Here is a 283,774-nt window from a genome sequence, read left to right as displayed (position 1 = left end):
CAACATTCTCGTCAACGTGAGTGCTGACGCAACTGCAACATCCACTGACGTTGCACTTCACGGACCACAAAGCAGTCATACTCAAGGCGAAACGACAACCACAACTAGACGTTACCTACGTTGCCCAGTTAAATACATTCATACCACCCTACCCACGCATCTCCTTACTCTAACACCACACACCAACTCTACTCACACTATTTACTTCAACTCTACTTACACACCAACCAACCTCCACTGCTGCTTCGCATCCTCCTCAGAGTTCCCCCCACGGGAACATTAATTTTTTTCTCGGACGTGCTTCAACGGACCTTTAAAAAATATTTCCTTCTAGACAAACATGGGGTCTTGTTTCTGCCGTACGTAAAGTAGGCAAAGGTGACGCTGTATAACGCCCAAAAACTAACAGGAATCCATGTAAAAGATCAATTACCTGCAAAAGGAGCACGCTGGAAAATGTACAGGGATTTGTAAAGAAACCCGCGGGGAAAAGTGGGAAATTATGGAATTAGTGCATTTAGACATGGTAAGTTTTCTCTTCAGTACGGGACATCACTGTGACGGCCCCACAACCCCCATGATGATACATACAAATCGACGCGACCCCTCTTGAGGAAAACTTCACGGCAGAAAGTCTCGCGCCATGACCAAGTTGCCACTTCTCTTGCCAAATGCTTATCAAGTCGGCTTATCAAGTCTTACCAAGTCTGCCTCGTTACAAACGATGTCAATACAGCCCAAGACCATTCCTGGGAACTCCAGCTGTTTGGACGCACCCGTTCTGGTATCGTAGCTTTATCACCGAACTTCTCGAAGTATCCATGCGCCCAGCACGGCTCAAGAAGCAAAAGCAGAAGGAACACGGTATCGTAAAATTCCGCTTTTCTTGTTTTTTTTTTGCCTGCGGGCGCCGTCAAAACGCTCAGAGGCAGCGAACGGAAACAAGCGACGTAAACAACAGCCTCCGGAGCAAGCAAACTGCTAACATGCAATGTTACTTTGCACCCACAACCTCTGAAGCAATGCACGAACCACGATCTCTATTTTTTTTTGTCCCACCGGCGTTATATATAGCGCTTTCCCCCTACTAGCAACAGCCGTCACTTGACATCACCGTAGCCCTTTTGACGGAGTCTTTCTGCTGCTTTGCCACGCGTTGCCGCGTGGCCTGTCATACCTGCTGACGATAGCATACTTTCATTGAGCCCAGCACGACGCCAGTAAACAGCATACAATTTCAAATCAGCGACGTCCGCGGCTTTAGCGTCGAAGCAGCAATAGCCACGAGGCTTTAGCGTCGAAGCAGCAATAGCCACGAGGCGGCGAGCACTTTTATTCTCCGCCGAATGCGCACACTCCCAGTCACTTCTAATCATGTTCGTTCCTTTTCTTTCGCTGTTTACATCCATCCGACAGCCCTTCTTGATACGTGTGTCGGAAATGCGTGAAAAACGCGATGGGAAACGATAACCAAATTAAAAGCGGGAGCCGAGACCCAACCGCCGAATATAAGCTCACACTTGCGCTCGGCTGAGACATCCTTCTCGGAAACACTGATTCCTACTGCCCCAATCCCTTCACGTTGTTTACATCAAGCTAATACTTCATGTTACTGCCTGAATATTTTTGAGGTGAAAGCCTTGTAAATTGTTGCAGTCCAGTTGCTTGTCGCGAAAACTGATTGTCTAAGGCTGTCATATAAAAGTTCTTCTGGACGAAGAAACGAAGAGGCGGCACACTAAGCCTCAGACGGGAATCAGCCTCGGATTTCCAGAATAGGATCCGGGGGCGTTGCTGCAGCACCTAATTGTTTTTTTTTTTTCCTTAATGCTAAGCTACATCACGACCTGGACTGCGGCCGAGCCTAGAGCCACTAAATAAGCCTTTATTTAGTGACACTAGCCGAGCCTAGTGCGTGCGCTCGCAGCTGGTTACATTCAACACGACCAGGTGAATTACATAATGAATTAAGGTATCGGAGTGAATTAATAGGAATAATAAAAATCAAAGCAATTTAATAAGGATGACTCGGTGGTTTATCTGGATGACTCAGCAGGTTAGGATCGATGACCGACCGATTAAAGTGGATGACTCAGTAACTTTAAAAGTGTTGATTGGGCGAAATTTGGGGAATGATTAAAGTAGTTCAGCCAACTAACGGAGATGATTAATTAATTAAAGACCAGTAAATGTTTTCATCAGGTTGATGAGGGAACTAAGAAAATGCGGATGACAAAGCTATATATATATATAAAAAAAATAAACCCTGTGTGAAATCCGCTGAAACAGCGCAGCTGAGGTTCCCTTGTGTCGGCTCGAACGTCACCAGGCGCTCCCCCGAAAACGACAGCGGCGTTGCCGCGCAAATACTACGGTTCGTGCAAAGCGATCGGCTGCTAAACGTCAGAGGTGGTAGGCTCCCTTTCTTCTCCTTTCCCTAGCCGGAGGGAGAGGGACCCGTGGATGATTATGATGATGATGATGATGATGATGATGATGATGATGGCGGTGGTGGGGGTGATGGTGGTGGATGTGCTGGTGGTTAATGGCCTTCCTTTTGAATCAGGGTAACGTCTAACGTCAATCACCGTCTCCCCTATGTTAGTCATAGAGGGGGGCGAGAGTGCCCGAGACCACTGCGCACTCCATGGATGGGGCTGGGAACCGGCTTCTGTGAGGCCGCCTGTGTGACGCACGACATACACCGGAGTTACGAGAAGGCTCGATGTACAACAGCTTCGCTGTTAAAAATGCGTCGAGGCATACGTAAAGTCAGCTTCGATAGACCACGTCCACTCGACCCCTTTTTCACCGAGCGACCACGGCTAGAGTACAACCTCGATCAAAAGTTTACGGACCAAGGAAATGGCAATTTTGGGTTATTTCTTTTCCTATAGCAGCCCGACAAACTGTCGAATGCATGCGAGATGTCGTATAAGTACTGAACTAATGGAAACTACCGCAGATAGTACTCAGGGCTGCGTGCGGCAGAGAAATAACTTAAAATGGCTGCTTTCGTGGTCCGTAAACTTCTGCTCTTGGGTGTACATCTATGTGCAAATACGCCAACGTGTCTCGCCAACGTGTCAAAACAGGTGTGTGCCCAGTCAGGACTGAGTCATCGCATGCTTCTGTCGTTAATTAACCGCCATTCAGGCTATACAGGGTGTCCCAGCTATCATGCACCAAGATTTTAAAAAAGAGTAAGGGCGTAACTCGAATAAAACCTAGTGGATAATGTTCGCAGTACTGTGGAGAAGCGGATAGCATTTTTTTCGTTACTGAGACTTAATTAATTAATTGTAATTAATTATCTAACTCGCGAAGTACCGTCCTAATCACGAAAGTGTCAATGAGGCACTTGTAGGTACCCACGAGAGGCATCTAACTGCGGTATTTTCAGCGACGAACTAATTACGTACACATTTATTCTGACTGATAAAGAAAACCCGCGAAATATAAAAAATACCACGTGACGGCGCGTCCGCGCGCATCGTAAAGTAACGCCCTCAAACAGGGTTCCTCTGAGTTAGCCAGAATGAAATAAACAAAAGAAAGAAAGAAGAAATCGCCACCGAGTTTGTGCCTTATCTGCGCACGCGCCTTATCAAGGTGATGCGCTGTCTCTTCGGGTGGGTAACACCGGAAGCAGTTGCTTTCAATCAGCTTATTTGGGGACGCTGCTTTACAATGCGCGCGGATGCGCCGTCACGTGGTATTTTTCATATTTCGCGGGTTTTCTTTATCAGTCAGAATAAATGAGTACGCAATTAGTTCGTCGCTGAAAATACCGCAGTTAGATGCCCCTCGTCGATACCTACAAATGCCTCATTGACACTTCAGTGATTAGGACAGTAATTATCGAGTTAGATAATTAATTAAAAATAATTAGTTAAATCTCATTAACGAAAAAATTAGTCACCGCTTCTTCACAGTACTGCAAACATTATCCAATAGGTTTTCTTCGAGTTACGCCATTACTCTTTTTTTAAAACTTGGTGCATGATAGCTGGGACACCCTGTATATGTTCCCTGCGCCCCATTTTGTAGCAGTGCAGATGCAATGACAAAGATGACCTGTTTCGTTTAAATATAAATTAAAGAGCACATTTATGCTACGTACATTTACAAACAAAAACGGTAAACTTCCGTTTTAAGGCAAACTGGGAGGGACCGTGAAAATTTGTTCTTATTATGAGAAATTCACCAGACGAGAATTCATACACGACTCCACCAGGGCTCAACGGCTTTAGGTGACTAAATGTGGACGTAATGAAGGCTTTGTGGCCGTACACATAGTTAGATACATGCAGCTCCTACATGAGTAACCTAGCATAATAATTACAGAAGCACCAAAGAGGAGAGTAGCAAGGTACGTTCGTGGTATACCTGGTATGGTATTTGCTTAGCGTTAAGGCGTTCCACTGCTCCAAACCGGGTGTCTCGATGCCAACGCTGCCGTACGGCGAAGACTCGCGTGAATCGAGGCGCCCTACTTCAACGTTTATAGAACCGCGTTTCCCTACTCCACGTGCGTTGCAAGCAGAACGTGAAACCTATCTAGTGGAACCTTTCGTAACTGTTGCCGGTTGATTCCTTAAAATGCCGCAAGAAGCTATAGTGGCGCGGGCGACAGCAGGCGGCGGCGAAGTAAATTTTTTTTTCTGGAGTTGATGAAGTATTTAATTTCGCCAAAGACAAGCATGTGTGATTTTTTTATAAAGGAACACTGCAAATATCACTTCTGTATTAATTTGTTGTCTTATATTTGCGTAATGTCTTGTTCTTCTTCAACAATGTTGACAGGTATGAACATCACAGCGGACTTAGACAAGTAGATTTAGCTGTGACTATATAAGACTATTGCGCAGGCATTGTTTTGCTTTGGCCGGGTGGCTGAATCGTGTCACAGACAGACAGACGGACAGACAGACATACAGACCGGCCGGCTGCTCCCAGCGCGCGTCTTGCCACCCACCGTCTCGAGCGGCGCGCGTCGTTCGTTAGCCGCGGTAGCATTTGCACTCGCAGCGCCTGCGTCACATCCACGGTCGCTTTTTAATTAGGCGCCTCACGAGATCAGTACGGGGGGGCATTCGCAGAAACTGCCGTCGATGCGGATTCGACAGTGCTACGGCGGCTCTGCTCTGTAACTGTGATATCCCTCCGACGGTCACGTGGTCAGCTTTGTTCACACAAAATCCACAAAATCCATCGTTTCGCGGCACTCGCTGAAACCGAAACTGCGACTGGCCGCATTGAAAATGCCTCTAATTAAACAACCGTCGCACGCTGAAGCAAATGAGGTTTCTACACGTTATAAGTAGGTCACTAGCTACTTATCGCAACAAAAAAAACAAGATGCAAAATTTTTGTGTCAGTGCCCCTTTAAGGGCTTTACTTGGCATGTCACAGCAGCGCCATCATACAGCATTCATTGAAACCTGCGATCCCATGGCACCTCCCTTACAGGTGTCGAATAGCAACGCGAATACGGGTATGAGCCGGCAAGAAGTTAGGCTTAACGCTAGACTTTGCACTCAAACTTGTTAACTGGTACCTGCAGCTTCGCGCACAACGAGTATGACGTTGCTTTGCCTGCCGCAGGGCCCAAAGTTACGGCCACGTAGCATTGACTAGATAAAAGACTAACAAAGGCGATTGGCAAGGCCGGCGGTCGTAGTCACGCAGAGAAGAAAAAGAGGCAAAGAAAAAAATCATGCCCCCCTCCATCTAACGACGACGACGGTTGAACGCGAAGCTTTCTCGTGATGGATTCTTTGGTTGGCCAATCGCACACTACGAGTATGTGCTACTCTGGAGGTACGCTCCACTTTTCTAGAATGCCCACGGCATTTCCCGGATGTGCACCCCGTATGCCTAACGTTTGGTTTTGGGGTGTACGGCGCGAATCGGTACCTGCTGTGGAACCGCACTAGGGTTCCACTCTCACATTTGAGCTCAATAAAATGTTTTCTCTCTCTCGCTGCTGCTGCTTGGCGTTCGCTTCGACTATGCTAGAATGGAGCAGTCGAATAGACGCCGGCTTCATAACGCCAGGGATCCAGGTTCGATTCCGGCCACGGGAAGCGTTTTTTTCTTTCCCTTCACCCACGGTCATTCAAAATTTTTTGAGAAGGTTGGCTTTCCTGCAGAACGTATTGGCGTACAACGGCATCAGTGGGGCCACTAAAGCTTCGCTTTAAAAATCTAACAACGATTAGAAGTTAAAGCGTGACTTCTGCAGGTGCCACACCGAGCTTCGCACTCGCCAGCTGCCTCACACTGCGGCGCACCAGTCACCCGCAATCCAGGGTGCCATGGCGGCACCCACGATATTGACATATCAATTCCGCAATGAAGCTGCAATGCTTTGGCATTCACTGCATCATGAGGAGTTCCTTGACGCCCTTGTACTTTTCCATCCCTCCAGCCAACGACGGAAAAGCAAGGTAAAATTTATGCTCGGAACATACCACGAGCTGCACAAGTAATACTTACGAAAGCCCGCACTGGCTACACCCTCACAGAAGACATTTTAACTCGCTGGAAACATTACGACAACACAAGAACCGACAAGTTTAACCTGACTGACTTCTATGCTCCCTGTGCCACCAAGATCGACCGACGATCAGCCACGTATTGCGGTCATCCTACAAAGGATACGAACAAGACACAAGCCTCCTAGCGTTACATCTCTACAGGACTGGCTGTACCCAAAGAAAGATGCCAACAACCTGCTGCTTGGACGGTGGTGATTAGTGAACGAGGCTCACCTCATCAGCAGAACCTGAACTCTATCGACCCATAAACCCTAACTTCTTCTCCCCGTATCTCTCCAAATGACCAGAATGCCATTTTTGTGTAATAAATTCATTCATTCATTTGAACCACGAATCTTGCAGGCGCGGAAAACATAGCGCGCCTGCTGGACCGTCCGCGTGTTTTAGCCGTGTTCGCCTCTGCCTACTAAATTGTGGCAGACGGCCGAAGTGTTCCTAGTGTGAACGTGAATTTGAACTTAGCCGCGCCTTTCTTCGCAACAACTTTGCAGAAATGAGCAGCGGCATTATGAGTAAACTGCAGAAGGTTCCCGAGGTATGAGGAAAAACAGGAAATAAGGGAAATAAGCCAAGGCCAACGGGCCATGTAAACGAGAGCGCTAGGCGTAACACTTAGAAATAAAGAAAGCAGGATAGGTTAGGGAACAAACTCGGGTGGAGAACATTACAGTCCAAGTTAAGAGAAAGAAATTGACGCAGCTTGCACCAGTACTGCCAGGCTGGAGAGACAGCGGAGCTGGGGTCGACCTAGCTTCTCTTCACACTGTCAGCGGATTCCAGGAGAGAGGGACGGAAGGAGCAAGCCTATGCACGTTCCTCGTACGGCGATCGGCAACCCAACACTGTCGCCCTCCACATTAACGCCCGCCAAGACGTCGTCGCCGCCCACTGTGTCAAGCCCGCTTGCGTCGCCTCGCTCCTACACACCCAGGGCTTCCCCGTCTCAATGACCCCGCCCGGGAATTCCCAAACTCAACCGGCCGAAACCATCACGTGGGCTACCCCACCGCCGTCAGCCCTATGTGGGAGGGGGTGTAGGGAGCCCTGTAGCGACTGAAGCTCCACGGCTCCACCACGCCGAAAACGACGACGACGAAGCAGGAGCTCGTCACGTGGCGCAAAACCACAGGAACACGTGGACGACGCCGGGCGCTCCTCGCGAGGCGTACTCTCACGTGCGCTCGATATTTTTTGCTAAAGCCACTGCGCAGAGGTCGTGGCGAGCTTTTCGCGCAGGGGGAGATTTTTTTATACGCCAACGGACCAAGCTCCAGATTAAACAGCTGTGCTGTTAAAACGTGGGCTTGGTTAGGTCGTGTTATGTGCGTGATGGGCAACAGGGGCGCATTCCGTTAAACGGAACGGCTACCAATGTAACGGCTGTGCGCGCTGTTACATTAGCCATGAACCAGTACCAACTCGCCCAGTTGTCCATTCGGCTACCAATGGACGGAAAAACGAATATGGTAAAACGAAAAGCTCGATGCAGGGATGAACTAAAAAAAATTCTAGGCAAAAAATGGGGTCCAAAAACTCACGACAGGAGAGACTGGAAATCTTTGGGGGAGGCCTTCATTCTGCAGTGGACACGAAAGCTGTTGATGATGAATTAAGAGACAATGTAGTCTACGGAAAAGTTCCCTCGGTCGCGAAGCCGACTACGGTGCAGGGCACATGGCGGGCGTATGAGGGAGAAATGAAGCTTTGACCCCGGCTGAATAAACCATATAAGACACTTCCCACGAGGCGCAAACACCAAAGTCACGCGGGGGTTGGCTTTTCGCTCGTGTTACGCTTGCCAAGCAGCCGGGCACCCGAAACTTAGCACGTTGATAAATTTCCGCTGATAGGAGAGACAGAGAGAGAACAACTTTATTTAGCCACACAAAATTGCGGCGACTACGTGCGGGATGGGGTGGTTCCCTCTTCACGGGACCCATATGCTTCCGCGGCTGCCTGGCCCCAGGACGAGCTGGTCTTTCAAGGCGGGGCTGGTTAGCAAGGTCTCCCAGCACTCGTTAAGGGGTGTGGGAAGGGTGGGGGAGGGTTGGGTAAGGGGTCGGGGGATGGTCTCGGTGAAATCGCACTCTCTGATGACGTGCCGGAGCGTGCCCAATTTCCCACAGAAGCTACACTCTTTCTCATATATCTCGGGGTACATTCTGCTTTGGAGATAGGGGTGCGGAAAGGATCCTGCTTGTATTTGCCTATAGATCGTTTGCTGCGCTCTGCTGAGCGATTTGGGCTGGTCAGGGTACCGCCGTCTGCCTCCATGTAGTCCCAGTGTATTGCGCAGAAATGCGTATTGTTGCTTCGACGTCACCACCTCCAGGCCTTATTACTCTCGTGTTGACAAGCGTACGCGGACTCCAGGACCTAACAAGGTGCCGGCCCTCTAGAGACGTCGAGGTGCGTCCTCATCATACGCGGCGGGGGACAATGGCCCGTCGACGACGCGAGCTGCAAAAGCGTGGTCCAGAAAAAGAAAAAAAAGAACTCGCGTCCCCGTTGAGCTTCAGCCTGAGTGGAGGTGATATTTTTTCGTGAAGTGAGCGCGGGCGGCAAAATGATTGCCTGCCCGGAGGGCCTCGTGCTCTGATGTCTCAGCGCTTTTGCAGGCGGTGCGGCTGGCAAGGGCAAAGAAGGTTTTCTGTCTCGTTTTGGGAGCCGGTGTGTACGCGCATAGTGCCAAGAGCTATGGTCGTACCATATGCAAAACTTTGACGGAGTGTAGCCAAGATTGGCGGATGTTTCAGTGCGCCGTCACAGGTTCAAGTAGCATATTTCTCAGGTTGCATATTACATGCTAACAGGCATTCATTTCCCGTATGACCAAAAAATTCAACGACCAACCATGAGTAGCATGAAAACACAACATACGAGAAATGCATGCCACCCCAAATCGGCAGATGTATTGCCGTGCAGCTTCTTCATTTTCCATGATAACGGACTCATTGCCCCCTTTTCTGCATACAAGAAACAAGAGGGAGTTATTGTACGCAACTTATCCTTGCATCGATCGTTTGATTTTCTTAGTTATCGAGAGATCATTTCGCCTGCATGAGTGGAAGTCCTATTATTGTCGGAACTGAAGGAAAAAAATGACGCTGGACAAATAACAAAACATTGCAAAGCTCATATTTGATAGAAGATGAAACAATGCTACCAGAAAACGAGGTGAGGTATATTTGACCTTCCCTCAGTACGAAAGCAAATTCCGCAGCAGCACTCTCCGTTCATTGCGATGCCCCGGGGATTCTCCAATATTACAACAAAATGAGCGATTTCCCTGGTATCCTTTATAGACAGATGGGAATTAATAATGAAATTTTAATAAACATAAAGAAATGTTTTTCCGTAATTTCGAGTTCCTAAGCGGATCTAGACATCCGACAGCCTTATTCTAGCTTCTCGGAAGCTCAGAGCCAGGTCAGCAAAAGGAAAATTTTCGATCGCCTCTGAAGTCGACGTGGAGGGAGCGCGTATTGGAGAGAGCTGCTGGGTAAGCAACAAATGTCGTTTTATGAGGCGTTTCGTTACTTTTGAATCATCCCAGGGCCAGCTTTTCTATTAGGAGGGGTTCCCCTTAATAAAGATACTGTCAATACAACTGCTGAACGGGATGGAGATGGCGTGCGAGATACGCGCGCGTAACTCACCGTTGTAAGAGTCCAGAAAATTTTCGAAAGGGCGCAGTCAAAGTTGGGGAGAGTTGGAGGGGAAGAGTGTGGTTTGGTTCAGTTGAGAATGAGGGGCATGAAAGCGAAGCTGAGCAACGCAAGATCTGATCAGCCTCATGAAGCGTGCGTACGGCGACATGAAATACTGAGGATTAGAGGTAAACTGCGCTGCCATTTTTCTTTTAGATTTTTCTGAAGGATATGGGTAAGGGGGGGGTCAAGGCAGTGAGGGAAAAATAGGGGAAGAGGAAGGGAAGTAAGAGGGCTTACCTCGAAAAGGATGAATAAACGCCGTCGTCTGACGTAATCTTTTTGCAGTCAAACCGGCATTTACTAGGCATAATTTTCGCAGTTACGCAGTCGTGGCCGGTTAATTTTTTTTACCGCCATCCAAAAATATTCACGCTACATTTGGCATTTTACTTCGTAGGCTCGAAAGGCACTAAAATATTGGAGTTTCTGGAAAGACGTAAGAAAATGTAATCATGGCAATTCGACGGAAGCAGCATACTTTGAGCATACATAAAACAGGAGTCGAGGAAACGCAGGAGCGTAATATATCCAATATGTTATCGAGGTTGACGAGTAGTCTTTAACTGTACGAATTTTGCGAGACAGTGCTGCAATGTGTTCAAACGCTTGTAAAGTCCGAATGTAGGCTGCCGGATTCAAGTGTTTTAAACGCAAAAAATGAAGCCTTATCCCGATGTTCCGTAAAATTTTGCGCACAGAGATTAATATATTTTGTTTATAACACTTGAAAACAAACATCAGTGCGGTATAAGCAGCCTGGAGATCTTATTTTGAATGTTGAACAACGTTTTAAAGCCACGTCTCAAGGGTGCTGAATTTATTGTCGCGCTAACCATAAAAATTTGACTGAACTAAGGTGAATTTCACAGCTGTGAAAAGGGAAACGCATTTCAGCGCGAAGCAAGCGCTTGTCCCATCTTCTTCCTTAGGCCTTGTCTACCGGCGGGCTGAAAGGTGTTCCACATCTGACCAGGGATTTAACCCCCCTCACCCCTCTCACGCCCCTAGGAGGATTTCGACACCCCAAAAAAGATTCCACAACCACGAGCACCGCTCTCAGCAATTCATACGCACCCCCAACACCCCCCCAACACGCCTTGAGAATTTCGACCGCCCCCCCAATCAAAATTCTAGATAAACCCTGGCATCTGAGTACCACCTTGCCAACAACTTCTGTTCCTGCAGTGAATACCACGAACGAGGCGCAGTGAGCGAGCATTCCTAAGGCACGGGCTTACCCCAAACTGCAAGAGGAAAAGAAACAGTGGTAATGCCAGATAACACCGGCATTTCATTGTATTACTGCCTAGCATTCTTTGCCGAGTATTCCCACGGCCAGGACAGTGTAACGCCCAGCATTTCCACAAAAATGCACATGTCGCATAAGTTCCACCTGTAATCGCTATAATAGCGTAAATGGGGATAATTGGTCGAACGAAGTTTTGAAAAACTAAAAAAATAAGAAAAGTATAAAAAATTACGGGAAATCGCGAACCGTGTAACTCCCGGCATTACCGCAATATGCAGATCTCACGAAAATTCCATTTGTAATCGTTATAATAGCGTAAATGGAGATAGTCGGTCGAACCAAATTTTGGAAAAATTATAATTACTACAAATATAAAAAAACACCGAAAATAGCAAAACCACATAACTCCCTGCATTTCCACAATAATGCAGATTTTGCGGAAGTTCCACCTGTAATCGTTATATTAGCGTAGATGAGATAAATGGTAGAAAGACATTTTGAAACACTAAAAAGACAAGAAAACTATTTAAAAATAAGGAAAATGGCGAACCGTGTAACACCCTGAATTTCCACTGTAATGCAGATTTCACCAATGTTCCACCTGTAATAGTTATAAAAACGTAAATGGGGATAATGGTTCGCACGAAATTCGAAAAAATAATAAATAACAGAAATACGAAAAAAATACGTAAGTGGCAAAATGTATAACGCATGGCATTTCCACAATGATGGAATTTCGAGAAAATTTCACCTGCAGTCTTATAATAGCGTAAATGGAGATAATTGGTCGAACGAAATTTTGAAAAGAAAGAAAAAAAAAGTTACGGAAAATGGCAAAACGGCAAGACGCGCGACATTTCCACAATAATGCAGCATTCGCAAAAGTTTCACCTGTAATTGTTACAATAGCCGAAATTGAGACAAATGGGAAAACGAAATTCTGAAAAAATAATAAATAACAGAAATATGAAAAAAAAAAGCACGGAAAATAGTGAACCGTACAACGCCCTGCATTTCCACAATAATTCAGATTTTGCGGAAGTTCCACCTGTAATTTAGCGTAAATGCTGTAATCGGTAAAAATAAATTTTGAAACACTAAAAAATAAGAAAATATTTAAAATACGGAAAATGACGAACCGTGTAACGCTGTGCATATTTGCAATAATGGACATACCACTAATGTTCCATTTATAATCGTTATAATAGTGCAAATGGAGGTAATTCATCGAACAAAATCTCGAACAATTTAGGAATAAAAATATATAAAAAATTACGGAAAATGGCGAACCGTGTAACATCCTGCATTTACACAATAATGCAGATTTCGTGAAAGTTCCTAGTGTAATGGTTATAATAGCGTAAATAGAGACAATTGGTTGAGCGGAATTTCGAAAAATTTAAAGAACAAGAAAAATATACAAAATACGAAAAATGGCGAAGCGCGTAACGCCCTGTATTTCCACAAGAATGCACATTTCGAGAAAGTTCCACCTGTAATAATTATAATAGCGTAAAAGGACATAATTTGTCGGGGTGGATATAGAAAAACCAAAAAATGTGGCTGTAAGAAACTCTCACGCAAGACAAGTGGCATAAGAATGCTACGCATTAGTAAATAATTCTCTGAATTGCTGCAAATTTCTTTTAGACACCGGTTTAGTGCAGTAGTGTGTACGAGATTTAGCAGCTCGTTAAGAACTGAAATCGGTTTATGCAAAATGCTAGTCCAGGTCTCCTCCTATTTCGGTAGCTCGGCTTGAATGTGCTGTGGACGCGAGCAACAGTTACGAATTGGGCCCATAGGGCAGTCACTTGACCCAGCCAGGCTGGCGCAGGTTGCGCAGAGTACTTTCAGCGTGTGCACTTAGGCGTGGGGCTATCTTTGGGCCCCACGCCTCCTGAGTACCGCAGGGGCAACTCTCCCGATGAATACAATTGAGGAAGCGGGAAATTATTGCGCTATCTGCCGTTGCTGGTGTCGGTGGCGTGTCGGTATGAGCTTGTCGCAGTAGCGATGCTGTTGCGGACATAAATTGACATGTGGAGAGAACCAGACGAGAAATAATACAACGCGTTAACCATGTACCGAAATAAAAAGGCGGAACATTTTCAGGAGCCCGTCAGCTGATTACATACGAGTACGTGCCAACCTTTGAAATCTGACAATGTTCGCGTAGACAGCACCAAAACTGACATCCTTTCAGTTCTGCCGGCACGGTTCCTCCCTAATTATTCCTCCTGTCTCGCAGGATATGGTTTAATATTAACTGTCAGGCATCGGCATTCACTTTGAGCCGAACGTTAGCAATGGACTCACGCCCTTGAATGCTTGCTGTGCATAAACAGCGCGACGTTAGGCACTTAGCGATAATTAAAAACTTGCGTCAATGTATACGGGCGCCGTTCTGCTTCGTGAAGCGCTTCGTCTCGGGAATAAATTTGCATGGCTTGAGCTCACGGCGGACATGTTTGCCGACTGCAAGGATGTGCACCCAGCTGCTGTGGCCGGTTACAATTTAATTTCCACAGTGCCCGAACAGTATACGTGTCTTGGTTTGGGTAAAGTGTTCACGCGGCTTGAAAAAACACGCATGACCAACACACTGACTCTTCCTCTGCTTTTTGTTGTATTATTTTGGTGTGTGACAAGCGTATTTATCAGCAAGCTGCATAAATTACGCTCAGTTGTTCGTCAGCGCTCGTCTGTGTCTTTCTTTCTTAGTCCTCGTTTTTTGCGCTGTTTTGTATGTTCTTCCGATACCCTCGCACACGAAGGCACTTCTCTGAAGAACAACAATTTTGAGTGAGTGATGATATTTCATGTAGTTATAATCGCTACACAACAGAGACGCGATGAAGTAATAATAGTATAGCATTTGTTGAACGCGCTGCTATGAAATAAAAGCCACGAAGTTGACGAACCAACCGAAGTATGCTTCAAGTCCTCGAGGAATTCGGTGCAGAACAAGCCTTTTCTCCTCTGCGGTGTGAGGAGAATTAAACCGGAGTCAAACTGGACTAGTGTACTCCGAGCTATTCTTGCTCGCTCGCTGTATATTTGCTCTGTGCGAAGCAAAAAAAAAAATTATCGGCATGAATAAAAGTTCACAGAATGCATGCCAAATAAATCCCCACCAACATACGATATTCTAAAATAAATGTTAGCTTTCCGTGACATAGAACACGGCCAAACGGGGAAAGGGTTAATGTCAGTCACTCATGAGCCTTTAAATGTTGCAATGTATACGGTGGTTCTAAACTATCGTGTAAGACCGAAGAACATAAGGTTACAATTTCCAACATCTCTATTCTTTCGATTGTATTGGAGGTTAAACCCTTCCTTGAAACATGTCCGGACATTTATATCTACTATTATAATGTGACGAACATGCATTATACTGTCTTTTTGTGACTTATATAAAACATTACGCTGTTATGATGCATGCCTTCGGTTTGTTCGATATCACCATTGTAATGCATGTCACATTATGGTCACTAAATTATTTCAAATAAATATCTTGTCAATTCATATTTACCTTGCACTTGCACCAATATGTAAAAGAGGAGGTCAGTTTTATTCTTGCGCTTTATCTCTACGTATACTTAACTTTCATTACTTCTACATGTTGTATAATTCAGTGACACATAAGGGTCCTCGCACACATTTACATATTGCAGTAGAAAGAAACGTTTGCATGCTTAACCTCACCTGATCGGGTAATCTTTGCGCTACCTGGCAGGTAAGCACAATCTGACCTAGGCACGTTGTATAGCAGAGCCAAAAGTAATCATCGTACGAGACGTTACGACTGTGCAAGTTCAGCAACCAGATTGATTGATTGATTGATTGTAGTGTTTTAACGCGCCGACGCAACGCAGGCGATGAGGCGCGCCGTAGTGGAGGGCTCCGGATTAATTTTGACCACCTGGGGATCCTGAACGTGCGCCGAAATCTCGTACACACGGGCGTTTTTGCTTTTCGCCTCCATCAGAAAAGCGGCCGCCGTGGCCGGGAATCGAACCCGCGACCTCGTGCTCAGCAGCGCAACGCCTTAGCCACTGAGCCACCGCGGCGGGTAAGTTCAGCAACCACCTTGCTTGGGGCGTTTGGCAGTAAGCTGTTGCACTGACTTCTTATTCTTGGTATTTGGTTGTAGTCTGATGCAGTAACATCGTTTAAAAATTGGTGCCTTCGCTGAGGAAGTTATGCGTGATTCAATGCCGAAAAACAAGTGGACTATTTACAACGAGTAATAGAAATTTGAGTTAACTTGGTTTATTCGACAAAACCTTGCAGTCCTGCAAGTGTGCAAGGGTTGAGTTAGCAGGAGTGGAGTAGAGCTATTAAAATATGGATTTTTTGCAAATGTAACGCAGACTTAAGTACAACTTGGTATGTAATAATCCGAGTTTCTGTTGTTTTTCAGGGATGGGACTGCACTGACGCGGTCGGTGCGCGGACATGGGCAACTGGCTGCATTCGCTCGTAGGCTGCAACCAGACACTCTGGCAACTACAGTGAGGGTAATCTGGTGAAGGAGTTATCCTTCGAACCATCTAGGGTGTAAGCAAATTAGTTGACTGGTGTTCCTGATTTAACTTGAACGGCCCAGTTAATTTTTACGTGAGCTTGAGACGACAGTTCTGCAGGGGCAGCAGCAGCGCCTTGCTTTTTCAAGATTGAAAGCGGGCTCCCATGCACTTCCTGCAACAGAAAGAAAGAAAATGGGAAAAAAGGGGAAAAAAAAGTTGTGGTGTCAGCTGAGGAATAATGTGTTTTCTTCAAGTAACTACGACTAAAACGTTTTACGCTTTACTGCGACCATGAACATAGCATACACCTTTGTTTAATTTAAAGGTTCGGGAGTCCACATCGTGCCGCAACTGGGGCGATGGGGACATTGCGGAATCACAAAAGAGTAATTGCTTTATGAAGTGGATTTCAAATGATCTGCGTACTGTATGGTTCTGTGTGGTAAATTGCCCCTTATGAAAATTTTATTATATTATGCCTGGGTGCAAGGGTGATTGTGTCAACGAGGGACTTCCGTTTTCTTCAACGCTTGTTCCTGTTCTAGGCTCGTATATAGACTTCTTCGAACGTGCGGTCTAGCTAGCGTCTTGCTAATTCGCGGTAGGCATATGAATTTAAGAGGTATTTATCTGTTTTTCCAAACATATCCTGTTCACAGTAGTTCCTGCGCTGTTAAAGAACTCAATGAAACCTTGATGAATAAAAACTACACTAATTTAGCCTGCCGAATCGATACCTGTACGTGTTTACCACTTTTTAAATTGGTGGTTTTAACATCCACTAAAATCTTCCTAATTTGGTGCTTACAGTGTACCTTCTTGTTGGTTTGCTTTGGTGGAACAGCTGGATACAGACCAAGGAGATTTTAAAAAAAGCTTCTGGAGTGCAGATATCCTACACACGCCCACGCGAGCGGGTGAATCCAGGTGGTTGGCGGATATCTTGCTCCAGGCAAGAGAGAGGGCAGCTTGTACGATGGCAACTTAATGAGCCAGCTTTGGAGGAGGCGTTTCAGTATAAAGCAGACAGTTGCTGTAGTTCATTCTACCCTTAGTTTTTGTTATATTATATTGCTTACACATAGTGCTCAGTGCAGTTGTTTATGAAGTAATATATGAGCTAATGTTGTTCATGTATGTGCGTATTCGCTTGCAATCATACCGATGTGAGGCGCACTGTGGAACAGATAAAGTGGTAAAGAAATTTCTATTTTATCCCAGGCTTTAGGGGCGCAGCCAGAGAGAGAGACAGAGAGGGGGGGGGGGTGTTTCGGTGTCAAAACACTCCCTGAAATTTTCTGAGGTGCATTCCTCCCTCTGTCTCCTCCGCATCTCGGTCTTCTTTTTTCGTTTACGCTGTTACTCCGCATCGGTGTAGTAACACGAAAAAAACAAAAATAAGGATGTTAAATAAGAAAATGAAATGACGTGTGTTTAGGCTCTTTTTACTTTCGCGTTTTTATTATTTTTTTCAGCGGGCGGCGTACACCACCCCCCGAAAAACATTTCTGGCAACGCTTATGCCAGGCCTTATACAATATCGGAAAAAAAAAAACTTACCGCGTATGGCCTGAACGTAAATAAAAAAAGCAACTAATACTACAGAGCTGCCTAATATTAGAATACTACCCACCAGGCAAGGTAACTAGGCACATAAAACACGCTCCCTTAACAACTAAGCCGAGCAGAAAAATACAAAAGAATACAAAGTCGGACCCTTGCTGCTAGTACTATGGTTCCGATCTGTCATTCACAGATTTGTCAAAATTTGTCCTCGTAATCTGTGTTCGCACCACGCTATGCGACTTTGCCGGTTGATTTACTTGAAAAATTGGTTGTTCAGTGGATCGATGAGGCTCCAACTGAGCAAATAATGCTTGTTGAAGGGCACTGTCAACATCTTTACGACAAGGCGCGTTCACTGCTCGCATGTAACGGTTTTAAAGCCTTGCAGTCCCCACATTGTGTCTGTTATTGCGGACATGTTTCCATGGCTCCACCATTGATTTTTACAGCTGCCGGCAGCTCACTGGACGGCCGCTCAGTGCAGCATTCATTGCGGATTGTGCAATCGTGCACTTTCAGTGTAAACGTCTGATATATATGGCACTACTGCACCGATAGGCATTGTCAGGCATTCTCAGATAATGAATGGCAGCCTACCATTGTCCCTCAAGAAGAAAGTCTATGACAGCTGCGTCTTACCGGCACTCACCTACGGGGCAGAAACTTGGAGGCTCACTAAGAGGGTTCAACTTAAATTGAGGACGACTCAGCGAGCAATGGAACGGAAGATGATAGATGTAACATTAAGGGACAAGAAGAGAGCGGAGTGGGCGAGGGAACAAACGCGTATTAAGGACATATTAGTAGAAATTAAGAAGAAGAAATAGACGTGGGCAGGGCACGTAATGCGAAGGCAAGAAAACCGTTGGTCATTAAGGGCAACAGAGTGGATCCCTAGAGAAGGTAAGTGTGGCAGGAGGCGGCAGAAAGTTAGATGGGCAGATGAGATCAAGAAGTTTGAGGGGATAAATTGGTCGCAGCTAGCACAGGACCGGGGTAATTGGAGATTAATGGGAGACGCCTTTGCCCTGCTGTGGGCGTAGATAGGCTGATGATGATGATGATGATGATGATGATGATGATGATGATGATGATGATGATGACTGCGCCGACAACAGGCGAAAGGCTTTCTCAAAAGTCTTCCCGATGGGTGTAATCGATCGTGATCGTCGCCCAGTGCCCGCAGCAGTCTGTACTTCGGCGTATATGTGCGTGGAAAGCCGGAGAAGCGGAAGGAATGCATCACCTTGTCGCAGCGTCGTTTGGCCCATCTTGGCAAAGCAGTCGGGTTCAACGTGCTCCGAGAAAAGAACGCGCGCATTCTTAGGCATCCAGCCATCCTTCCGAACCTCACGCAGTATCTTGTCCTCCGGGAACGTGTAACGCACGCACAAAAACATTTTACTTTGTATTCGCCAGATAAACAAGTCCGCAGAGAAAGTTTTCCGTTGCAACTGCGCCTGCGCTACTCGAGCGAGATTGTGCGCTGAACAGGACAACTGAGTAAAGGCTTTTCGCGCACGTGCTCATCAAAAATGATCCTTGGCTTCTCCTTCACGCGATTCGTGCAGTCCAAGGCGACACGCGAGATCGCTATAGCGTCCAGATGCGTTTTAATAACACGAGAGGTGGGGAGAACAACCGCAAACACCGCAACTGCTGCCTGGGCCCAAGTGGCTGCTTTCCCGTTTTCTGCCCGGAGCAATAATGGTGGCTACCGGCTTCAACAGGGAGGCGCCGATTCCACTCCAGAAATGATATTTAAAATCTCCTTGATATAGACCTGCGCACACTTTAATCTCGAAAGTGTGAAAAAAAAATTGTTTCTTGCAGGCGAATGTGAAAAAAGTCTTTCAGGGGAACGATTTAAGCTAGATAATGTCAAGGCCTGTTTGAGTCGTGTCTTCGTCTACACACTTTTCGCGATAATTCACAATAATTTTCTAGCAACAACCGCCGCGGTGGCTCAGTGGCTAAGGCGTTGCGCTGCTGAGCACGAGGTCGCGGGTTCGATTCCCGGCCGCGGCGGCCGTTTTTCTGATGGAGGCGAAAAGCAAAAACGCCCGTGTGTACGAGATTTCGGCGCACGATAAAGATCCCCAGGTGGTCAAAATTAATCCGGAGCCCTCCTTACGGCGCGCCTCATCGCCTGCGTTCCGTCGGCGCGTTAAACCACAGTCAATCAAATCAATTTTCTAGCAACTTCCCCTTCCATCAGCACAGAATGCGTGGGGTTTAACCACTCAGGAAGCAAAGCTTTCGAAGATAACACTGTGTTGTTGTTGTAGTAGTAGTAGTAGCAGCAGCAGTAGTAGTGGTGGTGGTGGTAGTGGTGGTAGTGGTGGTAATAATATAAGTGACAGTGGTGGTAGTAGCAATAGTAGCAGTAGTAGTAGGGGCAGTTGTAGTGGAAGTGGTAGCAGTAGTAGCAGCAGTAGCAGCAGTGGTATGAGTGGTTGTAAAAGGGGTACCAGTACTATCAGAAGTATAGCTTTAGTTTTGTCAAGTTGGTAGTTGGCATGGGTCTCGTTGTCCTTGGCCATTGAAACGGCCCGGGGCTGGATGTCTGGGTAGGAACCGTTTCCCAGTGCTCGCGAGTAGTGTATACACTGTATTTTTGCCCTGACCATCCTGAAAGCGCCTTATACCCAATCTGGCTTCGCACTGCGTCCGCATACTGATTGCGGTCGACCAGCCGAGCGGCCGACGTGACTAGCATAGCCCTAGCTGTGATGAACGAGTGGCCCCTCTCATTTACGGTCGCTCCACATGAGCAGGGCACTCTTGTGATGCCCGCGGTATGACTGAGTGAGGGCAGCTTGGTGCTACATCCAGGTATAGGGTTTTTATCACGGATTAACGAGGATTTGTCTTCGTACTGCGGGGTGGCTATGCAGTTCTCAAGTTCACGAAACGTCGCCGCCCAGTGTCCGCACGGACAGGTCTACAACCAGTGACTTCGCCTGAAAATGACGACATGTGGGTGTTTTCGTACCTTCACCCGTAGCATAGGGGCTGGTTGACGTTCTTTGCTCTCTTTATTACGCAAGCTTAAGATAAATTAGGGCGATTGAGCGAAAGAACGGGTTGTGGATGCCTCCAATAAGAGTGTTATGTTGGCTGCGGTTGAGCGTTTCTTCGTTTCTTCTCCATGCGTGTACTGAAGGTGGTGCACAACATGATCTGGAGTGTTTGGTTGTCCTGATTTTGAATGTGGCATTCGTCACTGCTACAATATTGCCGCGAAAGGTGAATCTAGTGGGCCTCGCTGATGACACGCAGTCCCCCCCCCCCCTTTTCCCCCTCAAAAAAAAAACAGAAAAGGCACAAGAGGGGCCTCAACCTATACTTGTCACGCTAAGAGACCTGACGGGACTGGCGAGCTTCAATTAACTGGTATGCAGCCGTGTTCCAAGTCCCTGTCTCGGTCCGCCATGTTTCACGACGTTGAGCACGCGAAATGTCTTCAACGGAACCCTTTCGCATTTTTGTGCGAGCATAGGCGTGAACATTTTATGCCACAGGAGAAGAATTAAGCTCATGCGATGTCAGTGGCGACATTTATTAGCCCTTATTACGACACATTTGCCCTGTAAGTTCCTCCTATAACCTCGCGTAGTTTTATTACATTCACTACTATAAACGATAATGATCCTTCGTAAATGGCATTGAGCCGTGAGACATGGCAGTTCACCCGAAGGATCATGTGACTGTCGCTTCGGGCGAAGCTGATCCGATGACCGCACGAGGTTTCGGGAAAGCTGCTGTGAGCCGAGCTGTAAGCGCTTTTTAAGTGCGAATGCACTTCTTAAGCAAGCCTGAATCGTCCGCCGCCGTTGTCCGCATAGCAACAGCTGCGGGTGCGCGCGCTCCTCGTCTTCCTCCTCGTCTTCCCTAGCAACGGGGGGAGATGGGCGCGCGCTACTCTCCTCCTCCTCTCTCCGCTCGGTGACTGCGGGTGTTGGGCGCCTCCTCTCCACTTCGGGCGGGAGAGCTCTCGCTCGCGTAGCGGGCGCTCCGCATTCCGACGCGTGAGGGCGCTCGTGTAGCCCTCGCCGTAACGGCGGGCGCTACTCTCCTCCTTCTCTCTCCGCTCAGTGACTGCGGGTGTTGGGCGCCTCCTCTCCACTCCAAGATCACCATATCCACCGTAATCGCGCAATCAACAACCGTGCATTCGCACTAACACACTCGCCCCCTCGGGGAAGTGCGAGGGAATTTTTTTCTAAAGCAAATTACGGCGTGTCCGCGGCTAACACACAACTCTCCAGCTGCCATGTTTACTTACGTTAGTTTAATAATCACTCACAGGTAGGAGAAAACGGTAGCTGGGAAGGTTCGTCATTCTGTATTTATCAATCCATTTTTTACGGCTACGTGTACGATGACACCCGAATGATTGATTTTGGCGACAGTCTACAAGTCGGAACACAGTCCATCTTCCATGACGTCGCCTGGCCGCCAGGATTTCGCGACGTTCTCACTCTGTACGCCTGGTTACAATGACGCACATTCCTTGTCGATTTCGCCACATTTAAAAGAAACACACACATTTCATTCACTAGGCAAGTTTCTGATAACAACAGACGCTTTCCGTTTTTTCTCTTTATTTTGCTAGTGGTCTTGCATGCGTAGCTGAAACGATGTTTCGTAACCATCTCCCTATCACGTCGTCGTCTGCGCTCCGCGCGCAATTTCCCCAGAGATCTGTCCGCGAAATTTACCTTTCCTGTATTAAATCCCGGTGGCCAGCTGTTTTTACCCGCGGTGATTCTCCGCAGACACTGCGGCGTCCCTGCCACGCTTTACCACATGGTATGGGAATGCCAAGTTAACCCCCACATTGACCCCATCCCAAACCCCTCCCGAGAGCAGTGGGAGAGAGAACTCGCTAGCTCTTGCCCCAGCAGACAGCTGCAGCTGATCGAACGGGCGAAGACGGCGGGTTGCTCCAATGGCGCCCTGGACTGAGGGCTCCACCCACAAGGCTTTTCGAAGCAATAAAAGTTGTACTCCTCCTCCTCTCCGTCGCACAATCCTGCTGCTCGAATCTACTGGTTCAGGGAGGCGTTGGGGTATCGTGCACATCCGGCCGAGGACGCATTAGATCTCTCATCCTATTCGCACGTATTTAAGACAGCCTAAAGAAATCGTTTTTGTTTAATTAATTTACCTCAAGTGAGGATTTCAGCGTTATGAACTTTAATTATGTCTGCAAATGTCGCGCAGGAGTTGATCAAATAAATGTTCAATAAAACGGTTGCACAATTCTGGCCGCCTTCCTCAGTACATAGGGCCATGGTCATCAGCCCACGCCACCCTCCTGACTATAAGCCAAAGAACTTTAGGGTAGGGTTGGATAGCAGGGCTTAGCTGCGAGGGTGGTGGAGGCTGTGGCCAGGATGTCGGAGCGAAATTTTTTTTCTTTCCGGTTTCCGTTTTGTTTTATAAATAAAACTTTGGTTCCGGTACAGCTCCGGAACGAAAAAAAAAATAATGCTCCGTAACGGTTCATAACGGTCTGCGAATTTGCGCGCAAGAAAAAATTAGACTTACGAAATTACGTAAAAAAATATTGATACTTATAAAATGATGGTAAAAAAATTAAGTAATGCTTATTATTGTTTGTTAAAACGTACCTTAAATGACGCAACTGCCCGCAGAAATATTCGAGGAGACTTAAGCCCTCCTTGTCGCATACCCTTTGATTGCGCAACTGAAAATGACGCTCGAAGTTTCCACCTTGGTCCCCAGAAATTACATGCCGGCTGTCCTCAACTTGGCACCAGGTTTGATTGAAACGCTGTCGTAGATGAAAAATCCTCCAGCGCTGTTTTTTCTGAGGTGCCCCGTGGAGGTGAAGTACACAATTGTTAGGTGCGGACACTCCAAGCTTCCCAGCGTCTTGCGCGCGTACGCTCCATTCTAGAGTATGCTGCTTTGGTCTGGAAACCGAATGCCAAAATTCTTAGGAATAAATTTGAGAATTCAAAATCCGGCTGTGCTCTTTCTTACGAACTTGTATACTTGTGATATTATTGTTACAAGTTTAAAAATCTGCACTCTAAAGCTGCTGTGTTTAATCTTGAAACAGATTGTATGGGAGAGGATATAACAAAGGACTAGCATTAGTACCTTCAGCCCCCCCCCCCCCCCCTTAAAAAATTTGGAGAATGTTCATGGCGCGCCCCCACATTCCAAGCGCCTTTTTCTAACGACAATCTAAGATAGGAATGCCTTGCCCGACCCTGTGGTTTCCGACCCGTATGAAATGTTTTCCGCTGCGCTCTGGCAACACTTGCGTACAAGTGCAACATGACTTGTAGCTGTTTCCATTGAGTGTGCCGCAGCAATCTGCTGTTTTTGCTGCTAATTTCTTATGCTGGTGCTCACGCCAAACATCGTATTCTTTTGTTCGTTATTGTTATGTCGTGTTTTAGAATATTCTGCCTATTCGTGTATGACACCCCCCACAGCAATGCCGTAGGGCTCATGTGGATATTTTATTAATAAAATAAATAAACAAATAAATGAATAAATAACTAATTAAGGCCGCGATGTCTGCATCGCGGCCAGATGCGCGCGGCGATCCCGATGGGAGCTCAGCACTTCGCCTATTGACACAGACGGAAAGAGTATCGAACAAGGCAGCAAGCCTGCCGAAGGAGTGCTCCAGCTAGACGAAAGAAAATTTCAGCGGCAATCTCCCACCTCACTGCATGAAAATTAAAATGAATCCTGGAATGGTTTGGTGTTGGGCCTGTTGGTATATACTTTGAGGTGGAACCAAGCCTTGAAGACGCGTACACGAATGGATGATGATAAATTCTTTTATAAGGAAGGGGAGGACCGAAGGTCGCTGGAGGGAGAAGAAGGGGAATAGGGAGGGAGGTACAACGCATCCGCCAGATACTCCAGCACAAGCAGAGAAACGACGTTGACGCTAGAATCACCTGGATTCCGGGACACGTCGGGCATCTTGGGGGTGGTAACGAGGTGGCACATGGTATTGCCACCTCACAATCTGGAGTTCTACCTGTTCATCGCCAGCCTCTCCTGCTGGGGTCTCCCGACCTCCGCGACCACCCCTACGCGGACTCGCTGCCAGACGGCCACTTCGAAATGGCGCGAGTACGACGCTACCTCCAATTTCTTCACCGCGAGAGATTAAAAAGCATAACCCCTCCACAAATCTTTAAGGATTTGCCACTCAAACGATCAGAAGAAATATTTATCAACAAAGTGCTTGCCAACACGGCCACTACACCTCATATCATCCATAAATGGCAGACACTTGCTGACCGGAAGAAGGGCACTGGCACCGCTGCCCCCTCCACGAATAGATAGTAGGACAACACGCACCCAGCGTGTGCGTTGTCCTACTCTCTCTTCGTGTACGCGTCTTCAAGGCTGGGTTCCGCCGTCCTTCAATGAATCCTGGAATACCTGAACTTTCCACTCAAACTAAAACCGAAACGAAATTTCTTGGTGTCGGTCCTGAAAGGAATAAAAAAAATACCGTTCCGTTTCAGTGTTTCGTTCCGGGCAGTGTTGGAAGGAATGCCTGCCCGGCACCACGCGCATGACGTCAAGGTCATGGCGCGAGGCGCGGGGCGTGAGAGCTTTATTCTCTTCACTATGCTACACGTGCGGGTGTAGCAGATTGTCCCACATCCTCCCCTTTCAAGGAAGGTTACAGCTTGTAGTCCGATGGAGCCGCCTCTCTGGACCGGCTCGCCGCTGTACGGTTCCAGCTCGGTCGGATCTACCGCAGCGATGGTATGGACTTGGGGTCGATCCGCTTTTCGTCCCCTGGTGAAAGCTGTCGCCTCCGCTCGCGTCGTCGTTGCTTTTTCTGCGAGCGTCCCCTCGCTTCTGCTTCTGGACCGTCGCTGTGGGGTCCGGCAGGAGAACCTCGGTCGATGCGGACAGCGCTGCGAGCGTCCCCTCGCTTCTGCTTCTGGACCGTCGCTGTGGGGTCCGGCAGGAGAACCTCGGTCGATGCGGACAGCGACTCGTTGCTCGGGGTGTAGTCTGATGCGGACAGCGACTCGTTGCTCGGGGTGTAGTCTGAAAACTGCCTCATACGCGATGGTCTGTGCTGCTGCTCTGATGGTCTGTGCTGCTGCGCTATGGATGCTCCTCGCACGGCGGCACGGGCCTCTTCACTGTTTTCAAGCATCGTCTCCGTATCCGCCGGGGGTGGCCGCTCTAGCGCGCTGGTGGTTCGAAAGAACTCACCGTCAGGCAGCCAGGAGACCGAAGGTTCGAGCAGCGATTCATCCCTGTTGGCGAAATTGTACCACGGCTCGCTCGTCTCCCCGCCACGAGCGAGGGGCTGTCGATAGCCGGAACAGAATCGGGTCCGCGATGTACTCGGAAGGGCGTTGCTCGGTGTCCTGCTTCGACGGTTGGTTGTAACCGTAGATGTAGCTCATTTCTTCGGGACTAAGATAGCGCTCTCGAATCAGCTCTGAGAAGGTTTCCAAGCACATTCGCTGAAGCTCCGCCCTGGTCTGCTCGTACGGTGGAAGTGGTACCGACACATTGTTCACTGACGGGAACAAACCAAGGTTGGTGATGGCTGGTTTTCCAAGTAGGGCTGTGCGTAGACCAGGTAAGATGTAGACTTTTTCCATGCTTTCTCGGCCGTTGAGCTTGAAATGAAGCCTTGCCAGTCCCGAGATGCGCAGAGTCTTTCCATCTGGACCCTGAAGCCTCCGGTCGGGGGAAGTCAGAACGACGTGCTTGAAGAGCCGTTGGAATTGTCGTTCCGGGATAACAGTCTCGTCCGCACCCGTGTCGATTTGGAAGACCAGGGTCTGTGACTCGACGAGGGGAGAGACTTCCCACTTGGATGAAGCCGTCGTCGCCATGAGGCCCAGGAAACCTGGCTCCTGCTCGATGTTTCGAAGAGCATTTGCTGAGCGGCAGACGGTTTGGAAATGGCCCTTTTTACCGCACTTCTGGCAGACGCAGTCTTTGGCAGGACAGATGGCCCTCACGTGACGCTCTTTGCCACACCAGCCGCATGATTTCTTGAAACGCCTCGGGTGGTGTGTGGTTGGGGGTGGCGTTGCAACTGGGTCTTTAACGGGTCTACTACGACAGCTTTTCCATTGGGGCCAGTCTGACGGTGAGAAGGTGAACGGGTCAGGTGCCGTGATCTGGAACGAGGCCGCGCTGCCGTTCTTGTTGGCCATCGAGGGTGAGTAGCTCGCGAAGGTCGCACGCAGGTCTGTAGTCGAGGGAAGGCCCGTAGACGAGGCAGAAGCGGCTTCAGAACGAGGGTTGGTTGGGTGTGCTGACGTGTCGTTCAAGCGGAGAGCAGCGGTCAGCACATCCCACTTCTGACACCATGTTGGAAGGAATGCCTGCCCGGCACCACGCGCATGACGTCAAGGTCATGGCGCGAGGCGCGGGGCGTGAGAGCTTTATTCTCTTCACTATGCTACACGTGCGGGTGTAGCAGATTGTCCCACAGGCAGAAGTACCATTTTTTTCGGTTTTCGGTTCCGGTTTTGGCTTCATTCCGACACCCTGGATAGGGTAATTACCAGACAGCTGGACATATAGTAGCAAAGTGCGATTTCAGGCTAGTAGGGTTGCGACTCCTCGGAAAACACGCCGCGAACAACAAGGAGAAGTTAAAATGCTAACAAGTTGTGGGAATTGTGGCTGCCCGCGATCCCGACTCGGTACGCGGCAGCGCTCGAAGGGCCGCGCGGCTTGCGCGAGATTATGCAACAAGACGGCAAGAATAGAGGGGTTCGCTTGCGCGTCGCTAGATGGCGCCAGCGGCGCGCGTGGGAGCGGGGAGCTCGGAGTCGCTTCGGCGGGGAGGCGGCTGCGGAGAATCCCCCCTCTTCCTCTTCCCCCCGCACTGGGTTGTATGCAGGTGAGCACCCAGCTGGGCTCAATAATATCCCCAGTGCACTTCCTTTCATTTTCACCCGAACCACCTAGTAGTAGTAGTAGTGGCGAGGGACTTCGGTTGTGGCGCTCGGCAGCGGCGGGAGGCCGCTCTGAGCGAGGACGAGACGGCGTGCGGCGGCGGAGTGACCCGGCGTCTTCCCCTCCAGCCTGAACCGACCATCGTCCACCGGTAGCGGCGGAGTCGAACGACTCCGGCCGCTCGAGCAACGCGGGACCCGTCGATGACCGAGAAGACGGGGCCAGCTAGGGGAGGTTTTTGGGAATGAACCCTCCTTGTAGGTTGGCGTCGGTTGCCTTTGTCTCTTGCCTGCCTGTCACGCCGGCGCCGTCTACACGGCAGCCGCGTCAGGAGGATCGTCAGAGTCAGACCCGGACCACAAAGTTGAACAAGTTTAAATATCAGGCAGAACAGGGGCTTGTTCGGGTTTTTTGAGGCGGCTGACAAAAGCCACCGCCAAGAAACATGACTGAACGTTCGTAGTGCTTTTATATCCGTTTTATCGAATCCCGTGAATGCTAACACCGAGTTAATAAACTGCTAACTACGTGTGTTTGTTATTTTTCCTATGACGTCACTGCTGACGTTGAATTGCAGAAATTTTGGAAATTTGTCAATATTTGTCGCCATTCTCGCTTTTGAGGAATCAACAACCTGCGTAGCCGGAATTAATCTGCGCGAGTTTCCAGCGGCTGCATGTTTATTTCTAATAGCACGGTTTACTATTTTGCCTTTATGGTCTATTTAGAGAAATAAGGAGGGGCTTGTACTTCTATCCCAGCCATTGGTGGATCCAGAGGGGGTGTATAAATTTGGGAATTTATACTCCCAAGAAGATGATTCCTAACGGCGTACAAAAAGGCTTCTTAAAAATTTTTGTATTTCCTGTGTTTCTGGTTTTCCAAAATTTCCGTGAATAAAAAAAAAGGCTGCTATACTCTTCCTGCTCCAATATTATCACGGATTGATAAAAAAACCTGGATCCGCCCCTGATCACAGTGATGATGGAACATTACGCTATGTACAAAGTGCGCGTAAACAAACAAGCAGAACAACAGAAACAGTCCGACAGACAGACACATAAATTAAATACAGAGACCCTGGCTACTTTGTTACAGCTGGCAGACCAGTCTAGCTATTTTAACGCGTTACAGCACCAATTATCGTGCCGAATACTAGCCTACAGTCTTCTGACCGATATTAGGAGACTGGGTAAGAACTCGAAGCAAGAGGCCAGTTGCGAGGCAACTGCGGTGCCAAGATGAGATCGAGAAACAACTCTCATGCCGAAGATGGCTGCTCGTATTTGTGGACAGTTTTTTTTTTTTAGATATTGCTTACTTGACACCTCCTCTGGTGTCGTGCTTGAATTGAGCTCTTTTAAGCGGGCTAGTTATTTCCGGCGGCCCCTGCACCCTCCACGGAGGCGTGTCCTGTCAGCAGTGAACACGCTTTCTCGGCCCTTTCGTCTTCCGTAATACGTTCGCGCATCTTGCATAACCTTTCCTAGCTTCCTTGCGAAACACGGAGACGTTGCTTCACCGACCCCGTGCTTCTCCCACGCAAAATAAAAAAAAAAATAAACCTATTTTCTCATTCTGCAAGCGTCTGTTAGTTTCTTCGTGATCCGCTTTTCTCCAACCCTCACACATTGGTTCACTGCATCGCATAAAACTGCAGCTACAGCGTCGCATTTGCTGAAGCACTCGTTCTTCGAGCAGAATTGTTGGCCAATTCAGCGCTTCTTTCACCGTAATAGGAGCCAAAGCCTTTTTTTTTTCTTTTTTAGAGCGCGGTTGAAGTATCTCGGCCAAAAATTCTATGTATTTGGTGACAGAACGTTTACAGCTAAACAACACAAAAGTAACTTCCTCAATAGCGTGCAAGAAAATGAAAGCACCATGAAAGCAAGGCGAGGGTTGGAAAAAGCGTCTAAAAATAAACCCACATTTACAGCGGCTGTCTCTCCCCGTATCGCAGGAGCACATAAATGCCGGGACGCCTGATCCGCACTTTACTTTCATTTCCCCTTGCACCTGTTCTGGGTTGCGTCAAGAAAAGCGGCCCAACGCTTGCCATGCTGGAAGGGGCAGCAAAACCCCCTGTAAAGAACGTACAGCGCAAGCCCTGCGCAGGTTGCGAGCAGCAGGTACATTTTGCCTAGAAATCTGGCCTCGCCTGAGAAGCTGGCCGCTTTCGTATATTGCTAGAGTCGCTCGATAAAAAAATTGGAAGAGATTCCACGCCGAGGGTTAGTCAAGGAAAGGCAAAAATATCTTTAGTTGATAGCGCAAACTTACACACCGCCACAAATCCTTAGTCTCGTTTCATCACCTGAGTTTGTATGATATGGCTAGGCCAAACTTATTTCCACGCACCTAGATCAACCATGGGCATCTTTGGACCAAGCGAATGAGAATACTCCAGCAAGTAAAAAACAGTATGCCCGGCGGAACGACCGGAGCGGCCGCAGAGGCGATGCCGCAGCGCGTCTGATTGTTTTTCCCTCGTTTTACTATTTCATTTTGGAGCGAGTATGTCTTTGGCTAGGGCAAAGTTTTTATAAAAGCGAGCATGATACCTACGGGAGCATGGAGTGCGCATGCGCGAAAAAAACGAGTGCGATGGTGTGCCTAGCCACAAAGGCAAAAAGAACGTCGGTCTATCTCGCGGCGAAATGCCCAGTAACCACTTGTTCGTACGTAGTTGGCAAGCAACAAAGAGAAAAAGAACACTCTCTCACAACGGATAGCCCATTAGTACGAGGAACGATGCCGCGAGCAGCGGCGGCAGTGCGACCGTAGCCACCACGTCACAGACGCGGCGGTGAGGGAGCGAGAGCGCGTCCGTGCGCCGACTGTAACCAACACCCTCTTTAAGTACTGAAGATTGCCGCCGTGACGTCACAACGCGGCGGCGAAGGCAGCGCCCGGTCGCCGTGGAGGAGTGAATTTAGCTTGAACTGTGGATTAATGTACAGGCTATCCCCGTAGCTAAAAAGGAAAGTATACAGCTGTAAATATGGAATAACAAGCAAACCTCAGATATTCCAACGTTTTTCCTTCTTTCTACCCTCCCCTCCCCCCCCCCCCCTCCCCGAGAAAAAAAAACTGTTCAGAAAGAACAGCAAGTGCTTGAAAAAAACGTTCGTCAAGCTTCCATCCCATTTCCGGCGCGTTAGTAAACGAGAAGCGATATCTGGTGCCCGAAGCTCACTTTAGGGCGCAGCTTTCTAGCAGCCGTCACCTGTGTTTCGCGGCGTAGGCGTCCGCGTAACCGAGTGCGCGAACGCAGCAGCGACGGCAGAAACGGAGAGGAGCGCCTGGCAAAGGTAGAGGAGGAGAGCGACCCGCGCGGTCTCGCTGCGTCCCCCTGAGGCCGGGTTAAGACTGTTGCCGCAACAGTTGTAATATCTTTAAAGAATGACGTCATTTCACGTTCCAGCCAACCGAAATGCGACACACGCCGTTTTTTACGTCCATTGCTCACGATATGGCTGTTACGTCGATAGTCTGAACATAGCCTGACTTTGTTTCATGCGTCGCCGCCAAGGCCCTAGCTGTCCCTTTCCCCAGACGCCGTTCCGTTCGCCGGTAATCCAAATCACGTGACATTTGTGCGGGAGGTTTAAACCTGGTGTCCAACAACATGCTGGCCCGCGGCGGCGACGGTCTGTGAGATAACACCAGAGTAGCGCGCGCCGCCGTGCGTTCGCTGATCAGGCGATTACTTTTTCGGACGCAGCAGATATGCGCTCTAGCAGAGAAGACTGCATCTCGCGCTGTGCCGAAATTTCGCATTTGGGAGTCAGTAATCGTCAGCGCATTTTTTAGATGCGGCAAATCTCTTGCTCTGAGGCATGTCCCTCCTGCGTCGTCGTCGTCGGCGGCGGCGTCCGTCCGCAGCCCTCCTCCGTTCGCCTCTCCCACAGCTGGGTGCAACACTCTCACTCCGGCGCATTAGCATAACGACAGCTGACGCGCTTGGTTGGCGCGCGCTTCGCTGCGTTAACGCTGCGTTAACAGCTGCTCCGGTGCGCATGTGCGCGCATGCGCGACTCTCCTCCGCGGTCTCCTCTCCTTCAAGCGCTGTGAATATAAAGCGGGTATCGCGCCGTGGCGGTTCAGTCAGCGCTCGCTCTCGCACTTGACGTGACCTTGCTTGACTACTTCTTCGTGCTTGACTACTTCGTGCTTGACTTGATTCTTCCGATGAAGAGGTGATGGAAGCGACATGAAAATGTAAAATTACCCCCATCGTCCCGCGTATGAGAACACCCGCTTGTGATGGAAAGGCATCCTACGCGTTCACAGCACATTTCACGCGATGTAGAGAATCAACCCAATGGAAACGCCAATTGAACCCCCATATGCGCCGCATCACACCAGGGTTCCCTCGCGGGGAGATGGAGGCAATTTTCTTTATAGATTCTTAGTTACGAATCCAATAGGCAACAGACATTTTGGTTTAATTAACATATGGAAGACAGTTCGAACATATAGTCATAAGCGCTTCTCAGAAATAATTATCGACACATAAAGCATTCACTAATGCAAAAATGAACAGAAACGACTCGTAGGTGCGCGTTAACATTCGATGTTTAGCAAAGTGTAGAGGTTGATTCTCTTAGGGCGATAACAGCTATTTGCCAGACATTTTTCTTTCTTATTAGCGGCTGTCAGCAGTCGGATAGGTATGGGCAGGTAGTCAACGAATACCACTGCCAAATGGTATGTGGCTGGTAAGACATTGTGCATGCTTCATAAACAAACTCGAAAGACTGAAAACATTTACCTAAACAATTTTTTTACATCGCAAAAAAAGGCACTTTCTGAGATATGTTTTGCCTAGCGTTTGCAACTTTATTTTACTGAGTCTGAGTGAGTTTTCAAAATCTCGTCATTCCTTAGTCTAGGAAATTTCTTCAGGAGAATATTCATGCTACACCAGAACATGTGCCTAAAAACTAGCTCGCTGGTGTGTCCATCGTCGTATGTGTCATAATCTGGCGATTCGTCATTGGTCAGGGGCTCCGTGGTGAGGCCTGTAACCATTTAGCGCTGGTTCTACAGCTTCAAGAACACTTCATCTTGCGACAATTGCTCCACGATGAAATAATTATTCACGACGGCATTTTCAACAGACATTTCTGGATTCGCAAAGCCTCCTTGCTCCATCGCTCTTATGGGACAATGCTGTTCTGTAACTGACACTTAAATCACCTTATTTAGTTTCAATGTTTCTCTACATTCCTCACATTTCGTCTTGTTTGTTCGTCAATGTAAGAAGTCCCGTGAATTGCATCTTCGAACAGGAAGGGCAGCTCGGAGACCATTAAAAATACGAGTCCTTGTTTGAATCCAACCTCTTTCGGGTACTCACTACGTCGACTTCCCGAATAATGTGCTTCTTGAAGGCGAAATGTTGCGTACTCTTAATTGCGCTCGGAAGCACGAAGAAAATTCTGCGGGAAACTTCACCGCGTTATATTGCTAAGGACATAGTTCACTTGTGCAATAGCGCGCGCACATTTCCAGCGTAGTTCCTCGTTTGGGGAAGTCTGAAAACGGCCAGCTTTCACTAGCGGAATCGTAATTTCCACGGCACTGAGGGTCGCATCACTTGTTTCACATGGCGATTTCAAGGCGAGGTTGTTGCTTTGAGTTCCATCTATCGCCACAGCACGGCTGATATTCGCAATTTGAAAAAAAGCAGCCGTAAAGGAGCCCATGCAACCGCAGTACAACATGCACGGACGTGCACCCACGTGCGCCGGCAGCAAACTGGCGTGCACGATGTGCTGCGGCACTACTCCGCATAAATATATAACGCGCTTTCACTTCAACGTTTTCCCACTGCATGACTGCATTTTGTTAAAATATCGCTGTCATGTGAACAGGGGGGGGGGGGGGGGGGGGAATCTGATTGCCACCTGCTCGTGGTCCCCCCTGGCAGCTGGCTGGGCAAAGGCGGTTTCGGCTGCCTAGCTTTGGTCGGTTGCCGACGGCAGCGGTGGGTGAGGGCCAGGTCTCACCCGGGGATGCGAAACCCCAAGGGAGTGGCAGCGACTCCCTGGAACGACTCCCCAGAGCCGATGCTGGACGCGGAGGCAGGCCCGGACAGCCTGTTTGGCTACCGAGGTTGGCTCTGGGAACTTGGCAAAAATCGGTGAAAAAGGTTCCTTTATTAAAGGACCGCCGCAGTCACCCCACGCGGGCACGACTGTTCGCTGCCGACATGAAGGTTCCTGGACAACAGGAGTCAGGGCCTTCGATAGGTGCTCATGATGGCCAATGTCTCTGGCCTTTAGTAGCGACCAGTCTAGGAGGCGCGCACTTGCTAGGACCGAGGAAAGAGGGATTGGCTCACTTCTTAGGGAAGCTTCTCGTTCTCAGTATCGGGAGTAGGGCTGGTCGTACTCTATAAGGATTACTCCTTCCACCTGATGACTGCTGCCCGTATGGGGAGGGTTCCCTGGTGGGTGAGTGGTTGGCATAGGAGCACATAAGAGGTCCACCGAAACCCTATAAGTCACATAGGCCTTCCTATGGAGATAGGTGATTCAGGTGCACATAGGGATCGACGGATGCGTACAGGGTACAGTTTACCCCGTCTGTCGGACAGTTAACTTTACCAGTATCCGAAACCGTTGAGACAAGGGGGATTAGTACCTATGTAGGCTGGGCAGGGTCTCTTGAGTACTTGGGGGTCCTGGTGGGTGCTAGCTGGGGGGCTGGTTGTGAAAGGGGTCCGGAGACTAGGTGTCGTCACTCCGTCGCAGGTTCTCCCTGTTCTTCGATGTCGGAGCTCAGATGTTTGGAACCTATAGAGGGGTCCGCTGAATTCAAATTGGCACCGTCTGACGCCCATCCTGAGTTTTCAGGCCTATTTTAGGAGTCAGACATCTAAGGATTAGAACAAAAACCTCGCTGTCCCCATTCCCACCCTCTTTCCCATAACCCATTCTTTATCACAACCATCCACATCCCTTATCCCAACCTTTCCTGCTACCGTCCCAGGGGAGATCAGGGGAGTCTCCCCGGGCCCGCTCTCCTGGCTGTGGTGTCGCTGTGTAGCATTTTCCCCTTTTATTTTCCACTTCGGTGGGTATTTCCTTCTCGTCAAAACTCTAGTTGACCTCGGTCCAGTTTGTTTATTTTTAATTGGCGTCACCCGTGATACGTATGTGGTACGGGGTGGGCTTTTATTTTATATTATAGCCCTTTAGCTTTATGTCATGTGAACAAAGCTTATACACCCGGAGAGAGAATTGCTCTTTCATCTTGCTAAAATATCACCACAAATCAGAAAAATAATTTTTTTGTTTAAATATTGTGGCTCCATCTATTGGAGAGTCACGAAAACAGGCGGAGAAAATTTATTTCAATGTGCTCTTCCTCGTGCGCCGCACCGCCGCCGCCATCACCCAAAGCCGCGGCGGCCGCCGCCACCTCGCGACGTCAGCACTCCGTGACTTCAGCAGTCCTCCCTCCGACTTGCAGTCTAGAAGGTATTGCTGTAACCGTCGCCAACGGGTCGATCAGGAGTCCTGAGAGGCAGAACGCAGCCGCGACGTTGACCGCGAGCAAAAGTCAACGTCGCACCGTGCCAGCTTCCCGGGAGGAAGAGCGGGGCAGCGACTCCAATCGCACGAGTCGGCGTCGAGACGGCGACGACGTCGCAGCCATTCAAGAATTCACCTCGAATAAGGTATGAAGGTAGCTGTACTGTCGCACAGTTCTGTTGCCAATGCAGGTTCACTGGTCAGCCACCTTCCCTGTATTGGGGAATGGATGGCTGATGAAGTTTTTTCTGGGGCAAACGTCGGTGGGAAGTACTCAACCAGATCAAGGCGGCAATCAAAGGTGTCGTAATAAATATAAAAAGAACATAATTTGCGTATGTGAAATGGCGGGCTATGCGGTGTTATTAGTTATATGGACTCGTAATGGTATTTACCAGTTATGTCGGTTATCATGCAATCAATTTCCCTGTTTCCGTTGGGCACAGCGATTGTGTATGCTAAAATTCCCTGCATTTGCACTGCATAGCGATTCCATTGGTTGGTATTCTGCAATTTCATTACGTCTATTGTAGAGAACTGCATGGTTTATAGAAATTCTTGTTTCGCAACCAGGACCCGCTGATAGCCACAGGTTCAAGAAGTCTCGTGGTCTTTTGCCTAATGCTTCATTTTATTTAATTTGCTTTATGGAATACGATTCAACGTGTATTTTAATTAAAACAACACTCTCGGTTATGTTACTTACATTTTTCCTCAAATATGCTTGAGGTTCCTTCTGCGCTAAATGGAAATATATGAGCCATGCCCGCAGCTCTTATTACTTGGAACGGTTCTACCTATATATACGTTGTGTCCGAGCATCCTTTCACTTTGATCGGGCGGCTGAATCAAGCGACAGGGAGACACAGACAGAACAAAATGTTCATGCTTAGGTAGCCAAAAGAGGTCTATACCCTTTATTAAAGACAGGAAGAAACCACAACCGACCGCAGTTATTACGTCGTTGGAGCCCATGGCGCGAGCCGCCCCATTTTAGAGGAGGTACGTTTGCTCTTTTGACAGTGTTTGTCTTAAACCTAGATTTAGTGGTTCAACTTAGTTCTCGTAAAATATCTGCCACGACGTATTTCTAATTAAAAGACCCCTGGCATTTATGTTTTGATTTTAAATGTGCTGAAGGCTTTTTTTGTCGCTAAACAATGTTTATACATACACGAACCGTTCTGCCACTGCTTGTAGATCGGAATGTTCGTCTTCCGCTACCTCGTGTTCATGCGCATCGTTATGCTCAGGTGTTTTTTTTTTATGGGATGGTACCCGTAGCTTCAAATCGGTTTCAAAAAGGCGACGCCGTGAAATTGACGCCAGATGCAAGTCTGTATTGCCAAGAGGGAGAGAGAACTTTTTAATGTGGGCTGGAGAGGTCAGCACTGCTAGCGGCAGTGCTTGCTACGCCAGATGGGGATGGTTGCAATGCAGTGAGCTGAATATGAGACGTTGTGAAGGCAACAATTAGAGAGAAAACAAAAGCTAAACTAAAAATGACACGCAATGAAATGCAAGAAATAAACTCTAATAAAGTTGAGTAAAAAAGTTCAGCGAATGGTGCCAAGGAAGCACAGAGCGCGATATGCTTCGCGTAGTGCATGGGCGTATGAAACTTGCGATAGCAGGCCTCTTACCAAGTTGCTTAAATAGGTGGGGGGAAGCCTGGAAAAACGAAGACCACGGAGGTAGCATGACGCCCTACTCTTTCTTATACCAACCAGCCATTCTCCATTGGAGGAGTTCTAACACATTATGACTGTTTTATTCTGGGCACATGCCACTGTAACAGGCTGCTGCTCCCAGTTTGGTGTGGCCGCGTAAATTTTGTGTGGTCTTCCGCACATTTTCCTCGTTTGTGTTATTTTATACGTATTATTCCCAACTTTCCCGTCTTCACTCATGCTTAACATAAAAAAGGGCGGTGGATTTTAGAGAGGTCCGAGATATTGGGCTACCAATGGGGGTGGGTCGACGAGCATTGAAAAGAAATTCGAGCTCAGACAGGACGAAGCACAAGGCAGAGACGGGACGAGCGTTAACTTTTTATGTTTAAAGCTAGCACTCATCCCGTCGCTGCCTCGTCCTTCGCCGCGTCTAAGCTTGAATGTATTCTGTTCACCATGTAAAACATGGCCAAACCTTCTTCTTCCTGATTAAAATTGATAATTGTGCAGGAGGTGTTCGCAGTAGCGGTTAAACGACGGGGCACAGGACTTCTCACCAAAAAGCGTACCGCTCAGTAGCATAGGTGCCGATAAAAATTACGGCAAAGAAGAAAAAGATTAGATAAGCAGTCTGCGTGCGGGGTTTAAAGTTGATAATGGTACGAGTTGCAATGCGAAAAAAACCTGCATGGTGGACTTATTGCTGGTGCTAATCGGGACACAGCGTTTGCTTAGGACTTCTTTTTCCGTTAATCAGATACGTCGTCGAATAAAAGGAACATGATTACTACACTCCGCTGTCTTTTGCATCTTGAGCAATAGGAATATTTCAGTTCAACTTCTATGAATACAACCGTTGTGTAAATCACGCGAATAAGTTTATTTCGTTTGGAAAGAGAGGTAGGGATTTGAGTAATAGGATCGTATGTAACGATAAACAGCGATTGGGAGACGTGGTGATCACGAAGCACGAGGCGATTATGTTTATTTTCGCAATGCCACGTCTATGCGAAACATTGTACAACAAGAAAGAGAACAACGGGACGGGGCGAACGCATGCATGTCGCTGCAGATGGGCTTCACCACAATGCTGTAGAATGGCCAACCAACCAGCGGGGTCAAATGTGCGAATTTCGTAAATGACGAGGGCAAGCATTCTATTTTTGGCTCCAATCGCATGCTGTACCTCATCATTGGGAAAATTCACAGATTCAGTCCCGCTGATTGGTCGTTCTAGGGTGTCCTGGCGAAGCCCACCCACGGCGATTTCTTGGAGTTAGACCGTGTTGTTTACCTATACAAAGAGTCTACTGGTTAAGTGTCAACTTGATGGCTTCCAAGTCCCATATTTTGTTTAAAATTTTTAACGTGTCATTGCTTATATTGCTACTGACCGGGAAGGCGTATCCTGGTGTAGCATCATCGTTTATAGCGCACTTTTTATGTCACCAGGCAGATGTCCTCATGCATACTTCAGCACTGTCATTCGTATGAACTCATAGTGTGCGACCATCCAACCGCAGCGCTCACTATCGCAAGACAGGCCGCGTCCCAAGGTCGCTCTTCTAAAGCTTTAAATTGGGAGATTAGGCGCCTATGGGAGATGAGGCGCAGATGGTCCCAGCGTAATGATGAAGGGACACAGCGATTGGGCTACTTTATTAAAGGAGTCGAAGGCAAAGCAACAAGTCGATCTGGACGAGCGCGACAGAAGAACGAGACTGGGCGCTTTTCTCTTGATGTGCCTGTCCAAACTTTGCGCTTCGCCTCCGTCTTCTTTAATCTTAAACAACCAGCGTGTCCAAGAATAAGTTCTTCCGAAGTCGGTGATGTTGCTGTGTTTGCATGCATCCGCGACACAAAGACGCCCTTACGTCCTCAGGCAGAAGTGCAAATAGTATCCGGAATAGCACTACAGAATGCATGGATATCGCCGTGAACCATGCGTTCTGCTTTGTTTAGTTATGTGTTTTGCTACCAGCAACTGGCCGCACCCGGCTTTTTTATCTGTTTCAAGCAAAGCGCGTGACAATATCACAAAATCGCTCGTAGAGACACACTCATTTGTTATCACATGTTATTTTATCATATTATTTGGCATTTCCCGAAGGTAGCTTTATCGCAGATAATTGAATACGTATTATTTTGAAATAAACGAAAGGAAACATTTTACCCTCACGTCATCATTGTGCGTTCAGTACCTCCATCCACGCCAACATGCTTTCGATAGCCCAGGAATTACGTCACAATGTTTTTTGACGCGCTGTTGATGTACTAACTCTTTCTAACTCGCCGAATGGGCCCGGTGCGTATAAATGTAAACCACGTGGTGCTCCGTAAATCGAATCTCCAAAATATTGTAGGTAAGGCATAGTGGTATTTCGCCTCCTTCACAAATACAATCTCCAGGCGCGAGGACCAATTAAGCCTCGACCTTGGAACCAAACTAGTTGGTACCCAAGTTTCTGAAGCGGGTAAACAGGTCATCCCATGTCAACGTCGCCATCGGGAAAGGAATGCGAACACCTGCCAAGGAAGGCACGGACGGCGCGTAAACGCCGCACCTTCCTCTCACCCTCCTTGTACTGCCCTTTGTAAATGCGTGCGCGGTTGACACAGCCTGCGAAACGCCACCAACAAGCCAATCATGCCGCTTTCAAGGGGCATATTTCGGCAAGTTCCAGATTGGATAGTAACACGGGCCCTTGTACGGCTCGCTGAATCCCGAATTCATTTACTGGACAATTATAATGCTGACGTGGAAGTCTGGGGCTTGTTGGCTTGGGTTACTTGATAAACAAAGCGGTGGAATAACGCTACACGCAGAAGGCAAACATATAACCCAGGGACAGTCACTGGCGTTGCAAATATTCTTTTTCTGCAAAAACTTCCTGAAATAGTATTTCAGTAGAAACGGCTCAGGCGCAGATGGGACACGGTCTTCCACCTCCCCTTCAAAACACCAACGGCCGCGAAACCCCTCCGCACTTACACACGTATCATCGTATGCCCCGCACATAAAAACGTGATTTCTTCATGAACACTGATGGTTTACTGGCACGTTTTCCTCCTAAGTCCAGTGACCGTCCTTGTGTTGTTTGTTTCTCTTCTCCGCGTGGCATTCTTCTTCCGGCTTGTTTGTGAATTGTAATTAAGACACGCCAGAAAATGTAAGGCGCTCCCAGCGCTTCATAGCGTCCCCGCCAGCGCTCACTGACAGTACAGGCACTTTGTGGCGTCGCACTGCGTACGAAGGTCACTCCGGACGTCATTCCTCCTCCAGAAAGCAGCTGTTAAGCGTTCGCTACCGGGTGGGGGGCCTCCGTGGGAGCTGACGCGCGACGCCTGCGACGCCCGCCGCGACCGCTTCGGTAGCGTGTGGAAAGAGGGCGCCGCCGACGCCGTCTCGCTACCATGTGGCTGGGCACGCGTCGTCGGCCGACCGCGTTGTTGCAGACGACGCCCTCGAGGGCGGTCTCGTGCGTCTTGGCTCTCGCTGTGGCTCGGCGTTGCGCGGTGGAGTGTTTTCCATTTCGGTTGTGCCCCGACTGCGACTGAGGCAGGGATGCGGCCTCTCACGCGGCTCTGGATACATTGCGCCACAGGTGAGCCGCATCCTTAGCCTCCTCTTCCTCCTCTTCCTCCCATCCTCCATGGGAATCGGATGGATTAGGGGAATGAAGCTTAAGAAATGCTGAGTTGGGAGGAAAAAGTGGGTGACGCTCAGGGACTTTTTTTTTTGGCAGTTAGAACACGATCTGCTCGCAGACTGCTCCTAAAAGAAAAAAGTTCTCGCCAAATGGAAGTATACCTCCGACCAGAGCATGGAAATCAAAATTCTACGCACAGTCGCTCTGCTTTAATTGTCATGACCGAGGGAAATCCGCTACTGGAAACGGGGAAATCAGGGGTGACCTACCTGAAATTGATTAATTTATCCCGATTTTAGCTTAAAGATATTTTTATTTTGTAAATTTATATCAATTTTCTGTTCCTTTTGTGGTTTTGTTACGTTCGCAGGGTTAGCAAAAGGCAGTATTTACACAAAGGGCGAATTTTATGCCGACGAATGACCTGGTGCGTGTGCTATATAGGGCCAAACGATTCCGCATTGTCGCCTAATTATTATAACCAAAAAGAAATGACCGACCGCGCCTTCCCGTCTACGGTAAAAATTCAGTATGACGTTTTATTGTAACAATTTGCCTGCGGAACAAATAGAGGAGGGAATTTACCGTTCTTATTACTGCCATGAAAATATCGTATCTACTAGAATACATGTTTACCGCTGTTGCCGGCTGATCGCCTTTGTCGGATGAGCGGGGCCCGAGTGACCCTCGGGCCCGAGGGTGGCTGAGCGGGGCCCGAGATTGTCGGCTGAGCGGGGCTTGAGTGCCGTAGTCAGCAAGTGCTCGCTCGGTAAACTGTGGCTTTTCTGGTATGTGCGTCGTTCTTTAGCACGATTATATGTTTTCCATAGCTTTACACAATGTCTACCTCGCAAAGAATAGGTGACCAGAGTTTTAATAAATATGCTAAATTTGAAGTGCAGTTTGAACGCTCTATACGTATGGCGATTTGTGAGTATTTTTACCACAGGGTGTCATAAATACCGGGATGCAGAGCAAATTTGTCGCCTGAGAGTACGCTCCTACTTAATACTTACTTATCCGCATTTCCGTCTTGAAGTAATTCCATCCTGCTTGATTCGCCTTCGGTCTAATGCACTTCGCCCCTGGGCAAAGATTATTCAAGACTGTCCGGATCATTTTTTTACGTGAATTTCGTTTTACGCTGCTGGGATATACGTTAAGGGTATTTTTTTAGGATCACAGAATGTGATGTGCACCTTAATTAAGCCAAAAGTTGTTGTGGCGTACCAGCTTAACTACGCCACAAAGTCCGAACGCAACAATTCCATGCCGCTCCAAACTGGGAATTCTTGAGCCATTTGAGGTTTGCGGACGACATAGGCTTGCTGATTGAGACTGCAGAACATATGCAAACAATGCTAGGTGAACTAAAATCAGAAAGCAGGGCCTTGGGGCTAAAAATAAATATGAATAAATCTTAAGTAATGAGGAAAATGCATGCCGAAAGCGCCCTCTTGAGCTTAGGAGACGAAATGCTAGAAAAAGTAAAAGAATATAACTACCTTGTACAGATAGATAACGCTGACCCCAACCACGAGAAAAAAATCCGGCGGACAAGAGGCATGGGCTGGGGTGCGTTCGGCAAGCACTCCGAATTATTGATAAGTAAGCCACCTCTATCACTGAAAAGCTGAATACGCAAGCAATGCGTCCCTGCGGTGATTAAATTTCGAGCGGTAACTTGGAGGTTTCCTAAATAACTTGAAAGTTAGCTTAGGTCGGCTCCGCGGGCCATGGAAAGAAGTGAAGTAACGAAAAAAAGTAACATGGAAAGAGTAATGACGGAACTAACGTTAGGGAGAGGAAACTAGCCTCCTGGATTAGGGAACAAACTAGGTACGAAGATGTATTTAAAATAAAGAAACAGAAATGGACTTGGGCTGGTCACGTAGTTGGGCGAAATGACAACCGGTGGACGACCAGGGTGACAGAGTGGACACCGAGAAACGAAACTAGAAGAAGGGGAAGGCCAATAATTAGATGCAGGGACGAAATAAGGAAGTTCAGAGGCAAAGAATGGACTCAAGCGGCGCGTGACAGCGGTTGGAGGTAGATTGGAAAGGCCCCTTCGTCCAGCAGTGGGTTATTTATTTATTTATTTATTTATTTATTTATTTATTTATTTATTTATTTATTTATTTATTTATTTATTTATTTATTTATTTATTTATTTATTTATTTATTTATTTATTTATTTATTTATTTATTTATTTATTTATTTATTTATTTATTTATTTATTTATTTATTTATTTATTTATTTATTTATTTATTTATTTATTTATTTATTTATTTATTTATTTATTTATTTATTTATTTATTTATTTATTTCAGAAGGCTGCTGGCTCTTGGTCTGTTACAAGTATGGGTCAGAGTAAGGATATCAAGCATTACAAACCAAATGAATTCGAGCTTGGGATGTTTCAAAACTGCTCGTCGGAAAGTACGCATTTCTGAAGCCTACTGAAAATATTTAGGCTGTAAACAACGGGAACAAAGTTGCGCGGTGAATTGGAAACAACCGAACGCTCTAATTTATAGGCACAATACATTTCTGCAGAATAATGCGATTTAAGCCATAATTGCTCCAATCTGCCGGAGGAAGACAAAAGGAAGCCCCAATCTTTTAATGTCACAATGGTGATCTGGGAATGAATGAATCACGAAATCAATGAATCGGTCAGTAAAGAGCTTTGTAATAATAATAGTCTTTATTTCCATCAATACAAGTGATGGAGGTAAGGCGGTCGCGTCATCTAGTTCGGCAGAAGTCCTAGCGAGCCTAATAAACGGACGCTGTTGATGATGATGATGATGATGTCCTCAAATATTTTGGCACGTACCACAAGGGGGGATTGGCCAGGGCTAAACCGGTTAAATACGTGGGGGCTTCAAAATACTTATTTCTGGGAAGAGGCTGTAAAGGGAAACTTAGTTGTGAATGAAACCCGAATTACCCATTAATCAGCACCCTTTAGCAATTCAAACGACCTGAGGCAGAAAGAAAATTTTGAATGCAATTATATATATCCTTTTTTCGCAAACCCCAGCTTTGATGCGCCAATAGATAGTATAAGTGTTATCTATAAGGTCAACCCCATCCGCCGTGTCAAAACCAGGCCCACGCGATCTTGTTTCTTCTTCTTTACGGTCCAGCACACAGAACGGAGCCGTTGAGGAACTGTCCACAAGCGGACACCAATTAAGTCCCAAGTGTAAGGAACATAACCACTGGAAAAGTGTCCGCTCTCTGATATCGATATTCTTCCCAACAAGATCGAAAATGAAGAAATAAACAAACAAATAAACAAGGGGAAAAAAATGTGGACTCTTGAAAAAGCCGCTATTTGGCGATCTATCACAACTTCGGTTATCAAAACGCTGAAACAGCTAGAGAATACCGAACGAATTAAAAGGGAGATAACTGAGCGAGCGGAGGCAGTTGGGAGGTCGCAAGAGAGCGAATGCGAACAGCAGCGGGGAATGATTGACGGTAATAGCGAAGAGAGCGCGTGAAGGAGAGTTTGGCTACAATCAGTGAGGAAAATGGAAAGCGCTGCACGAGTGAAACGCGCTCGATCACCACCCTCGACCTCGTTCCCGTAACCTCCCGATTCGAGATTTGCAGCACAACACAATTTCCCCGTCAGCTACATTAATCTAAGCGTTCTTTTGATCATAATAGAGAAAGGAGTGGTCTGTTACTGCGCATGGACGCAAGGTTATCTAACATTGTTTGCGTCGGCGCAACGTAAAATCCTAAAAACAACTAAACAGCTGCTCACAAATTACGGATCAGGGAGTATCACGATCGCCGATGATTTTCGTATTATTATTGAGGAAATGTTGGGTGTAGCGTGGTTGGCATATTGCAAACTGAGCGGAGTGTAGCACGCGATCACGGGAGAGAACGCTAGGGTGATGTGTGGGCGCTTTTCACCGCAGTAGCCACAGTCTTCCGCTCCATAGATTTCTTACAATATACACTAGAGAGGAATCTGGCGCTAGCGTCTATGCGGCTCACATCATGGCCGTCTGTGTCGTCAGGGGCCGCCATTATATATTGCACTCGCCTTAGTTTCATCATTGGCTTGGATTGAAACGTTTTAGTGACCGCAAATTTAAACAAAGTGCCACAACAACGCGAAGAATAGTGTGCAATTATGTAAGTGGAAAATAAAAACAAGCTGTCTTAAAACTAAGGAAAAAGGAAGTAAAGCATATTTTTGCCGGAACGGTTGTGCCTGCTATTCCGCAGGCCAAGGTTGTAATTACAAACAAGGTTAATATTTGGGGGGGAGGGGGGGGGAGGGGGGCTCGACAGAGACTGTGATTTTATTAATTTTACCATTATTGCAAATAATAAGTTGCTTGAAGAGTTTGGAAAGTTTTTTGAGCGTGCCTATGAAAACTTTGCCTTCGTGGTGAACCGGTGTACCGACCGTCAGCTAGTTCAACGAGAGAAAAGAAAACGTGGCGTTGAACATTCGTGGACGATGACAAGATAGGACTCATACAAGCACCCGTATCTGCCTTAGCTTGTCTTCAACGAAGTACGTTTTGTTTCTTTTCGTCGGCTACAAATTTCGCGGAGGCATATTATCCGCTCAGTCATGCGTCCTTCGACTGCGGTATGAGCAACGTCAGGTGCGATCACGCACTGCCTGCTGTTTCACCGAACACGGCTACCACGGAACAGGGAGGATTTCGGATTCCTTGTCGCTCGTAAACGTGTTAATGCACAGTGAAGAAAGCAAATCCCCAAAAAAACTGCTTAAGAATTCAATTGTCATGCCAAGCGCTAGCCAAAAAGGGGAGTCTTCCTATGAACCCCCACGACGACATGGCTTACCAGGCGCAGTTTCCTCTATACTTACTAAGAAACTCTAAGTTCCGCTCATTGAGCGCTACGTTCGTGATTATCTCGACGGTGCGCTAATCTCGCGCCATCTCTTAGCGGACCGCAGCTGTAAATCACGTCTCATGCCACGCTCACCTTTCCTCCTTACTCTTTCTTGTTTTGAAGGCAAGCAAGCCGGCAATCTTGGCAAGCGAATTATAAAATATTCGCGGTCAATCCGCAGCGTGTAAATATGCGAATAGGTAGAATCGCAGTTGTGGGCTTTGGGTAGATGACAGCCGCAACGTCTATTTAGGAATGAATTAGCCTTGCTGTTTATGGCGAGTCGTCATCACCGGTAAGTGTCATGCGTGAGTTTGGGATCTTGGCTCTTCGGCAGCAACGACATTGTTCTTTTTCAATGTTATTTGTGTTGCTGTTTTCACTTATCGCCAATTCAACGAGCAGCAATAAATTTTTGTTCCGCGCCATGGACTTTATAACAGGCCATAAAACGCGTGAAAAACCCGGAAGTTATGCCTTCTTACCAGAAAGGCATTTTCTTCGAATGTTTACGATTCCTGTTCCGGAAGCAGCGAGGACTGTTCCGATCCCCTAAACTCGCAAACATTCAAAACAATTTCTTTTTTTTTTTTACGTTGGCGCTAAAGGTATCCGCCAATCCCAAACTCACGAACGCACAAAAAATTCTAGATCGCTCTGGTGCTCACGAATGCACGTTATGCCTAAAATCGTACTACTCGCTGTCGCAAACGCACACATCCGCAGAGTGCAGCACCGTAAACAGGCATTGCTAGTTTAAAGAGCGTTTTATTCGTAGCACAAATGTTTTTGAGTAGCACGGCAACGTATGCGTATATAAGCATCGCATGCATTTATCGTTGCAACGATAAAGCCAGTGATGCTGCTCGGGGCGGAGGTTGTTTCGGTCTCTTGCTTCTCAAACTACGCCCGCGTCGCCAAGTTCGTACTACTGGGATCCGATCGCAGAAAACAGGCCACTGGAAAATAACTACAGCACTAGTACGTCAAAGGCTCCTTAATAATGCTTCAAATAATCCGCTTTTCTCGTCCCGTGGTAAAGTTTGGAAGGCCCATTCCTAGCCTGCATCAAGTTTTTGTTTTCATTTTCCAGAAGAAAGTCTAAATACAGCGCGCCGTGAAGAAGAACTCGGTTAAGGTGAGCTGACAGGTGAAGCGATCAAACACATTTTCTCCTTCCGGCGTCAAGGATTTAGCGCAGTAATAAAAAAAATATATTGCCACGGATAAGGCGAAGAAATAAATGGTGCTGCCACATTCGAGTTCGTTCTCTCTGGAGTCTCTTGGTTGTGAGTGCATTACAAAACACGATAAGCCTATGCACTGTTTGCGCAATATTTCGCACCCAGGTTTCGTGGTCGCGAAGGTATAAGCAAGAGACGATTGCCAGTACCAATTACGAGGCAGTCAGGCGGGAAGAAAAGCTCTCGCTGCTCCTCCTTTCCCTGTTATGTACGTCTTGTCTTGTTTCTGAACTGGTGCTGCTACGCTTAAAAAGGTAGGTGCTAAAATTGCATCAGGAATACAATGGTAAATGGGGCTCAGTTCGGCTGAGTCTCCATCTTTTATTACTTTTTGATTGCAGAATGTCATTTATGCCCGGTTTTTGTAAATAATTAATCCGTCCGTGCGCCCGTCCGTACGTCACAAAATCCCTCAACGGCAACTTCATCCTGCTCGACACACCCTGCGACTGTAACGCAGCAGGCAAGGTGAAAGAACATTGTAGACGATAAGCTACGCATGTGCGCCACAAAATCCCTAAAAAAAGCAATTTCATGCTGCTCGATACGCCTTTCAGGTAAGGGGCAGCAGCCAAGAAAAAAAAAAAAGCATTGAAGATTACTGAAAAGTCAGCGCTTCTGCCCACGTTGCCAATTAGCTCAGTTGCGCTGCTGGTGTATACACGTAGTACGTACTACCTCACGAAGAGCCTTCTCTGCAATTCACATTCAGTGCCTGACCCGACTGTTGACAAATTCAAAGTTCACACGTTATTCTGGTTCCTTACTGGTTACATATATAAACACCACACGCAGCATTGATTTTTAACGGTGATGCTGTTTAGGCTGTTGGTTGGGCTGGCGAACGTGCGCAAGAAGACATCGCCGAGCGATGACGTCATCGTAAGCGCGGGCGTCACCTTAGCTTTGACTCGCCGCGCTCGGGCGGGATTCGTGCCGCCACTGTTGGAGGCGCCATGCAACTGGTACAAGCACGGCTTTGGAAAGGCGACACGGGGTGGCTCGTGATAGAGCTGGTTGCGACGAGTGGTGCAGTTTTGGCTGTGCAAAGAGAAGAATTCATGCCAAAATGAATGATTTCAAGAGGCCGAGAAGCGACAACGTTAAAGGGACACTGAAGTGAATTTGTCAAGCTCCCATTTTTGCTTGCACTGCGTAGACTGGCTCAAATTAGCATAATTTTCATCGCTTATCCGGTTGACAAATCGTTAATTATTTTACAAAGCACGAAAGAAGAAACACTACCATGCGCGATTTGCGGCAGCCACACCAACTAAGGCAGAGACGTTGGGAGGAGGGGGCACCGTGATTGGACGATGCCCAACGTTAGCAATCAAACAAGTTTCGGTTTCGGTTCTGTAAAACACAACCAATGGCGTTGTTGGATGGGCATTCTCAATATCTCAGTAATCATCGTACCGCGCTTCTGCCATGTTGTCGGCTGTAAAATGCATAAGACAAGCCTCCCAGAACGGCTTGCAATCGTAGCATCCACTAGCCGAGGCCTACGCAGTGCATGAACGCCCTCCGCGTCCCCGCAGACGCTCAAATGCCATGCGCTTTTCCCCTATATTTAGAGCTTGCCTCACTCATGCCTGTATCGTAAAAAGCGTGTTCGCACCAGACCAAGGGTCTGTTGATTCTGGCCTGTGACCCTGCCCGCAAGCAGTCGGTGCTTATGGCAACAGCACGCCAACGAGAACTCGCTAGCGCGCCAGTGCCAGCCTGCGCGCGTTCTGTGAACTAGTTCGTGGAGCAATGAACGTTGCGGCCCAAAAAAAGGTGAACTCAGTATAGAAAACATCGGCGGAAAACGAAAAAGTTAACTTATAAAAAAAAAGCACGTGCCCGCGGGGATTCGAACTTGTGACTTCCAAAACACTTGCGCTGGCATACCTAGCGCTCCAAATCAATCGGCCACGGGCGATTTTTGTTTTTTATCGGCCACGGGCGAGCGATGCCGACCTTAGAAATATAAGGTATATAATGTATAACCAGTCTACACTTTTATTTAGTTTTAGCATTCCAAGCAACTTAGGTGACTATTTGTTGTTTTGCGCTCGTGCAGTAAGCATCCCCCAAGTTTCCACAATATCTCATGACTAGCAATTGCATTTCTTAGACGGAAAAGCGTTCGCAGATGCGTAGTCGTGCTGCTGGCCGCTGTGCTTGTTCGTCCAGCGCAAGAAAGTGCATTCCGCACCCTAGTTTTACGCTGTACTGTAAAAATATCCGTTGATTATATTTCCTTATTACCTATATTGACTTCGCTGACTCTTCTCCCGCCTTCAAGAGGCCTTATATTTTCCTACTGGCGTACCAGTCAGCGAAGCGTCGCATGTGCGCTTGTGCAGCGCTTGTGTGAAGCGACCTTGACTTGGAGCTAGATACAGTGTACAAACTAACCAAGTAAAGAAAGGCACATTCATCCATTCACAAACGTGTCCTGGCTTCATTTCAACTGACCGAATGAATTACGACGACCCGTCGGCGGCCGGCGGACGAAACGCTGGGCCGACTGACTCTGTCTGAAGGCCGGGGAGCCGTGCAGTAGCGCAGCCAATTGCGAGCTCGGCTCCTCGCGACGTCACACGAAAACGCCACAGAAAATGGGCGAGCGTAAAGAGAGGAGGACAGCATTTTCGAATTAATTTTTCTACTAAATAAAATCGCGTAAACGCGCTCAGAGTGGTCGAAACATGGCCTGGGGACTCCGGACTACAATTTGCGCTAGTAATCCCGCAATGTTTACATATCACTTCAGTGTCCCTTTAATACAATTCTTAATCCGCGCCCCAAAGCCGAAGGATGGCCACCGAACGAGCTCAAAAATTTTGAGTAAACGCTCGTCCCGCAGCGCCCTCTGCTACTCTTGGAGCTTCACCGCAAAGCCGGTGGGCAGCGCACTATGTACAGTGCTCACGGATTGAAACGCGACACTGCGAGCGCGTGGCCTGCGGTACATGCAGCGCCGCCCGTGGACGCCCGTGGAAGCGAAGTGTTGCATTGTGGTACCGGCGTTGCGTGTACCGGCAGCCACGCGCTCGCAGTGTCGCGTTATAATCCGTGAGCACTGTACATACTTTATTTTGTTCGTTCGTTGCTCTTTGGAGGGCTGAAGACGAGACCACGCAGAAAACCTGACCAAGTCTCGAAGCATAACCACGCATAAATTTGGCCGAACCGGGAAGAAGGTAGGTGGGGCCGCTCAGTATTCGCCACACTAGTGCGAAGCACGGCCAACTACACTTGTGCGAAGCTGCCTAAGTTTCTTTTAGTGTGAACTAACCAGGCTTCATCCCACCTTACGACATGTCGACCCATAATCCATGTACGCCTTTATGCCTCCCACCCTGTCGCTTTTATGTAAGCAATATAGTTCTTAGAAAACGTAAGAATACCGATAAAAAAAGTAATTTTGGTTTCTGAAATGAAAAGATGGGCAGACGAAAAGTAAGCCTGGGGACGTCGAAGATGAAGGACGGAGGAAGGAAGAGACGGTCGCTGACTCCCAGCCAAACTTTAATGCAATGCCCCCGCCATTTCGAAACGCCCCAGATACAATCGTGCGAAATGGCTGGACGCAGTAATTGAATTTTGCGCTCTCAAATTTTACTAGAATCAGTGCAGAGGCCATGGTGTGGCGCAAGGGCTGCCGCGTTTTCGGCTCCGTCGCTTTCCAGCACATTGTCGCGTGGCGTCTTCTGCAGACAAACACCTTCCCCGATCCCGCAAACCTCAACCTTATCCACCCTTCTCTATGCTCCTTCCCAGAATGCCCTGCATGCGGTGCCCTCGCCACCCTTCTTCACATCCAGTGGGGATGTCCTAGAGACCCGTTTCCTTCAATTACTTGTGAAAATCAGTGGGAGAAGGTGTTGGGGAGTTAAAACCAAGAGGTCCAAACCGCTGTGGTCAACAGAGCTACTGAAGTCGCCACTCGGCACAAGCTGGGGGCCACTACAGACCCTTAGACCACAGAACTCTCAATTAAGTCTCTCTCTCTCTCTCTCTCTCTCTCTCTCTCTCTCTCTCTCTCTCTCTCTCTCTCTCTCTCTCTCTCTCTCTGCGGTGGTTGAATCGCGACAAGTTATTACGTCAGTCACTGTGGCCCCCAGTACGCAGTGCAAAGGGTTTACAAACTCTCGGTCTTTTTATCGAACGAACAAAATTAATTAACAATAGAAAAAAGGGACAAAGCTGAAAGCCTAATTCACAATTAATGCTTGCACAACACAGCCCAAGTTTTCTTCCGACGATGCTACGTGTTGCTGAGTCATCTCTTCGACGCTGAGGGATCGAGTAAAAGCTACGTGTGACCTCAACGAATAAGCTCGCAGTGGAGCCCTCCACACGCAAGAGCATCTCTCGGCTGCGAGTGTGGACGGTATTTAAAAAGAAAAAAAGATACACCCCAGAAACGGACAGAAATACTAATAAAAAGACCCTGCTGCTTCAAAATTCCCCCAATTTCTTGTGCCGAGAGGTTGAAAGTGGAGAATTTAAAAGCAACCGCTTTTTGTATTGCCGCCGGTCTCGGGTGACTTAGAGAACAAATTGATAGTGACATTCGGGGTGCCCGTTACTAGGCCCAGCGCGGCTCTTCAGTCGAAAGACTCCCTGTCTCTCCTTTTTTTGCTCCTCTACGGCTTTTTCGTGAGGTCTGGACCATCATAACTATCAGTGCAACAAAAGCCAGTCGAGCCACAGCTGTGCTTTGCTTGAAAGCGCAGACAGCGTGCCTTTTGTAGATCCCCTCTGCGGGGCTGTGACACAGCCACAGAAAGGCTTTTGAGTCTTTCAAAATTTATATGTGCTTGTCCACAGTTAAAATAGCTTGTTTTGGTCGCGTACAGGGACTTTATGGTGCAGGCAAGCTCTCGTTCATCTATTCTTATTGTTTCATCTCCTTCTGTCATTTATTTTGCAGGGAACTAAACAGATCAGACAGTTTGATAGTTTTGTACAAGCTCGTATAGCGGTTCCTTGCTGGTGTAACTCTGCTGCAATTGAAAGAAGATATCGCACTCCAAATTACTTTTTATTGAGCAAAGGGCTCAAACCACAAGGCGCCACATTTTTTTTATTGTTGTGCGATTGGATATGGAGCGCCCAGTCGGTACACAAGAAAATTGTCCTCAGCAAGGGGCGTTTTTCTTCACCAAGAAGTTGGACGTGCGTAGCCTGAGTTATAGCCTTGCTTGCATCGTTGCGGCAGCTCGTTGACCACGGTACAACTCACCTCTCTTCAACTGGAATGCTCCATACACTCACTCACTCACTCACTCACTCACTCACTCACTCACTCACTCACTCACTCACTCACTCACTCACTCACTCACTCACTCACTCACTCACTCACTCACTCACTCACTCACTCACTCACTCACTCACTCACTCACTCACTCACTCACTCACTCACTCACTCACTCACTCACTCACTCACTCACTCACTCACTCACTCACTCACTCACTCACTCACTCACTCACTCACTCACTCACTCACTCACTCACTCACTCACTCACTCACACCCGCCGCGGCGGTTCAGTGGCTAAGACATAGTGCAGCTGACCACCCCAAGGACGCGGGTTCAATTCCCGACCATGGCGGCCGCTTTTCTGATGGATGCGTAAAGCAGAAACGCTCGTGTGTTCGAGATTTCGGAGTACGGTAAAGATCCCCAGGTGATCAAAATTAATCGGCTAACACAAAACGAAGCAAAATGTCTGGTGTACAGCCAGTTTCGAGGTTAAAGCAGAGGTGGAACACTGACAGCTAGCCTGGAAAAACCCAGACAAAAAGCAGACGCCGCCGTATCTGCTCACTTCGTTGCAAATGTCGACGAAAGACGATAAGTCGACTGGCGCCCCTGCCAAGTAAATGCCTCCCTTCTCTTTCCCGCTCACCTCTCATGCTGTTCCTTTCCCGTATCGTTCATCCCAAGATAACACGCTAGAGGTTTGCTCAAGTCAATTTAAATTTACCGCGTTCAACTGCTCTACGTCGGGTGTCTCGATGCCAGCGCTGCCGTACGGCGGACAGGCGTGTGAATTGAGGCACCCTACTACAATATTTATGGAACAACGATGTCCTAATGCACGAGCGTTCCAAGCGGAGCGTGGATTTCATTTAATGCAACCTTTCGTTGCTATTTTCGTTTGATTTCCTAAATGCTGCCAGGAAGTAGCGCTGGCAACAGCAGGCGACTATTTTCTGACGTTGATGTAGTATTTGATTTGCTATCGCAAAAACCAAGCATCCACGAATTTTTTAATGAAGGAACACTGGAAATATCACTTCTGTATTGATTTGCTGCCTTATATCTGCATAATGTCTTGTTCTTGTTCAACGATGTTGACAAGTATGATTACTGACACCGGAATTACACGTTTAGATTTGGCTGTGAGTATATAAGACTATCACGTAGCTTTCGTTTAACTTTGGCTGGGTGGCTGAATCGAGTCACAGACTGACGAACAGACATACAGACAGACCAAAATTTCTGCGTTTAAGTAGCCCAAGAAAGACTATAGTCTTTAAAAACTTAGGCGAATGCAAGGTGCTTAGAGCCACCGTCTGCTCAGGGGCAATCTCGGCGGCAGTAATTCTTACTCAGCCAGCAAAACAGGAGTCACGCGCGTATTCCGTATAAATAGAACTGGACAGCCGGTCTCACGCGTCAACACTGAAATTGCCAGAAGTGGAGTTAGCGGAACAGAGGAATAGGGGCGACGGATATTTACGTTCCCGACTTCGCCTTTCTGCTTCACTACGTCTCCAGACCGTTTATGAGCGACGCGCAAGGGCTGTTTAAAGAGGCTTCCTTTTTTTTCGATCGGCATCCTGCTTGCGCTGCCAGAGTGCTGCATCCGAGCGACAGGGTCGTCAGTGTTGCGACTCGAAAGTGACATCGAAAGTAGAAAAGTCGTTTTCAAAAATATGTTTCTTTTTTGCAGTTGAATTGCACGTTAACCGATTTCGCCGCTCTCTCTTTCTGTTTTCCACATCAGACGTGATGCTGTAGTTCGACTGAAGAGCACAAGCTGAAGGTCGAAAGTGAAGCACGCACTCGAGCATGGCCGCGCCAAACGACCACACTGATATTTTTTTCTCCCAGCAGGGGGCGAACTTCGAACGCTGTGTCTCCTCTTCTTTGTCGAGGAATGAGATATGCTCGCGACTGCAGCCGAAATATGTCCACACGTCACTGCCGATATTGTACTCCGTGATAATTTAACTCTTCTCGTGTTGTCACGTCGCGGTAATATGCCTAGTAACGGTTGTGGAGCAGTGCAACTAGATCAGCGCGTGAATGCAAGTGGCTGATTGCGAGTAAAAATGATCTGAAACACTTCTGAACACGAGTAAGAGTGAGTAAAGATCGATTACAAGTACAAGTGATATTAGATTGAGTACGAGTGCAAGTAAGTACGAGTACGAGGGGTTACGAATTTAGTACGAATGTCTTCGTTCAATGCATTGTCGGGTTCATTGCCGGGCTACGGTTGACGTGAAGTATGCACGAAATACAAAAAAAAAGTAAATTTGTATTCACTCATATTTAGTCTTACAAATGTCTGTAAAACCCCTTTTGGCCTGTTTATATTTATTAACCTGTACTTGTCATAGTGTTACGTGGCGGCAGAACAAAAGGAACAAACCGTGGTTGAAGGTGAAGCGATGAAATTAAACACCGGAATTTAGAAGCTTAAGCCAGAATACGCGTCACACATATCTTCCTTCCTTGCCATTTTCGTCGTCTTCTCAATCAATCAAATCAATCAATCGTCTTCTCGTAACATAGACGTCATCACCTCTCCCCCGTGAAAGGCGGCCGTCCCGGGCAGCAGTTTCCGGGCGGGTGCGGTGGGAATGGAACGTAAGATGAGGACAAGTGAAGAGGTCCTTGCCGCCACAGATGACGATGATAGCCTCGGTGATGATTAGCCCCGGAGCTGTGATGTCCTTAAGCCAACAAGGAAGCGTCGAAGGGCCATGTCGCACGATAGGGCTGGGAACATGACACCGTTAACTGGACTCGTCGCGTCTCGACTCGTCTAGTCCTCGTCGGCTCCTCACGGGTTGCGGACATAATGCGGATGAGATGGTCGAGTTAAGGCGACGGCGGGGCTAGGGTGAACCGACCGGGCACTCGCACCTACCCCAACGATTGCATTCCTGTCTGGATGGTGCAAAGCTAGGGCCAGGATGAAGATGACGCCACATCCTCAATGAGTTCATTCCACACTCTTCGGACTTAATTCTCTTTTACTAAGAGCGCCGGGCTTTTCGACTTTTAAATGCATTCCATACAAGTTCTGGCTGTGGAGGGATGCTTAGCGATGTTCAGTTTTCTTTTTTAACGCATGGATAACTGGCACAATTGACGGCGAAATCTATTGCAGCGGCCAATGAATAAACTGACCCATTTTCCCCCGCATAGGACATCACCTATAACGACATCCCTCGGTAGTTGCACTGTGGTGCATTGGTTAGGAACTTCATAAACCGTGATGGCAGTCATTTCGCCTCACTGACATCCCTCTCGCCACTTCACTATGAGATCGCGCGGCTTACGAATTAAGGGTGGCCATTCGGCATTGGCAAGCGCCATATTAGCGCCAACAGCGATTCCTCGAGCCGAGTTTGCGAATGGGATCCGAGCGAGGAGCGCCAACGGGTGACATTGGGCCTCCATGTTGAGAACCTCCCATACAGGCTACACAAGGCCACCTCTACACAAGGTTACACAATGTTCGCCGCCGCGCCTCGGTTATATCGCAGCTTCAGGATCCCGAACATGTTTACGATCAGGTCGGGATCTTTACAACATTTTAGGCAGGTTATTTTGTGGGATCTGCAATTAATTAAATGCAACAGGGGTGTAACTTGAAACAGGCGGACGACAATAAGGAGCCGACCGAACGAAATAGCTCATGCTTTCATACAGACTCTCATGGGTGATTAAATGCCAAGGTGCTTCCCGAACGATGCTTACCGAACTACAACACCATTTACGTGCAATAAATACGAAGTTTGACGAGTTTGGTGTTGCTCTGGTCGTCAGCGGGAAGTACGTTTACGCCGCTTCTACGGGTGCCAATTCGCACATTTGTCAAATATTTGTATCTTCGAGACCTATCGCCGAAATCTGTGCTTTACTGTATGCTTGGAGCAGTTTTACACCGTAACGTTGAGTATGCCTTTCTGCCATTACACCACTAAAGTATTCTGTTATCGCTCTCTTCTACGTATGCGCGGTGCACGTGCATGTGGGGGAGCATTCGGAGGCTCTAATGAATCATTCCTCCCCCCTTCGTATTCTGGAAGAAAAGGGAAATTTTATTTGAATTAAGTTCAATCTTCTTTTTATTCCCTGTTAACTCTCGACGAAATTCCGTCGTGGAACAAGAATTTCTGAGCGACAACTTCGTAGCACCGAAGATTACTTATGCTGAGTGCAATTGACACTTGGCCATTTTGAAAAAAAAAAGAAACAAAACATTACAAGGCCGCATCGTGCCTTGCACAAGTGCTTTGCAGTATTTATAGAATTTTGAATTCTGGAGCTTCACGCGCCGAAGCTACACATGGGCTATGACGTGCGCCGTAGTGGAGGGCTCCGGATTCATTTCGACCACCTGGGAGGCTTCCGAAGGCCTTTGAAACAACCGTGTAGCACAGGTATTAAACACAAAAATTTTGTTCTGTCTGTATGTCGGTTTGTCTGTCTGTGTTTGTGAAAAGAGAATTTATGAGAAAACCACATTCTATGTAACCACCCGGCGAAAGTGAAACAGAAGTGACAAGTAGGTTTATATACCCACAGGCAAATCTAAACGTCTAAGTCCGGTGGGAATATTCACACTTAACAACATTGCTGAACAAAAACAAAAGCTTGAGCAAATGTGGAGCAGAAAATCAATACAAAAGTGATATTTGCAGCGTTCCTTTATAAAAAATTATGAATGCTTGATTTTTGAGCTAGCAAATGAAATAGTACATCCACTGAAAAAAAAAAAAAAGGCTGCATCGCATGCTGTCGCCCGCACAAATATAGCTTCCGGCGGCATTTTAAGAAATCAAAGGGCAACAGTTACGACAGGTTCGCTTATATGGCTTCCGCGTTTCGCTTGGAACGCACGTGGAGAAGGGCAACGCGGTTCCATAAACGTTGAAGTATGGCGCCTCGATTCACGTGCGGCTCCGCCGTACGGCAGCGCTGAAGTCGAGGCACCCTGCCTGGAGCACTGTTACGCGGTAACCTTAAATTGAATTGAGCAAACCACCAGAGTGTTTACGTTGGGAGGAGCGCAACAGGAGAGGAACAGCATGAGAGGTTAGCGGAAATGCGAAGGAAGGTATTTCCTTGGGAAATGTCGACGAAAGGTCGACACTTGAAACGAAAGGAGCAGACACGCGGGCAATTTCTTTATCCTGTATAATAGCCGGAAAGAGACGCGCATCACGACTTTTTTCTCCTGCTCTGCTCCGCACACAAAGTACCCGCCCGAGCAACAGTTTAACCTAACTGACGGGTTATTGTCTCCCGATGCAAATGAAGGCCGAAAGTAATTAACTAATGAATGTCACAGCGTTTGTGCGATTTAATTACACGAGCGAAATCACTCGCGCCTCTCCCGATGGAATGCTTCGCTCCCGTGGTTCTTCAGCTGTACACGGGTCCGCAGCGACCGCCTGGCGTTTTCTTTTCAATGCGGAAGCGGTGTTGCCCGAGAGAGGCCCCGGGCGTCCGAGGCGGCGGCCGTTCCAAAGCTACTCGACCGCGTTTTCGGTCGCCGGCCGGTCGATCCACTCGGCGTTATCGCATCTTGGGCCCCGAGCCAGGCCTGGGCAATCTGATCGAAAGGCGTCTCTCCCTCCCCGAGAAACGCTTCCTGCTTTAGTTGCTGCTGCGCACTGCTCACTCGTGAACTTCTCACGGCGGTTACTATTGCCGTCAACTGCCTCATTTTGTAGCGGCCTGATTTCACGCGCGTGGGGATTGTTGCATAGTGCGACTAATCGTCTGCTACGAATTAGAAGAAATCCTCCGCTGGCTTGTGTTCTTTCGCCCTAGGTGAGGGCCGTATGACTCGTGTCTCACGGCACCGGTGAAATAGATATATCTCTCGATCAGCAAAGTGTTCAACGCGAAACGGGAAGCCTCCATAAAACTTACTATAGCACCAACAGTGTTCCCATAGCTACATTATCGCTTCATGGATCATGATAAGGAAAAACAGACGAGCTGCCGAATAAATTGTATTAGGGGCCCCGAATATTCCTACAAACGACTTGTTCCCCAGAAAGGCCCAATGAACAAATAAAATGAACGATACGCGTTTTTGTACTTTATACTTAGCTCTGTTCTCTCAAACATAGAGAAACACACACACAAATGCACGTGCACACACATAACCCCACACACAACACACACAAAACACGCACACACACGCAAGCACGCTTGTACTCGAATACGCGTACACCTACATAAACACGCGCATACACACAGGCCCGCACTTACGTACACACACGCGCTAGCACGCACACACATACACACACACCAAAACATGTCGACGGCGGAGTTTGTTTATATGTTAGATGCAATGCAGGTAGGATTGACGGAACCACACGACATTTTTTCCCACACGTAGGCTAGTGCGAAGTCTTTAAACATCCGTTCATTCGCTTGCACTAAAGCCCTTTACGACAGTTATCGTAGCGCGGACAAAGTGTTGGGACGACGCACCACTCTCCACTTATGTATGCCATCGCATCACTTCAGATGTTTACCCGCCGCGGTGGCTCAGTGGCTAAGGCGTTGTGGTGCTGAGCGCGAGGTTGCGGGTTCGATTCCCGGCCGCGGCGGCCGCTTTTCTGATGGAGGCGAAAAGCAAAAACGCCCGCGTGTACGAGATTTCGGTGCACGTTAAAGATCCTCAGGTGGCCAAAATTGATGCGCAGCCCCCCACTACGGCGCGCCTCATCGCCTGCGTTGCGTCGGCGCATTAAACACTATAAACAACAACACTTGAGATGTTTGTGCTGCGGCGTTCTTTGTCTTCTGTTTCTGCAACAGAAAACGACGCAGTGTTTTGCTGCCAATATCGTTGCCGTCGTGAAAGTCACATTTCCCACCCCAACCAAAAGACCAAATGCGAGCTTCTCGAAGCAAGAAAGGAAGGGGCGCTTCGGATGGAAGGTGACGAATTCAACCGAGCTGACAACTTGCAATGAGCAAGTCGATGAACATCGAAATATCTACGGCGAACTGCGCTGATATTTCTCAGCCAGAACTGATACCTGACATGGAATTCTTTTCGTTGTCGTGACATTAGGCAGAAGGACGTGAGCCGTAACCGAGAGCCCTTGTTTTTTTCCTAGCTGCGTTTCAATTTCTTCGCAGGTTGTTTTCGTCTGCACTCTGTGTAAGCGGCTGCTTCGCCGGCCTGGTTTACGCGGTGCTTACGCGAATATAAGACGCTTTCTACTTTCATATGGCTGTATAGGACACCGATTGCCCCTGTTTGTTTACTGTAAATCAAAAACTACACAAATAGAAAATAAAATAGAAAATAAAATAGGAAACAAAAAGTAAACCTTGATCGCACTGTCTGCAACAGCCAGAACAGTCAGCACTAGCTAATTCCTACGCGCACTCCTTTTTACACCTGTTCTTTTCATACAAAGTGGTTTCACGTTCCGAAATTGTTTAGAAGTGACGGATTTATAGTACTTGTGTTGTGTCTTAAAATGGCCGTGCATTTTCGGTATCTATGCCCTTATAAAAACGCATACATGTCCTTATGACGATTGACATCATTGGGTCTCTCGAACCGCTTACACTTAGTCCCCACTTAGCGTGAACTGTGGACAACAACCCCTTGGCTGTGAACTAAGTGAAAGTAACAATAGTTCCTGAATGGTCCCTGGCTCGTGCCATCTTCCTCAGACCACCTTCCGCATAAAGGCACGCCCACTTCGGTCGAATATTACGATTCTTTTCAAGATGAATAACACGACATTTGCTCCAAACCCTCCCCATCTCCGTAAATCCCTCATAGTCTGGCAATGAAGTTGTATACGCTCAAAAAAAAAAAAAAAAACTTTCCCCTGCAGCACATGGCATTTACAGGGACACACCCGGATATTGTAGTTATTGAAGAAGCTGGAGGATCATTCCCACTTCACGGCTGTGAGGTGCTTTCACAACCGAGTGTCACCCATCGTCCCTGATGAATCGCAGATGTCAGCGCCCCGCCCACCACGACGCTCTCACCTGCGTGCGTAAAGACCTCGCTACTCCCAAAAATGACACGGCGCATGTTGACACACCCGCAGACGAACATGTCAACACCGCTAGTCTGGTAGTCGGGCGTCGACTCACGGTCATCAACGTGTACTTGGAGCCCCAACCAACTGTGAGCATCTTTGTCGACGTGTCGACATTGTCGACGTGGGCATAAACAAGGCTTTCGATAATGTTGCTCATGATGCGATTCTCCAAAGCCTTCAATAAACTCGGCCCAGTACAGACCTTTTCCATATATTTTCTATTCAATGGTATTGCCCGTATCATTGGACCCGAAAATCAGCGGTCATGCCCCTTCTTTATATGCGGTGGTACGCGTCAAGGCTCCATCTTATCGCCCATTCTGTTCAATATAAATATAAATAACCTGCTCTCTAAATTGTTTTCGGTTCTGGATCTCCGCCATGTTATTTATGCTGACGATATCACAATTTGAAGCTTCCGAGGCAGTCGGGATGCTCAGCAACGTACCGTCCAGGATGGCGTGGATATTATTCATGGGCTTGGAATGCTCCCCTGAAAAATCAGAACACGTCGTTGTTCTTAATCAGAGCAGGAAACAGACATCTATCGTACCCTCATCAACCTCACTGTCAACGGCCACCCAATCCCCCCGACGCCCACAGATCTGCATCCTCGGCTTTATGTGAGAATGAGACGGGAAGAGGACAGTATGGACAAAAACTATTATCCAACAGGTCAATTTAATCAATAACCTTTTTTTTTTGTTGAATCACCCGCCACAACACAGGCCTCAAAGAACACGAGTAGAAGTAACGATCTCTTCTAGAGTTTTGTACGCCCTTCCCTACCTTAAACTCACGAAAACTCGAAACAGTAAATTGGAGATCGCCATCCGGACATGCCTACGAGTGGAGTTCACCGTGTTCATGTACACCCCAAACTATCTCCTTGCCGATACTTCCCTCCACAATACCCTTGAGAAGAAAGTAGCCGCCCATATCGCTGCCCAACCACACAGGCTCACGGCGGCAACCCAAGGACGCACCATGCTGGCTGATATAGGGTTTAGGACACCTCACTTATCTCCACTACCTAAAGAACCCTCCACCGTGAGATGAAATCCCTCCAATAACGGTCAAACCATCTCGCATCACGTGGACACGTCTTCAGACTCCGGCAGGCGCCGAAGCAGGGCCCTCCATCGTTCCAGCCCATCACATGGCACATTACAGAGACGCCACGTTTACCGACAACATATCCACAACTGCCGTGGTAGGTCCTTACGACATCCGTCAACATTCTAATGTACCTTCTTCTACAGCTGCTGAAATACAGGCCATTGCCGATTCGATCATGCTGCAACCCCACTCAACTAACCAGATTACCACCCGCACGGACAGTCAAGGAGCTCATCGCGAGCTGACAGCTACATGGGAGCTCACGGTCACTTACACGTCTTTTTTAGAATGGGTCCCGGGACACCAGGGTATTGTAGGGAATGAAAGGACTCATGCCCTTGCTCTGGCAAATCGAAACCCTGAGCTACCCTCAACCCTGGCCCCAGGACCGCAACCCTAAATAAGAACGCACTACTGATCGTAAGGCTTGGAGGCAAAGGTAAAGGGCCTTCGCAGTTCTCCCTGACCCCTTTCCTCCCCTCCCCCCTTCCCATCTTGCACGCCGCGAAGACACAACCGGCAGCGCAGACTTTCTCCCTCCCTTGTAACGTAGTTCTTCACTATTTAATGACCCGAAACGGCACACCACACTGTCAGGCGTGGTGCCTACCCCGACGTCCAACATATTTACTGGACTTGCCCTCGCACCAGGCGATCACACCACTTTCTTCATCCACACCTTTTGGCATCCCACATTCCATTCTCATGAGAAAGCTGGGCCGGTCCTTCACAGAATCTTCGTCCGATCTTCTGGCCTCGCCTCGCCTGGCCCGGCACATTGTCCACGTGCGGTGCCCTAGCTCCTGCAGAGTACCCCTCTGAACGCATTCCCGGGCCACCAGATCCACATTTTCGGCAGCCCGGGAATGGGCCGCTTCAAATAAAATTTAATCTCTCTCTCTTCTCAGACGAACACGAATGTCAAGCGTGTTAAACGCAGTCACGGTCTAGCTGCATGTGATCTGTTGGGATCTAACCGGACAAAAGTAAGTGCAGATGCACTTCCCTCCAGATATTCGAGATATAGGGTCAAAATCCGAAGCGCACAAATTCTAAAAAAAAATATGAGTAAGGTACGCACAGTAAAAACTGCGATGACGAGGGGAATAGGAATAGTGAAAGCGTCGTAATATAGGTGTAAAAATACTGGTAAAGGGGGCCAAGAAGATTTCTGTTCGACTAAAGCATTGCTCCATATACACGTGCAATTTATAGGCCGTACAATTCATCCTGTACATTGCGCATGCCTTGCGTTGGTATGATTCCTTTGTTGCGATCGCTCTCAGCAGCAGTCCCCGAACGACGAAAAACTAGGCCTTAGTCTTGCAATTCTTGTGTGAATAGTGGCTATACTAACATTCTAAGCATGCTATTAAGTATGGGAGCAGTGGGCGAAGAGTGAAAAAAATAGCAAAGTCAATCATTCGCCGAATAAAGTTTTTAAGCTCAAGTTTTTAGGCTTAAAAACCCAGTTTTTAAGCTCAGGTCAAGTACTATTCTCATGATTACACAAATTGTACGACTCTAATGTGCTCGTGACTAGGATAATTGGAGCCTCAGTGCCTGGTTTCGTTCAAAAAGGCATTGGTGCTAGTACATTCTCAGTCAGTGTGTAAATACTTGGTCATCCGGGTGGCTTGGTTTCCCGGGAATATTATTTTTGTGGCGCTTGCATGCCGTCTAACATTTGCGTGGTTGATCCCATATTTACCTCCTTGCTGTCATTGGCCGTAATATTCCCACTCGAAGCTTTATGCTGAACAATACATGTATCGTAGTGAGAAGGTAACAGTGCTCCCAAAAAAACGCACTGTTAACAAGGCAAAAATTGCTGGTACTGGCGCTGCCTACAAACGAAACTTATCATTCGCGACAGGTTCAAAGTACGATAGCGTCCGCGGAGCAGGCGCACATAAGTCTTCTTCAGCACCGACCCCAAAATGCAGTCTATTTATTTACTTACGATAAAGATGGTGGATGGCACCGGGCGGTAAAATAATACAAATAAAAAGAATAGGCGCAGCAAACCACTGCTCTAAATTTTGTCTTCTCAACGCTGCGCTCGATTACCTCCGCACAAATGACCGTAGTACATTGAAAACAGCATTCAATATCCCCACTTGCGATGTATACTTTCGTATACGACAACCTTTGCCTCGGGGAGAAAAGAAAACGCGGCGCTAAGTGATTTGCAAGTCGTTTGGACGCCATAAATCTTGGGCTCTTCCGCTGTGTCTCCGACAAAACGACGTCGTCCCGTGAAGGACACGATAACGCGCAGGGTCGGAGCCCAGCAGTGATGCTTCGTCTCGGCGTGAAGCAGCCCGCCTACCCCAATGCGTCGTCGTGTTCTCATCATTTTTAGAATCTCAGTAAGTCGCCAGTGGAATCTGCTGCTGCATAGCAACTGCGGCGTTGGATAAGAGAAGTTGGCTATATAAACCTTTGGAGACTGTTCTGATTAGCCGAATGACCGGTGATCTCGAAAACAAGCCAGCATGCGGTGACTCGAATGAGAGGAGAAGCACCAATCGCATGGAGGAAATAAAGCGGCGTGCTTGAGTTGGGGGGCGGTAATTTCCTTTGAGCAGCCTAAATGGCTGCTCGCAGCTGACGTCATTACTGATGCCTTGGGCTGCTGCTACCGCTATAAATCAATGCATTCTGGGCCTTGCATTGGAATACCCTAAAAAAACTGAAGGGGTACATGAATTGCCTGGCAGGCATGCATACGCACGGGCACACACGCGTGAACTTAAACAACCTGCTCTCGCCCTCGCCTACTGTGCAGTACTGGTACCAGGAAAGCTCGGCTGCATTCATGAAGGATGAAAAACACGCCACAGTGTCGAACGATTGCAACGTTACGTTGGTCTCGTTTGCCGGTGTGCTAGCGGACAAACAACGGTGCAGTCATGGGTCGCATTAGATCCCATTAGTCCTCCTGAGTGAACCCGAAATTTCTATACCAATAGCTTATGATAGAAGGCAATACGGTAGTTCTCACTCCCTTTCGCAAATAATTTATTTAAGGGAGGTCCCGGTATAATTTTTATGTACTTCATTTATCTCGCGATTGGCGCTTCCACAAACGCTGGCTGTAGACGCGAGGGCCAGCCCATTATGCTGCTATTCAGGTCTTCCATTTGTTAAGGTTAAGGGAACTTCCATCAGCAGGAATGATTGGCACCACAAAAGCATTCCTGACGGTCCGGCCAATGGCTGGTACTTAAACTTCATTTAGCCGGCTGGCCCCTGTTGGTCTGATTCACCGCACGCTAAAGGCTCATTTATTCAGGTTTACCGTCGAAAGCGCCCGAGATTGGATTCTCCGGGCGAAACGGTGTTTTGGCGAGGACCGGGCTTAAAACCGGATGGCCGAGCTGGAATACGGAGCGTATACATTAGCAAGCGCGTCAGGCAGCTCATCGGAGTAGTTAAGAATGGAGCAGTTTTCGACATCCGTGGTACTACACATGCGCAGCGAGATGGAAGGAATGAATAAAACGATATTTGCTGACAGTCATAATCATAACTCATTTTGTAAAGAGACTGCCTGTACCGATGAGGCCCTTGGACAAAGAAAACCATTGTGGTTTTGTACAGAAAATGAGGATAAGGGTTGTACTCACTCCGTTCGTATTAAAAAAACTATAGGCCTCTGGTAATAAACGAGGCCTAGCTAAGGAAACCAAACAAGAGAGGGGCGACGCACTTTAAGCTCCCATTTCCAATATATTTTTGTAATATGCACTAATATATTAAGCAGCTGTGCTTTCACCAGCCCTTAATTATTTAGATTTGAATTCTACGTTTTAAATTTGGGAGTGTTCATCGACAAAGAATCGTAAATTGTCCAAGCTCGCACAAAAATGAAACTTCAAATTGTAATGATGATGATGATGATTTCTATTGGTTTCCCCTTTGTATCGGGGTGATGACATGTCATCTTACCAAAAAGGACTAATATACATATGAATTACACTTTTGGTTTAATACTAGCGCTGCTTAGGGCAGGCACAAAAAGCTTATTAGGCACAAAATACAAAACTTTACCTGTCTAAACGACACCTGGTGTTCGGACTCAACCGCAGGGGGGAGTTAGTTAAGACCATCTTGAATACTTGCCTGTATACGAGCGCTCTGTATAGCGGACAAGGTCATAGGGCAACCAGCGCAAAATGTAACTGTCACGGCCACTTCCTCCGTTCCGGTCGACACAAAGACGACAACGCAGAGCAAGGAATGCGTCGACGCGCAACCACGTGGCTTTCTATGCCCCATAGGCGCCGCTGACTCTGCTGAATCGCTGGCGATCTCAACGGGGCAAGGCACAGAGCTGAGAGCCGCGACACCGAGAAGGTGCTTCAGAAGGCTCTAGTTACTCAAGCGCCGCTCTCTAAGGACGCAGAGTAAAGTGACGGCTGGAGCCAGATGCCGGATTTGGGTCGTCCTCCCAAAGGACAAGAGCCGGCGGCGGCTTTGCGCTGTTGCAATTACACGGACAGCGCATCAAAGGGAGCCTCACTGCAGGCACAGGGGACGCACGCTTTGCCTGTGCTTGGCCCGTTCATCCCACTTCAGCGCTGCATTCGCTGTTCCCAATATTGTGAGGAAGTCACTAGTGAGTACCATCTCTCTCTCTCTCTCTCTCTCTCTCTCTCTCTCTCTCTCTCTCTCTCTCTCTCTCTCTCTCTCTCTCTCTCTCTCTCTCTCTCTCTCTCTCTCTCTCTCTCTCTCTCTCTCTCTCTCTCTCTCTCTCTCTCTCTCTCTCCACGCATTCGTAATAGCAGCAGCTTGTTTATTTTCTGGGACGCTTGCGAGGAGCCACTATCTCCCACTGTGCGTACGAGTGTCTTTCCTAGCTGTTACAGGCAGCATCTGCCCCGTGTAGCATGCTCGTTTATTCGACGGATGATTTGTCTTTTAACAGTTTACCTACGCGATGCTATCAGTTGCTCCACACTTGTATTTAATTTTTTTTGAAGACTGAAGAAGGAATGTCCAATGTGGAACCAGAGTATTACTAGTGGTACGGGGAAGGCGTGAATTTCAAGCTTAAGCATGTTACACTCGTGCCCTTACTCTATTTTTCTCGGAATGTTAGAAAGAGCGCGAATAATTGGGCACACTAGCAAGACTACCTGATGTTTCCGCCCTCTTTGCTTAATGTAGTAACGCTGATATGTCTCTTTGATTAAAAAGAAAGCTCCCGACGCCAAGAAATCTCGTCATGTCACTGTTTGAGCACTGAACAGGAAACGTGTTTATGTCGGCTACAGGGCTTGGACAGAGACCCGAAGCCTTGAAAACGAAGTTGTAAGATAAAGCGGTCGAATGGTTGCCCCGCGTTTAACATATTTTGTACATTTCGGCATCTTCAAGAACATTTCAGCACATTTCAAGAACTTCAGTACTTTTCAGCATCTTCAACAGTATTTCAAGAAACGCTGCAAATGCTCATGTATTGTTAATCGCATTCCTACAACAAATATTCCCGACGGCCACGCAGCAAAGAATTCTTTCTGGAAGCGGGGGGAGCAGAGACATCTGAAAAGCTGGGACAGGCTACAAACTTTGTCAGTACCATCCACTCGCCCTTTACAGAAGCTTCGCTTGAGAAGGCAGCTTTAAATGAGGCTCGTATGCGCTGACGCATTGATGTAATGTCAGCTTCTTTTGTTATTTAGCTCTAGCATACGTTCTCGCGCTCGCTTCGCTACGACGATCGAAGGGAGTGGCGCCGCCGCTCAAAGTGCTCTATACAAGGCGAGCAGAGCGGTCCAATTCACTGACACTTGAACGATTGATTTTGGGACCTGCGTGGGACGAATTCGCAGCCAGAACTCTTTGTTCGACTGGGATAGGAAGGGCAGGGTTATCGGATGCATTCTTGTCGTGAAGCTCTTGTAGTTGGCTGGATTGGTGTTCGGGTAAGACCGGTTATCGACCAACATTACCCTCCCCCCTCCCCCCCTCCTGCCTTCGACACGGTCAGATATTGAAAAGAGTAAGGTGAAACCCTATTTTTTCCTACAATTTTGCCATCCTCGACGAGGTATGTGTTCACAAATTGGGGACTGCTGAAGTAATATCCTTCCGGAAAATTGTAGTAGTACGGAATGAATATAGCTGACCAGCGATTTCTAATCAGGACGAATAATCTCACGCCCGAGATTCATTCGGTCTTAAGATGTGTGCTTCTGCTTCGATGGCAATGTACAGGGTTTAGGTTCGAAATGAGTTTCGATTGTGCGTTTTTGAGCACAAAGGCTGGGACATGAGACGCGTGTGCCATGGAAATCACTAAACGTCCTCTAGCGAACCCGCAGAAAATCCCAAACTTTCGGTTTTACTGATTATAAATTGAAGCCGCTCTCGTCGGTAACATGACCGAGCTGGCTGCTCGCACAGAACGCACGTACAGCTAGCTTGGCAAGTTCGACGCGCTCGTTTCGGCTGGGTTACCAGATTTTTTTTGTGTGTGTGTCAACCCGCGTCAACCTTTTGGTATCCTAAATATTTCAATGGTTTTATGTAATGCTTTGTTTTTAATGAAAGTAAAACTTGAGTTTTGGATGGACCGATGAAAAATTGATTTCTTGTCAGTTACAGCTTTCAAAGTAATACCCAAATTTCAAGCCCTGAATTAAAATATGAAACCCGAAAACAAACGACCCTTATTATATGCCATAACCAATAAGTGTCGCTCGTTTTACAAACTGACAGAACTTAAGAAATGATGAAATTCAAAGTAGCTGGAGCTCAATAACGCGTAACATTTCAGCAATTTGATGTCATCTGTGTAACGCGTAAAGTAAGAGGAACGTTTTGTCACTGTGGCCTCGACATCATGCAGCTGGTATTACGGGCGCCGCTTTCTAGTTGAGACTCCGGTTGAGTGTAGGCAACTTAGGCCGAATGGCAGTGCTATCTTAATATTTATTTTCAATACATCCTGCGACTCCCACCTACGACCATACTACGCTATTCCGTTGTGTTACTGTCGCCGGGAACATCGACGCACGAAAGTTATTAGCCAGGCGTGTACCGAGAAATATATTTCACACAACTTTTGCTTAGCGGGTACAGTTAGTGGAATGAGAAATGTGAAGAAGACACTTGTCATTTTTATAGCAATTTTCATATTCTAATAAAAAAGGATATTAAAATATTCAAGCAACTCAACTGACAAGCGTTATTTAAAGCATGTATTTCAGGGCCATTCTTCAGAATGGGTTATCACATGAAGCAGAATTTTCAAGCACAATCTAATAGGCGTTCAATGTAGTCGAAAACGATGCTAAGATTACGCTAAAGGTAGCTCCTTTTAGGATTCGGTCGTTTGGTTTATTAAAGCAGGTGACTGCCTCGACATCCGAGACATCACATTTCAGCAAGCGCTTCGCATAATATGCAGCTAGAGGCGCTTTACGAATTAACCATGAAAGCGGCACCTCGTTAGCGCGTTATTGAAAAGATGAATAGGGGTGCATGGGCGTTACACCTTTCGTCATTGTGCGGACAGTGGAAGGGATTACAGAGCTGTTGGCGCGATTCATGAATGAATCCGGAGCTGTTAATAATGGGCCTCTTTTACAAAGATTGCGCATCTCAAGTTCGGCAATATTTAAACCATTTACGCGGACTTATAAATATATAAGTCCATCCTCATAAAAATTACAGCTGCAGGTACATAGTGACGATGAAGTGTGCCTCATTTTGCAGTTTTTAATTATCGCCCAGATTTTATGCGTATGACACCAACGACCAAAATGCATTTCTATAATGTCGTAAGATTCATGCGAGAGGTTGCGCACTTTCGACCCACCGTGATCAGCGAAATCGATGGACCGCTGCCCGCCCCTGGACGTAACCCGGCCACCGTCACAAAGCACTCGTTACAAGAAGCGGCCGCGAGATCGGAGGATGCGGCAGTCGATTTTCTCGCGCGTGGGAGATGACCCGAAAAGAACCGTCGCGGTCGTCCGTCGGGGCTCGTTAGTCCAAGGGCACGTAACGAGCCCTCGGCAACAAAGCGTCTGCACAGCGGTCCATTCTTCGGACGGCCGTTTCACTTCCACTCCTTCGGTGGCAAACGTGCCACCGCTATTAGCAGCCGATCTTCCCTCTCTTCGGCTCAGCTCCACGGCAATACGGTGGCGAAATGCTGGTTTGAATCGAGGGAAGTTAGCCCTAACGCCCAATTGAGAATTCCAAGGATTTTCGCCTTCCTTTTCTTTCGCATTTCAACCACATAAGCGGAAGTAATGTATGCGCCGCCAGACTGCCGCCCACTGGGACACGTAAGACGCGTCGGTTGAAGAAGGCAATAAGCGCAATTCTGAATGAAATTAAATAAATGGCGTAGTTTATGTCAGTTTCTGAGGATTGTTTACGAAAAATCGAATATGGTGCCAGGCGATTTGTGAATCACAGACACGCAAACGCCTTTTGCCCCTTTGCACCTTTTGCCCCTTTTGCTTGCTTTCTTTTGTGTGTGCGTGCGTGCGTGTGCGCGCACGCAGCCGCAGAGCAGGAAGGACAAGCTAAGCCTCGTTAACCGACTAAAGCGCGTAAACAAGAGAATGGCGGCGCCAATGAACCGTCGCAATGTAAGCAAATGTAACGTAATACGAACTGAATAACGATCACGGCGGCGGCACGGAACAATATCAGAAAAGAGTGCCGATACTATGTACCCTTATCTATAGTGGCACTAGCCGAGCGCCAGCGACAATTAGGCCCGCCGAGACGACTAGAAACATTTCATATCCTCCTCAATCACCATTTGTAGTGGTTTACGACAACTTTGCTGGACATCTACTTTCGCCGGGCGGGATGGCGACCAATTTTTTGGGCCCATTTCTCCAGTTTTTTTGTGTGCCTGCTCCTGGTGAGCAAGCGTGCTACAACAACGGGTCGAGGGAAATGCTGTCGTGTCTGTAATGCTGTTGTCTCTGCGCACCAAGTTATCCAAGGGGGGAGCCATGTTCTCGTGTTTCCCAGCGACTCAGTGTTAGAACAACTTGTTTGTGGGCGAGTTGGTGCATCTTCAACGTAAAGTAAAAGCTCCGCAATTTGAGACGGCCACAAAAATGGAGGAAACACCGTTCTGCGCCTGTCCTGTGTTTGCTCCCTTTTTGTGGCCGCCTCAAATTGCGCAGTTTTTTACTTTACGTTGACTCAGTTTTACGCCTTTGCATTACATGAAGAAGTGCAGCTTGCTGGGCCAGTTGGTACATTTTGAAGGTGAAAAAACCAGCGAAAAAGACGGAAGACGTAGAAGAGACGAGACAACCAGCGTGTGTGTTGTCTCGTCTCTTCTACGTCTTATGTCTTTTTCGCTGGTTTTTTCACCTTCAAATTGCATTACATGCCCTGCCCACGCCAATTTCTTCTTAATTTCTACTAATATGTCCTTAACACGCGTTTCTTCCTTGACCCACTCCGCTCTCTTGTTGTCCCTTAATGTTACACCTATCATCTTCCGTTCCATAGCTCGCTGAGTCGTCCTCAACTTTAGTTGAACCCTTTTAGTGAGCCTCCAAGTTGATGCCCCGTAGGTGAGTACCGGTAAGATGCAGCTATTATACATCTTACTCTTCAGGGACAATGGTAGTCTGCCATTCATTATTTGAGAATGAGTGCCGAATGCACTCCAACCCGTTCTTATCCTTATAATTCCATCTAACTGTACTCATCCCATTGTCTAGGACGGACGCAGCTAGGGTCCTCCGAATTCTTGCCCGGGAAACAGCTATCTCCCAATGGTCTCCAGAAGATTCCACATGCGCACGCATTGGTGCCTTTGACCAGCACCTGCAACGTCCCCTTCCACCAGGCCTCCCATGGTCTGACGCAACTCTTCTTTGCCGTCTCTGGCTGGGGGTGGCATTCACAAATGCTTACTCGTACTTAATAGGAATGGCAGCAAGGACGGAGTGCGAAACGTGCGGCACATCGGAGACGATACGCCAGGTTTTATGCGAGTGCCCACCCTACTCGGCTGAAAGAAAAAAGCTGTCGTCAGCGCTGAGGAACCTGGACTCTCGGCGGCCATTTTCGGAGGGAAAGATTCTGTGCCACTGGCCTTCTCAGTCATCCGCTCAGAAGGCGACTAAGGAACTATTACGTTTTCTACGGGCGACGAACTTGAACACTAGGCTATAGACTGAGAGCTTCCAGTGTCAATCACTGTCAGTGCCTCAGTGCTGGGCATACGTGTCTGGTCCAACTTTTCCTCTTTTTTTTCCTCTATCTTTTTTGCCCATTTCCCCTTTCCCACGTGCAGGATAGCAAACTAGGCTCTAGCCAGGTTAACTTTCCTGCCTTTCTTCTACATTCTTCCTTCCTTCCTTCCATCTTACTAATGGTTGGGATCCGGGGTCCCTAATGGGCCTAAGTAGATATATTCGCTACCACTTCCACTGCCTCGCCTTCTATCTCAGACCGCTCTGATCTTCCTAATTTATTACGCATTGCTTTGGTTTTCTGCATATTAATTTTCAGGCCCACGATTCTACTCTGCTTGGCTAGTGCGGTAATCATGCTTTGCAATTTGTCCCCTGCGTTACTTAGCAAGGCAACATCATCCGCAAATCTGAGGTACTGAAATATTTTCTATTAATCCTAACGCCCGCCTGTTCCCAATCCAATGTTCTGAATACCTCTTGTAAATATGTCGCGAATAAAATTGCAGAGATTGTGTCTCCTCATCTGACGCCCTTCCTAAGGCGGCATTGTTCACGGGTTCTTAATCCATAATGCTGTTTCGGTGCTTATTTTGGGGTTTCCTTAAACGAATTGTGGCCTCTATGCTGTATGCTTGATTAGCCTGACGCATGTGCTTGGTGTCTTAGGCCTTGGCACCGTGGCGTTTTTGCCGCCGGAGATGAAGCCGTTGGTGGGTAAAGGTATACAGGTTTGCTGTAATATCGTTTGTAGGATTGCACTGGGCATAAGACAAAACGGACTGGAAAGGACACGTACACTTGAGGTAAAGACTGCGCCGTCTTTACGTCAAATGCACGTGCCCTTTCCAGGACGTTTTGTGTAACACCCAGCGCAATCCTACAGACGATGCTCAACAAACTAGCCTACCACCAAGCGTTTCTAAAGTGTGCCCAGTAGCGACCCAATATATGTCTGTGTGTGAGACAGGGAAGCTTTCAAGCGGACGTGGGGGGACAGTACGGACCACCGTAGGACCTGGCTGCCCCTGGGCGGTGCGCAAAGCATGGATGGCATACAAACGAGGGAAATGTTTACGGGGGAGTTCTACGCGGGGCAGTATACTGTTGACATGCGCATGGCGTTGTGAACAAAATTTTGTTTAAGGCGAGTCAACTGCGTGTCACGGATAAGACAGCTGCGAAAGGTGGAAGGGGAGAAGATAGTAAAGGTGAAGGCGGAGAGGTGAGCCCAACGCATTATTCGGCTTGATATGTTATACTTGGTAAGTGGAAATTATTGTGTTTAGTTTCGGGCTCCAAGGTGACAGCCCAACAAGGGAACAATTCGTTCGTTAATGGTCATTGAGGTAACGCTGTTAAAATTAGCGTCTTTTTGAGCCTCAATAAATCTTATAAAATGGATCAGGGCTTTTGTCATTTGTCTGTGTCCTCCTACAGTGGTTTAGTATGAGCGGATATGAACTGGCCAGGTTATCCGTTCTTCTGACAAGGTAGCGCCAATGTGGTCCTGTTTGAGACGAATGCACCGTGCGGGAATGTCTGATGTCTTCATCCCATTAGACGGTGGTCAGGACCCCGAGGTCCCCGGCGGCGTCCTCTGCCAGTTGGATGACCGCAGCTTTTATAAAGTCTGTCTCCCTCTCTGTAGATATCCCCCAATTAAGGCAATATCCCACTCTGCGTCTTACCTTCTATAGAACCAATCAGAAGAACTCGTCGCTTATTCTTGCCCCTCCACCTACCTTCTTTCATCCTCTACCTTCCTTCTCTTTGGGAACGCTAGAAACGAAGTTTGTGCGTAGAAATGCTTAGCGCGCGGCGATAACGGGTTGCCTTTAAGTTTATATTCTCCCTTAGCCCTCGCGGGTTGTGACCAAGCCAATCCTCCCGAGAAAGTACGGCATTCTTTTGTCTTTAAGCGGATCTCTTCTGCCATTTACTTAGTGCTTCCTGTTGTTTGGTCGTTATCATTTTGTGGCGCCCTTTACTTTGGGACTATCAAGGTAACAGCAACAATAGGGAAAAAATAACAAAAGAAAAATAAACAAAAAATTAGAGGAAAAGGTGATAGGCTGTCGATATAAATTATGCACAAGATGAGACAATGTGCTACTCAGGAATAAAAATACAACATGCTCACGAAGCTATCCCTCATTCCATTTTGGGTCAGGATTAGCCCATGGCGGCACAAAAATATAAGAAATAAATATAAATTTGAAACAAATGGAGCCTTTGCGTCAAGACAAAAAAAGCCTATTCTCCAGCTTAAACATATCTGCTGCGAATAATGCATGTTTCAAAATTCAAGAACAGGTGGGTAAGATGTCGTATTGAAATTAAAGGAACCTATTTTCTTGCAAAGAGACGATTAGGGAAAGCGGGACATGTTCTTGTCCGTAATCGGCTCGCACAAATCCGTGAACCAAGACAATTTCCCGTGAAAAGGTAGGAGGCCGGACTGTGCGGATACTCTCCGTGGTTCCTCCCCCATTTCGCATCGCATGATAGCTACCGGAGCGAGAACGCGAACACTAATCTGGAGGAGTCCGACCAGCGCCCGTAATACGTTCCCCTATAACAGCAAGAGAAAACAGAGAAACGGGAACCGAGAGAAAGTTGCCACATGGCGCAGCCTTCGTGTAATGGACTTTCTTTTCGGATTTTCATCCGGGAAGAGCTTATCAAAAACTGATTACAATGTCTTCTACACTCATGCGGGAGCAAGACCTGCACGGGTTCAGGTGTATGCGAACCGTGAGCATGGGTGAAACAGCAAAAAGAAAGGGCCACACACTTTTTGTTCTCGTTTTCGTCACTGTGGGCGCTCAGACGACATCCTAATGATTTCCACTCAACTAAAATAAAGCCCCTGAGGTACCAACACGAAGATCCCTGAAATTATGATTAGATCCTTCCGTCGTTTTATGCTTGCGTGCGGGTCTTCCTCACGTAGTAAATCCGGGGAAAAAATTTCGCAAAGAGAAAACTGAGAGAAACTCGTTAAGTGCCAAGCGTAGAAATTTTATTTGGAGTAACATAATTCTTTCTCGAAACGTTTTATTTGTGCTCTCGTCCCACAGCACGTGACAAGTTCGCGAGGCGGGGCGAGAAAAGCAAAACACAAAGGCAACATGGTGGCCCGTTTGTCTGTGGCATCTCAGGGCAGCTAAAAAGAAAACTGTTGTTGATTCCTCTGTCATAGGAATCGGTAAAACACGAAAGTGAACCGTGCAGCAAAATCTGCAGCTGAGCATGCTTTTCGGGTCGGTGGCTGTCTTGTGGGTGTGCTTGGCGAGCGACGTCCTGCTGGCGGATCGTTTCGGCAAAGGTGTACTGGCATCATTTTCATGACGGGTATGGCGTCAGTAAAATCTTGATGTATCCCGGTATGAAACACTTTCGTGTTAAAATATAAAACCCGGAAACGAACAACCCTAAGTATAACGTACTCTTTTGTACTAAAGGTTGCTTCCCCGCGAGAAGACCCTTTGTGGAGGGGTGCACCCTTCACAGGCCGCTTGCTTCGTTGTACTGGCGTCCCTTCCGTGACGAATATGACGTATGTGAAATCTCCGTGTATCCGGGAATAAAACACTTTCGTGTTAAAACAAGCCAGCAACGGAAATTACGACTATTTTGTGATCACCTCCGACTGGCGTAAGACGTCGTTATTTTTTGAGAGGTGGAAGAAGTCTGTTATTTGTTTCGTGTGGAGCGAATAGTCCTGCAAAAAGCAAACATGCGTTATGTGTCCTTTAGTCGGCAAGGCGTAGGCTACTATTGCCTGTACTTAATCAAGAAGCAGCTATAAATATATCAAAGCATGCGTGTGTGTGTGTGTGAGGGGGGGGGGCAGGAGGGGTAACAATGCTCTTATAAAGACACGTCAGTCGATCAGTACGGTCGTGGTAAAGTGTGCTTCTCTGAAAGTTCCATAACAAAATCACAAAAGAACGAATGTATTCAGTTTCGCAAGTTAAGTCATACAGCTACGAAATTATTACAACGATTTTCTCCTCGTTTCTTGGGGTTCCACGCTACCCCGTAAGTCTACCTTCCGAAGTACTCACCATATGTGAAGCTGTATCTATACGGGCAGATGCAAGAAAAGTTTAAATTATGTTATTAGCGTCCAGCAAAGCTAGAAACGAGGACAGCCGAACCATAAAGGGCAGTCCCAAAAATACCACACTGAGAGAAATGTAATAAACGGCCACTACGGATTACAGCGTTGGGAGTAAGACCAGCTAGGTCGAGTATTTGTAGAAGAAAGGATTTATTGCAACTGCACCACATCCGGATACTATCACAGCTTCGAAACGCGGCTGCCGGGCATCACTTCATTTCCGGATATTACACGCCAGCACCCTTGTTAAGTGTATGCGGTTAATGCTGTAAAACTACAGGGGTTAGTTGATGGTATTTCCTGTCGGATACGCTGGAACCACACAGAGTACAAAACGAAGGAAGAAGGGCACAAAACGTAGCGCAAACTGGTGACCGCTTATAATCGCCAAAGTAGGCGTGGTATGCGCGAGCAAGACTAAGCGTTGAATATTGAGAGAAAGAAAAGGGAGACACATTGAGAAGAGAAACCTTATTCAAATGAGGCGAGCATCCTGCTTTCCCATCGATAATGGTCATTATTTGCTTTGTCAAAGTTGCGAGAAAGCTTTGCCTGCAATTTTCTTTCCTTCAGAATTCGGGCTGGCAGATCCTTCTGGCTCCAATATAATGTTGTAGGCCTTCCTAATATTACTCGTCCTTTGTTCTTGCCTCTGCTAACGCGTCTCTCTGGTTTCAATGATGTTACACAACAATAACGTTTCTCGTAGCTTATTACGGCCCAAATGCATAGAGGGACCTACATAGACGTGGATCACTTTTTCCCCTTTTCCCCCCTGCACGCGTTCACACATTACGGTCGGTGTTTTGGGTACGCATTGTGGAATTGCGATACATTTTTGCACATCTTTTACCCCGCATAACTTTCCCTTTCTTCTAGTTTTTTTTTATTCGCTTAACGCAATTTTTAATTTCACTGTAGCTTCTAGCTCTATTTTCCGCCTTAATTTTCAGATCCCTCGAGACATGCGATAAATTCATTCGATTGCTAATGGTCTTTTCTGTTCCTTTTCTCTCATCATTTTTGGCGGGAAGTTGTCTTCGATTGCACTTCACCATACGGGATGGCACAGTAACTAAAACGTTTTGCTACTATGCCCGAGATGGCGTGTTTTATTTCTGGAACATAAAGTCCTGCATAAAATGGTTGAGAAGTAAACGTAAAAAAAAGCAGTGTAAGACGTCTCCCAGGGTGTGACAGTTCGAAGGACATAATTAAGGAACGTCACTTGGCCTCAATGTGAAAATAGATCTTTTGTGTGCCCTTTTAGAGCAGCCAGTGGTAACCACTGAAAACTTTTTGTCTGGTTCGGCTGCATGCTTTTACTCTCATTCGCGTATTGTAATATAATAGTCAAAACGCCATTTCAACGGCTTCTTTATTTTATTTTGTTAAAAGTAAAGCGGAACTGGATTTGCCCAGGTTTGAGTTAGCAAGGCATAATTTAAAGGGGACCTGAATTGCTCCCTTACCAGGGAGTTTACTATGTTTAAAATCATATTCAAGTACCTTTTAACTAAGGGTTGACAAATCTTTTTCCGTGAGCTGGTTTCACTACCAAAAAAACTCTATAGGATGTCAAAGAAAACAATTCATAATTCTGTCTAGTTTTTCAATTTCGCACAACACTCGGAAACCACTTTTTGACGGTATGTTTTGCAACTTTCCGTGCTTAGCCTAGGCAGGTGTTATGCTATTAAAGAAAGTCAAATATTTTCAACAGCACCAGTGGGAAAAAAGCATGCATTTGAACAGGGAAGAAAACTAAAACGATCTATGGTGAGCTAGTTGCCTTGTTGAGGTAGTCTATTACATGCAATTAAGATTTGTCATGGCTAGAGGAGAGATTATGGCACAAAAAAAAATTCAGGCTCACTCTAGGCAGGCCCATTGGATTCCAATAATTACTTTTGTAACAGAAACACAGATGCATAACAAACCTGAGTTAACACATCAATTTTGTGGCAGCTCCTTAATATAACGCATATACACATGCTTGATATTCATATGACGGCGCATAAAGCTCTACCGGTACGACTCGATCACTTACTTTTCCTAATTTGAACTGCAAAGCTGGTTAGGATGTCGGGAGATCAAAAGAAAACGAGGTGGGAATGCCATTAACTGTGAATGATTATTGAAGTTTGAAGTTTGCGTTAATTCACCACAACGCAGTGCGGGCGCATACAAAGGAATAACAACCATAACGGCAACAACGCAATGTGTGGTGGAGAATGGGGAAAAAGCTGCGATGATCCAGCTTCACTAAGCCCCACCTCCTGAAAAAAGACCGAATTGCGTTAGCCCGCAATATTTCAACGCATACCCACCCCCTCCCCCTTCCTCCTTGTTTCAAAACAGATAATGAGTGAGTAAAGTTCAAAGAAATTGAAAACAAAGCACAGGGAAAGTAGTATTTGTTTATGCATCACGACAGGAACCGAAAATTAAATGAGAATATGTAATGAATGGCATTCATGAAAAAATTCGACCACCTTTAGAACTGAGTTACGAAGACTGAGCAAACAGCAGAGATGGTGGTCTTCTCTAGATTTAACTTGGTTTTTCTTAGGTCTGCCGCTTTTTTAAAAGATGGTTAAAAAGCGACGCTTTCTTCGTGCAAAATCAGTTAAATCAAAGTCCACAATCTACCCTGCTAAAGTCCCGAATACATTACTGCCACAGTCCAAAGCCAAAGTTCAAAGCCAATGCCCGCTCTGCGAATACAAAAGAAATGCTGCGCGCACCGAATGTGACGATAGCGCAATCGGATAGACACCGGTCTCATAACGCGAGGGACCCACGTTCGCTTCCCATAGTGAGAGGCGTTAGTTTTTGCTTTCCCGTTGACTGCGATGTTATTGTTCACCGCCGCTGCTAATAACGTGCCCTCTGGCCTTTAGGGTGGCCCAGTGGGTTAGGTTACACTTTCACGGAATAAAGGTCCCAGGTTCGATTTCTGGGACCTCCCTAACCACGTTTTTAACAGCGGGCATGTTGTAGCTGGCCGTAATGTGTGGCACGTAACGTGTTAAAAATACCCAGAAAATGAAGAGCGCTCGGGAACACGTGCGTAGCGGTGGCCGCCGAGCGTCCCCGGCTCACGCAGTTGCTTAAGAAAAAAAAAGGTGGCGGAAACCGCGAGGGGCGAGAAAATGCTGAGCGCTCGTCAGCACGTGCATCGCAGCGACTGCCCAATGCCCCCGGCTCACGAAGTAGCTTTAGCAAAAAAAAAAAAAAAAGTGGCGAAAACTTTGAGCAAGAAGAAAATGCCGAGTGCTCGGCATCCCGTGCCTCGCAGTGACCTGCGAGCGTCCCAGGTTCCCGCAGTGGCATTAGAGAAAAAAAAATAACGCAACTGGCGAAAACCCCAGGAGCGCCTGTCCCTGCCTGGCAACCAACAAGCCACGGCTGGTGCAACACTTGACCTGCTCCACGCAACCTCGGCGCGACTCCAGGAGCGCTGCGCATGCGTCGTGCACGTACGCGCCGCTGCTGCGCCCCAGCTGTCGTCTCGCGCTGCCACTCACGTAATGCTCGGCATGAGGAACACGACGATAGCGATGCCTATGACGATGACTACTACTAGCGCAGTGCAAGGCGACTACTAAACTCGTAAATAAACAATTTCAAGATTGTACAAGCGCGTGTTGATGTGTCCTTCAGTGGCCACGCAGAAAGAAATCCTGCCACGCGTCGCTGTGGTTCAAGCCTTCCGCGACTTAATGCAAGTTTCGCCAGTTTCTTCTTCGAGGCGCGAACTACCAACAGCGGCTTGTGGGCTCCTTGTCGGCTCGCCACTTTTCCTCACCCTTATGACCTAACATTCTCACCCTCTTCCCATCCCTGATGATGATAATTTTCTGTTAAGAATCCACAAAAACAGAAGAAAGCTTAAACAGTTCCGCTGTTAAAAAAATAGGCTTCCGCTGTCTGAGGACTGTAAAATTCACAGTGGCTGTACAAAGCATAATCCCATGAAGCTGTGGGACTGCAGCAGGGCTTTCTACAAGCTTATGGATTAGGCAATCATGTGCCATATATAATTAGTGAAAATATGATGCTTTTTTTAGCATTGGCACTTCAAACTCTAGCCCCGTAATGCGCTACGGTGGGCTAAATATAAGCTTAACAACGTGTTTGTTCGAGCTGGTTGGTAATCCATTGTACGAATTTCAAGCGCAAAAATTCAGACAGGAAACGAACGGGACAGAGACAAGCGCTACAGAGACAAGCGCTATCTCTTTTAGCGCTTGTCTCTGTCCCGATCGTCCCTTGTCTGAAATTTTGCGCTGGAAATTCGTACAAGAATTATAAGCGCTCCTTTGAAATAAAAAAAACTCTGAAAACTAGCGTAGGGCAATTGCCCTTGCTCATATTTTGGCGCTTTTTACTGAACCCACGTGCCCTATATTCCTTAGTTTTGCTCTGTGTTTAGCCTGGTCAGTTCTTTATTCTTTTTCCTCAGGGTAAAAGTTAACTAGGCTTAAGTTTGAGTTACCATCCTGTTTTCTTTCTCTTTCAATGCGTCTTTATCTTTTTCAAGTTTTATACCCAGATCCACCTACCGTTGCATGCTATAGCCAGTTAGCGTATGCTGCACCCAGTCAACTCAACACAACCCCTGCTACTAATACGTGGATTAATCAGTACGGGGTCGATACACTTAGAGAGCCCAGCTAATTAGTCGTTGTAGTTGATAGTTCGAAAATTATAAAGGGTTATCAAAGTGAAGTCGACAGGTTTTTTTTTTTAATTAGGCCCTTAGATATACGTGAAGACTATCTATGCAGTGAGGTCATACGCCGAGGAGGGCACAGAAGTAAGTGGTAATCATTGATGTCGGCGGCTTAATCAACTATGATTTAGTAATTAACTTTTTAGTGGCTGCAGTAAGCAGGCATGTTTGTATTGAAAAGTTAGACGCTATCTAGTTTCTACGCAGTTTCATTTGGCCTAATTCTTCTAGCGCATCCCTGCTCCAAGGTATCGAATTGCGAAGTTTAATTGCCGTTCGCATGATTACGCATGCAAGACAGTGAGGTCCGGCGCAAAGCTCCTCCATTTTGTGACGTACCTGCTCTGTACGGTGTTTAGTTTGACAACGGGGTGAAGGCTAAGTCAAAGTGATAACTGGCACCCCTGCAGTCTTGGCTGGCGTTATCGCACTCTGCATTAGGCTAAACCGCTATAGAAACGCAGAACAAAAGGGAGGAGCTTTGCTCCGGTCGTCACTATCTAGCATACGTAATCATCCGAACGGCAGTTAAACTTCGCAGTTTGATATGTCGGAGTACGGATGCGCTAGAAGAATTGTGCCAAATGAAACTGCGTAGAAACACCATTGCGTGTAACTTTTCAATACGAACATGCCTGCTTACTGCAGCCACTGTAAAGTTCATTATTAAATCATAGTTAATTAAGCCACCGACATCAATAACTACCGCTTCATTCTGTGTCTCCCTGGGCGCATAACCTCACTGCAGAGGTGGTATTCATGTAAAGCTAGGCGCAAAATATGAAAAAAAAATCACCCTGCATGCTAAAATTGAAGATTGTGTGAGCGGGCCAAACTTCGGTTATTAACAAAGAAGGTGCTTGGGCTATATACACTGATAATTGTTTCATACCACACCAGCTTTCATATAAGAATTTTTTTTTCATTATATTCATGGTTGGTGTTAGTTTTTAATTGCTGTCACAAGTATATCCTTAATACACAACAAGGAAGCTGCTATTCAATATCGTGAATACTTACTAAAAAAAAGCAAAAGTTCTTACTGAGAAAGCAACCGGATTTTAGGAACGGAGGATAGAAAACGGCTCAAAATAAATTGACTAACAGGGAAAAAATTCCGCGAGTATGAGGAAAAAAATACATTACAAGTACAACAAAGCTCAGAAAACCAGCTCGAGATTAAAAAAAAAACAAAACAGTGTGGAATAAAAAAAAAGAGGTCATAATGTTTTCTTGGTCTACCACCTGTGATTCTAGGGCCGCGGGAATCCAAGTAAAACTGGCGAGCGCCTTTACCGTTTTCTTGCTATCTCGACGTCACTTTCCAGCGGTCGGCAGGCAATGAAGCCTTTTTGTCAGCGTATGTTCTTTATAAAATTTCTGTCCTAAGATGCCGCCCTCTCCCACTGTCTCCAGAGCCTCGGCAGCAGGAGTAACTTTGCTTACACTATGCCGTCGTTGAATACTTCGACCCCTTTCTAGTAGCGCGTTTCCAGTAAAAATTCAATGCGTGCCAGCAGCGGCCTTTCGACTCCAGCCAAATATGCCTGACCCAGCCACACTTCTCTGGGCGGAGTGTATTTTAGCATGTTAAATGTCCCGGTTGTGTAATGGCTAATCGGTGGAAATTTCCACGATACCCGGGGGTCGGATCGGGAAGCCGGCGCAAACAACGTGTGTGTGTTTTTTAGGGAGACGTGAGTCTTAGGCGATACTTTCACGGCCCCATTGCATGCAGGTCTGAAACCTGTTATCGGCTTCCACTTTCTCAAGTAGCCAAATTAGGCTTGTGGGCCCGGCTCTGGCTTACTGTAAGTTTTTTCAGCGCCGAGTGACACTTCCTCGTGGATTATCCCGTTATCACGTGCCCAGTGCAGTTGGACGCGGACGAACGTATACGTGCTCTCTTCATTTGACGGGCGCCGCGTGGTCTTTTTATTATGCCACATTCATATTCGGAAGCATATTTTGTGGCTCTGCCATATTACTGCGGCCATTTAAACAGCGGAGCTGTTTAACCCGAGCGTTATCCGTCCGTCGCACCAAAAAACCTCGCGGTATGATGACGTCACCTCACGTTGCCTAGCAACCCCTGGCGCAGCTGTGCATAGCTTCGCGCTCGCTTCGCTAGCCTAGAGATGTGAGCCATTGAAAAAAAAATCTGTCGTGTATCAATGTTGGGACTAAAACGCATAAACAACAAAATGCCGGTGCCCATAAATCATCGCAGTGTAAACAAACGTCACGTAATGTGAACTGTACAATGATCATCGCGGCGGTACGGAACAGTGGGAGAAAAGAGTGCCGATACTCTGTATCCTTGTCTATATCTGACACTAGCCGAGCGCAAGCGACAAGCCCACCGAGACGACGAGAAACGTTTCTACGCTCCTCCAGCACCATTTGTGGTGGTTTACAACAGCTTTCCTGGACATCTACTTTCGCAGGGTGGGATGACGGCCAATGTTTTGGGCGCAGTTCTCTGGCTATTTCTGCCTGCTCCCGGTAAGCAAGCGTGTTACAAGTGCGGGTCATGAAAAATGCTGTAGTGGCTGCGAAACTGTTGTCTTCCCGCACCAAGTAATCCATGGGGGGGAGCCATGTTCTCGTGGTGCCCAGCGACTTAGTGCAAAGATGTAGGCAGCGGTGACAAACGCTGCAATTGAGTCAAACATCGGCCGAATTGAGAAGCGACCGCAGTACGAATCCGTAGTATTTCTTCTTCTGCGGCGCTATTGCATACGGTGCGCGTCAGTCCTGAAAATATTGGCGCTTGCGTATTTATTGCTTAGTGTTCGCTGTTCTTATGTATAGTAGAGCTTTGGGCCCGTAAACCGGGTGGAAAGTTGTTAGGTCCCGCCTTTTGGACTTGCCGAAGTGCTGTGACGCCCCACGTTACAAAATTGGTTGGGAAAATGAAAGGAGAAAAACGTTTTTTTTTTTGTCAAAATTTTTTTTTTGCGCGAAAATAAAAATGCGTGTAACGGGCTGAACAAAGTCAGAAAATAAACGGAGGCAATTCGTACTTCAGTCCAATACAGCGCCATATCATTCGCAATTGCATTCAGTGTGTCTTGGCTAAGTTATCTGCATTCGCTTCGGAATTGGAATGAACCGAGAGGTCGGGCTGTGTATGTTAGCAGAAATACTTGGCTCGGTTGCACTACGCTACTTCTTGCTGCTCGAGAAGTGTCTCTAATCGTTGGGCAGTTATTCAAAAGTTACCCAAGCTACACTTGTATAGACGAGCGCCTGGATGAATAACTGAATGGTCGAGCAGCGCCCAGACTGAATAAGTGAGCTTAGACACAAATCTATATACTCGACACGAAATTGGTATGACTAAATGTTTTTATTCCACATAGTTTTTACTCTATTATGCACTTCACAGCCACTGTTGCTCCTACGCCCTGTTTGCCTTGATGCGGTCATCAATTCCCGTTTGTTTGCAACGGCCCCGTCAACACACGGGAGACGGATCACCGCCAGGTCGCCAGAGTGGGGACAACGTTTTTCTCCCAAAGGCGGTGTTCCTATCCGCCGCAGTGTGTCTTTCCTCCGCCACCGGGACAGTCCTTGAGCGATCGATGGTCTGGAGTCCTTCATGCCGCCACCCCGGCCCCATTGCGACGTCATCGTACGCCTGCGTCCCCGATGCGGCCAACACAGGTGTCATGATTTACGGCTGCTCGTTAAGAGACCGGGACCGATTTGCGGCTGCAGGCACGTAATCAGGACCCGCTAAGTCTCATTAATTGCTCGCGCCCTTCGCAGTTTTCTTTCGCGAGCAAAACAGTCCGACTAGTGTACGCTGCGTTTAACCACGTGCTTATGCGGACAGCAGTGAAGGAGGAAAGAAGAAAAAGAGGAACTCATGGTGTTTAAGCAAACTACCGGCGATGAGGAATGGGTGGAAGCGCGCTACGCAGGTGAGAAAATTTGCAAAGCTCGCATCTGCCTGGCTTTGCATGGTGCCGAGTTGTAGTATGGTGTTCAGACACAGCAATTAATCTAACGGGCTCTCAGAACCGAACCCTTCACTTTCTTGCTACCTACTAGCAACACGGGTATGCCGAACGTTTCCTTTTCTTTTCTTATTTTCTTTTTTTTTTTTTTGGGGGGGGGGGGGGGAGGGATCGAAACGCATTTTGCGCTCCTGGTGGCAACAAAGCTCTACATATTTGTACGTTGATATCGAGAAAGTCAGGCTTATTGGCGAAAGATTACCCTCAATTGCATTTGCCACTCACACAGTGCCGTGACAATTTCGAACTGAGAAACGGCGAGAGAGGCAGAGATGAACACTGTTTGGTGACCCATAAATGATAGATGACAGCCATGGCCTGAAGTTATTGTCTGAAAATTATGGTCAAAAAAAGGATGGTCTCAAAAATCGGCCGTCCGCTACGCACTGAAATTTCACTCACTCACTCAATCGCTCAATCAATCACCCCTCACTCGTTCACTCACTCACTCGTTCACTCCCTCACTCCCTCTCTCACTCACTCGCTCACTCTCACGCGTTCACTCCCTCATTTCCTCCCTCACTCACTTATTCACTCGCTGACTCACTCACTCACTCACTCGTCCGCTCCCTCACTCCCTCCCTCCCTCACTGCCTCCCTCACTCCCTCCCTCCCTCACTCACTCCCTCCCTCAGTCACTCACTCCCTCACTCACCCACACTCACTCACTCACTCACTCACTCACTCACTCACTCACTCACTCACTCACTCACTCACTCACTCACTCACTCACTCACTCACTCACTCACTCACTCACTCACTCACTCACTCACTCACTCACTCACTCACTCACTCACTCACTCACTCACTCACTCACTCACTCACTCACTCACTCACTCACTCACTCACTCACTCACTCACCCCCCCTCCTAACTCACAAAGGTATTCGATAAGAGAACTCGAAGCTTCGACAACACGCGCCGCCAATTCCCGCTCAGATGACGCTAGATCGAAGCGCAGTAACAAAGGAAGAGCAAGACAGGGGCGGAACGAGGCGGGCGACTGCCCCAGGCTGAAGACGACGCTCATAAATAAACATTACCGCATATAACCCCGAGGCAGAAATATGTACATATTGCGGCATATGGCCAAACACGAAAGCGGCTTTTAGCGGCAGGGAATGCACCGTCTTTCCTAAGATTATTTCCCAGAAACGCTGAACACCCAACTCCATCTGCCTTTGGCCAATTCTGACTAGAGGCGCGTTTACGCATCGCTGAACAATTGGTTCTTGATTATGCCACAGACAGTGCAGAAATCATGAATTCGTTGCTGAATGAAAATCACTGTTTTCATTTTGGTTTAATGGGTGTAGTGATTTAATTTCAGCATCAATTTAATCATACATTCGGCAATCGTGCTACCGCTTTGTCCATTTTCAAACACAGAAAGTTGCATACTTCGTAAACAGGAAACCTGCAGCCCCCTAAAATTCAGCGCAATAACCTTTGACGATTTCACAGGGGAAACATGAATCATATAGTCACGCGTCATTCATATTTTGTGACGACGTGTCTCTGGGATTTTAAGTTGGCTGTTAACTTAACCATAGGAAATCCATGTTAGAACTCGCTTATCGGTGGCTCTTTTCAGCATACCCTGGCCGCCGGAATCATTTCGAGACACCGAAAATATTTCAATCGTTTTGAAACTTCAATTGCTAATTATATATAATCATGAATAAGCTGAAACGTTACGTTATTAGACAGTCGTCTTAGCGGGGAAGCGGTTAAACTACCTGCGGCCTTCCCCGGAATGCTCCTCTTAGAGAAGACCGCACATTTTAAGGTTGGTACTGAGAGGCACTTCTCAATAGTTAGATTACAGCTTTGCCGGAGCTAATAATGATTAAGACATGAGCGGATTCGGGGTTATTGAGACTCCTTGTGGGATGAACATAGTATAATTCGTCTCAGGATAACCAAAATTTTGCTAAAGCTATAATCTGGGAGTCGACCATTGTAGGCTCCTACACAAGCCCACTCGAACGCTTCACGCTGCTCCAGTTAAACCGGTATGCAATTAGTACTAAGTCTTCGTTTCGTTTCACCATATCCGCTCTTGTCTGCACCCATGGCGACGATGGGGAGGGCATACGCTTCTTGGTTTAGCATCCAGACACTCGGTGACAGTGGCTGGACGATTTGCCAGTCGTAGCACGCGAGTAGCTAAAGCGCTGACGAAGTGGCAGTAACGCTAATGCTTTTAGCTGCGCATTAGTTGGTCGCGCTGATGGGCAGCTCGGGAGAACGGGTTCGACGAGATGCCATGCAGACCTCGCCGCAGTTTCGCAGGAAGAGCTCCTACCTGCTCGAAAGATGTATTTTTAACTCGCGCCAGTAATCCGCGGGAAGTTTGAAACTGGGGTATAGCGCGAACAGTGAAATATATTTTAGGGAAGTCACCGCATTTACCATGTTGTTGGGCCGCGTAAAGTGAAAGCCATAAAAAAAGACTGGACGAGTGCAAGCGGCTAAGTAAGCTTTGCCGAAAATGGGGGGAAACCGCCCCGTTTCGTTCACTATTATTTTTGGTCGGTAGAAAAAAATGGTAGAAACGAAGATAAATATGTACGAACAGAAGACGCTCGGCAAAACTTGCAAGACTTCCCGAAAACAAGGTTGATATCGTGAGCACAAGAAAAGGAAGATAAAAATTTGAAACGGCTTAAAAGCGAAGGAAGCTATCAGGGATGTCTTAACTAAAAGAAAACGTATTTTTCACTTAAAATGCTATTTTCAGATATGTGAGTTTGTTAACTGTGTTTTGGAGCTTGTAATATTAGCTCTACTATTTTTGATGCATGGACTTTGTAGATTGAAGTACAATTTACCATAGTTGATAAAGTGCTGATTTATACTAATTTCTGCAGGTGTTAAGGGCTGATTTATCGTAAGTGACTCCCGAATTTGCCTCATTTTCCCCCAATTTCCACAATGCATTAATGGCGCAAATTTTTCTTTCAATGGTGCCACCCCTGTGGTCTGTTAATCGGCTTCAAGGAAGGGGCGACATTAAAAATGACGCAAGAAACCAGGTGGTGTTCCGCAAAGTTGGCTTTGCCGAACGCCGCAAGGCCGCTGAATCGACTGTTGGTCGTACAACATTCGAACGTGTAGTCCCAGCCATTGCTAAACGATCATTTCTTGAGGATTGATATGGCCATGCAAATCGCATATCTGCTCCGGAGAAATGATAAGGTTCTCACAGTTTAAATAATGCGTTCAGTAGGACGATAAGACAGCTTTCGAACGCTGGCAAGAGAAGTGAATGTACCAGCTGACGCCCTTTTTTGCAACATATAGGTCAGCATTTCTCGGTGGCACCCAAGTTGCGCCCGAATCTTGGCAAAGGCTCAAACCTAGTGCGCCTTACAAATGCAAGCTCTAAACAACGAGCATCCTTTTCTGAAATTATAGTTTTTTCTCCATCCCTACAGACTGGAAACATAAAAAATTACGCCCACCTCCCCTCGCGGGAACCCTGGTGTGATGCGACGCTGAAGGGGGTTCCGTTGGGTGTTTCCGTTGGGTCGATTAGTCGAATTGCGTGAAACGCGTAGTGAACGTGAATTGCGTTTCAGTCACATCGTTGGGTTCCACGAATTGGTATATCGCCACATAAAATCCACGTGGAGCCCTATGCATGAGCGTGTGGAGTAAACAAGGGTACACCGACTCGCCAAAACGCCTGCGTGTTGAATGAGACGATTACTCTCTACGAGAAACTTCTAGCAAACGATATAAAATGGCATCCTCAAACCAGAGTATTCCCGTCGGTGAAGCGTTTCTTGTGATGTTTCGGGGCATAAGTGACAGAGCGATTAGAGGACATATGCCACAAGTTCAGAGTAAGCGATGTTGTTAGGAACCAAGGCTTTACGTCTAGACCGATTACCTGCTTTTAAGTGCAATGCACTTCTTAAGCGACCCTGAACCTGCGTCCACCGGCGATGTCCGCGCACGTGGAGATGGGCGCGCGCAGCCTGGCCGCTGACATGGCACATACCCACGTGGGGGATTGGCCAGGAATCTCCTCGTCTTCCTTGGCAACGGGGGGAGATGGGCGCGCGCAGCCTGGCCGCTGACATGGCACATACCCACGTGGGGGGTTGGCCAGGAATCGGGCGTGAGAAGGGCTAATGCACCCGCTTAAAGGAGTACTGACACGAAATTTCAAAGCTGAGATCCGCTCTAGCAATCAAGTACAACGACAACACAAATAGGTGTCTGTGAATAAATGCATCTTTCTTTCTTTGTAGTTGTGTGTGTATGTGTGATCTCTCTTTCGCGAACATTACCGAACCGCGCAAATTCAACTCGTGCATTCGCACTTTCACATTCTTCCCCTCGGGGAAATGCGGGGAATTTTTTTCGGAACGCCGTACTCGTTTTGCCTTGCACAAATGCCTTAATGCTAAACGGGCACGCTCTTGCCCGTTGAAATTACGCGCTGAATTATTACGCGCTGAAAGTTCACCTTCTTTGTACGAAATGGCGTTATGTGTAAGTGCCAAGGGGACAAAGCAAAAAAAGGACTGCAGCTTGCGTATACTCCGGTATACGCAAGCTGCATGCAGGTCTTCTTTCAGAAAGGACGCCCTTTCTTAGACAGTAGAACCGTGCAGCAGTGGGAGACCGCGCTGCTCAGCTCCGATCCCGAAGTGCAAGTTGAACTCGTCCGGATGGCTGAAGACGCCGCCGGGGTCCAAGGACTCCTGGCTGCCGCCTAAAAGGCGGAAGAGAACCGAGGAGGATCTCCAACCCCTTCCTTTTCCCACCGGGCACACAATAAAGTTGTTCTCTCTCTCTTCTCTCTTACTTGGCACACCTTCATGTGTTCTTCATTAGCCTTCCCCCTTCAAGGCGAGCTGGCTCTAGTTCCATTGGGGCGGCTTTAGTAGCAGTGAGCTTTAGGGAAACTATGGACAGGGACGAAAAATGGCTTAGTGCACATATTGTCCCAGTATGAAGGACAGGTTCAAATTATCAACGCGCTAAAGAGAGCCTGGGACAAAAATCTGGCCATAAAGCGTAGAGCGCGCCCTGAGGCTTGTTTTTTCGGACACAGGGCATGATATATGAGTAGTGACATTACCGCATTTGCGTGTAAATGCCAGTAACGCTTCCTTTCCTCCGGAATGGTGCAATATCGCGACCCATTAAGCTAACTCGCTCGCACAACGCCTTCCTTCTCTGGCGGAACAAGCGGCGCGGAGGCGTAGTGGTGTCCGGGGCGAACAATAAATAGTTCGCCGACTCGGACTGCAGGACCGCACGCAAGGTCAGCAGATATATTCTCGGGTTCGTCAGAGGGGTTAGTTGCGGAGGTATGCACCGCCGTTGCGTGCACTGCGAGCCTCTCCTCGCGGAGTTAAGACGAGTGAGCCGACTGAGCAAAACCCTCGCGGGGAATGGGATCGGTGGACACCGTTTCTTCGGGCTCTTTTATTTTATTTGCGCGCTAGCGCTTTTATACGGCTTCACACACGGCACGACAAAAACGCGCGCAGGAAACTGTCACCATCGAGTGTTGTTAAACTACCTGGTACAATAAGTACGCGGTTGTCTTTGACGGTGCTTAAATCCCCACGAGCACGGGTGTACGCACACCGGAGCATGCCACCTGAAGCTGGCAATGGGAGAATTGCGTCGATTTCTTGCCCCTTATTATTGACAAAGCAAAAAAACTCCAAAGCGCATTTTTATGCATTTGTGCGGATGACTTTTTAGGCAGAAGAAACTGATTCGAACACGTCAGGGGCCAACAAGATATTAAGGTGGTTGTGATTACACGCTTAACAGTCCTTCGAAATAAATAAATAAATAAATAAATAAATAAAATAAACCATTGCCACACTCCACTCTGTGACAGTGGATGAACAGTAGAGCTTTTGTGGCCTATTGGATGTCACAACCTCCCTCTCAAACTCCACCATCGCGCTGGGGAAGCATTCAGCGGCATTGTAGGAACGCCGACGCTTTGCGTTTTCTGCCTCGCGGTATTCGGGGTCCCGACGGGCACCGCGCTTACTTTTGGCGTTAGCGGCCCGATCGCTGTCGGCTTGCTCCTTCCTTCCGCGTTCGCGGAAATTTTTCTCGGTTCTTTATGAGTAGATTTCGCTCTCTTTGATTTGGGACAGCCAGCTTACAAAAACCAAGACTGCACCAATCGTCTTGAAATCGGCTTCACTTATGAACAGAAATGGGTTGTTGAGAAGTCACATTTTTTAGGGCAGCATAAGCCATGTTATATCAAAATATGAAGCGGCGGAGGCCAACAAGCGTCTGAAGGGAGAAGGTGTGCGTAAATGAGGAGGAGGGGAGTGGCCCTTCTCAGTCTACGCATGCAAAAAACAAAATTACACAGAAGCCATCCTATAACTACTCCGCTGTAATAAAGTAAATTTCTCCCGTTATTTTATGGACGCATTTCGGGCGCTCTATGCATTCTCATCAGTATCTCAACTACACTTAGGCATCGTGTGAATTCACCCATACACCCGCCGCGGTGGCTCAGTGGCTAAGGCGTTGCGCTGCTGAGCACGAGGTCGCGGGTTCGATTCCCGGCCGCGGCGGCCGCTTTTCTGATGGAGGCGAAAAGCAAAAACGCCCGTGTGTACGAGATTTCGGCGCACGTTAAAGATCCCCAGGTGGTCAAAATTAATCCGGAGCCCTCCACTACGGCGCGCCTCATCGCCTGCGTTGCGTCGGCGCGTTAAACCCCACAATCAATCAATTCACCCATACCTACGCAGCTCACGCAATACTCCTGCCCGCGTAGCCTTCTCGTTCGAACTGCACAAATCGCTAAGCAGCGAATATCTCTCTTTCACTGATACGGCTGCGTTCGCGATCAATCTTGTTCTCCACTGCGTCGGCCGCGCAGAACACGTCGCACCCCGCCGTTCGAATGTTTTGATACAACTCCCCCTTCGCTAAGGATGGCCTCCCTGATAAGTTAATTGCACACTCCCCGCCCCCATTTTTCCGGCTAATTTATTTCCTTAGCTTTTTTCTTCCTATTTTTTCATGCCGTTGTATACGCTTGTTGGACAACGACTATCGCCCTTAGATCAGCTGCCAGCCGTTATCGTAATACGGTAATGAATCTTGCCCCCGTTCAACTGTATAAAGCCCTCATTCAGTACCCAATTAAATCACTCAGGCCAATCGTTCTTTCTTTTTTTTTTTTTTTTTGCTGTGAGCAGTTAAGCGACAATTTGGTACGAAAGTGCCACGCCGCTTGGTCACTGTCAAATCTGGCGTCGTTTGGATCTGCTCGCGGCTATGGAGCAGCGTGTTAGAGTCATTACTGTTTTGTTTTTATCTGTTGCGAGAGCGAAATTAACGCTGAGCAATTTTTGATCGCTTCCCTGGTACCTGGGTGTTTCCTTTTTACTCCGTGTTGCGTACTTCCCAATGCAATATAGACAAACATCAAACCGTGGCGTCACGCACGTGTGCCGGCGCTTTCGTCAGCCATGACGACCATGCCGTAAGAAAAATAAAGCCGTGATTGCATTGTGGCAGGCAAGGCAATGCTTTTTTTAGATGCTTGGCGTGTGCCATCGAAAGACAGCACGTAAAAAGATTGGATTGCAACTTATTTTGATCGTGCGAAGCACTAACATCGAGAAATAGTCATGAAAAGCAGTTGTCATGATAAAGAAGTAGTCATCACAACATGAATACCTGTCCGAAATTACAAAATTAGGAGAGCTTGACGTCCTTCTTTTTGCACTACAATCAGTTTTCTTTTGTTACATTACCGACATCAAAGCTTTCCGTACCTCCAAATGTATTAATATAGCTAAGCAAAATTTCATTTTTTATGAGAAAACAATTGTCCCGAAGTTCTGCAAACCCCAACTAGACCTTGGTTTCTGAAAGGAGAAATAATGAAAAATAGCACGTAATATCCAGACGCCTAATATAAAAAAAAAATTAAAATTAAAAAATAAACGGCCTCAATCATATAAACAGCCTGAAATGACAGACTTGCTCTTAACAGAAGTACGTCGCCCCCATTGGACGGCGTGAATTTCCTTCCCGCAAGGAGAAGAACGACGATTTGTGCGTTGCCGAGGCAAATAACCGGAAGAGACCACGATGGAGCTGCAAATTAGTGCAACACAGCCGCTAAGCTTTTCAGGCGACTAGGAGGTGCTGTTTGATTATTAACACTGCACTGTACGTTAGCCAGGGCAGGTGTGACAGGACAGAAATACCGATCAGGAACCAGCGTTTGTTCCGTGTACTCCTTTCTCCAGTAGCCAGGTTTTATTTTTTTTTCTTTTGTTTCGCGCTCCTTTCTTATGTTCGTACCAGGTGATTGTGATTTCTTTGTTATATTTTTTATGCCCATGACAAATGCGTGCAAGGGCATATCTTCTTTTCACCCCTCTCTTTCCCCCCTGTTGCCTGAGGGGAAAGGGGAATTACCTTGTTAAAATATTTTTCGTTCTTTTTCTTCTTTTCAGTTCTTTTGTCATGTTCATACAGCGTAACTGTGATTTCTGGTCACCTTTTTTTTCCTCTTCCACTTCTCATTTCTTTCGCTGCCCACCAACCATGATCTCATTGTACAAACTCTCCCTTCCCTTGCCCTGCCCTCGCCCTTGCTACATTCTCTCTATATATAACCCTGAAACCAACTTATCCTGTATGGGAAGAAAGAAAGTCCTCTTCCTGAAACATCACTAGACTTTTATTTTTTCATTGTAAATTTCTTGGAGACCGGTAAGTATAATGAAGAAAATAAGACACACGTCGAAAGAGGAATGGCTTTGACGTTTCGACCGGAGACCGGTCTTCGTCAGAATAACAGTACCGATAGTTATTGTACCTCATATAAAGGCGTTAGTTGCGATTACACAAACGACGTGACAGCATAAATCACAAGAAAAAAACAAAAAAAAACCAACAAGAAACATAATCAATTAAACTGTGAAACAGCGCTCAAACGAAGACAGTAAGAGAAGACACAGACACGAGCGCTGACTATCAACTGAGGAATATTTACTGCTTGCGGATATACAAAAGAAAAATACGATGATGTCACACCCATGCGTTGAAAAGAAACTGTTCCACAGTTTAATGATGAACCAACTAGCCCAAACCCAAACGTTAGTTAAACAAAATCAAAGCGCAATACACAGTCGGGGCCCCGTTTTACAGATATCTAACCAGAAGCAATCTAATGGTATGTTCGACACACGTGGTGTGGAACGTCACAAATGTGACCACACGCAAAAAAAAAAAAAAACATTGACATCACAGGTGCAAGAAACTCAGTTTTACGGCACCTTCATTCAAACCGCGTGTGATTGTGTTAAATTTGAGGATTAAAAAAATTCTTTCGGAGAAATTTCAGTCTGTCGCAGAACGCAGAAATTTCGGTCTGTCTTCCTGTCTGTCTGTCTCTCTGTCTGTGACCCGATTCAGCCACCCGGCCAAAGTGAAACGAAGGCTGCGCAACAGTCTTATATACTCACAGCCAAATCTAAACATCTAATTACGGTGTCAGTGTTCATACTTGTCAACATTGTTGAACGAGAACAAGGCAGTACGCAAATATAAGGCAGCAGATCAATACAGAAGTGATATTTCCAGTGTTCCTTTATTTAAAAAATTGTGGATCCTTGGATTTTGCGATAGCAAAGATATACTACATCAACGGCAGAAATCCGCCGCTTGCTGTTGCCAGCGCTACCTTCTGGCGGCACTTAAGAAATCCAACGACAATAGCAACGAAAGGATCCACGTTCCGCTTGGAACACTCGTTGAGTAGGGCAACGTGGTTCTATAAACGTTGTAGTAGGCTGCCTCAATCTACCCGCGTATCCACGTACGGCAGCGCTGGCCTCTAGACACCCTACTTGGAGCAGTCGAATGCGGTAAATTTAAATTGACTCGAGCAAACCTCTAGCGTGTTAGCTTGGGAGGAACGAGACGGGAGAGGAACAGCATGAGAGGTGAAAGGGAAAGATAAGGGAGGCCTTTACTTGGTAGGGCCGGCAGTCGACTATCGTCTTTCGGTGACATTTGCAACGAAAGGAGCAGATACGCGGCCATTTTTTCTTTTGCCTGAAACGTACCTGCAGCTTTTTTTGCAGGGGGATGTATGACAAGCGCGAGCGGTTCACGAGTTTCGAACACGTATGACTATATCAACCGCTTTACTTTCGAAGCTTCCGGGTTACGTCGCGACGACAGCCGCTACGACGGAACGGCGTGGGGCTCTACTAGGGTCCAGCTAGCGCACTACGACAAGGCGAGTCCCTAAAGTGCCCCGCATTTAAAAAGAGAGAGCGGGGGGTCGGAGATAAAGTCATATATTTGCGTGCGCTTCGTGTGGCATGTGATTTGTGTGCACCGACACCGGTAATGTTGAAATAATGGCACAAACCAACTGCAGCAACGGCATATACTTTGGCAGAGAACATGCGTCCATTCGCCATCGGTTTTCGTTTGGACGATGCCAGTCACGCGACGTACGGGGATTTTGCCCGGTACTCCCCGCGCCACCTTTCCTTTCCCCCTTTCTTGTCTTCAATTCTTCTGTGCTCGATAGCGTGCAAGTTTGCGCGCCCATGCGTCTGGCGTGCACCAGCGACGCCCGGAAGGCGCAGATTAGCGGCGGAAGAACTGCGCTGTCGTACGTTCGTCCTCGTCTTTTCTTCTTGTTCTTTCGCTTTCCAACTGCGTCATCGCCTCGTCGTCTGCGCCGGAAATTACGCGAACTGAAACACGCCCTCTTCAAGCGGACTCGCTTCCCACGCGCGACTGCTGCTCTTGTTTTCCTGGCGCAGTCGTTTAACGTTCCCCTAGTAGACAGAAGGACGTGATTGACGATCGTGAAGTAAAATATCTTTACTGTTCCTGGTTATAGCACCGCCGAAAACTAAGATACCTGGGACGAAACTAGGAAGCCGCGTGGAGGGAATAAACCGACGGGTTTATTACCGCTCTTCCTATTATTATGAAAGCATCAATGAACTGGGCAAGGTGAAAATCTTGTGCCGTGCAAAGACATGTCGCAAAAAAGGCCAAAAGCTCAAAAAAAGAAAAAGGAACACTGAAAGAATGCTCAAAGTGAAGCCAAATCGCACAGGGAAGCGCCTATAACTAATAAAACTGGGCCGACTTGTGTTTGGGAGTCAAACCCAGGGGGCATTCCTAACACCACGGCGCATCGACAGCCCTAGTAATAGTGCCTCAAAGTTTCGTACTACTACTACTACTAGTAGTAGTAGTAGTGAATGGGTTGTGGCCTTTGACTTAGAAGCTTGTTTAGAAACATACTGAGGCTTGCAGAAGTAACGTGCGCGGAATAATTACAAAGTAGAAATATGCGACTACCTAAGCATGTTTACCGTGACATCGCGTAATTGTAGGGCTAACAAAGTCGATTGGCCAAGCCGCTCAGTCATAGTAACGGATAGCGGAAGAAAATGGTCTTCTACCGTTGGGATGTTTGCTTGTACCTCCTTCGCTTCATTGAACATCCATATTGATTAAAACGCAATTAAGTTAATTTACTGTGGCAGCTCATAATAGTTCTTCCAGTGTATACGTTTGAGCATATCTTTCTTTTCTTATAGTTCATCGGTATCATTATTTTTTTCTGGCTTCAACTACGACATAAAAAATTACTTTTAAATTCCTTTAAATTACCTTTCTCTACTGACGTATTTAGATAAGAAACTTCTTTTCAGCCATCGATGTTTCACTGATTCCCTAATTGGGTATGCGCCAATAACAAAACAACAACAACAGCAACAACAGCTACAACAAAAAGAAAAGGATCATGACGGTGGTACCGAGAGGACTCTGTCGCAGCACTGTACAAGGTCTGTTCTAGCCCCTATGCAAGGGTAAGCCGGCGCTTCTCTAGGCACCGCCTTGTGGCTGTGCACGAAACGAGCGCGCTGCAATCCATGCGACACTTGTCCTTCAGATATCGTGAGTGCGGTCTGTGCGGCGATTCAGTGGGAACCGTCTACTTCGGTAGCAGCTGTGAAAAGCGTAGCCTTCGGCAATGCGGTATCGAAGATCCTCCCTCAAGATCAACGTCTGCTGGTCGAGAGGGCCAGTCGAGCAGGGACAGCACATGGTTACCTGAAATGAGGACCACCCTACCTTAGTTCAATAAAAATTTTTGTCTCTCTCTCTCAGCGGGAGCGGCCGAACGGAATGACGAGATCCAGTCAGCTGCATCGGTTCGGAAATTGCACGCCAATGCTTTCGCGCTCACTACGCCGCGTGAAGTTTTAAAGGGGTCCTGAAATACCTTCCGCCGATGCATGGATGTACATGCACCCAAATAAAGCAATGTATTTGCAATCTCCTCCCGCAAGAATTTTGTTAAAGCGATGAGTATTAGCTGAGAAATCGTAAATCAAAAACCGCGCATTATCGTCGCTCCGAGTTTCCTCCTCCTTTCGACTTACTCTCCTCTGTTGACGGCGCGCGAGCCTTGCCTCCCATGATGCTGCGCTCCGCAGCGGTGACGTACTTCCGCTATTGCGCTGCTCAGACTGTCGTCTGCTACGGGCAAGCTTTGTTGACACCATGAATCCCGCACGCACTCCGCTCAATCCTGGAAAAGCGAACGAAAAATCTGGCCGCATGTATGCGGCGGCCTGGCCTTGCCCTTTCGCGGTGTACGTTGCTGGCGGCACATGACTTTTTATCGGCGGCGAACTCGCAGCCGCACGGGGAGGGTCGTGCGCTCGTTCCCTTGATGCACCGCGCACTGTATATCCAAAAAGCGCCGTATCAGATGTGGCCCCGCTGGTGCCGGGTCTTATTTTACGGCGGTGGTAATTCCTGCCGGCGGCATGTGAAAAAGACATTTTGAACCGATACAGAACCCGTGCACAAAACGCTTCAATCATGTGACCAGTTCAGCTTGGGGCGACGCGTGGTGGAGAGCGGCAACGTTGGCAAAACATTCTCCGCCGCGGCTCTGAGCTTTCTAGCGCTGGAGCGAGCGCCATTTCTTTGACAATCTCAAACATCGGTTGTCTTGGCAACAAGGCACAAACCGCTCCAGAAGTCAGTTACGGTTCCGTGATCCCGGTTCAGCTTGGGGCCCCACCTCGCGACATGTGGGCACTGCAGGCGTACCACCCACTCCCACTGGGAAGTGCGAAATGCGTTTGGCATTAGAGGAGGCGATGGTGTGTGTGTTGTGGACGCCTTTGTTTCGCGATGAAATGCGACGTTGTGCTTCTGCGGGTGGATAGTTCTTCCCATGGTCTGGATAACCTTTCTAGAGCGACGTACGACTCAACCTCGCATGGCGTATGTGCAGTGTGCGTGGCTAAAAGCCATCGGCTTGTGCGCCAGAGTTAAGTGACTTGCTGTTCGTCCCCGCAAACCGCGCGCGAGGTGAGTACCGAATTTACGACGGGCAGGAGGCAACCCATCCTCTGTCAATCGTGGTTCAGGCTTTCAACGCATGTTGTGACGTTGTATTCGTTAGAAACGCATCTCTGGATTGTTTTGAAGCTGAATAAAATGTATGCGTCAAACCCGGGCATTGCGTTCTCTGCGATTGCACGAAAGAAGTGCCACGGGGCTTGAACGCTTTCTTTATGGAACGTACTCAGGTAAGAGAATATCCATGTCGTGTTATGGCCGTGTTGCATTCAATACAAACGGTTAAGCGTTTGCTTTACACTTGTTTCGGTTGTCGTACAATGCCCAAGCACTCCGGCACTCCGCTGGCAGATCAGCCGGCGAGCCGACGCTGAGCAGACGACTCATCTTTTTGCCGGAAGTGCGTGAAAAAGCCGCCCAATAGCAGGATGTCTAGCTCATGACGAACATCTGGGAATCGATGATGTAGACATGTGAAGATGGCGGCGTCCAAAAACACGAAGGAAAGGGTGAGAAAAAAACGACAAACTTTGCAACAAAAGTGTGAGCTTTCCGCTGCGCGTAAAAGAGTAATACTTGGCACAGAAGACGTTGACGACCCAATCTAACGGTTGCGCTAGTTCATTTAGTGTGCTCAAAATGCCTTTCAGGGCCCCTTTAAGGTGTGTTATGATTTTTTCAATTGGGTGTTTCATTCCCCGGATGGTACGATACGTCCCGCACATTGTTCGTCGAGCTCCTCGATGCCAGTCGTGCTCCAGTTCAGCCGCTGATACCATGCCAGGAAGCGATTGGGAATACCGCAAAGACTATGTTGTCGTGGTGGCCTCTACTATACTTCTAGAAAACGGCTCTCGGGCTTATTTTAGATACTTAAAAAAATGTGCAATTCTTCAGGGTGTATGTTTCAGAACAGTTTGGACGGGAACATGTAGGCAGTGCCGGGCAGGGTTCTGGAATTACTATTCCAGTTCGAAATACAAATCCCTCCGTGGGCTCGTACACCCGGCGCTCATACGGATCACGAGGGGGCTAGTTAGGGCTTGTTGCTAGGGCACTACGAGAACAAACAGCGCTTACAAAAACAAGAATGTTTGCGCTTCGTCTTTGTCCCCTCCTCCCTTCGTCCTTGCCCATGAGAGCGTTATTTTTCTCGTTACCACCTCATCTGAATGCATACTGGCACGGCAGCAGTGCACTCCGATCGTCAGAGCTCAGATACGAAGTCGAGTGATGTGTCCTCTCTCGCGCTGCTGCCAGACCCCCGCAGTGGTCGGAAACACAGTGCTCCGGGCCTCCTCACTCCCTGCTTGCGTAGGAGAAAGCAAGCATTAGGGAGTAATATCCGAACAAAAGGCGCTCGTCTAACTTTCGAGAGGCGTCCTCGCAGTGGCCGTGGGCGCTGTCGAGCGAGGCCACAATCGCCGCGGCGGTTTCGTTGTCGTAGCGTATGATAGACTTTGTCTGCGCGTTATATTGCCGTCGACACGAGGCCACGTCGGCGCCACGACACGAGAATGCCGAGTGGGTGCGCCTTGACGGAGAGAAGACGGCCCGCGATGAAAGGAAAAGCGACTCGATGCACGCCTCCGGCCTTCGCGCCCAGCTGTTGGCGTTTGCCTACAGTTTTCGAACGAAACATTGGAATTCCGGGTGAGGCAAGATCACCGGGTCAGGGAACAGCGTAGGAGACAAGGTGGGCGCCAGTTCAGCTATTCGGCGTTCGCTTTGGTTGGTTTAGCGGAATTTTCTTTCTTTATAGTACATCGCGGGCTATCGAGACTGCTGTGTAATTGGCTAGCGGTAACATAGCAGCAGAAGGATTAAAAAGTCATCAACTCAGGCAACTGTTAACGAAACAGATAATTTTCACAAGTATGCTGAAATGAATACAAAAGTCGGCGCACGGAAAAAAGTAGACGCAAGAAGTATCCACATCTTTATTGTTGTGGCACAACAATCACACCGATAGCGATTGCATGTGTCTCGTGACACACAAATATAGCACAGCCCCTCTCCCAGCCCAACACTATTTTCTCCAAATAGGCCTCGAGCCTTCCCTTTCAGTGAGAGTATTCCTCCCCTTCCTGTCAGGAAAGAAGGAATAGATCTATAAAATGTAAGATGGCATTGAAGACAACTAGATGTAGATATCGGAGACAAACCATCAAGTCAAACATTTAGATGAAAAGGGTTAGAAAATGAAGATTACCGTTCTGTGACGTGAAAACGCTTGTATGGTGCGCCACTCGCGATCATTAGCTGGACACTCCCGTGGATTATTCATTTTTCTTAGCACGAAGTAGTGGGGCTGTTTAAGATCTTATTCTTTACATCAGCTTTAATCTCTGCGCCAAGCACCTTCCAACGCCCTTTTACCCGCCTCTAATAACGCATAACTTTAACGCTGCTCTTAAAAGATGGGCGAAAATGGCAAAAAAAAACTGTAGTTGATTTATCTGTCATAAGAGCCGGTAAAACCCTAAAGTGAAATGTGCAGCGAAATCTGCCGCTGAGCATAATTTGCAGGTAGGCGGCTGTCTTGTGGCTGTGCTTAGCGAACGACGTACTGCTGCCGGATCACTTCTGCACAGGTGTACTGGCGTCATTTCCGTGACGGATATGACGTCAGTGAAATATTAGTGTATACCGGCATAAAACACTTTCCTGTTGAAATATCAAACCCGGAAACGAACAACCCTAAGTATAACATACTCTTTAGTACTAAAGGTTGCTTTCCCGCAAGCAGACCCTGTGTGCAGGGGTGCAGACTTTACAGGCTGCTTGCTTCGTTATACTGGCGTCACTTCCGTGACTGATATGACGTCAGCGAAATCTTTGTGTATCTGGGAATAAAACACTTTTGTGTTAAAATCATTACGGCCGGACTGCCACTGGAAGATCGAATTAAAAGTCGCATCAGTGTTGACACTCTGAGTCCCCTCAAATTTACCTAAATGTAATCTTTCCGAGCGTTATTAACGGTCAGTATTGATACGTTGACGCGCATCATATTCCGCGCACTGGAGAACAATCGGTGCTTATGCCCTGCCGGCTTAAATTGAAAGGTGCCGGTAAGCAGTCGCCGCCCCCGAAGTGTGGCATGTGGCTCCTGCGTGGCGGGCTTTCACTCGCGGCTCCAACGAGTCGGGACGAACAATGGGGAAGGGGCAGCCACCTCGGCTCCCATTAGAGCGTCGGCGGCGCCCGACCACGCGTGCCTTTTGTCGGCAGCCTCCGAGGCGATGGAGAAGCCGCCACGACGCCGGCGACCGCGGTGGGTGCCACTTGAAGAATTGAGCGCGTCGCTTGAAAGAAGCTGCTTCCCTTCGCGGGCTCGGAACGAAGTGTTTCGATACTCTGTGCCTGTTTCTCTTCTTATCATCGTCGTTTTCTTTTTATTTTTTTGCTTTTGAAGATGATTTTATAAAGAAGGGAGGGCGGGAGGTTGAGAACCCTTGCCTTTTTAATCACGGGATTCACCGGGCAATGCCGATATAAACTCGTCGACCACCGAGGAACAGGAGTCTTTGTACTCCCAAGTGCCCGGGGCGCGTATAGGTAATTAACTTCTGATGTTCGCGCAGCGTGAACGAGACTGCCCCCGGTCACCTTTTTGTTCTTCCGCATCGCCCTAATTGCCTCCCTGCCATTCCCCGTGGAGATTACGCTGAATGCTTAATGTTTAGGAGACAGCTAATCCGCGCTGTTTGGTTCCTGGGCAGTTAGCTCGGAACGGGAGGGAAAAGTCTGGTATCTCGAGATTATCGTCCTTACTCATGGGTGTCTATGAAACAGAGGGAAAATGAACGGGTCCTGTTTGCCCCGCAGTCCGTAGATTAGGCTTGCTCCGGGTACGCAACACGATCAACAGAGAACGAAGGAACCGAACAGAGGGAAGAGACGGGCAAACGAGAACCGACCCAGAACTGCATTTTGTTGATGACTATAGAGGCGGAGAGAACGAGAAAGAAGACGGATGATGGAGGTCTGTATCAGGAAACAAGGAATAGATCTAGAAACCCGTTTGGATGTCTTTGAAGACAACAAGTTGTAGAGATTGGAGACAAACCATCGAGTCAAACATTTAGAAGAACAAGGGTTATAAAGATTACCGTTCTTTAACAAAGTGTAAGCGAAAATTCTTTAATTGCAAAAAGTGGAAAGGAAATGACAGAGAGAAATGCTAGCTTTATTTATATATTTCTGGGCAAACAATGCTCCGTTTGTTTTCAGGTTGTAGCCGAAAAAAAAACGCAACGTGTGACAATTTAGTTAAAACAAATTCCTTCTTTAGCGTCCCCGTAATCGCTGTCCCTCCCATCATTCCGCGTAGAACTGGAACGCGGAATAGGGGCAAAGTTGAGGAAAACTAACGCTAACGTATACAACTAGGAAGTTCCACTGATCGGCTGTAAATTTTTTATCCTTGTGTTTTACCTTTGTAATGACACGTACACTTCGTTTTCAAATGCATTTTATTTTGTGATTTCAAATGTAGTCGCTACACCGATGCCAGCTGCTGACGTTTCGTGGTGTATAACACTTTGGAGTGGGTCTGTTGATGCTAAAATCAATCATAAATACCCGATACGAGCCAGTAGCCTCCCCACGTGTACTCTGGATCACGTGTACTCTGGATGGTATATATGTGTATGTTTTTCAATAAACGAGTAGTTGCGAGTAAGCGCCGTGCTGTCTCCGTCTTCCTTCGTCCCTGTTATTTTGAGCGCTTTTCTTTTCCACCAAGATGAACACACACCAACTAGCCCAACTTTCCGTTCTTCTGCACCTATACGCTCCACCGAAACTCTCGACGGAATCTGCTATTACGATGGAAGATTGCGGACACAGGCTCCTTTCTTTTCACAGAGGCGCGGTGCACATCAAGGTCGCCGGTCTCGCGATATCTTGGCTCAGGCGTTCGTGTTGCAAATGATTGGTTTGATTGTGGGGATTAACGTACCGAAGCTACACATGGGCGATGAGGTGCGCCGTACTGCAGGGCTTCGAATTAATTTTAACCACCTGGGGACCTTAAGCGTGCACCAAAATCTCAACACACGGGTGTTTTCGCTTTTCGCCTCCATCAGAAAAGCGGCCGCCGCGGCCGGGAATCGAACCCGTGTACTGGGGCTCAGCATCACAACGCCTCAATAAACCGCGGCGGGTTATTGTGAAGGAGCCTCCTCTATACTTTATCCCGCATCATCTGCTTTCTTAGTATTTAGATTCGCAAGTGCAATAAAAAAATATCAGGTCGGCAGTGCCCTTGGGTTTATTCTTGCGCGAGCATGTCGCCATGTCGTCAAAATAATCGCGGCGATTCGCATCGGTGGGTCAGCAGGGCGAAGTACGGGGGAGCCAGAGCGATAGAGGGGGGAAAAAGAGAGGGAGGGAGAATAAACTTTACTAAGAGCATCGTAATGTGGTGTGGGGCCCTCAGTCCAGGACTCCATTGGAGACCCTTGCCGCCACGGCCCTTTCCACCAGCCGAAGCTGGGAATCGAGACCGGAGATGGGCAGCTCCTTCTCCCTCCGCTCACGGGAAGGCTGCGCGATTCTTTTAATCTTAGGGTTTGCCGAACACTCCCATACATGCGGTACAAGGTGCCTGGAATAGCGCGAAATTTGTACAGCGAGAAGCACTGCGCTGCAGGAAGCAAGTGCAGTTTGGTCGGCTGAGGAAAGGTATTTGTTTGAAGGAGCCGGAGGCAGTGCTCCTGCCCTTTGGTTAGAGATTCGTGAGCGGGAGGATGGATCATTCTTTGGTACTTATAGTACTCCTTTATTGTTGATACGTAATCAAATGATGCGCAAGACCTTCGTGTCGCCTGGCGTGATAGATCTCGGGCGATGTCGTGGGCGGTCGTGTTGCCCTGGAAGGTTCAGTGGGCTGGTGCGTAAACAAATCTTCCCTTTTCTTCCGGGTGGGTTGTTCATCAGGATGTCCAGAGACGTCTTGGAAATTCTACCATGAAGGAAGTTTCGGCAATCGTCCTGCGAGTCCGTAATAACAGTATGCGCATTTGTCTTGGAGATGGCCAGAGCAATGGCCGCTTCCTCGGCCTGCGTAGTGGCTGTGAAGGGCAAATGATGCTAGTGAGGTGTTTCACCGTTGAAGTAACCACGGCGGTCATAGCTCCCCTACTGGCATAGTGGAGACCTGCCTTTGGCCACGGCAGCCGCTTTTCTGATAGAGGCGAAAAGTAAAAAATAGCCGTGTGTACGAGATGACGGCGCACGTTAAAGACCCCCAAATGGCCGAAATCAATGCGGAGCCCTCCACTACGGCGCGCCTCATCGCCCGCGTTGCGTCGGCGCGTTAAACTTAAAGGGACTCTGCAAAACTTTTTTCAACTCTTTTTGAAATCTTAAATGCTTGCAGAACGTAGTTAGCCAACACAGTCGGTACTTAAATTGGGATCTCAAAGTACCTGAGCCAAAAACTCTGCGCTATGCCCAACAGATAATTTGGAAACTCGCTCAAAAGATTTTTCTCTCTTTCCCGGTCTTCACGTTCTTCGACGGCTCGAATTACGTCACTAAGGCCATGTAGCGGCTGTTGGCCGATTTTCCTTCAGTTGCAGCAATGAATGGTTTTCGATAGCAACTTCGAAAATAAAGCCACAAAACAAAGCAGCAATGGAAGGCTAATCTGTTGCGACGAGCAAATCACGCAGTGGCGCTCCGTGCTGGCGATAACTGAAGCTTTCGCAGTTGTTCCAGACGCCAAGGAAAGAGTGAAAGCGCTTATCGAAAGTGTTGCAGGGTCTCTTTAAACCCTACACACAATCAATGAGAGCTGCCTTCCGAACGGTGCCGACGTTGCCAGGCTGATGTAAAGTCGCTATTGCCGCCTGTGCTATGCGCAGGGCCGCAAAATAGGAAATCGGCGCAGGGTGTGCGCGTCTGGGCCAGCCTCAAGATGGCGCGACCGCGAGGGAGGGGAGGCTCACGCATTCCTAAAGATTCACCAATAGACCTCGAATTAATTTTTTGACCGATAGGAGCAGCAATGAGGGAACGTTGCTCGGGCAGCGCTGGTCACTCCCGCCGGTTTGGTAAACAACGAAGCTTCCCTTGTTTACGCGTTGTTAATGTTCAGCTCGAGCAGGTCAGCCTCACTTTTTTCTAGCGCTTGTGACATCACATCTGTTAAGACCGAGCTAATTGTCCTCCCGTCGCGCCTAAAAACCTCGAAGCCCCAAGGGAAAAATAGGACCAGGGAGGTCCTGGGACTGGAACCCGGAGCCTTTACGGCGTGACACCGGCAACCTAACCACTGAGCCACCCCAAGGGCAAGAGGGGCACGTGGTTAGCAGCTGCTGCGAACAATAACATGAGCAGCCAATTCGGGAAAAAAAGGAACGCTTCCCGTCGTCCTAATCGTGGTCCCTCGCGTTATGAAACCAGCGACTATACGATGAAGATATGAGCACATTCCTGGCGCACAGCATTTCCTTTGGGTTCGTAGCGAGGGCGTTGGCTTTGGACGTGATAAGTGTGCGGCAACGCGGTCCACTTTGGGAGAGATGTGAAAGCCTGCGGTATAAACGATCCGGGCGTGCCAGTCACGGAGAACTTTCAGCGGCAAGTTCGCCAATAAATGTCAGGTGCAACAGCCGGGTCTCCGACGAAGGGAGAGGGGCCACCAGCTCTGCTGTTTCTTCAGTCTTGCACCACTAGTACAAGCTGGGCCAATTTTTGCTACTGCATGAAACATTCTTGGCGCTTTAATCCGATGCTAGGATTACGGAGCGCGTTTAAGGATCACGCTTCTTATCGCAAGTGGACAAAAAGAAGCAAAAATCAGCTACTAACCCTCACAAACCGCGCTTTATTAGAACAGGATTACGGATACATTTTCTGAAGACTTTCCTCGGCAAGGAAACGTTTCGTTATAACATTGTATAATTAGGAACTACACCCAACTTGCCAACGACGACAACCGAAAACATTCTCGGCGCCTTTCAAAGTTGCCCGCCTACAAAGGAAGCGCTAGATCACCAACGTATACAATACACGTGATGCAGCCAGTGCCACCAATCTCGGATTCAAGTCCGCGCTGTTCAACCCCCGCCGGCCGATAGAGAGCGATGGCGGCCTGAGATTGGAGCGTCAGTATTGCGTGTGTCCGAAGGCGGTCACCGGAACTTACTTCCGGCATGCTTGGGCGCCTCCAGACGCTGCGCGCAATCAACGCGGAAGCTAAAATGGAAGCTACCGCCCACGGAAGGAGCACGCGTGCTCTCAAAGGCGAGCAGTGACGCAGAAAAGGGCGGGGGCACTTTGGTAAGCGTGGGAGTTGATCTGGCGGGTACGTTGCTCAACTGTCACGGGCTACCACGCGAATTAAGGGGACTCTATAAAACTTCCGCTAAACTCGTTCACTCCTTCCCTCGTGTCTGGAAACATTGTAAAAGCTATGGTTATCAACAACATTGAGCAGCCCTCCGTGATTTGCTCCGCACGGAAGATTCACTTCTTCTTTATGCTTTGCTCGCGTGACTTTTTTTTTTTTTGTAATGTTGTTTTCGAATTCGTTTATTCTTCAACTGAGAGGAATAAGCCGCCCAATAGCCGCTACACCACTCTATTGACGTCATTCGAGCGCTCAGAGAACGCCGAGACCGGGAAAGGAATAAAAGCCTTTTGAGCGAGTTTCGAAGTTATCTGGTGGGCATAGAGTAGCAATTCTTGGCTGAGGTAGTTTGTTACCTCCTATTCGAAGTACTGAATGCGTTTATTGACTAAATTCTGAAAGCATATAAGATTTAGAAAGAAGTTGAGAAAGTGTTGCAGGGTCTCTTCAACACGTTGCGAACCTCGTGCTTTCACGCAATACATGACCGTTGCAATCGTGATACTCTGGGTTCATTTATTGTACGTAGCAGGGGGGAGTAGTCGGGTGGTTGAAAACGTGATGGAAGAGAGATTCTCCTCGGGGTGGACTAATTTCTGTGGCGCCAGTTCATACAGACACGCCTTGACCGTTTTTCGCCCGACTGCTACTGGCCCGGAGGGCGCCGCCAGTGTCGGCGAATGCTGCTGTCACCCAAGCCGGCGGCCCCACCGACCTGCCTGCCCGCGTGGAACGTAGTGATCCGAAACAGACGTGATTTGTGGCCTGCGCGGTCGGTTCGTGGCGACAACTTCTCTCCTCCCTGGACGCCCTGCGCGCCCGAGTGAGCACCGAGGGAAACAGTCCATGCGCCCAGCTTGGCTATCGAATACGGCCGGCTGCCGCAGGCATCGGCGAGATGCGGCGCCTGTTGTCGCCGGTCGGAGGGCCACTGTCCTCAGCCGATATGAGGAATGACGCTTTGGCCGAGGTCGTTGCGCCGTTCGGAGTTACGAGGGGACATTTGCGACATTCAATTTACGCCGTAGTGAACTCTCGGAAGACCGATCACCGAGGATATAGATAGAGGGGATAAAGAGGGGGACGGTAGAAAAATCTACCAAAGGGTTATACGTTGGAGAACGAGATATATATATATATATATATATATATATATATATATATATATATATATATATATATATATATATATATATATATATATATATATATATATATATATATATATATATATATATATTGTAACGAGAAGACGAGGAAGTGGACTGTGCAGCCTAGTGCGATGGGCATCTATATAATATACCCCGAATATACCCCGCACCTCCCCCAAAACATGTTACGTGGCGGTAGGACGGATGACTTGAAGCATGGTCGATGCGGAAGTGATCTATTTACAGAGAGCGATGCAAGCTATTTACAATTCGGCCATTACAGCACGAGCGATAACCCCACGCCAACCGTCTTCGTCTTCGTCGGTGTAAGATGCCCATCGCACTAGGCTGCACAGTCCACTTCCTCGTCTTCTCGTTACAATATATATATATATATATATATATATATATATATATATATATATATATATATATATATATATATATATAAGACAGAAATAAAGTTTGGCAGCCAAGAAAACCTCGGAAAGCAAAAGGGAGGATATGGTAGGTCATTGAAACAGATCAAGAATGTGGAAAGAAAGAAAGTGGAGAAAAAATGCCACTTTCTCCACTTTCTTTCTTTCCATATTCTTGATCTGTTTCAATGACCTACCATATCCTCCCCTTTGCTTTCCGAGGTTTTCTTGACTGCCAAACTTTATTTCTGTCTTATGTTCAACGAGCCCCTCATTTCCTATATATATATATATATATATATATATATATATATATATATATATATATATATATATATATATATATATATATATATATATATATCATGTAATAATTAAAGTAATAATTCATCCAAATCGAGGGTTGGACTGAAACCCGTCTGGTGCAGGAAAACACAGGACAACAATGTAAACTGGTGGCACCAACCAAGAATGTTTAAAATACAAAAAAGACGTTTCGGCTCCCGTACGGGTGCCTTGTTCAATCTGTGAACAAAGCACCCTTACGGGAGCCGAAACGTCTTGTTTGGTTTTTAAACATTCTTGGTCGGTACCAGTTTTTATTGTTGTCAATAAGTCCGCCAGAATACACCTTGCGGAAATCAACCTTGCGGCATTGTTAGCAGCAGCAGAGAGCATCATCGGCCTCGCATAATGCTTACTGCACTTCCGCGGTTAATGCTGTGGCGTCTTTTTATCCGACCTCTGTCGTGTTCAAAACAACTTCCTCTTCGCGGCGGGTCGGCTACAACGTATAAAGTAGGTCTCAGAACACCTCCGGGAGCAATTAAACTCAGCATTACACCAAGCACCACTCTCCGCGGTCACTATAATTTATGCAACAGCGACTTTTCGTGGCCCGACATACACCGCGAAGCCCTCCAACGCTTCATACAGGCGTCGTGTGGCGTTGCAAGCCACGGCTGCCCTCCTGCTGCACATTTGTGCGCCTGGCGGCTTTTGAAGTTGAAAGCTGCGGAGCTTAAAGGCCGTGGGAAGAATATGAATACCTGAGATCACAGCCGAATAACTACCAATACTGAGACACAAAAAAAGGCTGCAACGTGTCACGCCGCACCCACGGGTTTGAAAACACAACTGCGGGATTTTAAAGGCTTACGGTAGATCAAGGCTACGATGGCGTCGTAGGAGCTTGCGTTCGCATCTATATTTAGTACCGGGTGCTTTCTACTAAAGCCCACGCACCACCTTCGGTGGAAAGAATGTGGCCTGGCAGCCGCGTGGCTTGCCAACTACGCAATTGGCAAACCTGTCACAAGCATAACTCAAGTGTGCGTGTTCAGATTTTAGAATACGTAAGCATTTTAAGGATCCACGCGGCTGGACACCCTAATCATGCTAGGCTTAGGGGCTAATCACGAATAAACTTCTCCAGGTGGGTGTAAGCGGAGCGTGAAACGCCCGAAAAGAAAGATAACGCCTTTTTTTATATGGACATGTTGATATGTCAAAGTGGTCAAAGTGGAGGGCTTTGCGTTAAAATTTAAAATTGCTCGATCTCATAGAATGCAGCCGCGGACTGATTTTTGAGACGCCGATTTCTCGTAGCTTTTGTCGTAGAATGTTACGTATGCCTTGCCGCACCAATTAATTTCTCGCACGCACGTGCATACGTGCGTGCGTATGTTAATATGTACGTACATCATGACACCTTTATCCCTACCGTGATCAACCATACCCACCCTGTGAAGAGCCCAAGGGGAACACGGGGAACTGCTAAGTCCCATCTCTTGAAGGTAAGGATTTACCCGACCTCTCTACTACACTCTCATTCGTTTCGGAATGCAAAAGATGGGAACAGAAGGTCAAGTGTTGTGGTTGCGGTGAAGGGGGACGGATGAGTACTCAGTAGTACAGTATAAGAGCAGGAGTAAAGTGAGGAAGGCGGGAATGGAGAGGAGGGGTCGCTTGTGGAGCAGGCAATGTTTTATTCATCCACCAGCTTATTAATGTCAAGTGCACAACCAAGGCCTCTTCCGACATGCTAGGTTTCACCCGAATGCCCATCCAGGCTCGCCAAACCTTTTTATAGTGGGGGTGGGCTTTTTTCTCCCGTAAGGCCTTACTAGACTAGTTCCACCTACCTAGTTTAACCTAACTGGTAACGGATGTTATTTTTTCTACCTGACAAGCACTGCTCCAAACTTGGGAGATACATGAAACGCAGTTGCACGTGTAATTGCGTTTACAGATTCAGACGTGCACACATTGTCATAGGTCCCGGAGATGCCAGAACGCGCCGAAGCTTTGTCTCGTGCCTCTTGCTTCGTCTCAGTTTTTGAATAGCGCGTTTCCAATCATGAACGTATACCAACACGCCCAACTAACAGTTCTTCTAAGCCATACACAGCTGGGACATGACGCGCGCGCTCTTGTGGAGGGCTACGAATTCATTTAGAACACCTGGGGTTCCTTAACCTGCCACAAAATCTCGACACACTGGCGTTTTCGCTTATCGCCACCATCGGAAAGACGGCCGCTACGGCCGGCATTGGATACCGCGTCCTCGCGCTCAGCAACACGACACTTTAGCTTTAGCCACTGAGTCAGCGTGGGCACGCCGAGAAGAATGGCTTAGTTCTGGGAAGCTAGGTTCTTTCCCAGGCACCGAAAAGTCTGCAGCGATCATTCAGGCTTTAGCGCGAAGCGGCTTACCTCTTTGGCCAAGGTAAAGGAACCCACGCTGCTGCGGCTGCGTGTTTAGCACTGTGACGGGAGGCTGACTTTGGCGCCTTTGAGTTCTACATATTATGTAGGCCAACTATACCAATGCTAGGGCTTGATATTATGTCGCTTGCGTGCTTCTTTCTGCATAAGGGGGCTTTTGCAGTACCCAGTCCGCTTTACGATCGTCGTGCGTGCGTGCGACCATTCACTTTTTTAGGTCGAATTTGAAAAAATAAAACTTATACAGGGGATTGACCGGTGGCGTGAATTTTCAACCCATAAGGTGTTAACTTTAAGCCAATGAACTTTCAGAGACATCTGTTTCACGTCATTATGAAGTCCTGGAGGAGAGAAAATAACTCATCTCGGTGCGCATAATTTACCGCAACTGGAACCAGAACGACTAAAACACCCGTGGGATGTTGCTAATAAACCAGCCGGTTTCTCTACTGCCAAAAAACTGCTCCTTAGCCGTACCCACATGTTCTGCACCCATTTTCGCATACCTTGCTGTGAAAAGGAATACCCTTTCAGGATGTGTCTTCCAACTGATATACACAGTCGCTTGCTACAAGATTTGTAAAGTCACCTGCGCAGTGTGTGTAAGGGTGCGCAGAAATTCAGAGAACGTTCTACTGAAGTGAAAGCATTCCGGCTTGCCTTCATTGTGAGTTTTTTCAGCGAGATTTGGTCATGAGTAGTCAAATACGTTGCGTAATATAGATTCCCTATGTTTCACTTCGTCAATTAAAACATTTGTGCCGTTATAGCGACAAAGTGGCCTCACTTCGCCGATTACGTATTTTGTGTTTCCGCTGTTTTTTTTTTAGGGGGGGGGGGACTTCTTTTGTCTTCGTTTTGTCAGGGCGGTGGACAAACAATATATTTTTGTTTCGCTAGTTCGTCTACATAAGTCTTGTATTTTTCGTATCTTTAGTTTTTAAAAGTCCCTTCGACCCATTATCTTAATTCACCCTATTATAATGATTAAATATGTTAAGTTCTCCAATTATATATATTTTACGCCGATGCAAGGCGCAGCGCACGGTTGGTTGTTCTCATAATTTTTTCATCGCTTGGTTTCTCGGGATATTTAGTTTTGTTTCCGTTTTATCTCGCTTGCTGTCTCAATTGGAGTTCAATCAATCAATCAATCAATCAATCAATCAATCAATCAATCAGTTTTATCAGGCTGGTGTATAAGGCACATAATTTTATTCTGGTTGTAAGCTTTTGAGTTTCTTATATATATTATTTTTCGTATTTTTTTTAAAATTCCCTCCACCAAATTATCTCCTTTTACGGTATTGTGGTGATCCGGTGAAGGCTGCTACACATTAAATAAGCAGAACGGGATTCGTGACGTGTACTCCGCATTCAGCAGAAAACAGAAGCACGCAAAAAAACAGCAGTGAAGAAACCAGCCCTGCTTCTGAAAATAAAACAAGTTTGCATGTTTTGTTGCCCGTTCTGCAGACAATTTTCACATCGTATGAAATATTCCCATTGCATTGACGCAGTTAGCCAACTAATGTAAGGAGAACTACGGTCCCCGAGCCGGGTATACGTCCGGCTTGCCCGCTGTGGCATCCTGTTTTTCTGTCCGTGCGTCCCCATTAGAGTCTAACAAGCGTTGCCGATGTGATGGTGGCAACGGCTGAATCTAATCGGGGAGAGGAAAGCGGCAGCTGTCCTCGGGCGTAATAGTTTTCTTTCACAATCTGGTGACTTGTGTGTGCTGCATGGTTGTGTGCGGCGCATGCCCCCACCCTTACCCTCGCCTTTCCGCACAAGCACTTAGTGGCGGGTCTGCTTTGTATTTTAAACTGTTTGCATACACTCATTGATTAGGTTTACTTCAGCAGCCAGGCAGTAGAAGAATCGGTGGAGTGCAATCAACACCTTTACATAACAGCTTTAGATTATTGGAAAGCTTAGAGTCAGTAGGCGCTGCTGCCGCACTAGAAGAATTAAGGAGCAGGGAATAGAAGGGACATACACAACTCTCTTATGGTGCATATCACGAGATGCACTGGCAATATAACCATTAACAAAAGTGAAAAGTTCCCGATCAGGAGAAGAGTGAGGGAATCTCTCCAAGATTGTTTAGAGCCTGTTCGGAGGGGTGGGGGTGAGTATTCAGAGGGCTTGACTGAAAAAAAAAAGACGGGTCATCTCCACTAACGTGAAACCTGGAGAGGAGCGAAGGATGCAGTGTATAAATGTATTCAAAGATCCCTGTCTTGCCACACGGCGCGCGCTGATGTACGCGACATGATGAGATGTACGTGACATGACGAATGATGACGACGACATGAGACACTGACAGTACCACCCCGTAAGCTACTTCGCCCCTAAAAGTCAGGAATATGAGTGAATGAGTGAAGAATACTTGGGCGACGAGATTTGTGGACGTCTTCGTCTTGTTCAGTGAATCTGGAGGACACCTGCATAATATACTCCAGGACCTGCACTGAGGATGCGTCATCCCATCGACTGCTATGCGTCATGTGGATCAGATAGGCTTGTTTCGAGGGTGATTCGCTAGATGGCGCAAGCTGGCCTTAGGCGTGTAGTTTGAAGTTGAGGTATAGAAACATGGCGCTGTCCAGGTGCGTGGGCTCTGCTTCGCTGGCGATTCGCGGTATAGCGCAACGTTGCTTGCTAACATCTGAGAGTTCTCAATATGGACCGTTTGTCGTCTTGAATAATTTCTCCGCAACACTAAACTCGGCGACATGACTTCGCGACAAGTAGCGCTCTCGCATTTATACATTATAAGATTTCCCGTTATACTTGCACTTCTCCCACTTGGCGTAGAGAATTCTTGCCACAGTGAAGGCTACCTCCTCCTCCACCTCATAAGAATTGCTGATGTGCCCCCATAGTTTTCTTACGAAAGTTTCGAGCCACAAAAAAAACTTGAAATGATGGTGGTTTCCAGAAAAAGCCCTTGACGCTCCTCCCGAAACATGAAGCGTGAGTAAAGACTAACGAAGACCGAAAACCAGTTCATTTTTATCACCGCAACTTTTTTGCGTGCCATCCCTATGGCAGTGTTCAGCCTGTTAAGCCGAGTGTCCATCATATCGGTATCACTTATTTTCCGTTCCATTCCTGCCTTTACGCGAACATGTTTACATCACTACGCACGTTAGATGTGTGTCGGCTTTCTGCACACCTTTACTCATTTAATTACCACCGCTGTAGCACTTTTCGTAGCTTAGAAATAGAGCAGTAACGGGACAAACGACAAGGAACACATGAGGACGGGCGTCATCGGTTATTTATTCTTTTGTCCTGTGCTTGCGCTGTTTTAAACCTTGAACTCACGTCCATTTACCCACGTTCGAAGCGGTTTTTCAAGACGTATTAGCAACACTCTTTTCGTGTCTTTGTCTCTTTTAATTAAGCCTACAGCGTGAAAGAACACCTGCGCCATTCTCCGCGCCCTCATAGTCCCGCAGCTGTTGCAGAGACAGATGCATACGGCTCCTTTCTCAGATCCAAAAACCTGCAAAAAACTATCCGCCGCCGTCTGAAATTCTCTTCGCAGACACACCACGCTCGAATATTCAAATCCTAGCGCAGCCTGTTCCTTCTTTCTGCCTGTTTCCATTTTCCCCTTGTTGAGTTGGTGAACCAAATCGGATTAACCTTAGCTCGGTCGCTACTGAGCGGCAAGTCGCGCCACTAAATTATGAAGAATGGCCTCCGGCCCCCGGTCTCATCCAGCATACGCTTCGTTTTCTCTTGTTCATGCTTCATCGCTTTTAACTTTGCGTGCGAAGTGGAGAAGTGCGCATGGCCCTAACTCTCCCCCGTAATTCAGGAGGAGCGTGAACTAGTAGAAGTGCCTAACTAACCTGCGCACCTTTTTGATTTACGAAACGCCACAGCGTAGCGTTTCGTAACAAAGCAAACGACAGCAAGTTTCGGATTGTGTGATCCAGCACGTGCATGGAATTCGCGTGAACTGAAGGGACGTGAGTTAGCAGGACTGGGGTGTTCATCTTTTTGTTGAGGGAGTCGGAGAGCTTTGCACACAGCAGTGTGGCACTCCACCGGGCCGTGCTTTCCTGCCCTGAGATTCATGTAGATTCACAAATTCTCTACTGTGGGTCGCACTTGGGCTTACTGAGCGTGCGTGTGTTCGAGATTTCGGCGCACGTTAAAGATTCCCACGTGGTCAAATCAATCCGGAGCCCACCCCTACGGCGCGCCTCATCGTCTGCGAAGCGTCAGAGCGTTAAACCTCACAGTCAATCAATCAATCAATCAATCAATCAATCAATCAATCAATCAATCAATCAATCAATCAATCAATCAATCAATCAATCAATCAATCAATCAATCAATCAATCAATCAATCAATCAATCAATCAATACCCATGCGTGAGGATTTTAAACTCTTCTGCTTCATCAACGAAACTCCCCATTTAACATTCGTAGATGCAGAATGTGTTTGTGAGGCGTAGTGTGCTGCCACGAAACCTCTCACAATTAAAGCAGAGGGAGCGCATAAAAAATGGAAGTATGCTAAAACAAAGTAGCTTACACTTAAGAAAAAAAGTTGGGGCGGGAACGTTTCGGTCACCCTTCACAAATTTCTACTCGCCAGTAAATGCCACCACGCAACTGCGGTGTGCTAAATGCGCTGCTTTTATACCAAATCAGTACATCCTTCCGTCGGGCACTCATTTTGGTTCTCAAATAAGGAGAGGGACCTCAAGCGTCAATCTAGAGCACCGTTTCCAGAGAAAACAGCAGCGCATTCACACCCTGCGAATTTTAGATGCTGCCCCCCCTGCAGCGGCATCTCCTCTTCATCGGCCGCTCTCGCTGCTGGCAGCTTTGTGCCTCGGCCCCGCACTGATCGCATTCCTGTGTTCGGTGGCGCTACATGCGTCTCGTGTAGGCGTCGCCGCTCTCTTCGTTTTCTCCCACTCTTTGGATGCGAAGAAGAGGTTCGAGCACGCCGGCTTCCGAACTGTGCTTCCCCGCTGAAGTCATCCCCAGGCATTCCATATTGCACGGGAGGTTCAAGCTTCGCTGCTCACTCGAAAATGATCCCGCAGTCACGCGCGTACCTTACTGACTTGCAGGGCTCATCTTTTTTGCTTATTTTCCAATCGTCGAATACCTACCGGCTGCGCATGATGCTGATCTGAGATATTTAGGATCCTCGCAGCGCACGATTGCAAGCGAAATCTCCCCATCCTCCCAAGCAGCCGTATTTTGAGCCTTTCGGCATCGACGCCCTCGCCGGCCTCCATATCACGTCTCGCTATTCCAGGATTGTTGCCAGCCTCGTCTTCACCGTCGAGGCATTTTTTTATTATTTTCTCATCGATCTGGTGCATTTCACCTTGATCACTAAGGATTGCATCCGTCCTTACCGGATTTTATAGCTCGTCCTAACTATTTCTGTAGTCGAGATAGAACGGGTAAACAACCTTATAAGCCTGAGCGGGACTCGTATGCATATACATCTTATTTCGTTTTTTTTTTCACCATGATATTTGCCTTTTCCTTGCATTGCGGCTGAACCGAGTTCTTGTTAGCGGCAGGATTTATTCCAGCGAGGCACTAACAGCACACCAAGCTTTTTTTACACCCTTATTGCCTAAAAAAGGTGTAGCATCAGTGGAATAAGGGTGCTGGGAAGTTTCCTTCCTTGTATTTTTTTTTGTAACGCCACCGAACCTATTCAAGCTTAAACAGCTCCGATGGTAAAAAAATATGTCAATTTATATTGTGTTAGACATTGTAAGGTACCAAATATCCCCCCTTCTGTAGAAAATGTCCAAGTCTACCCGTGTAAACAGGTATAAAATACCTCCAAAGTTGAAGGTTTTTTGCAACCTTTTTCTTACTTGGTGATCTTTCCCACCCTTTTTCTTGGTGGTCTTTCACGCCATTTGTCTTAGTTCCCAACACCCTAAGTTGTAGCTTTACACCCATGGGTGAAAAGGGTGTTAAAATAATGATCACCCTTCTTGGTAGGTGGTGAAATGACGTGGAATAGGTGTTTGGTATTTAATAAAAGTCCATGAATTATATGACATACTAACCACCTCACGATTAAAACGTTTTTGCACATCCGCATGTTGACGTGTATATGTTCACATTAAAATGAAAAATTTTAAAATTATCGCTAAAATGTCGGATTTTTGCGACAAGCCCACCGACTCTGATTATCAGAGGACTGTCCTCTGCTCGTTATAAAAGCAAGAAAGGCACGTATATTTCTAAGTAAGCATGTGCCAGCTCTCCTCACGCATCCAGTTGGTTGTCTTGTTGAATTCATTTGTTGCCCAAGTATGACATGTGCGTGTTGAATGTGCCAGTATGTCATGCTGCGCGCTGTGCCGATCCGCGTTGTCACGCGTGGGTGCGCTGCCCAACCATTATTTTAGTGTGTTAAGCAACCTTACACACCTATTTTAGGGTGTTCACAAGCAAACCTTTTTTCATCCTTACACCTTTTTTTGGCCAGAACACCTTTTAGAAGTGTGCGCCATGGGACAACTTTTTTACATCGTTTTTGGCTAAAAAGGGTGTAAAAAAGTTTAGTGTGAGGCTAAGGAAGTTCACAGCTTTGACGAGCCCGGGAACGCAGCAGCGGACCAACTTGTTCAAGAGAAACTATACTGAAACTAACAATTTCTGGTAGATTATCGTGGGTTTCTTTTTTATATTTCTGGACTGGAGAACATCTTGTAAAATTGATCCAAGCAAAAGTATATTGCCAGAATGTGAAACCGGCGCCGACAAACAAAGCTGACCAGAACAAAAAATCTACAAATATGAGGCAATCCGTTGAAATGAGTGACAATTCGCGGCAAGAATCAGTGAGTTTCGTCTGATAATGTAAAAAGCTATGTTAAGTTGTCCTTTATAGTTTTGAACGCTGCGTCCCCTTTTAACAGCAAAATTACACACGCGCAGTTACAATTCCCTTCGTGCCATCCGCCGGGTGATCAGAAAAATCTCTGTAAAAAGGCTTCTCTACAAGCGCGCACATACGTGAGAAAATACAACTTCGTTAAGGAGGACCTGGTGTGTTCGGATGCAACCCGTAAGCAAGTTCAATAAGGTATTGCAATACAAAAACTCAGCGGTGTCCGTGCTTCAAATAAAACATTCCGATGGCACCTAGCCTCCTAGATTTTCCTGCAAAATGATGCACGAAAATGGCAAGCGTGTCTCATAGTAAAAAGTCATACGTGCAATGTAAAGGACTGCGGCTGTGTGCGTTTGTCGTTGGTTCTTTAAGGAACTCTGAAAAAGGGGGATAGACTTGGTATGCTCAATCAGCTTAAGTTCAAGAGGTCGTAGCCTACCGTTAGAGCGAGCGAAACAACTTCATTCAAAGGCGCATTGAAACTGCAACGGTAGGCAACAGCGCCGTTGCCTACCGTTGCAGTTTTTTAATTACACTGACAGGCATTTCCTTGTTGCCTCGAGAAAAAAGCTCTTAAAGGGCCGTTTCCCACCAACAGTTCTTCTCGTCAATTTGGGGGCGTAACTAGAGGCGACGCATTCGCAAGTGCACAGGTCGCCAAAAAGATAAGGCTATATCTTCCAATCTGAGTGAACACCGTACAAACGACGCAACACGCGTGGTCTTTGGTAAAACATCTTGGCTCTTTCAGTGCCGCTGCTTCGCTTCCATGTCATAACCCTCCGGTGACTGCTGACATTAGAACTCCGCTTCAATTTTAATCTCTCAGATACCCTCACTGCTCATGTTTAATCAAAGCGATGATGGTCATGCTGACTGGTGCGCTACGCCAATCACGATGTTTTTCAACGTACACGATCGCAAACGAACTCCGCGCTCACATCCTCCGCATTATATTTAACCAGCTCCTTTTTAGAAGTTGCACTGTTTATGATACGCAGACTGGCACAACCGGTACTTTAACCAAAATGCTTGATACATTCGCTCATATGATGTCCAGCGTTCACGCGGCCAACCTATTCCTTTTTATTAACTGAAAATTTACCCAAAAGGTCGGAATGAGGAACACAAATGTTCCTTTCGACCAGCAGGCGTGAGTTATTCGCAGTGGCCAATTCAATTTGTAACTGTGGCCCTTCCAGGCGGCGTAGCCTCCCGATTAAGCCGGATCGGGAAGTCATAAATCCAGCTCCATCCAGCCGCTGAATGTGTACAGTCCTCCACAGTGCAGAGCAGGGGCCCAAATCGCACTCCTGGATATTAAGCGTTTACATCCACGCGAGAAAAAAGCCGGAAATGCTTTTTCTGCGTTATTGATTTATATCTTCTCATGCTACCAGTACAGCGAACGTGTGTTGGTTAACAGGCAATGAAAAATATAAAGGAAGAGGAGAAGTTGGCTCCGTCAGGTATTAAAAGTCGAAGTATTCATAAACAAAGGCCTCGCTAACAGTGCCTACACGCCCTCTGTTACGAGAAAATGGCACCATCCGAATTGGCCCCCGCCCCCGTAGTGTCCTTATTGCCAAAAAACGTATCGTCGGACCTTCATCACCTTACGTGAGTGTGCAGCCATTTCGCGCACCAACAGGACTTCTTCCCTCATCCTCCAAACCATGACATCGATTTCCTTGAAGCACTGGGCAGTTATAATATGCAGAGTAGCCTTGCGAGATTAGTATAGTCCGGAGGTGGCTACCCATCCATAGAAGAGCCTTAACACCATGCATGCAAAATGGGCGCTCAGAAATGCATTCAATTGTTTGATTAAGTCTTCGTTTCGCCCCATCTTGTTACTTCCCAGTCGTCATGCACGGCCTCATGACCTCCTCTTTCCTCCAATAATGTCTTGAATCAATCAATCCATATATATATGCACAGAATTCATACCACGTACTGGACACGTTGAAATTATACTCAGGTGCTGGCGTCAGTTCTAATTCGCAAGAAGAAAACACAACACAAGTTTTAGTGAGCTTTTTGAATACCGAGCTGGTTGCTGCTCGTAGCCTTGCGCTAAAGCGGGATTTTGGAAACGAAACGACTCCGGCCACCCAACTTGGTCCTGCAGAAAGCCCTCTCTGAGCCGCCTTGGGTGAATGAATCGGAGCCCCGTGCTGCCTTCCTAATTGCGGAAGAGAAACAGCTTCCATGGCTGCGTCGTGAGCGCCAGCTTTTCAAGGGACGGCCGGACGGTCGTGCTCCAGATACGAAACACGCTGCGCGTACATCGAAGCCGACGCGCTGCCCGAGCTTTCACAAAGGAGCCTCCCGGGTCCCGTGAAAAGCCTTCTGTGCTCTGTCTGCTTATGTACGTGTAAGACGCTGTAGAAGGTCGTTTCCCTTCTCTTTCGCCGTGAAGGAAAAGAGAAAAGGAGAACTGCTTCCGGCGGAGACCTAATTTGAGAACCGCGCTGTTTCTACAAACATGTGAGTGAGTTATGCCCGAAAAAATACACAGGAAACAATCACAGTGGCAAGTACCACACACGGCGCCAGCATAGACAGGTGCTCTGCCTTGCAATGCATACCAAAGATTGCTGGAGTGCTGTATTGTATTGGGTATGCCTCAACTATGTACCTGTGCGTCGCAAACGTTTGCAATAAAACTCCCGGTAGGCCAGTTTGTCATATTTCCGATTTCAGAGAATGCCTTTTACAATTGCGGTATTGTAAATATATATTCAAGGCGATATTACCAGACAAAGTAATCAATGGACCTGTTACAACGCACGCCACAGGAGGAACAACCTATAAAATATGAAAAAAAGTATTGAGATCACATTTTTAGAAATGAAGCAGTTTTATAAAGCAGCCTATCATAACAGGAGGAGGCGCAAACATCCCGGAGGCCACACACATTAGTAGACAGCAGTGGAAATAATACCTAGACAAAATCACAAATTAATGATAAAAAACAATGTTAGATAAATGTACTCCCCAAAATTTTGAAAATTTTGGCAAATATAGAAAACCCGATAGCGGCCCAAGGATGGATTCTGATTGACGAAGAAGAAGAAGAAGAAGAAGAAGAAGAAGAAGAAGAAGAAGAAGAAGAAGAAGAAGAAGAAGAAGAAGAAGAAGAAGAAGAAGAAGAAGAAGAAGAAGAAGAAGAAGAAGAAGAACAACAACAACAACAAGAAGAAGAACAAGAAGAAGAAGAATAAAACAGTGATGATGATTGCGGCGGTGGTGGTGATTTGTGTGATTTCAAAACAGAAACTTGGCGCATGGTCAGAGTAGACAATATTCTTACACCGTGGAGTAGACCGATTGCGGATGCATGGCCACGCAGGTTGGGGGCATACGGCCAGCGGTCCAAGACAGGCGAACAGAGCACTTCCATTGCGGAAGCATGCGCGGGACACCTCCCGGTTGTGTCCGCAGAAAGTTTAGATCCGGTGATCATAGAAGCGCAGTGGGGGTCTGTATAATCCGCGCGCTCAAGTTTCTTGCATGGGAAACAACTTCGCGAGACTTTCAGAACAGACGGCGCATATCTGTGGATGGGGCGGCGTGTCGGGTTTTAATGGTGAGACAAAAAACACCGCTCAGCTAAAGCTTCTGTTTAGCACTTTCTGTTTATTTGGGCACCTTTGACGTGTGAAGCACTTTGGTATAACGTGTGTTTTACTGCCTATAATATAGATTGTTAATGAGCGAGCCAAAGTTAGATCCGCGTATTGCAGTGACAAGCTTGGGGTTAATGTCGTACAAACGGGCCGAGGGCATTTTCGCTTGAAAGAAAACGCCGCAATGCTGAAGCCTCAATCTGTTGCTTTTAAATAAGTGAACACGCATTTTTTCAGACCTACGTTTTGAGCCACCACTCCAAGCCATGCTCTAGGAGTGGCGCTTTTATTTATATTTTTTTTTACATTTGTATTTTGCGAGTGCTTTGGTATCTATTTTTACCGGAACTGATCGTTTTTTTTCTTTTTTTGGATTACAAGTGGAAAAAATGCAAATTAGTTGGTCGAGCTGCCCTTGAGGAGACAAGACCGAAATACCTTTTGACCGCAAACCCCTTGTTCTGCAGCAAATATCTCAGTTTGATTTCTGCTGGGACGAATACTTCCATGAGCTGAGGAATTTGCTTCTATCGAAACATAGAGCGAAACTTCCTTCTTGTAAAGAACTGCAAAGGCGCATAAATAAAGAAAGGGACTTGAAGAGAGCATAGTCACGTCCTGTGGGTGTCCGTGCGCTCCTCAGGCCCACCATGGAGTATCAAATCACTAAGAGGAACACGTCGTAGAGGCGTGTCTTCTTTCAATTCCTAAAGCAGTCTGATGTAATCCGATTGAGTAGCCGTTTATAAACCGAGTGTCTTGAATATGAAAGCGCCGTGACGCTCGGTTTCGTTGAGCATAGAGTAGAAGCTCACTTTGATCGGGCGCACAAACACCGGTGATTCTGAAGTAGCCGGCGACGAGAGCTAAGATTCCGATTAAAAAAAGAAAGAAGAAGGGAATGTCGAGGGAAAAAAATAATACAAGGACATTTTTCTTTTCGGAATAGCCGTGGCCTGTATTACTGAGCCGCAGCGACAGAATTCCTGAGAAAAGTTACGTCTGGAAATAGCGTTCGGAAGCAATGCTGTTCTGAACACCGTGATTTGAACTTTGTTTTTATTGTGAGTAATATATCTAAGTTTCGTCGGCCCCAATGTGAAGAGTACCAGAGATGACAGTACGTGATTTTTATTCTCACTCTCTACAATGGCAACCTTCAGCAATTATCGACTCACAGCTATGTCCCCATCTGCGGCTGGGCATAAAATGGAGGCACGCAATGGAACGTAACCCATCTGTGAACATCTGTACAAGTTTGGAAACGGGCAACAGACTTGCAGTTAAAGTTAAAGTCGCAGTTTGTTAAACGTCCTTCATTAAGCCGTGACTATGCGCACAAAATACCTCCATTAAGTTCTTCATTAATCTGTGACTACGCACAAAGTCCAGACCCCCTTAAGAAACATACATTACAAGAAAAGTCAACCACAATGGACATAGCACATGCGAAACAAAAATGTAGCCACGCTCATATAGTAAAGAAAAGATTAAACAGCCAACTGGTTTAGGTATGTTCAATTCACGCGGAGGAGCTAATCCCTTGGCAGGCTTGCAGAAATGCAACCTAAATTTTTTTGAAGCCACGCAGATTTATTTTTTTTTATTTCAGGATACTGTCAATCCTGTAATGAGATTATTACAGGAGTGGAGTCACATTGTAAAAACAAAAAAACAATTCTCAGATTTTATGTTTACCAAATAATTATGTTTGGTCACTTCAGCCACAAGTACCGCCTTTATTTTGTAAATGCGTGTCTAAGCTTATTCTAGGCGGCTCGTAAGATCTAAAATACGGTGTGTACATAAAAATGTAATACCCATGTGATACCCCGTAAATGAGGAATTCGAGGTGCATAAAAAGGACAAAATGTTTTGTGAAATATTACATCTATTCGCACGATTCTTGTTTCACGGTCAGTGCGTGGTTAGCCCATTAAGTTGAATTCACGTAGTGCTCCTATTGTTTGCCGGCTAGCTTAACTGATTCGTCGGATAAAAGTTGTGCTAAACTTAACCGCTAATGAATCAAAAAGAAATTGATGAATCAACAGGTTAAGTGAGGGAGAAATTAAGCCATAAGTGAGAAAACATACGAGAAGCCGGAGCGCGCAAACCTGGGGAAATGTAGAGTAAAAACAATAAACAAAATTAATAAAAAAATAAACGTGTTTGGTTTCGGTGGAACTGGGCTGTCGGAACCGCCATAGCGCCGATTGCCTTTCGGGTGGCATGTATTGCCGAGCATACGTTTCGCTCTATAATATGGTTTCGTTTTTAAAAAGGTATGCCCTATTTTTAGTGAGGCAGAAGAGAAATAACCTCGCCCGAGCGACACGACGCCCTGATCCGGTTGGTCCCTCATTCGTGCTCCCCTTCTTTCCCCTGCAGTCCTTTCTGCGTGGCTCTGTTTCAGGCCACTCTCGCTGCCAGCCAGAATGGCTTTTGCGATTTGGCGTAGCTGCATATTTCATGGGCGACCCGGCGCGTGGGCTTAGGCTGCGGCTGCGAGGCGCCCTGCAGCATTCGGTGCTCAGAAGCCGTGCTCTCGCTGTGCTGAGCTTATGCTGCCCACGTCGGCAACGTGCCGAATATTTCGAAGCTTCCAGGGACGACCGCCACCGAGTGTGTATGTGTTGGGGTCCTCCGGATGACTTTATGAAGTTCCTTGCTCCGCCTGATTAAATCCAGTGAAGAATTTCTCGTTCGCGTGAGTAAGCTCGTGATAAGACCTTTTCACCTAACGGTTATTGTTTGGTCTCGCTGACCTTACCAGTTGAACGAGTTTTGTTGTCAGTAAACGTATCTCCGCCCTGCATTTGTACGCAGCGTTTATTACTAGCCAGAGATATGTTGTTTTTAACCGCATAGCTGTTTAGGCCGACACAAACTCGTCCGGCGGAGGCCCCCAAGCGCACACGAGCGCGTGCCTCGCGGCGATCGCCAGGCGTAGTCCAGGCTTGCGCGTGGGCTTACGCTACATGAGGTGCTCCCGCCTTCCTAGTCGTCGTCGTGTAGCGACCGGCGCGCCACGGGTCTGCCGCGCCGAAGACGATGATGACGAATCTGTCAAGCCATTCCTCCACACTCCACTCGTGGAGACGGTCACCGGACCAGCTGATGAAAAAGTGGAGGTCTGCCGAGGCGAGGGCGCACTACAAGAGGATTTGCCCTACGTGCCTGTGCCGGCGGAAAACTACGACGAAAGCGATGCCGACGGTTGGTACTGAATAAAACATTGCACATGCTTTAATGATATTTGCGTTACAGCGCCATCCAAAACAGCTTTGCACTGATGGGGTCCGATGCTCCCTTTCTCTTGGGATCCGCTGTCATCGTGGGGAGAAGCTAGGTCGACCCCCCGCTCTTCTGTTTCTCCAGCCTTGCACCAGTAGTGCAAGATGCGCCAATTTGATTTTTCATGTTCTCTTCGTATTTAAACAAAAATGGGCATTTAACGCGCGCCGAAATCTCGACAAGCGGGCGTGTACCCATTTCGCCTCCATCCGAAAAAGCAGCCCCCGCGGCCGAAATCCAGCCCGCGTCCTTGCGCTCACCAGCCCCACAAATTCGCCACTGAGCCACCGCGGCGGGTCTTGCTCATGTTTATTCGGCGTTTATATGCTTATTGCTTTAAACGAAAATTAAAACGTAAATGCCGACGCATACATATCAAGCAGAAAATATCGACAACGTAACTATAACAGTGCAACCTGTTGCAAACACTGCACATTGCAGGCTTTGATAAAACCCGGAAAAAAAAGTAGTTTACAGACGTACATTTTTGCATTTCACGTATGGTGCGTACATTTCGATGCTAAGCCCGTCTTGTATGACCTTTTAATGGGCCTTCAATTATGTACCCACAAAATAAATGATTAGGCGAAATGACAACCGGTGGAGTACGCGGGCGACAGTGGATACGGAGAGACGGGTTTAGAAGGGAAAGGGCAATTAATCGATGGAGAGACGAAAAAGATAATTTCGAATGCGGGGAATGGCCCCGAGCGGCGCGGGATTGGAGCTGTTGGAGGTCGATGGGAGAGGCCTTCGTACTGCAGTGGACCTAGTGGGCTGTTGATGATGATTTTGAAATAAATTATAATGGGCTTTATTGGCAGGGCTTGTGGAAGGCAGCAGCGGCGTCTGGCCGTTTGTGAGTTCAAACGTGTTCTGGAGTCGACGCGCAGGTATCGCGCAGAAGCATTGTCGATGACGCTGCCGCTCTGTGATTGCTTGTGAGGTGTACCTACTGGGGGATTGGTGCCACTCTGCGGGTCAGCGTCTGTCGCTGCTGGTCACATAGCCGCTTGGGGAGACTTGCTGTTACGGGTGCTCTCTATCTTTGTTACCGAATAAATAAATAAATAAATAAATAAATAAATAAATAAATAAATAAATAAATAAATAAATAAATAAATAAATAAATAAATAAATAAATAAATAAATAAATAAATAAATAAATAAATAAATAAATAAATAAATAAATAAATAAAATGTCCTAGGACACCTAAGGGGTACTGAACGCGGAAGCATAAGTGTCATGTCTGTTAGCTGGCTTGGCCGCTTGGTATACTGGCTGCGACGGCCATCTTTTTCCACTGCAGAGTTCAGGCTCGCGCTTTGAAACGTGTAATGCTATGGAACGTTTCAAAGATATAGGAGCCGTCTCGCTGTTATAAATGCCGAATAGTATTTTCGATTCATAAAAGATGAACAGAGGAGGCATAATTTTCGAGTGCACACACACACAAAATGAAATCTATTACCATATTTTTGTATTCTTCCTGATATTGATGCTGAGGCCTGTTCTCGACCACTGTTAGTTTTCATGTACGTAACGAACGTCCCGATGACAATGCTTTACTAACCCCTGCCTTGGCCGGTTTCTACAGAAAAAAAACTTGAGCCACAGTGGCTTAGAAGAGAACATAGTAAATTTGGCAAATATGAATTGTAGCTTGGATAGAGGTAATAGGGACTAAAAGAAAATAACGAATGTTTTACAGAGGGTGAATTGTTGCGTTTCTTTTCGGGCCTTTCTGTCGGCCTTTATACTCGAGTTGCACCAAACAGAGACACCAAGCAGAATGTGTTTCAATGCATCATGTACTTCTACGAACCAAAACTATGAAAATTTGGTACTGAGTTACTCAGCTAGGATTCATTGCGAATATGCACTGAAAAAACACCGCCTTTGCCCGCATCACGCTGGTGGTACGCCAAAATGTGGTATTTGGATTACAGTTCGTGGCGCCGTGGTGGCAGATCAGACAATAAGCATTCCCTCTCTGTCTCTGACTCGTACCGACTTGAAACGGCATCCCAAGAGGAAATAAGAGCAAATTACGTTTCCTTGTAATCACATCTGTATCCGAGCGTGAAATTTTGCTGTAACAAAGAAGCCAGATGAAAACGGCTTCGGGTAATACGCCGATAGTACCTGTTTGTAGACGTTGCGTCGGGGAGTCTGCGGAGTCTTGCGTATTACATTGCCAGGTGTGTTCGTTTATTGACGTTTAAGAAAATGAAGCCATGCGTGAATCCGTTTTTGTTTTTGGTTTTTGCGTTCACTGACGACGTATTAAAAATGCCACTGTCAGAAAACGACAACAAAAAAATATTGAACGAGATATGTTGGTCCCAGTCGCTGGTAAGCAAACAAGACGTACCTACCTTTTTGACATCGTCTCATAACTAAAAAGGAGTCTTTTTGTTTCAGTCGTTGTTAAAGTATAGAGGCCAGTTTTAAATGCAAAAAATACGGAATGCAAGAAAAAAAAAGCGGATAAAGTTAGTAATGTGTATAAACCAAGCACGAGAACAAAAATCTATTATTGTATTTGGTGTACCGAGTTTCAAAAAGGACAAAAACAAAAGGCGGAAAATTATTGTGTAATATTCATCCATGAAAACGCGATAAGGTTTCGCTCTGCTCCGGCTGGGACGCTCCAACATGAATGGTGTGCTCGGTAATGACACTGAAAAAACAAACGCTTTTGCAGCAGCTGAGAAGTTGCAGCTAAGGAGGCCGCTTAATAATTGCACCGACGAGGAATCCACAGTCGACTTGATTTGCTCAATAGACGTCAATTTTGTGCAATAATCGATCACGCAGCAAACAAGCAAACATACAAATTCCAACAAAGTTACTTCAAGGCGTTAAAAACTTATGGCAGCACCTGTGTAGCTAAAGTGTTCTCCAAAAGATTCCTCCTAAAGAGAGGAACTCGCGGCTATGAAATATAAATTGCAGGAGGCAAGACAACTGGCGAGACGTAGCAAATAGTGCGCAACAACTCTCCCAAACGACTTGGGAAAAGCGCCTTTTTCATAAATAAGCATGATGGGCGTAATGATATTTACTGATTTCCCGCGAATGTGTTTGGTAGTCAACTGCGGAGCGATTCGCTAGGTGGATGCAGCAGCGCTTGTCGACAGCTGCACTCGTAGCACAACGAGGGTGGTGCGAACATCAGTGATATGGTCGACACAGCCTAATCCAAATGGTGCGCTCCGCATGCAATATGCAGTTATGCCCCAAGCAGAAGTCATCTGATTGGCTGGGGAGAGTTGCATTAATCGAGAGAAGAGGAAAAAGGGAGTTTTCTTCGACCGCGTGAATACCGCATATGCATTTTTGTTTTGTATGCGGAAATGTGGCGGCTTGCGGCAGGTGCTTAATGGGCGCGTAAAGGGACGTGTTTATCTTTCGCGCTCTCAAAGTCGTCAAACTTGTTATTCGCTGCGAGGCGTTGCGTGCGGTTGCTCCGCACTTTTCCCAACTGCGGTAGTTCACAGGAAGCGATTGCGAGAGGTGGGGATCAGCGCGTCAGCACAGCCCCTGAAAACCAAGTTCGCTATTCAATGCGTGCGCACACTTCTCCTTCTGCAGAGCTCTGCCTTTTGCTTCGACGTCTCTTCTTCGCATTTGCGTAATTATTTAAGTTATCAACTTCCTGTTATTGCAGTTCTGGCGTAAGGCACGCGCCGCGCATTTTTTTTCGCGTGTTTACCGTTTCTCACCAGAAAACACCATTGCTTCACAGTAACCGCGAAACATTTCTCACTGTTCAGCTTTGTTGACCGGTACTAAAGGCATCCTCTCTAGGGGCTCACATTTCAGGTAGCTGGACAAACTTGTTGCCTGGGGTTGCCTTCTTCGACCTCCCTTTGAGCACAGCCACAACCGTATTATTCACAATTGTGCAGCACATCCCACAGGGCAAGCAACCTACTTGCATGAACTGACACTTTAAATTAAGTTCGAAGCCAGATTGCTCGGATGCGAAGTGCCGGTGAGGTACCACCACAGCTACCGTCAGCTGAAGACTCTCAGTGTTTAATTAAATTCGACACGGCGATTTTCGTGCCTCGAGTAATCAGCGACAGAGAGAGCGCCGTACTAGCTTTGAAAATCCCTGCCCATATACGATTCCTCCGACCAGCGCGATTTAACGGAAGACGATTGTGAGACACCGAGGTATGATCGGTACCGAACTCGGGTAAATAAAACATTCGCAGAAATAATAAAACCCTCCGCACTTTTAAAGGGCTGCAAACAGCTGCCTTCCCGATCTCTTCACCCTAGTATACTAAAGTTAAAACCCCGCAAACTTATTACCCTCGCTCACACCCCTTCCCTCCCCACAGGGGCCCTCCAAAACCAATCACGTTCCACGCCCGAAGAAAACACGATTACCTGCTGGCACACATTCCTAAAAAAACAACAACAAAAAAAGCCGCCACGGCAGCCCCGGCTTGCCTACAACCTAATGTGTGGATGAACGTACAATTCCCATCAGCCCGACGGGTTACAAAAAAAAAACTCCCACCTCCCCTCGCGGGAACCCCTGTGTAGATGCGACGCATAGGCGGAGCGCCGAAGGGACCGCGTTTTATAGCGCGCATAACGTTGAGGGGACTGCGTAAGCCGGTCCCAGTCGATGACGACGTTGGCGTACTTGTAAAGCGGCGTGGACTCTAGGTGTTTGAGCCAAGCGTGGATGTTGCTTCACCGGAGAACGGCACACCGGTTATATGCGCAGCGCGCCCGAAGGAGAGGAAACCGCGGAAGAGAGAGTACTGCACATGCGCCGGCCCCAGCGCGTCTGCCGCGGCTATGACGCAACGTGCCGCGGCTATGACGCAACACAATCCAACACAATCCACTTTAATCCAATCCAATCCAATCCAATCCAATCCAAATCCAATCCAAGTCAAGCCAAGCCAATCCAATCCAATCCAATCCAATCCAATCCAAGCCAATCCAATCGAATCCAATCCAATGCCCCTCGCGAGAGAGTGTTCGCTATCGGAGAGGAGAGGGGGTGAGCGGCGGAGAGCGCAGCTGGCGCGGCGAGGAGAATGGGGGAGGGGTGGACAACGCCGACGACAACGACGACGACGACGCCGGAGGGACAAGGCGAGTGAATCAGATGCTCTGCATCTAATAATACAGAACCTGTTTGAACGCTCCTATGAACTAAACATACGCCGAGCGGCCGCCGGCGGTCACTTTGCGAAGCAGCTGCTTATTCAAATCTGGCGCGTAGATACGGCATATACTATATAGGCTTGCTCCCGCTTACGTTGCCTCGTGTTTGGGCAGAGTATCGCCTCTGTCACCTTTACCGTCTCGCCGTTGTTCCGAAGAGTGGGTGGCCTGATATCTTCTACCCTCTATTGATGATCAGCGCCACGCTCGTCGAGACGAACAACAGCGTAAACGACGCCGAGCTTAACGCGCGTCCGCTAACCTTGAGCTGGCGGCTGAACTCAAACAACGAATAAAACAATACAGGATAACCAAGAACGACCAAGCAGCGCTGTCCCCGTTCCACCACCACCGCTAGCATTCACATCTGTGGAACGGCTTCCAATTTTTTTCTTCGCCTAATGTTCGTGCCAACTTTCGAAAAGAAACTCCTTGAATTTTCGCCTGCTTGACAAATACGTCCCGTTTATGCATAGCCGCCGAGCTGAAGGGTTTTGAAAAATATGTCTGGGAAGGGAAGTACCGACGAGCTTTTTTGAGTTTCTTTAATTTACATTGGGTATTGAGCGACTCGAGGTAATCGTGTTTATTTTTTTGTTGTTGTTGAGAGCAAACAGAGCTTGGAATGGCATCGTTCAGATGGCTGAAAGCACTTCTTTGAAGTCCAGCCATTCGCACTTCACTCATACTCGAAGATTTGCGTTGGCGCCATTCGTGGCGCTCTTTGTGGCGTTCTGTTTTCACTCGTCCTTGAAAACGTCGGGAGCGCCTTGAATTCTTGTAAGAGTAGTGCGGGCAACATTGGAGTCGCACTTGACTGCAGGCGCTTTTTACTCGGGGCCAATTATTTCGCTACCGAAGTGATTTCTTTCCCATTCAAAATACGACTAGCTTTGTTAAGTGGATTAACACATTGAAGATGTTTTCGTTTCCATTTCGAAAGCAATATTGCGTCCGTGATAGGACAGAGCCCCGGTCTGGACCTCGTGTAAATGCTATTTATTGATCTGGAGGCGCAGTTATACTACTTGTGCACTTTGCAGCACCCACGTATACCACCACATATACCGTACACGCACGAACACGCACGAACACGCACGCACACGCACACACGCACGCACACGCACACGCACACGCACACGCACACGCACACACACACACGCACACGCGCACACACAGACAAAGAAAAACCGGCCTAAATTGTTTGCGTGCCTTTTCTAGTGTTTGCGAGCGTGATGTGTCCTTCTTCGCGATAAACTGCATTGCAGTGGCTAGTGTTCATGTCCATATGTCCACACACGCGCGCACACACACACACAGGCACACACACGCGCACGCGCACACGCGCCCGCACACACACACAGGCACACACACACACACATACACACACACACACACGCACACACAAGCCCACACAAACACACGCACACGCACACACACACTCGCACACAATTTCACATTTAATTCAAAAAGCGAGAGCGTTCTCTGACAGGGAAAACGGAGTGAAGAATGTGAGTACAGAAAAGGAGCTTTAGCGCACAATGCGAAAATAGCGACGCCTTGGTCTGCGCGCCTATGAGCTGTTCAAGTGCAACGCTCACGGCAGTGCACACTTCGCGGAGAGCTTGCCTGCAGTGCATTTGTCATGATTTGCCCGACGTCACCTTGCGGCGCTTCGATCGGCACAGCTAATAGATGCAACGCGAAACGGCGGAAATTGACTTGGCGTCGAAACCGGCCTGAAAGCAGCGGAAGCGATGAATCTGGCGCGTCGGCAACAGCCACAGCCATTGCACATCTTGGCTGCAGTTCGGTCTGCCCTATCCTATTGCTGGTTCCCCATAAACAGCGAAAAGTCAGAAAAGGCTGCTTCTGCGTGCTTTCTTGCGTGTGGCTGCTTACTTTAGTCGAAGGGAAATGCATTTATTGGCAAACAAATATTCATTACAAGCTAATAAAAGCGGGAGAATGAACTATGTTAGGTAATATTAAGGAGCGTATAACGCATCGGGCATTTACAACTGCCCGTAGGGACTGTTCTCTCGTTTGAGTGAGAGAGGAAAACGTTTACTGGAGCCGAGTAAAAATAAATTAAGTAAAAGCGGGAAGGTGGCTGAATAATTTTGCTTAGTGCGTACTATAGGACAGCTTTCAAAACGCCAATTCTCAAACTACGCAAATATGAAGGCGAATCACTCTTATTTGTCTGCTTTCGGAGTTTCTCGTTCGCCATGAAGCAGCGTGGACAGACAATGATCGAGCAGAATAAGAAACAAAAGGCGTCCTCGCAAACGGCGGGGTTCACTCGTTAGAAGCACAAAATTATTCCGGCAGTCTCTGTCAAGCAAGCGTAACAGGTATATTGACCATATGCCCATTGACCACGCACAAGGAAAACCCTGAGAACACTTAACTGAGATCAAAGCACAAATGCATAGCCTTAGTTATTTGGGCCCTTTTAATTGAAAATTGGATACTCGTTTGGCTTTGTCGTGTTTATAAATAGACTACTGCAACTAAGCGTACGAAAGCGTCGACAAGGCGATTGAACCAGGAAAATCGATTGGAGCTCATTCCAGTTTATGTTGTGGGATCTGCGGTAGCTGCCCAAAAAGTGCTCGAAATAATATACGAGTTTATACTTTGGGATATGAAGATGACCTGACGGACAGGAACGTTGGGTTTAATAATACTTGATATCATGTTTATTGGCATTGGCTGGAAAACTCTTCCACTGAAGCGCAGCGAAGAAATGTGACACATTTTTCTTCAACAGTCATTGCGTCTTTAAAAATATATATAAAAATGGCAGAGCGTATGAATGGTTCATGGTGCTTGACTGAAAAAAAAAAAATTCTGCCACCTCAAAGTCGAGACGCGAAGACTGAGGAAACCGCGGAGCTGTTGGTCTTCACTAGCGTTAACTAGGCTTGTCTTAGGTCGGCCGCTTTGTTAAGAGAAAGATGGTTAAAAGGCGAAGATTTCTTCGAGTAAAGAAAGAATAATCAAATTCGATAATCCAGCCAGCTAAAGTACAAAATCCAAAGTGCCAAAGTACGAAACCAAAGTCCACTTCAATTCAGCCGAAGTGCAAAGTCAACGCCCAGGCACTGACTGAGCGCCCCGAATGCGACGGTAGCGTAGTCGGATAGACGCCGGTTGGACTCCGACCATGGAACGCGTTTTTTAAAGACGGCAGTCTTTCTTGGGCTACTTAAACCCATAAATTTTGGTCTGTCTGTATGTCTGTTTGTCTGTCTGTCTGTCTGTGACCCGATTCAGCCATCCGGCCAAAGTAAACCGAGGCCTGCGCTATAGTCTTATATAGTCACAACTAAATCTACCCGTCTAAGTCCGGTGTAATGTTCATACTTGTCAACATTGTTGAAGAAGAACAAGACATTACGCAAATATGAGACAACAAATTAATACAGAAGTGATATTTGCAGTGTTACTTTATAAAAAAAAATCATACATGCTTGATTTTTGCGAAACTAAATACTTTATCAACTGCAGGAAAAAAATTCACTCCGCCGTCGCTTGCTGTCGCCCGCGCCACTATAGCTCCTGGCGCCATTTGAAGAAATCAACCGGCAACAGTTACGAAAGGTTCCAATTGATAGGTTCCACGTTCTGCTTGGAACGCACGTGGAGTAGGGAAGCGTGGTTCTAGCAACGTTGAAGTAGGGCGCCTCGTTCACGCGCATCTCCGCCGTACGGCAGCGTTGGCATCGAGACACGCGGTTTGGAGCAGTGGAACGCGGGAAATTTAAAATGATTTAGGCAAACATTTGGCGTCTTTGCCTTGGGAGGAGCGCGACGCAAGAGGAACAACATAAGAGGGGAGCGGGAAAGCGAATGGAGGCATTTACTTGGCAAAAGTCGATAAAGACTGTCGTCTTTTGACGACATTTGCAACGAAAGAAGCAGATACGCGGCCATTTTTTTTTATTGACGCGCGCACTCCCAGCACCTGCTCGTGGGCTCATTGCCTCCTCGCATTTCTCTTACGCTTCTTGGCCCCGCATTTTACACCTCTCCCTTTCACAGAGCGGAGTTCCCTGTTAACGTTCGGCACGACCAGAGCTGAAGTTTAAACTGCTCCGCCGTTAAAAGCAACACAATTTATGGGCCAAAAATTTGACGCCAATAGAATACAAGTGTTATCGTTGTGTTATATCCGCAATAGAACTCAATATATCATAATCTAATGTGTCTTCGCGCGTCCTCCTTCGCTGATTCCTCACCCATGCCGACATGACTCGATCTTACTTTGATAACAGAAAGGTTGCGGAGTCGTCCAAATGTCTGCGACTTGAGTTTCACACTTAAGCATCGTGTGCTTCTGTCTCATGCTCGTATTACATGCTATGCGCTCTCCCCTCTACTGATAGCAACTGCGCCACTCTACCCCGGTGTTTGTTGTTTTTATTTTCCTCCACCAGAGCCAGAAGATGCGCACAGCAATTGGGGATTGCAACGTAATGCGAATTTGACCGGAACCGGAACTTCCAATCAGAGTGCGAACCAACTAATTGCTGGCATAAGCAAATAGGCGGCCTGTGTTCCGCTAGGAAGCTTGGCCACACCGATCAAAAGGCTATTCTAAGGTTTCCTTGCCTCCCATTGGCTGTTCTCCGCACCGGGATATCCAGGAACTGTTTACTAAATGTTATAATGGGATTTACGCGTGATTTGCGGTATTATCAGCCTTGCGAAGTGCACTCGCTCGTCTTCACTCATGGTGCTTGGTACATCTGCGTTAGAAGGTTTCTGAAACGATGGTTACGTGGAGGAGGCAGCAGTGTTTCGGAATGACCACTGGTACTTTGATTAACGTCTCGACACTTCCGTAGGGATCCTTGCATGGTTGAATAAGGCACCAGGACAAGGTTTAGAAACCCTGGTGGTGTTTTTTCGTGCACTTGGCAGCAATATGGGGCTAAATATCACAGGAGGGAAAGCGGCTGCTATTGTGATATCACTGTTTCTGCAATAAATTCATAACGAGACAATTTGTAGAAGCACAAAAAACTGTATATCCTCTTTCGCCAGAAACAGGTTGCAATTAGGGAGCGTGACTTGTTTTGCATTCGAAGGGACGATAACAGAGTGCACCTATTTGTGTTGGAATCGCGCCAGCATATCTGAAGATACGAAAGCCTCACGTACTTAAAGTATCGCAATGACCAATGTCTCTGCCTTCCCATATCCTCTGAAATAAACCGCCATCGGTGCAAACTAGACGTAAGGACAATATTAGAAAGTCGTTCCCGGACGGGAACCTGTGTACCGCGTGCGCGTGCTCCTTTTTATTTCTGCCTCAATCTTTATCTAAATATTATCTTATTAAGCCGAAAGCCTTAGGTGCCCCATTGTTCGAAAGACCGGTGTTGATGCTGACGCTGATGACGCTGGAAAAAGTGAAAACATGTTTGAGCTTGTATGGCACTCGAACCATGGTAGCAAGAGTAGGAGCCCTATGAGTTACGACTGGGCTACTACAGCGCATTTCCAGCGGTAGAACGAGTTAGTCTAATGCGTGCGGCGCTGATGTCACATAACGTTAAAAATGAACGGAACGGCATGTGAGCAGAACAGGTAAATTCCGGCCTCTGATTCTAGTGAAGTTGCGGCGTGAATCGTCGCCAGTCTGGTTGTCGAAGTGAATCGCGCCCAAAAGACGAAGCAATGAGAGAGAAGAAAGACGCTCAAACCCGGTGTAGCAGTGACGAAGTTTTTAATAAGTATCGCCAGGGAAGTCATAGTACTTAAGCCTTCAAAGCCCACTAGCGTACACTAAAGCGACTCGAGGAATTGTTTTTTATAGTATTGTTTGCAATATTGTTCATCTAATTATTTCTGTTCAGCGGGTGGAACGTCGCCTGGTGATGCGCGGCCGCAGACGACGTGCTCCGGACACTTCCGCCTGCAGCGCAACACACCGATGTTTTTCTAAAACACTTTTTTCTAGCTTCTATTGCCGAACTTCATACATCCACTTCACGAAACCTTATTTAAGGGCATATACGCCCACGCGTGAAAAAGTAGAAGAGGTGATGTAGCACCGAGGGTTTCAAACGGAATGCGGAGCACGTGTTGGCTGAATCGCTTAAAAAGTGCTCCCAGTGTCTCGTGACTATTTCCCCTGTTCGAAATCAAGTGAGCTTGTGCGGTACGGCCATAAAGCATTTCTGTGAGGCCCCCATTGCCCCCGTCATGAACACCTCGTGCAACCCTGCTCATACAAAGCGTACTTCGAATAAGCATGCCCAGGGAATGACGGCGTTCTTCACGACGTAACTGTCCAACTAGAGGCGAACGTCATCTTTAATATGCGGTCAGATACACTTTTGACATTGCGTAAGCTTGCTTGAATTCTAACTGATCATCGACTACATTTAGGGCCGTATTGTAGACAAGACCTTTTTTTTTTTAGTAGGAGCATTAGGGTGGCCATCACGAGTTATTTACGCATCCACGCTCATTGCTACCCTTAGTTCTCCGAGCGACCAGATGGAGGATAATTTCCGAACCGCACTCGTGCGCACGTGCTACCAGAAACACTTTCAGCGAACAAAACTTGGCGGGGACTTGATTTTTACGAGTTTTTCTTGCTTACGACTGACTTAATAGACGTTAGATGCATCATTCCTGTGCTCGTTTTGCTGAAACAACATACAAACAAACAAAAAAACGTGACGTGTATTCTTAAAAGTAGCCTGCCCCAAAACAAGCAATGAAATATTTTGAATTTGAATATTAAACAAACCACACGAGGTGTCGCGCTACTGACTACTAATTTCCTCGCGGAACTCGCGAGCTGAATTTGCGTCTGAAAAGCGACACGAAAAATATTCCTAGTGGTTCTGCATGATATGCTCCGCGTACAAAGTGGGTCGAAAGGTTTGCTCCGTAGGTCATACAAGAGCTCAGTCACACCGCATGAGCTTTTAGTACGACCTAGACGTGCCATCCGAGATACTGCACAGAGATCGAATGTGCGGCGGCCCGTTACTTGTCAACACGAAGTCAGGGCAAGCATCCCTGTCGACAGCGTACTTAGCCCTTAACAGAACGGCAAAAACAAGTTTCACCGGAGTTTTTATTTTTTTTACTTCTTTCCTGTCCCGTTCTGTCAGCTACACCCCAGCTAGCAAGTTTCCCGGCTCGTCCTATTTGCTGCGCCTTGCTTGTTTTCCTCGCTGCTCGTGTTGTTGTTGCTCGTCAAGCTATATCGGACGTAAGGAGCCAGGACACCGCCTGCTATCTGTTGTCTCCTTCCGCTGCTTCCACTTTAGGGTTAGCGCGCACCTGCACTTCGGAAAGACTCCTGCGGACGGGAGTCGGAAGCGAGCCTCTGTCGGTCGCTGAGTTGAGGCGACGGTTTAGTGTCTGCGTCCAGCATTTACGACCAACTCGCACCGTCTCGCCTCCACAATGCGAAGCGTGCACAGGCGGCTTCTTCGATGTTGCAGGATCGCTCCGCCAGTTCCGCGAGTCGCTGAAGAACGGGAGAAGTGCAACAGAAATCTCAGAAAAATGCTGGTACGACGCCTGCATTTTTATTTACTTGAGGCGTCGCTTACTGAGAAACCCACCGCTTTTTTTCTGTCCTTGTAGTCGCCTGTCTTTCAGCTTTTTTTATTCATGATGGTTTGCTTCTGTTTTTCAAATATAGTTTCGTAATGAACGGCCCGTTGTCTTCTAAAGTTAATGGCATCGGTATACGACAGCCCTAGCCGGAACGCGGGAATTGCGGAAGTGAGGTCTCTTGCCGAGGAGACAAGTTAGCTGGAAGTAAGGCGAAAAAAGCTGTCTACGTGGGAGACTACAAGCGTAAGCTTGAAGGGGAGTTGAAATGTATTTTCCCTTTTTTAACTATTCTTTACCATTTGCCTTTCATCGACATTGTTGTTCGGACAGTTTTATTTTGCTTTACTTACATTTAGTCACCAAGGCACCGTATACACTTTTGGCTCGGGCTGTACAGATTTTGTGCACAGATTTTGTGCTTTTACACGCCGTCCAAAGGTATACCACACTGCGAAACCAAAATACGGCCTGACCCCAGGCAAGGTTCTGCAAAGTGGGACCATGAAGTAGATGTCTCCCTTTTGTCTTTGTTGCCACGCGGCGTCTACTATTAGTATTTCCCGCGTTTCGGTGGGGCAGAGTCCTTTAACACGAATGTGTTTTATTCCCGGATAAACGAAGATTTCGGTGACGTCATATCCGTCACGGAAGTGACGCTAGAGCAACAAAGCAAGCGGCCTGTAAAGGGTGCACCCCTGCATACGGAGTCTTTTTGCAGAAAAGCAACCTTTAGTACTAAAGAGTACGTTGTACTTAGGGTTGTTCGTTTTCGGGTTTAATATTTTAACACGAAAGTGTTTTATGCCGCGATACCCCAAGAATTTGCTGACGTCATATCCGTGACGGAAATGACGCCAGTGCACCTTTGCCGAAGCGACCCGCCAGCAGTACGTCGCTCGCCAAGCACAGCAACAAGACAGCCGCCGACCCGCAAATCATGCTCAGCTGCAGATTTCGCTGCACATTTCACTTTCGTGTTTTACTGATTCCTATGACAGAGAAATCAACCACAGTTTTTTGAGGCTACAGCTGTCGGCCATTTATTTCGGGGGATCCTTTTTCTCGTTGAGTCTGTCGTCACGTGTGTGTCCATTGCCAAGCGCATCGCAGGCATTACGGCGCGTGCGCAGCCCAGCTAGGACCAGGAAAGCAAAACTACTTTTATAGTTCGGGATTTTCGGGGATTGAGCTCAGACAGCACGAATTTTTCTTTAAAAGCGGGCATCCTAACTACTCGGCCACGACATTTTCGAGAAGATTATCCAGCGCGCTTTTCATTCAGATGCAGTGATTTCGCAGATCTCATCTGTTGCGTCCTTCTTGTTTCTGTATATGCTACGTGTACGGTTGCATGTACAGACGACACCACGCTGGATAATCAACGGAGCCCACTTGCGATGAATCTTTTGTTTCTACTTTCACTGGCGTTCAAGGCTGTTGTGTGGTGTGACTTTTTTTATTAAGTCCCCATCTTCCCCGAATGAATCCCCTAATACCAATAATATACACCATAAATCCCAAGCGGTTCAAGGACAGCTGTGGCAGGGCGTTTACCCTGGTGGAAGCCCCCCTGGCAAAACCAACCGGGGAGACGGTGTTGCGGATGTTCACAAAGACAAGATACGAGCGAAGATAAGACTGCATTAACGGGGAAGCAACACGAAGTGCATCGTGTCCTTTTAGGGAGTATAGAAAGCTACCATCAGTACACGAGTAACGATGTACAGGATGTGGTGCCGCGGAAATAATGGCCAAATCACCATCATAATCATCATTAGCATCATCATCAGCAGCATCAGCAGCAGCAGTTTCCAGAGCGGACTGTTCTGGCTACAGCGACCAAGGTCCAACTACACCAACTTGCATGCTGCAGACTTTTGTAGCCACTCTCATTTCTGAGACCACATATCTCTGAAACTCAAACGGAAAAGAGAAAACAGCAGTTCAGTGATGTCATATGCATATTCGGAACCTTCAAAACCCCAACATAGATTAGGCGACTTCAGGTACCATATTTCCCGTTTGCCATACCGAATGCTTCCCCAGGAACGAACCGCCTATACGACCGGCGAGCCACATAAATTCATATCCAAAGCAAGCCGCTAGGCTGGGCTTGTTTTGAACTGAATGCAGGGAGAACGGACTCTCGGGTGCGTTGTTCGAAGGTAATATGAAGGGATTTTCCGCTTTAATACGGCAAAATACTTTTTCCAGCCGCTTCTCCTTGACTCGGAAAAATGCTGCTTCCTATTCATGCTCTTGAAGATTGCTGCTTGGGAGTATCCATGGAAACGTATCGTTACCGCCAGTGCGCTGCGCCGTCTCCGTCTCGCCAATAAGCAGGACCCCTTCGCTATTCTCCTCACTCGTGCGTCGCCCACACAACCGTACGGGTTGGACTTCACCCTCTCCCATCCCTGCTACCGTGTTTTCGTCCCTTGCAAGCAAGACGCCTCTGCTAGCGTGAAGAGGGTTCGTTAAGACATTTTTCGTCTCCCAGCGAGGAAACGTTGTTCGTCGCAAACGGGATGCTGACGAATATGTTCAATTGGAACACCCACAGCCGTGAGGCAGCTCAAGATGAATGACACGGAGAACAGTATGAGCGCCACGACACCGGGGCCGACAGAACTGTAGAAGTAAAGGGTATTGCGTGCTCTGAGTATTTGTATGTATGAAAGATGGCTGCAACAGGCTGTTGAGAGAAACGTGCGCACGGCAGTTGACCTGCACTGACATATATACAGTGCCCACCACGAAGCGAATGACCACAGTATGGCATAAATTCATATGAATAACTTTACCGGCCACAGTACTCCTGTCCCAGAAGAAACCCTTTTGTACGAATTCTCCCTTTAAAAAGGCTGTGCCTCGCATGCCACTCTTTAGGGTGCAAAACGATACCCATTGCCAGTGGTGAAATATACCCTGATTTTGAAGACGATCTCTGGCTATCTGAACGGTAAACATTTGGTTCGTCCGTCCGTCCGTCCGTTAGAAGAGTACAGCCCAAAGAGGAGGGGAAGTTTAATGTGAGTGGGAGAAAAATGCAGGAGTAAGGGGATCGAAGAGGAGGGGAGCAGATCAGGATATAACAGGTAGGATTGAGTCAGGGATGGCAAGGAGACGAAGGAAGAGGTACGGAGGAGGGAAGAGCGTGGAGGGAGAGGGAGGGAGAGAGAGGAGCGTACGTAACCGGGGCGGCATACACGCTGCCTTCCTCCGACGTCATTTGTACCGAAGCAAGCCGATGAGCGGCCATTTTTTTTCAACTGCATCCATAACAGGGAATGAGGGCACAGTAGATGTACATGAATTTTAGAATGGAGAATTTACTGCGATTTTCGGCAAATGTCGTAGAGGCAGTTTGCTTCCGAAAAACAGTTCTTTCGTTCACCCATAGATCGATGACGGAGGCGTGCTTTGAAATTTTGACACACCTTTCGCGGGCATAAACATTTCCAATGCTCGTCGCATGCGCTTCGTCTTTAGGCTCTCTTACCCCTGGCAACGTTAGCAACCGCCAGAAAGCAATGCGCTGAATTTCAAGGGTTTAGAAAATTTCCTTAACGTTCTTTTTTTTCACAGTGGAGATCATTTTCAGGGTTTTCATCAGGATTTGGGCCATCCTTATCTCTAGAGATAAAATTCAATGATGAACCAGGGTGAGAAGAACATATTTCCTCAGGAAGGTTATGTTGTTGTGAGAGCAGCCTTCATCCTGGCGTTCATCGTTTATACATGCCCACCCGCCTGAGTTACCTGTTTCACGCCTAAAGGGTACGCGCGTTCATTTTTGCAGAAAAAAATGTGCAGAGTATGTTTTGTGAGAGTCGATTTGTTGGTTTCACACGCTGAAGCATTATCTGGGCTATGAGGCGCGCCTCATAGTGGCTATGCGCCACGCCTTTGCCCCTCGGGTTTCTAATGTAACAAAGAGCCTGGCGACGCATGCAGTGTAAAAGTGTATTCTTGGCGTCTTGGCGTTTTTGCCTACGGAGATGAAACCATTGGGGGAAGACGTATACAGCTTTGCTGTAAAAGTCTCGCTTCTTTGAAGCACGAAGTGTGCTAGCGCGAGGCGTTGGAAAACGAGTGTCCCGGTGTTTTAGTACCGTGATTACATGAAACGACGACGATGGCAGGAGACGCCGACACCCCGAGCCCGTAAGGGGCTTCGCCCCTAAAACAGGCAGGGGAGCGTACAGTGGGTGCGGGATTGTTTGCAGGTCAAGTTTTTGCCAGCCCGTACTACCAGTGTTAGCTCGATACAGCCTTGGGCAAGGTGTTTTCAGACGAAAGAGCAATTAGGTGGCGACCTTGCTTAGTTTGTCATCTGCTAGAAACAAAAAAAAAAGGGGGGGGGGGGGAGGGGGGCGTTGGGATGACATTTAAAGGACCCCTGCAACGATTTTTCACAGATAGTTTTCTGGCCCCGCATCGGTACTTCGCGTCGTTCAGATACAGACGGAAAAAGAATTAGTCAAATCTCGTTACTACGAGCCCCACAATAACGAATTTTTCCAATTTACGAATATTTTAGAAATCCCCACCAGATTTCCTATATTTTCAATGCAAACATATTTCAATATGACGCATATTTCAGAATAACGCTCGTAATTTATTTTCCCCGCTATAATCGAGGAACATGATTATTACGAATTCGGCTAAAAGTTACAGCGCCGCAACTCTCGCGTGAAACAAGAACTGCCGTTTCTCTGTGTATTCCCCGAGTGCCGTACCTATCATCATCACCATGTCAAGTTCCAACAGCTAGCGCCACCACAAAGCTGTGGTTTAATGCATAGATTTCTCAATAGCTCACCCAGAGTGCAATCTGGCGCTAGCGTCAACGTGATTCGGCGAAAGCACTCTACGCATTCTTTCCTCCATGAATCTACGCCTCCATGGGCGATGCCGCTTCTGCGAGGCTCCGGGCACCCTCTACCATATCAAGTGGGGCTGTGATAAGAACCCCCCCCCCCCCTCCTGCCCTTCCCCTCCCCTGAGCACTGGGAGAGAGTACTGTCCAGCTCGGACCCTGACGACCAGCTTTGGCTGGTGCAGAGAGCCTAAGAAGCCGTAGGGACTCAAGGGGTCCTGGAATGAGGACTCTTCCCCAGGGCTGACTGTTTTTGAGACACGTTTATTCCTCCTCCTCCTCCTCCTTCATGGGTGCCGCCATAGTGCGTAGTTCGGCCGGAAGTTCGGCGTGGCATGGCCGGCAACGACTTTGTGGCTACGCATATTGAGTTTTCGTTAAAAGAAGTGCTGTCAAAAGTACTGCTGTACAAATTTTATTTTGTATAATACCCTGTGTTATCAGGCTTATGTTGCAAAACAAATTTGGGGGTCACAAAGAAAAGTAAAAAGCAGAACTCCTGCCTTTGGCTCACGCCGCCAGATACAGCGGGTCGTCCCGGATATATTTTTAAACTATTACATACTCCAAACTTCGTGAGGTTTTCTTTGATTTCTGGTAATATTTAGCTGAAAAAAAAATTAATTACATTGTTACATACTCCAAACTTCGTGAGGTTTTCTTTGATTTCTGGTAATATTTAGCTGAAAAAAAAATTAATTGCATTGTCTTCAACTGTGTTCTTGCTTCCTCTCAATACAGTATCACCATCGTATGCTTCGCGCCTTGGCAGGCGATGCACATGCAACACAGAGATGAACGAACGATGTAATCGCGTTGTATTTATTTGTTTTGTCTAAGCAGATATAAATTAACCTATGGGCGAAGCCTATTACCGCAAGTAAGTCTTCAAGCACGAGCGCAAAGCATTATGAAATTGCATGAATGCTTTAAATGGAAATAAATACTGGCTGGTCGAGTCGCTATGTATGTTGCCTCATTGCGCCTGTCCGAGGCAGCGCATGCTTCAAGGGGTAAGTACACGCAGCGACGGCGACGAGTGACACGAAAATTGTAGCCGAATGGGTACAGAAAATGGATAGTGTGTGGTAGCGAAGCCTATTTAGTGGCTATAGGGTGGGCGACAGCAACATACGGTAGAAACTTCGCACAGGCCGCCGGGGCCCTCGCTCGCTTTTATTGCCGGCCAGAAGCCGCCCACAAGCGAGCGGCAGTGATTATATAGTGAACCGTAGCGACGACGACAGAGAACATAGGCGGTAGTGTATTATTTTTTTTCGTTTGTCGCTGTCGCCCAGAACACACTGGGGCTCTTCGATTTACAGTCTCGGACTCCCCGCGGATAGTTCGCGGGTAGTCCGAGGATTACCCGAAGCCATAGGGATGTGTGGGAAAATCGAATGCCGGACTGCTTCTCTGGGAGTCCGCAGTGAGTCCAGGACTGCAAATCGAAGAGCCCCACTGTTGTTGCACCTTTTGCGTAACGTTTTTCGCGTTGCTTGTCGCCGTCGCTGCATGTGGTCACTCCTTCATCTTAAGAAACTCCCCGCTAACGCGAGCACATGCCGTAAGTGCTAATCACGCTGTTATTTAGACATGTCTGTGATAGCCATTGAATGCCAGACAGCGGCGTCCCGAAAACAGAACTAACAAACGCTTCAGAGCCGAGAAGCCTAATCCATAGCCCCTTGCACTAGCCACTTGTTGCCAATCCGATTCCAACAGTACCCGCAATTCCCATGGCGGCGTGCGATCGCAGCGACACTTTCCACTGTAGGTGATATGGAGAAACTCTATGTTTTCATGTACAGTTGCCTAGCAGGCCTAGCCACGTTTCCCTCTTTTTCTCTCTCGTTGGGTTGGGTGTTGCTGGCCGGTCGGTTGTTCTTCACGCTAAATCACGTATGCGGGCAGGTATTTCTTTGTTGTGGGTGATTTTGCTGCGAAGTTCGTGCGAGATCCAAAGATGAATGCAGCTAGCGACAAAGCAAAGAAGAAGCGAGAGCAGCCATCATCTCCAGTGACGATGACGTGAAGGAAGACGGCTCTGGTTCACCGAACACAGAATATGATGAGATCATGCCGAACATTGATTTTTAGCGCACATGAACAAATTCCGCACTTTCATTACCCGGTGCAATGACGTACCTCTCTCTCTCTCGATGAGTTATTGTGCAATGTGAAATATGTAGAGGCGTTCTTAATCGGTGGCGCGTGCTGCACGCGCCAGAAGAAAATAACTGATTTCTTCAAATTAAGCAGCTTTGAAGTGAGCGCAAGATTTTTATTTGAAAGTTTGCCTGTCTGCACACGCGTCTACTGCTAACGTACGCCATTTTCATTCCTAGTTTTGAGCACTGGCTTATAAGCGCCAGTTTTTTCTTACAACGATATTTCAAAATACCGAATGATTTTCGGCGGTCCCGCGTGACTCGTTATATCGAGATTTGACTGTATCAAGATCGGTGGGCAAATAAGAAAGTTGCTCAATTTTACATCTACAAATACAAGCAAATTCGGCACTGCCTGCGTCACAGCCGAAGCCTCCGGATGTGTCGACGCAACGCGGGCAGCCTGCGAAACCTGCGATTGCCTGAGCTTGCAATATTTTGCATATGTCATTTCATCGACCAAACAAGCCTATTTATTCCTTTAAGGAAAAACTACGAACCAACGTTTTTGAAACCAGTATATGCGACTGTTTCTCGCCCTTCTGTGACTCCCCAGGTGCAGTTCACCTCAAGCCTCAGTAGCAAGGCAAGCGCACACACTTCACATTTTCAATCTCTAGGGGCATTATTTAAGGTAAGTCTTGTTATGAACAGCCTCGCTGTTACCCAAAAATAGCTTGAAGAGTATGGTAGGGTTCAGAATAGTAAGCCTAGCAATACACGTCAATGCAGCGAAGCGCAGGCGACTTCGGCGGTCTCCGCTTTCTATTCGTCGGTACTGTAACAGTGCATTTCTGGAGGTGCCGCCGAACGACGCCACAGAAGCGCGGAAAGGAGCTTCCCAGGACAGACAACCTTGGCCTTAAAACTTCCTGAAAGCAGCGTTTTTCGCTGCGCTCATTGGTGCCGCGATGCGTCGTCATCCGGGAGAGTGGGAAGCGAGCTGCAGTCGCTGCAGGTTGTGGAGAGTGAGAGCTACCCTCAATTTGCTTGTATTTTTAAAGTTGAAAATGGAATAATTCTTTCATTTCTGCACGGATCTTGATAATCCTTTGTGCGTGTATGTACAGTGCGCGTCAGGCTTGTCTAGGGCAAGCGGGCGCGCGGCTTCGGAGCGTGCTGGCGACATCTGCTGATAGCGGCTGGGTTGGAGACGGCTTGCCTTTGCGCGTGCGCGGATCTCGGACAAGCTCAGGCTAGTCGTCGTCTCGCATGTGCCACTCTAGTTTCCAGACGCCACCACCCGAGCTCGTCGAGCGCTTTTCTTCCAGAGGGCCAACAGTGAGCATTGAACAGACGCGTCGTTCGACGCAGTGCACTATCCCCGCAGGTGGTTACGCAATCATGCAAAACAGCCTGCGCTAATCTTCTGAATCTTACGTTTAGCAAACGAAAAGCACGAAACAAGAGTGCACTGCAGCGCTTTCCGTGGAACCTCTTGTGCGATTACGTAACGCCTGCACTCATAAGGCATCACGTCAAATTACGCGCGTATTCCCGTATCACCGCCTACGGCTGGCGCTGCAGAACAGAAGCGCCCCTTTCGGTGGGAGGCGTCTGTAAGTTTGAGTTGCCCATGCTAAAAGGTGAGCGGACCGAGTTTGTCCGAAATCCACGCACGCGCAATGGCAAGTTATCTCCAACCCAGCCGCTATCAGCAGATGTCGCCAGCGTGCTCCGAAGCCGCACGCTCGCTTGCCCTAGACAAGCCTGACGCGCACTGTACGCATGGCACGAAGAACAGACAAAGCCTGAAAGTACCTGGAAAAAAAAAAAAACGTTGCAGGGGTCCTTTAAGAAGCCGTTCTGAAGTTACCAAAATAGGAACATTGAAACGCGAACCAGAGCAAATTCATTGCAACCAAAAGTGAATGTCCTCAGTGGGAGCTGATACGAGCCTCCACGCAATATTCGGTCCAATAGTGACGACGAACCCGGCAATGCTCTTCCTGCTGCCCTTGCTTGCATCGAGTGTTTAGCCCTAAACCCGTATGTACAGGTGCCATCAAAAGTAGTTGGAACACGGTCTCATAAATTTACAGGAATATCTTCCTAAAACTGCCTGGCTGCATTGGTATGCGTTTAAAGGAGTTCTCTCTAATAGAAATAGACAAACGCTTCCTGTCAACCGATAATGGCTGCCATAAAGAGAGCAAGATAAATGTTTTGTGACATTCACAAATTCCTGTTCCAATTACTTATCACGGCGCCTGTACCAGCATTTGCGAGCGCGTATAGGCCAACTATTGGAGTTAAGTGAGTGGCCTGCCAAACCGTATCTGCGTTAACTAATCTAGCGCAAAATATCGAAGTACACTGTGTTCTTTATCTCGGTGGGCTATTTGAAATTCTCTTGCTTACCATTTTGTGACGAAAACAATGCAGAATAAAGATGACATGGCCCGGACTTACAAACAGTCAAAGAGGGGCCTCCCCTTTCTCATCCAGTTTCCGCGGAAAACCGACGTACAACACGCGCAGTGCGCAATAAACTGTGCTCAAACTAAATTATGGCTATTTGCTCACGCGGCCCACAGCGAATCCTTTCCGAGTACTTCATGTTTGCTCTGCCGCTTGTTTTGCCGTTTGTTTTGCGTCTCATAACAAGTAGTGAAGGCTCCTAAGCGTGGCTTATAAGAAAACAAACACCGCGCGCGCTTCGAGACAGTCCGTTACCGAGTTAGATATCTCTTGCGACCCAAGTTGTCCTTCATAATTGAATCCGCCAACGCAAACGAAACGCTCAATCGTTGGTGCCAGCCGCCTAAAAGACTTCTTGCGACGGCTCTTTGACTTCATGTTCTTGTCGTTTTATTAAACACTGCTTCCGTCAGGCAACATCGAGCGACGCTAAACTGTAACCGTGCGTTGGCATTTGTAATGGCTAATACGCCTCGGGGTCTAGGTTAAGAAAAAATACATATGCTGCTGCGACAGTTCTACCCTCGCAGTAGCGGGCAAACCTTGATTTTGACATTTATTGGCGGCTCACCCCACCATGCTGCATGCAAGCCAGTGTCTATGCTCGCGTGATTTCCAGTCATGAAGAAGTTTAATTCAGTAAGACGTCCTAGGCAGACATTTTTTAAGTCAGTGAGGTGTGAGATTTGTTTTCAATCTAATTCCTAAAATGTTTGAGACGCTATCTTGCTATAGGCCAAGGAGTTAGATAAATGTTGCGGCTTATACAGATAAGACACTACAGTTTCGTCGCGACCAGCATACGCACATGAGGAAGGTAGGTGTTCGGATAGATCTCCCAGGAGTATATCATAAATCCTTTACTGTATATTTGCCGTGGCGAATGATACGCGGAAAAACAGGGGGAGGGGTGGCAAAACACAAGAAACGAAGACCAACAGTTAAAAGATTCCGGCGGCCTTCAGTTGTCCAAGGTCTTCTTGACGTCTGCGAGCCAAGTATTGTCACGATAGCAATCCCACATTGTTACATGTCTCAATGACATCTCGCCGAACTATTGCTTAAATTTGACATGTTCCTTAACACGATTTTATAACATTAACATTTTATGACAACGTAATTTGAACGTCAATCAATTTGTACGGAAAGAAGAATTAACCTGGCATTTCCATTCTAATTTCTTGCCATGGCATGTACTCAAACATGGCTTACAGTTTTGAGCCTGATACACCAGTGTTTGTGGCAGGAAATGTTCCGCTTCCAGCAACCGGCTAGGTACATACAAAGCGATTTCAGGGTCTAGAATCGCGTGCAAGGCAAGATTATAACAAGCTTTCATCAGAGCTCGAAAGCCGTACAGCGAACAATTTGGGCCGTAATGATTTCCAATGAAGGATTTAAGGCTGTAATCTTGTAAAACGTATTCCATAATCCACGACCATAATCTCGTCAAGCCCCATTTTCTTGGGCGCTTTTATTTCATCCCGTTACTCTGGGCTCAAGCACCAGCCCGAAAGAAATGCGAGCGCAGGCCACAGGCAAGCACGGATAGGGTCCGCGTTGCATTATTCGCCACCCGCTAACGTTTTCCGACCAGGCTGGGCCAATCGACGCAGTCGCGTCCGCTTACCAGCGAGCACTCAGAAATTATCCACTCGGCTGCGCTCCAGCGTACAGCGTGCAATACGAATGGGCCACAAAAGCTCGGCGGGGCCCGACGAGTGGCGAGGCGGTCATTTGGGGGAAAATTCGCCGCTGCGTTGCCTTCAGACCCCAGCTTGCGCGTTTTCCCGCCATGCACAGTACGCTTGTGGGGAACGAAAAGCTACGCACATGCGGCGAGAGACAACCTCGGCCAAGCACAACCAAAGCCACCCCTGCACAAGAACAGACATTGTGACATTGTGAGGCGGGTGTCGTTCGTTTTCCCGCAAGCCCCGGGTGCACAATCTGCCGTCCGCGGCGTTCCTGATTTATGGCCCGGCCCTCCCTGGTCTGTGTCCACTGTTCCACTCCCCGTATGGCGATACCCATAGTTGTCTCTCGCGGCCGGTCATTGCTGGCACGTCCACGCATTTGTTGGCACAGTGCGGCCCGTTTGAATGCACTGACGCCACCCTTTCTTTTTCTCCTAGCTCACATTGTTTCTTTGTGTACACACAACGTTTTTACAGCAAAGCTGTATACCTCTACCCCCAACGGTTTCATCTGCGTGATCAGAAACGCCAAAGGCATCAGACTCCCAGCGCATGCGTCAGGCTAATCAGGCGTGCAGCATAGAGCTCGGAATTCGTTTAGGGAAACCACTAAACAAGCATCGAAACCGCATTATGGATGACATAGCGCCTGTGAACAATGGTACCATTTCACACGTGTTCTGTGTTTGCAGGTCATCTTTGAGGGCTAGGCAGGACTAGTGTCACTAAATAGAGCAGTTCTTGCCCAAGACGCCGAACGCATGCATCAGGCTAGGCAGGACCCAGCAGGACCCAGGAGTACCGACGCAAATCAGCAACGGCGGCCATTTTGGCGTTTATCAGTGCTGCGAGATTGCCGCATTGACGTCGTCGCCGCTAACTTCGACCGGGTCGTTTGTTAACAAAACTGTTGACGACGGAGAGAAACGGCATCGTTGGGCACTTCTGCTGCTGAAATTCTGTTCCACACGTTTTCTTTTATTCGCATTCAAAATGAAGTGGGTCGCGCGCAGCCGTAGAGCAGGGAGTACAAGCTAAGCCTACCACAGTTGACCGACTAAAACGCATAAACAAGAAAACGCCGGCGCCCAAGAACTGTCCAGTGTAAACTGCGTGACGCATTGCGATCTGACCAATGATCACGAAGGCAGGACGGAACATTAGGAGGAAAGCGGGCGGATACTCTGTACCCTTAATCGAGTGGCATTACCCGCCGCGGTGGCTCAGTGGCTAAGGCGCTGCGCTGCTGAGCACGAGGTCGCGGGTTCGATTCCCGGCCACGGTGGCCGCTTTTCTGATGGAGGCGAAAAGCAAAAACGCCCGTGTGTACGAGATTTCGGCGCACGTTAAAGATCCCCAGGTGGTCAAAATTAACCCGGAGCCCTCCACTGCGGCGCGCCTCATCGCCAGCGTTGCGTCGGCGCGTTAAAGGCTACAATCAATCAATCGAGTGGCATTAGACGAGCGCAAGCGACAAACCCGCTGAGACGACCAGAAATATTTCATACACTCCTCCATCACCATTCGTAGTGGTTTACAAGGACCCGGATCCGAATAATGAGGCCGAGATAATTAGAAGGCTGAGAATGGGCTGGAGTGCATTCGGCAGGCATTTTCAGATAGGTGAGTACCGATAAGATGCACTTTCCTCTTCAGGTACGATGGTAGGCTGCGAAACATTCGGAGACAAAGCTTAGAGGCTCAATAAAAGGGTTCAACTGAATTGAGCATGACTCGGAGAGCAATGGAACGGAAAATGGTAGGCTCCGTCGCGCAGTAGCCAAGTCTGTCACTGCGCCGGAACCGATTGATAACCGTTTCGCGTGGCTCCTAGAGAGCTGCGCTGCTCATGCGGGAGGAGTAGTGACGGGACTGGACTGGACAGGATTGGATTGGATCGGATTGGATTGAAAATAGTTTTAGCAGCAGTAAGCATGATAATCAGCTAATCTTAGACAAACAGGAAACCTAAGAATAACAGCTGAACCTTAGCTCACGCTACGTATACCCTGGCATAGCCGAGCTAAGCCACGGCTAATTTTTGCTCGAAACGCCGCACCTGCTTCGTGAAACGCGTTGGGCCGTTCGGGAAAGCCATAATGGCGAGGAAGCTAGCAAGCAAGTATTGCGAATGTCGAGGCGGCCGAATAGCAGCAGCGCCAGCTGGCGCAACCATTTAAAAAGAGCCAAACTGTTACTGAAGCCGACGGACTGAGGGTAGCAGATTTATTCAGGTAAATCTCAATTGCTGCTACTGGCCAACGCATCGTCAAGTAAAAGTTCAGCGAGAGCTTTCCCTTGAATGAAGGATAAATTAGATAAGCAATGACGGAGAAACGAGAGAGAGTGCGGTCCCACTGAATGCGGTTTAGAGTATTCAAGCTGCCTACTTTGGCCTAGGTTGGGTTGTTAATGACGGGTGCGGGCGAGATACGTGGCGTAGTGTAGGGGAATTTATATGCACCATCGAGGGCGACGATCTCTCGAGAAACTACAAGTTGAGCAATAAAGATGCTTCGTAGTGCGGTGAGATTGGGGACGGCGGGTGGGACGAGGAGTAAGACGGGCTGTGTGACGAAGCATCCACTGATTGGAGTAAAATGACAGCGAATCTCTGTTAAGTTGACCGCCCTCTATAGTCAAAATTGCTTCCAACACCAAAACAGAAATCCTTATTGCTGAACTTGGTCGATGCAAGAGACTTCCCGAAAAGGCTAAATACATAGCATCACAATCATCTTCTCTGTCCTTTTCGACGCATGGGTATAGCCAGAGCGTTAAACTGTTTCTGCCGAATTTTCCATAAACTAATCTGTGGTCGAGTCTTTTACTTCCAACGTGTATCTATGCAATTTGGTTTATGTGGTCGCATTGATAGCTGAGAAGAAAACGGAATTCGTAACCACAGGTAAGTTGCGGAGCATGACGGGACGACCGTGCAAAGTTATCCCCGTTTAAATAAATATTGGGGTTTAATAACCACGCACGGGCCGTGCCTACGTGCCTCCCGATGCACAACCGCTTCCAGGCAGCGCACAGCGAGGACACAGGTGACCGGCGTATTGTCCGCGAGGACTGCCCGATAGCCGTTAGGGTGGTCGGCGGTCCACTACTGTCACGTTTCGGGGACCAAGTGGGACATGTGTCCGCGGTCGGTTGCGGCCCTTTAGACCCATTGGCGGCCTCCGCTCTAGTTTGGGCTAATGAGCGTGCGCAAAGCGCTTGACTCACCGTTCCGTGCGCTTTTCGCGGCGTTTCCCCTTTTACGGAGAATGGGCGTCCCGCAGACCGCTCGCCTTCTTCTCCTTTACCTCGCCTGCGTTTAATCATGAATCCGTTTCAATTCGCCCAGCTTTCTTTGATTCTAACATCCCCTGGGGCGTTTTCTTCTCCATTTTGAACAATGGATAAACAAGGGCCGCGATTCTTGAGTTGATTGATTGATTGTCGGGTTTAACGTGCCGACGCAACGCAGGCGATGAGGCGCGGCGTAATGGAGGGCTCCGGGTTAATTTTGACCACCTGGGGATCTTTATCGTGCGCCGAAATCTCGTGCACACGGGCGTTTGTGCTTTTCGCCTCCATCAGAAAAGCGGCCACCGCGGCCGGGAATCGAAGCGATTCTTGAGTCACGTAAGTAGCTGGGATCGCCGGTGCCCATCACACAGTCTCCGACAGAGAAAAAAAACAGCATTAATGGCATTCAACCGGGGAGCCTGGGTGTCTATTTTTGTTTTACTGTTGGAATGCGCTTAAGGGGCCATCAAGACAAAACACTACCTTGTTTAATTTGGAAGAAGTAGGCTTCAGAACCTCACTCAGCTCCATTCCAGACGAAAGGCATTTTTTAACAAAAAAAAAAAACAAAAAACAAAAAAAACGCAACAAGTACTGGAAGACTTTCAAATTTCGCGGTACATTGACGTGCTATGGGCCGGAGTGGCGTCATATGCGCCAGCACCAAAAACCTAATTTTCAGTGCGATAACTGCGCGTTAGCATTCAAGAAATTCGATCAAACGGAACCGGAGGCCCCATACAATTGCCCAGTCACGTGTCTTAGCGAGGGTGTGTTCGGTGGCCGCCAAATCCGGAAACAAGATTCTGTGACGTCATAGCAAAGTTGCCAAAAAGAGGCTAGGAAGTCGTCACTGCTTTGCCTGTTTTCTTTATTACCTCCAATGTCTTATGAAGTGTACAATAAAATTGGCATCAACTTTTTCTGGACAGAGCAGTCATTCTAATGAACGAAACTTGTATTTGCGCTTCATGAACTCTTTAAGGTTACGGAGTATACAAAATTTGATCGGGTACACGAACAAAGTTGATAGCACGAGCGCATCGAGCTGCAGCTGTCTACTTTGCTTTTGTCCTTTTTACAGATAACTTCGATGAATTTCTGTGGTGAGATTTTTAGATACCACGCGCTATAGGTTTGCATTCAACAGTTAGCCTTCTTTTTTTCATGAAGTTGGCTTTCTATCACAACGTACCTGCCTGCGGTGAAGCACTTGCAACATGCATTGCGGACCCGTATAGCGCGGAGGACGGAGCGAAACCGCCTGTTACATACCGCTGACCCCGTCAAACTTTCCCCCAGCCGAACCGCTCCTCGGAGTGGAGCCTGGACTTGTGAGTTCTTTGGTCGCAATGCTGGCGCCGTGAGTGCACAATTATAAAAAATATTTGCACTGTAGATCTTTTGATACATCAGCAGTATTGAAGAAAGATCAGAACAGTTAGTTGTTAACTTGCGAACAAACTGGCTTAATCAGGAATTCCGCCGTCAACTCGACAGCGTTGTTCGTAAAAGGAGAATTCCGATGGCCCGTAAATGCATGCCACTGTGGCTCAGTTGTTGAGACTGAACACAACGGTGGAATTTGATTTCAGGTTTTTGATGCAGGCGAAAAACCCGTTCAAGATTCTAACGCCCCTTAAGGCGGAAGAATTCGTAACCCTGCACTACGAGCCCGTCATATTGCTACGACGAGAAGAAGTCGGCAGTGGCGCACTGCGACGGGCTAACGTCACTGTGAAGATGACGTACGGAACCTGGAGAAGCCCGGGGATTCACGCTGTCATAGCCAGCTAGTAAATCAGAACTTCGTTTACCATGGTTTGTCTCACTTGTCCTTCCGTCGCGTAACAATATCTCAGGTGTAGATAAGGCGCAGAAAGCACCAGATTCGAACCCATGCCACGTGCTCACGTGCTCCCTCCAAATAGCGAGATATTTAGTGCGCTTTCCAAACCTTGGAATCACTCTCTCTCGTTCCACGGTCAGTAATGCAATAAGAAGGTGTCCTCAAGCAGTCAAACACTAAACAAGTTCCGTAACGTCATACCGCCTTAAGGCGGCAGCTTTTCATCCTATACGGTAGCTATACGCGAGGAAAAGAATCGAACTTCATTCAGGCGGGAGGGGGGGGGGGGGGGACACTTTCGAAGAATAAAGGTGGTGGGTAAACAAAAACAGTAAGAAAATGTCAGTTTTATCATCGTCAACAAAGCATGCGGGCGATGCTTATCTTGATAGAGTACTACCTTCTGCAAATAATTCAAGTGATTAAAGGCGACGAAAGCGCGCCTTTGTTCTTCTGTGCCGTTAAGGAAAGAACGCCGTCACTCGGCTGACGGGAAAATTGTCAATCTTGAGAAATGATGGATTCCTGTGCAATGCGAGAACGTCCCCGGCATTCTTCATGGACAATTACTGCTCTCAATTTTCCGTCTGCTTTTTTTTCTACCTTTGTATCAGGTTGGTGTTGTTCACGAGCAGTTCCCAAATTCTGGTTCAGCGAAAGTTCGCGTTCCCTACCGCTGTGATTGATGGGGCACGCAAAAAAAAAGAAAAATTACTGTTACAAGTAGTTCTTTATGGAAATCGCAAGCAGCAGTTAATCGGACTCAAGATAAAAAAAAAATGTTGTGCTGAGAGAAATCGAGAATATAATTATCTTCCTCAGCCTTCCGTGGAATGCTCGGCCTGGAAAGTACAATGGTTCTTCCTTAATCAGTATCGCCACAAAATCGAATCACAGAAGGAGGGAAGGTACCAATGTTTACGCTTCGAAGCTACCGTTTCTAATTTAAATTAATTGCGCGCATCTTTAATAGGCTAACAAAGATGTGCTTTCATCAAAATGGTTAGTGTTTTCAGAATAATGGGAAAGTTTAATCTTCATATGTCCAGCGGAAAAAGATCAAGTATTTGCTCACGGAAACCTCTGAAGCGTCCGTCGTCACTTGCGCTCGAGGCGTGCCTTCAAGTTACGGACGCTGCTCTAATTAGCGAGAGCTTAGGCAAATTGCAGTTATGTTACTAAGCGGGGTACGATCCTTTTATCCCTGGATCAAATATTTTGAAAACCTTCGTTCAAAACACTGCGTCGTATGCATGCTATGGAGCTGTTGCTAACAGAAACGCTGGTGTATGACGTTGATTAAAGCACGGGAAGCGTAATTGTTATGCAAAATCGGGGGAGCAACACTTGCGGGGGTGAAGAAATAAAAAGGGGGCAGGCGAGAAAAGTTTTATAACTGCACGTTCAGCTGCACGGAGGAAGTAAAAACATTGCGATCAAAATAAGAGCTGCCTACGGATGCGTTTGATTCACTTGTTGTTAGTACCTGCTTTTGCGATCAGCGTCTGCTGATTCAAGAGCGGCAGCACCCAGAACGGCGCGTGCCTACTATAATAAGGCTCCACTCCTGCTAGACTCAGCTCATTAAAAAAGTTTTGCGCTCTCTCTCTCTCTCTCTCTCTTACTGTCTTATCTCTCGCAGAGTTCACTTTGCCTTTTATTACCTGAACCCAAACCATACCATTTCCTGTGTTCTCCGCAATGACGCACGTGTCATTCCTAAATGTCACTGTGGCATGGTCGTCTTGCTAACCCTGTAGTACTATTTAATGCATTCCAGATCACTCAACCGATTCTTCTGCGCCCTTGCCGTGTCTTTGCAGCCGTCGCACTACTGTGCTGCTTCCGGCCGGATGACGTCAGGTGCTGGGCCGCTTCCACGGCAAGAGCTGCTTCGTCCCGTGGTGGCGCTGATGGCGGAGGGACATCAGTCGGGGACGGTGGTTCGTGCCAGAACGAGGAGGTGTCCGACTGCGTCAGCAAGCTGGACCTGTTGTCGCAGAACAAAAGCCTTGCATTCGCCACCAGCGAGCCGGAACTGAGGCGCATTTGCGAGTTAGTACGACAAATATCCTAAGCTGCATCTAAGCTTCGGGACATGGTCGAATAACTCAAGCCGGCGGGTAGCGTGGTTGTGAAACGCGTCGCGTGTTCAAAAAGCACAGCGCGGTCTTTACCTAGCGCCAGTAAAAGTGGGGTAGTCGCAAAACAGGGGTTAGGAGGGGGATTTAAATTTCACTGTCAGAGATTTTGCGCCAACTAGGACTTAGTAAGGTGAAAAGCAATAAACATAGCATGCCGGTAAACAAAACGCTATTCAAAGCATGTAGCCGGTGGATCTTATCACTTCTTGGCCGATTTTTTGCGGGAACAAGTATTGGTCATGGGAAAGTGCGTGTATGGATTTGAGATGCGCAGATATTTTTCGTGTTGACGTTCGACACGCCGCTAACTGTCGGTGCTGCAAGACGTCAATCGAACGCAAACGTTATTACAGTAGGAGGTGAAACTTGGCGTCTTACTAAACAACTAGAAAGAAAAATTATGTCGGCTCAACTGGCCATGGAACGAATAATGATCAGAGTAGCATTTAAGGACAGAAAACAAGCTTTCTGTATCAGGGAGCAAACTGGAGTAGATTGTATCATAGCACAAGTAAAGAAAAAGAAATTGACTCGGGCTGGTCACCTGGCGAGAATAAATGACGACCGGTGGACCACCACGGTAAAAGAGTGGATACAGAGAGATGGCACTAGAAGAAGAAGACCAATAACACGATGGAGGGATGAAATAATCAAATCCGGGGCTAAACTGTGGACTCGAGTTGCGCAGGACAGGAGCGGTTGGAGATCATTGGGAGGGGCCTTTGTCCTGCAGTGTACCTGTGTGGTACAAAGGAACGAACAGCGCAGATTTTGATGAAGAACGCCAAGAAACACACACCAGAAGCGCTGGCCTGTGTGGGCTGTTGATGATGTTGATTAAAGCTTGGAGGTCGGCTCAAAGACTCAGTAAATGCCGTTGTCAGTTGGCCTCGGAACGGACTTGAAGTTGTTTCGGGGAATACGAACGTAATATAAACCAAAAAATCTTCGCCTCCGAAACTATTCCAGTTTTTTCAGGCGGAGGTGTGCTCGTTACATTGTAACGACAAACGTTTTTTTCTTGATTTCCTTCTCGTGTTAACGACGTCTTCGGCACATGCAGCCACCTGACCGGTGCCATGGAGTGCGTGAACAGCTTCACCCAGCGCTGCTTCAACGAGAAGCAGCGCGAGATCTACAAACGGCTCACCAGCGGTGCTGCCCAGCTCATCGAGGACTTCTGCCGCGAAGGCTCCCGCTTCAGGCAGAGTGAGTGCGCTCACGCATGCGCACCTGGGCGCTTCAGTTCGCGGGCCATTTTACATGCGGGCAGGCATTCTAGCCGAACTTATTGTTCTACTCTGTTCATGGCTTGTCTCCAGCTGACTGCGCTGCTTATCGGTCGGGTGTATGATGAATGTTTGATTAAGTGCCATGTTGGACTAGTTGGTAGGACATATTTGAGGAATGAAGAGCGAGAACAAAGATCAGGCGCAGAAGGACGAACACGGGCAGTGTAATAAGTGTACGTTTGGGTGCTCTCGACAATGTATTATGCCTACAAGATTCACCTTGACAAGCGTTAAGGTGCAACTGTTGAATGGTACTCGACGCCATGTGCTACAAATCGGGTATTCACGACCATTCCTTGGCTAAGACGGGGTAAACGGCATAACTGCAAGGGTTTGTACAGTCATTTTAGCGACTGGAAGCAGCAAGTGGCGGCTGTCTACCTTTTTTTGTTTCCTTACAAAACTCTTCGCGGGGTTTACTTGCACATAGGGGCGAGTAGAGCCTTCAGATCTACTCTTTGTGCTTGTGACAATACGATTCCTATAGGCAGCTAAGGAAATTTATAAACTGGCGTGAATATTTAAGCTGCTTAAAAGAGCCAGGAAGACAAAATACAAGTTGGGTTTACTAGAAAGAGTGCTTAGTCCCGATAACAATGATACCAATATCATCGCAATCGTCTAACAAATAACGGAGATATTAAAGAAAACGTGTGAAGCAGTCGCGACCCCCTAGCCAATTTCCCGCAACTTTTCAATGGCGTCACGGAACCTTGTTTGTGCGATTGGCGGCGGCCTAACTGACCTGTCGCGACGACACATGACTGGACGTCTGTAATGGGGCCTCTAGTTCCATTTGACCGCATCACTTGAATGCTAAGGTGCAGTTAACGCACTGAAAATTATGTTTTATTGGGCCTCCTCGATTATCAATCCCGGATCGTCCGCGGACTGCCCGAGACGTGGAGCTCGATTTTCCTGTGTATTCCTATGGGAGTTCCGGTCCGAACGCCGTCCTCAGACTCCCGCGGACTGTCCAGGACTGGTAAATCGAGGATGCCATTGTTGGCCCGTATGACGTCATTCTTGCTCATAACACGTCACTGTGGCGCAAAATTTGAAAGTTTTTAAATACTTCTTGCTTTTTTTCGCTCAAAAAACATCTTTTGCGGCTGTAATGGAGCTGAGTGAGATACTGAATCCTAGCTCGTTCAAATTAAACGAAGTTGTATTTTCTTTTCATGGCTCCTTTAAGCTACTCGAGGCTCGACCAGTATTCTACGGAGGCTTGAACAGGTCAGCGCTTCGTTTTTACAGTCAACTAATGTCAGGGATGCGGGAAACATATGCAAAATTATCAGAGCCCCCTCTAATTTCAAAGTACCTTAATAAAAGAAAATCTCCAATGTCCGAATGACTGATAATTACGGTGGCTTAGTAGCATTGCTCGTATTTTCAACTTAGCAAAACGAATGAAGCTTGAACGAAACGCTTTTGAGATTAGTGCAGCGTATTTTAGTAGTATAAAACAAAATGCATGCTTGATGGAGCGTTGTCAGACCAGGTTGGACACAATAGTTACGTTATCATCAGCGAACCTGCTTAGAAGAACAATCAGGATGCATCGGGGTAGTAGGGAAATGCAGATGGACGGCGCAATTCTCCTTCCTGTAGCGTGAATTTAGCTACTCTCCGCGTGAAATGTACTTCCCGCCCACCGGCCCTCTGGCCTTTATACCATGGCTGTATAATGTGTAACATAATATCCCTATCATAAGTCTGGTTGTGTCCACTGCAGTATGAAGGTTTCTCCCATAGATATCCAGCCCCGCCTATCGAGCGCAGGAAGGACCACAGTGTGATTGTATAGTTATTTGGAGGTTTTTTTAGCAAATGTACTGCAGGGTTGCTAATCCTTGTCTGGTGACGAAACGCTGTTTCGTGCCCCAGATAGCCTCACCTAGCATGGTTTAACCTATCCAGTAGAAACTATCTAGGCATTCGACGATGTTATATACCGGACCAGGCAGTATTTCAGACCTGGTACAATGTCTTAGAGGTGTACCACGAAAGGTGCATAGATAGTTCAAGGAGAGCGGCAACGCTTCCCCCTGCGCTTTCTTCTGTTCAAAAGCGCCCTTTCTACTCGACCCGAAATGGTGGCTCAGCAGCTATGGCGTTGTGCTGAGCACAAGGACGCGGGTTCGATTCTCGGCCGCGGAAGCCGCTTTTCTGATGGAGAGGAGGAGCGAAAACAACCGTGTATTTGAGATTTCGGCACACGTTAAGGATCCCCAGGTGGTCAAAATGAATCCGGAGCCCCCCACTTGGGCGCGCCTCATCGACTGTGTAGTGTCGGCGCGTTAAACCCCACAATCAGAATCAGAATCAGCCCTTTCTACTTGACACTATTCGAAGCATCGTAAGCCTGACCGAAAGCATCGCAACATCGAAAGATGTAAGATTTGTAACAGATTACACTCAATCATTTCAGTCCTTCGATTCGGTAGAAACCAAGAAAAACGAAAAATTCCGCTGAGTTAGTGCTGTCATGATGAAACCAATCAACAAAATTGCATTTTTCAAACATGGAAAAATCATTTCCCGTCTAATTTTACTCTCCACAAGAAAGTTCGGGAATAGGTTAGATCACAAGGAATGATTTAATCCGAGCGGGAATATGGTGTGCTTTCCAAAATCTTGAATTCCTCCACCGCCAGAAAGGTACCAGTCGTTCACAGCAGATGCGAGCATTTTCTAGTACGTCATTGCAAAAACAATCGATAGAATCTCACCCAGCTTTTCTGGTATTCCGTCGCTCCCGAACAAAAGCAGATTGACTACAATCACATATCCATCGCGAATGAATGCGCACATTCGAATAGCTGTCCATTATGTTGCCGTGTGCGTAAAGTGCGGGGCGATATTTCATGCTGCTTTAATTCTTCTCTTATAGGAAGTGACATGGTTTTGACAATTTCGATCGACCACCATCCACCGTGAAGCTGTCATCTCGGTAGCAAAAGGGCTGTCATCTAACCTCGCGAAAAGTGTCATTTGCCATTCGCCACTCAGTTGACTGGCGCCCTAAAGATGACAGCGGCATGAGGCATCAAATCTGGTGGGGCAGACACACAATATTTTCGAGGCAGGCTGTTTGCCCCTTTAACCTCTTCAGCGCTTCTGGGGCTGTGCTTTTGTGGTGACTCGTTGTTGCTAGTTGTTGTCGTTTAACGGCCCCGATACATCTTGCAGGGGCGTGTGCAGGTAAGACGGTGTTTTTTCTGCGCGTTTTTTGCGAGTGTTGTAGTTCAGACACAATTAGTAAATAATAACCTGTACACGCAACATACTTACCAAAGCTTGGAAGGGTGCAGTGATTTCATTGAGGCAAAATGCCCGGCAGAAGGTCGTCGCAAAGAGGTGTGAATAAAAGGACGATGCCGAAGGAGATTACTGAACGAAATATTCTCTGGCACACTGCTCTGGTGTGACTGCGCCCCATGAGTACCAGGATTAGATTGACGGTGTTGATTACAGCGGACGGTGCAGTCAGCGGACGGTGCAGGAGTATAGTGACTAATACCTCGCGCACAAGAGAAAACAAAATGACCGACCTTAATGCTTCTTCTGCCCTGTGGAAAACACACACTTTATGAATAAATTATGACCGAGATATGGGATGTAACCTTGCTGACCTGCATACGTATACTGCTTGCACTTGGTCCTGCAAGACCAGCACCAAACAAAGATACCTGCATCATTTTAGCGCATTCCCAACATACCCTGCCTTCTTTTCCTAGCACAGTGTTCTTTTGTTATTCTCGTTCTCTTATGCGCAGCGTACCTGAAGCACTCCAAGTGCTACAAGCAGCTGCAGGACGACTACAACCAGTGCGCCTCGGTCTACATGGCTCAGCGGGCAGAGCTGCAGGGACAGGTGCTCAGCGCCCAGGAGAAGATACGGCACTCGTGCTGGTACTATAATACGCGCTCGTTAACCTCTGGAACACACCCCCTAAAAACCACCTTTCTTCGTTCATGTCTGATGTACCACTCTTCAACCAGTCTGCCTAGGTGCGAAATGATATATCATGTCTTGACCAGAGCAAAAGAAGCATACGCGTGAACATGACGTTATGCTCAAAAACGTTACGTTACATTCCTGCCACTGGCGTTCTGATCGCCACATGGGGCGGAACTTGTTAAAGTGCAGTTTAACATGAAGACGTCTGGAAAGGATGTCGTCGAAAGTTGCTTTAATGCAGTACTAAGCCTTACTCTGACCATTGCAGCTTTTGCTCATGCGACTACCGAGGCAAAAAAAAGAGTTTTGAAACAAAGGCCGGGTATAGGGCGGAGAAAACTGCAACCTAGGCCATGTTTCAAATGTGATGTAAACTTCGCCCGTAAGCCTGTGCTTGTAGAGCCACTGATCTGCCTGCAGAAGGGTCCGCCTCATACTGTTCAGGCCTGAACCAACTCTTCCGTTTCCTGTACCTGTCGCAGCCAAATGGACGGCTACAAGCAGTGCGCCAAGGCGGCCGTGCTGCTCCGCTGCGACGTGGAGGCGGCCGAACTCGCAGAGGACATCATCGTCAAGGCCGGCGGCTACCTTGTGTCGACGCACTGCTACGGATACCGCTACGACGAGCCCAGCTGCAACGGCTGTTCCGCAAGAGCCGGGGCCCTGGCCCTGCCTATCACTGTGGCTCTCGCCTACTGGCTGCTGCAGTTCTCGAAATGGCACTAGCCACTCGTCGTTCGCCCCAGCCGTGTTTCCTGCGGACAGGAGCTACAAGGCACTTTTGCGGCGTTTCGTCAATCTGACCGCAGTGTTGAGGAGAGGACAGAGACTGGAGGGAACTAGGGTTGCACACGTTGGCACTGACTGACGCAACGCCTGCCGTCTGGACGCTCTAGCGCGAAAAGCAAGTTGATCTTGCTTCTCTGTAGCCGCCCAGTGCATATTTCATGACAAAGCAGCCCCGTTGTATCTATGTCCCAGTTCAGACCGGAGGCAAAATTTCTGAGTTGTGCCCGTTTCAAAAATGTACATTTCGCGCCCATTTCACTCGTGACGTAGCTGCAATTGCAAGGCCTCTGACCGGAGATATGCCCAGAAACTGACGCCCGGCTTGCTTGGGTTGGGTCACATCCGGGTCATGTGGTTTCCACCAATCAAGGCTGACTCGAAATGGACATTTTGAAACAGCCAGAGAATGGGCAAAACTCAAAATTCCGCTTCAGGTGAAACCATAAATCACCGACGCTACGACTATGCGCATCTTTTCGGAGGCATGTTACTTTTATTCTATGACTGGCTTCCTCTTAATCGTTGCTCATGTGGAAAATAAGGCTTCCGTTTGTTCCTGACATTGATTGCTGAACAGATCAACGACTGTGATGGCGGCATCATACGAGTTTATCAACAAGAGGCTACGGCGTCGCCGTAGTAATGAAAACGTTAGTGCCCGGTGGTAAAACATTCGAACTGCATCCTTACAGAAACCATCACGGCTACATTCATAGTGCTTCTTTTCCAATGAATATGCCATTGTCTTGTTTCGCACCTCACCGCCATTACAAGACCATGTTTCAGAAGCAAACAAAGATTGCTTCTGTTCGATTTACGTTTGTCGAGCTGTCTGTGTATGTTCTAATTAGGTGTTTTGAAGAAAAAGCGTACTCATGCAGTTACTACTTTGCTTGGATGAGAAAGTGTTCTCCGATTTATGTTTACCCGTCTGTGAAACCGACACATGTGCTCGCTTTGGCTGCATGGCTGCAGCGTTGGCGCAGCTGTCTTGCTGAACAACCATTAACGAACAATTGTTGCGTTTACTACAACCGCGGTGTTAGTGCTAGTACGATATTAGTAGGAGTGAGCATTTTTTTGTTGAAATGCGAAAGCATTAAATGGCCCCATTGAGGTAGAATGCCAGCTTCGGCGTTGTCAGCGAAGTGGCCTACAAGTCATGTGGATCATCAAGCGCGCGCGGCTGAAGGTCAGAACGGGTGTGCCTTATACATAAAACACAAAGAAAAGCACAGCAAAGCAGAAGTTTTGTCATGGAAGACACGAAGCCGGCGTGATGCTACCGCCGGACTGCCTTGTGCAAAAGGGAGACTGGAGGAGGGCACGCCTGTTTGCACTGACCACACCCAGTGGCTCAGCTGTCACGGGCGAGACAGGGCGCTCTGCGCGGTGCACCACCGCACCCACTTCCGGCGCCGCGATTGCTTCTACTTCAGGCGGTGCTCACAACACCGGCATATATATTCATATATATTCGCCACCGGGCCATGCCCAGTGCGTTCAACTGGACCTTAATGCTTTCGCATTCACAATTCATAGGAACTGCTCAGGTGTCCACGGAGTTTCCCCACGATGTTTTTCACGTTTATATAATACGTCATTTCAGCTTCACTTGTCATTAATGAAGAATAAATAGAGTGCTGCGAGTAAAACGTGTACCTTTTCCGATAACCGACGAGAGATGTAACTGAGTTCTGCAAAGGAAAGTTTGACATACACCTGAATGCAGCGTACGGCTACGAAAGAAAGCTATACAGCTTTCTCAGAAACTTCGCAGTTGAAGAAAAATGCGTCCTGGTCAAACAACTGCGTTGTTTATGTCACCATTCGATTTGTGGCAATCAAGTTTCACTCCACAGTCCTTAACCCGCAAAATTATCCGATGGTGCTCATTGTCAAAGGTGTTGCCATTTGCTGCGGCGTTTGCATATGATTTATTGGAAATTGGAACTTGCAAAACGTACGTCGCTTGGGCGGAATCTGGAATCTTGCAGTGAACAGACACCGATTTTGAACGTCAGTGTATAACACAAGGCCGCCACGATCAGCTCAACGCATCGGTAGAGTTCACGGAGGGAAAGCTTCCACCTACTTTCGTTATTGTAGCGAAAGCGTTAGTTAAGTCTGGAGGTTGAAAATATTTCGTTCTGGTTAAGGTATGGCCCTCAAAATGGCATACAGCTCAAAGATTTAAAAATTCACGTGAAAATTTTCTCCCAGGGAATCTTCTGCAAAAATCAAAGCCTCTTTCTTAAAAGAATGATGATTGAGACGCGAAGCTTCCTCCCATGCAACTTGAGTCAAAGTCAAAGTCCAAATTCGAAACTTTTCGACCGTGTCGGAATGGCGCAATAGGAACTCATGTTCTATTTTGACCACGGGAAGCGTTGCTTTTTTTGTTTCTTGCTTTGTTGCAGTGAATTTGAGGGCAACAGCGCCATTAGTGAGGCTTAGAAAGCTCCGATTTAACCAAGAAACTAAGTTGAAAAGAAAATTAGGTAAATTTGGGCCTGGGAATCAAATCAGGGCTCCGCATAACAAAGCCTGGATTTCCAACCCCGCCATAGCTGCATAACTCTAGTGAACTAAAGGTGAGCCTAATAAAAACATTGTTGCCTTCTACTTAGAACCGTGTGTTAGAAACATGTCATGAGGGTCTACATGAGCAATCTGAGCATGCTAATTGCAGAAGTAGTAACTAGGCGAGTAGTAAAGCTTGTCTTTGGCGAATGTCTTCCTTGCTTGGCTATGCGTACGCGGGAAGGTGCTGAGTCACGGTAACGGAGAGAATAAGAAAAAGGCACAAATGGGGAATAATGATAGCAATTAGGGGCACGTTCTACGATTGGATACTAATGCTTTGGCTATTGCTACAGGATAATATGTGCTTAGGGGTCCTCGTAGTTTTCGTTTAGCTAACTACACTACCGCGGCAGGGAAAGCATAGGGGCTTGATTTCGAAGTATTTGCGGCTCTCAGGGCCCGAACCATAATTGTGATAAATATTTAGGAAGGACATTTGAAAGACTTCAGACTCAGGCATTATAGCGGCGGTTCAAGTATAACACTTGTTGGGAACTAAAGGCCCAGCCGTTGACATCAATTGCAGTAATTGAATCATAACTACTTTATATACTGAAAGAGGATAAAGCGCATGCCATGGGCACAAGAACTGCGAAAAAAAAAGCGTAAAAGAAATGCTTGGTCTTAGATTATATGTATACACAGACGTAATAACACTATCAGACCAGGAAGCATCTGCAGAAGACCGAATGCCTGAAAAGTAGAATGGAGAGTGGTGGAGGAGAAGGCAGGCAAAGGACCCGTTCCTGTATCAGGCTAGGACACTTACGACCAAGTGACGTTATGCCATGAGTAACGAGGACATCAGCTAGTCGAGTATAAATGCGGCCCTCAGTTTGGTGGAGCTGAGTTACTAGTTACGCGGTGAAATTTGTTTACTCAGCATGGGGGCATACCAATGTCTGATTTTGCGAAAAAACCAGCTGCGACACCATACGGTTCACCTTCTGTTTGCTGAACTATCGTAAGTGTTGAAAGACGCTTGAGGAATGATTGCCTTACGACATATTACCGCCACACACACATGATGGACATGTGCAGTCTTTGTCAAAATTTTGTAGGACGTGGCGAAAGCGCATAGGCCGCAAAAAGATTGAAAGTACAAGCTTACCTCCCGAGCGAGGCTGAAACGTTTTATACCGAAAATCCAGAGAAAACACATTTTCTTTTACTGTCCTAAAATATTTTGATTACAGTTAAGGGTTAACCTTATTCTGTGAATTATTTGTGACCCAGAAACCTTTAATGTTGCCGAGACAATTCTTACAAAAACTGTGCATGCCCACTCATTCACAGCACGTTACCCTACAAAAATAGATCTAGTGTACCCGCAGTGCATTTATATGGAGAAGTATTTCCGCTCAATGTAGCAACGACGCTGCGTTTCAAGAGTGCATGCGTGTAACGTACTAAGTTGCATATTCTACGGGAAGCTTGTTTTCTGACAACCTTCTGTTTTTCAAAAATACGTAGGTCATTGTTTATTTTTATTTCGTCCTGTTTGTGAAAGATAAGTATTGCTCACAATAACTTCTGCAGTGACCATAATACGGAATCCTCAAAGAAAAACAGCTTCTTTTGTCTGTTTGGCAGTAAGCCATCTTCACTCCTTAGAAAGCGTGAGCAAACCGTTGTGGGTTGTAACGTGTACATGAGGGTACTGGTGGGAAGAGCTTCTTAATGTTGTAGTTCACACGAGCAGTTTTTACTGATCAAAGAGGCTAATGCTCTTAAAAGGTTCACGCCACTTTTAAGATCGAACAGCTGTCTTGGTTTGGGTAAATGGCTTAAAATGGCGTAGTATATGTTCATCTCTGACGCGTGGTATTTACCTTTTCATTACAGCTACTTCCCATATGGCAGCTGATCACTATTAAAATTGAGATAAATTTGCGTCATCGCAAACCAAGAGACGAGGATAATGGATTCTGTCTTTGCGTCGCAAAAGCCGCGGTTATGACGTAATGTAGACACCCAACGAGCGCACCAAAGTCAAGAGCTACAAATGAACCTAGATGACATAAAACAGCAAACACAGGCTCCATCGTCCTTTTTAATGCAACGAGAATACAACGCACGCACGAAATTAGTTCTGCAGCAGTTTGATCTTGTCGTGTCTTGCATCGTTCCACGCGCTGCACTTCGTGTTTGCCGTGTCGTGCTTGCTTTTCGTCGTTTATCGCCATGTCACTGTATATGTACGCATCACATTTCATGTTTGCTAGTATGTTTCGTCCGAGGGCCCGGGCCGTTGTGTCGTGCCGAAGCCAGCTGTTGGGTTTCATGTCTCCGCCGCTGCCCCTTTCCCCCGAAATGGCATCGGACCAGAGCACGCTTAATTTGGAAGAGACGCGCCACGCATCTAGAAAGGCACCCTTCGCCTCAAGAGCTTTTTTATATTATTATTCAGACCAGTAACTTGATTTGTCACTTCCGGCGGGTCCACGGCATGCACGGGATAATTTCGCCTTTAATTTCGCACATTCTGCGAGTGTCTTATGTAAATTCGCCCTTCTTCTGGTAGAATAAGGGCAGCCATTACGAACTACAATGTGTGCTGAAGTGCATGCCCAAATGCTTCACTCCACGAGAAAAAGCTCAGAGCCAGTTTTTGACATCGTGCTAGCCATATGCGTAAAAAACAAAAAAAAATTCTCTACTCAATGTGGATAATCCTCCCCTTTCTCCAAGTTGTGCTACAAAAGAAATTGGGCACTGACATATTTATATTCAAATAACACCGAATCCATCATACAGAACATGTGGTCTGCTTTTCTAGCCACTTCCAAATCCAAGAAGGACCGGAGGAAATATTTCGCATCAATTCCTGTTAGGCATGCAGACATAACTGCGACGACAATTGTTAAACATAATAGAACGAATAGTTCACCACCCCCTCTCTGGCCGTCTATGACAATCAGGAGACTTAACGCCATTTGAAGTAAAGGACGGCCCCTATAACGCTTACCCGATAATTCTAGCGTGTTTGTATAATCGTGTTCCTTCGATTTGACCAGTTTAAAAGTGACCCAAGTTGTATTGACCTTCGCATGGAGTTTTAGAACGCATTGAGTGCGCAGTATCGATTAGGCTAACCATACACCTGTAGAATGGACAACACGTTTTTGTCGTACATTTTTAGGGCAGAATCATGCTTTACTTAGTGATAATACTTAGACTGTAGGTCGCCACGATGTGGTTATCTAGAAAAGTGTCGGAGTGTGTTAACGAATGTTTTTAATCTCTTCAAAATTATAAGACGAAGCTAAGCTGTTTGTATTGAGTGCAGCGCATAACGGTGGGCGAACTTCAAGTTTATTTGTGCATAAACGAAAGCTCCCGCTCAGCAAAACCCGAACTGCTGATATTGATCGATCACTAAGCGCACCTTTACTCGCTGCTTGCTAAAACGCGCCGAAACGTCAAGGCAGACCTACATAAGATGATAATGGGTCCGATGAACCTTTGGGCAGCCGATAGTACGCTTTAGCGGGCCCGCATATCCCCTTAGCACTTGTTTCCGAAGTCACATTTTTCGAACCCTCAATACTTTCAATAATTTCAAATGCTCTAATTAAAGTTCGAGGAGTGGTAAACGGAGACAATCGAAGCCACCTCACACGAGCACTGCATACAAGTGAAGTAAGCGCATTTTCGTAAGCTTTCATTGGCTGAAGAATGAGCGTGAGCTTCTCAAGGACGTTGTAGTGCCGAAGCCACCGAGGATGCGGGAGCGGTGCGTGAGCACGGCATAACGCCGCGTGCGAGTAAGCTGTATTGAATCTTGAAACGTGCATCCCTTCCGGTATTAAACGTAAATTGCAAAAAAAAGGTGGGGGGGGGGGGGGAGATTTTGGGAACAAAAAACAGAGCCCGCCCTTTCAAGGCATCCACGAAGTGAGTTTGATTGGAGCCCCATACAGTACGGCTTCAAGCGGTCGCTGGCTTCTTGTACTGTTTAGCGGCAGCGTAGTCGCGCCAGCTTAGAGAAACGATCCATTCAAAGACACCTAGAGGTGTGTTGCTCAGATCTTATTTTCTAGGGCCTCTTCTATTGAAGCAGAAAAGCCTTGATACTTAGGCGACTGTTGCTTTTGATCAAGAGAAAAAACTGTTTCGTGAGACAAGTAAAAAAAAAAAGAGAAAGGAAAACTGAATTGGCGCCCATGGCTCGCTGCATAACTCAAAGACCTCGTGTTTCTGGAACCGATGAAAAACAGAAACAATTAACTATCCAAGAGAGCGTCGTGTTTGCCTAAAACATGGTTATTTTATTTGTTAGAGTCCCACTGTTATCTAAAGACATGGCTGCCATCGGCGATTCTTTCTTTTTGTTTTAATGCTACGAACCCGAAATTTACAGTGGCTTGAGAATCATGCCTCGAGAGCATCCCTGTGCCTGGATTGTCTAAGTGACTGATGTACCGCGCACGGTCGACTATTTCCATGCTTGCCGTGATACCAATGTATCACGGCAAGTATTATGGTATCACTTGTCAATGTATCACGGCAAGTATCACGGTACCAAGCATCGCGGTATCGTTGGTATCACGGTATCACGTGATACTGCGATGCCATTGGTACAGCCAAACGAGTTGTTGCTTTGCCTGTGGCGCAACGTCTGTAGAAAAGCAGCTTAGTGATAACTTGTACCAGAATATTAGTCAACTTCCCATAACTTAAATATGATTTGCGGGGCGCTTCTACGTGCACTCGTGTTATAACGTCGTTTCAGTTGGGGCCCCGCGAATGTACGCCAGGAGCACAAAAAGAACAGCAACTACACCAAACAAACAAACAAACAAACAAACAAACAAACAAACAAACAAACAAACAAACAAACAAACAAACAAACAAACAAACTTTTGAGAAACTGGCATGCAGGCAGGCCGTTAATCAAGATATGTGAAGTTAACGGTAGGCATTGCATCGAAGGTTACAAACAAAAGCAAAGTATAAGCATGCGAATTTGCGCACATTATAGTTGCGCTTCAAACAACAATGAGGTTGCACAAATTCCTACGCCATTCGAACGCGTCACCCTTCAATTCGATGTGATCGTGAAGGTTGATTCGTTCGAATACGCATTGGTGTGTTGGTTGTGTTACATTTTCTTTCCTATGATCATATGAAACGGGGCCAGGAGAGGCTGGAACGGGGCGGGGCGGCTGAAACCACGAGCGGGCCGTTACACGTGTTTGCCAATGTTGTTCATGTCACAGTAAGTCACGTCATAACCACTGTCATTGTTCAAAGTTCTTATCAACACAGCCTTGACTTCGTTAAAAAAATTTTGTACGCCGTCGCCAAAAACAATGTTTGAATGTTCATGAAAATATTTCTCTGCAAACGTCAAAAAAGCATTGATTTGTTGACGTAGTTGTTGTCATTACTGTTGAGCAAGTAGTTTTTGCTGAAGCTTACGGAGGGACATGCGTGTTTTAATTAAGCGGATATGGTTATGATGCATAGCAGAACACGAAATATGCTCTTGCACAGCTTACTGTGTAGACACAAGAACGAGACATGTGGCTTTGGCGAACTCAGTAGCTCAGCGCTCACCTTAGTCGAGTTTAGGCTTTGATTACCTGTGCTCATTCTATAGCTGTGCTCGTGCACGTAGTCGACCAGCTACGTTGCTGTATTCGCCTGAACCTTGTTTGTTGTTCTTGTTTTGAAGAGTCAGGGTTACTTGCTGTTCCTGTCGTTTTGTTAAGCGAAGTATGAATAAAGATGTTTTATTTGTCTGGCATTGTTTCACTGCGTAACGACAATCACTTTTTGTTATGTAAGAGCAGCCGGAGCCTGGTGCCTGCCATTTGAATATCAGCATCACCATAGATTTGTTGTAGCCAGAGTCACGTAAAAAGTGGTCGACAGTGAACCATGTTTAGTTAGAACTACAGCGTCCCCCACAAACAGGAGGCCGCAGTGATACGGAATCAAGTTGTGATATTGTTAATTACCGAAGCTTCGCTAATAATTTCAATCGGCTGCAAGGCATAGGGAGCAGTGACATGGCATAGCTTAAAAAGAGCTATAAAAAGTGCAGAAAAGCAGCTACCGGCCGTGAAGGAAGACTTCAGAAGGCGAGTTACTCTTTGCTGAATTGGCAATGCGGGGGCTACCGCACTAGTAATCGGTTATTTTACTAAACAAGTGAAAAACATGCGCCTAAAAACATATACCAACGCCAATGATAGTAGTCCGAATAGTGCTTCTCTCAGCGGATTTTATGATGTATACCCTTTGTTGGAAAGTTACATTCAGGGGGGCCCTGATGCAACTGCCATAGGATACTGAACTACTAAGGACGTGTGTCCATTGCGCTCTTTCTTAGTGAGTATCCGCTTCCTTGTGCTTTTCCAGTGTGCCTTCATTCCGACAGCCCTTCCTGAGATTTTTATGAGTTGAAATTACATCGCCGGGGATTCGAATATCGTGAGAGCGGCGTGCAATCAAGGCGACTTGGTGAGCTGCAGAACGGTACGCCCAAAACACAGCCCGCTTCAATTCAACTTCTTGCACCGTTTCTATCGTCCCATCGTCGGCCTGAAGTGCGTTGAAGACACCGGGTAAAGTTTCACATCATTCCCCAGGTAACGGCATGACTTATTTGCCATCGCCCAAGGTGTACTGCGCAGCAACACGATTTATGAGGCGATGGTTCAGCCTACAAGTGGCACACACAAGGACTACCGAGTATTTGCGCGTTCTTGCTGGCTCGATTGGAATGCTAGCATAGCTGCCGTGTTAGCTTTGTGGTGAACACGTAATTACCGTTACAGCAAACGCCACAGCTCGAATGTTACCTCAATCTAGGTTTCTTCATCACTGCGCGGATAACTTCAATGAATAATAATACCAAGGTGCAAGTAACGTTTTAGCCCTCGGTTTACCTAACACACTGACAATGAATTTCACAGGCAGCCGATATAACCGGCTCGATGGACGCTATCGGCCGATAGCAGCGATATCAGCGGCAGCTGGGATGACCGATAAAAGGCACAGATTTGCTTTACAAGAACGATGAGAACGTTACAGGGGACTTCTTTTTTCACTATAAACACGCACAGCCGAAAAGCGACCATGTAACGCAATAAAAAGCATTGGTAGACCCCACAAGGATATATTTGGTATTGCAAACTCATCATTCCCCTTTTTTTCTGCACAGTTTTCCGGTTAGTTTAACGGCACAGTTTTCGATAAGTCCTCTGTCATACAATGACATCACTGGCCATGAGCGTTGGACGGGCCGCTGAAGTTTTGGGAGAGCAAAAAAGCTGGCCCTGCAAAGATGCATTGGATAGGGAATGGTTAGAAAAGTCGGAAAGTTTGCGGGCTAGCGTCTCTGAAATTATACCGAAACCTAAATGGGAGGCAAGAGAGCATCCCCATGTCGCATTTCCCCCGTCGCAGTTTTCCCGCCCCGCTTCCCCCTTGTCTCAAAATCCCACTGTCCTCAATCCTTGCCTTTCTTCCCGCGTGTTGTGCCTCCCCCTACAGCGAAAGCCCTCTCCTCGAGCTGGAGAGGGCGCGACCCTTTCAGTGGTAACAAACCGGGAATCCCCGCGTGGCATTGTCCAGCTCGGTCCGCCTAAGGGGCAAAGACGGTTGCGCCTCCCTGCCTGCAAGTAAAGAAAAAAATAACTGCAGCAGAGGAATAAAGTGTCTGTCCTGTGTGGGGAAATTTAAATGCTTCGGTCCGGCCGGGTCGTCAGTTTTGGGCCCGGTAAGGAGTTAGGTCTATAATGGCATGGAGGCCGCGGCAGCCGCTTTTCTGATGGAGGTGAAAAGCAAGAATGCCCGTGTGTACGCCATGTCAGCACGCGTTAAAGATCCCCTGGCGGTCAAAATTAATCCGAAACCCTCCACTGCAGCGCGCCTCATTACCTGCGTTGCGTCGGCGCGTTAAACCCTACATTCAATCTATAATAACACGGAACCTACACGTTGACGACGCGGCCTAAATACAGCTCATTGCTAGGTCCTGAGGCACATGTGGGCGCATGGCAGACCAGCTACTCTCCAACATGCCTAGAAAAAAAAAACTGTCGTGAGAGTCGTAAGCAACTGCATTTCTTTGGATTAACTGAGAAGAACACGGAAGCAAGCAACACAGCAGTTCCGGAAGTAGAAGGAACGCCCACCCACCGTAACAAAAAATTTCTCAAGTCGGGCGTCCCGGAAGTTCTGGACAATCTCCTTCACAACAATTTGTAACACTTTCTGTATGTAGTCCGTCTGCGTGCTCACTTATTTATTTATTTATTTATTTATTTATTGATACTGCAATCCCTCATTGGGATTTTGGCAGGAGGGTACAAATGATGAGGAGATCACAAAAAAAGGCAAACAACAAATACATAGGTAAACAAGAAAGAATAAATGACATAATTTCAGCACTAAGTTAGAGATGATGTAAACAAGGAAAGTGAAGGCTGTTGTACTTGGGTGCTAGTAAGCTGGTTCCATTAAGTAATGGTCCGCGGAAAGAAGGAATATTTGAAGGTATTGTTGCGTGTACGAAAAGGAGTAATTGTCATTTGATGCCTTTGCCGTGTGGCATACCCGGAGGAGAATGTTATTATGTTGGAGATGTCTAATTTATAGTGGCTTTTTACTATTTGATAGAGAAATTTTAGCCTGGCTAAACGGTTTCTTTCAGCTATTTGTGGTAAGTTGGCTCTGGATAACAAGGTTGAAACAGAAGTACGCCCGTAGCTGTTATAAATAAATCGGACACCCTTTTTTTGTATCTTTTCAAGCTTGTTAATATTTGTTCGAGTGAAGGGGTCCCAAAAAATAGCTGCATAATCTAATGAGGGAAGAATAAGAGCTTTATATGCGGTCATTCGGACGTCAGGAGTGCTGAATTTTAAAGCTCTTCGTAAATTGAAAAGCTTACAGTTGGCATTTCTTGCCACATAATCAATGTGGTGACACCAATTTAAAGTATTTAAAATCCAGAGGCCCAAGTATTTGTACTCAGATACTTCATGAAGGAAATTGTTGTTCGCGGAATACGTATACGCTAAAGGACTCTTCCGGTTAGTAATTCTCATAAATACTGTTTTGTCAAAGTTAATGCACATTTGCCACTTGTCACACCAGAGAACAATTTTGTTGAGTGTTTCATTTAAAAGAATTTGATCGGCTACACTGTTCACTTCCGTGTAGATAACACAGTCATCGGCATACAATCGTATTTTCACAGGAATATTGCAGACAATATCATTAATAAACAAAAGAAAAAGAAGGGGCCCAAGCACCGACCCCTGAGGGACGCCAGAGTCCACAGAAACATATTCGGAAGTTTCCCCATTGAATACAACGAACTGTTTACGATTGGTAATGTATGCTGTAAGCCAATTTAAGAGCTGATGGTTATTTATAATTTTGCGGAGTTTGTGAAGTAACTTTTTATGAGAGACCCTATCAAATGCTTTTTTTGGAAATCCATAAAAATTACATCAGTTTGTTTGCCGTTATTAATGGTAAGCGCAAAATCATGTATTGTTTCCGCTAGTTGGGTACACGTAGAATAACCTTTTCGAAATCCATGTAGATGCTTTGTTAAAATATTATGTAGATCGATAAACTGCGTAATGTGGCTATGTATAATATGTTCTAAAAGTTTACATGCCGTGCAAGTTAAGGAGATGGGACGATAGTTCTTAATGCAGTTTTTTTTTCCGCTCTTATGTATATGTTTTACTCTGGCGATTCCCCAGTCGTCCGGTATTTGCCCTTCATACAAAGATTTAGTGAACAGAACACACAAGTATTTCGATGTCCATTCTGCATATCGTTTCAAAAAAACGTTGGGTATGCCGTCCGGTCCTGGTGCCTTTTTGACATCTAGTTTCAACAGCATGTTCAAAATTCCAGCTTCACTTATTACAACATCTGGTACAGTAAAAAAAAATCGAACTACTTATTGTGTACGTCGATTTTTACCCTGTTCTTTCCCCCATTAACTTGCAAATATTTTCGCACAATTTTTAGTCTGCTCATCATAGATAAATAACTGTAGACAAATAAGAGCAAGAAAAATATCAACACAGGTAGATAAATAAAATTTGTTGATTTTTACCCTGTTCTGTCCCTTGTTAACTTGCAAGTATTTTCGCAAAATTTTTAGTCTGCTCATCATAGATAAATAACTGTAGACAAATAAGAGCAAGAAAAATATCAACACACGTAGATAAATGAAAACCAAGTCTGTCTGCACAGCGAGTTTGTTTATTTAACAAAACTTTTTGGCGACATTTTTTTTATTCCACGCGTTTTAGTTTCTCTGGCGAGCAAAGCTTGTTTAGATCATTTTTTAAATATTCTTCAATCCCATTGCTTGCATCCCCTCTCCGCATCGTGCGGCAGACGCCATTCTTGCTCCAATAAAAAATTCAATCAATCAGTAATGTTCATGGCGCAGGTGACGCCTTTAGAGTGACTCCGTTTTCGTTCATTCATTCCTGTGACTGCCCCATATTACAGCATTCCATACTTAATAGCCCCGGATACATGGACTCGACGAGAACGGGTCGAGTCGACTGGGGGGTTCAGCTACCTCGGCCCCTCCCGCGTTTATATGCACCCCGTCCAAAGAATCGAGGTGAGAGGAGCGGCGGGGTTCCCGGAAAAGGGGCTTCCGTATTTTTACGATTCTAACGTGCACCCTCTTTTGCTAAAAGGTAGCCTTAATATTTTTGTGCGCGTTACAATCGGGCTCAAAACCAGAATAGGCTTTAAAACGGCCGGCTACATTGCCATGCGCAACGGACACGAAGTCCCCACAAAATTCAACTCAATCCAATAAAAAAAATCTGTCAACACCACGTGAGTGAATTTCGGCGCACTGATTCCTCAATGGCATGCTGCATACCTTGGTCAGCTGTGGCACATTTTTTTGTGCTTCTGTCCGTAACGCTTAGAATTATGAAGATCAAGACACTTGAAATCGCTAGCATCTTCAGTGTTTTCCGCTGTGACTTTATTACCAGGAGGAGCTGGATAAGCAATATTGTGAAGCACAATCCTTTTTCGCTTCCACGGCTGCATACGCCAAATAAAATCTCCCTCTTGCAGGTACGTGGTGTCATATACTTTCCATCTGCGCAGTACCGTAAGTGTCAATTTTTTTTTTTCGATTTTTCCTGTGCGAACTTACTCGCACGTTACGATCGGGGGCGCGTTAGAACCGCGCAAACACGGTATTCTGCTCCCCGCCGCCCTTCGACTCAGCCCGGCGAGCGAGCCAACCCACCCCCTGCCTCCGGGTCGACCGGACTCGCAGCGACGGCTCTCTGACCCGACCCGTCCGCTTATACATGGGAGAGTTGAGTCCAAAAAATCTGCTTATTTCGACTCAACGTGCCCTCGTCGGGTCAATGTAAACGGGGCTAATGTTGGAATGGCGTGGTATGATCTGTTTGTTATTACTCCGCCTTTGTTTCGACACTGTTGTTGGCAATTACTTCATCTCTTCTGAACTTCATCTGTACGGCACTCTTTTTGACTCCTTTGTTTCCGGTGTTTCCCGGGCTTAAGATGGAGAGAAAGGCAGGGACGCCTTAACTAAGAAAACAATCTCCCCCACCAGTTATAGCAAGAAAACACTCACTGTACGTCCAAGCGCACGCATTGTACGCTCTGCGCCCCAGGGCAGCCACTGCTCCTTTGTTCGTCTCGGCGGCAACAAAAGCCGACCCAACCTTCGTTTTCGCTGAACTCGTCGCAGCCAACTCGTCATAGGTGAATTCGTCACATAGGGCAAGTCGTCATAGGCCATCTCGCACTAGGGAAACTCGTAACCTAGGGCAACTGGACACTCGGTCAACTCGTCACAATTTACGTTTTTCCTCTATCATGTTCAAATGAAACAGTACAGAAGCTTGTATATTTCTCATCTTATGCGTAAAAATTCTTACACTCCTCCTTCAATTCACCACGATTAATGTTTCCTTTGTCGCCTTCGAGGAACGCGCCAACCAGACAGCGTATCTTATTTTTTTTTTGTGCAGCTAATTACGTGAGCCTTTTATATTAGATTTCGTTTGCCCGTTCTTTTTTTTTTCAAATACATTTTTCTTAATTTTTGGTAAATAAGGGACGGCGCTGTATTGGGATTGCGATTTCGTTCTGTGTTTTCGCTTTTTAGTATTTTGATTTTTTGTTTTCATGCCTGCTGACAAACGATCATTGTCAAGCTGGGTAACTTTCATTTTGTTAGTCTTCATATCACCTGAAAGCCAAGGCTGGACTTAAAGGTTGACCCCCCCCCCCCCCCCCCCCCAAACACACACACACACTCAAACAAAAAAGTGTGACGAATATTTTTTAGAAGGAGAAGAAAAGCAAAAAACGAAACCGGAACTTATGCTGAAACCAGAAGCCAATTTCAACCAACACCTTCAAGCAAACAAGAGGCAAACATTTTGCCCCATTTATAGATATATACACAAGCAGGCAAAAAGCTTCAAAAGATAACGCAAGACAAAAAAAAGAAAAGAAAAGAAAACGCAAAAGAAAGAAAAAGTCCACCCCCCTCCACCGAAAAAGCGTGACGAATATTTTTTGGAAGGAGAAGAAAAAAAACATGAAAAGAAACCCCTTACCCCCCCAAAAAATGTGAATTTTTTTTTTTGCAACAAGAAAGGAAATAAGATGGGGACAGAGGAACATGTGTTAAAATAGAAAAACCATTTCAACCACCGCCTGCAAACAAATAAAAGCAGTGGACACCCCGAACTCTGAAGAGGTCAACCTGGGAGCAATTATAAGATTAGAAGCCACTAACTTCCTCTCCCCATTTCCTCGACATCGGCCAAAAATGAAACCGCGAGACGACTTTTCCTAGTACGAGAAGGTCAGTGCTACCACTTTTCCTAGCACGGGATCACCTAGAACGAGATGCCCTCTTTGACCAGTTTCCCTATGACCAGTTTTCCTAGGACGAGTTGGCTGCGACGAGTGGGCCGGTTCCCCATGACCGGTGATGGCGTCCGTAGGTCCGGAGTTGGGGCTGAGTAGAGCGAATAAACAAACTTTATGTACAGAAATTTGCATGGCGTTTGACTGAGTGAACAAGTTTCTGCGCTCCTGCGCGCGCGAGGTTCAATAACCAAGTTGGGTCCGTCCAATTTCACCCTTTTTCCCGCTATTTTCAGGAACGCACCAATCACGAAAATCCGTGGCACTGAAATTGACGCCCACACACTCCCAGAGAGAAGGCACTTTTCCTCTCGCACGGGTCAGCGTCAGGTTGACTTCGGTGGTTCAATCTTCCTAAGGTCGAAGCCCTTAGGACCCACCCGAGGTTGAAGCGACAGGAGGGCGCTTGGGCCTCGTCAGTAATCTGGCGTCGGGCACTCGCTGAACAGCGGCGTTTCGGAAACGCCACAAAGGGTTCCCCCGATGCGAGGCTCGCCGCCGAAGAAGACAGGACCACTTAGACTGCCGCGGAAAGGGCGATGCCGCGCGACGCCTTTGTTATCACCTCCGTGCAACGTTCCCGGTTAGTGTGGCTTGCCTAGCCGGCGGGCACTCAACGCGGCTTGTGTCCAGCGTCAGTCGCCTCCGTGTGATTGCGTACAAAACCGGGTCGCTCCCTGTCGATTAGGGGGGAGGGGGGAAACCGGACGACGGAAGGCATGGATGAATGACCTCGATAATATTGCAGATGGTCTTCGCAACACCGTACGCCGATAGTAACACGAACTTGAACTCAAACCCTATCCCAGTCAAAATTTCGCGATACATATTGACGCTCTTGAAAACAGCAAAAACGTAAGGACAATAAAGAGAGAGAGAGAGAGAGAGAGAGAGAGAGAGAGAGAGAGAGAGAGAGAGAGAGAGAGAGAGAGAGAGAGAGAGAGAGAGAGAGAGAGAGAGAACAGTATCGATTTATTGCAGATGCTAGATCCAACCAAAAACAAAATGCCTCGTAAAAACCTCGCAATATCAAGAAAAGAATGTTGACACACGCACGGGTAAAAAATTTACATTGAGCAAATTAACTTCCCAAAACCTTAATTAGGTGTTCAGACTGGCCAGCCCTGATAGCCAAACATGTACAGAGCAAACGTGATAACAGCATCACGAGGGACGGGGCGAAGTTCGGCGGCAGGAAATCGGCCGTTACTTCCCCCATGCGTACACCTGAACAAACCAATAGGAACGTACCATGGGGTAAGCGAAGATTTACGATTGTTCGCTGTTTCCAGGATTGAAACACAGAGTGGGCTGAAAGAAGCGACAAGCGTAGTAGCCCATCAACAAGCGGACAGTGAGTGGTGGGTGGCGAGCACCCGGGACGTCGATGATCCCAGGCGCGACCCCACAGACTTTTGCAAATCACAGCGCAATAAAGAGAATCATAAGTCGCAAGTCAGTGATGTCAGTGGAAGAACCCTTGCCATCTGAGGGGCATCCAGGTTTCTAGTTTGGACATCCCTGATACACTCAGGTCATATCTTGTGCAGTCGTCGGCTGAAAGATGGCAATTAAGACATGCCGCTTTCTAAACCGCTTCATCAATATTTTGAGTTCTAATGGCGCCCTTTGCCTGGTGCCTATAGTTCTTGATTCGCTACGGCCTTTATAACCCCGCATGGGTAGCTTTGGAGGCAGTGCATTCCCTTGGCGCGCATGGAGTGCTAGAAGCCCCCCTCTTCACAGCACCATGGCTGGCAATTAATTGCTCCTCGTCACCCCTGGTGGTCCCTGACGCTCCGGGGGTCTCCACCTCAAGCGGCATCACCAAACCAACACACAGCGACCGGCACACGCACGAATTTCCCCCGTGAACTCCTTGCTTTCCGCAACTCGGTTAAAGCTCCATAAAGCGTAATCGCAAATAATTTTTGAGGAGCTCTATCGTGGGTCTGCTTTGTAATTCTATAGTTGCCTCATTCATGATACACCTTCTGGTGTTTCTGTATTCGAGGTACACGTAGCAGCTAAACGCGCACCGCGCTGGCATCTAGGAGAGTCACTTCACAAGCATGAACATACTATGAAGCAGTCACTCCAAAGCGACTTCAAACAGGCGCGCTGCAGTACCGCTGACGTCATCGTTTCGCTTTAAATCGTTCCGGAAACGTGACCCTCTCGTCATGCCATATGAGGCTGTGGCTCGCAAGCGACCTCTACCGATAGGAAAGGAGCGCCGCGAGAGGGTCGTGCAACCTCCGAGCGTTTCCGATACGCGACGAAGGCAGACGATGAGGAGTAACGCGCCTACGGGTTCTTCCCCCTTCTTGTAGTTGGCGCCGTGTGTCTTCATACCCGATGCTACGAATATCTTAGACAACCAGCTTAGTGGTTCCTGCGACCTTATTTTATTAAAGACGATAGTCTTTCTTGGGCTACTTTAATCTAGAAATTTTGGTCTGTCTGTCTGTCTGTAACACGATTCAGCCACCCGGCCAAAGTAAAATGCTTACTGCTTAATAGCCTTATATACTCACAGCCAAATGTAAACGTCTAAGCCTGGTTTATATGTTCATACTTGTCAACTTTTTTGAATAAGAACAAGACATTACTCAAATATAAGACAGGAAATTAGTACACAAGGGATATTTACAGCGTTCCTTTATTTAAAAATTATGGATGCTTGGTTTTTCGATAAAAAATGATATTCTACATCTACTGAAGGAAACCGCCGCCTCCTGGCGGCATATGCAAAATCACGCGGCAACAGCAGCGAAAGGTTCCACTAGCTAGGTTCCGAGTTCTGCTTGGAACGCACGTGGAGCACGGCCATGCGGTTCTATAAACCTTGTAGTCGGCCGCCTCCATCCACGCGTGTCTCCGCCGTACTGCAGCGCTGGCATCGAGGAACCCGGCCTGTAGCAGTGGAACGAGGTAAATTCAAATCGCCTTGCGCAAACCTTTAGTGTGTTTACCTTGGGATGAGCGCGACGGTACAGGAACAGCATGAAAGGTGAGGGAGAAAGCAAAGGGGGGCATTTCCTTGGCAAATCTCTGCAAAGACTATCGTCTTTTGACGACATTTGCAACGTAAGGAGTAGATACGCGACCAATTTTTTAGACTACGGGTATTGTTTTTCCTTTTTTTGATATGGATGAGACATGACCATGAAGCAAACATCCTTGCTTATCACACGGGCTCGATAGCACGGTGCAGTGGCCGCTAACTCCCGCAGTAGTCACTAATCTAGAGTCTTCGTGAGGGAGCACCCCGCAGGAAATGTAGGGACGGCAGCGGTAAGGAAGGGGAAAGTCATTATATCTGGGTTGTATACTTAGTAATCTGCGGCGCCTCGCCTTTACTGGGAAGGATATCGACCCGTGGATCGAGAGTAAATAGCGTCTGTCAGTAAGGCGCTCACGTGGATGGATGTTCGTTAGTTCCCACCATAGGTCGGCAAAACAGAAAGAACTCACTCAAACTCAATCACAATTTTTTTCATTCACGCTGTACTCAATCAAACTCAGACTCAAAAACTTCGTCTGTTTACAAAATCACTCGTACTCACTCATCAAATACTCATTTGTAATCGTACTCACTTGTGCTCAAACTCATTTGTCCTCATGAGTATTCATAATCAATCTGTACTCATGAGTACTGAATCTGTACTCATGAGTACTCACTCTGTACTCATAAGTACTCAATCTGTACTCATGAGCACTCAATGAGTACTACTGCTCATGAGTACTACTCATGAGTACTACTCATTTTTCACTCATGAGTACTACTCATTCTTCACTCATGAGTACTACTCAATCTGTACTCATGAGTACTCAATTTGTATTACTCACGAATAATCAACTTATCTGCACTGTTAGCTAGGTCGTAGCTCGAGTGAAAGACTAAGTATAAAAAATAAATTGTTTAATTGATTAGAAAAACACAGGTTACATATAAATCAGGACAGAGGAAGAAAACGTCTGACGCGGTGCACTATCGTTGAGCGACTTACTGCGCGAAGGCAAGTACATGTGAGAAAACGAAACGGAACGTAAGCACTCGCGTTGCGTCTGGCGTCTCCTCTTGTTCTCAAGCCGGGTCGGGCTCAGGGGAGCTCGGGGGTTGTCGGGGCAGCCGTGGCCGTATACTGCGTTTTTCTGTGTGTCTTCGGGTGGCAGCTTTTGTCGTCCGTTTTCTTGTTTGCACTATTGTTTGCACTACTGTACTCAGGAGTGCATATACTCAAGAGTGCAAGCACTCACAAAAACAGTATTCATGAGTATTGTACTCATGAGTGCTGTGTACTCACGAGTGCTGTGTACCGATGGTTCTTAATGGGACCGCGTAACTTCATAGCTTTAGTCCGTCATAAAGCGCAGCGCTTTGAACTTCTTTTTGTGGGTTGCTCCAATATTTTTTCTTCCTCCGCTGATTGACTTGCAGTATAACATCTGAGAAAATTTTCAAAGCTTAGCTGTGATTTGTGAGAGTTCTGTTCGATTTCCACGTCATCGGGCAAAGCCAACTTATCACAAATACTCAGGTGATAATTGCTGTAACCTGTTTTATCGAAACCTTTCATGATGAACGATGATGATGATGATGATAATAATAATGATGATGATGGTGGTGATGATGATGAAAGGTACTTGCGAAGAGGCTGCCAGGAAGGCTATATCGTTGCTCTCTTATAATTAGTAGTTCCAAAGTCTTCTGGAGACTTGCCCTACAGCTCACTTGTTAGAAAGGGGACTACCTGCTCCATGCCGGGCTTCCCGAAGCGCGGAGAGCGGGCCAGCCTCTCGCATGCAGGTCACCTGATGCAAGCACCGCAGAAATACGGCCATGATTTCTACAAGCTTTAATACACATGACACTACGCTAGCCCTTGACGTCAGTTGTTTGCGACTGATGCTTGTAACTATTCCACTGCGATCTGACGACGACGACGACGACGACGTTAGTGATAATGAAGGTTTGATTTTAATGGCGCAAGGCCAACTGTGGCAAAGAGTGCCAAAATTAGTGGTTACCTATCAAATATGCAAAGGAAAACACTAAAATCGATGAACAGGAACAGGCGTCAGTCAAAGGCAATGAGGATAGCTGGTGTTAAAGGCGTGGCTGTAATCATTCGTGATATGAAATGAACCGTAGTAACTTAACTTCTCATAAAAAAAGACACGTTTGACAGAAAACATCGGGTTGTGGCCTCAAACGTAGCATGGGTGCGGTGGAATGTGTTGCCTGTAAAGTTCTCTGAAGTGTTTGCGTCATCTCGTGTCGAGTCTCTTGCCTGCAATTAGGATTCGAACTACGCATGCCCCACACCAAATACACAGGGTTTCCACTACACTTTACGAACTTGTCTAACCTCACTTGTTTTCTGGTTCACAGTCGTAATCACTTAGTTCACATTGGGCCAGGAAGTTTGCTACAAGTCCACTCACTGGTTTTGACACATTGTGTAAAACGCGACCCCACAGACTTTTGCACATCACAGCGCAATAAAGAGAATCATAAGTCGCAAACCAGTGATATCATTGGGTACGTAACACGAAATTTAAACACTGTGCGGAAACCAATGCCACCTCCGCGGCATCCAGATTTCTAGATTGAGCATCCCTGATACTTCCATGTCATTTCTTGTGCAGTCGTTGGCTCAAAGAAGGCAAGACATGCCGCTTTCTTGCCCGCTTCCTCAATATTCTGAGTTCTAATGGAATTCGGGTTTATGGCACACAAAGAGAGAGAATCACAGATGAAGCTCCTGTCTATTCTATTACCCGCATTTGGCTGTTCGCCCATTTTGTACAGAAAATGGCAAGAGGAAGCCGTTCAGACTCAGACGTCTGACTTCGTGAACTCGCAGCAATTGCGATTCTGACAGCGATCTAAAATCTGCATGCAATTGATTATATGCTCAATCTCATATTGCTAGAATGTTACAATACTTCGGGAAGGTGGAGAAGCAACCTCTTCCACTTTGCTGTTGTAGTCGCACTGGTTATTCTCGTATGTCCTATCTGGCATACTCAACGGTGGCTAAGGATAAGGCTTTGCTGTTTATCGCCATTATACATTTTAGTTTTTGTTTTCACGCATCGGTTATACGAGCTGCGACGGCTGAAGAAGCAGCGAAGGTTGCATAAAGACGTCCCACAAATAATCAAAACCCTGCTATAAAGAATCCTTGTTTCCACAAATGATATACCCGGGTTAGCAGAAGAATATCTTTTGTCTTGCACGGATAATGTAGTTATAGGTAAAAATTACATTGTGTTTGAAAAAATTGTGTGAACACCTTCCATCCCTCTGTCATGAAAGTTTTCAATTATAAACGGAATGACAGAGTCAACCTTTATGAAGAAAAAAAAGCGTCTTATCTCCCCACACAACCAAAGGTATAAATAATCCTTGTTTTCAGAATAGGTATATCCGAGTTAGCAGAAGAATATCGTTTCTCTTGCACGTATAATGTCGTTATAGGTCAAAATTAGGTTGGGTTTGAAAAAACTGTGAACACCTTCCATCCCTCTGTCATGAAAGTTTTCAATTATAACCTGAATGACCGAGTCACTCTTTATGAAGAAATAAAAAAACAAAGATACTGGTTAATAGACCCCATGCAAAATGCGCCCCGCCATCTCACGTCGACTCCGGTAACTAGGTCCACCATTTTGGTACGGTCGCTTGAAACGGAAACCAATTAGCTAAACATAGAAGGCGGGCATTGACCGCTCTTGGTGATGGACTACAATGCCGGAGCATTGCTTCGTGCCGCAGTGCACGCAATGCGGAAATACCGGTACAAACGGAGAAAAGGTACGTGAAGTTCCACGCTTTTTAACGAACTTTCTGACGTGAACTATGCCGGCGCGAGCAACCTTTGTGACACGCTGGGCGCGGTGCGCTGAGAGCGAATATTTGTCCTTGGTTCGCTAAGCGCGGGATTTTGTAGTCGCTGTCCGGATGAAAAATACAGCTGTGTTGGAGTTCTGTGGTCCAGCCTTTGTATTCTAAATCAAGCCTGAGCGTGCGCCACCTATTCATGCGACTGACAGCGGTGCTCGACCGGGAAAACAGCACCACACGTTGCCAAAATTAGGCTGTTTCTTTACTAGTCCCTGTGGCTCTGCGCCCGTTATTTCATCGTTAAATGGTACCGCTTAGCCCCTGCAGGAGCCTTTATCTTACCTAGGGCTATAAACAAACTTTTCTTGCCGCACTACGCCGTCACGGCGTGGTTCAAAATTTCCTCTGTGGCGGGCGCGTACGGTATGGGAGTGTGTTGTTGGTTTCTTTTACGTTGCATTTAGCCGCATGTCGTTGCAGAAGTGGCGTACACTGTTTTATGATGATCTAACGGTGAAAAATTTGAGCTTTTGCACTTGGTTCCCGATTTGCCGGGCTGAAAGGTTTGTTGTTACGTCAAGATAACTTGGTGCCCATTGTCATTTCAGCCACGATGTATTTACTGTCGAATATTTTGCGACTAAAATACACACTCACTCCTCTAGTTTGTCACATGCTGCATGCGTGCCTCCGACGTAATGACAGTTGCAATTGATGTAGGTAGCTGAGACAATTTTCAAATTTTATTAAAAAAAAAAACAAAAAAAACGTCCGGAGCTGCATCACGCCGCCGCGCATCAGCTTGAGTGTTTTTGCATTTTTTGTATCCACAGTGAAAATCCCAGTAAATTAAACTACTTCGCTGATTTATAGCGCGTGCAGTATATAGCAAACTGTGGATATAAATGGAACAAAGGGAAGCATTCGCGCACCCCTGCATGCCGCGGTCTAGTAAACACGACGTTGCCCAGCCTCTGCGCGCTCGCGAGATGACCACGGTGAAATGTGGCATGAATGCTTGCTGGTAGCTCATAGGTGACCCTTCAGGTGCTATGCCAGTCCTTGTTTCTGTCACTGTGGGGGGTGAGGCCAGCACAACTTGGGCAAAAAACCCATTCCCAAGGCTACCAAGTTTTCTCCCAAGCGCCTGCACGGCACTTTGTTGCTGCTCGCATTGCTCCTGTACTCGACGTGCATCGAACAGACGCATTGGCAAGGGAAGGGAGGGGCCATTTTCTCGCGGGCTTCTCCAGTCAATGTCTTGGACACTCGCTGGCTTGATGCCCTGCTGTCTCGGACGTCCCCAATGTTGTGGCAGCTCAGTGCACGCAAGCTCCGGTGGCGCCTCTTAAAACCTTCGGCTTGCAAGAGGGCGAGTAGGTGCACAGCAGCCAGGATGTGACTCCATGCTCCACTGCAACCCGCCGGGCACTCGCACGCTGCCTCCACAATCGCTCCACTGTCCGTCTCAAAGGTGAGGCACACAACATAGGGCCGGCCACTTTTCTTCTGGGAGCGAAAGCAGCTGCTGAGCGCATGGATGAGGCCCAACCTGCAAGAACAGACAGAGTAACAGTAAATAGCACTCAGGGAAGAACAGGACTAGTCCGCTACAGTTTATGGTAAAGGGACAGAGCAGAAAGAAGTGGCCGCAAGGAACAGACTCAAAATGACCAGATTTTGTGTCTTGCTTAACACTGTTGCAAGGGCAAAAATGTACACCCCAAACAGCAATGATGTCAAAATTGTTTGTCAAGTTCGAGCGTGCAAGTATCTCTGCATGCTTTGTTAATGGATTTTCAAGAGAAGGAAGTTTAACATTTAAAAACCTCACCGTGGGTAATGATACCAGTACCCGCATAATCGTGTTCGTCATAACTTAAGCAAGCAATAATATAATTATCTTGAACTCACTTCCACAACCTTTCGAGATAAACAGGTAAACATTCGGGCTATACCGATGACCCATCGAATTAAAAAAAAATCTTCTAGTTCAGCGAGTTCGAGCTATAGGAGGTTTTACTGTAGTATCTATTCGTGCGCACCAAAAACACGCGCTTTAGAACCAAACACAACCACCCCACCGCCAAAAAAGGAGAAAAAGACACACAAACAGATTTTTGCGGCAGAACATGTGCAATAAATATTGAAAACACACACAAAAAAAAGAAAATTCAAGGCGTATGTGCGCATTTGTAGTTGACTTCACCGCAAAGCGCGATTGCTTTGCGGCAAACGCGCGGGCGGACGACCGTCACGGAAAATGGCCGCAACCTTTCCGTAAACATCTTCGCCAAAAATCATACCGTAAATTCGATGTACAGCATTTGAAAATACCTAATCCTCCCACTAGCGGTACGGTCTGGCGATTGTCGCTTTCCTCTTTCAGGGTTACTGCAACAGGGTCGCCGCTATGCATTTGCATGGTAAACAACGGTGAACAAAGTGCTATACAAATGCTCATGCCGGCTAACTCGCGTCAAGTAAAAAACAAAGAAGGATTTACTTACTGCGAGTCGCACGTGTTTGTCCGCACCGATGAAGGCGAGCAATGCGCCTCGGTGGCTAGGCGGCATGCCTGCTCGGCTGCCGCTCGGATGGGTCTTTGGCGCGGCACCCCGAGTGGTATGAGTCTTCAGACACAGTCGGCAGCGCAGACAAGTCCTTCGTCCACAATCCGCGGTCGGGAGCCGGAAAACGCCGTCCGGTTTGAGCCATTCCGCGTTACCGTCACCTACTCTTCCACAGTAAACAATACAAGACTTCCCGATCGGCGCCCATACCAATATGGCCGGCGGTCTCGTTTACATCAGTGTTGCTAGATCACCTAGCAATTTCGCATAAGGTCTATTGTTCGGTTGGGGCTAAAAGTTGTGAATGGGTAAGCTCAGCAAATTTAGCTTCTCGGGAATTGAGATATTCGAGTTTTTAACTCACTGGCACGGCGTGTATTTTGCGTTCTCCCTTCAACAGGTAGAAAAATGTAGAATGTCGAGATAACGGTAATCATGGTGAAGAATTCTGGTCCTGTCAATAAGTTAGATGGAGACGTCTTGAAGACGACGTTCACCGTCAATCACCCAGACCCCATCCGTCACTTTGTGCTGATGAGCGAAGTCAAAATCTCCCTCGAGACCGGCAGTTAAGGAGGAACTAACACGGCTTCCCTCTGAGGCTTTTGTGTGCGGGCAGGACGGTGAAGTGGAAAGGCATGTCCACCGCGACTTGCCCATCACGCTTATTGCAATGAAGCGCGCGAGCTTCTTTCGAAGGAGAAACACGGCATGTGAGGTTCGGTCACACCTAGCAAAAAAAGAAAAAAAGAAAAAAAAGAAGGAAAGGAAGGTGGGTTCGGAATTCGCATTAGTGAAGGCACCTTACTCGCCACTTTGTAACGCTCCGACATGCTTCAAGACTTAGCGGCCGGACAGGTGTCACAGAAGGAGTGTTTTTATAATTTGGTGAATCATACGAGCCGCCCGCGTTTAGAAAAATTATTAGTCTTGCGAAAGTCGACTAACGTGAGAGAACACCATGGTTCGGATACAGATGTTTAAATATCAAGCCATACAGGACTTGCATGATGTTCATAAAGTAGTGGGCCTCCTTCAATAAAAAAAAATGCCGAAGTCTAGATAAAGGGGAAAATAACTAATTGATAACGTGAAGCGAAAAGCAACGAATCATTTTACAGAGATGTCTAGCACATGAAATAGCCTTATAAATACTGCAAAAAAGTTAGAATATCACGACATTAAAAATTCCTGTGCATTTCTTGCTTGAGCAGTTTTGGTGTTACAGAGTGCATCATAGTCCTGCTTCGGTGGGCATGGATCACCCATTTAAATTCCCGTACATTTAAGCGTTTACTCAATACATAACCTCAATTCTATCTTCCCTGAGCTTTCTTTTTCTTGCTTCCTTTCCACATCACTCTTTGTTGTGTTGTATGTGCTCTCGTTTGTGAAGTCAACTAGGCTCGAATTAGCTTTTCATTCATTCATTCATTCATTCATTCATTCATTCATTCATTCATTCATTCATTCATTCACTCATTCATTCATTCATTCCTTCATTCATTCACTCATTCATTCATTCATTCCTTCATTCATTTATTGCATTAATTGCCTTCATTACATGGGCAACTACTTATTATATGATGCCAATGATCGTAAAGGTTTCCGATTTTTCATATTGTCAACAAAAAAAGTCTATTTTTTTGCACATTCGGTTTAGTTTCTTACTTGCGTGCACAAATCAATTGGCTGCAATTATTAGTTTGTCCCTTTATTACCCCTCAGGTTAAACCGAGGCCCGTCAACCCACATCGCCTCCTACACCGAGTAACTTCAGGCCCCTCATGTAGTCACTGTACTAAAACACCGAAAAACTCGTTTTCCAGCGCGTCGCGTTAGAATGTAACGCGTACAAAAGAAAGGTGTATAATAGATAAAGCCGGTTCAAAATAAACTAACATGATTTAAAGATTGGTGGGACGTTCCCTGTTCGCTTCAGCAATAGTCAAGCACAAGCAGAAATTGTTTGAAGACAGGTTATAATTTGTGCTTAACTCAAATACTTCTCGACGCTAGGCCTGAACGGGTCGGGTGGTCAGCCGAAGCAAGAAAAGGCCTCCGGGTCCACGTTGATCACCGAGGACCAGCAAGACCAGGCCCCGGGTGAGGCGTGGGCATTGCACTGCGCTCGCGTTGACGCTTGCCACTACCCCAAACTGGACAGGTGAGGTATGCCAATTGCTTAAACCCGGTTCAACGGATGAGAGGGCGCCACCGCACCAGCAAACGCGCCATTGCCCTTCCCACCGGCGCTTCTCTGGCGCCCGATGAGTGCGCCAAGTGGCAAGAGAGAGAGAGACTTACAATCTTTTTATACACTTACACACTGCATGCTTCGCGCCTCCCTAGGTTTGACGTTAGTGGAGATGGCCCGTTTTTTTCCCCCTGGCCATAACATGCTGCTATTGGCCCAGGTACGGATAGCTTTTTTCCCATTTACGCGAAGCTCATGACTGGCACAAGTGACATGGCCAGGTTGCTAAGGAGAGGGGGATGTTTCTGCGATTTTATCAGAGTTTTCAGTTAATGTGTGATGTTCCCACCGAACATATTCGCCCATATATATTTGTAGATACTTGTATTGGTTTATCCTGCAACGAGTTTGCGATTCTTCAGGGGAAAAATTGTGTTCCTAGCCATAGGATGAGGAAACATTCTTAGCGTTTTTCTTGGAGGGGAATGCAATGGTCTTGGTCGCAAGAGGCACGGTATGTTAGTTCCTTCTTTTTTCCTGCTCTTCTCTGGGTTAGGTGTTTTATAATGTGGGCAATCGTTTAAAGGGACAGACAACCGATTTTTGTCGAGCATATATTCTCTATCCCAAATGAAAGGGCATCACTTAAAGCCCCTAGACGAGAAACGGTTTTGCTGATAACGCCCTAGAATTTTTTAAATCGATTTTTTTAGATCTACGAGCCGTATGTGTCCCTCCTAAAACTAATGCTGGCAACCATGACAGAGTAGCTCGGCAACATACTTTTGTCTGTATGCGAAATAAAAAACGATATTTAAAAACTTGTTCCCAGCTAAAAAAGTTTGAATGGCAGGCTGTCCTGTTCCTTTAGTGTTTTTTTAATGCAAGGGTCTATTTTGCACGAATGCGCCATCTGTTGGGATAGACGATAGGTAGAATCTGGCTTCACGTCGTGGAGGCGGGAAGTTCGATTCTCCCCGGGCGCGACGTTTTTCTTTTTTTTTTTTTAAGCTGCCGTTGGAATATTTGGAGACTGAAATAAAATATTTTGGCAGAACAAACGCCCCTGACTCAGACAGAATCGTCAAAGCTCCTTCGCTGGGTCTGTTTGCTGAACGCTGCCGTTGATTCTGGGCATGGTGGCTCAGTTAGCCACACTGAGAGCAACCCAGCGGCGGCGGGCGGCGTGTCTTTAGAATTTTCAAAGTAATGTTTAGAAATACATATACTATTTAAGCTTGTACAAATACTTGTGTTAAAAGGTTTTCAGTACGTAAATAAACGTTTCAGCAGTTACAGTAGCTGGTAGGTTTGCAGGTCACGTGACAGGGACACATATTGTAGTGTCAAGTTTCGACACTACGAACCGCCACCCTTCCGATTTCAGGAATTTTGCTGCCAAATTAAAATTATTTCCGCCAGTTTGTTTAAAAATTGCTTGTTGTTACCGGGCTATATAAAACGCTGGCTTTCATATGAGCTAGAGAACATATGCGCGAAAAAAATCGGTTGTCTGTCCCTTTAAAGATTTGCTCTTTTTTGTTGATTGTGAGTTCGGCTCTGCCGCTTGACTCTAGAGCCACGCCGAGCTTTCTTAAGTGACTGTTCTCTGAGAGGCACCTATTTTAGGGGGATTTTTTACTCCTCTGCATGGAGCCCTTTATTAACGGAGCTTGGAGTGGAGACAGCACCACGGGAATATTGAAAAGTAGTTTGAAAATTAATGTTATTAGACCCTATATAATTCGTTTTATTTTAGTTCGTTTCTGCTCATAATCAATGCCTTTTTTGATTTCTGAGAGACTGATGTTAATCCTTTACCCATGTTTTAGACGGGTGATTCAGTGTTGGGGCCCGCATCTGTTCCCGTGGGAAACACGCCGGGGTGGCTCAGTGGGTAAGGCGCGGCGCTGGTGAGAAAAATGGCGCGGGTTCCATTCCCGGGTGCGGCGGCCGTTTTGCTGATGGAAGAAAAAAACCGGAACACCCGTGTGTCGACATTTCGGCGCACGTTAGATTTCTGGAGATGGTCGGAAAAATTCCGGAGCTTTCCACTACGATGCGCCTCGTAGCCCACGTGTAGCTTGGGCACGTGAATTACCGGAAATATATGTTTTTTTTATCTTCCAATGGAAAGACGCTTTGGTGTGATAGCGTCAGTGCGTGATGCGGGCACGCCTGGCGACCGTGTCTGCCCAGCCTGCTACCAACGACTGTGAGTCGAACGAACTTCACTGCGCAGGCGCTGCCCCTGCTGAATTATGCGTGTCCGTTCTTTCGTGTCTCCCGTAGTATCATTGTCGTCCTTTCCACAGCTCAGTCACCACTGCGCCATACTCAAGCGAGACCCCGTATCTGTATGCCTCAGAGTTTCCTGTTAGCGACGATAACGCAAACCCTTGACGAGCACGGCTGATAGCGGACGGTTATCTGCCACGGGGCAATCGAAAAATGAGCGTAATAACGCTTTCGCATTAAAAATGCTTCATTGGCCGGAATCGAACCTGGGTCACTTGTGTTATGAAACCAGCGTCTATCCGACTGCTCCATTTTGGACATGCTCTAGCTGGTTTGGAAAACTCGGACGACAACTAAAGAATACGTCACGACGAAGCTTCGCGTTAAACCATCGTCGTCGTTAGACAGAGGGGTGGGTGATTTTGTGTGTTAGTTTCTAATTAGAACATTCTTATAGCATGCGAAAATGGGCGGCATGATCAAACAACCAGGGAAGTCCGTTCCCTCCCTTAGTGGAGTGCCCAAGGGTGCAGGCGGGCTTTTTCGACGAGACGAGGCGTATCAGTATTGTTCTTTTCTTTTTCCACACTGCATAGGAAAGCCAGGAACGAGCTCATCCCTTTATTGCAGTAATGTAATCATGTGCCTCCGATATCGCTTCGTTTGCTTTATTTAAGCTGCGGTTCTTCGGTGGTGCCACTACGGTACATTAAATATATTTGTTTCTCCCGAGTCCATCATGACGTGAACTGTGAAGTTTATGCGGTTGCGACCATACTCCTTTATTGTCGCTGGAGATGGGGACTAGATGCGCTTAATTGCTAGAGCAAATGTTTTGTTGGGCGATTATACGATCTTCAAAACCGCCTTATGGTTGAAACCCATACAGAGAAAACAACACCAAGCCTAGATTCCGTCTCTAGCAGACGTTTTTCTTTTCCCCATTTTCTGCTTCTTCTTTATTGCCGCTTTTGACTGAAATGCATGGAACGAATAAGAAATCCCAGCAATGCGGTATCGAAGTTGTTGCATAAATAACCCGCAAGGTCGAGGAACCTAGCGGAACACAGCGAGCAAATAATAATCGACCTCCAGCCCCGTTGCTTACGCGAGCAGGAATAGCCACGCTGCAGACCTCACGGGTTACTGCCCTGCGGAGATATTCGAGGCAGAGCACAGCCTTTGTAGGGAAGCTCGAGGGATTATGACTCGCGTTCGTACAAGTACCGAGACAACGCTCTCCGGTGGCATTCGATTTCAGCGAGCAGCCGCGCTCCTAGACAACGGATCGAAGGATGCGTTGTAACGAGCCGGGGCGTGCAGTTAACGACCCTTCGCTCGGGGACGCAGGCGGCGCGAGATTCAATTGAAGTGTCCCCTCGTCTCGCACCCCTCTTCCCTTGTCGCTGCCAGAATTACAGCTAAGCTTTGGCGTCGCATGCACCGTCGTCTGCGTGTATGTGTTTATTTCTTTCATAGTTGCAGCGCTAAGAAGGTTCTTTCACGCATGACCTCGGCTCTTCTAACAACGGCTGGCAAAGCTTATCACGTCTGGGATTTTAAACGGAGACGAAAGGAGACCTGTCACGACCCTAGATGGAAACCGAGAGGCTCTCATTCCACATATTATTAGAATACTACGTAATATGAGCACCGGGGCTTGTGCATTTATAACGATCTCAACTGGACTAAGCATATCGATACTGCCTCGGCAAATGCTCTTCGAAAACTCTTCTGTTCAAGACGCGCTTTACAGTTTTAGGCCCCCTCTGCACACCTTGTTGCTTAAAACACCTTTTCCTGGCCTATGTTATAGTATGCGAAAATTATTTGGGATCCTCATTCTCAAACAAATACTAAAAAAACTAGAAAATATTCAACAGAAGGCGGTCAGGTTTATATGCAATTTTTACGGTTGGACCTCCATAACTGCACTTCTTCATAAGAGCAACTTGCCAACAGTATCATAAAGAAAGCGAATTTTTATATCAGATAGTTTTGGACGCTAGAGTACTGACACCCCCAACGTATTGAAATTTTCAACAGGTTAACAAGACAAGACACTGACACGCGCTAGCAATCACACCGCTCAATGCACTTAACAACTGCTTCAAATACTCGTACTTCACAATAACCATTGTCGACTGGAATAACCTCGGTAACAAGGCGGTAACCGAGCAATCAGTGCTATATGCTTTCGAGTCGAATCTGCACACATTATGCACCTTTTTCGTTTTCCTGTAAAGTTTGTGCAAGTTTGCGTGTTTTGCTGTGAAGATGACTTCCGTAAACTATTTTTCTTCTGCCCTGCTGAGATATTGCCCCAAGATCGCAGTATTGAATGAATAAATAAATAAATAAACAAACAAATAAATAAATAAATAAATAAATAAATAAATAAATAAATAAATAAATAAATAAATAAAAATCTTGCTTGTTTTCGGTCAACCACGACTGCCAGCTGGAAAGCTGGTACAGTGTTTTTTGCGTTGCTAAAATGTATTTATCAGGGCAAAGCAGAAACAAAATACGTGCATTTTGGATACTTTGCAGTTCGTGTCATGTATCAGCTAGGTATCGTTTTCCAGGGAACAAATGAAGTGTTATTTCTTGTTTGGAAAGCGTTGCTTAGAACACAGAATACGACGACTGATAACATGCGCATCCTCAAGCAGCGGCATAAACGGGGACGCGCAAAATACTTGTCCAGCAACATAAAGCCTGTTCTACATGGTGCGAATTTCTCCTGCGAACTCTTGGCTGCGGCGCCGCTCGTGCGGCAAAACGATCTATCCTCTTTGCTCTGGCAAATCTCCAAATGTTTGGAACACTCGAACTTCTCTTGAGAACGCCGCTTGGCATTTAGCAATTTGTCGCAGCAGTGAAAACAGGAAAATAGATCGTTTTGCCGCACGAGAGGCGCCGCAGCTGAGAATTCGCAGGCGAAATTCGCATGATGTCGAACGGGGTTAAGACGACAACAACCTAATAAGTTTTTTTTTGCCCCCTGGAAATAGAAGAGTTAGTTAGTTGAAGCTTTTATTTGAAAGGAAGGCCATAGCCAATGAGGGGGTGGTTGGGGTTGGGATGGGAAGGGGATTTATGGAGTGGAAAGTTTAGGTGAGGGACTGGGTGACGTACGTGCACGTGCAGCTAAATTCGTTCTCTGGAGGCAGGCACACGTTTGTTCTGCGATAAGAAGTATTTAACTATTGGCATTGATGCGTCTTGCATATAAAGGAACTCGATACTCCAAGTGCCCCGGAAATATTGAAGTTCCGAGTCGGTCATCAGGAGGGCCGGGGCCCTCGGGAAGACCGGATCATGCGTTTAGAAGACATGTACGCTAAGGTCTCTGCGCATCCGCGCTTCTTGAGATGAAGTGCCGCCCTACGTCGAGCAGTAATGCCACCCTCCCTCCCGACTCTTCTTCCGTAACGGCGCAAGCAATTAGGTGCCTTTGCTGTGCCGCCAGTCCTGTTTCGTTGGAGTTGCAAGCAGCTCACGTAGTTGCTGCTGGCTTGGCGTGCACAATGAGCGCAGCCAGATCTGGACGGCTGGTATACGCTTGTCTTTCGTGTTAATGAGGGGCAGCCCGAATTAGTTGTCCATGTATTCTTGATATTTATTATCACGTTGGGCAGCACGATAGCGTTTCACCCCAGTTCCGGTGGTGTAGGGGCTCTAGGCATTAGGCCACTGTACCCGAAATAGCGGATACAATTCAGGGCCACTGGGGCTGGGACTCAGTAAATTGATTGATTGATTGTGGGGGTTTAACGCGCCGACGCAACGCAGGCGATGAGGCGCGCCGTAGTGGAGGGCTCCGGATTAATTTTGACCACCTGGGGATCTTTATCGTGCGCCGAAATCTCGTACACACGGGCGTTTTTGCTTTTCGCCTCCATCGAAAAGCGGCCGCCGCGGCCGGGAATCGAACCCGCGACCTTGTGCTCAGCAGCGCAACGCCTTAGCCACTGAGCCACCGCGGCGGGTCTCAGTAAATTCATATACAAGTCTTTCAGTCAAAGACCACAACACATCCAACATTATCGCCTACGATGGAAGACGGAACGCACAACGGTGGCTCACGACAGCGCCACCGCTTTTCACACAAATTATTGATAAGCATGTTGACGCGATAACAAAGGAACTAAACGGTAGCACAGTCAAAACAACGTTTCACGTGAAAATATCCAATGTTCCATGACTTTGCTCTCCTTCTTTCCGTGGCCAGTAGGGTGCCGGTACTATAGCAGTGTATTCAACGTAATCGTGCTCCTGATCAAGCCGTACGTATCACGACTGAAACGAAGGTGCTCAGACGAACCACTGTTCACTGAAGTGCCCAGAGCAGTAAATAGATTTGATTGATTGATTGTAGGGTTTAACGCGCCGACGCAACGCAGGCGATGAGGCGCGCCGTAGTGGAGGGCTCCGGATTAATTTTGACCACCTGGGGATCTTTAACGTGCGCCGAAATCTCGTACACACGGGCGTTTTTGCTTTTCGCCTCCATCAGAAAAGCGGCCGCCGCGGCCGGGAATCGAACCCGCGACCTCGTGCTCAGCAGCGCAACGCCTTAGCCACTGAGCCACCGCGGCGGGTCCCAGAGCAGTAAATCACACGGAGAATATACACCCCATTTAGAGCGTACACGCTGCTCTAAGTGGGTCTGACCAGGACTGGCGCATTGGTTGGCGACGAAAAGAACTTTCTTCCTGAGAGCGAAGTCCACTCCCCCGTATTTTGACCCAGTTTTCAGTCGGGCAGACCACACATCTCTCCCGTTTGCAAGCTTCCCATTTCGTGTAGTTCTAACGGTGTTTTGTTCAAGCACCAATGATTGCGGCTTCTTTTCAAGGTGCATTTGTCCACGATCTCCTTTTCCACATCCCCTAACAATCATACGCGCTTTCAAATGCACTTGGCTTAGGTAACAAGAACACCCGCCGTACATGCAGTGCTAGCCCAACCATACCAGTGGGGAGGGTTTTGTTTAAAGTCAAAAGTGGAGGGAAAGAACAGGAACGTGCAAAAGCAGCAGTAGCAGCGTTAAGGCTGGTGCTGTTCTTGTAAAAAGAAAATGTAGAGATTACTTTCGCCTTGCAGGCGTGCGACGCGTAGGAAGGAAACTCTAGAAAAGGGGCGAGAATGGTTGTCTTTATAGCATTACAGTTGTAAATGGCGAAAGGAAAGCACCGAGCGAAACAAAACAAAACAAAGAAGGGTCCCAGCTGGAGTTCTAATGCGAGTTCGAATGAGGAAGCAACGGGGACGTTCTCACTGCTTCACTACTGCGGTCTTCGCTCAGTGGAGATTGCAGCGGGCCGTCGTTGACCCAGGATGCGACGGTGAGTCGCCCACCAAGGAGTCGAAGGTACTGGTACTGTTCGGACGAGGCAGCAGAGGCAGCCCCTCGCCATGTGGGGCGGGCGCGGTGACAGTTCCGGCGCAATGAGCTCTTTCGATGGTGATGTCTGTGTATACGCCGCAGCAGATGGTAGACATACCGGGCGACGCATTTTCACAAAACGAGCCGTATGAAGCTTTCACTTTGAAAAGTTAGAACTACGGGCGCTTCCAGCCAAACTACTGTAAACGCGATAGCGTTACGGCACTTATTGAGCGATTTTCTGTGGATACTAGGCAGCCACCGCTGCCTGCTACTCAGTAGTGCTTGCCACGCGGAAACGGCGTCATTCCCACCCACCGGAAACTGCAACGCTTGCTGCGAGAAGCGAGCGCCCGTATGCAACTGAAATAGGCCGCAGCGACAACAGGAGTTGCGAAAGGAGGGGACGTACCGGTGATTACTATGCCGCAATAATTACGAGAGCCGCCATCCGCCTTTCTCACGCTGCTTCGGCGGCGCACGCGCCGTGCGTGATGCCGGCAACCATAGGTCGAAAGGCTCATTCACGAGTGCACTCACTCCCCCCCCCCCCCCTCACTACTCATGAGTGAGTGGTGAGTAAGCCTCGCCGCCATTTTGGACTGACGAGTGTGAGTACGAGTGAGTGCGAGCCCCAAGCGCAGTGAGCCCGGCTCACCACTCGCTAGTGCGAGGCGCCACTCGCGGCGAGCCCCGCTCACCACCCGCGAGTGCACTCGTGCTACTCGCGCCATCTGCGTGGCTTACCGCGGTGAGCGCCACTTTTGCGCTTGCACTTGCTGTTGGCTGTTCGAACTTCGTCACGGAAGCCGCTAGCTGCGACAGTTTTTAATGGCGGGATTGCTTTTAGCTTCGGAAAGATGTGGTCACTGAGCTCCTGCTATGGGGCATCGTATAATTAATTCTCTGGTGCCGTGTTGATTTAGGAATATGATTTCGATGGCCTTCTGACGCCGTAATGCATTAATACTGTTCGGTTTCATGACTCATGGAGGGTCTGCTACACTCATTCGCGTGCGATGAGAGACGACGAGTGATGAGCGTGAGTGCGAGTGAGTGCAAGTGGTGACGGCGAATGGTGAGTATGAGTGCAAACAGTGATGGCGAGTGGTGAGCGTGAGCGCGAGTGAGTGTGAGTGGTGACGACGAGCGGTGAGCTTGAGCGCAAGTAATTGCGAGTGGTCACGGCGAGTGGTGAGGCTGAGCGCGAGTGGGTGCGAGTGGTGGAGGGCGATTGGTGAGCGTGAGTGACTGCGTGAGAAAAACTACATTTTTTGTGTGAGTGTGAGTGAGTGGGGCCCAGTTTTGCCGAGGTAGGCCGGCAGCAGCAAAGGGGGACATGATCCACCAGCGCGACGCCAGGAAAAGTACCCCTAAAGCCACATGCGCCTATCATCATCATCATCATAATCATCACCATCACGAGTTAGCCTAGTCTTATAAAACATAAACGGCTATCCCTAAGAGTTTTATTCTTATATGTACTAGAGGAAAATCTGGCGCCACTGACTAGGCGAGCCGCGCTTCAGCGAGCGTTCCGTCGTGTACCGGGCAGACACGTTGGGCTTGCCCGTGGCACGCCTCAAGAATAGGCTGAAAAGTTGGCTTTGGCTACAAAAAGCAACAATATTCGTTTAAAAGACTTTTTAAATTTGTGTTGGGAATATAAAATTGAAGCTCTAAAAAGATTTATTTGCCAGAGATTAGAAGCTTCATGCACGAGGAACAAGAAAAATGTTGCCCTTTTTAGTGGATTTTGGCGTTGAGGCAAAAAGAAACCACTTGGCTAGCTAAGTCAATTAGGCAAGGAACGTTTCTATCTGCAATGGCGCCGCCCACGACGCTGGCGATTGCAGCGCCAGATTTCCCTCTAGTATACATTAGTATGAAACTCTATGGGCTATCCCATTACCCACGTCTTCGTTTCTGTTTTCATGAAAGCTAGTAACATTGCCAGCGCAGCCTTGCGTGCATTCACTTTGCAGGAACGTAGCTACGCCATGCACTCAACGAGACCCATTGAAACTCATCTTAGCATAACTTGCCATATTTTGAGGAAGTTGTGTATGGTCAATCGACTTACAGAGGCACAATGGACCGCCGATTTCTAACCAATGCATATAAAAATAAAGCTTCTTCGAGCAGCGGGCTGAGTTTTCCTGGAACTACGTTGAGTTGGCAGCATGCTACGAACTTCCGGGATTCTAATATCCAATATTTACTGACATCTCGCAAAGAAAAAAAATTCCCTCGCACTTCCCCGAGGGGGAAAGTGTGTAAGTGCGAATGCACGGTTGTTGATTGCGCGATTACGGTGGATATCGTGGTCTTGGAGTGGACAGGAGGCGCCCAACACCCGCAGTCACTGTGCGGAGAGAGGATTAGGAGAGTAGCGCCCGCCGTTACGGCGAGGGCTACACGAGCGCCCTCACGCGTCAGAATGCGGAGCGCCCGCTACGCGAGCGAGAGCTCTCCCGCCCGAAGTGGAGAGGAGGCGCCCAACACCCGCAGTCACTGAGCGGAGAGAGGAGGAGGAGAGTAGCGCGCGCCCTTCTCCCCCCGTTGCTAGGGAAGACGAGGAGGAAGACGAGGAGCGCGCGCACCCGCAGCTGTTGCTATGCGGACGACGGCGGCGGACGATTCAGGCTCGCTTAAGAAGTGCATTCGCACTTAAAAATATTGTCACGTGTACAAGAAGTTTAAAGAGGACGACGGCGAAGGGAACGCCTCCAGCCACCTCTCTTCAGCGCGTGGCGACGAACTGTTGACGACGACGAGGAGGAGCAGAGGGTCTCGGGCAGTTGTGCGCGAGAGCACGTGGAGCGAGCTGGGCGAGCTAGAACAGCAGTCTAGCGCGTGGTGGGCCGGAAAAAGGAACTCCTTCGCTGAGTGGCTAGGAGGCACAAGTTCGCCTTATTAAATTACCATCACTCACCCGGACTATTAGGGCCGAAGCTCCTTAAGTCATGGGTCTGTCCATCCCTTGTGTCTCGTGGTACGTGACCGCCGCATGTTTTCGGAGATGTCGCAAAGTGGACCGCGTTGCACGCGCAAGAACCGGCTGCAACCGGCAGCGCAAACTCGGCACCGGGAGCGCGAGCTTGTCTGTGTTCGCCAACGGAGGCGCGAGCGCACGTGCACTGCGAGGGGGAGATCACGCAAGAGATCACGCCACGAACGCAGGCAGTCGTTCTCGGAGATCGAACGAGACGCAAGGACCTTTGCTCGTTTCCTCTCGTCTTGTTCGGGCACAAGTTCGCCCTAAATAAAAGTTCTTTCTTTACCGTTGTGTCCCATCCTACGTGACAAATTGTGGTGGAGGTGCGGGATGGTCCTCGATGGCGCGGGGTCTTTCACCAGGTCTGGGCCTGGGAGCATTGACTCCGAAAATAAAAGTTGATTTGTACAATGTACGCACACAGTCTTACGTCTTTCTTAATGATGTAATGGGCGAACTTTCACGGGAGAGTTAAGGTTACCGATGATCTCCCCCTCTCGAGCTTCGCCCCACTTATCATCATTCATTCCGTGGATATGGCGGGATTTTTTTCGTCCTTATTCTTGTTACGTGTCATATACGACAGCTATTCGCCCTCACGGGCGTATAATTAGGCCGTCAAAAGATGTTTCCATGAATAAAACATCCCCCACCAACTGTGGGGATAGGATTCAAGCACATAATATTAAACTTTCATGAAACAGAATTTTGCAGGAAGGCATAAGATATGCGGCTTATAACACTCCTAATCTTAAACAGAACCACACACAACTTTATCAAAAAGAGCCTGAATGGCCGATTCATCATGGATCACAGCAGCCCATTCTGTCATTATCGCCGTTCAAATTTCTTTTTCGCGTCTTAGATTTCGGCGCACGTTAAAGATCCCCAGGTGGTGAAAATTATACGGGAGCCCTCCACAACGGCGCGCCTCCTCGCCTGTGTAGAGTAGGCGCGTTAAACGTCACAATCACAGTCTTAAACGTCACAGTCTTAAACGTCACAATCAATCAATCAATCAATCAATCAATCAATCAATCAATCAATCAATCAATCAATCAATCAATCAATCAATCAATCAATCAATCAATCAATCAATCAATCGATCGATCGATCAGTCAATCAATCGATCAATCAATCACTTTTTCGCGTCTTGCATGCCCGAAGGGAAGCAGTTAAAGATTCCTGTTGAGAACTTCTCTGAGTTTATTATTCTCTACCTGCCAGCAATATCTGCCTGTCTCGATCACCAGAGCAAATGATGTGGCGTCCCAAAAGATGAGCGCTTCACGGATGCCGCGTGAAACACCTGTGAGATAGGAAGAAAGCATATGCAGTTGCTGACTTCAATTTTTCATTAGCACGCTTCTTAATCTAATTTCATAGCCAGAACAAAAGCACTGAAGTTGATCGTACTGTGCTCACGTCAAGCGCTGGCTTTGTTACCAACCATATTTGGACACGGATTGCCTTGTACGTCCCTAGAATGTATATCCATTGTGAAACTGAAAGAAAGCCGCCGCCCGAATCAAAGTACGGAGCAAAAGTGCTAGCTACGGCGAAACGATTTACGGCTATTGAACGACGCGATACAGCCGTTCCGAGAATAACGGGATGGAGGTCTTATGGCGCAGAGTCCGTCGTCGCTGCCCTAGCCGTGCTTTTCTGGCTTCCGAAAGCGAGGGAAGAAAAGAAGCATCTTGGCGATATTTTTTTTTTTGTCTTGTTTTCGGGGAAATAAGGATGACATAGGGCCGGTCTCGCAACGTTGTAATTACGTCGTTACGTGGATGAACGCGCCCGTTTTGAAGGCTGTTCGAAGCGGGCATACAAAGTTTGACAAAGGAAATCGGTACAGGAGGGAGAGGAGTCTCCAACGTCGTTCATCTCTCCTCTTCACCCTCACATCGCAGACAGTGAATAGACGGGAAATTTCAAGCATATCCGCTGTGCCCGATGAATGGGTGTTTCTCAAAGGGTGCCAAAATGACCTTGCTTGCAAAGACCCGCGCTTCGGCCTTCTCCGGGAAGGGTTTGTGAAGAGCAGAAAAAGAACTGTTGAAGGGCGTTTCTTCGAAAAAAACATTATTATTCTCGGAACGAATGGCCTCGTCGTGCGGCGTGAAAATGGCGGCAAAATACAAGAGTTGCAATTCAGTCTTTCAGGCTTCAATCCTACATGCTTAAAGCATTCTTTTTTCACAATAATAATTGCACCGCATCCCAGACACTTATCGTTCAGACTTCGTATCTGTTTGTAGTCCCTGTTTTTCCATACTGCCTGCTTGAGTGTTAAACATCCCCAGCTTTCGCGCCCAAAATTCCGACCGCCCATGAACATAGTAAAACCTTTGCAGGAAACTGATGGTTCCCGTAAGGCAATAAGTTGTCTCAGATGTGAACACTGTTCAACACTTTGCAGAACTCTGAATTGTTTTCGAGTAATTCCTTGTGAATTGTTACTGCGCATGCATTTCAATGGGACAGTATCCATGGCTCTGGAACGTAGTAGAACAATGTACTAAAATTAAAACAAAAAGCAAGCTTTTGCCGCCAATATTAACTATACAAAGCTTCTTTGCATCACATTGAATAACTCGAGGGCAATCACTTCTGCAAGAACTGCGCTAAGCCGGAAAACTGATTACAGGGTTTACAGTGTAAAAGATACTTTACCGAGAAAACGATTACGTTAGCGTTGCTTAAGGGAGGTCGGCGGCACACCCTATAAAAAAAAAGAGCGGGTCGACGGCTGACATCAAACCAGCGACCCGTACATCGCGAAAAAGCGCGGGATAGGCAATTCAGATATCCCTGCGCGTTCCAGTTAATTGTTTCCAAGCACATGCCAAGAGGAGGAGAGCAGTTGCGCCGCTTGCGTGAAAGATCATCGCTTAAAAAAAATAAAACGCTGGTGGAAGGCGTGCCCGGCGTGCTGTAACCTCCTGCGTGATTCGGGTGTTTGGTGCGTTATGTCACCTGTGCTGTCACTCCAATATTCACGCTTCTCTAAATCGCAACGTGGGAAGTATTGTAGTTTAGTGCAATCGTCGCCCGTTGAACCGCCCGCATGGCGGTATCCCGGTCATTTCAGCTGCGTGGCGGACACGTGATTTTTCTGTCGCTGTGTGACGATTTGGCGGATTTCCGTTCAAGGAAATAATTTGGGAGGCGTAAAAAGAGGCCAGGATTTACGTCAGTGTCTCTGGTGCTGCAGCATTGGCGGCTCCATCTGTTCTCCGTATCGGCACACTATAGCTGGGAAAGAGAGCATATCCAGCTAACGGCTGCAGTCGGCTCGGCTGCCCTCCTTTCCAGACGAAACAAAAGAACTTGGACGAGTTGGTAAGCGCGTATAGGGAAGGAAGGCGCAAAAAACGCGAACACTGCGGAACGAATACGACAGGGTGGTGTGCGCAACTAAAGTTTACCAAAAACACCGTAACGTGTATACTGAACTTCCACAAACAGCCCAAGACACTTATGCACTTTTTATGAGTTGTAAACACTAAAGCAACATTGTCTATTTGAACGCCGCTGAGTTCTCCTTAGAGTTTGGAGCTGCAAGTAATGTTTTCGAGTTTCGCTGCGGGCGATGTTTTTGAGTTTTGTGACAAGATTGTTGAAGGTTAGCTGTCAACAGCGAGGGAGAATGTGTTAGGTCCCCCTCTATCACACCCAGCAAACGTTACATGTAATTTTTGGAACAACCATTGTGAATGCAGCACGCGCCACCGGAAAGATATTTCATACCTATTAATCGCCTCTTCCCCTTTCCGTTCTCTGGCGTTTCGTTTTTTCATGTTTTTTTTTGCTTTTGTTTGTATATGTTGTCAGTTCATTTTTCATAGACAGTTGTCAGTGCGCAGTCTTTGCGTCAAGTGCATGTGTCCTATCCAGTTTGTCTTGTGTTATATCCAGCGCAATCCTATAAACGACGCTCAACCAGTTAGCCCACCCCCAATCATTGCAATAGTTTTTGTAATGTTTTAAAGTCAACATGTTGGCAGCCGACCGAAATCATTTGGACGATGTTTCTGAGGATTGTGTTGCCCATAGAGTGGTCTGGCTTGCTGGTGACTATTGGGCCATTGGGTGAGAACAACGCTGTGCGTGCTTGCCGATGTGGCACTTGACGGCGAGCGGCAGCCGCAGCCACCGCAGGACTCTACACTCCCCCCTTGACTCTGTGCATTCCCAGGCGTTGCCTGGCAGCGCGGCGTTCTTCTTGTGCTTCATTAATGCGAGTCGCATGCTAGGGAACGCGTTACAGTCACGAGAGTTTAGGTACCGTTCCGTTGCTGCAGGCCCCACTGACGTCGGCTTTTTTTTTAATGGGCCATTTTGTGCTTTCGAGTTAACGTAAGAGGTGTAACAAAGCACGCAGCCGAAGAATGTGTAAGATAACTTATCTTTAAAGACATACACGAGTCACGCTGCTATTTACTAAACATTGAGTTAACCCACTCCCCGGTTTGATACCGATACTCAGAGGTTTGCGATACCGGCGGCCTCAACAACCTCCCGATTCCTCTATCTCTGTCTGTAAACAAATGCAAGAAGAGAAGAAGAAAAAAGAAAGGAAAGGTCGGGAGGTCAACCAGGTGTAGAGCCCGGTTTGCTACCCTGCACTGGGGGAATGGGGCTCAGGGAATAAAAAGGGGGGGAGAAGAGGAAGAGATAGGAGTGGGAAAGCGCGCACTCTAGTCCCGTTTCGGGCACTATAGTCTTTCAAGCAAGTTCGTTTCACTCAGGAAACGTAAAAGGGCTTTCGTCGCCTTCTGCAAGGTCGATGGTGAAGACCGATGACTTAAAATAGTTTCCACCGTAAATGGTCGATTGTCCAATCGGCTCAGCGCGGTGGCAAGCACGCTCCTCTCCGACGAGTATTCGGGGCAGCGACACAGCACATGTTCTATAGTCTCTTCCGCCCCGCAGGCGTCACAGTGGGCGCTGCTGGCCATCCCGACGAGGAAGGAGTAGGCTTTCGTGAAGGTCACTCCCAACCACAGTCTACAAAGTAAAGTTGACTGGGGTCGAGACAGCCCATACAAAATACGGCGCTGAAGAAGGGGATCCTGAATATACAGTCGGGGATTCGAAAAGTCCGGTGTATTCCATTGCTGCATGGTAATCTTGCATGCAAGGGAGCGAAGCGTCCTGGCGGCATCGGTTCTTGAAAGCGGAAGTAGAATGGTGCGGTCGCTCTCATGGCCTGTACGGGCAGCTTCATCCGCCAGCACGTTACCGATGACTCCGCAGTGACCTGGAAGCCACTGGAAAATTACGTCATGGCCGGCTGTGATGGCTTGATGGAATTTTTCTCTTATCTCTGTCACCAGTTGGTGTAGGGGGCCGTAGCGCAAGGCTGCGCGTAAGCTCTGTAAGGCAGCCTTGGAATCCGAAAAGATCGCCCAATTTTGAGGAGTAGCTCCGATGATATGGTCAAGAGCCTCACGAATGGCTGCAAGTTCTGTAGCTGTCGAGCTCGTGGTATGGCCAATACGGAATCGAGTTGTTGCAAAATCTGCTGGCACAAACACTGCACCTGCCGAACTGGATGACGTTACTGAGCCATCTGTGTACACATGTTTCCGGTCGTTGTACCGTTCATGCAGTAACAGCAGCGTGAGCTGTTGAAGGGCCAATGATGACAAGTCGGCTTTTTTTCGAATTCCCGGAACACAGACGAATCTTAGGTTGTGCCAGGCACCACAACGGGGAGGTCGGTGTTGCCGCAGGGGCGTACCTTGAAGGGATTTCAGCCCTGTGCGTTGTGATAATGGCTGAAAAAGTAGATCGTGGTCTACTTTGAGGAAGCTGCGCCAGATGGTGAGAAGGCAGCCCCGTGAGGAGCCTGATGTATAGGCGTAGTGTTTCAGTAGCCACGTACGTTGCTATTGGGTGTTCCTGTGCGATGCAAATGGTGCCCACTGTTGATTCACAACGCGGCCAACCAAGACACGTGCGCAGAGCCTGCGCTTGGACGCTCTGTATTACCCGCAGGTTAGTGGTACAAGTGTTGGAAATTGCTGGCAAGCTGTAACGCAAGGCGCCTAAAAAAAGTGCGGAGTACAGTTGCAGCATTCCTCTTACCGATGTTCCCCACGTCTTTCCAGCAAGAAATCTGAATATCTGGGCAATGGTGGTAAGTTTCTTCTTAAGGAAAGAAACATGTGCGCTCCAGGAAATGTCTCTGTCGATGATTACACCAAGAAATGCGTGATGCCTGGAGTAGGGAGCCAACCTCCCATTGATCTTGAAGGAATATCGAAACATGGGCTTGCGGGTAAATGCAACCAGCGCGCACTTGTCACCCGAGATACTCAGACCTTGTTGCCGCAGGTAAGATCGCGTTACATTGGCCGCCTTTTGAAGTCGTGCCCGTAGCTGTGGTCGGTTGACCCCCGAAGCCCAGAGGCAAATGTCGTCGGCATAAATGGAGACGCAGACATTCTTGGGGAGAGCGTGCACAAGTCTGACGATCGCTAGGTTGAAAAGCGTTGGACTTAGCACCGCACCTTGAGGAACACCACGTTGAACAAAGTGCTGTGATGTCGGGCCATCCTCCGTCATGACATAAAAAGATCTTCCGGACAAGAAGCTTTCTATTCATCGGTAAACTCGCCCACCAAGTCCGAAGTGCTCCAGGGCGTCTAGAATAGCCTCATGAACGACGTTGTCATAGGCGCCCTTAACGTCAAGGAAGAGGGCTGCTGAAATGCGTTTGCGACTTTTTTTCTTGCTGTGCAAACGTTACCAAGTCCACCACGCAGTCTATGGAGGAACGCCCACGCCGAAAACCAGCCATAACTTCAGGGTATATATTGTTATGTTCGAGGTACCACTGCAACCGCGTGAGTATCATTCTTTCCATAAGCTTGCATAGGCAGCTGGCCAGGGCAATTGGACGGTATGATGGAAGGTCGAGCGGAGATTTTCCAGGCTTGAATAAGGGGACCAGACGGCTTACTTTCCACTCCGGTGGAACGATGCCATCCATCCACGCCTTGTTAAAGATGTCCCAAAGTGTTTGACGTGTTTGAGGACCGAGGTGACATAGTGTGGAGTAGGACATTTCATCGGGACCTGGGGATGAGCTACGTCGGCAGGATGCCAGAGCCGCCTCTAACTCTTCCATGGAGAAGAGCACGTCCATGCGTTGATCGCGTGACGTGGGGACTTCACGGATCCTTGCCGATCGATAGCCATCAGTTCTAGAGGCCATCTTCATGCAGAAATCTTCTGCGACTTCTATCTCCGGACGGTTTTCATATAGTGCCAAAGCCTTGAATGGGTAGCGCTGCTGCACAGGTGTCGGCAGGCCACGCAATACTCTCCATATAGAAGACAAAGGCTTCCGAGGGTCGAGGGACTCGCAAAATGATTTCCACCGTTGTGCCTGAACCTAAACAAATGCAAGTTTTCTTGATGTGATAATGGGTTAAGTGATGACGTGAGATGACGTGCAGGACAAGCAGGCGAGCATGCGCGTTTCCTTCTTTCTTTCTCGCTCTTTGTGAGCGCCGATAAGTAACGGCGCTGAGACTATGTAAGCCGCGCTATCGCTTCAATACATCTTCATTAGGCTTGAACAAAGGCTGAATGGAACCCACACGCCTGAGAATGGTCATCTATACAGGGTGTCCCAGCTATCATGCACCAAGATTTAAAAAAAGAGAACTTGCGTAACTCGAAGAAAACCTAGTGCATAATGTTTGCAGTACTGTGAAGTTGCGGAGAGTAATTTTTTCGTTAATGAGACTGAATTAATTGATTGTAATTAATTATCTAACTAGAGAAATACTTCCCTAATCACTAAAGTGTCAATGAGGCACTTGTAGGTAACCACGAGGGGCATCTAACTGCGCTATTTTCAGCGACGAACTAATTGCGTACTCATTTATTTTGACTGATTAAGGAAACCCGCGAAATATGAAAAATACCACGTGACGACGCTTACGCGCGCATTGTAAAGCAGCGTCCCCAAACAAAGCTGATTGAAAGCAACTGCTTCGCGTGTTATCCGCCCGAAAAGACAGCGCATCACCTTGATAATAGCATGCATGGAAGGAGCAGCAACAGCAAGATTCCCGGGACGCGTGTGCAGATAAGGAACAAACTCGGTCGCGATTTCTTCTTTCTTTCTTTTGTTTATTTCATTCTGGCTAACTCACAGGCAGCCTGTTTGAGGGCGTTGCTTTACGGTACGCGCGGAGGCGCCGTCACGTGGTATTTTTCATATTTCGCGGGTTTCCTTTATCAGTCATAATAAATGTGTACGCAATTAGTTCATCGCTGAAAATACCGCAGTTAGATGCCCCTCGTGGTTACCTTCAAGTGCCTCATTGACACTTTAGTGATTAGGAGAGTATTACTCGAGTTAGATAATTAATTACAATTAGTTAATTAAGTGTCATTAAAGAAAAAAAATACTGTCCGCTTCTTCACAGTACTGCAAACATTATGCACCTGGTTTCTTTCGAGTTACGCCTTTACTCGTTTTTTAAATCTTGGTGCATGATAGCTGGGACACCCTGTATATAGATGCGAAATTTTGTCAGCGCTCAAGGCCCTGTCATGCTCGCACAGGCGTATGTTGAACACATCCCCCGTCTGGACTGGTGCACGCGCGTTCGCGGGTTGTCAATATCTTGTACACCGCCGCAACGCAACGGGGAACGAGCATATTCACGTGTGTGACGCGGAAACACCCGTACACAGAACACGGCTTTTCCGCCACTCTTTCGGGTAAAGACGGGAAACCTTTTAAACCCTAACAGGCGCATTAAACACAACTTAGACGTCGAAACGCTCGGGCACTTTCTTGAATCTGTGCCAGGCCCTACATGTTTAAGGCTCAAAAGCTATCTTCGTCTTTCTTTCTGTTGTGCTTTGTGGCTCCCTTGTATGTTTTCCTGGTTTCCCCCCACAGACAGTTTTTTGCTCACTTTGTCGCGTTCTGTTGGGATGAAATTGCTACTGAAAAGATGCCTCGTATCTTATCGATAATAATAGGTTGTTACCTCGGTGCAAATCTTTTTGTGCATGCGTGCATCAGGTTGTATTAACGCTTTTCTTTTTTTGGGTGCCTTCTTGTTGTCTTTTACATTGTGCCTACAATAATGCCACTACACATAAACCTTGCCCAGGCATATTGCCACATTCTTGCTCCCTTTACGTCTTCATGTCGCGTCTTTTTCCGTCTTTTTCTTACCGCCCCCCTCCTGCCAAGGACCTTGTACCAGAGGTCGGCAGTACCATGTAAATAAATAAATAAATAAATAAATAAATAAATAAATAAATAAATAAATAAATAAATAAATAAATAAATAAATAGAGCCTTGTCGTTGTGAGATGCAGAAGAGCGCTCAGGTTCCATTTATTTTACACGCTTCCCACGAACACTAGACCGTTACAAGAAAACTTTGCGCATTTCAATCTACCTTTAAGTCTGCCGGCCTTCTTTCTACCTGCTCGAATCTATAGTGCCTACAGAGCGTGGAAAGAAATTTTTGGCGGGCTGACTCGATGCACGATAGCGCGATGATATTTTGTTACAGTTTCCGAAAAAGACGTTCAGTACATCAGAAGTGGCTTAGACAACTGTGCGTGCGTGTGCATGTGCGTGTGCGTGTTTTCAACAAATTTTTAGTAACGTACCGTAATTGTATTTCTGACTCCTCCCTGCTTTCGTTCTTTTTTTTTTTTTGTATTCGCGGTTCCTTTCATCATGCCCTTATACAGATGCAGCAACAGTGCAAAGGAGGCTGAATTCCATTGGAGGCAAACGAGCGCGGCACCCTGCGAAGGAGAAGGCTGCAGGAGCAGGCTGACACTTATGATACCATAAAGATATCAGCGCACAAATTGAAGGAAGTTGGTACACCAAGACGAAACCTTCACTAGATTAGGCAGAACGACTGTAGTCGCAACTAATCTTGTGCCAATAAGTTTCACAAATTTGAGCATTAGAAATTTTCCTAGAAGTTTTTTTTGTTTTATATCAAAACAGGTAAACGTTTTTTTAAATACAACAGCTCATCCATAACTTTTTTCTTCATATACTTCTGCAAATGTTGAAGACTAACGAAAGCGAAAAATGCGATTAAGTACCCAATGTCACTCCGCAGAAAAACATTCGTGTTGCGGGCGTTACTGTTCTGAATTAGCACTAAGGATTTTTCAAAGACTGCGTCCTTTATTAGCAGAACTGACGTGGGAAGTGAGTTTAAGGAGATCGTAGACAATCGACCCTTATTAAAGGCACATGTACAAAAAAAAATTAAGCCTACTGAATGCAGTGTTTCTCCCTAATGTACTACGAAACCGTTCGGATCAACACGTGCCATACCCCGAGAGACTAATAGTTTTCAAAGACGATAGTCTTTCTTGGGCTCCTTAAACCCAGAAATTTTGGTCTGTCTGTATGTCTGTATGTCTGTCCGTCTGTCTGTCTGTGACTCGATTCAGCCACCCGGCCAAAGCAAAACAATGCCTGCGCATTAGTCTTATATAGTCACATCTAAATCTACCCGTCTATGCCCGGTGTAAGGTTCATACTTGTCAACATTGTTGAAGAAGAACAAGACATTACGCAAATATGAGACAGCAAATCAATACAGAAGTGATATTTGCAGTGTTCCTTTATAAAAAAATCAAACAGGCTTGCTTTTGCGAATTTAAATACTTCATCAACTGCAGAAAAAGAATTCACTCCGCCGTCGCCTGCTGTCGACCGCGCCACTATAGCTTCTTGCGCCATTTTAAGAAATTAACCGGCAACAGTTACGCAAGGTTCCACTAAATAGGTTCCACGTTCTGCTTGCAACGCACGTGGAGTAGGGAAACGCGGTTCTATAAACGTTGAAGTAGGGCGCCTCGATTAACGCTCGTCTCCGCCGTACGGCAGCGTTCGCATCGAGACACCCGGTTTGGAGCAGTGGAACGCGGGAAATTTAAAATGATTTAAGCAAACAGTCAGCGTGTTTACCTTGGGAGGAGCGCGACGCATGAGGAACAACATGAGAGGTGAGCGGGAAAGCGAAGGGAGGCCTTTACTTCGCAATAGCCGATAAAGATTATCGTCTTTTGACGACATTTGCAACGAAAGGAGCAGATACGCGGCAATTTTTTGTGGGGGCAAGTAAATAAGAAATAAGCTTAGATATATCTTGTTACATTTTTAGAAATTTATAGCTTATGATAAAACATGTACAGTGTGAAATTATAATGACCAAGCAATCCGAAAAACCTTTACTACTTCCGCCTTACCATGGGACTTACAAAAGCCCTAGGCAGAATACTAGCTCCAGCCCCCCTATACATTTTTTGAACGCGGAATGCAAGTTCGAAAAATCATGCAGAAGATTTGCGACAATCTTTGATTGTGGCCGCACTCGGGCCATCTGCAAATGGCCTGAAATATCTCTGCGCCAGAATTTCAAAGTTATCACGTAGCCAACATTGGAGGGTTTTGACTTATGTTGAACCGAGCTAGCGTATCTTCTACGTGTGAAGCAAATGTTGCAAAAAGGCCTTGCACATATCGCCATGTTATAAAGATAATGTATTTTTCTATCAGTTCACGATGTACTCAAACTCTGGGACAAGATTCTGCAGACATTCAGAGAATTAACTACTAATGCGGAGCATTCTTATGCCGCTTTCTTGAGTGTGAGTTTTTTTCAGCCAAATTTCTTGGTTTTTAAATCCTGTCCAACCGATTATTTACATTTACGCTATCATAACGATTAGAAGTGGAACTTTTGCGAAATCTGCATTATTGTGGAAATGCAGGGCGTTACGTGATTTGCCATTTTCCATAACTTTTTATTCTTCCTTGTTTTATTAGTTTTCGAAATTTCGTTCGACTATTTACCTCCATTTACGCTATTAAAACGATTACAGGTGGAAATTTTGCAAAATCTGCATTATTGTGGAAATTTCATGCGTTATACGTTTTGCCATTTTCCGTAATTGTTTAAAATGTTTGCCTATTTTTTAGTTTTTCAAAATTCCGTCCCATCAATTATTTCCATTTACGTTGTTACAACGATTACATTTGGACCGTTCGCGAAATCTGCATTATTATCGAAATGCAGGGCTTTACACGGTTCGCCAGTTGTCGTAATTTTTTAATATTTTTCTTATTTTTAAGTTTTTCAAAATTTCGTCCGACAAATTAGCTCTATTTATGTTATTAAAACGATTGCATTTGGAAGTTTTGCGAAATATGCATTTTTGTGGAAATGCAGGGCGTTACACTGTCCGGGCTGCGGGGGTACTCGGCAAAGAATGCTACGCATTAAAACACCGTGAAGGCGCGTCAGGAATGTGTTGCCCAGCGCATTCGTATGACGCCGACAGCTGCCTAGCCCGAAGTGCGGTTCATTTTTTTTTTTTCTTCGTTATGACGCTCATTTCTCGTACTGTTCGCACGCACTGCATATGAAAGCACCACTGGCACGTAGGAAAACTGAAACAAGGGAATAACTTGCTATTACGAGCGGCCACGGTTTAGCGAGATTCGAGCTGGTCAAGCGTGCGGAAAACTGCGACTGATCATCCTTAGCCACCGTGCCGCCCGGCGGGCAACCCGGCTGATTAGCACGGCCGAAGACGCCCGCTTCGATTATATCGCAATAGCGCCCCCAGATGAGCGCATCTCGAGACCAGGGGAGTACAAGCGCTTAGCAGTATAGCGTAGGAAACTAATTAGCGCCAGTTGTTCACCCATGTTATTTTAACCTGCAAACGCAGCGATGAAGGCCAAGCAAATATCAACAGTCGGCGAAAGGAAGAGCGGACGCGTTCCATCGCAAATGCGGCGTCCCCCCTGCAGCCTGCCTGTGCTTTTTCAATCCTCTCTCTCTCTCTCTCTCTCTCTCTCTCTCTCTCTCTCTCTCTCTCTCTCTCTCTCTCTCTCTCTCTCTCTCTCTCTCTCTCTCTCTCTCTCTCTCTCTCGCGCGCGCGCGCTGTGCTGAAGGAGAGATGAAGCGCTCCTGTAGGGTACCAATGACGCTAGGCTCAAAACGTCCCCTCACGGCTCAGTCTTTTAATAGACGCTCCAGACGTCGGCGTCAACGATAAGCGCATCGCCAAGAGCTCCGAATCGTTTTAACTCGGGAGGAATCGAATCATGGGCCTCGGAATCGGACTGGCTACGGATTATACTTGGGAGGGCACAATTCTGGCTATTTATTTGGCCTGCATCTGGGATGAATATAAACTCTGGTATCTTCAGCTCCCGAATCGCCCTCAAAATGCGAAGTCAAAGGGCTCATTGCCTAGCGCCGTAATGGGCAGGGTGAGCCCATCTCAGTAATAGCATGAGCTTGAAAGTATGGATTCGCGCCTTTCTAGGCGAGTGGTAAGCGGAGATGGTTAAATACACATAAAAACAAAATACAAACCTGTTCTGTTGGAAATAAATAGGGTTTGGTAGCTCCTACTACTCCCATTTGGACTAGCGAGATGTCTCCGCAAAAAACAAAGATTATAAATACGTATCAATAATACCCCAATTTGGTGCTGAACAATTCCAGCAGTGACGTTAGCGGTAAACCATTAAAAAAGAGTTATGAGTTGGTTAACTCCATGGTAGAACTCAAGTCACCCAATCAGACATATCCAAAGGTACTACCACAATTACCCAGGCATTTTTCTTGACGGCTTGATTGGTCTGTGGCCGCCAATCACGCAAACATGTCATTGTGAAGTCATAAAGACCGGGCGTGGAAGTTTCTGCAGAGTTGCCCCTGCTGCATCTACTTTCGTCATACCCTGGATGAGTTATTACAGTAACAAAAGTTTGTATCACAATTGGAATCATTGATTATGAGACGAGGAAGTCTTTTGATTAAATCACATTGATTTTTTTGTCTTCCCGGTCTCCGTAATGCTGTGTTCGGATGGTTGTTTTCATCCTCTGGCTCAGAGCACTCGGATTCGTACGCCACGCCCAATCCGAGCGAGAGACGTTGCTCCCCGATCGAACGCGTTACTCGATTTCGGAGCAGCACGTGATCGTACCGTCGTGACGTGGCCCATAGTGCCCTCCGCGGCAGTCAGAAGGGCCTACTAATTCCGCCAATAGGGAAAGCGCACCCGTGGCAGAGTTACCGGGTGCGCTTATTACAAGCGGATTCGGGCTTCTTTTTCCGCGAGTCGCTGGTAAATTCTCACAGTCGCCTGTCGCGTTTTTTAGGCTTACTTGCGTTTTTTCGGGAAATTTCATTGCAGCGCCCTGCACACACATTTGTCATCAAAAATACGGTTTGTGTGGCATCGTCATCATCATCACCGATTGGTTTGTGGGTTGGGGCTACGTTCCTCTGTCCTTGTCGTTGCCAGGGTTGGACTGGCGGCTACTTTTCGCCAAATTGGCGAATTTGAGAATCCCGTGGCGACCTAACATTGTGAATGGCGACACAGCAAATATCTGGCGATGTTCGGCTAAGGTTTTTTTGATCGAGTTACGCCTTAATGGGTTATGAGTTAGCTATGAGTTACGCTGTAATGGCAAGAATAAGCGCACACAGTTTATTCCAATGCGGGAAATCACAACCCCTTGTCCACCGCTTCCGCCTCCATACCAGCCTTCCCAGTGCAGCACTTTGAATGCTAGAGGACTGCTGGGAACGATGCGTCGTATTTTGAAAGATGCCATATTTTATGGAGTTGCGAAAAATTGGAATGAAGCAGATTTCTTTCGTGCAGTAGATACTTAGCGTGCAGACGTTTTTGGCAAAATTAGGAATGGCTGCTTTTGGCGACGTTTTGTTTGTTGCTTGGCGAAATTGACTGAAACCCAGTGGCAACCCTGGTAGTTGTCTTCATTTTCTTGCTCCATGTTTTGCAAACAGTTGTTGTCGTCGTAGTGCGTTGCCATGGCTTCAAAGTGGTCAAAATATGGGAGAAAGTATTGTAAAGAGTGGGAAAAGGACACGCGCGCAAGGACTGGTTACGTCCAGTCACCGGAGACGATAAAAAAGCAGCAGCATGTACGTATTGCAAGTGTGAGATCCGCGCACACCATGCCGACCTCCTTCAGGGCATGGCTACATAATAACACGTGAGAAACTCTCGGCCACTCATTAGTACACGTTTGACTACCGATGGGTTTTCCTAAATCGTCACGTCCAAAGACGACACCAGAATTGGAACTCAAGCTTGCGTGTTATTCAACGTGTCACGCCTCTACAACTTCCATTGACGTCTCGGCGAACTGGTACACGCGTAGGCCTACACAGCGTGTGACGTAAAGCTTCACCGAACAAAATGGGGAGCACTAATAACAAAAGTTCTTGCCCCCTGTCTGCTCGAGGACATTGTGAAGGATATAGGTTCTTCGAAATATTCATTGTTGATTGATGAGAACACTGACGTAGCAAACAAAACGCAGTTGGCTGCCGTGGTTCTCTACTGCTGCACATCATTAAATGAATTGGTGGCCAGATTCTTGGGGCTGTTCACGATCGCGTGTTTGAGCTCCCATGTGATTGCACAAGGTCTTCTAGGTGTCTCAACCAAGGTTGGCCTGGATTTCACAAGGTGTATTGAAATTGGAACCGACGGTTGCAACCATATGGTTGGCAAGGACAATTCCGTGTAAGCACACTTGCACCAAAAGAACGAGAACCTCATTCTGGTAAAGAGCGTGTCTCACTCCATTCAACTATGCTCAAGCGGGGCAGTGGAAGTACTTCAATGGAGTCTAGAATTCCTGGTTGGCCACTCTTACAGTTGGTTTTCAGACAGCTCACACCGACTTCATGAGTACAGCAAGCTATACCAACTTATAAACAGCGGCAAAGAACCATTAAAGTTGGTTAAGCTGTCAGGAACGCGGTCCTTCTACATCTCGAGCTGCTGCAAGCGTATCCTAGAAGAATGGGATTAACTCAAGCTTCATTTCACCATGTGCAAGGACAAGTACCGTTGCTAGGACAGTGAGATCGTGTGCAAAATTTACAGGGAACCTGTCAACAAGTTGTACTTGGTGTTTCTGAACCCAGTACTGCAGGAGTTCTCAAGGACCAACAAGCTGCCTGTGCCAACTTGAAAGTGTAAATCAAATGCAACTGCTTGATTGACTTGAGAACGTTTTTTCGATCGCTGATTTCCAGAGTGCTCATCCCTTCGCACATACCAGCTGTTGGAGAGAGACTTTCGGAAGTCAACCTGGAAGACAATGCAACCCACCGTCCCCTTTCTGCTGTGGATTTCGGGGTGCTTTTCAACACGGAAGTCGCAGCATCCAGACCAAGCACTGAGCAGGAAAGATACGTTAAACATAGACGCCGGGATTTCATTTTTGAGGCTGCAATGCAAGTGCAGCTCAGGCTTCCTCATAACATGCAGCTTCAGAATTCCATGAAATTATTTTCGCCTGAATGCATACTTGCCCCAGTTGGCCTTGCGCCATTAACATCCACCCCTCATCATCATCTGAATGCATACTAAGTCAAGTAAAACAGCTGCTTCAAGATGTACCCATCCTCAGACTGTTCAAGGGAGATATAGCTCTGGACACCCAATATAGGCAGCCGTGCTTCCTTCCCTGAAAAAAAAAAAATTAACCAAAAATGATATCGCCTTTCTTTTGGTAAAAGTCCTGCATTTCATGGATGCGAGCGGTGAAAGCTGCTTCAAGTAATTAGCAGAGTTCGCTCTGTCTTTGTTGGCTATGACCCTGAGCAACGCAGATGTCGAGCGTGTATTCTCACACATGATCTTGGCGAAATGGCGCCTCCGAAATATGATGAGAAATGAAATGCTGCGCGCCATCCTGCACGTTCGCTATGGCCTTAGGTTTGCAGGAGTATGCTGCCGAGACTTCCAACTGACATCAAAGATGATGCAACTCTTCAACGCAAAGAACGTGTACGGTTCCGCGGAACTGGATGCCATGAATTTTCCCGGTCTGTCAGATGTCAGCGACGAAGACTGTGTGTAGTGCGAGAAAAAATACCTTGCAAACATTCACGCGCCAAGTTTCATTAAGGAAAATCAATGAATTGAATGTTATTTTTTCATCTTCCACTTGTATTCCTAGTAGTTTTTCATACTACAAAGCATTTTTCAAAGAATGGCAATATTTTTTTATCTTCCGCCTATTTTGGGCTTTTTCGCAAGAGCGCCGCTGCTTTTTTTGGGGGGAGGGGGGGGGGGGGGCTCCGTTTGGGGTGACTGCTTGTTTGCTCGGGGGCATCTGGCAACACTGACCCGTGGTGCCATTTGAAAACAGGCGCAATCGCGTTACAAGCAGGCGAGTGGGCCGCCTAGGGTGCGATATTTAGGCTTACCCCTACGTCAGATATTTGATTAACACTTTCACAAAGAACCCGAATGACTATTTGTGCTGCCATTTTCAGGCGCCCTATCGGTTCGGGCGCAATGTGGAACTTTATTTGCGGCTTCAAGGTATTTGAGAGAGCGGGAACAAGCGGTAGTTCCAACTACTGCGCCGCTCCACGGCAGCCGCCTTCTTGCCGTCGGGCATCTGCGGCTCCGTCAGTGCGTCCGTCATGTGCAAGGCGCATTTTCGTTTTCAAAGCAAGAAACACCACGCCGGACTAAACACTGCGACGACTAACAGCTAGCTAGGCATCGGTGCGGTGACAGCGAAGTTGCAGTAATCGTCCCACTCGGCGGCCCGCGGGCGATCGGCGCGGCAGCTGTTTACCCCGACGTATATCGCGACGACGCCTGCCCGTCCTGCGGACAGACCTCTCTCTAGCTCACATGTTCTGGGAGTGCGAGTCCGCAGGGCCGTACCCAGAAATTTTTTTCGGGGGGGGTTATGAATTTTGGGAAGGGGGTAGTTTTGCTGAAAGCAACAGTAAGTATTGTTTACGTGCTGCCTGGAAAAGATTTCGGGAGGGGTTCGAACCCCCAAACCCCCGCTCTGGGTACGGCCCTGCGGGTCCGCATACCCCAAGTTCAGCAAGGAGGAGTGGGACTGTTTTCTGCGTAGCCCCGCTCTAGACAAGCAAATCCTGGCAGTCCAACGTCCCCGCGACCGGACCGGTGGGCTAGACCTGCCGGTCCCGACGTGGGACTAGCCGGGTGCGCGACGAGCTCGCGTCATCGCCGGACCCTCAATAAAGTTCTTTCACTCACTCACTCACGTGACCGCTGACCTTCAGATCTCGGCGGAGTCGGAGCAGTCGAAGGCGCTCCGAGTCGGACGGCGTCGATGCTCCGACACGACCACCCGAACATACTTCGAGCGCTTGACATCGCCCACCCGAACGCGCAGCCGCCTTTCAGAGCACTACCGAGCACACTAAGGCGACCACCCGAATGCGGCATAACATCGGCCCCTCATCATAAGGTAATGTCATTACCCTCCTAGCCAAAGCCGTAGCCATATAGCGAAGTGGAAATTCACCAAATTCCTAGCCCGCTTTGGTGGTAGGTGACATATATATCAGCTCAACACATTCTGCCCTTCTATCCTTACTGGGATATTTACTGTTGGTACGGTGGGGTCTGCGCCAGCATTGGGACGCTGGCTGTGTTACAGGTCTTGAAGAACTAACTTCTTTTAGATGCGACGCATCTCTTTCACCCGCCTTGTCCCTCCGGCGTAGTCCGGCGGCGTCCGCATCCCTCCCCCATTCTCCTCGCCGCGCCAGCTGCGCGCTAGCGCCGCTCTCACCGCAGCGCCATCTGCGTGTTAGCGCGCGCCGGCGCTCGCTCCGTCGCCGTGCCAGCTGTGCGTGGGTGCAGGTTAGCGCGAAGCTTGCGCTCGGTTAACACATGCGCATGCGCTGCTGTGCGCTGCTCTCTCTCATTCCGCTGCATATAAACGCGGTAACTGCGCCACTCCGCTCAGTCGTTCCGCCGCCGCTCCGCCGATGAGCACCGATGATTTAAATGGAGACTAACAGGCCTGCTATCGCGATAATCGGCGCAACCGTAACAAGAACCGGCCACCCCGATAAATATGGACCCACAACAACAATGGACAGGCTAACATAACGGAAACGCAACGGAAATCCCCGATGCGTCGCATCTACCCCATGGTTCCCATCGCGGGAAGATGGTGTAAATTTTCACGCCCCCCCCCCCCCTCCCCACTTCCTCGTCCCCTGTACGCTCCTTCCACGTCTCCCAAGTTCCTCGCAACCCTGCCATCTTGTGCACATTCGCTGAGGTTTCAAGCAGCTAAAACAACGGCGCCAGGTTCTTGCAAAATTACACTGCTAGAAAAGCTGCCGCGGTAGCTTTCATACCTGATTTGGGGGTTTCAGAAAATTATAAACAGCTCTTATTGACGCCATAGAGTAGACTCGGGCGTTTAACTAAGAAAGCCTGTGAAAAAACACGTCGTCAAACGATTTTCGGCTTTGCTACAGACGCACAAAGCCAGCGCATGCATGCGAGCCTCTGTTTTCACAACCGACGGGTTTTGTCACCGTTCTAGCGCATGTTCTTCGTCGACTGCATAGGAGAAAGCTTTGCAATAATCTCCCGGAGGGAAGCGATCAGTCCTTCTAGAAAGTACCAACGCGAACGTTCAGCTCTACCGAGACCATCTAATGCAGACGCCTCCAAACCGAATCCCCGTGGCCCAAGCAAGTTCGTTTCTTCGGCCGTGTCCCTTGTTTAACTCGACAGGAACACATGCCTCGGCCGCATTAAATCTCCTACGGTGGAATTCGTTGCAATCGGTTACATTTTACCTCTCGTCTGCCGATCTTTCATTTGTATTTTGTCGGCTGTATTCCGCGCTTCTGGCATGAGACACAGCTCGACTAAAGAAAAATGAAAATTATCTGGTCCCATTTATAAAAGGGGGAGACCTTTTTCCATTTATTTCGCCGTGGAGGGGAGAATAGACGAGGGAACAACTGATCGCAAAACAGTTAAAGAGAACTCCTGCCAAGTGGAGGATTTGTGGAACTCGAACGGCGGCAGAAGCACGCAATGCACATTTCTTCTTCTTCTTCAACCGCACGTACACTGATTTTTGCACTACCGCCGCGTTAGGGGCAACTGCAAACCGCGCGTTTTATGTCTTTGTCTGAACCGATTCACTGGTTTAACGCCTATTTGTGCTCGCTATATGGTCTATTTGGTCTCGTTTTCTAAAAACTGTTTACTTTACGCTCTCTATAACAGGGCGGATGTACAGTTTAGAAGCATACCCTTACATGTGAAGTTTTGACTGCTTTCCTTAGGAACTTGTTATATTCATTTACCCCAAACGCCCTTACGGGCGATGCACAGGGGTGTATATATATATATATATATATATATATATATATATATATATATATATATATATATATATAGACTGAAAAGATAAAAACTCACACAGAGCGCGAAAAAAATAAGGTTAGTTGAGACAGATATATATATATATATATATAGAACGAGTCAGAATTGGAAATGAGGGGCTCGTTGAAGTAAGACAGAAATAAGGGTTGGCAGTTAATGTGTACCCTTTAATGTGTATCTCCGGGATCGTCCACGCAAGCTGTAGGGCTCGCCTGTTTTCGTATGCAATTCGCAATGCGTACGTCCCACCTGCAGTGGCTTTGACAGGTGTGGTGCCGCCGTCTCCGGGCCACAGCGCAAGAATTTGCCGAATACTCCGCTCTGAAGCATACCGACAAGTCCGCTTCCTCAAGGTGTGCCTTAAATTGGCGCACTCAGTCCACGCTGATGCCGAGCAAGTGCCCCAGCGAGTAAAGTGTGACCTGCAAGTGGCCTCTAGGACCATTGAGTTCGTCTGGAGAAGGATGCTTGCCTCCCTACCAAGGAAGCGCCAGCACAAGGGTCCAGATCAGAAGATTCACTTTTCGGGCGTTGCATCTCTACCCCAGAAGGTAGAAGAAACACTCAAACTCGGTCCAAAGTTCGCCACACACCCCAACCTTGACAAGCTGGAACTTCTGTCTCTTGTGAGGACGACGGCATCGAAAGCCAGCGCTGAGGATGAAGAAAGATGCATCCATGAAGGTGTGGACGTTCTGCCACCCTCTGGAATCCGTTCCTCCCGCACAAGAAACGTGGGGAGAGAATTGAGGGTGACCAACACAAAGCTGCTCCTCTCAGACAAGGAAGGTGGATTCGCAGTAGCCAGCGAGTCTGAGTCAGCGCTGTACTGTCTTTTCGTCCGTTAGTCCCCGTCTCTGCGCTGTTTTTCCCCCTGAGATGTCAAACCAACTAGCCCAATCCCAAGCCTTAGTCAAGTCAATAAAACCTCGGAAGTGGCGCTGGCTGCCTTCTTTCTTTCCTAATTCTTTATCTGTTTCAATGACCTACCACATCCTCCCCTTTGCTTTTGACTGCCGCCAACCTTTTATTCTGTATATATATATATATATATATATATATATATATATATATATATGGGAAATGAGGGGCTCCGTGAAATAAGACGGAAAATAAGGGTTGGCAGTCAAGAAAACCTCGGAAAGCAAAGGGGAGGTTGTGGTGGGTCATAGAAAGAGATGAAGATTTTTTTTAGTCGAAAAGAAAGTGGTGAAAAAATGCCCGCCGGGTGGGATCCGAACCCACGACCTCCAGAATACCGGTCTGGTGCGATACCGGTATTCTGGAGGTCGTGGGTTCGGATCCCACCCGGCGGGCATTTTTTCACCACTTTCTTTTCGACTCAAAAAATTCTTCATCTCTTTCTATGACCCACCACAACCTCCCCTTTGCTTTCCGAGGTTTTCTTGACTGCCAACCCTTATTTTCTGTCTTATTTCACGGAGCCCCTCATTTCCCATTTTCTAATTCGCTACATGCTTAGCGAGGGCCTCTGTTCTGGCAGTCTTGGTGCCAAAGGGAGCTTAAGAGGGTTCAACGCTGGTCGACCACTCTCGACATGTCGTAGACACTCGAGTCACGGCCCGGGGGTTAAAAAGAAGGTCCCCTTCACCCCGAGTAGTCCGAGTGGCGCTGGCTACCACCCCCAAGTGCAGGAAACAAATATACCTTAACATAAATACCCGAGAAAGTGCTGGGGAAACAGCCCCGCTGGTAGCGTAGTGGTTATCGCACCAGACCGGTATTCTGGAGGTCGTGGGTTCGGATCCCACCCGGCGGGCATTTTTTCACCACTTTCTTTTCGACTCAAAAAATTCTTCATCTCTTTCTATGACCCACCACAACCTCCCCTTTGCTTTCCGAGGTTTTCTTGACTGCCAACCCTTATTTTCTATATATATATATATATATATATATATAGAATAAAAGGCAGTAAAGAAAACCTCGCAAAGCAACGGGGAGGATATGGTGGGTCATTGAAACAGACAAAAAATTTGGAAAGACCGAAAGATAATAGCCCCGCCGGTAGCGTAGTGGTCATCGCACCAGACCGGTACTCTCGGTTCCCACCCGACGGGCATTTTTTCTCCCATTTCTTTCTGTCTTTCCAAATTCGAAAGGCGTGGGTTCAGTCCCCACTCTGGGCGCGTGTTTTTCTTTCTTTCTTTCTGCCGTAACTAATAAAAAAATAATGTAACGTCACTAACGGTAAAAAATTGTCTAACCATTCCCCTATGCCTTCTTTGGCGTTATATACTGCCGGCATTTCTTTCTGTATTTCCTAACGAGCCCCTCATTTCTAAACCCCTTTATCGTGCGAAAGCTTAGCGAGAACCTCGGTTCTGGCCGCCTTAATTCCACGGTAGCATAAGAGGGTTTCCCGCCGGTTAACCACTTATGACAGGCTGTAGACGTTCGCGTCACGCCCCGGGGGTTGAAAAGAAGGTCCCCTTCCCCCCGTGTAGTCTGAGTGGCGCCGGCTACCACCCTCAAGCGTCAGATAGAGTTGTAGTAAATATAAATACCCCTTGAAAAACAGCGCAAAAAACTCGGACGTAGAGAGGTTACACAGACACGAGCGCTGTGTAACCTCGTGCGCTGTGCGCTCGTGTCTGTGTAACCTCTCTACGTCCGAGTTTTTTGCGCTGTTTTTCAAGGTGTCATGCATACCCAACTAGCCCGAAGTCAAGCTTTATTGTATAAATACCCCAGAAAGTGAAAGAGAAGACAGCCGCCCAGATAGCCGAATTGGTAAGGCATTCGAGATGTAGTCGAAAGGCGTGGGTTCGGTCCCCACTCTGGGCGCGTGTTTTTTTTCTTTCTTTCTGACGTAATTAATAAAAAAATAATGTAACGTCACTAACGGTAAAAAATTGCCTAACCATTCCCCTATGCCTTCCTTGGCGTTGTAGACTGCCGGAATTTCTTTCTGTGTTTCCTAACGAGCCCCTCATGTCTAAACACCTATATATATATATATATATATATATATATATATATATATATATATATATATATATATATATATATATATATATATATAAGTGTGTGTGTGTGTGTGTGTGTGTGTGTGTGTGTGTGTGTGTGTGTGTGTGAGTGCGCCCACGAGACACTGTTCTATTTTTCACAAATATAGAGAAATTAGCCAGTGATAACCCGCAATCACTAACATCAGGGGAAAGCCGCGTTTCAGTTCCACGCACAATATCAGCCGAACATGATTCAATGGACGAACAAAGAGGGTCCTGTTTAATAAACAAGCTAAAACAATTTTGCCCTGAGGATTGACAGTATTGCAATCGGATAATCCACAACGAAGATTTCACCTTTCAACACAGTCCGCCTTTAGTTTAGCCCTACCCCGTCCCTACGCGGATTAAGATAAGTCAATATATGTAACCCTGTAATCATATAAGCATGTACGGCCTGATGAGGGTTCAGGGATTCGAGGGAAAAATGACCGCTGGCGTTGTGCTTGGAGGTTGCCCCTTGTGTTTTTTTACGGTGCTTCCTGTAATGTGTTCTTTTATTTTAGTCTAATTTATGCAAATTGGAAATCTCGGAAATATTTTTCGCCATCCACGAAAAATAATGCCGAAAGAAAATGCCACAACAAAACTTTGTTTTTCGATTTTTGTTATGCCTAATTCGATTTTAAAGCGAAGCTTGTGTGTTCTCCCTGATGGCGTCTGAAACACGAAAACTCCCTGCAGGAAAGCCAACTTTCTCTGATGATGATGATGATGATGATGAAGGATCGGGGGTGAAGTGAAAGAAGAAAACGCTTTCTATGGCCGGAATCTAACCTGAGTCCCTGGCGTTACGAAAGCGGCGTCTATCCGATTGCTCCATTTCGACATGTTCGAAACTCAGTAGAAACTCAGACAACCAAAAAATCTGTCACGAGAAAGCTTCGCGTTCAATCATCGTTCTCGTTACACGGATGGGTGCATGAGTTTTTAAGACCGTTTTATAGTAAGAGGCTTTTACGCACTGTATGGGAGTTTCGAAGACAAAAGAAAGCATCTGCTCCCTTTCAGTGTTTTGGGTAGAGCTGCTGCTGCTGCTAGCATTAGCTAGGGTTCAGCAACTGGATCCTATTGTGCGAATGCCATTGTTGTTCGTGGGCTTTATCGGAATTTCTTGCCCATTCACAATGAGACACGCCTGGTTTTCTTGCATTTCTTCAAGGAACACTTCTCAAATTCTCGTCGTTGTCGCTGCCTGCGAATTTGGATCAGTCGATAAAGCCGGAGTAAACGCTTTTAGGGCGATATTTTTACGCGGCGTCACGAAGAACTACTTTTCAATTCACTGTAGGCTGGAAAACCATAACATTCAGTCTCAATGGCGCGCAGAAAACATGCATTGGTACTTCGGAGCATGAGCACAACAGATTTCCCTACCCTCAGGCATGCTCGCTGATAATTTTTACAGCAGCGGTAACTTAGCACGAAAATGACTCCGAATGAAAAGTAATGAAAATATTTCGTAAAGTGACTTGGACATGGACTTGGACCCTATTCTTTTCTTTTGCTGTTCCGAGAACACGTATTCTGCATAAATGAAGGTAGCTCGGCTAACCAGGGGTACGAGTTTGCTCCGTCTATCAGGAAAATCTAAGGAGGGAGGGGTGATTAGTACCGTATTTGCACTATTCAAACACGTACCTTTTTTGGCTAAAAGTAGCCTTAAAATTTACGGGCTCTAAACCGAAATCGGCTTTCAATGTTCCCCGCTTTAGCTTTACTGCTCGCAGGGGCTGGATAAAATTTATGAATTACCAGGATTTGTAATGCCACAGTTGCGTGCGTCAAATAAAATGTCTTCTGTCAGGCGCGCGGTTTTATGTGTTTGACAGCAGCGCGCTAGAATCGGCGTCAAATTATTTTTTGCAATTTCGTAGGTAAACTCACCTGCGCAAAACAATGAGGGAGGGGGGGGGGCGTTAATATCGCGCAATTATGGGACCTCTGAGCCGCCACTGTAGGTCGAAGGACCTTCCAGAATGGAGGCCTGCGTATCAAATGCACTGGGCTGGGGCTTTTTCAGTGACGGGCAGGTTCGCTAGATGTGGTTTATGTCTGCTCCTCCACCATGAGCCATGCTGAAAATTGGCCGCGTATCTGCTCCTTTGGTCGCAAATCTCGACAAAAGACGATAGTCTTTGCCGACGTTTGCCAAGTAAATGCCTCCCTTCGCTTCACCACTCACCTCTGATGTTGTTCCTCTTCCATCGCGCTCCTCCCAAGGTAAACACGCTGACTGTTTGCTTAAGTCAATTTAAATTTATCGCGTTCAACGTTCCACTGATCCAGCCGGGGTGCCGCGATGCCAGAGCTGTCGTACGGCGGAGACGCACGTGAATGGAAGCGCCCTACTTCAACGTTTATAGAACCGCGTCGCCTATTTATCTAGTGGAACCTTTAGTAACTGTTGCCGCTTGATTTCTTAAAATGCCGTCAGAAGCTATAGTGGCGCGGGCGACAGCAGGCGACAGTGGGAACTTTTTTTTCTGTAGTGGATGTAGTATATGATTTCGCAGAAATCAAGCATCTATGATTGTTTTATAAAGGAACACTGCAAATAGCACCTACGTTTTGATATTCTGCCTTATATTTGCGTAATGTGCTGTTCTTGTTCAACAATGTTGACAGGTATGAACATATAAACCGGACTTCGACGTTTTGATTTGACTGTGAGTATATAAGAGTATTGCGCAGACTTCGTTTCACTTTGGCTGGGTGGCTGAGTCGAGCCAGACAGACAGACAGACAGACAGACAGACAGACAGACAGACAGACAGACAGACAGACAGACAGGTAGGCAGACAGACAGACAGACAGATAGACACAAAAAATTTCTGGATTTAAGTAGCCCAAGCAATACTATCGTCTTTAAAAGAAAGCCGCTGGGTCAACGAGACATGGCGGCTACGACCAAGCCACCTCAGGAGAACTACCCCAACTGGACGTCTCCACGCAATGTGATCGTGAAGTTTTTCATAGATTATACTATTTTAAAGCGAAAGCTTCCTTAGTGGGACCTATGGCGTCCTGTCAAAAAAAAAAAAGAATACATTTCCCCGTAGACCGGTTGGTAGACTGAAATGCTCTGATATGATCTCTGGACACACTGCGCGTGCGTGAAACCGGGCTTCCATTATGTCAAAACGGTCACTAGAAAACGGCGAAAAAGGAATGGCTCTAGATAAGACAACGCAAGCATAGATCACGAAGAAGAAGTACAATAGTACACCTGTATCTTATAAACCATGTACCAGTATACATTTATTGGCCGCGAGGCCCACCACTGGAGAGGCCGGCGCTGCGATCGTTTTGACGTCACTTGTAGGATAACCGTTCCTATCTTGCTGCGTAGGTGGCTTGCAGCGCGTGACACTTCGCTTAGGAAGCGCGTTCTAAAAGTATTTTCGTGTTAATTTCCTTCGTTTGAAGTTAATTCTCAGTGCGTCAAGCGCTGTTCGACCTAATGGTGACTGTATAACCGTGTCAACTGTGGTAGATTATCCGCAAACACCATGAGCAAGGTGGTGTATTACGCATGCGACCGAAGCATAAGCAGCGGCTTGTTTCCTCGATCAACAATGTTGGTCAAGCTGATGGGTGCAATGCGGCAATACCGCGGACGGTATGTGGTGCCCGATTCCATCTACGAAAACATGCCCTGGCACGTCTCTTCTGCTATTCCCCGGTTGTGCGTTTTGGAAACTATTTCTGCAGTACCCCTTGGCGGTATTTGTATCTCTTTTTTGTTGCGTATGGTCCGCCTCGATTGTATAAAGACGATGCCCGAACTCATAAAAAACTAGCGGTTTATATCGTCAGCGCAAGTGTGCGCCTCTTTCTTCCTGTGTTCCGTCCGAAGCGCTGTTGTTTTAATTCTGATGATTATGTACCAACCAGCCAAGATTTAAACACTTTTAAATGGGCACAAACACAAAAATTTTGCATCTTGTTTTTTTTTTTTGTTGCTAATGACCTACTTATCACGTGTGGAAACCTCATGTGCTTCTGCGTGCGACGGTAGTTTAATTAGAGGCGTTATCAATGCGGCCTGTCACAGTTTCGGTTTCAGCGGGTGTGCCGCGAAACGCGAGATTTTGTGTAAATAAAGCTGACCACGTGACCGTCGGACGGATATCACAGCGCAGAGCTGCCGTAGCACTGTCGAATCCGCGTGGTGGCCAGTTTCTGAGAATGCCCCCACGTACTGATCTCGTGAGCCGCTTAACCAAAAAGCGGCTGTGGACATGACGCAGGCGCTGCCGTTGCAAATTTCTGCCGCAGCTACAGAACGACGCGCGACGCTCGAGACAGTGGGTGGGAAGACGCGCACTGGGAGCAACCGGACGGTCTGCCTACAGGTCCGCCTACAGATGTGTTCGGCTTCGCACTACGGCGAATATTCGATTGCCGCTCTCGTAAGCGGTGCAGATGACGATTTTAATGCAACCTGCCATGGCATCATTAACTCCTTTGCAATATGCGCTGCCGTTTTTGGAACTTGGGTCCCATTTCGTGCAGCGCTAACAAGCTATCGCTCGAGCTACCTGCGCCGGCCTGCGTCACTTTGCGGCCGTGGCCGCCGCCTGCGCAGCGACTGGGCGGCTCGCTCAGTGCGCTTTTCGTGTCCCCAGCGCGTTTTCGCGTCCAGTGTAATAAAAAGTAATGAAAACAGAGTGCCTAGAATCGCTGTAGAACCTAGACCGCGGCCAGCTGCCCGATGAGCTGACGAAATCACGGCGCCTCCACCACCAACGATCGGGTCGTTCGTTGCTCGAGAGTAGGAGCTCCGACCTCCGATTGGAGCGGCGAGCCGGCGGAAAACGCCGGCAGCGCGGAAGCGGCGAACGCAAACTTGTGACGTGCTTGGATGCTGTTTATTTACAAAATATCCACGGAATGTCGATTGCGCTAGGTCCTCCGCTGGCTGCTCGGTTGCGTTTCGCAAACTTTAAAATTGATTTTCGTATGTTCTAGGCTGTATTTGCAGCTAATATTTTGCAGATATGTACGTGTGTTATCTCGCCAGACGTTATCTTGACTTCAAAATTTTGTGTCAGTACCCCTTTAAAGTGCTACAAGTGGGCACATGTAGGGTTACAACCCTGGAGCGGTTCGCAGTGGAGCAGTCTCGCAACCTCATGGCCCCCTGAACAGTCCCCTCGAGGGAGGAGAAAAGTCGGTGCTTAAACGCCCCTGCAGGCTGCCGAGAGTGCTACTTTTTTTTGCCCAGCCTTGCACCCTGATTTGCACGACGAGCAGCAACATACCATCGCTACATTGGTGCGCAATCGTTTCACCATGTTGTGACCACGAAGAGAGTGTTGATGGCGTTTGATTCATGATTGAAAAAAGTGCGTGTAATATCGCGATGTTGATGGTGTGTGAAGGAGAGAAGCCCATAATGATACTGACCACCCGTTATAAAAAGGGGGATGGTCGAACCGTTACGTTGTGAACCCGAAACCGATACTTCTTTATTCGTTTCATTTTCCGGTTCTGGTTCAGCGCGCTTCAAAAATACCGGTTAGGTTCCGGTTTTCGGTTCGGGTCGGTTCCGCTTCGACAACCTGATATATACATTCCAAGTGTTACTCTATTGTACAAAAAGCCTCTTAGTAATATTTTATTTTCCATAGAATGAATAATAGGATTAAGCTATTTCTGTTCGATTCTCGCAAAAACCTTGATGAAAGTCTGAACCCCTGCTGAAAAAAGGCTACTAAAGCCATCCATCCGCACGTCTAAATACTATTTTCAGGTTATTTTTACATTTCTTTCGTGACAAGGTTAAACAAATAGCACCTGGGTGTTACCACAACTCCTGCATTATACCGCAGGACTGCTACGTTGCGACATTGGTTTTTCGCTTACGAAGTCAGGGGTTTCAGACATTTCAGTGCTAACACGATTAAACGTCTGGCTTTGTCCTTTCCTTCGCTCTTTTGGCCTATGTGTGCTCACAGCTACCAAAATATCTTTTCGGCCGCAAAGCTGCGTAATTGATTTCTGCGCATATACATTAGCGTGATCAACGTCTAAAATACTGCAGTATGTTAAAAAATCTACGATTGACAAGTTAAATGAAGGAACATATGCACATATTGTTTATTAAGGACGGTTTAAAAGAAAAATAAAGGCTTTTTCAGCAATCGTTATGTTAAAGCTTTTGGTACCTGAGGACTGTCAGTATTCCACCACAACAATTCAATTCGCTTTCTGCGCGTACAGTGAAAATTCAATGCCCACACAGATATTTGCCCTCAGGGAAACCCCTTCTCTTTAAATGGTTGGCTGTCTGCCAGGTCAGATCTTAAGTGCGACCCCATCTGAGTTGCCGCGGGAAACCTTAAGGTGAAACGTGATGTCCTTGCGAATGACCCTATCGTGGGCTTGATCGCGCAATTCGAAAGACGTATAATGCAGATTCCCGACGCGCACTGAAGAATCTGGTCACGTGGAGAATGGCCGATCCCGGAGGGCATGACTCCTGGTTTCTGAACTTAGCGTTGGTGGCAAGTAAGGGCACATTATAGAGAAAGATTTGAAGGTGCCTGTTGTGCTCGAAAATTATTCGCAATGGTATGTAATGCTGGCTAGGGGTGGGGGGCGAAGTTGCCGTTTCCGTTTTCTCAGCACATTTTTTTCTAACCCTAAAATACCTAGCGTGAACTACTCTTATATCTCTCTGTTCTCGGGCATGTGTTGGTGCTAAAAATTTGCAAGTGGGGACTTAAAGAGAAAAAGCTAGAGTATTTCTTGAACAGTAATAATTTAATACATTATCAGAGTAGTAGCGCAGACCCGCCGCAAGTCAAACAGGTTGACGTCGGTCCAGTAGGGCCCGTAATAACTGCTTTTCTGTATATGCCCTTGGTGTCACGATTACGTCCTTTGGACTGAGTACTCGTAGAGCCTTAGATGCAATGTCGGCACATCACATAGCAGCGTTTACAGCTAGTGCTTAGCATTGCATTGCCTGCGCGTGAACGTCTTGTAAAATTATTGCACTTTTACCTTGATATGCTTAAGAATTAAAATCTATTTCACGACCAATAATTTCGGACAGATTGCGTGGTCACAGTATTTCGCCTACGAACGACTGAGTTTTCACTAGACGCCTCCCCTAAAGCTGACTCTGCCATGACAGCAAGTTCACACTTTTATACCCGCATGATACCTTCAAGAACCACGGATGGTTTTTTGGTGACCTTTTCCGCAACCAGCTTGCTATCTTTTCTACGCTAACTTCCGCTCACTGGGCCGTTCGGTGGCAAGAATCACTTCTAGGATAACTATATATCTATAAACACGAGGTATGCAAAGCCTATGGATACAGGCAAACAACTTTCCTTTCTAACAGCACTGGCGGCATTGTTTCATACATGTCAACATGCTTACCACGGAGGAAATCTTGGTCGTGCTTTATCCGCCGCGGTGGCTCAGTGGCTATAGCGTTGTGCGGCTGAGCCCAAGGACACAGGTTCGTTTCCCGGCGGCGGCGGCCGCTTTTCTGATGGAGGCGAAAAACGAAAACGCCCGTGTTTTCGAGATTTCGGCGCACGTTAAAAATCCCCAGGTGGTCAAAATTGACTATGAGCACTCCACTACGGCACCCCTCATCGCCTGCGTTGCGTCGGCGCGTTAACACGCACAATCAAAAATCAATTGGTCATGTTTTAGGAACAAACAAGCACATAACAAAGGGTAAAGTTCTCCTTAATAAACTACACACAGGAGGTTTTCTTAGAAAGAATATTTGAAACCATCTCATGTAAGTTAAATACCTGCGTCCAAAAGAGACCAGTTGATTGCGCGAACACGCCCACACTCCCCGCCCTCCCCACCCACACATGCATGCGCGCAAAGACAGACGCACGCACAAAGAAATACGAGTCTGACTTTGCGCCATCTGCAGGAGCAGCGTCACTGACGTGGGATTGTGCATAGTGGTTTCATGTTCCCTAGAATTCATTGCATGGCATGTTTTCTGCAATAATTATCTAACCGTATAGGAGTGCGCTTGCATCTCAGCAGAAGCAGTTTCTATTGCGGGTATTGGTCACGCTCGGTCAATTTTCCACACGCTAAAACCATGTCCACGGCACCGAGCTAGGAGGCAGGCAAGAGACTAAGGCAACCGACGCAAACCTCCAAAGGGGTTTATTTCCAAAAAATCACCCTAAGGCGGGAGTCTTCTCTTTCTGCGACGGCTCTCGCGTTGCTTGAGCGATCGAAATCGTTCGACTCAGGCACTACCGGTGGACAGTGTTCTGTTCAAGTCATGTTCCCATTTGCAACTGGAGCGAGAAAAGCGACAAACTCTAGTCGCCCGACATCGCTCTTGTCGCATCGCTCACATCGCTCTTGTCGTTTGGTCTCGGCCAATTTTTTTCACCGCCACAAGAGCGACCTGGGCAATGCGACTAGAGCAACAGAAATCGCTTCGCTTTTTTCACTCTAGTCACAGGTGGGAACGGCCGTTCAGTGTCTCTAAGTGAACAGCCGGGTCCCTCCCAGCACCAGCCTCTGCTCGCCCGGCCGCTCTCTCTTTCCAGCGCCGGCGCATCGCTCGCCCTCACCGCTCCCGCGCGCCGAAGAGGTGGTGCCATTTCACGGGGCCCAACCGAACCCCACCGTCGTCATCGAAGAGCCGCGCGATCACGTCATAGCGCCTCAGGCGCAGCGTCTGCTAGCCTTGAATGTCCTCCCGATAGCAAACACCGAGTCGGGATCACGGGTTTCCATGATCCCCACACTACCTACGCAGATTCCTTTCCTCAATGGATTTCACCTACAGAAAAAGTGGCATCCAAAAGTGATAAACAAACACAAAAACCCATAAGTTGTATTTAAACAAAAAAGCCACGGAATAATTATCATGGCTCTGATGACGATTGGGTTTAATTTTAGTTTCCTCACGCGCACTGAAGCCCGCATCCACGTTAAAACGAGTAAAAACTCAGCGCTAGTGGTGTCCGATTGTTTGTTTTAAGTGGATCTTATATGGCTAAGCGTTAACGTGTTTTTAATGCCTGAGTATAAACTCTCTCGAGGATCCACGTGCCCCTGAAGTGCGAGGTTAGAAAGATAACGTCCCTGTCCGCGTGCTGTCAGCAGGCGATCACGAACGAAACGGCACGCCATTCAAAAGATGATTTGAGCCTCAAGCTTATACGTCTCTTGCATATGCACCTTCAGTAGATTGGCTATAAATAAGCACCACTTGAAAGGACAGAGGTGTCAAAAGAAAAGGTGTACGTGTGTTTATGTGTCTTTCAAATGGACTACCGCTATGAGCACTCAAGAGGAATAAAATTTCCTCATACTTTTCTCCCTAAAACATGCGGCACCTCTATGCCGTAAGCTGAAAAACTTCGCTGGAAATCCACCTTTACAGAATGGAATGACTCAATTCTAACAGCGGCGCTGTTGACACTTTGAGTTCCACCAGTGCCCACCATGCGCAAAACTCGGCGCTGCAAAGTACAGAGGGTTGATTGACTGATTGTAGGGGTTAACGCGCCAACTCAGCACAGGCAATGAGGCGTGCCGTAGTGGAGGGCTCCGGATTAATTTTGACCACCTGGGGATCTTAACATGAGCCGAAATCTCGTACACAGGGGCGTTTTCGCTTTACGCCTCCATCAGAAAAGCGGCCGCCGCTGCCGGGAATCGAACCCGTGACATCGTGCTCAGCAGCGCGCAAAGTACCGAGGGGAAAAATGTTAGGCCAAGAAGTGTGATCGATATCAAATAGTTGGCATCAATGACATATTATCTGCCGAAATGAAATTGAAACAAGGTGTCCCACAAGGATCCTTACTTGGCCCGTTATTATTTCTTGTGTACATAAATGATATTGTTAAAATACCAGGTTCTTCTGATATTATTATGTATGCAGATGACACGAATATTTTTTTCTCATCAAACAGTTTAACATTCCTGGAATCTATTGTAAACGAATATCTGGTGCATCTTTCAAACTGGTTACAACAAAACAAGCTGCGATTAAATGCCACAAAGACAACCTATATAATTTTCCGCCCAATCAATAAGCCCTTAAACGAAGATATCAATCTCAAATACGAAGGTCATCTTATTGCACGGGTACATGAGCAAAAGTTCCTTGGTGTTTGGTTCAAGAACAGTTAAACTGGTCAGTACACGTAAATAATTTAGTTGCGGCTCTGGCACGAACAGTTGGATGCCTTTATAAAATATCACACTTAGTACCGCTATGGCTAAAAAGAAACATGTATTATTCTCTATTCTATTCAAAACTAACGTACGGAATCTTGGTGTGGGGAACAACCTCACGAAATAATTACAATAAGCTTGTTGTCCTGCAAAAAAAGATATTACGGTGTTTCGAAAATTTTCAAGGGAAATTCCAAGACCTGCCAACTTCACCTTTGTTTTCAAAACACTCAATACTTAGAGCTGACCAGCTGTGTTACTTTAGACTCCTGCAGATGGTACACAAAAACAAGTTATATGTAGATGGTGACGCAGAAAACCGTCATTACTGTGTACGGCGTCCAATAAGACGTACACCTAAAACTAGGACTAATTACGGCAAACAATCGGCCACTTATCAAGTACCACATGTCTTGAACATCCTAGCGGATAATTTAAATTTTAGCACCAGTGCAACAGTATTTAAGACTGAAACCAAGGTGATGTTTATAGAAAAGAAAGTGAGATATGACAATCACTAGGCGTGTCTCACTCTAAAGAATTTAAACTGTACTGTGTGAAGACGTGATTTTTTCATAGACATGAGGAACAATCAGTAAGGAAACATTTCGTGTTGTATTGTATCTGCTGGCAACAGGTATTGAAGAAAAAAGTTCTATGTATATTGTATAACTTGTGATTCTCATTATAGGAAATGTACGATTTTTTGTATTTTTCTTGATTTACTTATTTTTTTTCTCTGTATTGCTGGATCTTATTGCTAAGCACGCATATTTGATTTGAACACGTCCTCTACTGTGAACTCCTATGTTGTGGACTCCAGAGGGTCAGGAGCCCTCGTCAGGCACTCAATGCCTTTAGCTCCTGCCCCTTCAGCAGGGATTGTAACAACGTCTGCTGAAAAATAAAGTCTTCTTCTTCTTCTTCTTCTTCTTCTCTTCTCTTCTTCTTCTTCTTCTTCTTCTTCTTCTTCTTCTTCTTCTTCTTCTTCTTCTTCTTCTTCTTCTTCTTCTTCTTCTTCTTCTTCTTCTTCTTCTTCTTCTTCTTCTTCTTCTTCTTCTTCTTCTTCTTCTTCTTCTTCTTCTTCTTCTTCTTCTTCTTCTTCTTCTTCTTCTTCTTCTTCTTCTTCTTCTTCTTCTTCTTCTTCTTCTTCTTCTTCTTCTTCTTCTTCTTCTTCTTCTTCTTCTTCTTCTTCTTCTTCTTCTTCTTCTTCTTCTTCTTCTTCTTCTTCTTCTTCTTCTTCTTCTTCTTCTTCTTCTTCTTCTTCTTCTTCTTCTTCTTCTTCTTCTTCTTCTTCTTCTTCTTCTTCTTCTTCTTCTTCTTCTTCTTCTTCTTCTTCTTCTTCTTCTTCTTCTTCTTCTTCTTCTTCTTCTTCTTCTTCTTCTTCTTCTTCTTCTTCTTCTTCTTCTTCTTCTTCTTCTTCTTCTTCTTCTTCTTCTTCTTCTTCTTCAAAAGTGTCGAGGAGGCAAGAAGCCGAGAAGCACGTGTGGGGAGTGCTCGTCGCGGCGCAGATGTACGGGTGGGGAGGCGCGCACCGGGGATTGGCTGCGCCTAGTGTCACCATATAAGACACAGAGTACCGTCACTGCGGCAAGAAAATGAGCAACGGCGGCCATTTTGTTGTTTATCACTGTTGCCAGATTGCCGCTTCTACGGCCTCTCCGCTAACTTGGACGAGGTAATTTGTAAACAACAATGCGGAAGACTTCGGACACACTTCTAAGGCCTAAATGCTGCGAAGCGCGGTATCTTTGATTCGCATTTGGAACGATGCCACTCGCACGCAGCCGCAGAGCAGGGAGGACAAGCTGAGACTACCACAGTTGAGCGACAGAAAATGCATAAACAACAAAATGTCGGCGTCTATGAACCATCGCAGTTCAAACAAGCGTCACGCGTGACGCGAACTGAACAATGATTATGGCGGCGGCGCGGAACAATAGGAGAAAAGAGTGCCGATACTCTGCAACCTTATTAGTGGCACTAGCTGAGCCTTGTGATGACGTAAGCTCTGACACGCAGGTGTGGCCTAGTTCAGAGGGCATCAGCGTCCGATCCACTGATAAGATGGGCAGGCCTAAAAAAATCAAGTTAAAGGTACTGAAGACCACCAGCCCCACTATTTTCCTAGTCTTCGCACGGCGACTGCGAAGGTGGCCAAATTTTTTTTCGTGGTAAGTTCTTTGGCGGGATTTCATTTTAGTTGTTCGGGCTGACATATGGGTTCAATTTAACGGGCCATCACCCGCTCTCGCAGCAACCGAGAACGCAGCCAAACGCCTGCTTCACGAAGACGATAAAACTAACAGACCGTGCCCGAAGTAGAGCTGACGCCTCGAGAATTTGTGAAAGGCGTCCATGCATTTTCTTCTTTCCTTCTCCCGTGTGCAGTCCGGTCTGCTGCAAATAATGGCAGCGACGATAAGAGTCTCCTTGGAAAAGTTGAATGATCGGCTGCAGACAGATTTCGCTGCACGTGTCTACCAGGATTGGGTAATGTCCGTGATGTTGATCGTGTGAACTACACAGGACGTTACACAAGCCAAAGTCATCGGCCGGATCCCTATTAAAAAGCTGTAAATGCCAACAAAGCCCACGTCTTAGCGAAGAGTTAATCTGTCGTGAAGACGAATAATCGTTTCTTTAGGACGTGGTGCGCGTGTATTGCGGGAGGGGAGTGTTCTTTTTCAAGCCTCACCTGCAGAAGCCTTAATCCGACGCAAGTAATCCGGGCTATAAACTTTAAACTAGGTGGTAGACACTGGCGCGAAGCAATGACAATAAGCGGAAAGAGTTCCTGCGCTCTCCGCTGTCCGCTTTCTGCCATTTTTTTAAGTTGTTCCCTGGTGCTTTTCGGCCCTGATCTATCGCCGCCAGCTTTGAGGTCTATTACCCGTGAAAGCAAAAAAAAAAAAAAAAATGAAGCGCCACCGAACGTTGGCACTTAAATTGACGTGCCGGCAAATATATAACAAATAAAAAAAGTGACACCTAAGCTTTTCAGTGTTTATCAAACGCTCCCAGTTTAAAACCTGACGAAAGAGGCGGAAAGTGCCATACGTGCTTTATGGGTGCGAGGGGCGCTCAGATCGTCGAATAGACTATAAACGAGTTTGAGAGCACCTTGGTAGGCGCTGCGAAATCCCGTGATATGTGGAGCGCGTCAAAAGATGCGGGGAAAGCGGAGGATGTTGCAGAGGGTGCTTAACGCATTTTCTTACTTTACTTCTATTCAGCTAACATAGAAGACAAAACAGAACACCGTTTTGCAATTTACAAATTTCTTCGACTGAAAAAAAAGAGTAAAAATAAATCATAGGTAAAAAACACCCAGCAATATCACCTTTTACAGGGAGCATGCTTTGGCTTTCTGGAAGCAGAAGTCCAGAGATAAGGATGCCCCAGAGCGCTTTAGGCGCTCGCCTTTTCGTCGTAGCGCGCTCGCTGGACCCCAGTAGAGCAACAGGGCGTTCCGTTGTAGCGCTGTCGTCGGGGCGTACCCCAAAGGCTTCGAAAGTCAAGCGGTTTATATAGTCATAAGCGTTCTAAACTAGTGAACCGCTGGCGCTTTTCCTACATCTCTCCGTTGTTAAGGGCAAAGAAACTATAGGTACATTTGAGGCAAATACACGTAACTAACCACCAGCGACCACCTTAATTTAGTTAGGAGCGCTCGTTGGGTTGGTTTAAAAAGCGGCCACGCAAGAAAAAAAAATGGCGCGTTCGAAATGCCACAGAAGGGCTCCAGCCGCGCAAGAAAAAAATGGCGCGGTCGAAATGGCGCAGAAAGGCTCCAGCGGCACGAGAAAAAAATTACTCGTTCGAAATGATGAAAAACTGCTCCGGCATACGAAATTAAAGCAAGCACAAAAAGAACACAACTCCCGCTGGCGCAGTTTCACGGAGGGGGCGCGCGAGCAGTGAAAAGGCGGGAAATTCGAATTGCATGGGGTGGTAGCAGTGAGCGGATAACGGCAGTACAGCCCATTATGGCGAATGAATGCTCTGCACTTCCGACAGCTTTCACATTGAGTGGAACGGCGTTAATTTTTTCCCCCAGCACTGGACTGGCATTTCCCTGCGACCAATTCACCTTCCCTTATACCTTTGTCACACGGACACTTTCAATCAAGATTGAAGTGAAGCGCGATTGATTGTTCGAACGCGCTCGACGTATCACCGCTGCTACTCGGTACGTTTCAATCCTGATTGAGAACTTGCACCGGTTGCACTCATGTACGCCAGATGGCGACAGAAATGCATGGCGCCGCCGGTGCCTATTAATTTTGCGCGGTCATAGGTATACGTAACTATCAAAATATTATTGCACGTTATTTGAGTTAAGTTATTTGATACAATTTGTGGCGTCAGTTGAAGCTCTCACCTTCTGTGCCATTACTCGACGGGGACGAGAGTACCCCCGCTTTCGTCCGACTGCGCTTGGAAACCTCACTCGCGCTTTGTAAACCGAAATTGCGTTCGAGCGGGATCGAGCTCGATCGCGATTGAAACTGGCCGTGTAGCAGCGCACGGCGCGGATTGAGCTCGATCGGGATAGACTCAGTCGCGATTGAAAGTGCTCGTGTGACAGGGGTATTAGCTGTCTGCGCAAGCTGTGCCGTGTCGTAACAAATAGTTTTTTCTAGTTCTTGCGCGCCTTGTAAGAACTTCCTGACCAGGAGAAGCAGAATCGCGCCCTCGAACCCTATCTCCCGAGGAGTTTTGCAAGGCTGGAGGGTGGTGACAACGTTTCATTTCCTCCTTCATGAGGAGAAAATTACGTTGCTGGAAGACATGTTGCAACAATCGCTGCCGCCGTGGCTGGGGCATACACCAAACAATTAACGAATGAATGAATCAACCAATCAATCACTTTGAATGCAAGTACTAGGAGAGCTGACCACAAAAATATTGTGCCAATAGACTGAATGATGATGATGGAGCTCGAAGTAAATAAAAGGCTACGTAGCATGCGCCTATTTTACTGCGTATTGTACGGTGTTCTGAGGGCTGTACTTCGGGGTGACCAGGGTTCTTACGGCGACCTATCTCGACCCTCGAGACTCGGCCGCAACACTAGCTCCACTGAACGCCACCACGGACCACCAACTTGGCGTAGCAGCAGCGAACAGCAAAGAACACTCAAGACACGGCAACCGCCAACCCCGACGTTTATTTCACTGCAATAAGGAACGTCGGGCGTGCCGTTCTACCACCGCCAAGACCACCTTGGTCAGGACGGGAGAAGCAGGTGCAAGGGTGTGCAAATGAAGGCCAAAAAGGAGCAACACGTACCTACGGCCGCTCCTGATGATGGCTGTTATCCAAAGAGGCCCTTCCTTCATCGTCGGCTCCGGTCCAGCCCGCCCGGAGCTTGCGGGCAAAACCGGTCCCCTCAGGGAGTCGGCAGCGCCCCCCGCCGTCATCCTCCCGCGGCGGGGAAACGCGCGGGCCGCAGGGGGAGAGAGGGACCTCCCCCCTCTCGCCACAGCGGCGAGCCGAGAGAGATAGGGAAGATGGCGGACCTCCGTAATTCCCACAACTCTCAGTGCGAAATTGATGCCAGTATGCCCCAGAGTGGTTGAATTATACTGGTAGGTGCCTTTCTCTCAAACATGTGTGCCCGCTTGTCCGTACCACGTAAAACAAGGTGCTTTATCAATATATGAAGGTTATTGGCCAAAATCTATAGAACGAAGGCAGTCATATTGTTATGACATGGTTTTCAAATGTATGTATTCGCCTTCTCGGGAGACGTGATTGGGGGGAGGGGGGTAGAAATGCTTACGCACTAATTGGAATTTCAACTCGAAATATCTACTTTTTTCTTAACGTGCCCGCTGTGTCAGGTATCTAAGTGTCCCTCCTAATCTGACGGGACCGCGTGTAACTAAAATTCGCACAACGGAATAAATTTCAGCTAAGGTTGGCTCTGCGGCATCAATGGTGTGCTTGGGGCAAAGTACCCTTTACAGGCACAAGGTGTGGCGCGTTTTCCCCCGAAGTCGGATTTTAATGCGTAAACATTCTTTGCTGAGTACATGGTACAGGGAAACGCGTAAGTGGTAAAGTGAAGACGTCTAATCGTTATAATAGTTCAACTGTAGATAATTGCATCATACAAACTAAAGCAAAAAATGTAACCGAACAAAACTAAAAGTTGCCCAATTTGGATTTGACAGCTAAATGTGGCAAAGATCGTTTCTCACAGGAACCTTAAAATGATGCAACAAAATATCGAAGCCCTATCTATCTAGCACGTCAGTAGGAAATCGCGTTAGTCGACCTGACACAGCACCCTCACATGAGAAATTCCAAAATAAAAAAAAAAACAGGAGAGAATACTGAAAATACGCTCACAAAATCCCAAAGGCTCTATAATTCAGTGCTCCACGCGATTCCCCGAGAAAAAGCCCCCCGAAATTGAAAAGACGCTCTTCGAACTGACTAGTTCCTTCAATGGCACCAAGTAAACGTATTTCGGTGAAACGGGCTCAACAGTAGGTAATTTGCAAAATTTCTGTAGCTTTTTTGTTTGTTCACGCACGTACTGTACACATTAGAGGTGCTAGCATTTCGTGGTACTTAGCCCCGCAGTCTTTCTCGTATGTCATGAACGCCCACGTCAGAAAATTGCGGAAAAGATAGCGCAAGGGAAACTCTGATACCCTTTCCTTGTTCAAAGACGCTTGTGAATTGGAAATGAAAACCAAGAAAGCGACCTAGGTATCCAAGCCTAAAACTTGGCTAGGCAATTACACAATGTCTGCAAATTGCTTCAGTCATCGTTTAGGATGATGTTTGTGGCTTCAAAAAGCACGCAGTCGTGCCCCTCCGATGTTTTGTGTTCATTCATGGCATAAAAAGTTTTGTTTACATATTTTTTAGTTCAAGCACACTACACAGAAAGATGCTCCGTTTTGTTTGCATTTTTTAAAGGTCTATAATTCGCATCACCGTACAAGCAGTTCCACATTTAAATACATGTTGGCCCGTGGTTCATTGGTTACACTGTGTCCTGAGAGTCAATAGCTTGATGCCTAAGAGCGCAAAATAAATATTGGAAAAGACAGCAAGACGAATATTAACATGACGGCCAATTAAATCGTTCTTGCGTTTTAATATAGGCAAAAATTAATGAGTGGTACTCTAATAAAACTTCGTGCGCTGGGAGAGCTAGTCTGTCGAACATGGCCGGACAGTATCGGGTGGAAGGTAGGTGCTAGCACAGAAACGAAAGAAGCCGAGAAGGAGGAATTCGAAGGTAGGATGCAAACCTGGAACGGACGAGTGGCGGACCAGTACTTAGGATTGCTTGCGCCGGATGCTTTCTACCACTTAGAATCAGATCTTCTCTTGCTTGTTAACATTGGCTCCCAACGAGCACCAAAGTATTCACAACCACCTCGTCAAACCAGTGTTCCTCAGCTCCGAAAGAATTCAATGCAAGAGCGTACCACGTTGCCGGGGTCGAAGTGGCTCCACCGAGCATAGGGGTCATGGCCACGCAGGTGGTGCAGGGCCACGGAAAAGTGAGTTTGGTGCCAAATTCGGAGTCGCTCGCCCAACGAACCGTTCCGTGTGTTTACAATTTGTTTCCGCTGCTCTTGTTCTCTTTTAGTACCCACACAGACGCCCCAACGCAATCGGCACAGTCGCTCCTCCAGACAAACAGTCACCTGTGCTTTAACGCAGAGGCGTTGGCGAACGATCACCAGACTGCTGGTCCAAATAAAACATTTGAAACTCTGTCACCACCAAAATTTCGTCTAACTTGACCTTTAAGCCGCTACTCGACACTTAAGTAAACTTTTACTGGTATTTTTTCCCGCCAGCTATAATTTTGTCTGGGGGTACAATCTGCGCAATTGATTTTTCAACTTGTCCTATTACGTCGACGCTTTAAACAATATATTTAATGATGGTGTGTAAAGTGCAATCATCATGTGAAAACAGATATTAATACATATAACTCAAGAAAAACGCCGTTAGCTGCATCAACAACGTACACTACCTGCATCCCGCTCGAGAAGTATTTGCACAGCAAAAATTTATAAACATTGATAAGCTATATGATTACCATCTTTTCCAACAACAGCACTTTTCTAATGCTCCCTGTCACAAGTCCCTGAAACGGTTACCTTGCCTAACAATGCGGATCCAGAATTACTTAAACCGCACACGTCATAACTAATTAGTACCATTTTCCCAAACAAATTACTTTTTTTCGAACATTTGTACATAACATCCCATGCATATTAAACAGAAAAATCGTTAAATTTTCAGGGCGCAGGTTTACGCGACACGCACTACGTGATGCTTATAGGTAAATGTTCTAAACAGTGTTTTATTTATGTGATGTTTCCGGTCTATTCCGCTTGTAGGATTTTCAGTGAGAAGTGTAAAGTGCGGGCAAATTTCTGTCTGCCATCGCCTGTTCTACTGTTGTTACCTTTGTAAAACCAAAGCTGCCTGTTACACATATAATTTTTGTAGAAAGTAATTTACTATATGACGGGATTGTATACATTTTGTTGTGTTAAAATAACATGTTACGCATGTGAGTCGTCGAAGCTGCTATTCGGGGCCTTTGGCATCGTCAAGCTGCGTCCAGAAGCTTTTATGCCAGGGTGGTCTCAACATTGTAACATTGAAAATAAAATTGACTTTGACTTTGAGTTTGACATTACTGAACAAAAATTTCAAAATGTTTTTCAGAGGCACGTACAACCCCACAAAAAAGACTGTTTCCCCTTACTCGGTGATATCACTCGATCTCTACATAGTTTCTGACAAGTTAGCTTATCAACAAGGATTCAAAACAAAGCCTGACTGGGATAGATTGCGTCATTTTTAGCGAATTCCAACTAGTTTTATCTGGTGTAGCTGCCCTCAGCGTGTTCTGTTCTAATTTAGAGTTGCGCATTTTGTTATCCACTCAGTGGTTTCCCTAACTGGCGTCAAGCTTTGCTGCTCGAACAAAATTAAATACAGCTAAATAAACAATTTCTTAATAACCATAAAAACACCCCGCGTTCCCGCTTTGATGTTCAGAGACTAAGATTTAAGGCCTCCAAATTTTCTCAAGTATTTAATTATGAGCATGGTACCGCGAAGCCTGCTCATCATCGAGCCGTTAATTTTCAAGCAATTTGTCAAACGACAACACGACTTTCATGCGCCGTGCTCAACGGACACTTTTTTTTTATATTTATTCCACAGCACGATGGCCTGGCCGGAGAAATGATTCTGGCAAAGGCTTTGTGTTTGCTAGGCCGATTTCTATTCACACACCCTGCCTAACTAAAATCCGGACTTCACGTGTCTCACCTGTGCCATCCCAGCTTAGCTGAGAGGAGGACAAAAATAAAAGTTCGTTTTCGTGCCTACGATTAAATATGGGGGATTAGCATGATAATAAACAAAAGCCGTAGCGTCAGAACAGACTTCAAGTATAGCGGCACTCAGGCGAAGGAAATTCAATTGATTGGCAGGAATTCACCTTCCTCGTGGCAAATGTCTGCGCTTGCGCGAGTCATCCGGGCCTTGGAGTACTTCTGCGAAAGATGGTATGCAAAGGAGTAATCGGTATTGCGCTGGGCTCACATAGAGCCCAAATCTTCGAAATGAGCCTCGAAAAACTTAATGGCAAAAAATTAAAAGAACTAGAAGAAACTCCCCACAACTGCAAAGGCTGCCTTAAGTCCTGCCAGAAAAAAAAAACTGGTCTCTTTTCGTAGATAACCATAGCAGAGCGTTCGGGTGAGCGCTTTTGCATGTATTGTGCAGAAAGTTGCCTGGACGGACCTCGCACCGTCATTGGAATTTCGCCATGGGCCACTTTGCGTAGCATCCTTCCAGTGGATCGAGTTAATTAGTCCGGTCTTTTCTGCGCCCCACATACCCGTCCTTTCCAATTATCGTGAATAGACGGAAGTGTGCCTGGGCCCGAGAAAGCCCGGGCCCGGAATCTGAAGCCCTACCCCAGAAGCGCGTTTGCATTACTAGCTGAGTCGTCGGGAGGGTTACTATGCTGCCGATAAAAGCACGCTTGATTGGTCTTGCTGCTGTTGTAATTTCGAACACGAAACAGAGACAGAACGAATCGATGCACTTAGTCACAAAATACCGTCAGAACTTATCCCCCACCTTATTTGGCGTATAAGACGGCATTGTTAATTGTTTTAGTCGGATAGCGCAATCCTCTGAATGCATTTCTCAACATTTGTAGCTTAGCCGTTAATGTGTGCTGACACCTGGAGTGTTAAGTGTTGCAGTAGCGACGTAACTTGGTCGTGCATTGTTTTTCTTACGATTACCATATTACTTTCCACAAAGGAATCCTAAAAGATGCATTTGTTTCTTTAAGCGAGCACTGCGCATTAATCAATTTTTTTTTTCTTTGTGGGATATAAGAGCGAGTGCTGGGCATCAAATGTTTTTTGTGATGGCAACTGCTTTCAGATTGCAACTGGGCGAACAGTCGTTGGATTTAGAATACCACACAATTAGGGAACGTCTAACGAGTCTGCCAGGGAGCAATGGGTCCCTATTTGTATCTTGCTTTTATTACAAACCAATGAAGTTTTATCTCCCCTTGACATGACGTCACATCGGTTTTTCCTTGTTCACGTGGGCTTTCCTCCCACCTTCCTTTCTGCTCAGTGTCGGAGACAGCCATTCATTAAGTAGACTGTCGTTTCTGCTTTAACTGAGCTTAGTTACGTTCATGCCCGAGCTAAGCCCTCAAGGTCGTATATGGGTTTTCTTAGGTAAAGTAGCGCACTTGACAGTTTTCTACACCTGAATTACTCTATAGACATTAAGGAAATTTTATTAGCGCATTTTGAACAACATAAAATTGGAACGTGCACATTTGTTTTGGCTCCATGTAGCCCTTTCTATCATTTTAGGTGTATGTCGGAAGTGTACATAAAATAGAGCTGTATTTTAAGCTTCTGTGACACGTGCAAACCGTACCTTATCTTTGTTCCATAGTAAAAAAAGCATGCTGCTTTTGTACATTTTGATTGAGTTACAATCGTCATAATATAATCTGCTCTTCCAGAAAAAAAGAACTGCGGTACCATTTTCCTGAAGTTCAGAGGAACCAGTTTTCTACTTGAATGACCAAATCTCGTCAAGTGCGGTTGCTCGTTCTTAGTCCCAGCAATAAGTGTGTTTTATATACTAGCGTGCTCATTTATTTCGAAAGAAATTAGCTCGGGCTAACGGCTAACGTCTCATTTCCGAGACAGGAAAAAAAGTAAAACAATGAGAATAGTCAGGGTTTTCACGAGAATCGAAAGCAAACAGGACCTGCAATAAGACAATTGCTAGTTCGCGTCCCACGCTAAAAAAAAAAAAAACGAACATTTGCTTTCCGTGACGAAAGAATAAACATGTCTCATAGTTACGTACATTTTTAAGCCGCAAAAGGCCTTGCGTTGAGAGTTAAACAATACTTAAGGAAGAGCGCGCTGCCGCCCAAGACTGGAAAGAACAATATTTGCGCTAAGATCCCATGGGGGACCTTATCGGATGTGTGCTTTTACTTTTCCCCACGCGAGCCCCGCATAGCGCTACCGCGCAGTCCCCGCACCACTGAGGCATACAAAGCACTCTCTTCACCTTCATTGTTCCTTTCCTTGCGCAGCTCTACTCGAGCAAACAAACCTGTATTGTGGGTCCTCGGGAGCAGAAGCGCTGCATACTCAATGAGGCGGCAGCGCCGTGCATTGCTTATTTTTGCTGGGCTCGCGACAGCGGAGTCGTGCTTCCTTGAGCTGCTTTCTCTAACATTTCAACTAACACTAGCTCAAGTTTTTGTGGTAGAAAATACGCCGCTACCAAGTGCCGCGGCAGTACAGGCGAAGGACCCTGCCTATCGAAAGAACCAGGCACGTAGCATACATGTAATAGCGCTGAACATCGGCAGTAAAGAAAGGCTTAACGATTTGCAGGGAATACAACCGTAGCCATTAGTTTGAGGGGTGCGGATGTCCGAGAAGTAATCAGCAGCGACGTGTACTGATAGCGAGTGCCTCAAACCAACGTCGCGTTTCACCGGCTTGATTTGAGAGAAAAAGAAAATTCAGGGAAGCTTGCACTTACGTGCAACACTTGAATGGCGAAACTGTTGTAGGGCATCACTGACGGGCACAAAGCTGAGCTATAGTATCGTTGTGGTGTCACGGTTGACGTCGCCGGCACGGCATTTGAATGACCTTATGCTGAGCCAGGCCAGAGCGAGCCCGTCTCTTTGGTCGACGTTTTCGCACGCCACTCTGCAAGCGCGAATTATCGTCTCTAGCGGATGCTTTGTACGCCGAGCCTTTCGAAGTCTCCCTCGGCCGTGCGAACTATCCGCGGCCGTGCCACGTGGAGTCAAAGATCACCTACACCAGCTTCGAACTGGTACACAGCGCATGCGCACTACGACACGAGGACCAATGAACGAGGGGCGCACGCTATGACGTGTCTTTCTCGTTCCGAGAAAGTGTTGCCACGATATGGCGAACGCTCGAGTTTAGTTTTTTTTTTTTGTGGCCAATGCTGGCCAATCTCCCTAAGTGGGTATGCTTGCCTTGAAGAACGTGCACTCAAGGCGCATGTGCACGAGCGCTCGGCATTTTCTTAATATTTTGAACTGAGCACACTGTACACAAACGATTGGCTCAACAGCTTCGCTGTTTAAAAAAAAAAAAAAGCAAGAACGCTAGAACTTCCTCCTTCTTTGCCTGACGAGAAAAGTATCAATGATTCCCGGCAAAACCGAAGATACAGAGAGGTATAAAAACATTAACAGAATTAAAGCTGTTGCTGAAACAAAATAAGAATCCCGGAAAAGCGAAAAGGCCATCCAGGGAGAAATGAAGGAATGAATAAGAACAGAAAGTAGAGATTAGATACAAAACTTCCTAAACTGTATGAACATCTTGCTTATAAGATGTGGGAGCAGCTTGAGACTGTTGTTATTACAATATTATCAATGGTTGAAGTAACAAGATAAAATAAGAGCTAAATTCTAATCCATAACTGCGAACAGGTAGCTTTTTGTTCTCCAGTCTGGCGGTGAATTGAGCACTCGTGATCTCATAGGTAGGTCTGCGAGACATTTAAGCAACTACACCAGCACGACGGGTACAAACCTAAAACCGTGCAGTTGAGTGCGAAACGCTATACAGCAGAACCCCGCTGTTATGTTCCTCACTGTTACGTTTTCCTGGCTATTACGTTGTTTGTCATTGGTGCCGGCATAGCTCCCATATAATATAATTTATTGCGAACCCCGATGTAACGTCGCAGCTGTAGGCGCGTTCCCGTATAATGCGTCGTAACCTGACACTCCGAAGCCGCTTGGGTACCGCCATTTTGGCCTTTGGCGAGCCTTGGCCAGGCTTTGTTACTGAACTGGCTACAAGAAGCCGCAGGCGAGTTGGAGAGGCCGTTACTAGATGGCCATCCGTCGAAAGTGTTATCACCATCGTCACTGTGCTTACAACAGAAGTTTCGCACCTCAAAGTGACGCACCTCAAGTGAGAAGCGAGTGGTGCTTATGAGCGGGTGAAAGAAAGTTTCGATTTTCGATTTTTTTAAGCGTTACTCTCACATTGCAGAAATAAATCGTTTTTGTCAAAGGGGCACTGCTTTCGTTCATTTTGCATATCACGACGCCCGTGTTCGCGCCGCGAGACGGTCGGAACGGCGAGCGAGTGCTACGGTGATATCATGATGCCCTATTTTGTTGTCGACCTTCTCGAGTAGGCTGACGGCGAGCGAGTAGTACAATGATTTTACGACGACTAACATGACTTGAAGCCCGTGTTAATTGCTCTTGGCAACACTAAATGTGCACATAAAATGCAAGAAAAGACCGCTACATTTGGCGGAACGGGCAGAAACCAAGTTGGCAACAATGGAGCTCTAGACCATAGAGTTAAGAAACTCTATGCTCTAGACAGGGGGGCAGGTGGCGCTACCGGACCCACTCGCGATGGCGCTGGGCTTCCACGGACCGAAACGACAGCCTCACTGGGAAGCCGTCGAGGTCACGAAAAGAAGACTGGAGCAAAGAGCATAACGGAGGGTTTCAGGGGAAGTGGAGGACAGTATTAGATGTATTTTAAGAAAGCTAACGCCAGATCCGGATTTCCCGTCGATCACCCGTTTAAAATGGAACAGCAACAGTATATCAATCATCAATCAGTCGGGTGATTAACGACGCCAATTAAACGCCGGCCCATTGTCGTGGCTTTCCTCACTCTTACATTTTCCCGGTAGTTACGTTTTAAAGCAAAGCTTTTTACCTCTACCCCCCAAGGGTTCTTTCGCGACCGTTGGTGTCACCAGAAAACTGCAGCGAACAAATAAAATAATTTACTGGCACCGCCGGGAATCGAACCTGGTACAAATAGACTAACAAAGCGAGAGCCCGTTGTCTTACCGATTTAGCTACGAGCCCACGCGAAGACTGGGAAGACAGGTGGTGTACTCACCATGCACATCTACGGGTTTACCCCTGCGTTCTCGCTGAATGCCACGTGAAAGCGTCACGCGACCACACACTCCCGTCTAGCGGCCCTGTGCGAACCTTGCTCATGTGCTAAGAGTTACAAAAATTAAAGGAAGCTCACACCAATGCATGGGATCTCACTTCTAGTACGCCAATGTGCTAAAGCCTGTGGCCTCCAGTGTTCACGTAAACAATCACAGCTCCTTGTCTTCCGCCCTCTTGCCAAACCAAGCAATACATTAAAATACTCCTTGATCGCCAGGCCATCACTCCAAGCCCCAGCATCAAGATCCTGGGCCTACATCTCGAGGCTAACATCAAGAGTGACGTCTCCTTGCAGCGCCTCAAAAACAGCATAATTCAAATCACACTCATGATCAGGCGAGTTGCCACCAAGAAGCGAGGCCTAAGGGAATCCGGTACCTGTCGATTAATTGAAGCTTTTGTCCTCTCGAGAGTTACTTACGTCAACCCCCTGTCTTCTTCTCGACAAGGAAGACATAGAGATGCTTTATATAACGATTAGAAAGGCGGTCGAGCAGGCCATTGGTCTTCTCATGAGTGCGTCCACACAGGGTCTGCTTAGCACGGGGCTCCACAACACGGTGGAACAGCTGATAGAAGGCCATCTTTCTAACCAGAAGGTCCGACTCAGAACTGCGATGGGTAACCGCATGCTTCACCAGACTGGCTGGGCAGCCCAGAATGTCACTCCGCTTGACGTACTACCAGACTCTTGGCGACTAAAACTAAAGATGATCCCTTTGCTACCCGCCGCGGTGGCTCAGTGGCTAAGGCGTTGCGCTGCTGAGCACGAGGTCGCGGGTTCGATTCCCGGCCGCGGCGGCCGCTTTTCTGATGGAGGCGAAAAGCAAAAACGCCCGTGTGTACGAGATTTCGGCGCACGATAAAGATCCCCAGGTGGTCAAAATTAATCCGGAGCCCTCCACTACGGCGCGCCTCATCGCCTGCGTTGCGTCGGCGCGTTAAACTCCACAATCAATCAATCAATCAATCCCTTTGCTTAGAAATATGAACCCCTCACATGACGAGGGTCACCGAAAAGCACGGGCTCAAGCGCTAAACACCACCATCGGTGGGGATCATGCAGTTATCTACGCAGACGCCTCCAAACATCGAGGGCAGCAATACGCTTAATCGTGGCTACCTCCAGAACCAACCTCCTTGCGTGTACCTCGCTTAGGACCCAAGAAATGACGGCAGCAGAAGAGGAAGCCATCACCTTCGCTCTCGCTCAAACAGGGGTTCGGAAGGTAGTCATCGATTCCCAGCAAGCCTACTGGAATTACCAGTAAGGTTGGGTGTCCTGACCTGCACTGCGCGTGCTAAAAACCACTCCCCAAACGGTTCCATTCAGCTCATCTGGACACCCCCTCACGCTTCAATGGAGGGCAACAAATACGCCCACCCAACAAGCCTGTGCTTTTACCTCCCGTGCTATGGAGCTGCACGAGGACAGTCACCCGCTTGTCACGTTCAGGGAGATAACCCAGCATTATCGCCTTCTGAGACAGACCGTACTTTCGCCTTACCCTGACCTTTCCAGAGAACAACAAACTACCCTACGGCACATACAATCCGGGCTCCTTCTCACAGCCTACGCATTTTCACTTAATGTATCCGAATCGCTACGACGCTGGATGTAAATTTTGCTCGGAAGTAGGAACACTCCGCCCCGTAATCGGGGTGTGCGACTTTAGCCCTGAGCACCCTCCTCTCTTTCCGTCAACTACCCAACAAGAGCAATGGGAGATGCTGCAGTCCAGGCCCTCTCTACCTATCCAGCTTCAGCGGGTGGACAGAACACAGGCCGCGCGGACTGCATATGGCCCCCCACAGAAGAAGGAATCACCCCCCAGGGCTGCACTCTGGGCCGTTCAGAAATCCGAACAGAAGTATTTCTTCTTCCTCCTCCTTCTCTGCCGCAAATCTCGTCGCCTCCGTCCGCGACGCAGAGACGGAGAAGACAGATCGTCTAACACCGGGTTGGAGCTTACTTTAATTTTATAAAAAAAGTTTCCACTCTTGTTCTACACCAATAAAACTCAACCAAACACCGTTAATGCTTCATGCATTGATTTAACCTTAACAAGAATATCTCTTTGAAGTAATAAACGGTATGGTTAAGTGCATTTCACTTCCTCTGGTTTTGCTATTTGTAGAGCGATGTGAGTAAATTTAATTGATGTCGCATGAGTAATCGTTATGGGTGCCGTTTACAGCTTTGCTTTCCAACCACATTCACGGGGTGGATTGGCGCGATTTTTTTTCGCGGTCCGCTGAAAAACGTATTAACGGGGTTCCACTATTTGTTTCATGTTTCTGTGATCGATACTTGCGGTAAAGGTATACGCACAACAAAAGCAGATATGCAACTCGCCCGACGGGAGCTCGCGAACAGCGGCTTTTATCGTAGTAATTTAATTTGAACGCCGACTTGATTACTTCAGACAACACATATTGCGCTGGTGCGTCGCGGAGAGACAGAAGCTGCCTTCGTGGGTTTTATCTTTTTCATTGAATTAGTCTCCGGGGAATACGCACTATCTGTGTGCGTTCGTACCTCGACCGAAGCGCACGGGCTTAAGCAAATATTGGGGCGAAACGCTGATCGGTTAAGTCGCCCTAGACAAGCATTTCCGAACGGGCCATTCAAGGATTAAAGACTGCACCCTCCCCCCGATTTTCTGAAGATTATGTTCTTTTTATTTGTTTAAGCTATTTCACAATCAAAATGAGTTAGCACTGAAATATTTTGCTTAAACTTTCGCGCGGCTCATTCTGTTTGACTCCAGAGGTAGCGGAAATTCTGAAATAGTTTGTAGAAAGAAAAGTATCCCGGAAGTGCTGGCATCAGCAAATAGGAAAAAGCAATATACCCTTATATTCGACTGAGCATCCCAACATTATTTTTTGTGCAAGTGCAGAAATCCAAATTAAGAATCCTGCGGAGTAAAGCCCGCCAAAAGTAACGGCACCACACATAGCATACCCAGGAGCGAATATTTTATTTACGTTTTAATTACGTTTTTCTGATTTGGAGGATGAAGCCAAGCTGGGGTGTTTACAAGACAGGCTGCAGTCATCTTGCTGCAGTTGTCTACCTTTGCTATTTCGTACTTTTCTGCTACGTTCTACCACGGAAGGTATTCTTTCCTTCTTTTTTACTGGGCCGTTACAAACAAGGAAGGAGAAAGAACAACGTGCTTTTAGTTTCTTTAGAAAGAAGAACGGCGGTGGCGGTCTCACTGAACGAGGGTGGGAGCACGAGGGACAAAGTCCAGCGTCCCTCCTTCGCATTTCTCTCCAATACAGGCTATGCTACCCAGCCTCCTACGGTTCTCGACTTGCCGGACCGTTTGCGGCGGCACCAACAAAGCGCGAAAAGAAAGCTCAGTGGCATAAGAGATTACTCACAACGGGTGGACAAGAAGTGAGAGAAATTTACTCTAGAGGCACCTCCCTAAATTATATTAGGCATAAAAATGTCTGTTAAAGGTGCGACGAGGATTTGATCCAAACTTAACATTTAGTGGAGTGGGTTCGGAGAAGTCTCGTTAGAATCCTACTGACATCACTTTTAACGTAAACATCGCTCAAATAAGCTACATCATTAGGGAAAAAAAGGAACGGCCATGTGACTCACTAGCTCATTTCCCGCATTAGAACATATTATGCCATATGCACAGATGTGCGATTGGCCGAGGCCGGCAAAATCAAACCCAAGTTAGGCAGGGCTTATAAGCTTGCAGAACGAGCTACTTTCGCTTAAGTGTAATGCACCTTCATTTTATAGCGGTAACAATGGTGGGGTGAGAAGAATACAGGTTACGAGAGTACACGTAAACATAGATGTACCAGTGCGCACTGCGCTTTGTACTACGCGCACTATGCTTGTTATAGGTGTACAGCAGTGCGGCGCTTTGGGGTTGTCTGAGACGACACTGGCTGATTAGCGTAAGGGACATTGTCTTACGTGACCCTATTTCTCGAACATACCCATTGTTTCACAAAACGATTACCTACCGCAACAAAAACAAGTCAGGTGAAAATACGGTCAAAAACAAAGCAAGGGCGAATAGCGGTGCGGAGCAGTATGGTGGCGTCATTTAGGAGGACTGGCAGTAAACACGGCTCCGCAGTATCAACACAGCGCGTCTTCGTTCTAGCCCAGCCGTGCCGCAGTCCGCAGTAGGCCGAACAGCGCACTTGAAGTTCGTTTGAAGACCTATTCACGTGAAGTTATGACAGGCGTCACGAAACACGATTTGGCGTGAAATCAAAATTTTACCTTAAATTGATTAATTTATCAGGGAGTAAAGTATTACCTGTTGCCAGAAAAGCGCTGGGGGCACAATAAAACACCAAATCTCTCGAGTAGAACAAACTCGTATTTTTTCAGCATGGCCCCTTTAAGCGTCGCCACAATAAGTTGGTGCGCCTTGGGTCTACCGGCCGATGATCCCCACGTACTGGACGGTTTTGCCAGCCAGGAAAGATGTTAACAAGTCATCTTCAATCTACGCTCCAGGGGCAAGCCTAAAGACGAACAGAGCTTTGAGGATGGGCTTTCGGGGCACAGCCCTTAACTTGGACAACTCGGAAATTCCACATGACGCCGCTTCTCGACGTCGGTACTTCACCACCTTGAATCCATTGTTCGTGAGGTCCGGTGGCGAAACGCCACCCCCACAAACACCGGCAGAACCGCTGGCACAACTGCTGGCACCACCGACGACGGCATACGGGCAATCATCACCAACGTTGTCGTTCTTTGATGATCCTGCCTTACGGTGCTTACTGACGTTCTGCTGACATGTTCGATTCGAAGCACCAGCACTAGCTGCGTTGGAGGGGCGTGGGTACGATACGGCCACCCCACGAGCCGCCACTACCGTCAATAAGGGTAGGCACCCCAGTGAAGGTAAAGGCGGAAAGCTACATCGTAATTGCGGCAGCTTTGAGCGCAGGTAGCTGTTTTCAGCGTTCAAGCGTTTAACTTCAGTTTTCAGCAAATCCAGCCTGTTTAGGATCGTCGAGAGCCCGCTTATGTCGTCAGGGGTACTTAGCCTTCCAATTTCAGCTCAGTTGCTTGTTAGGTGCACTTCCATTGATTCCGAGGCGGACCCTTCGTCTACATCACGCGATACGGACGGACGCTTTGCGCACGATGAACTTGTACGAGCTGTGGCCGGACTCCATGAAGAACTTATAATCTTCAGGGCGAATGTGTATGAATTTGCACGGAAAGGGTCGTTCGCAACTCAAAGACGACAAACGTTGCTGCTTGGCGAAAATGCGAGCGGTGCAAGAGCCGCACCCATCCTTCGGCAAAGCGTTCCTTAAATTTAGGCGGCTTAACTTGCGCTGTATCACTCGGCTCGGTAGCCATGCAGGCAAGCGAGCGGGTGAGCATGCGTCCGCTCACATTCAGTGCGCAGCATTGTTCCAGGACAAAAAGCCTATTCAGACTTGCATGCTAATATGTGAGCACAAAGCTTTCGAGTGTGAGTAACTTTAAGGCACTGGTTCAATGCGCCCGCCGTTGTTCTCATCCGTGCAAATAATTGTCTGGGCGCTCCTTTCGAAACATCTCTAAACAAGCACCAAGAACAAAAACCAAAATCAGATCAGCAACAAGAAAAAAATAAGGACCTGAAAGACGCAGCTATTGACAGCTTGGTTTTCACTCTGTTTCAACGTTTCGATACACCTCTTTCAGACGTGTATTTTCAGCTCACTGGCCTTCCGCAAACAATGTTCGTGGATGAATTCCGTTCGCCTTCCTGTCGTTTGAGCCCATCAAATTTTCACCAAAAAAAAAAACTAAAAAAAATCACCTCAGAACAATGACGGGAACTCGGGGAGACAGGAACGAAGGATGCAAGTGGACGACCTTATACTTTGTGCTGCGAGGCCTGGAGGTTTTTTTTCAAGAAGTCACTTGAGATAAAACAGGGCCGCCCCCATTTTCTGAAGTCTATTACCCTCTAGCATAAACTAGGCGGACAAGAACACTTGGGTGTTCGAAAAATGAGCTTGTTGCTCGTCTTGCTCCGTTTATACTTCGGCCAAAGTCTTTTCGCTCAATTTATAGACCGCAGCTTAGCAAAAAAGATCTTCATTTTCATCAGGAGTGCTCTCCAGCCGTTCACCCCAATAGAAACCTCCTGCTCTTGTGAAGTACGACCATATAAGGGCAAAATCAACTTGGAGAGGATAAAGGATAGATCACCAAGAAAAATAAGGCCTGCGATGTATCCTCCTCGCTTTCTGTTCCCTCTTAAATCCGAAGACCATACCGCAGCCTTTGTTTCCGGGCGTCTTCATTTCTACATTGTTTGCCGTTTTTTTAAAAAAACTTGTGAATTATTAGAATTGCCCCAAATTAATTTCTAAATATAGTACGAACATTACTTTTAGTGTTTACACATAAAAAGTGTTTTTATTTAGGAAGGGGGCAGGAGAACCTTCTTAATTTTCTATTTTTGCAGGAAAAGCATTCTTCGCTGTCGCCCTTATTGTCTTCAAGATAATAAAACCAGGACCCGAAAAACAAGAGGTGAAAAACTCCAGCTAAAGTAACATGAAGTGCCGAGGTCAAGGTATCCCAATTTAAACAGGAACAATTTACTTTTATAGAAAAATCCGATGATTCGCCTCCCGTTCTTGGATTTGGTTGAAGTGATGGGGGATGTACTTGCTTTCATTTCGCTCTCTTCTCTTTTTTCCTTACTTTTTCTCTCTTAGTCTATAATTCTCTTTTTTCCCTTTATTTCAGTATTGGGCTACTAATCCCGCTACTCTTGGGGAAACAGGCTCAGGCAGTTGACTTTTCATTCCGTTTGTTCGCCTCAAATATGTCTTTCTGATTTTTTAAATTATTCGCGCAGGACAATAATTAGATTTTAGTGATTTCCATAGGCCTGCAAGCGAATGCTTTTTTTTTTTGCATTTTTCCTCGCAGGTCCACGTTTAGCGTCATGGCCTTGGTATATTGACCCACTCTACCGAACCTTCTAGTCAATTTTCTTAACAAAATTGAATGCGTATTTTAAAATAAAATAACATTGAGCGGCTTTGGTTTGCATACTTGTGTTTTGCATTAAATCTTTTACACGCTATCTGTGGACGCAGCATTGTCGACGAGTATGAACCATGCTAACAGAGGTAGAAGGGACTGCGTAAAAAATAGGCGTCGCCGAGAGGTCAGGTAAAAGCAGAAAATAAAATATTTAGTAATGAAAAGGCTCTTCCTCACACTGTCGCAAGTGGCGCCAAGCACAAGGAAAAGAAACATACTCCTGCGTTCGGCTGGTTTAACTTGAGTAGGTCCAGTGCGCAGCATTCAATAATGAATGCTGCGACACTATACATCGATCCCCAATAAATGAATTTCGGCCAAATGTTTTAAAGAGATGCTTATGTGGCTACGGCTTCCGTGTACGAACGTCCCGGTGCGTCACCACCAAAGTCGACGCCGCTAAAAAAATTTGGACCTCAAGCTTGTACGTCTGATCACTTGGATATGCACTTTGAATAGATTAGTTGTCAATAGACACGTTCTTCAAGATCAGTAGATTCTGATCTTGAAGAACAAAGTGTGTGCGTGTATATATGTGTCTTTTCTAATACTTGCCACCAGCAACGCTCAAAGAAGTAAAACTTGCTAACTTGCTCGCACCTTTCAGCTAAATTTTGAGTCACTTCTATCTCGTGTGATGGAAGTCCTCGCTGGTCATGCCCGATCACAGCGGGGAATGCATCATCATTCTCTTGCTGAATTTTTTCAGCGCTCCGTTAATTTATTACTGCTTCTCACTAGCAGCGTTTCATAAAGCCACAACAGGAAAACTGCAGATAGTGCTCTGTTTCTTCTTTAACAACTTTTTTTTCTCAATATATGCTGGCGTTGCATTCTTTGGATAGGCGATCGCACGTGGCATGTGTAATTGTAGGACGCCTTCCGCTGCTGTAAAATAGGGTGTGGCGCTTGCTTTCTTCCTTTTAAACACCCCGCTGGCGAAGAACAAGACCGCCGCCGCAAATGCGCAACTCCGCAAGCGCGAAGAAATATGTTACTTGGATGTGAAGAAAGACGCTTCGAGTTTGGCTTTTATGCAACGTTTTTTACAAGCGCAGCTGTTGAGAAAATCGTTTGTGCATGGTGTCCGCTGTTTAAAAAAAAAATTGGCTGCGTATCTGCTCCTTTCGTTGCAAATGTCGTCAAAAGACGATAGCCTTTGCAGACATTTGCCACGGAAATGCCCCCCTTTGCTTTCCCGCTCACTTCTCATGCCGTTCCTGTACCGTAGCACTCATCCCAAGGTAAACACCCTATAGGTTTGCTCAAGGCGATTTGAATTTACCGCGTTCCACTACTACAGACCGGGTTCCTCGATGCCAGCGCTGCAGTACGGCGGAGACGCGCGTGAATCGAGGCGGCCGACTTCAAGCATAGAGTTTCATACTAATATATACTAGAGGGAAATCTGTCGCTGCAGTCGCGGGCCGCCATGGGCGGCGCCATTGCCGCTAGCGACGTTCCTCGCCCACTTGTCTTAGATAGCCATATGGCTTCTTTTTTGTCTCGAAGCCAAAATCAACAAAAAAGGGTGACATTTTTTTCTTGTTCATCGTTCATAAAATTCTACATAATCACTGACAAATTAATCTTTCTGGAGGTTCAATTTTATGATAACAAAACAAATTTGATGAGCCTTCCACAGTAATATTGTCGCTTTTTGCAGCCAGAGCTAACTTTTCAGCCTGTTCATGAGCCATGCCAGGGGCAAGTGGAACGTGCCTGCCCGGTACATGACGGAACGCTCGCCGAAGCGCGGCCCCCGTAGACAGTGACGCCAGATTTCCATCTAGTGCATATTAGTATGAAACTCTGTGACTTCAAGGTTTACAGAACCGCGTGGCCCTGCTCCACGTGCGTTCCAAGCAGAACGTGGAACCTAGCTAGTGAAACCTTTCGTTGCGGTTGCCGCTTGATTTTTTATATGCCGCCAGGAGGTTGCGCGGGCAACACCAGACTGCGGTTTTCTGCAGTAGATGTAGAACATCATTTGCTTTCGGAAAACCAAGCATCCATGAATTTTTTTAATAAAGGAACACTGTAAATTTCCTTGTGTACTAATTTCCTGTTTGATATTTGCGTAGTGTCTTATTTTTGTTGAGCAAAGTTGACAAATAGGAACATATAAACCGGGCTTAGACGTTTACATTTCGCTCTGAGTATAAGACTATTGCGCAATATCTATTTTACTTTGGCCGGGTGGCTGAATCGAGTCACAGACAGACAGACAGACAGACGGACAGACGTACAGACAGACCCAAATTCCTGGGTTTAAGTAGTCCAAGAAAGACTATCGTCTTTAATACCAAGAAATGCCGAGCGCACTTTCATCAAGCTAGGCATACCCCCTTAGAGAGATGGGCCAACATTGGCCAAAAAAAAAAAACTCCAGTATTCGCCGTATCGTGGCAACACTCGCTCGGAACGAGAAAGACCCGTCATAGCGTACCCCCCTCGTTCGTTAGCCCTCGTGTCGTCGGCGCATGCGCTCTGTACCGTAGAAGACTTGAATGCCGAAGCTGGTGCAGGTGATCATTGACTGCACATGGCCCGGCCGCGGACAGTTCGCATGGCCGAGGAAGACGCCGCGCTTCGAGAGCCTCGGCGTTTAAAGCATCCGCAGGAGACGATCAGTCGCAGTTGCAGAATGGCGTACGAAAACGTCGACCAGAACGATGAGCTCATTCTAGCCTTGCTCAACACAAGGTCATTAAAATTCCATGCCGCCGACGTCAACCACGACACCACAACGACACTAAGACGCAACTTGGTGTCGATGATCACGTACAACAGCTTCACCATTCAAATCTTGTATTTGAGTGCAAGCTTCCCTGATTTTTTTCTTTGCAAATGACAATATACACGTTGATTCCAGCGGCCCATAATGTAATTAAAATTTCTTGTGCAAGCCGAGTATTATCTACCGGGACTTTCCTTTTTCCCGCTATTCAATCGTTGCCACCATTTCTACTTGTATCATGTGGCTTAACTAAGCAACCCTAAGAGCCCTTTCGACAAAGTCGCAGCTCTAAGAAAAACAGCACCCCTTTTAGCGCAGCCGTGCTCCTGCTTTGACGAACAAAGTCAACTAGTTTAAACTAACAATTATTTAAACTTTCATCCCTTAAGACTTTTCCCCGTGAATCGGTACAGATGTTTGGCAAGCCAGTGTGCTGGACCCACATTTTCGTCATACTTGCTTCGTTACGTAACGTATTTATTGTCGCGATTTTCCGTGACAAAGGCGGGTGGATTCTAAGGATAAAACGCTGCATAATGAGCCACGAACCGCCTTCTCACAGAAGCGACGGCCACAATCCCCTCACCAAGTTTTCGTGTTCGCGGTTGCCCAAAGTTCTGTTTTATACCTCACAAAGAACGTACCAGGCGCAGCTGGAACAAAGCCTAAATTTTCCGAGCCGAGTTCGTAACACATTCTCCAAGCACTGCCTCCGCTGGAAAAACTTTTCTTTCTAAGATCTTCGAGTAGCTTGTTCTGCATCGTCCCGACATGCAGTGTTTGTTTTAGCAGGCTCCGACAATTCCCTTGGGTTGGGAAATTTATGACCCGAATGCGCTGTTGCATAAGAAGCTGTGTCCCAGGCAGACTTCGTAATTTGCATAGAATTTCGAAACTTTCTATTAAGCGCTTCGGTCGGTCTGACGGCAATGCGAAAAGCTTTGGGGCTGGTAAAGCGTTATATTAACTAATTTAATGTTTCGACGTTCCATATTCGAACGCAGCAAGTAGGCTTAAGAAAACATTTTGAAAGATTTATCCATCCGTCACTAAGGGCACGTGTGGGCCAATTATGCTCAATTAGAATGAAAAAAAAAGGTTGCGTCCGGACTCTGATTTAGATCGGGAGATGCGGGTTCAGATCGAGATTTAGTGCGGCGATGTCGCAAAGCACTTCGTCGGCCGCAACGCAGAAGAGCTACCCATTCGTATGGGTAGGAAACAACTGCATTTTAAGAGGCGAATAACTATAACCAACTATTTTCACCAAGCTTTCAAATAAGAAAAAATGTAAATGTCCAAACGAAGGATCAACTGAATCTGAAAATCTGAAAACCTTAGTTTCACGAGGACCCCGAAATGGGTGAATTGAAAGAAATTCCCGCCCGGGACAAAGAGGAAATACTTCATCTTTAAAATGCTTGAAAAAAAAGAAAGAAAGCAGAGAAAGTGCGCCCAAGGCGATGACTGAACCCACGACTTTGGGGTTACGTGTCCTATGCTTTACTAACTGTGCTGCCTGGCCGGCTGCACTCTTCGCCCCTTTCTCGAGTATTCATGCTAATTCAACTGCATGTTACGCTTGGGGGCGGTAGCCAGAGCCGCTGCGACAACACGAAGTGCAGGGGACTTTCGTTTTAATCCCCGGGTCTTGCCTTGAGCATCCACAGCATTGTCAAGAGCAATTGACTGGCGGGACGTCCTCTCAAGCCAGCTTTGGCACCAAGGCTGCCAGAACCGAAACTTGGTTTCAATTCAATTCGACATCCCCTACCGTGATGCTGCCTTCATAGAGTTTCATACTAATATACACTAGAGGGAAATCTGGCGCCACTGTCTAGGGGAGCCGCGCTTCAGCGAGCGTGCCGCCATGTACCCGGCAGGTACGTTCCACTTGTCCTTGGCATGGCTCACGAACAGGCTGAAAAGTTGGCTTTGGCTGCAAAAATGCAACAATATTACTGCAGAAGATTAATAAAATTTGTTCCGTTATTATAAAATAAAGCTCCAGAAAGATTTAATTGTCAGGGATTATTTAGAAGCTTCCTGGATGATTAACAAAAGAACAATGCTACCCTTTTGGCTTCAAGACGAAAAAGAAGCCATGTGGCTAACCAAGCCAAGGAAGCGAGGAACGTCGCTAGCTGCAATGGCGCCGCCCACGGCGGCACGCGAATGCAGCGCCAGATTTCCCTCTAGTATATATTAGTATGAAACTCTATGGCTACCTTCTCGTTGGACGACTTGGAGCGAGCCAACAAAAGCAGATCTGTCAACAGCCTCTCGCAGAGAATGCCACCACTCTGCTGATAAAGGCGGCGAGGTTCCCCGGGATTTTCCCATGTTTACGGGATTGCGATCCCCCGGGAAAGGCTGAAGACAGACCACCACGCAGAGCCACCGAGTCACGACTCACGAGACTCGATCTTTAAAGAACGGGCTGCGGCAGCTCGAACTGTCCGCAAGTTCGGTGGCTCCTGTCTGGATTTGTGTCCTCACGCGCCGGTGTTTGTAATTGTTATTTTGCTGTCAATACGTTCTGTAACATTTATTTGATATGAGATATGTAAAGTGTGTTTGTCTGATTGCATTTCTATGTTATACGAAAAAAATTAGTGCCCTTCCACTCTGTGAAGAAGGATGGCCTGCGGAGCTGAAAGCAGTCCACGGAATGCACGAAACAAAGCAATTTTGTTTGAAATTTGCGAGTGAGCATACTTCCTAGCCATTTGGCTGAATGAAACTTACAAGGGCGAGATCTTTATCCTAGCGGACAAACCTGGGACTGTCTGTTTCCCTCCAGCGTCGTAGGCATCTCCCACCAGCACAACGGATATCTCATCGGTAGTGCCACGAAGCCCAGTTGTGCGTGCGTGCCCCCCCCCCCTTCCACCCCCAACCCGCGCACGCATAAACCGGCAACCAGTGACGTTAGGCGAGAAATCCGCCGGCGAAAATGTTGCTCGCAAAAACTTTCAGGCTGATGACGAATCATGGCCTCACGCCGGCGTTCCAACCGGGCAAGTTTCTCTGCAACCGGGAGGGATTCGCAGCTACTTGGCAGGGTGGAATTTGAGGCCACAAAAGCGGTGGCTGCGTGTTCGGTAACGGCGGCTTTTGGTAGTTCTTACGCCCATTCGCGCTTCTTTTGATTATCCGTATTCACCAAATAACGACGCTACCGCCGTTGTCAGCGGATTGCGAAACTTGCGAAAGAGGCATCGGTGGTGGCAAGGGGAATAACAGTCGTGTTTAGGGGAGTCGGCGGTAGCGAGGAGGAGCACCGGAGCGGCGCCTAGTAAATCGGCTTCACCGGAATGAAAACTGGCGGTGGTGGGGATTGACATATACTGTTTTGCAGTAAAAAGACTCGCAGCAGCGTGACTACGATTCCCACTTCATAATCGAAGGAGCCTGGGTTCGATAATTAAAACTTCCGAATTAGTATAATACTTACGCTTTACAGATGTGTGCTCGAAAGCACATGCGCCTCCAACGAACGCATGCTGATATACTCACTCCGAAGAAAAGTATCCTTTCTAACAAACTGTGACAGGTGCCTCTGCAGACACCTTCCCGTTTTCACGTTCGGTCTGGAACATTTCCACCTCTCAGTGCCTCTTCTCTTTCCATCGCTGTTGTCTGTGTCTTTCTCCTTGGCTCGCTATAGCTGCCAAGTAAGTCATGGTCACCGTATAATGTAAAGTTCTGTCCACCTTTCAATTACCACGGTACATGTCACTATGCCTGCGCTCCTCACTATACAGATATAAAATGTGGGCTTGTGGCTGCTTTGATTTTCGTTCACAGGATGAAGTGTACGTCATCGTGGAACCCGTGTTCGTGTACATTTTTCTCTAGCGCCATTTCGTCCACTAGTTCCTAAATTTTGCTCTTTGCTATCTTCGCTGTATTTTGGTGACCCTGGTATTTGGCATTTTGGAGCGAAGATCTTTATCCTTTATCCAAAATACCAAATGCCTCGCTGGTATTTGGTATTTTGGAGCTAAGCATTTTCAAACTGCACAAGCGCCTCAACGCACCTGGCTTTTTGTATGCAGGAGGTGAACCGTACGCACTCCGAGGGGCAAACCCGCTGCAAACAAGCTTGAAGTGCCCACGTGTCGGCGGGGTTATGAACTTAATCCGCGCCGCCCGCTAAGTTGCCAGCGTAAGTTTCCCCGGTGGCCGTTGCTAGGTGGGCGGGTAGCAACAACTCGAATGAAGCCGCGGTCCCGCCAACGTCGACCTCTTATATTAACTAATGGCATTTCATGCGCTTCGCCTCGAAAGTGGAGGCAGAATTTTCGCAACAACCCAACGCCCCGCGGGTGGGCCACTCTTGAAGTGTTGTGCGAAGCCTTCAGGCCGCATTACTCGTTATTGGTTTCTGAGACCTTGTCAAATTGTATCTATGAGTGAAAATAAGCATAGGTTAATCAGTATTCGTTTTAGTTTTGCGTTCTCATTTTATTGGCATGACTCTGCGTGTGCTTAATGTTAGGAGGGGGATGTTTTCGTGCTTTTGCTGGCTTTATTATCCCTGAAGCTTTCCCTTTCCCCGTATACCTCATCACGCTTCTAATGGCGTGCTCACTAGCATGCCTGGACCCTGGTGTGTGCGTCTCGAGCCAGCCTCTCAGCTGTCTAATAAACCGCTTCCTGGCACCCTAGCCTTTCTATTCGTTTCCTGCTCCCTTCTTGCATTTCTTATAAATGTTCTTCGTAATTGCTGTTTCAAGCAACCATGCCATTAAGCACAGACACGGTGAGGTGGCTTGGTACAATATACGAAATGAATGCGCATGTTCATGACAGAACACGAGATTCTTCGAAGCAGGCTTGATTGCATATCAACACAGGGGGAAATAGCTTTGCAATAATGGAACAGTGGAATGCACTGATTGAAATGAGATCTATAAGTCACTGCGGAACAATCGCGATTTGTCGAAAACAAGCGCCATTTTAAGAATCGAAACATATCACACGGTAGTTTATTAAACATCGTCCACCGCGATATCGGTGGCTTGGACAAGCAGCGTTCACGAAATCGGTTTAACTATGTGCGTACATCCTTTCACCCGCACCTTGAGGAAATGTTTTCAATACGTTCCTGATAAGTCAACCAAAGTCCACTATGCAGCAGTAACGATCGCAAATACATCATAATAGAGTTGTGAGATAAAACAATAGCCAGAAATAGCACAGTAAATACCCGATGCAATAAAGGCAAAGAACATTTAAAGTCGAACGAAAGCAAAAACGACGAATAAAAAAGCATAAATTGAAGTTATAGACCTAAAGTAGCAGGATTGGCAATGTGTTTAAGACCCCTCAGTGTTGTACACGTTCCTCTAAAACAGGAACGAAGGCTCGTTCCTCGTTCCTTCCCAATTTTGGAACAAGTTCCAGTTACACATTCCTTTAATGCGAAAGGAACGCGTTCCAGTTCCACTTGGAACATTAGAACGTGTCGTCACATCAACGTTACGTTTCATTTTTTAAATTAAAATATGGCGTCGGACAATCCTGAGGCGTAATGAAGTGATCAGAAATTTAAAACTCGCATTGAACTACGTAAATTATACGAATATGAACACCGCCGGCAACAGATTATCTGGAGACAAACAGAATCCAAAGAAACACTCCTAGATGAATTTTTTCAAGGAGCACTGGACAAACTCTAGACATATCTAACTGCGACTTTCGGGTCGTCTATTATAGGTGCAACATATATGGCACTTTCCACTTCGGCCTTACAAATGCGCTGTAAGGTTACTGCGTTTCAGATGTGCAAATAGAAGGTTACTCACATGCAGCAACATAATTAAATTTCTTGCATAAGAAACAACGTCGAAAGGAACAATACATAAATCTTTAATGTCATTCAACGTGAACGACATTAGCTATTAATGATTTGCTTTCGCCATGCGGGTCGAAAAAATGCCGCTCGATAATGATAGCAGTGGCGATTAAAAAACTCGCAGAATTGAAAGATAACAACGTAAATGCGTCCAGAATATCTTTAACCTTTCACAGTTTTAAGCAATACTAAATTACTTCAAGAGAACGAGCGCTACAAATCAGGACAAAAAAAAACGAAGAACGACGAGACACTTTTCGCTCTGTCTCGTCGTTCTTCGATTTTCTGTCCTGGTTCGTAGCACTCGTTCTCTTGAAGCAATATGCATCCACTAGCCCAACGGCATATTTTACTGAAAACCATATCACCTTTTAAAGAAAAAGTGTAGCTCTATTTTAGGTGACATTCACGTCAGAAGCAGAGGCAAGTAAGTACTTTAGACGGACTTTTTATTGGGCGAGTTAGTGCACATCATAAAAAGGTGCAAGCTGCACTACGGAAGTCATCGCACAGAGAAGTACACAAGGACCGGTGCAGGCTTGCCACTAATTATTATACCGCGCAGAAACACGCATAAATACCGACGGGAATATCATTGCGCACCCGCGAAAACGAAAAAAGAAATACGATTTAGCAAGACGTGGTGCTGAGCTAGTTGGTACATGTTTACAAAAAAGAAGAAAACAACGTGGCGCAAACTAGGCGTGGACGAACGAGAGCAAATACGACAGATACAGGTGCCTGTATCTGTCGCATCCTCTCTCGTTCGACCACATCTAGTTTGCGCCACGTTTTCTTCTTGTTCGAAAAAAAAAAAGCAAAACAAATCTACGAAAACAATTGGCTCCAATCCATGCTGTGAAGGTGGTTGGAAAGCAAAGCTTTAAACGACACCCACAACAATTGCCCATGCGACGTCACTTGAATTCGCATACGTGGCTCTACAAAGAATGAAACCAGACATTCTGGCAGCTGTTACCTGGAATTCGCGGGGGCGGCGTCCTGAACGCAGCAGCAGCGTCGGCCACGGCCGGTCTAGAGCGGCGTACGATGCCGCTGTAGCTCGGCCGTGAGTAGGGAAAAAAATTACTCCATCTTCCCACGTGGGAACCCTTAGGGGATGCAAAGCCGTGGAGTAGTAGCGTGTTAATTGGTTGTTAGAGTAAAGACACGTGTAGTAGCGTATTAAATGTCTTATTTATTTATCGAGTAGTGGGGAACGTTTTGCGGCTTCTCGTTCTCGAAGCGAGGAATCCGCTGTTCGACGCTGGCGTTTCGAAGCGTTGTCACGTTGCCGAACGCCATCTGGATCAGCTACTCGCCGCATGGGTTTCTTAGCGACTTCTCGTTCTAGAAGCGAGGAATCCGCTGCTCGACGCTGCCGTTTACGTTCGGCGTCGCGAGCTCTCCTCTGTGCAACCTTGTCTTCGGAGGTGCTCGCGGTTCTGACAGTGTGCTGGCTGGCGCTAGTTGAAGGTGTGCCAGCCAGTTCACTGATGGAATTGTTGGCGTCCATTTCCAGTCATCGGACGGCGCAGTACCGAAGAAGCAACTGAGCGGAGCGCGAACCGGGTTTATTTGCAGAGCAGAGGGAGTGGAGGGGAGGAGCAGCGCGCATGCGCGTGATTGGACAGCTGGTGTGGAGAGGAGAGAGGGAGAGCAGCGCGTGTAGCGCACAGGGGTGTGGAGAGCAGGAGCAGCGCGCGCTAGCGCACAGGTGGTGTGGAAAGGAGGAGGGGAGAGAGTGGTGTTATCAAAGGTGGTGTGGAGAGGAGGAGAGGTGTGGACGCCGGACTCCGACGAGCAACGGAGGGTATACTAAGAGATGCTTTGCATCTAAAAGAAAACGGAGAGGAGCGTCTTTCGGTGAGACAGCGGAACCTAGCCATCCTGATGTGCTAGCTCGGGACAGGGCCGTTTCGTCTCTGTTTTCTACCTTTTGTCCCTGTTGTGCCAGCGCTTCCTACTTCAAGATGAACAGCTACCAACTAGCCCAATTGTCCGTTCTACAACACCACCGCGTGACACAAGCGCAGATACCGAAACAATTCGGCAGGTGAGCTTAGTGATTCCCATTTATACCGATTTAAACTTGTTAGTTTAGCATGTTTGAGAATTTCGAGAAAGCGGAGGGAACTTTTGTAATCGCTATTTATCAGAACCAGTTGCTACTTCCGCCTTTTGTAATAAATAGCGGTTATAAAAGTTTCCTAAAGATGTCTAAATTGGTGAATACCAATTAGGTTGCGTTTTAAGAGGTATCAGAACCACTTGCTACTTTCGCCATTTGTAATACATCTTAAAACACAACTGAATTGGCATTCACCAATTTAGAAAATGGAGTCCCATTCGTGGCAAGCAGTGCGCAAAATGTAGCGTTTGTCTAGCGGCCAGATGTCAGTATATGGTTTGTACATTTTGTTTTCCCGCCCTGCAAACCAATCATTAGCGTATTTTTGCCGTACGACCACTTAATTTCGTCGGGTTCGGGTTACCCAGGAGGTACTGCCAAACAAGTTAATCAAGCCGTGCGAAGGCAGCGCTCAATGGACGGGAAGCTACGCCAAAACAGGCCCAAAGTAACCATCGCTAAAGCAGACGACAAAGCCGCACCCCCAACGCCACCTCCGGTGAGCAGGCATTTCCGTGCGGGGACCGCTGGGTAAATTCACCGCGCAATCTACAGTGTGCTCCTGAGTGAAACTCCGTTCCTCCAAAAAGGAACTAGTTCCAGGAACGCCGTTCCTTGGAACGACGTTCCGTACAACACTAAGACCACTTGAGTACCATAATTTGTGCGCATTCCACCTTGCGGGTAGACCAGGGACCCGTCCCCGTGCGTCGTTCGCAAGGGAAGTAGCGGCCCACAACACCAGCATGCCATCGAACTATACGCCTGCGATGAGGTCGCTCCTCCCGCTGTGGAGTATGATGCAGCCACGAGTGTGCCTAGATATTGCAGGAGTAAAAAAGCGGGATCATCTATTACCGGCCCTGCAGCAGCTAACTTTGATGTAACTTCCCCAGACATATAGTGACCGAACCCGTATATATACCGATGACTCGGTCAAATCGTCTGATTCTACGGGCGCTGTTATTATAGAACTAATGTCACTGTCCAGCAAATTCAAGTTAGCCAATCCCACCACGTCGATGGCTACAGAATATGTGGTAATCCGTAGATGCTGTTCCCACCATCGAGCAAAATTCATGCCGGAGATGGGCGATCTTCCGGTGATTCGAAGCGTGCTCTTCAGTCACTCCAGTTAGCCGTTGCTGGGGACCTCACGAACAGCTACTGACAGAAATTAGGGTGGTGTACGACCGTGCTGCCCAAGCAGGTCATGATGTCACGATGCAGTAACTTCCCAGTGGCTTCCCAATACTAAACATTGATGAGTCTGTTAAATATGTCATATATGCCGACGACACGAGTTTGTTATTCACTGGTAAATCCGGTGTTAGACTAAGCGAGCATGCTAACAAAACCCTGTCCCTTATTAATAATTGGGCTTTTAGGAATGATCTCAGGATCAACACCGACAAAACAAAGGCAATTCTATTTCGCCCCCGACATAAAAATTTCACATTGCTTCCCATCGATATAGATAATACTGAAATCTAAATATTAGCGCATTTTAAAACTTTAGGTGTATACTTTTCAGACCATATGTCCTGGAATAAACACATTTACTACTCCCTTTACTACTCTGAGTCATCTTGCAGGTCATCTAATATTTTGACGGCTCATCACATTTCCCCCCGAACTGATCATGCGCACAAAGTACAGCCGATTTTTGTTAGAACCAAAAAATACCAGAACTAAAAAATACCTTGCTTTATCAATACAGGAATGGAACTTGCTCCCGGCAAGTCTTGTTCATCTGACAGAATCATCTTCCTTTCAAACCGCGTTGCATTCATATATCACCCAAAATATTGAGCAGTAAGCCTTACTCACTGCTTTGTTGAAAAAGTGTTTTAAATATGCATTTTTTTTGCAGTTGAAGTTGCCTATATAGTGTAATCTTGTAACGTGCACAAAGTTTAGAAATGTTTGATTTTATTGTATGTATGCTTTGCTATTTGACTACGGTCGATTTTGATCTTACGGGTTGCTCTTGCTAGCACCTTATACATAACCCTGTTGCAGTACTAACTTATTTGCGTTCATACATGCCCTGTTAAACAAAAAAAGACACGAGGAAGAACGATCAGTGATGGATGTACTCTGTATATCATGCCTCGTTCAACGGTGAAATAGTGTTGTGTTTGTTTTTAACCCCTCCCCCCCCCCCTATGTAATGCTCATCACGGGCCCTTAGGGTACTAAAATAAATAAATAAATAAAAATTAGTTACCTAAACGAGAAAGTATCGGTTGTGACTGGCTGTATGCGGAAACAGTGCTTTTATTTTCCAATATCTGTTGATATCATTTTGTACAATGCCATCTTTTCATCTCTATTGAATTATGGCGTATTAGTGTGGGGCACTACCACTCTTCAAAACATAGAAAAACTACTCCTTGTGCAGAAGCGAGTAATCCGAATTGCAAATAAAGTACCTCCGTTATCCCATACAAGTAGTCTGTTTCATGACCTTAAAATTATCAATGTAAAATCCCTATACGAATTTAAGTTATCTCGAAAGTTTAAATCAGAAACAGCCAGAAACGTTGGCACAATGGCCGAACTTGCGAAACTACGAAAAAATGTCATTTCCTATCCAATCCGCAGTCCTAGAGCAATGGCAAGTTGACACGTGCCGCACAAATTTTGGAAAGCAAATGCTGAAATTTCGCCTCCCTTCAATGCTTAATCGACTTTATTGCGAACATTGAACTAATATGTTTACACTCTCTTTTAAAGAGCTGCGTAACGCGTTTTTGTAGTGCTCTCATAGACTTCCTGTATATTTTGTTTTTTTTTTCTATTGTATTCTGTTTCTCCGTAGTTATCAATGACATTTATATGTTGCTGTAATGCCGGATTAACCATTATTCTTAGCGTCACACATTATGGAATGCTTTACAGACCTCCTGGTACACACAAAAATCCTTTCCTAGATCTATTCACTATAGTCCGGTCTGTGTTCTTTGTTATTGTTTTATTTTTGTTTTACAAAAGTGTCGCTCTGCTTCTGTACGCAAAAAACATGTACTTGCTTTGTTGCCAATATATGAACATGAACATGCCCTGCGGTTACTCTCCACTGTGTGCCATGTAGAGGGCAGGAACCTTTGTCAAGCCTTTGAATGGCTTTTTCTCCGTGCCTCCAAACGTCCTTTATGTTGAAATAAACTGAATTTAATTGAATTTAATTGAAAGTGCGCACCCTGCCACCCGTTTACCGCATCAAACAGCGACGACTGTACACAATCCACTGCCTAGGACGGACGCAGATAGGGCCCTCCGCGTACTTTTCCGGGAAACAACGCTTCCTCAACAGCCTAAAGAAGAATTTCCATATGAACGTACTGGTGACCTTGACCCGCACCTGCAACGTCGTGCACCTTCCGCTAAGCCGCCCTCGCTATGACGCAACTCTTTTTAGATGCGAAGCATCTCATGTTCGGGGCTGTGTCCCTCCCTCCCTCATTGTCGTTGTCGTTGTCCGCCGTCCGCACTCTACTGCGCATGCGTGTCTCTTCAGCCCCGTCAGCGTTTGGGCTGACGTCAGCGCAGTCCACTATAAAAAGAAACAGTTAGGTGGCGCCCGGTTTCGATACCACGACTCTCCGGCCGCAACGGGAGGTACGTGACGCTCTTCCCACTACGCTACAAACCGCGACGGGAGCATGTGCTACAAACGCGCCTTATGTCCTTGACTCATTCAAACTACGACAAGAAGCTACTGATACAACGAAGGCACGATAAGCTGAACGTCAACCGAAACTACGAACTGAAAACTAATGGGAACTTCAGTCGACCCCATGGCTGCTTCGCATACTACTCAGGGTTTCCCTACGGGAAGAGGCTCTTTTGTGCCGTCTCTGGCTGGGGTGGCATTCACAAGTGCTTCCTCCTACTTTATAGGAACGGCAGCAAGTGAGCATGTGTGAAGCATGCTGCATGCTGGAGACGATACTCCATGTTTTATGCGAGTGCCCACGTTACTTGTGTGAAAGAAAAAAAGAATCTATCGTCAGCACTAAGCAGCCAAGACTCTCGGCGGCCATTTTCGGAGGAGAAGATTCTATTTCACTACCATTCTCTGTCATCAGCTCAGAAGGCAGCTAAGGAACTCTTACGCTTCCTGCGGGTGGCTAACTTAAACATCAAACTATAGACTGAAAGACTCCAGTGACAATCACTGAGCTCGAACGTTTAGTGATTCAGTGCTGGATATACCTGTCTGCTAGCTCCAACGTTTCTCCATTCCCTGCTTGCTATTTTTTGTTAATTCTAACTTCCCCACGTGAAGGACAGCCAACTAGGCTCTAGCCAGGTTCCTGCCTTCCTTCTGCCTCCTTCCTTCCTTCCTTCCTTCTTTCCTTCCTTCGTTCAGTGACTCCAGAAATGGTCCGGCACCCTATCACGGTTTTTGGAAGACACTTACACAAACTTACACAAAAATCTCAGGAAGAAAACGGGAATTTACTAATTCTTGTATTGAAATGCGTCAAAGGTGCGGCAATTACTTAAATACCCACTTTTAAATAAAGTAATTGGAGCAGGGTGACCTCCTTGAGATCCCTGTTAAAGCCAAACACAAAAAATTGGCCGTGTATCTGCTCCTTTCGTTGCAAATGCCGTCAAAAGACGATAGTCTTAATCGGCTTTTGCGAAGTAAATGCCTCCCTTCGCTTTCCCGCTCACCTCTCATGTTGTTCCTCTTGCGTCGCTCTCCTCCTAAGGTAAAGACGCCAAATGTTTGCTTAAATCATTTTAAATTTCCCGCGTTCCACTGCTCCAAACCGGGTGTCTCGATGCGAACGCTGCCGTACGGCGATGACGAGCGTTAATCGAGCCGCCCTACTTCAACGTTTATAGAACCGCGTTTCCCTACTCCACGTGCGTTGCAAGCAGAACATGAAACCTATCTAGTGGAACCTTGCGTAACTGTTGCCGGTTGATTTCTTAAAATGGCGCCAGAAGCTATAGTGGTGCGGGAGACAGCAGGCGACAGCGGAGTGAATTCTTTTTCTGCAGTTTATGAAGTATTTAATTTCGCAAAAGTCAAGCATGTTTGATTTTTTATAAAGGAACACTGCAAATATCACTTCTGTATTGATTTGTTGTCTCATATTTGCGTAATGTCTTGTTCTTCTTCAACAATGTTGACAAGTATGAACATTACACCGGACATAGACGGGTAGATTTAGCTGTGACTATATAAGACTATTGCGCAAAGATTGTTTTGCTTTGGTCGGGTGGCTGAATCGAGTCACAGACAGACAGACGGACAGACAGACAGACATACAGACAGACCAAAATTTCTGGGTTTAAGTAGCCCAAAAAAGACCATCGTCTTTAAAAAGCGTCTCCCAAAATGTTTTGTTTCTTGCAGGTCTTGGTCCGAACGTAATTCAGCTAAATATAAACGCTTTTGTCGGATTGTCCGCTTTCAGAAGCTTGCATAATTAATTATGTGGTGTCACAGCTGCGATGAAGAACTGAGCTCTCAGCAAGCGGTGCCTAGCTAACACAAAGACGTTGGCTATTCCACCTGCATTTATAACTTCTGGCAGGATCACAGCTGCATTCACTTACCTTTTTTCCCTCGAAAGTAGCGTCAAACTAAATTTACTGCGCGCTTCTTTACTGCCCTCGGTACGTTTTTAAAGTTCACTGCGCATGGGAACTTGATTTTAAAGTTATTTGTCCTGCTACGGCGCGTAGCAGTCTGACAAAGGACACAAACGAAGAATCGCCAAAACGTTCTTGACTTGCAAAAACTTCAACACGAGGGCGAAAAAGAAAAGCGCCACTTCTGCGCGGCATTTTTTTTTTTTTGCTTCACCTTCGGAACCGAGCCAAGAAACAGTTTGTAATTAGCGCAGGAAGTGTAGCCTTCCGAACCAGTTAGCACAGCGTAATTATTCAGGTCCTCGCGATAAGACACGGCACTGGGGTACGCGTGCCGAGAGGGGTTATAACAGAGAGGTTTGTTACACTAATGGATTTCCGGAACAAACAAGAGGAAAAAGGCATGGGCCCAACGGAACTATTGCGGCCGCTGGGCGTCAGCTGCGGATGAGAAAAATAAGTGCGCCGACGGTCTGTTGAAACTTCGGAGTTTCAGAAAGCCCTAAGGTACTGCGAGGTAATTTTTGAAAAAAAAAAAAAAACACTCCCGGAGAGGGCCGCTTGTTCCTATAGCTGCCACTTGCTTGGGTATACGTTATTTAAAAGGAAAAACTTTTTCACGATTTTTGTTGCCACTGGTAGTTACGTTTAAAACATGTGGCCGTAAACGTATCTATAAAATAGAAAGACAGTATACGTACGCTGTGAAATAATTCAAGAACAGCAGAGTTGATGCATTAACCTGGATGGGTTTTCTCGACCATATTTATGAGCCGAAACTTTTTGCACTCCACGTACGGTGTACGGCGTGGAGAAAACAGAACTCTGGCCCTGTAGCCCAATTTTCATTACGGTGTTGACCAGTTCACGGGACTTAAGGCTCAACCCTTCCAGGCCAACTCCATACTCTTCACCGTGTACGACGAGGAACAGCAACCAAATCAGGGAAGGAAGGCAGGGTAAGATAGAACATGAAAGGCAGAGAGGTTAACCAGAGAAGAGTCCAGTTGGCTATCCAGTTGGAAGTGGGAGAGGAGGGATTGAAAAATGTGGTTGATTACTCTTTCGTAGGAATCGCTACAGCCCGAAAGTGAAATGCGCCTTCACAGGAGCAGTTGAATGTTCAGTGTGCATCAACGTGAACTTGCACATCGCTATTTATATTTCATCGGTATGGCACCGTTAGACGTATCAACATTTGTCACTGGATTGTACGCGCCGGAGCATTGCGTAAATCTGACTGAAACCACAGGTGCTCGCAAACCGTGCGTACGAAACCGAACTTGTTGTCAGCGAATCATTTGGTGAAGTCACGGTCCGCTGCAACGAAAGGATCACGATTTGCGGGTCGGCAGTAGGATTAGGTGTGTGCTTGGAGACTGAAGTTCTGCTGGCGAATCGCTTCGGCAAAGTTGCAACCACTTCGGTCGTGCTCCGTGGCGTCTACGGCAGACGGTTGAGTTGCGAAGACCTCAGCTTGGGGAACGCGAGAGGCAGAGTTCGCGGCGCGCAGCAGTAGCGCCAACTATCGGCACTCATTAGCGCCACAACGCACTACTTCGCTTCACCTCTCCGAGACGACAGCACCATCTGAATAGAGATTGGGGCGTTCGTAGAGGTAAACTAACGTCAGTGGAACTTTTTCGGGCGATGTTATTTCCGTGACGGATATGTCGTCGGTGAGGTTATGTTGTACCCCGGAATGAGCACTTTCGTGTTAAAAGAGGAACAAACCATGTATAAAATATGGGGAGTGGAGCTTGAGCAGCGAGAAAAGAACGAGGGAAGGTTAGCGAAGGAACAAAACCATAGCCTAAAACAGAACAGGTAAACTGGTCAAGTCCACGGTGAATAAAATCCGACAGCGTCCCTACACTCGTTCTGACAAATATGGGGCTGTTAAAGAATGAAGTAAGGGCTTTGTGGTCTTCTGGGACTGCGATGGGCATCGCCGGTGACATAAAATAGCCACTGCTGTCACGCAGCTCACCGGAACACCTTGCCCCACACCAAGAAACATTCTGCGGGAAATCCTTGAGTTGATCATGAAAATGTTGCAACAACGACCTCTCCCTACCTCCTCTTTCTCTCTCTTACACCCACACCCATACACACACCTACACCCACACCAACGAACATACGCGCACGCGCACGCGCACACACACGCACGCACACACACACACACACGAACACACACACACATACCTATCTTTCCCCCTTTCTTTCTGTCTCTGCATGTTTATCTCTCCCCCTCTCTCTCCGGCATCTCATGTCGCCACCCGAGTGAGTGTTATGGGGATGGAAGCTAATTGGCTGTCCCCCCCATTACATTACAACACCGCTATCTACCACCTTCGTTGCACTAAGTCCAGAATTTCTATGAGCGCGCTTTCAGTTATTCTGTATAAATGCTGTGCCGCTCCCTCCTAGCCTCCGCCTTGGTACTTCGTACAGCTTCGCGCGGCGGCCCTTATTTCAAAGCGTTTTACAAATGACGGGCGGATCAATGAATAGCATTTATTATCGAGGAGGCACGAAGCGCTGTGAGGAAAAGATGTCTAGGAAGGGGAAGATAGGGATACGGCTTGAGGGATCAGACGGCTTTCATGGGCTCCCTTATTCTGGTGTGTCGACTGAGATTTGTCAGGCTTGTAAGGATAGCTCTATACTGCTTTATGGAAGCCACTTTCTAATGTTTTTTTGGCCCAATGCTCGGAGCAAGGGTGGATTACTAAGGAGTAGCCGTAGGTGCCCAAACATTTAAATGGAGGCGCCCGTTCACGAAGCAGGGTGGCTTTGCCCTTGCCAAAGGTCGAACAGTGCCGGGAGGTCAGGTTGATTAGGCTAGGCCTTCCACAGGACCTCTGAAGAGGGAAAAATGCGGATTATTAACCGGGGGACCAGAGCAAAAAACAAGTAGTGACGCTCAACTGAAGGATTTACGGACACACATGTAATTTGTTGACCATATTTATCGGCATCCAGGAATGGCCCTTAATTTCACTTCCGAGCAAACTCTGAAGGCCGCCTACAGTTTCTAGATTTGAAACAACCCCTTACGGAGCGTTGCCCTTGTTGTAATGACCAACTAGGTTCCGAAAAAGCCTTGCTTCACTACCCGTCTGGAAACTCGAAAACTATAAAAAGGAAAATCGCATTGTCATGTCTCTGACCAGCCGTGAAAAAATGGTGCGAGCACATGACCGAAAAATGTTGTTGGCGCAGGTTACTCGTCTTCAAACGGCCAGGTTCTCCCAGTCTGCTTAGTGTTTGAATGTGCACTTGAAGGGAGCATCTCACGTTGGTAGAATAAAGGATTCTACAAGCGCCAAGAGTGCGAGTCGTTGCGAGAAATATACTTGTCGCCTGTTGTTTATTGACACTTCAGTGCTTTATGGACGTAATGACCAAACTGTTAGATACTCCAGTGGAGGAATTTCATACCAAACTGGAGGACAACATTTGCGGCAGCAAAACTTCTGTCACTCCGCACGAAAAGAGCGTGCAATAATCAATTCCATGTTCGTCTATCGTTGCTCTCTCTGTGGTTCTTGTATAAATTTAGTGTGGTTCAATAAATTCTGCAGTTGAAAGCCAGCGCTTGTCGGTGTTCTTTTTTCCTGTTCCCTAGAAATGTGCACTCTTCCCTTTCCAGATGTCCACCAACTCGCCCAAACGTTCGGTTTTGCTTCAACTCCAGTTTCTAAAACCGGCTAGAGGTTAAACCTGAATAATCAAAATTACGAACGCACTGGTCAAATCAATGACAGGAATGGTGACCAAGTGTTACGACTAGATATCCGTACGTTAACCTAAAAGCTCAACCAAACGGGTCTTCTAAACTAACCTTGTTTATATCCAACTAAGACACTCCATATCTTTCAGTCGCAGAGCCCTGCAAACCAAGACGTTCAAATAAGGACGGAATTGAGCTTCCGAAGAGGTGACAAGTGTCAGTACAAAAAAGACCCTCCGAATGACACCTTGCACGCTATCTGTCTCGACGCCCGTATTTCACACGAGGCCGTATTGCGCAAGACAGAAAGCCTGGCAAGTTGCAATTGATGAACACAGAAACATCTAGAAGGTAGATAACCCAGGACAACACAGATCCAACACAGAACAACGCAGAGGCAAGTTTTCATAGCTTGTCTGCCTATTCTTTGTTTTATAAGTGAGATCTTCGCTTAGGAGGAAAGACTGACAGCATCGCGAGTAAGTAGGGCGCCAAAACGTCTTTCGATTGTCCGATTCTCTTCCTTTTGTGCCCCTCCCCGTTCGGTTTTTTTTTTTTCTCAGCTTCCATCCCCATCAGCCAATTCCTTTCCTTTCGTAAAGATGATCCCGACCTCGTGTCGCAAACATTTGTCCCACGAAGAAGATAGCGCGAGAAATAAATTGTCGGAGCCGGCAATTCATTTTTCGAGCCCAGCGCAAACGAACAAGGACGGGAGACGGCAGGCACCGTACACATTGCGATGGCGCGGTTTGTCCACCCGATCCTCCCGGCCTGATTGCGCCGCGCTCAAAACATGTTTACCTTGTCACTGGGCATGTCCCAACTTTTTCTAGCCTTGCCAAAGGCTCTTTTCTCAGCTTCTGGCCATTCCAGCCTCCGCAAGCTACTCCTCGTCCTCTTACGCGGCAGATATAATAACAGGCACACTCTGGGGAAACTAAACTGATCGCTGAACGCAGGGAGTGCGGCCGAGTTCCATCCGACAGACATCGACGAAATGGTCGTATACCGGGTGCGACCTTTTCAAGTCGCAATCGGTCGTGCCATCGTCTACCTGTTTGAATTGTCCTTGGCTGTTCTGTTATCCCTACGGGACTGAGCTAGTATTGTTCCAACCAATACATCGCTTCTAAGGAAAACGGTAGCAATGCAAATCTAGCCGGGCGGTGCCTAGGTCTGAACAAGTGTGCCGCGTGCATGCATAAAAGAACAGCGCAAATGTGACTTGTATGCGTGCGTGCCTGCACCGATGTCGCCCTCGCGAGACGACTTCTGCATTAACACCTTTTTTATTTCTTTTTCGCGAACGAAGGTGCGCCTCCTTAGCGGATTTGTGCGAGGAGAGTACGTGCAGCAGTGCGTAAACACGGGATCATGGTTCGCACGGTTAATTAGGAATTCCCACGAGGCTCCGCGTATGAGGCGGACGAAACGAGGCGCCTTTTGTCGGGAGTGCCTCAGGGACCGTCCGCTTCGATTCAGACGTCCCGGTTCACCTCTACCAAACGCCGCCGCCTTCTTCACCTATACAACTGCGGGAGGCTGAAATTAACGTCGCTCCCGCGGGCTTGTGCATGCGCTGCCGCCCACGTGTGTCTCCGTATGCCGCCGCGTTGTTCAGGCGACGTTCCGTTTCCCGGTGGCGGGGCTTCTCCTGCGAGGTGCAGAACTTTAATTAAACGTCGTAATAGGCTCGCCCCTACACTGACATAGAGGATACCAAAACGCCCTTACTTACGAAAACAATACTTGGAATTGAGCTGAGGGAAGGTTTCTATAATAATAAAAAAAAATCACGGGACCCAGAGAAATACCAGTATTGCTGGAGACTTCCACCTGTCAGCCGTGCTGGCTTCAGAAGAAATGACTTTACCTCAGACCAGGGAAGTCTTGTTTTCCTGTTATTCTTACATGGGAGGCGTACAGGTGCCGTCAAAGTAATTAGAACACGGTATCGTAAATTTCCAGAAATTTCTTCTTCTGGAAACTGCTTGGGTGTATTTGTATGCGTTTAAAAGTCCTCACTAATAGGTACAGTTTTATGTACACCGGTAATGGCTGTCATAAAGGCAGTAAACAAATATTTTGTGATATTCACAAATCCTTGTTCCGAGTATTTACGACGGCAGCTGTAGGCGATTTGGGCGCTTAAACAGCCCCGCACGAAAGAAAGGACTCTCTCGACAAGCAATGAAGACAACGTCTGATGTACAGTCCTAAAATGTCCCCTCTTCAAAAGTTCGCATTAAAAGTACGGAATACCTACGCACGTGTCATGCTTGTGTAGCCACATTGAAGGCTCATTTTGGGTGGCGTAGACGCTACGCATCCAGGCACATTGTTCCCGATAAAGCGGTTTTGTTGAACGGTGATCAAGGGTCCTCATCACAGTCCGTCATACGGCACTTCTTTAGACGTGAACCTGGTGAGGCAGAGATATAGAACGTCGCTCTTTTTTTTAACCAGCACTTCGACTCAGACAAGAATATTTTAGTCATAAGCATCATCACCCCCGGCAGAAAAAAAAATAGATATGAAGAAATGTACATATCATTATTTAGTGTCCACAGCAGGATGTCCCGGAAGAACACCGCGTATGTATGAAGCACAAAACATTGTTCCCCGTGGAAACTTGGAGGAGTGCCTTTTAAATTAAATGCGAAACATGTCGGCTGGGTGACAAGCGAACGGGGTTGGCCATATACTGAGGCAAAAGTTATCAATTGTATGCAAATTATGGGTAATTTAATCTTCTCAGTGTACCCGGATTGGCAAACCGATCGGGTCAATCGCCTAGCCACTAACAAGCTTAGCCTTTCTGCTTTTAACGCATAGGACACCGCGTACAAACACAGACTACTGTCTTACGAAAACAAGTTACAAGACTTAGTTGATGGAGGTGGCTCAACATGTTTGTTTCTGCTTTGTAGACGCTACGATGCCGTCGTCACTTTCCAAATAACGCCGGAAAGGACATAGAAATCATACTATTTTTGCCGTTCAAATGTCCTGGTAAGAAGCCCTGGCATGCTTAGTTAGCTAAAATAGTCTCTGGTGGTGTCGACCATGTGACAGGTTAGGCCAGGGAAGCCGCCAGCTGGATTCATTGATCGTCTCCTCAAAAGAATAGCCCGAAAGTTCAAAGCGCACCCGTAAATGGCGCAGGGTGTATCTGACGGGAATGACGGTCTCCTACGTCTCCCGGATCAAGCCCAATGCCGCCTTTTTCAGTATGTGTCAAATATGGGACCCTAACCTGAAATGAAAGATTCGCGCCACGAGCAGAGTAGGAGGAGGAGAAGAAGTAAACTTTAACCCGTCGGGCGCACAGCAAAGAAAAATTCCTTTTTAAGGTACCGCTAAAGTGCGTCCCCCTCGACGGAGCAGTTGGCGATGACGTGTGCGCGAAACTTGAGCGAGCAACACAGCCTTCACATGTTTATTTTTGCTCTCGCGAACCTCTCCCAGCGAGCTTAAAAAAGCGTGGTGAGTTTGTATTTGTTTATTTGTTTCGAATTATAAGAGGCCCTTACGGCGTCTCGGGTAAACGCTTCTTTTCAGTAAATTGCAATGCCAGTCGTAAGCAAGAATAATTGCCATCTGAGTCACTGTTTTTTTTTCTACGCAAGAATAACTAGTCAGAAAAATAAATGTAACACTTTCACGACAACACCACACATGTTATATTATGCGCTCTCTATATTTTTTTCTTCTTTGTTTTACAATTTGATCTTTGCACTTGACTTGAGGTGAAAATTCGGTGGTGTTCTCTGCAAACAAAGGCTCCAAAACCCCAGAAACTGACTTGATTCGTGGCTGCAACATTTGCCAAATCATGCTTTAGCCAAAGCCCAATTATGTACGGGGAGCATATGCTGCCAAGGTTTTCGACCCAATTAGGTTGCGGTACCTGGTGATGAAATTTACATTACAACCTTACTGCACTTCAGTTCGGCTCCCTGCAGATTGTGTTACTATTTAGGGTTGTGGGGTATTCAGAACATCCGAATATCAGATAAAAAAGGGGGATATTCGACTCGCCTTTAAATCAAGTGGCACCAGACGCGGTGGGCTTGTATGATAATTTACACTGTTGATCTGGGATGTACTGTGTAGTGTCCAAGCCAGGCGATAAATAAAAAAAAAAAACACGCGGTGACTGACTGGCTAAGGCGTTGTGCTGCCGAGCCCAAGGACGCGGGTTCTATTCCCTGCCGCGGCGGCCTCTTTTCTGATGAATGCGAAAAGCGATAACGCCCATGTGATCGAGCCCCAGGTAAATTCCCCGCTAAAACGTATGCAAAATGAATACTTTGCAGTAAGCTGTGTCCGACACATCGCGTTTAAGATTGCCGCCGAAATGTGACGGCTTAGTTAGAGGTGTCACACAGGCGTACCCACGCACAATGGCCCGTTGGCGCGCGGCTGGAGTGAGAGAATGGGTTGTGGGTATTCCAAACGTGGAATACCCCACCTTGGATTTCGTTGGCTTTGGCCGACACCACGCTGCGGTTCTACTTTTAAGTGCAGAGCCCTTTAGGGGCTCATTTTGTCGTCGTAGCTCGCCCGCTGTTAAGCTACTCGATGTGAAACGACTGCCGGAATCAGGCGGCGCAGAGAGATAACGAACCTAAGTAGAGCCACACGGCGTACCGTAGGTGCGTAACACCGAGGCTATGAAAAACAAGTGGTTTATATAAGCGTTCAAAACCCGTGAACCGCTGGGGCTTGTCATGCGTCTTCCCGTTGTTTAGCGCAAAGAAAACTGCAGGTACATTTGAGGCAAAATATATGTAATTAACCAGCAGCCCCCATGTTCATTTAGGCAGGAATGCTCGTTGGGTTGGTTTTTACTGTACATCCGTGGTTTACTTGTCCTAGACGATCCGAGGGCAGTCCGAGGACTGCCCTCGGACTGGAAGCCCCATAGGAACACACGGGAAAATCAAGCGCCGCGTCGCGTCTCGGGAAGTCCGGGGACGATCCGGGACTGATAATCGTGGAGGCCCAGTAAGCGGAAAAAAAGTGACAGGGCAAAAAAAAAAAAAAAAAAAGGAGAAATGGCGCGTTTTAAACTGCGCAGTAAGGCGCCGGCACGTGCGGGCTGAAAAAGCAAGCACAAAAGGATCAGAACTCCCGCTGGCGCTGTTTCAGGCAGGCGGAGCGCGAGCCCTGCGAAGGCGGGAAATTTGAAAAGGGTTGGACAAACCTTGGTTCAAGTCATCAGGAGAGGAGCGAAACAGGGCGGCGAAAAGCATGATGCGTGGAAACCGCGAGCGGATAACTGCGCCACATCACACTATAGAGAATCACTGCTCCGCACTTCCGACAGCTTTCACGTTGAATTGAATGGCTTTAATTTTATTTTATTTTGGTGCACTGATATCCAGGTCACGCACTAACGGACCCAGTCAAGCGCCTCTAAAGTAACAGCTTAGGTGCTCACTGCTTTGTGGCCCCTGCATTGCCATCACGTGATTCACATCTTTTTTTTTTTCCAATACGTGTTTCGTTCCGTTTTTTTTTTTTTGTTATGCCTAATACATCTCAAATAGCCCTCTTATGACACTGCGATAATAAGAATGTTTTCTTGGCAAGACGGCGTTTACACCACGCCAGTCGGAAGGCTAGTTTGCCAGCTGCATGCTTTTACCTGGTTCTTGCGACAATTCTCGTCTCAGTGAGTTCCGTACGTATTATGCATTAAGTGCCCCTGCAGCAGAATCCACCTTATTATGAAACGTGTTGCCGGGCAACTTTTCACTGCATTCTGCAACAAGTAGACATATATTATTGTTTGTTCTGCCCGTGTCGTTTCGTACTTTTATAGAGCACCACCCATGAAGGCCTAGTACTCTTGGTGGTCACTTGTAAATAAATAAATAAATAAATAAATAAATAAATAAATAAATAAATAAATAAATAAATAAATAAATAAATAAATAAATAACAGAGATAAAAAATAAATGAAGGAACTTTTTTAACATGGGTATGCTAATCGGCCTAAGTAGGGGTGGGTGGGAAAGGGTGGTGTCAAGGAAGGCGGGACGAGTTAACATGCGCCAATGGACGCCGGTGGCGAGAGCGAAGTCCCTCAACGAGGCGAACATCTGCTTGGCTGTGTTATGGCTGTGTTGCGGCAGTGTAATAAATGAATAAAATGAAAGAAGCTCACACTAATGCCTAAGACTTGAAGGTAGGGAAGCGGTACGCAACCTTCACGACCATCACGACGGTTTAAGTCCACAATTACAGCCGATTTTGTTCTCCTTCGCTGCCGCCACGACATTTACTCCATCATAGTTGCTATAAGTGCGAGCTTCCTTCATTTTTTTAGAGTGATAATCATTAGACATCTCCTCGGAAGGTGCACGCTATGACATGTCTTTGCTGGTAATAAATCAGTAGGCAGGGCCAGCCGTCACATTAAGAGGCGGGCCGTCCGCACCCACAAATGTTGCACGGCACCCGTGGCCGACGGCCCAGTGCCGCGGAGAAGAGAGACGCAGACGCAGCGCTGGCGCTTGAGCCTGGAAGCCAACTTCGTTCTCATCCCCGCTCGTGCAGCACCACAGCCTGCCTATTACTATACTGCTGCTGCGTATGCTGCTACAAATATAGAGAGAGAGAGAGAGAGAGAGAGAGAGAGAGAGAGAGAGAGAGAGAGAGAGAGAGAGAGAGAGAGAGAGAGAGAGAGAGAGAGAGAGAGAGAGAGAGAGAGAGAGAGAGAGAGAGAGAATAGAACATCGCTGAGAGAAAATCGCTGGTCATTAATTAAGACCACCGATGTTAGCCGAGCCGTCGGGCTGGCTTGCTCGCTAAATGAGAGAAGAAAAAAAAAGAAAAAAAAAAGAGAAAAAATGTGAAAACGAACAGATGATATTTGATGCGGCCAAAATTTTCAATCACAAAACTCTGTCCAGTTCTGTGCTCCGAAGAAACACCAAAACAGCTTTATGCAGCTTTCACGCTGTGACGATAAAGACGCTTACCAGGCGAAACTGGCGCTCCTCACAACGTATTTATTTTTAAAATAACAGGCACAAATGCCAGGCTTAACCAAACAAAAAAATGCAAGCATCTGGCAAAGCCCTACATCAAAAAAATGCCAGGATATCGACCTACTGCAGTTTGTGTATTCCTATATTTCGCACATTTTTACCACAGTTTTTAAAGCGCAGTATTCTTTTATTTGTCCGCTGTCGTAAAAACAGTCCAACGTGTGCTCTTAACTAAAAGAATGATGGGACTCTCGGCGAACTACAGCCATGGACAAATAAAACGCCGACACGGAAATATGAACTAGAGCACACCAGTAGCGCGCTTTCTTTCTAGGCAAGTCAAAATGACGCATGGCTTAGTTATAAAAAAATGTGGTTGATCCCTCTTTCATAGGAATTGCTACAACACGAAAGTGAAATTTGCCTTCATAGGAGCAGTTGAATGTTTATATTGTGCATCGATGTGAACTTGCACATCGCTATTTATATTTGGTCTGTATGGCACTATTAGACCCATCAACATTTGTCACTCGATTACACGCGCCGGAACATTCCATAAATCCTACTGAAACCAAAGGCGTTCGCAAACCATGCGTACGAAACCGAACTGGTTTTCAGTGAATCGTTTGGTGAAGTCACGGTCCGCTGCAGCGAAAGGCGCACGATCGGCAACAGTCTTGTCGGTGTGCTGCTGGCGAATCGCTTGCTTCGGCAAAGTTGCCGAATCGCTTCGGCAAAGTTGCGACAGGTTGCGACCACTTCGGTCGAGCTCCGTGGCGTGTACGGCAGACGGTTGAGTTGCGAAGAGCACAGCTTGGGGAACGCGAGAGGCAGAGTTCGCGGCGCGCAGCAGTAGCGCCAACTATCGGCGCTCATTAGCATCAGAAGGCACTACATCGCTTCACCTCTCCTAGACGACAGCACCATCTGAATAGAGATTCTTATAGGAAAGGATATAAGGCGCGTTCGTAAAGGTAAACCGACGAGAGGCACCACCGCGTCAGTGGAACTTTTTCTGGTGATGTCATTTCCGTGACGGATATGAAGTTGGTGATGTCATGTTGTACTACGGTATAAAACACTTTCGTGCTAAAAAATTGGCTGGCGGTGTTTGGGCGCAGCAGCAGTGCGCTGAGGCAGCACTCACTCGTGGGTTCTCTCGACGGCAGCGATGATGAGCCCCTGCGTCGGCGGCGCGAAGTGCGTCTCAGGAAGGGACCGCGGCCCGCGTTTTAGGCAGGAAACGCCCACCATCGTCACGCGCACGCCCCCCTCACGTGTTCGCCTGCGTCGCGCAGGCGAGCGTCTCGTGCGGGCACAGCATATTGCCCTCCCTCCACCTCCACACACATTCAGAAAGCGTTCGCGCCGCCACGGCGAACCACCCTCCCCCTCACAATTTCTCGACACTCTCGTCGTTAAACTATATTCCCCCCTCCCACACCGCACACATCCAGAGAGTGTTCGCGCCGCCACGGCGAACCGCATTACCATCCCAATTTCGCGACACTTTCCTTTTTGCTTTCTTCCACTATTCTGTACTGCCATCGTTCACTCGGTTACGACAGCGACGCGGCTCAGTTCAGAGACGGGCGCCAAAGGGCTGTGCCCTAAAACAAAGTTTCGAAATGTGGCTCTCCAAATATGCCAATACGCTCTCAACCTCAACGAACAGCGTTTTTCAATTTTGCATGTTCTGGTTAATATTTTCGTGTTCGCATTTAATTTGCCCGGGACTGTACTTATATTTTTGCCTCAAATATGCCTACGGTTTTCATCGCGCTAAACTAAGTTGACATGCACGAGCCATGCCAGCAGTTTCCGGTAGCCTGGAAAGATCTTGCCTGCATAAGTCGCGTTCGGGCCTTCTTTCACCGGTTTTTACAGCGAAGCTGTTCTTGGTCGAGGGTTTCATGGGACGAGGCGTTGTCACGTGGGCGCACCGATAAGGACAGGGCATAGTTTAGCGAGGGGAAAGCAAGCCCCAAGCCGTGCAACGCAGTGAGAGCTACGGAAATAGTCCGCAGCAAAAATTAAGAAATGAGCGCCGACATGGCTGAAAGGAAAGGTAGGAGTGGCGAAACCGTTCGCGTCGTCTGCTCAAAGCTCATACACGCTCGTCTCGAAGCATTTTCCATCTCTGAGAGAGAGAGAGAATGCTCTTTAATGTGAACTGGTGAGGTCAGCCCTGCTAGGGACAAGGCTTGCTACACCAGATGGGGGGTGACTACGTTGATGAGTGGTGCATATCAGACATCAGGGTTACAGTAGGAAGAAGACAAACATGAAGCGTTAAAAAAATGAAAAAAAAGGACAAGAAAAACAAGAGATTGCTGCTAACAGAGTCCGGACAAAAAAAAATACAATTGAAAAGAAAATCGTTAATGGAAACGCTCAAACAAAATGAAAAGTAAACGACGGGGAAAAAAGTAACA

General features: G+C 47.1%; 1 protein-coding gene across 1 annotated transcript; it reads left to right on the top strand.

Moving 5' to 3' along the window:
• The first annotated feature begins 40,233 nt into the window (after positions 1–40,233).
• LOC144159408 (uncharacterized) lies at positions 40,234–169,662 on the top strand. The gene is made up of 5 exons (XM_077690878.1): positions 40,234–40,402; positions 154,961–155,192; positions 156,345–156,490; positions 160,356–160,491; positions 161,023–169,662. The coding sequence occupies exons 1-5, from the start codon at positions 40,363–40,365 to the stop codon at positions 161,264–161,266; spliced, it is 798 nt and encodes a 265-aa protein (XP_077547004.1). The 5' UTR covers positions 40,234–40,362; the 3' UTR covers positions 161,267–169,662.
• Positions 169,663–283,774: the final 114,112 nt, after the last annotated feature.

This window comes from Haemaphysalis longicornis, unplaced genomic scaffold (genome assembly GCF_048455015.1).
Source record: "Haemaphysalis longicornis isolate Haplotype H1 unplaced genomic scaffold, Haemaphysalis longicornis Haplotype H1 scaffold_10, whole genome shotgun sequence".
Taxonomy (NCBI): domain Eukaryota; kingdom Metazoa; phylum Arthropoda; class Arachnida; order Ixodida; family Ixodidae; genus Haemaphysalis; species Haemaphysalis longicornis.
The sequence above is the reverse complement of the archived record's forward strand: the minus strand, read 5'-3'. Positions and strand labels throughout refer to the sequence as shown.

Bases quoted from the DNA above. Each gene is read 5' to 3' on its own strand.
- LOC144159408 (XM_077690878.1), top strand. From the start codon at position 40,363: ATGCGGCCTCTCACGCGGCTCTGGATACATTGCGCCACAG. The intron at 155,193-156,344 runs GTTAGTACGACA...CGGCACATGCAG, and splicing joins GAACTGAGGCGCATTTGCGA to CCACCTGACCGGTGCCATGG. The intron at 156,491-160,355 runs GTGAGTGCGCTC...TCTTATGCGCAG, and splicing joins AGGCTCCCGCTTCAGGCAGA to CGTACCTGAAGCACTCCAAG.